General features: G+C 55.9%; 15 protein-coding genes and 4 long non-coding RNA genes across 31 annotated transcripts; 7 read left to right on the top strand and 12 right to left on the bottom strand.

The window, feature by feature from the left end:
- Nucleotides 1-4,708: 4,708 nt before the first annotated feature.
- Nucleotides 4,709-5,312, bottom strand: TRNP1 (TMF1 regulated nuclear protein 1). The gene has a single exon (XM_068172749.1). It carries the CDS (start codon nucleotides 5,198-5,200, stop codon nucleotides 4,712-4,714), a length of 489 nt encoding a protein of 162 aa, XP_068028850.1. The 5' UTR covers nucleotides 5,201-5,312; the 3' UTR covers nucleotides 4,709-4,711.
- A 4,567-nt stretch (nucleotides 5,313-9,879) lies between these two features.
- Nucleotides 9,880-15,020, top strand: KDF1 (keratinocyte differentiation factor 1). The gene is made up of 4 exons (XM_068172762.1): nucleotides 9,880-10,056; nucleotides 12,034-13,144; nucleotides 13,965-14,039; nucleotides 14,638-15,020. The coding sequence occupies exons 2-4, from the start codon at nucleotides 12,052-12,054 to the stop codon at nucleotides 14,718-14,720; spliced, it is 1,251 nt and encodes a 416-aa protein (XP_068028863.1). The 5' UTR covers nucleotides 9,880-10,056; nucleotides 12,034-12,051; the 3' UTR covers nucleotides 14,721-15,020.
- Nucleotides 15,021-20,041: 5,021 nt separating this feature from the next.
- NUDC (nuclear distribution C, dynein complex regulator) lies at nucleotides 20,042-28,181 on the bottom strand. 2 transcript variants are annotated; one of them, XM_068172763.1, is made up of 9 exons: nucleotides 28,023-28,181; nucleotides 26,922-26,999; nucleotides 24,870-25,070; nucleotides 24,491-24,587; nucleotides 24,041-24,147; nucleotides 23,446-23,640; nucleotides 22,789-22,872; nucleotides 22,580-22,698; nucleotides 20,042-20,907 (listed from the first exon to the last, which is right to left on the bottom strand). In XM_068172763.1, the coding sequence occupies exons 1-9, from the start codon at nucleotides 28,116-28,118 to the stop codon at nucleotides 20,856-20,858; spliced, it is 1,029 nt and encodes a 342-aa protein (XP_068028864.1). In that variant the 5' UTR covers nucleotides 28,119-28,181; the 3' UTR covers nucleotides 20,042-20,855. The 2 variants fall into 2 exon arrangements, with proteins under 2 accessions (XP_068028864.1, XP_068028865.1); XM_068172764.1 differs by having other exon boundaries at nucleotides 24,041-24,154; nucleotides 24,501-24,587.
- Nucleotides 28,182-28,326: 145 nt separating this feature from the next.
- NR0B2 (nuclear receptor subfamily 0 group B member 2) lies at nucleotides 28,327-31,309 on the top strand. The gene is made up of 2 exons (XM_068172766.1): nucleotides 28,327-29,831; nucleotides 30,363-31,309. Exons 1-2 carry the CDS (start codon nucleotides 29,306-29,308, stop codon nucleotides 30,632-30,634), a joined length of 798 nt encoding a protein of 265 aa, XP_068028867.1. The 5' UTR covers nucleotides 28,327-29,305; the 3' UTR covers nucleotides 30,635-31,309.
- A 1,430-nt stretch (nucleotides 31,310-32,739) lies between these two features.
- Nucleotides 32,740-38,322, top strand: GPATCH3 (G-patch domain containing 3). 2 transcript variants are annotated; one of them, XM_068172487.1, is made up of 7 exons: nucleotides 32,740-33,092; nucleotides 33,628-34,127; nucleotides 35,997-36,171; nucleotides 36,907-36,966; nucleotides 37,208-37,329; nucleotides 37,482-37,609; nucleotides 37,967-38,322. In XM_068172487.1, exons 1-7 carry the CDS (start codon nucleotides 32,747-32,749, stop codon nucleotides 38,184-38,186), a joined length of 1,551 nt encoding a protein of 516 aa, XP_068028588.1. In that variant the 5' UTR covers nucleotides 32,740-32,746; the 3' UTR covers nucleotides 38,187-38,322. The 2 variants fall into 2 exon arrangements, with proteins under 2 accessions (XP_068028588.1, XP_068028589.1); XM_068172488.1 differs by having other exon boundaries at nucleotides 32,740-33,127; nucleotides 33,738-34,127.
- A 1,907-nt stretch (nucleotides 38,323-40,229) lies between these two features.
- On the top strand, nucleotides 40,230-44,776 carry GPN2 (GPN-loop GTPase 2). The gene is made up of 5 exons (XM_068172406.1): nucleotides 40,230-40,663; nucleotides 42,468-42,624; nucleotides 42,900-43,060; nucleotides 43,633-43,763; nucleotides 44,216-44,776. Exons 1-5 carry the CDS (start codon nucleotides 40,247-40,249, stop codon nucleotides 44,286-44,288), a joined length of 939 nt encoding a protein of 312 aa, XP_068028507.1. The 5' UTR covers nucleotides 40,230-40,246; the 3' UTR covers nucleotides 44,289-44,776.
- Nucleotides 44,777-48,708: 3,932 nt separating this feature from the next.
- On the bottom strand, nucleotides 48,709-50,355 carry SFN (stratifin). The gene has a single exon (XM_068172934.1). The coding sequence runs from the start codon at nucleotides 49,928-49,930 to the stop codon at nucleotides 49,190-49,192; it is 741 nt and encodes a 246-aa protein (XP_068029035.1). The 5' UTR covers nucleotides 49,931-50,355; the 3' UTR covers nucleotides 48,709-49,189.
- A 3,848-nt stretch (nucleotides 50,356-54,203) lies between these two features.
- On the bottom strand, nucleotides 54,204-64,331 carry ZDHHC18 (zinc finger DHHC-type palmitoyltransferase 18). Of its 2 annotated transcripts, XM_068172932.1 has the most exons (9): nucleotides 64,078-64,331; nucleotides 61,929-62,089; nucleotides 60,388-60,537; nucleotides 59,517-59,654; nucleotides 59,061-59,109; nucleotides 58,635-58,737; nucleotides 57,316-57,425; nucleotides 56,091-56,190; nucleotides 54,204-54,301 (listed from the first exon to the last, which is right to left on the bottom strand). In XM_068172932.1, the coding sequence occupies exons 1-9, from the start codon at nucleotides 64,329-64,331 to the stop codon at nucleotides 54,260-54,262; spliced, it is 1,107 nt and encodes a 368-aa protein (XP_068029033.1). In that variant the 3' UTR covers nucleotides 54,204-54,259. The 2 variants fall into 2 exon arrangements, with proteins under 2 accessions (XP_068029033.1, XP_068029034.1); XM_068172933.1 differs by lacking the exon at nucleotides 54,204-54,301 and having other exon boundaries at nucleotides 54,638-56,190.
- Nucleotides 64,332-64,854: 523 nt separating this feature from the next.
- PIGV (phosphatidylinositol glycan anchor biosynthesis class V) lies at nucleotides 64,855-70,266 on the bottom strand. 4 transcript variants are annotated; one of them, XM_068172563.1, is made up of 5 exons: nucleotides 70,068-70,266; nucleotides 68,919-69,028; nucleotides 67,249-67,582; nucleotides 65,512-66,651; nucleotides 64,859-65,429 (listed from the first exon to the last, which is right to left on the bottom strand). In XM_068172563.1, the coding sequence occupies exons 3-5, from the start codon at nucleotides 67,333-67,335 to the stop codon at nucleotides 65,133-65,135; spliced, it is 1,524 nt and encodes a 507-aa protein (XP_068028664.1). In that variant the 5' UTR covers nucleotides 67,336-67,582; nucleotides 68,919-69,028; nucleotides 70,068-70,266; the 3' UTR covers nucleotides 64,859-65,132. The 4 variants fall into 4 exon arrangements, with proteins under 4 accessions (XP_068028665.1, XP_068028664.1, XP_068028661.1 ...); XM_068172560.1 differs by having other exon boundaries at nucleotides 64,870-65,429; nucleotides 67,249-67,402; nucleotides 70,068-70,265; XM_068172564.1 differs by lacking the exon at nucleotides 68,919-69,028 and having other exon boundaries at nucleotides 64,855-65,429; nucleotides 67,249-67,402.
- Nucleotides 70,267-72,156: 1,890 nt separating this feature from the next.
- Nucleotides 72,157-127,849, bottom strand: ARID1A (AT-rich interaction domain 1A). Of its 3 annotated transcripts, XM_068172801.1 has the most exons (21): nucleotides 125,997-127,848; nucleotides 105,061-105,273; nucleotides 104,073-104,426; nucleotides 103,962-104,042; nucleotides 103,060-103,173; nucleotides 89,981-90,221; nucleotides 89,566-89,655; nucleotides 88,765-88,932; nucleotides 87,737-88,052; nucleotides 85,372-85,517; nucleotides 85,182-85,291; nucleotides 84,074-84,283; nucleotides 83,391-83,598; nucleotides 79,790-79,922; nucleotides 79,309-79,481; nucleotides 79,002-79,152; nucleotides 78,750-78,881; nucleotides 78,566-78,662; nucleotides 75,973-76,837; nucleotides 75,543-75,673; nucleotides 72,157-75,113 (listed from the first exon to the last, which is right to left on the bottom strand). In XM_068172801.1, exons 1-21 carry the CDS (start codon nucleotides 127,089-127,091, stop codon nucleotides 73,389-73,391), a joined length of 6,753 nt encoding a protein of 2,250 aa, XP_068028902.1. In that variant the 5' UTR covers nucleotides 127,092-127,848; the 3' UTR covers nucleotides 72,157-73,388. The 3 variants fall into 3 exon arrangements, with proteins under 3 accessions (XP_068028902.1, XP_068028900.1, XP_068028899.1); XM_068172799.1 differs by having other exon boundaries at nucleotides 84,074-84,280; nucleotides 103,962-104,426; nucleotides 125,997-127,849; XM_068172798.1 differs by having other exon boundaries at nucleotides 103,962-104,426.
- A 4,685-nt stretch (nucleotides 127,850-132,534) lies between these two features.
- LOC137462448 (uncharacterized) lies at nucleotides 132,535-133,476 on the bottom strand. The gene is made up of 2 exons (XR_010993697.1): nucleotides 133,341-133,476; nucleotides 132,535-132,749 (listed from the first exon to the last, which is right to left on the bottom strand). It is a non-coding gene; the product is annotated as an uncharacterized lncRNA (long non-coding RNA).
- Nucleotides 133,477-153,199: 19,723 nt separating this feature from the next.
- On the top strand, nucleotides 153,200-156,538 carry LOC137462447 (uncharacterized). The gene is made up of 2 exons (XR_010993696.1): nucleotides 153,200-153,766; nucleotides 153,871-156,538. It is a non-coding gene; the product is annotated as an uncharacterized lncRNA (long non-coding RNA).
- Nucleotides 156,539-160,650: 4,112 nt separating this feature from the next.
- Nucleotides 160,651-191,506, bottom strand: RPS6KA1 (ribosomal protein S6 kinase A1). Of its 4 annotated transcripts, none has more exons than XM_068172802.1 (23): nucleotides 191,374-191,506; nucleotides 185,502-185,546; nucleotides 174,107-174,160; nucleotides 170,295-170,411; nucleotides 169,395-169,476; nucleotides 169,045-169,125; nucleotides 168,329-168,408; nucleotides 167,612-167,718; nucleotides 167,013-167,050; nucleotides 166,766-166,908; nucleotides 166,177-166,247; nucleotides 165,865-165,953; nucleotides 165,674-165,738; nucleotides 165,218-165,320; nucleotides 164,653-164,780; nucleotides 164,070-164,195; nucleotides 163,467-163,556; nucleotides 162,850-163,008; nucleotides 162,466-162,627; nucleotides 162,083-162,159; nucleotides 161,854-161,971; nucleotides 161,336-161,473; nucleotides 160,651-161,070 (listed from the first exon to the last, which is right to left on the bottom strand). In XM_068172802.1, the coding sequence occupies exons 1-23, from the start codon at nucleotides 191,434-191,436 to the stop codon at nucleotides 160,948-160,950; spliced, it is 2,259 nt and encodes a 752-aa protein (XP_068028903.1). In that variant the 5' UTR covers nucleotides 191,437-191,506; the 3' UTR covers nucleotides 160,651-160,947. The 4 variants fall into 4 exon arrangements, with proteins under 4 accessions (XP_068028903.1, XP_068028904.1, XP_068028906.1 ...); XM_068172803.1 differs by having other exon boundaries at nucleotides 164,070-164,192; XM_068172805.1 differs by lacking the exon at nucleotides 185,502-185,546 and having other exon boundaries at nucleotides 191,374-191,451.
- Nucleotides 168,033-179,631, top strand: LOC137462446 (uncharacterized). The gene is made up of 2 exons (XR_010993695.1): nucleotides 168,033-168,382; nucleotides 179,079-179,631. It is a non-coding gene; the product is annotated as an uncharacterized lncRNA (long non-coding RNA).
- On the bottom strand, nucleotides 175,098-178,631 carry LOC137462356 (uncharacterized). The gene is made up of 2 exons (XR_010993676.1): nucleotides 177,341-178,631; nucleotides 175,098-176,422 (listed from the first exon to the last, which is right to left on the bottom strand). It is a non-coding gene; the product is annotated as an uncharacterized lncRNA (long non-coding RNA).
- Nucleotides 191,507-204,134: 12,628 nt separating the features above from the next.
- HMGN2 (high mobility group nucleosomal binding domain 2) lies at nucleotides 204,135-250,820 on the bottom strand. The gene is made up of 7 exons (XM_068172504.1): nucleotides 250,817-250,820; nucleotides 207,494-207,517; nucleotides 206,839-206,883; nucleotides 206,406-206,435; nucleotides 205,785-205,835; nucleotides 205,368-205,463; nucleotides 204,135-205,020 (listed from the first exon to the last, which is right to left on the bottom strand). Exons 2-7 carry the CDS (start codon nucleotides 207,506-207,508, stop codon nucleotides 204,985-204,987), a joined length of 273 nt encoding a protein of 90 aa, XP_068028605.1. The 5' UTR covers nucleotides 207,509-207,517; nucleotides 250,817-250,820; the 3' UTR covers nucleotides 204,135-204,984.
- Nucleotides 208,824-219,588, bottom strand: DHDDS (dehydrodolichyl diphosphate synthase subunit). Of its 2 annotated transcripts, XM_068172502.1 has the most exons (10): nucleotides 219,514-219,588; nucleotides 218,443-218,526; nucleotides 217,506-217,622; nucleotides 216,848-216,990; nucleotides 216,106-216,222; nucleotides 215,830-215,931; nucleotides 215,067-215,181; nucleotides 213,861-213,968; nucleotides 210,698-210,939; nucleotides 208,824-209,277 (listed from the first exon to the last, which is right to left on the bottom strand). In XM_068172502.1, exons 2-9 carry the CDS (start codon nucleotides 218,503-218,505, stop codon nucleotides 210,703-210,705), a joined length of 1,002 nt encoding a protein of 333 aa, XP_068028603.1. In that variant the 5' UTR covers nucleotides 218,506-218,526; nucleotides 219,514-219,588; the 3' UTR covers nucleotides 208,824-209,277; nucleotides 210,698-210,702. The 2 variants fall into 2 exon arrangements, with proteins under 2 accessions (XP_068028603.1, XP_068028602.1); XM_068172501.1 differs by lacking the exon at nucleotides 208,824-209,277 and having other exon boundaries at nucleotides 209,338-210,939.
- Nucleotides 224,823-236,261, bottom strand: LIN28A (lin-28 homolog A). The gene is made up of 4 exons (XM_068172385.1): nucleotides 236,225-236,261; nucleotides 234,866-235,176; nucleotides 226,130-226,314; nucleotides 224,823-225,083 (listed from the first exon to the last, which is right to left on the bottom strand). Exons 1-4 carry the CDS (start codon nucleotides 236,259-236,261, stop codon nucleotides 224,870-224,872), a joined length of 747 nt encoding a protein of 248 aa, XP_068028486.1. The 3' UTR covers nucleotides 224,823-224,869.
- CRYBG2 (crystallin beta-gamma domain containing 2) lies at nucleotides 244,827-252,333 on the top strand. Its single transcript, XM_068172505.1, has 19 exons — nucleotides 244,827-246,858; nucleotides 247,287-247,379; nucleotides 247,470-247,588; nucleotides 247,816-247,978; nucleotides 248,056-248,195; nucleotides 248,280-248,406; nucleotides 248,694-248,729; nucleotides 248,839-248,966; nucleotides 249,145-249,271; nucleotides 249,556-249,698; nucleotides 249,768-249,894; nucleotides 249,983-250,015; nucleotides 250,110-250,222; nucleotides 250,304-250,433; nucleotides 250,584-250,723; nucleotides 250,809-250,932; nucleotides 251,403-251,561; nucleotides 251,881-252,040; nucleotides 252,150-252,333. The coding sequence occupies exons 1-19, from the start codon at nucleotides 244,891-244,893 to the stop codon at nucleotides 252,236-252,238; spliced, it is 4,119 nt and encodes a 1,372-aa protein (XP_068028606.1). The 5' UTR covers nucleotides 244,827-244,890; the 3' UTR covers nucleotides 252,239-252,333.
- Nucleotides 252,334-252,773: the final 440 nt, after the last annotated feature.

Below are 252,773 nucleotides of genomic sequence, written 5' to 3'. Positions count from 1 at the left end.
CGTGTCCCGTGTCCCCTGTCCGTGTCCCCTGTCCACTCTCCATGTCCCTTGTCCCCATCCCCTGTCCCATGTCCCTTTGTCCCCTGTCTGCTGTCCCGTGTCCCCTGTGCCCTGTCCCGTGTCCCCTGTCTCCTTTCCCTTGTCCCTGTCCCGTGTTCCCTGTGCCCTGTCCCCTGTGCCCTGGCCCCGTCCCTGTCCGACCCTCTCCATCACCCTCGCCCTGTCCCTTTACCGCCCTTCCTCACTTTTGCACCACCCCTGTCCCCTCTGCATCACCCTCCCGCTGTCCCTGTCCCCTCTGCATCTCTCTTGTACCATCTCTATCCCTCTTCTGTCACCCCCCCACTGTCCCTGTTCCACTCCATCACTCTCACGTGGTCTCTGTCCCTTCTGATCACCCTCCCGCTGTCCCTGTCCCCTCTCCACCACCCTCCCACATTCCCTGCCTTCCCCCTCTGTCACACCAAGCTCCCGGAGTCATTTCAGCCCTGGGCACGTTCTGTCCCTGCCCGTTCCCCTGTGCCCCTGTGTCCCCCTCACACCAACTCACTCCATCAGGCCCAGCCCGGAGGAATTATCAGCGGAATGGGGAGAAGCCAGGCTTAGGTATTAACACATTAATTTTATTTTTCCCAGAAAGTCTGTAACAGAATAATCCCATAAACCCAACAAGTGTGGGTGCTTTTATGTAACGGTGCTGGCAGGAGGGCAGGGAGGCTCGGGGTTATGTAAATCCCTCTGCTCCCCAGCCTGGGGCAGTCCCGGAGCCACCGAGGGATGTGGCTCCTGTCCTTGCGCTGGAGCTGCTCTGTGTTTGCTGTGCCCTGGTGGGTGCCCCAGACGGGCCCAGGACCCCCGGCAGTGATGGTGTCAGCTGGAGATTCCCTGCAGGGTGCGCTGGCTGCGAGGAATGCAGCCCCGGGCCAGCTTCTATTTCCTTTCAGTTCCCGTTCCTGAGACTTCTCACTCCAGCATCAGCCAGGGGAGCTGCTCCAGTCCAAAACCCGTGGCCACGGCTGCCCTGCCCTTCCCTGGTGCAACTCAGCTGTCCTTTCTGCCCCTCCTGCCGGGCACAGGGACACCCCAGTCCCCGGGAGATGGAGATGCATGTGACCCTGCCTTTCCCATCCTTTGAACGCCTGGGGGTGGCATTCCCTGGGCACCCGGGGCAGACAGGTATCCTCATTTCAGCCCTTTGCAGGGTGGTGAGGAGCCTTGGGCTCTCCTTGCCTGTCCACCAACCCTCCTGTGCTCACAGACTGCATCAGCCTCCCCCGTCCTGGAGGAAAATGGGAATAAGTGTGAGAATTGTAATGGATGTCATGTTCCAGCTGAAGATACTCAAGGAATACAAAGTGGGATGAGACTCTATCCTTACTGAAGGGTGGGGAGCAACCATCACACAGAGGGATTTTTAATGATTTTGGCCTTTCTGGTTTAATGGAGTTGATTTATTATACACTTAAGGTCTTTCCCTGCATTTCCTCTAAGTCGGTTCCACTCTAATCAGGTCAAAAGCTGATTTGCAAATAATCACCAGAGAAAGGGAAAAAAATCAAGGGATTTAAGGCCAAGCTGTGCATTCCATGCTATTAATTGAAAGCCAGGAGAGATAATGTGTCTCTTCTCCTGGCTGAGACCCCTAAGCTGCTCTTAGCAGCAAACTCCGCTCTCGGCTCTGGGAATCACCTTCCGGCTGGGATTACACACGGGAAAATCTCCTCTGGCACTGGGGAGGGAAAGAGCAGGAGCTGGGGAGCACCGAGAGGTGTCAGAGCACTCACAGCTCTGCACCAGGCAGCACAAATCCAAGAGCTGTTTGAAAGCTGGGATTAATGGGGAAAAGGCAGAGCTCTTGAGTGTGGGGCTGCCAAGGCAGGATGGGATCTTAAATATTTCTCTGCCACCTATTTTCTGCAGATATTTGTGTGCAAGCTGTGCCTTGTTTGTCACCCAAGTTTGCCTTGTTTGTCACCTTATGTGAGTTTTTCAGGACAGACCGTATCTGTAGATATATATATATATATATATATATATATATATATATAGTAACATCCTGCTGCAGGAATTCTGAACGTAGTCTTCCACATCTCTTCCACATCACCCCACACACTCAGAGGAGGGAAGAGGCTGATAATCAGAGAAATCCACTCTGGTATTAATTACATGCCATTACCAGGGCTTATTTGCTAATCCCCATTCTAATCACCCTCCCGGTTATATTTCAACCAGCACTTCAGGACACTGCATGTCATGAATAAAATATATATCAAAGTTTATTCCAGAGCACGGGCAGCACGGTGCGGGCAGCGCAGCCAGGGTTACACAACAGACCTGCTGTCACACCAGCGGAGGCGCGGCACATTCGGACGTCAGTGAAATTCCCCCCCAGCCCAGCCCAAAGCCCGGGACTTTGGTTTTTTAAAATTTTAAATAAATAAATAAATAGCGGGGGCTCAGAGAAATCCCCCCCACCCCAAACCCCGGAGTTTGGTTTTTTAATTTAAATAAATAAATAGCAGGGGGGTCAGTGAAATCCCACCCACCCCAGCCCAAACCAGGTGTTTCGGGTTTTTAAATTTAAATAAATAAATAAATAAATAGCAGGGGGTCAGTGAAATCCCCGCCCCCACCCCACCCCACGCCCGTTTTTTTTTTGTTTTTGAAATTTAAATAAATAAATAGCAGAGGGACTTAGGTTTTCCGGGGGATTCATGCAGCTTCTGGGGAGCGCCACTGCGGAAGCTTGGCACGGCGGAGCGGGAGCTGCTGGCTCGGGTGAGGGACGGTCACCCTGGGGGTGGCGGCAGGGGACGGAGGAGAAGCAGGAGCAGGATCGCGGGCCTTGCCAGCTGAACCTCTGCAATTCCCGGCGGGGACGGGCCGATTCCATCCGGAGCGAGCGTCCGTCCTGAGGCCGGCTCAGGGCTGTGGGACAGCGATGGGGCCAGCGACGGGGCCAGCGGCACCAGGGCCCCGCACAGGCTTTCAGTCCGGAGGGGGATCCTTCATCCCGGAGGGGGATCCTTCATCCCGGAGGGGGATCCTTCATCCCGAGCCCATCTCCGCCTCCTCGTGCCTTCCTGCCAGCCCGCAGCGACCGGCTCTGCCACCAGTGACATTGGGTGTCCCCAAGGACGCTTGCTGGAAGCACCGGGAGCCTTCAATGTCCCTGCTTGCTTTGGTCAGTCGCGGAGCAGTCCCAGACTGCGCTCGCTGGGAGTGAACGGTGCCAGCGGACCCCGAGCCCCGGTCCCTTCCCGCTGTGTCCCCGCGCGGCCGGAGCCCGGACCGCTGCCCAGGGGAGCTGCAGGCGCGGTGGCCCCGAGCCCGCTCGACTCTCCGCCGAGGCTTGCAGGGGGCACGTCAGGGCTGCCCCGTGTGAGTCGCAGTCCCAGCAGTGTCCCAAAGGCTGGGGTCCCCTCCTGGGGCCGTGCTGCTCAGGCGGGGAAGGGGCCCTGCCCCGGAACCTGCTGCCTTCAGGGAGGAGGCGACCCCAGACCGGGCTGGGGGTGCTGGCAGCAGATTCCTCTATAAACACCCCCAAACCTGGCAAGATCCTCCAGGGATCCCAGACTCTGAAGGGTCTCCCAACCCCAGGGAGGTTCCCAGAACCTGCTGGGTCCCCCAGCCTCATTGTGTCCCCCCAGTCTGGCAGTTCACTGCACACCCGGACCCTGACCCTGCAGGGTCCTTCGAGCACCACAACCCTCAGGGATGCTCTCCCCACCAAATCCCTCAGGGCACCCCAAGGTCCCCAGATCCTGCTGGGTTCCCATGAATGCCCTAATACCACAAGGTCCCCTATGGAACCCCAAATACTCCAAAGTCTCCCCCCATCAGACCCCTTGGGCCACTGCCGGGGTCCCCAGACCCTGCTGGGTACCCCCGCCCCATAGAGTCCCCAGGACCCTGCAGGATCTCCCTGGCACCCTAAAGGATGCTTAAGCCCTTCCAGCCCAAAGGGATCCCAGTGGAACCCTCAGACCAACTCCAAGACATGTCCCCAGATCTCCCCCACCCCGCAGGATCCCTCTGGGACCCCCAAATACATTGGGTTCCAGCCCATTGGATTCCCCAGACCCTGCTGGGTCTCCCCACCCCATAGGGTCCCGTGGACCCTTCACACTCTGCAGAATTCAACTGTAACCCTCAAACCCACCAGTTCCAAACCCACCAGACTCCTCTAAAGGACCCCAGACCCCATTGGGTTACCCCACACCAGGTGGTCCCCCAGATCCTGCAGGGTCCCCGAGGCCCCTCACGCTCACCAAGGTGCCCCCGACCCAGGACTCCCAAACCCACCAGGCCCCATCCCATCAGACTCCCCAGGACTCCCTGAACAACCCCGGGCCTTACTGGACCCCCCTCCACAGCACTGGGTCCCACAGTTCCCTCAGTGAGCCCAACAAGGTGTCCCTCCACTTTCAGAGCCCCCAAACCCCCTGGGTCCCCACGGATCAAACCCCCTCAAGCGCCCCAGACCCCTCCAGCTCCCAGAACCTCCCGCGTCCCCACCGTTTACACTTCCCAAAGCCCTCTGAAGGACCGGATCCCCCCCACCATGGGGTCCCCCAGATCCTGCAGGGTCCCCCGGACCCACCAAGGTGTCCCCCACTTTCAGAACCCCCTGGGTCCCCACCCATCAAACCCCCTCGGGTACCCCAGACCCCCGCAGCCCCCCGGCAGCCCCGCAGCCCCGCCGCCGTCCCTAGGCGGAGCCGCGGGCGGCGGCGGGCAGGCGGCGCACGGGGGTGCCCGCGGCGGCCCCGCGGCTCCGCGCGGGGGCCCAGGGCACGCAGCTGCGGAGGGCGCGGGCGGCCGCGAGGAGCGCGCCGGGCCGGGGCCGCGGGCGGCGGCGCAGCCCCTTCTGCAGCCGCTGGCTCTGGGCCGCCAGGGCGAGCTGCGCCTGGGCCACGCCGGCCCCGAGGCGGCCCAGGGTCTCGGCGCGGGCGGCCAGGCGCAGCTCGGCGTGCAGCAGCGCGCAGTGCACCTGCCGCACCCGCCCCTCCAGCTCGGCCGCCGCCCGCCGCCGCCCCTCCGCCGCCACCAGCCTCCGCCGCGCCGCCGCCAGCTCCACCGCGCCCGGGCCGCCGCTCTTGCTGTCGCCGGCGCTGCCGCCGGGGCCGCCGCTGGACGGGCGCGGCGCGTCGCCGCCGGTGGGGCTCGGAGGTGCCGGTGCCGCCGCTGCTGCAGCCATGGGAGCGGGAGCGGCGGCGGAGGGATGCGGCGGGGATATATAGCCCGGGGGCGGTGCTGGCGGCGGCGGCTCGGCCCCGACGGGGGCGGCTCCGGCACGGGCTCCGCACCGGCACGGGCTCCGCACCGGCACGGGGGAAGGGGGCGGGGGACACGCGAGCCCGGCCCGGGACGGCACAGCCCGGGGCTCGGTACTGCACCGGCACTGCACCGGCCCCGGGAGCGGCAGCGGGGCGGGGCACGGCGCGGTACCGGACCGCTATAGGCTCGATCCTACACCGGGCTCGGTACGGCACCGGTGCCGGCATTGATGGGACCCCGGGCTCGGTACGGTACAGCCCTGGCTCGGTACGGCACCGTTAGGGGCCTGGGCTCGGTATCAGTCCCGGACACCGGGCTCGGTACAGCTCGGTACGGCACCGGCCCGGTGGCGTTAGTGGTGCCGGAAAACTGCCCTCCTTGGAGGGGTCGGTGGGAAATGCGGAGCTGGGGACGGCTGGGATCACTGGGAAACGCTGAGGAGGTCACAGAGGAGTCACTGGGGAAGGCTGGACTGGGAGGGGCTGCGGTCCCGGGCACAGGGCCGGCCCTGCGTGTGCGGCTGTCACAGCAGCCTCGCTGCTTTGTCCTTTACACGGTACTGGTAAGGCTGGGAGTGGGCTGGCGGGGCAGGGGCCTGCAGCGGGAGGTGCCGCCGCCACCCTGCTCCCCCCAGAGCCTGGTTTTTGGGGTTCCTCCTGTTGGAATGTCATCCTCAGCGGCTGCATCTTCGTGTAGCTGCGTGGGTCTCACATCGGAGCAGTGGAGATGACAGAAACCAGGTGTCAAGGTTTCATCCCACCCCCAGACTGGAATAAAAGCCTAAGCCAAAAACAAAACCCAGCCTAAATCTGTTTCAGGCGGAGCCACATCCAGGCCTTCAGTGGATGTCGCCCACGGGGCTGGTGACATTTTTGCTTCCCTTACCTTAGGAGGAAAAAATACCCCATCTCTTGTGCTTTGCATCACATTCCTGCTCCTGCCAGGCTGCCACACGTCTGCCAGGCACCGGAGCAGCGTCAGCGGCTGCTGCGTCACCGCTCCGGCCCCCGCTGCCGGCTCGAACCATCCCCCGGCTGCCAGCGCCTCCCCCCGCCCGGGGCCGGAACGCGGCTCCGACCTTCCCCGGAGCTCCCCGGGCTCTCTCCAGGCTCCGGGGAAGGTGGAGGCCCGGCTGAGCGATCTTCGTCGATCTGACACAAATGCTGCTCGAAATGGGGTGTGGAAGTTGAGGGGTGCTGCTCCACCGTGGGGTTAAAGCTCTTTTTGCGCTTCCTCTGCCCCCAGACCAAGAAAACTGTCGGGACAGGCAGGACTTAGAGCTTCCTCCTCCCTCATGGAACCCGGACTCTCAAGGATACCCCCAAAAGGGGAAAGGGCCGGGGTGTGTGCTGCTCTGAGCTTCCCCCGTTCCCCCAAAATGAAACCCCGGAATTGCAGAGGTTGGAGGGAGCTCAGGAGGCGCCTGCTCCGTCATTGCCCGCTCAGAAAATAATCGCTTTTTTGGGTCACCCCCGTGTCTGCGCTGCCTTCCCTGCTCCAGGGTGAGAAAAGGACATGGAAAGGGGAAGCAGCTGTGCCTGGACATGAGTTTAAGAAATAAGAGGGTGAGCTGGGGACACTGGGCAATGAGGCTGAGGGTGAGCCCCCCAGAGCAGCCGTGTCTCCAGGCTGCCCCAGCACATCCCAGTAGCAAACAGACAGCGGCTGGTAAATGCAAATCGTAGAAAAAGACAAGAAATACCCCTGCCCTGAGGTCAGGCACAGCCTGAGTCCCCAGAACCCTCCGGCACTGCAGGATTTCTGCTCGGGCTGTCGAGCTATTAATGGTTTAGCAGAGGAGGCTGCAATTAGCAGCGCTCAGAATAAAGCTCGGTGATACAAAAGCCCGGTGAGAGCTTTGTTCTCCCTTTGTTCTCCCTGCCGTGGCAGTGCCCCTCTGCCGAGGCACCAGGCACCGGGACGGGCCACCGGGACGCGACCCTGCCCTGCGTCCTGCGGCCAGCGCAGCCCCCGGCATTCCCCCGGGACACGGGGCTTAGGGATGCAGGAGGACAGAGGCCAGGGATGTGCAGTGGCCTCATCTCCAGCCTCCGCGCTGGGATGTGCTCCAGAAAAGCGAAGCCTTGTTACAGGCAGCAATAATTGATGTCGGTGCCCTCCCTCCCAGCCTCTCCCCAGGTTTTCTCCCGGGTGTCGCAGTTACCAGGGCAGGAGGGACTCAGGCGCTGCTCTTTCATCCTGGCAGTTTTAGGGAAGGAATCGTGCATCAGGATCTCAGGGTTAAGCCCCAGGGCTGACCCAGCTCCCCGTCCCACCACGCTCTTGGAAACCGGCAGCAGACTCGGTGCACCGCTGCCGTTCCACCAGGCTCCCTCCCTGCTGCCGCCTTCCCCGTGGGTTTCTGTCCTTTCCTCCGAAGCTCCGGGGCAGGATCCGACCCCCCAGGAGTGAACCACCAGCTCTTTGGGATAGGGACACTTCGGGACAGGGATCCTCGGGGAGCGAGACCCTCGGGATGGGAACACTCGGGGTGGGCCCAGGGATCCTCGGGGCGGCGATCGGCCCCGGCAGGGCTCCGGGGAACCCGGCCCTGGGAACGGGGGCTGCTTTGGGGCACGCACCCGCGGGGCGAACGCTCGGGGGTCCGGGGTTCGTACCCGGGTTTGTGGCGGGTTTGTACCCGGGTTTGTACCCGGGTTTGTACCCGGGTCTGTGCCCAGTTTGCACCCGGGTTTGTACCCGGGTCTGTGCCGGGGTCTGTGCCCGGGGCTTGTTTGTGCCCGGTTTGTACCCGGGTCTGTGCCCGGTTTGTACCCGGGTTTGTACCCGGGTCTGTGCCCGGTTTGTACCCGGGTTTGTGCCGGGATTGTTCCGGGTTTGTACCCGGGTCTGTGCCCGATTTGTACTCGGGTCTGTGCCGGGCTCGTGCCCGGTTTGTACCCGGTTCGTGCCCGGTTTGTACCCGGGTTTGTGCCGGGATTGTTCCGGGTTTGTGCCCGGGTCTGTACCCGGTTTGTACCCGGGTTTGTACCCGGGTCTGTGCCGGGCTCGTGCCCGGTTTGTACCCGGTTCGTGCCCGGTTTGTACCCGGGTCTGTGCCGGGCTCGTGCCCGGTTTGTACCCGGTTCGTGCCCGGTTTGTACCCGGGTCTGTGCCGGGCTCGTGCCCGGTTTGTACCCGGTTCGTGCCCGGTTTGTACCCGGGTCTGTACCCGGTTCGTGCCCGGTTTGTACCCGGTTCGTGCCCGGTTTGTACCCGGGTCTGTGCCGGGCTCGTGCCCGGTTTGTACCCGGTTCGTGCCCGGTTTGTACCCGGTTCGTGCCCGGTTTGTACCCGGGTCTGTACCCGGTTCGTGCCCGGTTTGTACCCGGTTCGTGCCCGGTTTGTACCCGGTTCGTGCCCGGCCCCGCGCCCGGAGCAGCTTCGCCCGCCGCGCTCTGCTGTCCCTCGGCGCGGCCCGTCCGGGTCACGTGGCGCACCTGGCCCAGGTGAGGCGGGGCCGGACGCGCTCCCGGCTCGCAGGTAACGAGAGCCCGGCCCGGCCCGACCGACCGACCGACCCCGGCCCCGGCCCCGGCCCCGGCCCCGGCATCAGCCCCGGGCCCGGTCCCACCCCGCCACCGCCGCCCAGCGCTCCGCGGCCCGGCTCAGCCCGGCTCGGCCCGGCCCGGCCCGGCCCGGGGGCAGCGGCAGGCCGCGACCGGCAGGGAGAGAGGGAGGCAGGGCGGGAGGACACGTCCGTCACCCCCACACCGGGATCCCCCCGGCCCCAGGGCTGCCCTCGCCGTCCCCGTGCGCCCCGGGCCCCCCGGCACAGGGACCCCCGTGTGGGGACAGCCCCGGCCGTGGCCCGTGTCCCTTCCCGCTGCTCCGGGACCTCCCCCGCCCCGGCCCTGGGCAAGGCTGGCGGCGGTCGGAGCTCTGCCGGGGTTTTGGGTCTCCCTGGTCCCTGCTGGGGTCGGCTCCGGTTCCCGGGGGCGCGGGGGGGGGCTGTGCACAGCAGGACAGGCGGGGATGGGTCTGTTCCTGCTGCTCCTGCTGCCGGCTTCGCCTCTCCCCAAAAATCCCCCGCCTGGGGGGTGGTGGGGGCCCGAGGTAGGCAGAGGGAGCTCCCTTTGGGGCCCAGGTGGGTCTCCCCTTTTCCTTCCCTTTCGTTTGGGAGGGAAAAGCGTCAAACTTTGTTTGCCTGCCCCGTGGTGGAGCCCTGGTTGTCAGCTGGAGCGGGGTGGGTGTTTTGGGCCAGGGGCACAGGGGAGGGTTTGGCGAGAGGCAGTTCTTGGGAACGTTGTTCATATCCCAGAGAGCTGGGAGAGGGATGCTGGGTCCCCAGGCATGCACAGGGACGATGCTGGATCCACATTTACCCTGGGCAGGGATCTCCGTCCCTCCTGCTGCCAGCAGAGCAGTGGGGAGCAGGAGCCTAGCAGGTGACTTCCAGCTTCTGGCAAGGCAGTTAGGACACTTCCCAGCCGTGGATGCTTCCACAGAGTTCAGAGAAGCTGCATCAGTGTGTGAATCCTGTCTGCTGAATTTAGGAGGCTTTCCCCAGCTGCCAGCAACACTGGCAGCGTGGTTATTGTCAGATGGATGTGATGTTGTTCAGGAGATTCACAACTTAACTGAGCTTCTTTAAAACTTTCCAAGGAAATCCCGCCCTCTGAACAATGAAGATCTTGGACCCTGGCTAACTCTGAGTCCTGCAAAGCCTTTGTGGATCCTTCCTGGCTCCTCTGGAGCAGATGCTGAGGCTCTCTAGAGGGATCTGCAGTCACTCACGGTGCCTGTGTGGGAGCAGAGGAAGCTGCCAGCCATCGTGTGAGTAACACTTGCCTGTGGATTTTGGTCTGAGCATTTATTTATGGCTGGGGGTTTTGGTCCAGCCCGTTCCTGTGCTGGGGAAGCTGCTGGATCGAGGAGCTGTGTCCTGTCTGTGCTCCTGAGGAACTTTTCCGTGTGGTCCAGAGGTCCCAGAAGCGTGAGCTGTGATGGGAACGGGCCAGCCCAGAGGTGTCTCTGGCACCTGTGCCTGCAGGCCTTTTCCTTAGAGCTGAGATAATGCTCCTCTCTCTGTCCCAGGTGCTCTGAAATGTCAGAGTATTGTCTGTTGTTATGTAAAGGAGTGTTGCTGTGCAGTGCAGATGTTGGGTCTCGCAGCGAGGCCTTGGAATGAAAAGAAACATCCCAGTAAGCAGTTCCCAGTTCAGCTCAAATGTTTTCATTTCACTTCATGGCGTTTTTCAGTCTGTTTTTAAATTTTGAACTGCATTGCAGAAATGAGGAAGATGGGGGGGAAACCCCCTGACTTGTTCTGCAGTGAAAGCAATCAAAACTCTGCAGTGATGCTGAGCTGAGGGAGCTCTGCCTGCTCTGCACTGAAATTGGAGCATCTGGGGCTTTTTATTTTGCATATTGCCCAGGAATGTGCAAAGGGAGCTCCCGGGATGAATTTTCAGAAGGTAACAGAGCGAAAATATTCCTGGAAAGCAGCGGTGTGCTGTAACTGCCTGGCTTTCAGTCTGGGCCTGTTTCTTTGTGGGGAAAATGTAACTATTGGTTTAAAAACCAGGGAAAAAGAGGCAATGCTCTAACAAGGCCTGACAGATTTATTTATTCATGCTTGAAGTGCCCTATAGAAAGTCCATAGTAAAACAACAAGGGCAGCCCTACAACGCTGACACTATGGCTGGGCTCTCACTGCTTATTAATTACCCTAATTAGTATTTAAAAGGATCTCTTGGAGGTGCAAGCAGCGTTAGCCAAGGCGCCTGGAAACCATGGAGAATTCTGGGACCCACCACAGCCTGGGATAAAGGCAGAGCAGTAGAAGTGGAGACTGACAGCCCTGACCTGACTTTGCTCACATCACCCCGTGCTGAGCTTTAATTACAAAAAGATTAAAACCAGGGAAAATGAACGTGCCAAAGCGTGAAGGTTGGCTCTGTGCAGAGAGAGCGTGACAGTGCTCACTGTAAAACAGTTCCCTCCTGCCTGCAGACCTGGAGGGGCTGTGCTGGCACAGCTGAGCACGGTCTGCTGTGGGACTTCTGCTTCTGTAGGGTTTCTAAAGGGTTTCTTCCCGTGAGGGGTGATTTGAGACCGACTTGTTGACAAGGTCTTTTCCTTAATCCAGATGAAGACATCAGGGTTTTGTAGGGAAGTCTTTGACATCACCTGACCTTAGCATGACTAGCAGAAATCATTAGTGTTGGTAATGCTGTCATTGCTAAATCCTCTAAATTGAAATAGCAGCAAATAACGTGGAGTTGGAATTGGCAGCTTGCATAATGATGGATTGCTTGTCATCTCCTCCTGGGCACGATGTGTTTTGAAATGGATAAGTGCTGTCAGGGCCCAGCCTAATCCTGAGGAATGCAAGACAAAGGGAAGTTGTTTAAAAAAAGATACTTTCCCTTTGGAGCCTGTCAGTGGCTCCACCTCCAGCTGTGCTGCTCCTACATTGCTCTGGAGCTGACTCCTCTTCCAGCTGCGTGGAGGAAACTCTTCTGAAGGTTACAGGGATTTTGATGTCTGAAAATAGCCCTTTTAAAGCATGTCTCTTCTGATGAGAGCATCTACCCAAAGGAAGCAGCAAGGCTTGGGTGGTGGGAGAGCCCCGGAACGCGGGCCCTGAGTGAGAGCAGCGTGAGTCCTGACGCGAAATGTTCCCGAAAACCATTGCAGTGTTGGCTTGGGAATCTCTGGCTGTCAGATCCCTCTGTGCTGACGGACAGCTCGCTGAGGTGGGACTGGTGGTGGCTGGATTGCTCTGGTTTGACCCCCTGTGTCCTGCAGGTGCCCGAGTGCCGAGCCATGCTGGGCCGGAGGAGCCGCCTGCCCCCCGAGCTGAGCGGCGCCCGGCAGCGGGAGCAGCCCTGCCAGGAGGCCGTGCCCCTGCGGGCACGGGCAGCCAGGGACACGGATGTCAGCCTGGAGGTGTTCAGTGGCTCCACGCCCGAGATCAAAGCCAGCCGCAGCCGAGCCCAGCAGATGCGGGACAGGAAAGGGCGCAAGGCCGAGCTCAAGGACCCCAACGGCCGGGAGGCAGAGACCATCACCTTCATCTCTGGGACAGCAGAGGCTCCCCCAAACCAGAGCTTCTGCTGCTCCTCCCTGTCTCAGGCCTGGAACACGTACAAGGCGGTTTTCTGTTGCATAGTGACGTGTGGGGGCTGCTTCCAGGACTGCAGTGTCTGCATTCCCTATCCGGGGCCTGCTGAGACCTCCACAGATGATGGGAAGAACGGAGACTACAATGGGCGGCTGCCAAACAGCCCCACCAACACCTCTCCTGCTGAGAAGAACGGGAACCAGATCAAAAAGTCCAGCATGGGCAGCAGTTTCAGTTACCCAGACGTGAAGCTGAAGGGCATCCCCGTCTATCCAAACAGGAACACCAACCACCACCTGGAATCTGATTCCTGCTGCAAGGAGCTGCTGGAGAAGCCCTTGAGGAACAGCATAGAAAAGCCACCGCTGCCCAGCAGCCACCGGAGCTCGGAGGAGTACTATTCCTTCCACGAGTCCGACGTGGACATCAGCGAGCTGAACGGCTCCATGTCCAGCAGGCAGATCGACGTCCTGATCTTCAAGAAGCTCACGGAGCTGTTCAGCGTCCACCAGATCGACGAGCTGGCCAAGTGCACCTCGGACACCGTCTTCCTGGAGAAGACCAACAAGATCTCGGACCTCATCAACAGCATAACTCAGGACTACAACCTGGACGAGCAGGATGCCGAGTGCCGGCTGGTCCGAGGCATCATCCGCATCAGCACCCGCAAAAGCCGGGTCCGGCCCCACATCTCCATCCCGGCCAGCCAGAGCCACGAGGAGAAGTCCGGCCGGGGCAACGCGCCGGACAGCGGGAACGAGACGATGCTGGAGTCCATGGTCATCAGCCAGGACGGTACGGGGGGTCCCTGGGGGTCTCTGGGTGCTGCAGGTTGTGTCATCAAAGCCACAGAGATGTGGCACTGCAGCGGGGCTGGAAGCTGGTCTGTCCCCAGTGGGCTTGTTCTGCTGGGGTGTGTGAGTGGAGAGCTCTGCTTCTCACCCTCCTCCCTGTGCTGTGGCTTCCTTGAGCCTGTCTTTCCTTGCCCATGAGGTTTGTGCTGAGCAATAGATGGGTTTGTGCTGCTGCTGCTGCTTCTGCCTGTGCTCATCCAAGGGAGGCAGAAAAACGGTGAGTCAAACTGAACTGGTAGGACCAGACGAGCTGCTCGTGCCCGAGGATGTCCAGTTACTCAGCTGGCTCTCTCCCATGTGCTGCCTGGCTAATGCCACCCTTAGACTCCAGTGACAGTGTGTCCTCAGAGCCCAGACCTCCTCCACACAGTGAACATCCCTGCAAAGAGGAGGGAAGGGCTGTTCCACAGCACCAGTGCTGCTGCTTCTTCCTCCTTGTGGGAGCAGCCTCAAGTGTCTGAGCTCCAGAGCAGGTTATAACAGAGTTTGTTGTAGAAAAGCCTTGAAAAGCTGAGTGTGGGAGCAAGGAGATATCCAGAAGTAGCAGAGGAAACCGTGTGGGTGTTGTGCTTCCCAGATTAGCAGAGAGGCTGCTGCTGGCATTTAAGGACACGCAGCTCAGACTGTCCGGACAATGGCAGAAGCAGTGGGAAGAATCAGACTCTGCCTGTCCTGTTCCCTGAGGGTGCTCCCTGACAGGGATCCTTAGTGCTGAGTCACCCTGTACCTCATCCTCTGCTGACTCCTGCTTTCCATTGCAGAGCTGGCCGTGCAGATATCGGAGGAGACCCCGGCGGATGTGATGGCCAGGAACATGAGGCGGCACAGCAGCGCAGGTAACGCGCCTGGCTGGGCGTGGCTGCAGAGCAGAGCCCTGAACCTCCCCTCTTTCATGTCCTCACCCTCCACAGAGGCTGAGCTGACCCTGCTCCTCAGGTTCCCCTCCTGGGCTTTGGGAGTGATGGAGCTCAGACACTCCCCGGGTTGGTGGATCTTTCTGAAAAGGGGAGAAATCCAAGAGTGGCACGTTCCCGGTCCTTGGACGGGACCTGACCTGAGAGCTTTCGGTCTCTCTGTACCTTGACAAAGTTTGGGGCTGAATTTGGGGTGTGACTGCCAGAGGTCACAGCTGGGTGAGACGGGGAACAAAAGGAACTGTGCAAAAGGGAAGCAGGCAAGAGTGACGGGCTGCCCCGAGCTCTGTCCTCCCAAAGAGCAGCCCAGGGCTACAAGACAAGTTTCCTCCTGCACAGCAGCTCTGTCCTGGGAGATGGCTGCAATGCAGGCAGGGCTGTTCCCTGCCATGGCTTTGTGTGGCTTTCTCCTCCCTCATGGTACACAAAGCCTTTTGTGGCAGCTGCTTCCCCACTGCCAGGCTGCTGTGCTTCCCCTGGGCTAATGGCACCATCTCTTCTCTTCTCTTTCCTCCCCAAGGCTCTCCAGCCAGCAGAGATTCCTCTTTCCAGGACACAGAGACTGACTCGTCCGGGGCGCCTCTGCTCCAGGTGTACTGTTAAAGGACCCGAGCAGCAGGGAGGCATTCCAGGCCTTTGCTGCAGCCACAATCCTCCTCCTGCCATGTGGAGTGTGCTGTGCCATGTTTGATTTTTTTTTTCCCAGTCTACCCTGATCCTTATTGAAGCCAGATTCGTCCTGCTGTCTGAATTTCACTGGATATTTTGGGTTTTTTGGACAATCAAGGAAGCAAACTGCGGAGCTAATGAACTTGGGAGGTGGAATGTGTGCCCAGGGAGGAGAAGATGGACAAGGAAGTAGCAGAGAACTTGTGCCTCTGTGATTTCTGTAAATCACATTTAGCTCCAGCAGCCTCAGTGGCTCAGCCCTTTCCCTGCTATGAGGACCTGTTGTACAGTTCTGCTTCCTGCCATTGCCTGAGTGAACTTGGATGGGGAATAACTGTGTGGTGTCTCTGTGCTCGTGCTGATGTTGAGGTGCAGGCTGAGATCCTGCTCTCTAGGGACCCAAATCTCTATTTAAAGTGCCTGTGTTGGTCCCACAAGCCCAAAGTCTTCTACCCATGGTGTTTTCAGTAGGCAGATCTGCCTTTCCCTGCTGAGCCTTGGTGTCACCTCCTGCTGCCTCGTGAGGAGAAGGTTCAGGTTTATGGGGTTCATTTAATTTGTGGCCTCTTGGCTCGTGTCCTGAGACAGGGCCAGTGCTGGGGGCTGCGGTGGCTGCTGGGCTGGCCCTGCATGAGCAGACTGTGGGGATCAGCTCTGAGCTCTGCCAGCCTGGTGGCACCCAGGAGCACACACTGACCTGCCAGCAGCTCTCCTCACCCCTCTGCCCAGCCCTCCGTGTTTCCCCTGGGAGAGCCTGGAGCAGGTGAGGGGGACACTTGATCCACTCCTAACTTTCTGTGGTTCAGAACTGGGCTGTTGACTGTTCTGCTAAAAAACCCCTTCCAATCCCTTGGTTTGCTTCAAAAGGAAAGGCTCCTGAGAGTGGCAGCAGAGGCACTGCTGGTCCCTGCCTTTCCCTGTGGGCACTCAGCACCTTGTCCTTCCCTTTGCTGCTCTCTGGCAGGCAGTGGGAGCCAGGAGATGGGCACTGCTGTCCCGAGGGCTCAGTGCCAGCTGACCTGGAGGGCTGCAGCAGGAGGAAGCTGCATCTGTGGCCACGTGGTTGTTTATCACAAAGCAAACGCGTCAAGCCATGGGACTTGTTTGGAGTTTTGGGTGCCCTCGGACATGAGCAGAAAACACTTCAATGAATTTACCAGCCATAGGATAAACACACCCACTGGATTTTGGGGAGAGGGAAGCCCAACTAGGCCCTGGGCTTTGGTGTGGACCATGGTTTTGTGCCTCAGTTGGACTGAAATGTGCCTTAGTGGAACTGAAATGTGCCTTAATTGAACTGAAATGTGCCTTTTTTTAATAGCTTGTGATTGCTCTTCAGAGATTTGGGCAGAGAGGAAGGATTTAATTCCTCTCACGAGCTCTCAGGCTTCTTTAAAAGGCCAAAACCCTTTGAAATGGACAGTTCCAGTCCCTGTTAGAGCCTGTTTCTGTAAACCACTGTCTGTTTTCAGAGTGTGCTTCCAGAAATCAGGGGCATTACTGAGACCACACCTGGAGACACTGACAGAGATATTTCAAAGATAAAGGGAAGAGACTGAGCCTCGGATTTGGCTTCCTCTCCCTGTTTTGTGTTTAAAGCTGTTGGTTTATAAGAAATCAAGTTTATACAAAGAAAAGACAAGAAGCAAGGCCAGGCTGGGACTCTCAGGGGAGCTGTGTGAGGTCACCTCCTTCCGAATGCTGCCCATCCTGAGGGACCTGCTTGGCTTCTGCTTCTCATGGGTTTGTACGTCGTTATTTGGACAGGTTTCCTCAGAGCTGCATGCTGAGGTGTCACACAGGTCACACTGACACGGCTCCGTGGGCTGTGCTTTGGAGACGAGGGGTGAGCTGGGCTTGCAACGAGCTGCAGTCACTGGTACAGAGCAAATACACATTTTTAGTGGCTAGTCTGGGTATGAAGAGTGAGCATGTGGGGATTAAACTAGCCAAAAAAAAACCCAAGCCCCCCAGAAACTCACTAAGAGGAAGACTGTCAACTCGATGGTCCCTGAAGCTGGTTCACCTGTGGTGTCTTACGGGATTCTTTTGCACTCATTGGCCTTAAATGTTCTGGTTTGGTCTTTTTTATAAAGTAAAAGTTGTGCTCCCTACTGTGCTATGACTTTTACATTCCTGTTTTCATCAGCCTGGGGATCCTGGGGTGGGGTTGCACAGAGGGTGGCTGATTCCTGCAGCCCCAGATGGACAAAGACATTTCCCTTTGGTAGCTCCAGGGGGATCCTGAATGCCAGGTTGGTGTCTGGATGCAAATGAAGAAGCCTCTGGGGAAGTGTTTGTTGTCATGCAGGGAAACCTGGACCTTCCCTGGGCACTGAGCTCTGGAAAAGCTGAGCCTGGGGGGAGAATTCCCAGGTTGTCCCTGTGATGTCACCAGCCCGTGGCAGCAGATGTGGGGTTTGCTCTGCAGGATCAGCTCAGGGATGGAGGGTGGCCCAGCCTCTGACCCTGTGACTTGAAGGACCAGTTCTGCACTTCCCAATTTCAGAACAAACCCCAGGATAACCTGCAGGGCTCCATTCCTGGCTGCTGACCTTCCCTCACCCTCCTGGGGCAGGGGTTGGGCAGGTACCCTGGGGGGTTTCCCACAGGTGCACAGGACCAGGATGTGTTTCCTGGGAGGATTTCAGAGCCATGAACAGGTAAATGCTGCCTTCTCTCGGCTGGGAAGGGTCTCTGGGGATGTTTTTGTGTCTGGAGCCCTCAGACCAGCTGGGTGGGGACTGTCAGCCCAGTTGTGTTCAGCAGCTTCCCAGTTTGCTCCATGGGCCTGGGTTTCCTTGCTCACATCCGCACATGGGATGAGTCCATGGGTTTTTGTCTGCAGGAAGTTGTTTGCTGTGGATGGAGCTGTCTTGGCTCTTGCTGGAGTGGTTTTTGCTCTGGGCATTAGTGTTGAGTGTTCTGCTGAGTGAGCTGACAGGGTTGCCCAAGTGGAGACCTCACAAAACAAGAGCCTTTACCTGGCCACACACCTGTGGAGGTGTTCTCTCACACAGGTACTTCCTTCTGGGAGCCTGACTCAGCACCTGGCTTTTCCTGAAGACATTGTTTGGTTTTATTGAGCTTTGTTTTGCCAGAAGAGTCTCCAGACACTCCCACTTTGTGGGTCCTTGCTGTGCTGTGCCCTCGGAGGGATCCCTGTCCTGCCCAGCCCGAGCTCTCCCCCTGCCCAGGGATCGAGTGAGGGCAGCCCGGGGGCTCTGCACAGAATGGCTGTAGGAGTGTTAAAGAAATCCCTCTCCATATCCACACCCTGAGCTGCTGAATTATTTATTTCAGTGTGGCTTAGACATTAGGAAGCAGATGGATGGACCCTAATTCCTCACAGCCTGGCCCTTGCAATAACAGAGCAGCTGAGGCTCCTCCTAAAACGACACGGTAACATCCAATACTCGCTGTTCCTGTTCCCTTCCTTGGGGTTTTGCTGTTCCATTGCTCTTCAGGATTGCTCAAAGCAGTCCTGGAGTCTGGGATATTTCCCAAATGCTGCAATATTCATTAATAAAAGCTAAGGAGCTGCTGTTAAAGGAGAAACCCAAATGACTGGGGCAAACTGTACCCTGTAGAAAGCTCTCTGCAGAGCCTGTTGTGCCTGCAAAGGCCTTGCTTTTACAGGAGATGGGGAGGGGCCCTGGGCTGGTGAGGAGCTCCGGGCTCTGCCCTCCGGCTGGTGGCAGCACCGAAACGGCTTCTCCAGGTGACCCGGCACCCCCAGGTGACCCGGTACCTCCAGGTGACCCGGCACCCCCAGGTGACCTGGCACCTCCAGGTGACCCGGCACCCCCAGGTGACCTGGCACCTCCAGGTGACCCGGCACAGGTATGGAGCGCCAGGGGGACCTCGGTGACCTGTCCCCGTCCAGCAGCGCCCTTCCTGCTCTGCTGGGGCTCGGCACCACACAGGGGCGTGTGTGCACCTTTGGATCCCGGCGCTCCTGGTGCTGCCCAGCACTTCCCTGCCGTGGGCACAGGGACAAGGCCACACTCGGTGGTCTCCAGGCACTCGGACTGAGGCTTTGCATTCCTTAAGCCTTAAGCAGCTGCTTGGACCCAGCAGGGTTTATCCCAGGGGAAGCTGCCTCAGGAAGCAAAAGGGTGCTCCCAACTCACTTTGGCCTGTGGACAGCGGTGGCCGGGGTGTTTGCAGAGGACAAGGCCGGCAGTGAAACACCTTCTGTTCCGCTGGCCGAGGGGCCGAAGTCCAGGGGCAGCTCTGGGATCAGCCACGTTCACAAACACGGCCCGGGCGTTCACCTCCTGCACGGGTCAGGGCACTGGGCATGGCCCCGTCCTCCACTGACTCGCCTTCCTCCCAGAACCTCTCCCCCAGCTTCCCTGCGGTTCCCTGACAGAGCTGAGAACAGGGTGAAGCTCGTCACACCCCAGAGCAGCCCAGCCCTCCCAGCTCACCTGTCCCACAAACCAGGGCTCAGTGCAGACAGGCAGCTAGCTCATTCTGGGGCTAAAACCTTCGAATCCAGCATAGTTCAACTTTTTTTACAAAAACAGGAGATGCTGCTCTTTTATCAGGGCCAAAGCACAGGCAGGCAGGTGGGTGTAGGGGATCTGTAAGACAAACAAGCAGGAAGATCTGGCCCAGAGCAGTCCAGAGACAGCTGCCCCGATCTGGGTCCTTGCTCACCCTCAAGGTCACTGCTCTGCTGGGTGAGGGCTGCTTTTTAACCCCAAGAGTCTGTAAAACTGAGAGACTTCATGCAAGCAGTGCTCTGCTGCTCAGAACACAACCCCACCACGCCAGGTGCTGCGCCAGGCCGGACTTTGCCCAAACAGGATTTTCAGCCGTTTGTGCCCATCCCTTGAGGAGGAGGTGGAAATGTTTGGGGGAGGCAGAGGGAAGAGCCACAGCAGCAGGGATCTTGGATAGAGCCCAGGCTCTCCGACACTCTCCTTGCTAGCTCGGCATAAAGGAGACCTGGGGCAAGGGTGGCTTCCTGGTGTGCTCACGTGCTGCTCTGGAGAGCAGAGCCTGGAGCAGCCACCCTGGGGTTTGAGCTGGCAATGGGGCTCAGCAGCACTCCTGAGCAAGACACAGCTCCCACTGCCACTTCCTGAGGGAGGGAGAGACCATCGGTCCAGAGCTGGGAGCATGAGAGGTATTCACAGGCAGCTGCAGAGAGCACAGGCACAGCACCCCCTGGCACCCCTTCCTTCTCCCTCCCAGCCTGGATCCCAGATCCCTTCTGCCACAGAAACCACACGCTCTGCCGCAGATATTCCACTTGTTTTCCTTTATGTTGCGCTGCAGTTTTAACAGAGACAGGAACATGCAGAGTGATGCCACTCGTCAGCAGGAGCTCGCACAGAGTGCGGCGGGGAGAGAGGCTCTTGGGAAAGAGGCAGGAGACACTCCCAGCAACAACAGCATCCCCAAAGCCCCCCACATCCTCTCCCACCCACAGCCACAGACTCTCCAGCCTCTCCTTGCTCCAGGACAGCAGGCTGACCTCTCCATCTGTGCTGGGAGCCCCGGAGTGCTCCAGCTGTCCCACTGCTGGCACAAACAGCAGCAGCAGCAAGGAGAAGCAGGGTCTGTCTCCACTGCAATAGCTGTGCTTTTCAACTGCTGTCTTCCCTTCCCAAGAAGGCAGAAACAGATTTATTTCACGAAATAAACTGACCCTTGTTTTCAAAGGAGAGCAGGAGGGAGTAGAACTTGGGAGTACCTGTGCCAGTGGCAAAGAGCAGATGAGCAGCTCGGAGCAGCCCAGGGAAGTGAGGCAATACCTTAAGGATTTATCCCAAAACCTCCCAGGTCTGGCTCTCTCAGCCCTAACACCCTTTTGGCTCTAACCCCTCCTTCTCTCCTCACTGCCCTTTGGGAATTGTGGCAGATGGCTCTGTCTGGAGCTGCTCTGGGGCCCTGCCTGCTGCTCCCAGGACACTGAGGGTGACTGAGCAGGTGCCTCCACAGCAAGCTCGGGTGGGGGATGCTGAAGTTTTACTTGCCCAAGGTGAGGAATATCCAACCAAACATATCCTGCCCTATTCAACGGGCTGACTGAAAGAGGGTGGGAAGGGGGAGAGCTCAGTTGAATTTAGCCTTTGAAAAGTCCATTTCTGGATGCTGTTCCATGAACCTGCAAGGAAAACAAAGGCAAGAGTTAGGGTGAGTCAGCAGGAGCCAAACAGCTCTGTTTGGGGAGGGAAGGGTTTCTGCTTCCTGCACTGTGGAGTTTTGCTGCAACTCCACGCCCTCCACAGCAGGGAGGGTTCTGCTGAGCTCCTTGGGACACATTCCCTGGACTTTCCCTACAAACACCTTTTCCTCGGGTCAGTGGGAGCAGCATTCCTGCCAGCCTAGCAGGTCAGCAAGCCCAGACACACGGGAGTTGTTCATTCTCAAACACACACCCTTCACTGCTGCCTCTGGGCTGGACACGTAGCAGCCACCCCACTGACTGTGGGGCAGAGGGGAGATGGTGAAAGCAGATTAGGGCTGAAGCTCCAGCCTGACAGCTTTACTGGGAATATGGGGAATAGCCCCAGTGCTCTGACAGTAAAAACTCAGGGAGGACATGACCAGAGGTATCTGCTTTCACTCCAGGTGCAACCTGATTTCAAATGTACTGCAGTCCCAGCAGAGGGAATCACAGAATGGTGTGGGTTGGAAGAGACTTTAAATATCCTCTTATTCCAACCCCCTGCCGTGGACAGGGACACCTTCCAGGGACTATTTGGACTCAGGTTGCCACATCAGGGAGTTCTGAGGGCAGTGCTCTGTGCCCAGGAGTGCCCAGTGCACACAGAGGCTGCTCTGCTCTGCTCCCCAAGGGACACAACACATCACAGCCCTGTGGAGGACTCACACACACCGTGCAATTACTTGGTCTCCTTTGTGTTCCCATCTCAGGGTTTCCCCTGGAATACCCCCACAGCATTTCCACTTTCCACTTCCAGGGCCATCTGTGCTGTGAGGATCATGTCCTTGTCTGGCAGCCAGGACAGCTCCACTGGCAGACATCAGCACCCACATGGGTGTCACTGAGGCGCCTTTGCCCTGGACAAAGTCTAAACTTCCTCTCCATCCTTTGCCAGCCAAACTTCCAGAGCACCAAACAAGTGGCCCTGCCAGCGAGGTGTCCTGCATGTGGCTTCCTGGGAGCAGAGGGTGCTTCCCATCCCACTGACCACCTGCCTGGGCTCTGCTCTGGGCAAACCCCCCTCAGCTTCACAGAGAAGCTTCTGGCACTACAGGTAAAGCCAAGGGAAGCAAGAAGTCAGGTCAGCCACAGGAATCCTTCACCCAGAGATAAGGTGTGGGGCTGCACTTGCTGAAGAAGCTGTGTGACCCAGAATTGCCTCCACACCTTCCCAAATGGCCTTGGGAGCTGCAGGAATCATTTCTCTGCCACAGTGCATTTATGCCAAACAGGGCAGTAAAGCCATAAAAGTGGCTTGGTGACACCTGTCTGGAGGCAAGTGCAGGGAGGGAGGGGTGATTAGCTGGCTACCGAGGGAGATTAGACACCAATCAAGACCATGTTAAAGTTCAGCAGAGATGGCACCTCCAGTTCTAAACGTGCCTTCTGGACTTGAAATCAGCAGATGAAGACAATTCCAGAGCTGGGCTATTCCCGGATTTTCCCACTAGGCTTTCTACCCCCACAGGCTTTTACAGACACTGGTGGTTGGCCAACGATACAGAGATGTGCAGACGTGAGCATGGCTAGGACTCAAGGCCAAGCTGCTGTTCCCTTATTTGTGCCAGAGAGGAAGGCAAAGCCACGCAAGGGCACGAGCTGCACCCACTTTTTCAAAATATCCTGCTTCTTCTGCTCATCAGAGGTGGGCAGGCCCATGGACTTCTGTCGTTGGTCATACATCATCTTCTCCACCATGCTGCGAGTTTCGCTGTCCAGGTCTGACAACTGAAAGCAAGATGCAAATTGGAACAACTCTGGGCTCACCTGAGGTAATTCCCGAGCAGGCTCTGTCCCATAAAACAGAGGAATTCTTACCTTTGAATTCTCTGGATTAATTTTCTTGGTGTTGATTTCTGGGTCTGTGGAGACCAGTTTGTTCCACCATTCCATTTTGTTGATCTAGAGGACAAAGAAGCAAAACCAGTTTATCATTCTTGGATTTGTTCTAGGGTTTTTAAGTCTCAGTCACAGGGAAAAAAATTATGGAATCAAACTTTATTTGACAGTTTTCTAAATATCAGTAAAATCTGAACATAGATAAAGGGCATTTTTTGTTTCAAATTACTTTAGGCAGCCTAAATTTTCACAGCTGGGAGATCTGAGAGAATGTCAGATGTCCCATTTGGCGTGACATAAATGGGATTAAACAAACCACCTGGAGAGGCCCAGAGGGGACACAGGAAGGGACACAAGGAGGTCTGTCCCTGGATTTTCATGTCACTAACAGATGTCAAAACACACTAAAGGACAACATTAAAATGACTGATTTCCTTCCAGCTTTTCCTGAACTGCTGAGAAATACACTGGGTATCCTGGAATAGCATAAAATTAGGCTGAAGATGGGGGAACTTAAATACCCCACTACCAGTGGCACCAGACACTGTGCCCAGGACAACCACCGTGGCCCTGTTTCAGCTGAGAGCCCAGAAGAGGCAGCCACGCCTGACTCCTGCCCAGCCCGTCCCGCTTTACCTTCTCCAGGTGCACGGTGACTGTTTTGCCATCCTCAATGAGCCAGGAGCTCTCCTCCACCTTGACCTCGTTGAAGAGCTCCCCGTCAATGACAGGAGGGTGGCCCTTGAGGCTGACCTTGAGGCGGCGTCTCTGGATATCGACCACCACGTCCTTGCCCTTCAGCCTGAAGCTCACCTTGAAGGGGACAGCCAGCTGCAGCAAAAAGGAGCAGATCTGAGCAGCTGGGCAGGGAAATTCCTCCTTACCCTCCCCTGCTGCTGGTCCAAGCCTTTCTGCCTTGGTTTCACCAGAGCCAGACAGAGCAGGGACTCTTTTCCTTGAGGTCCTGAGCGAGCAGGAGGTGAAAGGAAGGGACCATAAAAAGGGAAGCAGATTTCAATGCCCAGTTAAAACAAGACCAAAACTTGGCAACGTACAGCTCCTGGGAATTTTACTGAGTTACCAAGCTCTCTGCCAGCTATTGAAACAGTGCTGTTTGCAACAAACTTCCAGAGGCAACTGAGACACAGGGAATTGGCTTCACCTCTTACCAGCACCTGCTCTTAGCCCCTGTCTCAGGTTCCTCAGATCCTGGTCAAAAAGCACTACTTACGTCCAATTCTGAAAGAGTCTGTGTCCATCTATAATTTGGAAGGTCAGCTCCATTGCCAGAGTTGGGCTTAAGTTTTCCTTTATCCTTCTCATCTTCCTCTTCATCATCTGATCCCTAAGCAATCCAAGGCAAGGAAAAAAGCTTTTCCAGTTTCCACTGTAACAAGTTGTTAGCATTTTATATCCACTTAAATTTAGCTCCATAATTAATAGCTGCTTCTGGTAAAACATGACTACACGACTAAAACCCATAAGCCCTCTGTACTGACACATTTAGGAATTATGTACTTCTAAAGCCAAATTTTCTAATTTGTATTTTCAAAGTGTGTGTTTTGGACAGGGCTTGGAGTAAGCTGGTGCAGTGGAAGGTGTCATGGCAAAGGGTGAAGAGGATGAGTTTTAAGGTCCCTTCCAACCCAAACCATTTTATGGCTCTAAAGTATCTCCAGACAGAATTTTACCTGTTTGTTGGAATCTGAAGATTCACCTTCCTCCTCCTCCGAGGGTTTCACTGGGACACTGTTAGCCTGCCCTTGTGCCTCTTTCTTCTGTTTGGAAAGAGAAGAGCAGGAACGGTCAGCCAAGACCTGGCACTCTGTGTCACCTCCTGAGCTGGCACTAGATGGCCTCAGCCTTTCAGCTCCAGCTGAAGAGCACCACTCACTGCATCCCACTTTGAAAACAGGGAATTTTCAGCCCTCAGAAAAGTCACGGGAAAGAGGTACTGCCGAGGGGAACACCTTGCACAAAGAGCAAGCCTGAGCCGCTCCAACCCCTCAGAGCCCCGGGGAGGACAAAGCTGCACGTGCAGGTAGCTGACAGGCTCTCACCTGGCTGATTTCGAGCTGCAGCCTCTCTGCCTCCTCGTCTGTGAGCTCCTTGATGCGCGGCTCGCTGTCGGGCTGGCGCTGGCTGGCCAGGCGCGCGGCGCGCTCGGCCTTCTCGCGCCGCTCGGCCTCCTGCCGCGCCTTCTTCTCCCTGCGCTCCTTCTGCGCCAGCTTGTTGTGGTGGCTGAAGGCCTCTGTGATCAGCTGAGGGACAGGGCACACGGGGTTAAACAGCACCACCCACTGCACACCTTAACCCAGCCAGCTCGCTCTCCTCAGGAGCACAAGAACATCTGCTGAGTCACACAGAGGCTGGGAACCTTCCCTTCATCTTCGCCCAATTTTTCTGACTGGAAATTGAGAGATTTTGCAATTCAGAAAACAGAGGAGGAAGTGAAAAGGGAGGAAAAAGATAAAATTCGAAATATTTAAATGTAGTCCTTCCTAGTTACACAGGGAGTATGTTTCCAGGAGACTGCAGTGAAATAAAATCCTCCAGTTATTTTGTCCTTCGTGCAATTCCAGCAGGACGAGCTGATGCCCAACCCAGCCACCTGAAGCTACTCCATACCTCCAGAACAGCTGGACACACCAGATCCAACTTTTTTACCTACTTCTGACCTTTCCCAAACCCAGCCTTTTCTCCAGATGGAGCCTCAGTGCCACAATTTAGAGGAGAAACGCTTGAAGCCCTTGTTTTTACACTGAGGGGTGAGCTCCTCCATAAATCTTTTGTTTCAGCCTCACTCCCAGTTCTCCGAAGGTTGTTGTGACTCTGGGAGGCAAAATCCCAAGGTCTCTGATGCCAAGGGCCGCGTGCTCAGCGGGAAAGCTGAGTACACAGGCAGGGAGCCAGAGAATTGCCCCAGGGTCGATAAGGCCAGGGGTGCTGTGCACAGCAGCACGTAGGTGAGCTGAGGTCTGCCCCAGAAAATAACACAGACAGATCCTCAGAAAGGAATCAGAGGGATCATTTATTTATATATATAGCCCAGGAGCTTCGGGGTGGGGGGGAAATCCAGAACCTTTTCCAAGCGAACTGTAGATTGTAAGCAAGCACTGAGTATTTCTGCTTTGCTTTACAAGCAAGGATTGTTTACACAGCTCGGCTCCAGCGTCTCCTGGAGTACAGAAGGCAAGGTGTGCATCCCCCGGGATGTCCCAGCCTGTTCCCAACACCATGACCCAGGGTGAGGAAACCACCTTCAGTGCCTGACCTTGTCCATGTCACTGCCCACACCACGAGCCTGCTGAAATGGCCCCCAAAACATGCAGTGACTTTCCCACCCTCTCCTTTCCCTTTCCTGCCAAGGGCTCAGCAGGGCTGGGGAAGCAGCTTCTTCCCCATTTGTTGTGGTTCCCGTGGTGTCAGAGCACTTTTCCAGGAGGCCATGAAGCACTCTGACAGGTGCCACCCCCCAAGGCACGAACGCTTTTCTTTCACAGGCATAGACTTGCCAAGGACAGTAGCCAGGCACCGCTGAGTTGCCACTCAGGTGGGACCACAGAGCCCCCGGGAACGGGGGAGATCTGCTCTCCATTCCAAGAAAAACGACAGCAGGGTTCACCTTTCTTTCTTTCAGAGAATCACAGGATGTTTTGGGTTGAAAGGACCTTAAACCCCTCCAGTTCCAGCAAGGGCTCCCTGCAGGAGAGGGGACGCTCCCTCCGGCTCCCCAGCCCAGCCAAGGGGCAGCTGCATGTGCAGAGCCGTGGACTTTGTGTTTTTCCTGGCCTGAACAAACAAGGCGACCATCACCTGCTGGGGTCATCACCTGCTGTGTCACCGTTAAGTCAGTGTGTCTGGCAGGTTTGCTTTCCAAACTAGCCTTTGGCCAGAGCCTGGCAGCAGACCTGCACTGAGGTACCATCCCAGCAGGGAACTGTGTGCTCCTCACCTCTGACAGGGGCAGCTCTGGGTTTCCTTCCCTCGGGAGCTGCTGGTGCCCACGTGCACCCACATGCTGGGAGCTGCTCAAGCAGGGGACCCCTGGCATGGCAGACACGGGTGGGATGGAAGGGAGAAGAGTTAAAGACCTGGAGGTTACTTTTTACCTTCTCTGCTACTCCGTCCTCTCCCCCGGTGAAGAAATCCGTCTTCCTCCTCAGGAAGCTGAAGAAGGTGTTCACGAGCTGGGGAACAGGGAGAGGGAAAAGGACCAGTGAGCCCAGGTCACTGAAAGCCACCTGGTGTCCCTGGAGCAGCCTTTCTCCTTTGTCCTCCCTATCTGTGGCTGTGCCAGCACTGCCCTGGCATCAGCCCCGTGAGCGCTGCCTAAAGAACAGCCTCAGCTGTGCAGAGCCTGCACGGAGGGGCTTCTGTGGCCTGCCTGAAGAAAGGCAGCAGTTTATTCCCAGCTCCTGCTCCCACAGCCCAAGCTGTTATCCCAGGCAGGAATGGATTTATGCAGGCATACACACCTACGTCCCATACATATATATATTTATATATACACATAGCATGTTTTGCCTCTTTGCACACCTAAAAGCATGCAAACTCCTTATTTTTACAGCTGCCAGGGACCACCGATGCATGAACCAGCACCTCCAAACCGCCTCTGGAAACCCATGTTCTCCTTGAACTTGGCTGACCTTTATTTCCCAGGAATCCTGTCCCGTGGGGGCTTCACTCCGAGGTTTTGCCACAACACGAGGGGCTGTTACAGGACCACTTTTTATTGAAAATTAATTCTGAGTGGGATGTTCCCACAGCCCCCAGCCCTGCTGCCGGTCATGCCCTGGATCCCGGAGGCCCCAGCCAGAGGAACCGGGCTGGGACCGGGCTGGGTGAGCAGATCCCGAGCACGAGGGGATCCCACGATCACGGCCAGGCCTCACGGGGTTGTGCTGGAGGGTGAACGGGGGAGCTCGATCCTGCCCTGTGGCGCTTTGCACCGCTGTGACCCATCGCAGGCACTACCGGGGCACCGGGGCCGGGGTGCGAGGCCTCGGTGAGGGCGCCGCGGCGCCTCGTTAACACCGCGCTAATTAACGAGCGGGGCTGGCGCTGCCGGGGGCCGTTATCGCCGCTCCAGGAGCGGCGCACGTGTGTCCCCTGCTCCACGTGCCGGGGCGGGGCCCGAGGAGGCCGGGCCGCTCCCCGCTCGCTCCTCCGGTCCTGCCCCGCCCTCCCCGCTCCCGTGCCTGCGGCGCTACCTCGCGCACGCCGCCCTGGTGCTGCTGGGCCATGGCGAGCAGCATCCCGTCGAAGCGGTCCTCCTGCTCCGCCGCCTCCTCCGCGCTCAGCCCCATCGCGCCGCCGCTCCCGCACCGGGCCGCCACCGGAACCGGAACCGGAACCGGAACCGGCGGCCGCGGAAGCGCGAGACCCTCCCCGCCCGCCAATCCCAGCGCGCCTTTGCACCGCCCTCTCCGCTGATTGGTCGCGAGGGCTGTCACTCTCCCAGGAAAGGGCGGGGCGCGAGGCGCGGCGGGGTTGTCATGGCGACGGGCCGGGCGGGCCGCGGTGCCCGGGGCGCGGAGCGGGCCCGGGCCTGGCCCCTCCTGCCCGGGAGCCGAGCGCGAGAAGGGCCCCTGGGCCTCCTTGTCTCCAGGCCGAGCCCCCCCCCGCTCCCTCAGCCGCTCCTGGGGCTCCAGCCCTTCCCCGGACAGCTCAATGTCTGTCTTGCAGTGAGGGGCCCAAAACCGGGCCCAGGGCTTGAGTGCGGTGCCACCTGAACAGTCGCTGCCCACCTCGGCTCGTGTTCAGCTGCTGCCGACCAGCACCTCTGGGTCCCTTTCCACTGGGAAAATGTGACCATTTTGGCTTTTTTTCTGTACTTTTCTCTCATTCTGCAAATGGGAGCATTTTCCCTTTCCCAGCCCCGTGTTTCCTCTGAGAGACGCGACCCCTGGGCCCGTCACAGCCTGCCGGTTCACCGGGTTCCTCTTCCTCCACCACAACAAGAGGCTCCCGGGCAAGGCCAGGCAAACAGCTGCTGATAACACAACTTCCAGGTTGCTCTTCCCAAGGCCGGGCGCCGGGGCCGTTGAACGCCGGGCCCAGACGAGCGCCCCGTGTTTGTCTGTGAACCCTGGCAGCGACACCTGCTCGATGGGGCCTTGGTGCCATGGTACAGCCTGGGGTAATGACTCTGTTTATCCTGTTTGGGTAATCCCGATAAGGCCACACAACCCCTCCCCGCCGATTCATTGAGAAAAACGGCCGTTGACCGCGCCGGGAACTCGGCTGGCCCGGCCAATCGGCCCGGCAGCAACGGGGTTGGTCGGGTGGTTTAATGAGGGCTGCTTAATCAGGGCGGTCAAGGCTGCGGAGGGGTGTTCACTGTGACCCAGCCTTATAAGAGCTGGCTGGAGCAGCCACGGGCTGGCAGAGCTGGCAGGACGGGGACAATCCGGCCTGTGGCAGATTTCGGAAGGGGTTTTGTGTCTCTCTCTCTCTCCCACCGGCTGAGTTTCCACGAGGACCTGGCTCAGCCATGAGCGCCGGCGTGGATGCGGGCTGCGAGGGGTGCCGGTGCCACGGCAAGGACAGGCACCCCGCCATCCTGTACACCCTCCTGAGCCAGAACCTGCGGCCCGGCGCGGCCCGGCAGCGCTGCCTGTGCCCCCAGCGCCGCACCGTGTGCCTGCGCACGCCGCACCTCACCTGCCGGGCCGCCTCCCACGTGCTGGTCAAAACCATCAACTTCATGAAAAACGTCGCTGCCTTCCACCTGCTGCCGCGGGAGGATCAGCTGCTGCTGCTGGACAGCTGCTGGGTGCCCCTGTTCCTGCTGGGGCTGGTGCAGGAGATGGTGACCTTCGAGGTGACGGAGGCCCCGGCCCCCAGCATGCTCAAGAAGATCCTCCTCAGCGGCCAGAGCAAAGGGCAGGAGCCCGAGGGGACACAGCCCACGCTGGCGGCCGTGCAGCGGCTGCAGTGGTGCCTCAACAGCTTCTGGAGGCTGGACCTGAGCCCCAGCGAATTCACCTACCTGAGGGGAGCCATTCTCTTCAATCCAGGTGAGTGCCAGGCCCTCGTGGCTGTGCCGGCCAGCACTGGCAGCTGGACACAGAATCACGGCGTCCCAGAGCCACTGAGGCTGGGAAAGATCTCCAAGACCTTGGAGTCCCCCCTGTGCCACTCCCCACCTTGTCACCAGCCCAGAGCCCAGGGATGGGGGTCCCTCCACCTTCCCAGGTGAACGCAGACCTCGTGGCTTGGAGATGCTCAGAGATGGGCAGGTGTGAGAGCAGACAGGGCTGGTCACCTTTTCCCTAACTGTGGTCATTCCCAAATGCACTGGGAGGCAGGAAGGAAGGATGTCAAAACTTCTGCCCTCCCTGCAGACAATAAATCCTGCATTCCTTTACTTTTAAAGCCTGACTTTCCCAGTTACGTGCTTTCCCTCCTGGAACAGCTGTGCCTCAGCAGTGCTGTGTGCTCTCCTTAGTGTGACCTCAGAGATCCCTTGTGAGAAACGGGGAAGGGTGGGAATGGGAGAATCCTGGAGCTGTTTCCCATCCTTCCTCTGCCTCTGCTGTCCCTCGCAGACATCCCTGGGCTGAGGGCTGCCCTCTACATCGAGAGCCTGCAGTGGGAGGCGCAGCGGGCGCTCCGGGAGCTGCTGCACCCCGAGGACCAGGCGCGCTTCTCCCACATCCTGCGGGTCACCTCCTCGCTGAGGTCCATCCCCGCGGCCCTGGTCACGGCTCTGTTCTTCCGGCCGGTCATCGGGGGCGCGGCCATGGGGGAGCTGCTGGCCGAGATGCTGTTTGAGGCGCCGGGCTGGCCGCAGGCCCCGTGGCTGCCCCTGCCCTGCTGAGCCCGGGCGCGGAGCGCTCCGGACCCCGCGGGATCTCCGTGTGCCGCTGGCCTGCCTGGAGGAGCCCTGGGCAAGCAGCTGTGGCTCAGCAGGATCACAGCGGCTCCTGCTCCGCCTGGGCCGCTCTCCAGCCCAGGGAGTGTGAGTGGGCAAAGGGTTTCCTGCCCTGGTCCCAGTTTTTACTGGTTTTGCTGTGAGCTCCAAGCAGTGAGGGCTGTCCTCAGCTTGATCCAGTGGTGTCTGACAGCCTCAGTGGGATCACTGACCGATGGAATTAGCTCTGGGTCTGGCTTCTGTGCTTGGAATCTTAGAAACACTCAGGACATTTCTTCAGGGAAAAAGCGGGAGTGTTCAATACTACAGGGTGTACAGACTCACCCCTCTTTTCCTTAGATTCTCTCTTTCCTCCATAATTCCATGAAATACAACATGATTAAGAGCACTCAGCAGCACCTAAACCTACTGCACCTCATTTGGGGCTCTGGGCTTTCCTGTCTGTGTGAAAAGTTAAACCCAAGCAGAGCTGGTTTAGTGGGAGAGCCAAACCTCCCTGGAGTTAGAGCCAGGTGCACACCTGGAAAACTCGCTCCTCCTGCCTCCAACAGGTGAGGTGTCAGTATTTTATAAGTGTACATTCGTGTGGTTTGTATATAAGATGCAATAAATTATTTTTTTTAATAAAATGTTTGGTGTTTTGGAACATGGTGGTGCCTTTTAGCGACGGTGTTGAATTTGGGGTGTGCAGAAGAAACTGCAGGCATGGAAAAGACGGAATGGAATAAAAAGGGGTTTTCCATAAAGATCCATCTGGCACTGCAGACAGGCTGGTTGCTGTCAGTGGGAGTGCTGGACGAGCAGCCCCTGCGTGCTCCCAGCACACAGAAATCCCAGGGGCAAATCCCCACGTGCACCTTTCTCCAGGTGCCGAGCCTCTCCCGCGGGCGCTGTCGGAGGCTCAGCCAGCAGGCACAAACCCCATGTCCGTGGCTGGCACAGCCGAGGTGCCAGCTCAAGCCGCACCCGGCCTGCCCGTGCCACGGAAACACCCAGAATCTCGGCGGGCAGAGCTGCTGTGTCAGCCTGGGCCTGCCCTCCAGCTGGCCGCAGCGCCTGACGGCCCATCCCAGCCAGGGAGCCCTGGCTCAGGGCCGGGGCCAGCCCACGGGCAGCCACGGGGATCCCGGGGACAGGGGACGGCCGTGGAACCCGCCCGCGAGGGGGCCGGCAGCAGAGCCGGGGGCACTGAACGGGGACAGGGCCAGAGCCCTCGCGCGGGGCGAGTGCGGCTGCCCCGACACCCCAGAGCCCTGAGAGCCCGGGGCCTGCGACCCTCGGTCTGTGACCCCCGGGGCTTGTGACCCCCGGTCTGTGACCCCCGGTCTGTGACCCCCGGGGCCTGCGACCCCCGGTCTGTGACCCCCGGGGCCTGCGACCCTCGGTCTGTGACCCCTGGGGCTTGTGACCCCCGGGGCCTGCGACCCTCGGTCTGTGACCCCCGGGGCTTGTGACCCTCGGTCTGTGACCCCCGGGGCCTGCGACCCTCGGTCTGTGACCCCCGGGGCTTGTGACCCCCGGTCTGTGACCCCCGGGGCCTGCGACCCTTGGTCTGCGACCCTCGGGGCTTGTGACCCTCGGTCTGTGACCCCCGGGGCTTGTGACCCTCGGTCTGTGACCCCCGGGGCTTGTGACCCTCGGTCTGTGACCCCCGGTCTGTGACCCCCGGGGCTTGTGACCCTCGCTCTGTGACCCCCGGGGCCTGCGACCCTCGCTCTGTGACCCCCGGGGCCTGCGACCCCCGGTCTGTGACCCCCGGTCTGCGACCCTCGCTCTGTGACCCCCGGGGATCTGGCCCAGCCCTGCTGCCCCGGGGCCTGTTAAACGCCCCGCAATGGCGGATCTTGGTCCCCAACCCCTGTGACCTGCCGGGGTCCCTGTCCGCAGCCCCTGTTTCCCCCCGGGTCTCTGTCCCCTGTCACCCCCAGGCCCGGGGACCCCCAGGACGCCCCGTTGGCCGCGCGCTCCTCCGCCACCAGGCGGCGCCCTCCACCGGCCGTGCGTGACGTCATCGCGGAGCGTTACGTCATCGCCGCGCGCCAGCACCGGCGGGCCAAGATGGCGGCGCCCAGCGATACCGGCGATGGCGGCGCGGCCCGGTACTGCCTGGTGAGCGGCATCCCGGCCGCGCTCCGCTCCGCGCACCTCCGCGCCTACTTCAGCCAGTTCCTGGAGGCCGGCGGCTTCCTCTGCTTCCACTACCGGCACCGCCCCGAGCGCCCGCCCGCGGGCGACGGCGGCGGGGCCTCGGCGCCGCGCACCTGCTCCTGCCTGGTGTCCGTGCGGCCCGGCCGTGCCCGCCGCTTCGTCCGCATGTACTCGGGCAAGCGCTGGGTCGGGCCCGGCGGCGCCGCGCTGCCCGGCCGCTGCCTCATCCGCAGGGTCCGCCTGAGCCCCGGGACAGGTACGGGCGGGCGGGTCCCGGAACGGCACCGGCCGGTTAAAACTCCTCGTAGGGCTTCCTGAGCGCTTTAAAGCTGCTCCGAGGCAGCAAGAGCCCGCGTGGGCTCTGCTTATCCCCCTCCTGTTGGTGGGCGCCTGGATTTACCCGCTCCCGGTGGGGTGTGGGACCCCCCCAGAACCATCCCTGGTCTTTTGGGAGCCCCCCAGAACCATCCCTGGTCTTTTGGGAGCCCCCCAGAACCATCCCTGGTCTTTTGGGAGCCCCCAAAACCATCCCTGGTCTTTTGGGAGCCCCCCAAAACCATCCCTGGTCTTTTGGGAGCCCCCCAAAACCATCCCTGGTCTTTTGGGAGCCCCCAGAACCATCCCTGGTCTTTTGGGAGCCCCCCAAAACCATCCCTGGTCTTTTGGGAGCCCCCCAGAACCATCCCTGGTCTTTTGGGAGCCCCCCAAACCCATCCCTGGTCTTTTGGGAGCCCCCAGAACCATCCCTTGTGTCCTCTGGGACCCCAAAACCGTCCCTGCTCTCCTGCGAGCCCCCAGAACCACCCCTGCCTGCAGGCCCCCCAACGCTGCCCTCTGCCCCGCAGGCTCCCCAGACCCTCCCTGCTCCCCTGCGGGCCCCGGGGCTCCCCCCGGCCGGCAGGAGCAGGCCGGGGCGGCTGCCGGCGCGCCGGTCACCGAGGCGGAGCTGAAGCGGCTGCCCGAGTTCAACCCCCCGTCCTTCATGCCCTCTGGGAACGTGGGCACCCCGCTGCGCGTGTTCCTGGAGCTGATCCGGGCCTGCAGGCTGCCCCCCCGCCTCATCACCAAGCTGCAGCTGGATTTCCCCAGGACTGGCTCGTGCCGCAGGTATGGGAACGTGCCCTTCCAGTACCAGGACACCGAGACGGTTGCTGAGGAGGAGAGAGTTTACACGGCTGCAGGGGATGAGATCACGGAGGGAGAGGAGCCCGCGGGGGTGACTCAGCCGGCCCAGCCCCAGGAGGATGAGGAGGGGCAGGAGCAGGAGGAAGAGGAGTCAAACTCAGATGATGTAAGTGGAACATTCCAGCACCAGCCGGGCTCGGCTGTTGGAGCTGCGAGGGCAGATCCCGCTCTCAGAGCTCGTTTTTCATCTCTGACTTGGACACGTGCCTTGTTAAAACCAGGTTTAAAATAGGATTGCTCACCCCTTGGTGCACTGAGCCCCTCGGGGCGGGGACAGGGGTCCTGAGCCCCCCAGAACTGCTCAGCGTGCTCGTAGGGGCTGATCCCCAAGGGTCGGAGCAGAGGGGAGGCTGGCGCTGCCCAGCAGGTCCTGCCCTGCTGCCCGGCAGACGGGCCCAGCTCTGCTCTGCTGGGAGACGAGGTGGCAGAGCTCGGGACCACGTCTGTGCGCTGGCAGCGACGTGCAGAGCTGCACAGAGGGCTGGCCTCGGGTGCTCCTGCGCTGGGAGATGAGTCACTGAGGAAAGCGGCTGCAGTGACAAAGGCTCCCGCAGAACTGGGCAGGGCGGGAGCCATCCCACCCCTGTCCCTGGCAGACGCCAGTCTGGCCTGTTCTCCCAATCCTCTGTCACTACAGATCCCCAGGCAAGCCATTCCCGCTCTCTGCTCCACCACAGTTAACTCAGGTGCCAAATCTCTGCTGCAGTTGCACCCCGTTCGTTTCTCCTGGCAACGTGGGGCACAGAGAGCGCTTTGTTCCCTCCTTTATCCAGCTTTTTATTCAGTCTTTCCTCCTCCAGACTAAACAGGCTCCTCCAGCTGTTTCTCCCAGGCAGTTTCCTGGCTCTGCAGCCGTTCCTTGGGCTGTTCTTGGCTGGGTGATGGCTGTGCCCAGGACTGGGCAGGCAGCTCTGTGTCTGTGCCAGAGAGCTGCTTCCTGGGAGCCCACGCAATCTCCTGGGGGATCAGCTGCAGTGGAATTAATTCCTTGCCAGTGCTGACTCCAGGTCCAACACACCTGCTCCTTAAATGGGCATCAGCGGGGGCAGGTGGGGCCCCTGCGGTGGGGGTGCTGTGGGATTTCTCCTGCTGACTCTGGCACTGGTGTTAGTCAGGGATGAGCTCATCCCTCGTGTCGGGGCCTGAGCCCGCGAGCCCGGCTCTGCCAGCAGAGCTGCTCCAGGGGAGGGCGTTGGGAAGGGTCGGGGAGCAGCAGGGGGCTGAACTGCTGTCCCCAGCTCCATCCTGGGCTGAGCTGTGTCCACGTGTGAGGAGTGGCAGGGGGCTGTGCTGACCCCAGCTCCATCCCGGGCTGAGCTGTGTCCCCTGCAGGACGATGACACGTGTGAGGAGTGGCAGGGGGCTGTGCTGACCCCAGCTCCGTGCCAGGTTGTGCTGTGTCCACGTGTGAGGAGTGGCAGGGGGCTGTGGTGATGTCCCCAGCTCCATCCCGGGCTAAGCTGTGTCCCCTGCAGGACAGCGACACCTGTGAGGAGTGGCAGGGGGCTGTGCTGTCCCCAGCTCCGTGCCAGCCCCGCTGTGTCCCCTGCAGGGCAGCGACACATGTGAGGAGTGGCAGGGAGCTGTGCTGTCCCCAGCTCCGTGCCAGGTTGTGCTGTGTCCACATGTGAGGAGTGGCAGGGAGCTGTGCTGTCCCCAGCTCCGTGCCAGGTTGTGCTGTGTCCACGTGTGAGGAGTGGCAGGGGGCTGTGCTGTGTCCCCAGCTCTGTGCCAGCCCCGCTGTGTCCCCTGCAGGACGATGACACGTGTGAGGAGTGGCAGGGGGCTGTGCTGTGTCCCCAGCTCCGTGCCAGCCCCGCTGTGTCCCCTGCAGGACGATGACACGTGTGAGGAGTGGCAGGGGGCTGTGCTGTCCCCATCTCCGTGCCAGGTTGTGCTGTGTCCACATGTGAGGAGTGGCAGGGGGCTGTGCTGTGTCCCCAGCTCTGTGCCAGCCCCACTGTGTCCCCTGCAGGACGATGACACGTGTGAGGAGTGGCAGCGGCACGTGGCGCTGCACGAGGACGTGACGCAGCAGGAGCGGGCGCGGGAGCGGCTCTTCGAGGAGGAGATCGAGCTCAAGTGGGAGAAGGGCGGCTCTGGCCTCGTGTTCTACACAGATGCCCAGTTCTGGCAGGAGCAGGATGGAGGTGACCTTGGTGTTTGTGTCACTGAGCCCACGGGCTTAAACAAACTGTCCTGGCCAGCTGGAGCCACCAGCCCCTTGCCATGCTGGCCACCCTTGGGCACAAAGCTGGTCACCAGAGACCCTGTGGTGCTGCTGGCAGCCTCTTGGGTGGGCAGTGGGATTTAGGGGTCTCTTATGCCTTTTCCTGTGTGCTGGCACTGCTGAGGCACCACCCCAGGTGCAGAGCTGCGTCTGGTTCTGCAGCAGAGACGTGGAGCGGCTGGGGAGTGCCCAGGGCAGGGGCTGAAGCGGCTGGGAAGGGGCTCAGCCTGGAGAAAAGGGGGTTCAGGGGGGCCCTTGTGGCTCTGCACAGCTCCTGCCAGGAGGGGACAGCCGGGGGGTCGGGCTCTGCTCCAGGGAACAGGGACAGGAGGAGAGGGAACGGCCCCAGGCTGGGCCAGGGGAGCTCAGGGTGGACAGCAGCAGGAATTTCCCCATGGAAATGGGGGTCAGGCACAGGGAGGTGGTGGAGTCCCCATCCCTGGAGGTGTCCAGGGAAGGACTGGACATGGCACTCAGTGGTCTGGGCTGGTGACAAGGTGGGAGCTGGTCACAGCTGGGCTGAATGGTCTTGGAGATCTCCAATGATTCTGTGACTCCTTCCCATTTTGTTGGAGAAAACAGGGAGCTGGGCCACCAGCAAAGAGCTCCCCTGTGCCAGAGCTCACCAAAAGTGCTGCTTCCCTTCTCTTGGCAGACTTTGACGAGCAGACAGCCGACGACTGGGACGTGGACATGAGCGTCTACTATGACAAAGGTATCAGAGCTGAGCCACTCACCCCAGGGAAACCAGGGAAATTCTGACCATGCAGAATTTGGGAGCTCTTTGTCATTCTTTGAAAGCATCCAGGCTGCCAGTGAACCTGAAACAGTGTTTTTCTGGTCTGGCAGCACGGCTTGCCAAAAAGAACAGGTTCTGCCTCCTCTGCTGGTGCTCTGGGCAACATGATGGTGGTGCCCGGCCTCCCTGAGCTGTGCTGACTGTGCTTTGTCCCCAGATGGAGGGGATAAGGATGCCCGGGACTCGGTGCAGATGTGGCTGGAGCAGCGGCTCCGGGACGGGCTGGAGGACGGCTCTGTGTCAGGGCAGCACATTGGCACCTTCGAGAGGTACACCAAGGTGAGCTCTGCCTGCCCGGGCCAGGGCAGGGCCACGGTGGTGCCCACAGGACGTGGGGCAGGTCTCGGCCGTGGGAAGAGGGCAGAAGGCTCTGGGAGGATGAGGGTGGGATTTGTCCAGCGAGTCTGTGACGGTTTTTTCCCCTGTCCCAGGGCTTTGGCAGGAAGGTCCTGGAGCAGCAGGGCTGGACAGAGGGGCTGGGCCTGGGGAGCAGCAACTCTGGGATGGCCGAAGCTCTGGACAACGAGGGTCAGAACCCCCGGTGCAAGAGGGGGCTGGGGTAAGTTCCCTGGTGCCCTCCCAGCCGCTGTTCCCACCTCTGCCCAGGCTCACAGCAGCTGAGAGGCTGCGAAGGGAGCTGTGGGGACAGGGCTGTCGCAGGATCTGCCTCTCCCTGCACAGCTGGGGAGCTCCACAGCACTCCACAGCCAAACGGGCTGCTCCTGACAGCCAGGGTGCAGCAGGGCTGGGGCCACGTGCAGCTCTGTGGGAGCTGTCCCTGCCCGTGGCAGGGGGTGGAACTGGGTGGGTTTAAGGTCCCTTCCAACACAAACCATTCCAGGAAACCAGCTGGGAAGCACAGGGGTCCCTGATGGCCTCTGCAACCTCCAGCCAAACCTTTCCTGCTTCCCTCCAGGTACCACGGGGAGAAGCTGCCAACTTTTGTCAAGAGGAAGAAGCCCCGTGGTGACACTTCTGTTGTCATCTCCACCATCTACGATGACCCTGAGCCCCAGGACATGGGTGACCAGCTGCTCAGGCGCCAGCCCCCCACGGCCATGAAGTACAGGCAGGACATGGCCTTTGTCCGAGCGTCCCAGCCCGCCCTGGGCAGCCTCAGGGCCCAGCCACGCTGAGCAGGGACTGTCACAGCCTTTGTCCTGCTCCCCAGTCCAGGCTGGCTCCTGGTCTGAGTGTGGAGCAGGGTGTTTTTATATTTATTTTTTAGGAAAAATACAGATTTGTAATAAAAATCGCCACGGTGGGGGATTTCCCCCCACTGATTAAACCCTTCAGATGAAAGGAAATGTTCTCTGCGAATGGGGAAGGACTTGGGAGGGCTAACACTTCTATTCGTGCTGGGATCAACCAGATGTGTGTCTGAAGAAGCAGAACTCGGGGCTGAGGGCGGCCTGGGAGGCAGGGAAGGACAAGTACGGGCAGGGCACAGCCGCTGTCCTGCTGCTGCCAGCGTTCCTCGGGCCTGGCCGCCCCACAGCCCGGCAGAAGCTGCTGGGGACCAAAGGCTTGTCCCGGGGGAGCTCCCCGCGGCGTTCCCTGTGGCTGTGGGGAGCGGGCACTTCCCAGGGTGCTCTGCCCCGTTCTCCTGGCCCGGGCAGCGGCAGAGGGGACAGCTCCGTCCCCTTGCCCAGTGCTGACAGGCCGGGCCCTGTGTGACCGCCCTAAGGGGGGCAAGGGGGAAAATGCAGGAATTCCTCCTTCTACCTGCCGAGAGGGTGTAGCCAGGTGGGAGTCGGGCTCTTCTCATCAATGAGGGGCAAGACATTGTCTTAAACTGCGCCAGGAAGGTTGAGGGTGGACATTAGGAAGAATTTCAGAAAGGCAGATCGGTCTTTGGGAACCGGCTGCCCAGGGCGGCGGTGGAGTCACTGTCCCCGGAGGTGTTTAAGGAGAACCTGGGCGCGGCACTCAGTGCCATGGTGGTGTTTGGTCAGCGCTGGGGCTCGATGGTCTCAGAGGCCTTTTCCAACCCGACTGATTCTGAGATTTGGAAAAGAGCGGGGCTGGGGCTGTGCTGGACGGACAAAGCCGGCGCCGGGACTCGAACCCGCGACCTTTGCCCCGGCCGCGCGTCCCCCCGGCCGCCAGGGGGCGCTGTGGCAGCGGCGGCCGCTCCGCGCCCGGAACGCGGCGCTCGGGGCCCGCGGCCACCCGGACCCACAGCGGGGGCACCGGCGGCGGTGAGCGGCCTGCGGGGCCGGGGGCAGAACGGGGACCGGGGGGAGAACGGGGACCGGGGGGGATAACCGGGACAGGGAAGGTAACCGGGACAGGGGAGGGATAACGGAGACAGGGGAGGGATAACGGAGACAGGGGAGATAACCGGGACAGGGGAGATAACCGGGACAGGGGAGATAACCGGGACAGGGGAGGGAGAACGGAGACCGGGGGGGAGAACGGGGACCGGGGGGATAACCGGGACAGGGAAGGTAACCGGGACAGGGGAGGGATAACGGAGACAGGGGAGATAACCGAGACAGGGGAGGGAGAACGGAGACCGGGGGGGAGAACGGGGACCGGGGGGATAACGGGGACAGGGAAGGTAACCGGGACAGGGGAGGGATAACGAGGACCGGGGAGATAACCCTGACCGGGGAGGGAGAACGGGGACCGAGGGGACAATGGGGGTAGGGGAGGGATAACGGGGACCAGGGAGGGATAACGAGGACCGGGGGTGATAACCGGGATAGGGGAGGGATAACGGGGACGGGGAGGGATAACGAGGACCGGGGGGATAACGGGGACAGGGGAGGGATAACTGGGACCGGGGGGATAACGGGGACAGGGGAGGGATAACGAGGACCGGGGGGGATAACGGGGACAGGGGAGGGATAACGAGGACCGGGGGGGATAACGGGGACAGGGGAGGGATAACGAGGACCGGGGGGATAACGGGGCCCGGGGGGATAACGGGGACCGGGGGGATAAGGGGAACCGGGGGGATAACCGGGAGCGGGGGGATAACGGGGACCAGGGGGATAACGGGAACCGGGGGGATAACCGGGAGCAGTGGTGGTAACAGCGGATGAGGGGCTCGGGAAGAAGAGGGACGCGAGGGAAGCTCGGGGCCAGGTGGGGAGAAGGGGACGTGGGGGTTCACGGGGCCGGCGGCTGCAGCCCAGCCCTCGGCTGTCCCTGCTGCCCCCTCAGCCCCGCAGGAGGACGATGAGCCGGCATGGCTGAGGGCAGCAGGGCCGGCCCGCTGGCCTTTGGCCAGGTGGTCATCGGGCCACCGGGCTCCGGGAAGACGACCTACTGCCGGGCCATGCGGGAGTTCCTGGCGCGGCTGGGCCGCAGCGCGGCCGTGGTGAACCTGGACCCTGCCAACGAGGCGCTGCCCGGCCCCTGCGCCCTGGACATCGGCGAGCTCGTCACCCTGCCCGACGTGATGGCCGGCCTGGGGCTGGGCCCCAACGGGGGCCTGCTCTACTGCATGGAGTACCTGCAGGCCAACGCCGACTGGCTGCGGGAGCGGCTGCAGGCCCTGCGGGGACACTACCTGCTCTTCGACTGCCCCGGGCAGGTGGAGCTCTACACCCACCACGAGGCCCTGAAGAACGTCTTCGCCCAGCTGGCCAAGTGGGATTTCAGGGTAGGGACGGGCTGGGCACCCCACGAGCTCCACACCCCGTGGGCAGAGTGGGGTGGGGGGTTCTCATGGCTGCTGTCTTCAGGAAGATTGTGGCCTTTCGTGTGAAGTGGCTTTATCAGGGAAAGAGGGGAATTTTTTCCCTATTTTTTGCTGGGAGAGGTTGGCAAAAGAATGGCCTGTCAGGGCTTTCAGTGGGATTGGGAGCAGGAACACAGAGTCCTTCCTCACACTTCACACAAAATCCCAAAATGGTTTGGGTTGGAGGGCACCTCAAAGCCTGCCCCATCCCCTTCCATGGGCAGGGACGCCTTCCACGAGACCAGGGAACTCCAGCCTGTCCCTGAGCACTTCCAGGGATGGGGCAGGAGCGCATCCATCCTGCTGTGCTGCAGGATCCTCCCCACAGCCCGGCTGTGTCTCACCACGGTGGGGTTCTGTGCGTGCTGGCAGCCCTGGCACTGCCCTGAGGAATGCAGGGGCCGTGCCAGGCCCCTCCTGCAGCCCGGGCAGGGCCCCTGCAGCCCGTGGGACGTGCTCTGGGCTCTTGCACAACGGGAGCTGCAGGTGAGAGCGGCCCCGGAGCTGCTGACGCTGCGCTTGCTCTGCGGCGGGGCCGCACCACGAATGTGCAAACCCTGGGTGCTCTGAGCAAGAAGGGCAGCTTCATTTGCTTGGGAATGTCACCGGGAATCTGCACATTAGAGCTTATTTTCATTGGAGTAAATGGACACGGGATTGGAGCTGCTAAAATCAGACATTTACAGGGCTGGTGCTGCTCTCCCTCTCTGCCCGGGAGCCCCAGACTGGCTGGGTTCTGCTGCTGTGACTCAGCCTCAGAGCCCTGACTTGGAGTGACTTCCCCAGCTCTGGGACCACATTGTTACAGCCCCACAAAACCCGGGGAATCAAAGTGCTCGTTAGGGTGATTATTAATTATTAGTGCGAACCACTGGGACTCTCCCAGCAGAAGGTGGTGTGCTGCAGGGGCTGCTCCCAAGGGGCCTGGGCATCTGGAGACAGCTGTGCTGTTCAGGAGGGGAACTGCCCCAGCTCCCACCCCAAAATCCCTGCAGAGCTCACACAAGTGTGGAAACTTCAGCTGCAGGGAGAGAAAGCCTGAGAAAGGGGGGAGCAGCTGCAGGTTGACGTTTCTTGCGGTGCTGTTGGTGGAGCACTAAAAGCCTCCCCAGAGCCCTTCCCTGGGGCTGAATCCATGCTGGTCCATGGCTGGGGATGGGGCATTGACACTTTACATACCTGGATATGTGTTCAGCATGGAGCAGAGAAGGCTCCAGGGAGAGCCTGGAGCCTAAAGGGGCTCAGGAGAGCTGGAGAGGGACTGGGGACAAGGGGTGGAGGGACAGGACACAGGGAATGGCTCCCACTGCCAGAGGGCAGGCATGGATGGGATCTTGGGCAGGGATTGTTCCCTGGCAGGGTGGGCAGGCCCTGGCACAGGGTGCCCAGAGCAGCTGGGGCTGCCCCTGGATCCCTGGCAGTGCCCAAGGCCACAAGGCCAGGCTGGACACTGGGGCTTGGAGCAATGTGGGACAGTGGGAGGTGTCCCTGCCGTGGCAGCGCTGGGGCCAGGGGAGCTTTAAGGTCACCTCTGACCCAGAGCAGTCCAAGATTCTCTGGTGCTGTGTCTTGTGTGCAGGAGGTGAGGGTGGGAGGCCATTTCCCCAGGTGGTGCAGTCAGGCCTGGACAGATTCTCCTGTGGCCACTTCCACACTGTCCCTCGAGCAGGGCGTGGGCTTGTCACAGGTCTGACCTGGTGTGTCCCTTTGTGCCTTCGCTGCCCAGCTGGCTGCCGTGCACCTGGTGGATTCCCACTACTGCACAGATCCTGGGAAGTTCATCTCCGTGCTCTGCACCTCGCTGTCCACCATGCTGCACGTGGAGCTGCCCCACGTCAACGTCCTCTCCAAGATGGACCTGATCGAGCACTACGGGAAGCTGGGTAAGGGAACTCCTGGAGCCACAGCGTGCTCTGGGGGGAAGGCACCTCGAACCACGGCTCTTCTGCCTCCCTGCCGTGGGCAGGGACACCTTCCACCAGCCAGGGTGGCTCAGAGCGCTCTTCTGGCCTCGGACACTGGGAGGAATTTGAGGGGGAGGGCTGTGGAACTGGGCCGTGCCAGGTGCAGATCAGCCGTGGGAGAATGGGGCTGGCTGGGGAGCTGCTGCAGGTCTTCAGCTTCCAGCTTGCCTTCAGAGCTCCCTGCTGCCCTGCAGCTTTCAACCTGGATTATTACACCGAGGTCCTGGACCTCTCTTACCTCGTGGACCATTTGGCCTCCGATCCCTTCTTCAGGAATTTCCGCCGCCTCAACGAGAAGCTGGTGGAGGTGATCGAGGACTACAGCCTGGTGTCCTTCGTGCCACTCAACGTCCAGGTGACCCAGCAGGAGGGAACAGGGAGCCCTGCATGTGCAGCAGCTGCTTTTTATCTGCTCAGAGCCACAGGGCTGGAAACCTCAGCTGTGAGGAGACTCAGGGCTGGGAAACAGGGAAGCACACCCAGACTTGTAAATGATCTGTGGCAGCCAAAGGAAAGAAAAAGGCTGATGAGCTTGGGGCTACCTGGGCCTTGTGTCCTGGGGTGGGGAATCCAGGCTCCCCCTTCCTTCAGCTCTTCTGGCCTGCATTTCAAATCTGGGCTGAGGATCACCTAAAACCTTGTTAAATTAGGGAGCAGCAAATAACGAGAGGGGGGAGGGAGGGCTGGAAATGTCCTTCATCAGGCAGCTGGCAGAAGTGTCAACAGGCAAATGGGCTGGGAGAAAGTGATGAAAGGGAATGAGAGGGTGGAGGGCCAGTCCCAGTTTGTCCCAGTTTGTCCCTCTTGGTGTCCCCGGGGCCTCGGGCGCTGTCAGGGTGGCCCCGAGCCCCGGAGAAAACGGCACAGGGCAGTGTGAGCTCCTGGCTGTGGGGAAGGAGCAGGTGCCAGTGAGCTCCCTCCTCCCAGGACAAGCAGAGCATGAGGCAGGTGATGCAGGCCGTGGACAAGGCCAATGGATATTCCTTCGGGGACCGGGAGCACCGGAGCCTGGAGGCGCTGATGTCAGCAGCTGTGGGGGCCGACTTCCACTTCTCTTCGTATCCTCTCTGGTGTTGAGTTTAATTTCTCTCTCCCTGGGGGACAAAGGCTGGAATTTGCAGGCCCAGGTTCATCATCTGGTGGGTGACACACACGTGGGGAGTGGGGTGTGCTCAGCCCAGCCCAGGGCAGACACTTGTCCTCACCAAACCCACCAAAGGTTGGGAATTGATACCGTGAACGTGTCAGGAACCTTTTGACAACTTTCCTCTCTCTCACCCTCCCTTGGGTGGGTTCTTTCCTTCTCCTTCAAACCATGCAATCGATTCTCCTGGACTTGTCAGGCCTGGGATCAGGCAGAGCCACAAGTAACTCAGGTGATGCTGCCTCTTCCCGATGGCCTTCGGGCTATTGTGAGGCTGGGCTGGTTCCTCGATGGGAACTTGAGAGCTCCTGCAGAAGGGAGTGTTTGAGCCCAGCCCCTCGTTTTCCTTAATTACTGCGTTATCAGCACCCTGGCAGTGCAGGAGAAGTATGTGCAATCTCAGGAGAAAGCTGTGGAAGAGGAGGTGATGGATCTGTGACACGCCCTTCCCTGGCTTCTCTGTTTTGACACCTCTCCTTTTCCTACCCGGAGCTTCAGCTGTGACTCAGAGCAACTGAAAGCCTTTCCAGGCAGAGTCTGGGTGGGTTTGACCTCCCGAGCTTCAGGCCTGCTGCCCAGAGCAGGGCTTTGGCAGAAGGGAGGTGGCTGAGGGTCTTCCCCTAGGAACAGAGAGATTGAACCAGAGAAGGCAGGGAGAGCAAGGAAGAGAGATAAAGTCTCCTCCGTCATGACCAAGACAGATCCAGAGAAAGAAAAATCAGCTGGAGCTGCCTCAGGTGCAGTGAGAGTCGAGGCACCAGTCCTGGGAGTGCTGCAGGAGGAGCGTGCACGGGCCCCGTGCTCCGAGCACAATCCAGGCCAGGGCGCCTCCACGCCGTCTCAAGGACAGAAGGATGTTTGTTTTTCTTTTTCTTAGAAATAATGATGGACTCTTTCTTAATAAAACACTCCTGGGTCTCACTTTCATCTTCGGAGTTTGCTGAACCTGAACAAATAAACCCAGGAGTGCTCCGGAGCCCGAGGCCAAGGCGCCTGCGCTGGGAGCGGCGCTGGCCGGGACCTGTCCCTGTCCCTGTCCCTGTCCCTGTCCCTGTCCCTGTCCCTCTGCCCTGCCTGGAGGGCCAGGGACAGCAGGCAGGGCCCTGCTGCTTCTCCTGCAGGGATGGGGGGCTGGAGCAGCACAACGCCAGCTCGGCTCTTGGAGGCTTTGGTGAGAAAGCCCCTGTGTGACTCAGCTCGTGGTTTGCATCTCGGGCCTTTCCCGGGAGCAGCCTTGGGTGTCCTCATCCACCTTCCTTCTCCTGGCCTTGCTTTCTCCACGTCCCAGATCCTGGGGCTTCCCCTCCTGCCCGTGTCACTCCCGCTGGCTGTGCTGCTGCAGCTGCCGGTGCTGGCAGCAGCTCTGAGCCTCCTGTGCTGCTCTGATCCCTGCTCCAGGCAGCAGCCGGGGCACACACCGGGAGGGCTGGGGGTGACAAGTGGGCTGTCCACATCAGGGAGCCTCGGTGCCTCCCGGCAGCTCCACACGGGATGGGAGCGGGTGCGACTCCCAATCCCAGATCTCTGCAGACTCAGCATCGCCTCTTGCCCAAGAATCTTGCATAAAATACAACAGGATTTTCTCACAGGACGGTTTGGCCCTTGGCAGAGGGATTGGAGACTGGATCCTTGATGGATCTGAATGTGAACGGGGTCTTGGGTAGCTGGGCATGGAATTAAAATGAATTTTTCCCACATCTCCCACCTCTGTGGTCAGGATTTGGAGACGAGGAGGAGCTCGGGGAGAGGAGGGTGCAGACACACAATGCTTGTGCTTCTCCCAGACCCCTTCCCAATGAAACTGAGATTTCAGATATCAAAGTCAAATCCCAGTGTGCTGCCAGTGCCTCAGCTCTTCCCGGAGCCCAGGAACTTCCCTGGGTGTTCCTGGCTGGATTTCAGTGCTGAAGTTCTGGGAGCCAATCTGACCATAACTGAGCTGAAATCCCATCCTCACCCGTGGCTTGTGGCCTTGTCCTGGTTGTTTTGGAGCTCTGTAGTTGCTGTGAAGGGGTGGGAGCCGGGATCATAAAAATATTAATTTTATAGTGGCTTCTTCATGGCTTTGAGAGATTTCGTGGCTTAAAAGGGTATGGTCAGGTCAGGCTGAGTTACGCAAGAGCCATCAAAGCTTTTGTGGTTTTTTGGCTTTTTTATTGGAATGCCCTGGATATCTGCAGCCTCAGCCTTGGGCTGGAAACCGCTCAGCTCAGGCCATGGATCCTCTGCTGTGTTCCAGCCAGGAAATGCTCAGGTCTCAGAGAGCTTCAGCCCCAAACCTGCAGCGGTTTTGCACCAGGGAGCTTCTCACCGATGAATCCGGGGCTGATCCGGGACGCACAGCCCGGAGGGGACAGTTCTGTGACCTGGGGAAGGGCAGGGAAGGCTGGAGCCCCTGGTGTGAAACGCAGGGTGAAAGGCAGCCCCTGCACCCCACACCCCCGGGGAGGGGACACGGCGAACCTCCCGGGCCCGGGGAGGTGACACTTTGGCTGCCGTGGCTGCCTTGAGCAATCGGCGGGGCCAAGGGCCAGGGTGAGTCACCCCAAGCGAGGCACATCCCTGGGAGGGGGCCCGGCTTTCTGCCGAGCTGGTCCTACCTGCTGAGCCCACCCCGACCGTGGGACTGAACCTGAGGGTGGCGTTTTGGGGATGGAGGGATTTGAGCACCAGTCACAGCCACGGGACTGAGCTTTCCTGGGTCCCCTCCCGGGTTCCAGCCCTCATTTCCAGCTCCATCACGGAGCTCCTGCTCAAAAGCTGAGTTTCCCCATCAAGTGGTGCTTTCTAATGGGGATAAAAAACCTCTCCAAAACCAGAGCAGGCACTGGTGCCAGCCTGGCAGGAGGCTGCCCCGGGCCAGGGGCGATGGACACCCCTTGTCTGGGTGCCCAGACTGGTGGTGCCTCAGCCAGGAGCCGGCCAGCCCCAGCCCTGGGCACAAAGCCCTGGGGGCCGGCTGGGAGAGCCGGTGACAAGGGCAGGCAGGGCTGTGGGTCCTGCAGCTCCCACTCAGGATGGGCAGAGCCTTTTGCAGGCAGCAGAACATCCCTGCTCGCGCTCACAGACCTGTTTTGGTGGCCTTTTCCCCATGGCTACCAGCCCCTGTGTAGGGGCTGTGCCAGGGCCCTGCTGGGGGAGTGGGGGACACTCCTTGGCCCTGGGCACGCAGTCCCTCTGCTCTAAAGGTGTTTAAGACACTAAAACTGATCTATTTGAGAGCTCTTCTGGACGCCCCTTCAGGGATGCAGAGAGCATTCCACAGCCACCGGACAAGGACCAGGATGGGGATCGAGGTCCCGATGCCTCCTTGGTCTTTACCTGGGTCCCACCCACCCTGTGTGAAGCAGGGGGACAGAAGCACCCCAGAGAACGCCCCAGCAGCACAACCCTCTCACAGGAGTGTCCTGGGGATCCAGGGCCTCCTCCTTCCCAGCCTGGAAAAGCTGCCGGACCGGCTGGGAGCGGGGAGCACCATCCTCCCACACGGCCCAGCCACGCTGCAATTTCGGGAGCTGTTGAAATCAGTTAACTCCTGGGAAGCCAGGGGGAACCCACAGCCCCAGGGATGGACAGACACCCCCAGTTATCCCTTCCTGGGCACCAGCACTGTCAGCTCCAGCCCCGCCACTCTCCAGTTTAACCAGTCCGGGTGTCCCCAGGCCGTGGGGTCGGGGCCAGCGCGAGCCCTCAGCTCGTTTTTCCCGTCGGCCGCCCCGCTCTGGGTAATTACAGGTCTGGGGCTGTTCCCAGGCTGGGAGTGCTTGGGGCCAGGTGGGGGCCAAGCTTTGGGGCCCCTCAGTGGGCTCCCCCCAGGACCAGCCCTGACGCCTCTGGGGACCCCATGGAGCTGCTGGGGGGCCAGGGCAGCACCGGGGGTGTTGTGATGGGGCTGGGGAGGCCCAGGGGGCTCACGGGGGTTCATCCCCTCTGCTGGGATCTGCTCCAGGTGTCCCATCCAGGGGGAGCAGGTGCTGCTTTGTGCAGCCCAGCCTCCCACAGCAGAGCCCTCGCTACATCCCAGGCCAGCCCCTCGCTCCCGGGCACCCCACGATTCCCGCATGCACCAAGGGGGTCACGTCCCTGCTTGTGCCTCGTTCCCCCAATTTCCCGGCTCTCCATGGGCTGGGATTTGGCCACGCCAGGGCTCAGGACTGGCGTGTCCCCCCTGTCCCCTGAGTCACGGCGCGTTTCCTCCCGGCATCCCAGGGCTTCCCATCAAAGGGCTCCTGCCCGGCCCTGCTGGCTCTGCTGAGCTCATAGCCCAGGGTGCCGTGACTGTATTTTATTGTAATTATTTTTCATGTTGAAACGCGCTGGTGGGGGGAAGGGGGAGGGAGCTGCACCCTTCCCGTGGCCCCGTGCCAGGGCCAGAAGTGCTGAGCTTTCACCTGTCCCAGCGCGTCGGGACCTTGAGAGGGATGTCCCCACCCCGCTGACAGCCCAGGGCTGCCCCTGTGTCGCTGCCGATGCAGCTTTTGTGGATTTTCCTCCTTGGAACGAGAGGCGCCATGGGGGAGGACCTGGGGACCCACACAGGGGTGTCAGCGGCAGCTTTCGGGGAGCTCTGGGTTTGTATTAACGGGGCTGGGTCAGAGACTCGGGGACCCTTGAGCACCTCGTGGAGCAGCCAGCCCTGCGTGGGGCTGCCAAAACCCCCGTCCCATGGATGCACAGACCCCCGAGCCCTTCCACGGGCCGCAGCTCACCCCAAGAGCCTGCTGTGGGGCTGGGGACCCCGAGAGCAGCCAGTGCTGGGGGCCCGGCTGCCCCCACCCCTGGGACGGGAGGGAGGCGAGGCGGGCGCCCGGAGCTGCCCGGACATGTGCGCAGGGAGAGACGAGGCAGACGAGAGCAGAGGTGCAGGAGAAGGTTTATTGGAGCACAGAGGCTTTGGCAACACGCGACCCCTTCCCGGAATGGGGGGGCTGCCCGGACCCCCCCTCGCCCCGGCCCAGCCCCTCACCTCCTCCTGTCGCTGCTCCAGCCCTCTGGGACAGGGGCTTTGGAGCTGGCACACGCCAGACTGGACGCCCCCCACAAAAAAATGTTAAATAGTTGGGGGCTGGCAGCTCTCCGGGACAGAGGCACCCCCTCTCCCTCTTTTCCCCCTCCCCAGAGCAGAGGATGGGGGAGAGGGAGGGAGGGGCCCTGCCAAAACCACCCCCACTCCCGGTATCCAGGCTGGAGAGAGCTGAGACTCCTCCCCACCAAAACCAACCAAAAAAAAAAAAAATCAAAAAAATGACAACCAAAAAAAAAAAAAAAAAAACCACGAAGAGATGCCGAAGGGTCTGGAGCGGGGCAGGTGGGGCCGGTCCCTGGCTCGGCAGGGGACGCTCAGTTCTTGGGCTCTTCGCCAGCCTCGCCGCCGTCTTCGCCGGCGCACTCGGCTGTCCATAGCGTGAGGTTGTCCCTGAGCAGCTGCATGATGAGGGTGCTGTCCTTGTAGGAGTCTTCGCTGAGCGTGTGCAGGTCGCCCATGGCCTCGTCGAAGGTGGTCTTGGCCAGGGAGATGGCCTGCTCCGGGGCGTTGGCGATCTCGTAGTGGAACACGGAGAAGTTGAGGGCCAGCCCCAGGCGGATGGGGTTCGTGGGCTGCATCTCCTTTTTGCTGATGTCCATGGCCTCTTGGTAGGCCTCCTGGGCCTTCTCTATCGTCGACAGGCGGTCGTCCCCGCTGGCCACCTCGGCCAGGTATCGGAAGTAGTCACCCTTCATCTTCAGGTAGAAGACCTTGCTCTCGGTATCGCTGTCCTTCTTGATGAGATACTTGTCCAGCAAGCCCAGGACGTTGTTGCAGACGGCGTTCAGCTCCTGCTCCACCTTCTCCCGGTACTCGTTCACCACCTGCGCTTTGTCGTCGCCCTCCTCGGTTTTGTGCTCGATGCTGGAGATGACCCTCCAGGCCGAGCGCTGGCAGCCCACCACGTTCTTGTAGGCGACCGAGAGGAGGTTGCGCTCCTCGTTGGACAGCTCGTCCCCGTGCTCCACCACGGCCTTCATGAAGTCTGCCATGTCCTCGTAGCGCTCAGCCTGCTCGGCCAGCTTGGCCTTCTGCACTTGGTGGTTTCTTGCCATGGCTGGGACGCGGGCGCGGGGCGGACGCTTGGGCGAGCAGCGGGGCCGGGAGCCGTCGGAGCCTCTGCCGAGCGCTGCCGCCGGGATTCGCTTTTGGCTGCGCGTCGGAGCCTCGAGCGAGAGCAGGAGGAGCCAGCCAGGTCCAAGGAGTGTCCTCCTCCTCCTCCTCCTCCTCTGCTTCCTCCCCGCCGAGCGCGGCCTTAAAAGGAAAATCGCGGTGAATCATCGCCCGCGGGCGGCGGGCGCTGGGGAGGGGGCGAAGGGGGCGGCCAACGCCCTGCCCTCCCCGTGGGTGCGGCACCCGTGGATGCCCCGGGGCTCTCCCCAGAGCCAACGCCCGCCCCGGCACCGGGGAAACGCCCATCGCGCTGCTGAGAGCGCTGCGGAGGGCGACGGGCGCTGCGCTGGCCTCTGGGGGGGACGGGGACACACGGCAGCGCTCGGCTCTTCCCCCCCCCGGAGAAATGGGCCACGGGGTGTGGCCGCTCGTAAAAACGGGTTCCTCCCCCCGAAAAAGTCATATCACTGTCGTTTTTAATATGGTGATTGCCTCGGCAGTAATTGCGAGGGCTTGACGGGCAGGTATTTATTCCCACAGGTGGGGAAACCGAGGCAGAGGCTCCGCACCTCTCCCCGGCGCCGCGGGAGGGGCCGTCCCAAAAAGCGGGGCACAGTCAGCCCTCGCCTTTGAGCCGCCGCACGGTGGGATCCCCCCAAACTGCCCGTGGTGGGAGGAGGAGGGGAGACCCCATCCCCACCAGCCGCGTCCCGGGGCTGCCTTTCCCCGTCCCACCGGGCGCGCCTCGCATCTCTCAAGCTGTAAAGAGGAGTTCTAGCGTTCGCTTTTTGTCGGTTTTCGGTTGTTCCGGGCTGGCCGTGGGCCGCGGCGGCAGCGCAGTGCCCGATAGGGATCTGAGCTGCGCCTTGCGCTGAGTTTCACTCGGAGCTTGTTGCCACACGCCGGGCGCTGGCGCAGCCCCGGCCCCGCTCCCGGCCCAGTCCCGGCCTTATCTCCGTGCGGGAGCGTGCGGGAAGGGCAGGGCGGGGCGGGCGGCTCCGGGCCAAGGCGAAAAGGGGCGTTGTGATTCTTTCCGTGAGCCTGACTCGCCGCTTTGTTCCTGCCTGCCAACACCCGGCCGGGAGCGCCCCGGGATCCCCCCGCGCCTGGCTCAGCTCCCGCACCGCCCCAGCGGACCCTGCTGGGATGGAGGACGCAGGAAAGCCGTGAGGATGCTTTTCCCAACCACTTCCAGCCCGGGAAAACACCTCCAGCCTTCACATCACCCCCTCTGCACACTGGAATTCAGGAAAAAGGCAGTCAGGGCCGTTCACCCCTTCCCGGCCGAGCCCCTGACACGCGCTGGGGTTTGAGGTGCCCGGGGTGCCATCGAGGGGCTCCCGTGGCAGCAGCGTGAGGGTGTCCAGCCCCACCGAGGTCCCCGCAGCCCCTCACGGCCCCCCGAGGGCCACGTGCAGCAATCGGAGCTCCTTCCCCAGGTGAGCTGATCCCGAGGGAGCAGGTTCCACCCCCGGGGTCGGGAAAAGGTGCTTCCCACAGGAACGGGTGAGCAGGAGACCACGGCCTGTCTTCCACCCTCTGCCCAGCACACAAAGCAGACCCATCGAGACCCTCCAAGAACTTCCATCGGGCACAAAACCCGCTCCCCACAGCGGGACTGGGGCCAAAGGGCCACCCCAATGTACCCAGCCTGCCAAAATCCACCTCGTTGCCTGGGAAAACCACAGGCAGGAATCCCTGGGTGGGTTAGTCTGAGCTCACATTCCTTCGGGCAGCAAAACCATAATTTGGGTTTGGGGTCTGCAGTCCCCAGCCCTGGTGAAGGATTCCCAGCCTGGCCAGGACGATTCTGCCCCACCCTGCATTTGGGCTCTCTAACTGTGGGGAGACCCCGGTGGGATCCCCCTTGCCCAGCAAGGACACGAGAGGGGCAGTGATAGGTCAGCCTCGGGTCTGGCGTCTGAGGCAGCCTCTGCCAAAGGGGCTGAGCCGCTGCCAAATTTTGGCAGAGAGGAGGCTCAGGGACGCTCTGCTCTGCCGGTCCCGTGGCCAGCAGCGGTGGGCGAAGGGCAGAGCCCAGATCCCAGGGCAGGGGCTGAGCTCAGCTGCACCATCACCCCAGAGAGCACCCGTGGGTGCCCCAGAGGCCAGAGGGCAGTGCCTGAAGGGGCGCCCCAAACCATTCTGTGGTTCTGTGTTCACCCCGGCGAGAGGGGCACCCAGTTCACCCCAGCCCCGGGGACGCTGCCCGGGCCGGGCCACGTCTCCAGCCCCGTGAGCCGAGGGCAGGCGTGGGCTGGGCGCTGGCAGCAGGCAGAGGATGCCCGTGGCTATTCCCAGCGGCACTGGAACGATGCTCAGAGCCCGTCTAGCCACCCTGCCCAGCCCTGCTGCTCCCCCTGGCTGTGGGGACGCTGCCAGCTCCCAAAACATCACTGGACAACGCGTTTTCCCAAGGAGTGCTCACGGTGCCCCGGGTCCTGCGGGCACTGCCCACTGCTCCTTCCCAGCCTGGCTTGGCGCTTCCCGCTGCACAGGAGGGTGCAAAGCCGCGGATGGCTGAGACCGGCCCCAAACTGTGCCACAGCCCAGTTTGGGAAGCTCCTGGCTCCCATCCCCACGGCTGATGGCACAGCGGTGCCAGCCCTCCGTGGCTTCCCTCGGCTCTGCTCGGGCCTGCCCAGGCAGGAGCCGTTCCCCTCCACCCGCGGAGCAAAGCCAGACACCAGAGTACAGCAAATAGGAGAAACTTTCATTTTGTTACAAAAGTAAAAGGCATAAACGGACGGTGACTCCTACAGGGCTGGGGCAGGCCCGGCTGCTCCTCTCAGCTCTCAGCCCAGGGGAGGCTGCCCAAGGTGCTGCGGGGCTGGAGCCCCTTCCCCTAAAACCAGAGCCGTGCTGGGATGAGGCTGGCAGGGGGAGCTGGCCCGGGGGCTGCAGGGATGAACTGACCAGGTACGAATTCCCATCGGGAAAGTCCTCTGGCACACGGACACGGCTTGGAAGGGCTGGCAGGGTTTGGCGCTGGTGCCCCCGGCTTGGCTGTAAATGCTCTGGAGAGATCCTGCTCCTTCCTAAATCCCGTCGGGACGCCAACCACGACATTCCAGCACGGACGGCGGGGAGACACCGTCACCGAGCGTCCAGCCGGTGGCCCCGGGGAGCCCCCAGCGGCCCCGGGGAGCCCCCAGCGGCCCCGGGGTCCGTCCGGGCAGGACACAGCAGGGACTGCGGGTATTACTCTGGTTGTTGCGGTGGCTGTATGGCTTTGAGCTCCGAGCCGCGGGACGCCCGGCCCGGCCCCCGGAGCGGGGCTGGAAAAGCTTTTCCGAGCCGCGGCCGCTGCCCCCGCTCCGGGGGAGGGAGGGAGGAGCAGCCCTGGCGAGCGGAGGCACTCGAGGTGGTCATGGCTGTGGGCTCGGCTCCCGTGGATGCTCCACGAGAGACTCAGGCTGCTGCGGCTCGTGGCGCTGGATCCGCCCGGAGCGAGGGAGAGGAGAGGGGAGGAAGATAAAAGGAGAGCGTTAGTGCCAGAAACAGAGGAGCTGAGGAGCAGCGGGAGCAGGGCGAGCATCCAGGCTCGCTGGCAGAGTGGGACCAGGCTGGGCCGGAGGGAGGAGGGGGCTCCGTCCCTGCCCCGAGGCTCAGGGGCTCATGGGGGGCTGCAGGGAGGGGGCAGAGGGGCGGCTCGCGGCCCACAGGTGACACATCCCATCCCAACGTGCCCTGAAGGAACTTACCTTGGTCACAGGAGGAGGAACCGGGTGTTGCAGAGAGGAAAACGGGCAGAGGGGCCAGAGGGATCACCTAAGCCACAGAACGGGTGAGGGATGGGGGTCCAGACCTGCCCCAGGGGCCACAGCTCCCTCCAAACACCGGAGCTCTCCTTGGCTGGGGTCTCCTCACGCCAGCACGGCAGGCTGGGCTCCAGCCAGCCCCAGGCTGCAGAGCCTCTGCCACCCCCGGCCACACATGTGTCCCACCATGTCCCCATGCAGACAGGGTGGCTCCAGCCCAGCACAAAGCCAGGGAAACCAAAGCCCTCCTCTTCTGGCAGAGCCTTCAGGTGCCACTCACCCCCACAGGCCCGGCCCCATGCCCCCGTGCCGGTGGGATTTGGTGGGATTTGGTGGGATGGATGGGGCACGTGGGTGTCAGCAGAGCTGGAGGTGATGGGCTCCGAGGCCAGAGCTGTCATGCAGTGGAGAGAGATGGGTGGCTGGAGTGGGTGAGAGGGAGAAGGAAGCACTTTCTTACCAGCCAACCCTCAGAAATCAGGGCAAACGTCCGAGGAGGGGCAAATCCCGTCAGGCTGTGCAGGAAATGGCAAAGTCCTGGCAGGCATCCTCCTGGGGAAGACACCAGAGGTTATGCACCTCACACCTGCCACGGGGCCAGAGGGGCTGGCACAGATGGGGGCACCAGCTGGGGACAGGACACTGAGGTGACAACAGCGGGGAGGGGGTGAGCCCCTGCCCAGCCTGGGAATGTGGCACAGCAAATTCCCTTCACTCCAGCAAGTCTCAGCAGCGTCAGCTGCTGCTCATCCCTCCCAGCAGGAGCTTCCAGGAGTTTCCAGGTGAGGCCTGAGCCTAACAGAGTCCAGCTGGCACCTGAGGGATGCCAAACACCGGGACACACCTGCCCTCTTCTGTCTCCAAGGAGGAAAATAATCATCCAAGCAGTTAACTCTTTCAAAATAGAATTTTATTGAGTAACAAAGGAAACTGGTTTAAATAAAAACAGGAAGGAGTCTGGCCCCTGGTAACCCCCTCCTCACTGCTCCTCTGCCATCCCCCTGGCACAGGCACTTGCAGAGTACAAAGCAGGACGCTGGTGAACTCAGGGGGGCTGGGCTGCCCCCCCAAAATGTGCTGCCCCTGCCCAAGGTTGAAACTGGTTTGTCTGATCCAAGGAAACCTGACAGGCAGCTCGGCACTGTGAGCCTCTGCCCTGGTGCCAGCGTGCACAGCGTTCCCTGCACAGGACAGAAAATGTTCTGCGTAGAAAAAAGTCCTACAAATTGTGCAAAAATATCCAGCAGCTTTTAATAACACGATTCAAGTATTGCTACAAGGTTTGTGACTCTGCCTTCACCCCAGGGACACAGAGCTGGCTGCCTGGGTGCAGAGTGGTGCTCAAGGATGAGCAGCTGGAAGGGCTCCCGGGGCACTGGGGACAGCCCTGGGGACACTCTGCTGTTCAGAACCCAAACCAAGAGCACACCACGAGCTTATCACCCCCTCACTGCTTCCTTGTGAAACCCTGCCTGGGAAGGGTGTGACCCTCAGGAATTCACACACTTCTCTGCTGCCTTCTGGTCTCCCACAGCCAGGACACAATCCTGGGAAGCTCCAGCTCCCAAACCTGACCCCTGCAGCCTTGTGACCTGCATCTCCCGAGAGTCACAGAGCACAGAGTGTTTCTTCTTCCCCGTTAGAGGAGGGTCCCCTGACTCGTGTCCTTGCTGCAAAACATGTCTGACCAAATGGCAGGGCCAAAGCACAGCCCCAGCCAGAAGACAGACCAGCAGGGATCACCCAGGACATCCTCAATTGCCTCCAGGTCTGCTGGGAGCCAGAGTCCTCCCAGCTGAACAGCCCAACTTAGCAAGGCATGGCAGCTCCTGGAGAGGGGAAGCTGCTCCAGCCTGAGAGCCAGAACAGCCCTTCCAGGTGGGCCCAGGGGAGCAGGGGGCGTTGATGGAGCTGACAGGGACAGCAGGGAGGTGACACCTCCTCCAGCCCAGCCCCGAGTGGGAATCATCCGTCAGTGCCCACCTGCCAGCCTTGGCCCATCCCATTCCCAGCAGGAATCACAGCAATGCCCTGGAGCTCAGGGGTCTGGGCACTCCTGGGGACCCCCTGTTTCCAGCACGAGTCCAAGGGTCCCACAAGCTGTTGGGCTCTGTCAGGCAAAACCCCTGACAGGCCACATCACAGTGAAACAAATGAACAAAAAGTAATAAATAAATGTAAAAAAATAAGGCAACGCATGGCTCGAGTCTTTGGCAGCTCTGGGTCCCAGGGCTGTCCCTCCTGAGGCCAGGGATGTGACAGGGGAAGGTTCTGGCTGGAGCAAGGTGCAGGCACAGCAGGCACTGGGAACATCACAGCACTGCTAGGGAATGCCTCCTACCATGCTGGTGTCAGTTTTGGCTCCAAGGGAAGGGATTTCACTCTTGGGACTGGACGGGGTCCCGATATCTGGCTGGATAAATCCTCTTCTGTCTATCAAACTGGAAAACAGGAAAAGGAAGAGCAGTTCAGGGAACAAAGACTGAAGCTGGGAGCTCACAGGCCACAGGGAAGGCTCCTCTCCCAGGAGCTGCTGAGCACAGCACAGGCAGGAAGCTGGAGCACAGGGTTCCTGCCCATCCCATGAGCCACAGGGAGCTCTGGGCCACCACAAACCAAAAGGGGAACTGGCCAAAGGACTTCACAACATGAAACCACCAGGAAAAGGAAGAAACTGGAGTAGAACACCGTTCTCCTCCCCACAGCCTCCCAGCCTGGCTCCCTGAATGCACAGATTGACCAGCTCCGAATGGCAGCACTGCATTTCGGCACCTCTGAAGCCACCACAAAGCCTGGGGACACTTCAGAGAGCAGGGCCTGATACAAAATATAAACCACACTTTGCTGCTGTTACTGGGAGCTTAGCAACTTTGCTGCTGGTGCTGGGAGCTAGCACCACCGAGCTGCTTCAGGACTCCAGCCTGGATCCTCCAGGGATCCCCACATCCCCAGGACAGGCTGGGGATGTGCCCAGCTGCCCCATCCTGTGAGGAAGCTGCAGCTGTCCTGTGCTCAGGGACACCCCCAGCCAGGGAGGAGCCTTTGCGGGGGGACACTGAGCACCCCTGGTGAGCTCAGTGCTGCTGAAGCCCGGGGTCTCTGCACTGGTGGGGACCTCCCTTGGCTGTTTGCCAGGGGCTCAGGCCTCAGAGAACAGGAGCAAAAATGTGCCGAGAATCACAGAATCATGGAATGGTGTGGAGCAAAAGGGACCTTAAAGATCATCTCGTTGCAACCCTTGCCATGGGGACAAGAAGTGTCTGTACTGGACTGACCATCTGCTGCCAAGTCCTTGGGTGCTGTTCTTCCCCTTACCCAACTGCAGGATTTGTCTTATCTTCAAGTTCCACAAAACAACTACAACTGACCCAAATTTACCCAGTTCCAACACAGTTCATGTCCTACTCATCCACCTCCAGCCTTTCTCTGCAGAGCGGGAAGCTTTCCTCTCCCCATCAGAGCAGATGTGTTTGTGCTGCCGTGGCCCATGACAGATCTGTCCTTCCCAAGGCTCCTCTCCCACAGCAGGATGCAACTCCCAGTGCCTGGAGGCCAGGGGCTCTTACCTGGGATGGAATGGTCCACACAGCACTGCACAGCAGTTTGTGAGGATGCTTTTATGGCTGTAGGGATTGGCAAACTCCGAGCCCCTCTTGTTTGACCAGGACCCTTTGATCTGAAAGGGATGGACAGAGATTAGGAGGGGAAGGATGGGAGAGCAGACAGTGACACGACAGTGGATCCTTGCAGGGCTGGAAGGTTTGCCCCAGAGCAGATGGAGGACACCTGCAGGCACAAGCAGCCACGTGCTGCCTCTGCTGAAGTGCAGCCCCGCAGCTGCAGAGCTCCCAAGCTGTGCCCTTGCCGTGCTGCACAGCAATGTCACTGCCACCACCGCCACCACTGTCACACCACCCCGTCCCCCTGCTCCCCTGGTGGTCTCCAAGGCTGGCACGCATCAGAGCAGGGCTCCTGGTCCCTCAGGCTGCACAAACAGCGAGGGGATTCCCAGCTCCTCTGTCCCCACCCCAGCAGCTGCCCCAGCTCTGCTCCGAAACTGGCTGTGGCACAGGGGGTGGGCAGCTGCCACAGCTGCCTCAGGCTGCACTCAACCAGCACCAGCACCTTCACCAGCACATTTCCTCCTCTTCTTTAACTTCCTCTCCCCAGCTGCAGCATAAGGCTGGAGCCACGGGCCACTGGTGCTCCCAGTGCTGGGGTACACACTGTGAGCTTCACTCACACAGCCCTGAGCAGTTCTGCCACGCCTCTGAATGTAAGGTGGAGGGGAAAAGGGAAAAAGCAAAACCAAAAGGGATGCAAACACAGCTTCTGCAGTGCTGGAAGCTCCCAGCGAGGATTACAGGTACTTCTGGCCAGAAGGGCAAATTTTGATTCTGAGGATCAGACAGATCCTGCTTTTCCATACAATCTGCCCCACTCAGGGCACTCATTTGGTCCTTGGAGCCTGTGCACACCCCAGATTTGAAGGTAAATCTCATCAGATGTCTGTACATTGCTAATTAGAGATGAGGAACTGCCAGACACAAAGGGACTGGCCCAGGGTCTCAGAGGAAACCCGTGGTTACACGGGATGCTGAATTCAGATCACCAAGTTCACACCCAAATACTCCCCTGGGCCAGCCTTCCTTTTTTAATCTCAGAACTCCTAATTTTAAGAGAGGCCACAAACAGACTGGAAAAAACAAACACGTGATGGTTCTAACTCAGCCACCTGAAAGTGCAGCCGTGGGCACAGGCTGTGTGCTCTGCACTGGGTTATCACAGGCAGTGAAACTGCACTGAGGCAGCCAAGAATGCCCTGGAAACTGCTCAGGATGGGTCATGGGCAGCCTGGCAGCAGGACAAGCATCCAGGTACTTACATCTTCGTTCGTCGTCAGGTTGGAGGCGACTAAGTAAGTGTGAAAACCTGAGAGGCCCAAAATGGACCAGACTGAGAAAAAACAAATCACCAGCTCCAGCACAGTGAAACAGAAGTCAAGGAAGTCTCAAGGAACAAAATCAGCCCACAAGAAGAGGCAGAGGATTGTCTGGGGAGGTTTGGGCAAGCTTCCCATTCCCCGAGCTGGTTTGCTGGGGTCCACCAAGGCACAGCCTGCTCCAGCTCTTCCCTTTCCACCTAAATCTAAAAAATGGGAAACACCCCACCCTTAGTCCCAGGTAGCCAGGGGACTAAATTAATTTGGGGAAAGGACACCAGGGTGACCTGCAAAGAGCTGGCTGGCCCCTCTCTGTCAGTGATTAGTGGTGCTGGGCACCCCAAGCAGCTGCTGCCAGCAGAAGGATATCTCGCAGGGGTTGTCTTCAGAGTGGCCAGGAACCCATCCCTCTGAGAGCCTGCAAAGCAAAACAGAACGAGGAATGGCATCCCAGCAGGCAGCCCTGCCCCTCCAGCCAGAACTCCAGCCCCGTGGGCTGCGTGGATCTGTCTGCCTGAGGAACATCCGCAGTCTGGAACGCTGCAGGAATGTCAGTGCACAGACACGGCTCCAGGAGATTTGGGGCTGATGGGAAAGTCACCTTCCCTGCCAGGGTAAGGGTGGATGCACCAGCAGCTCATCTGCTCTGGGGAAGCAAATCCCATCCCCAGCTCCCACAGCCCCTCTGCAGCGAGGTGAAGGCCTCGTGGGACCCTTAAACCCCTCACCTGGTGTAAGCCCTGCAGACCCTTCCCGTGCTGCGTCCCACGGGAGCAGGGACCCCGAGCTGTGCTGGAAGCACAGCCCCTCCCAGCCGGGACTTACGCAGGGTGAGGTGGGTGACGACGCAGGCGAAGATGAAGGCGGTGAGGAAGGACAGGGACAGGATGAAGGCGTAGAAGTAGCGGTAGTTGCGCTTGCCCACGCAGTTGCCCACCCAGGGGCAGTGGTGATCGAATCTCTCTGGAACAAAGGCTCGAGGTGAGGAGGGCTCCTGCCACCTCACGCCCAGCATGGAGCAGACTCTGCTCAGCCCCCCAAAATGAGGAGCTACAAACCCATCTTCCCCCTGCGCCCCGAGGGCAGAACCTCTCTGCAGCAGTGCAGAGGCACGAAGTTTCCATGGTGTCTGTACCAGCCTGGGGACAGCCTGGCCACACACAGTGAGGAGCCTGCAGCAAACCTTGTGTTTGTGGAGGCCTGCACTGCATTTTACAGAACCCTCCTCCCAAAACCAAGGAAAACAGAGCCATGGAGTCTTGGATGTGCTGCCCCTTGCCCTGAGCCACTGCACTAGTGCTGCTTTCAATTTAAATGCAAAGGAGACAGACCATGCAGTATCTTGTTTTATAATCCTTCAGGAGAAGCAAAAATCAATCTGTCCAGGAACACAAGTGACAGGATCAGTGACGGGACCAGAGGGAATGGCTGGAGCTGTGTCAGGGGAGGGGTAGGCTGGATACTGAGACAAGGTTCTCCCCCAGAGGGTGCTGGCACTGCCCAGGCTCCCCAGGGAATGGTCCCGGCCCCGAGGCTGCCAAAGCTCCAGGAGCTCTTGGACAGTGCTGCCAGGGGTGCCCAGGGTGGGACTGTTGGGGTGTCTGGGCAGGGCCAGGAGCTGGATCAGGGATGCCTGTGGGTCCCTTCCAGCTCAGGATATCCTGTTTGCTGCCCAGCTCCCCCCAGCCCCGCTCACCCACGCAGTTGTCGCAGACGCTGCAGTGGGAGGTGCGCGGTGGCCGGAACATCTTGCAGGTGTAGCAGTACTTGAGCTTCACCACGTACTTGTTGATCACCACCTCCATGGTGCGGGCCGGGGGACGGTACGTGGAGCTGCCCATGCTGTCTGCAGGGACAAGGAGGGACACTCACACCCCTGTGCCACCCCCAGCTGGGGCAGGGGTTGGCACAAGCTCTCCTGGCTTTAACAGAACACAAGACAGGATTTGTTGCAGGGTGGGCAGCCAAGAGCTCCAGTCAGCTCCAGCATTATTTATGGCCTGTCTTTGTTCAGTGGCGATGCAGCTGGGATGCCAAGAGGAAGCAGTAAGTGCCCAGCGCTGTGGAACGTCAAGGAATTTACAAATAGTGAGTGTAAAGCAGCAGCCCAGGAACACCAGCTCGTCTCTGTGTGTCCAGCAGGTCACAACAGGCAGCCTGGCTGTGAAGGCACGTGTGGCTCTGCCACAGGAGCATCCCTGCCACTGCCAGCACACAGCCTGTCACCCACAGCCTGCAGGGACTCGCCTCCATCACTGTGGGGAAGGACAGCAGCAGGCCTCAAGTGCTCCAGTAGATTCCCTGGAATTTGACACGTTTGTGTTCGTAGCCCAAGAGGACTCCTCCTCCTCCTCCTCCAGGTTTGAACTGAGGATTTTTAGGGGCACTGCAAGTTACATCTCTGTTGTGCTGGCACTCCATTATTCCCTGGGGGCTGTTCCTGTACACAGCAATAGCTGGAAACCCCCAGTATCATGTCTGCAGTTTCAGGGGTTATTCATTTTAGTCACTCCTAAAAAAGTACTTTTCCAACTGTGAAGAATTCTTTGAAAATACTGATGCAACAGTGAGCATGTTAAGAGGATGATAAGTGGATTATATTAGCAGTAACAGCTGGCACATCAGGCAGCATCTGCAGCCAGATTACTGCTTTAGGCCCTTATAAATAGAAACATGGATCACCACTCTGGGGATATTTAAAAACCATTTTTAAAGTCAGATGTGGAATTACTGCCTTGCATCTGTCTTCAGCGGGACAGATTCAAGCTGTGTCACATCAGCTTTGCTAAAGCATTTGCTCCAGCCTGTCATATCAACGAGGTCCTCAGCTCCTGGATGCAAACACCTCCTTGGCTGTCCCCAAACCAGCGTGACAGAGCAGTTTTTAGAAGAGGACAAACATCAGCCTACTCTAAGGAACACCTTGCAGCACAGCAGGCTCTATGGCAATATCAAAAAGCATTAATTATCCTTCAGCTCTGCTGCCTGGGAAAGTGCTGGGACTGAACAGGAGCAAAAAGCACCTGAGCTGCTCTGCAGATCCTCTCTGAGGCACTGCCTGCTGTGCCAGAGGAGCTTGTTGCACCTCTCATCACAACTGTAAGCACTGTCAAGCCTCAAAATCTGATACTCTAGATTTTTCTCCCCCTGTGGACAAAGCTTAAGGAGCCTCACTGAGCCTGGAAGGTGCACAGACACACACAGCGCCAAACACAGGAGAGGGATCAGAGCTCTCACCAATTCGCTTCTCCAGGTCTGCAGCCTCGCTGGGGGTGGCTCTGGGCAGGATTCCTGGGTCTCTGAAACTTGTCTGGAGCAGGCAGCTGATGACAAAGAAGAAGAGGACGGCGGCAATGATGGGGATGGCCAGGGTCAGGTGACTGGCAAGGAAGGGGCAGCTGTGAAAAGATAAATAAAATGGAATTGTTATCAGTCATTGCACAGGCCCGCTGTCAGCTGGGACATCACACCATGACCTGTCACGGGGTAGAGGGCTCAGCAGCCGACCTGGGGCTGTTTTTGCAGAGATGGAGACTGGTGTGATCACACCCCACACCAGGGCAGCTCCGTTACCCGCAGGCAGCACCTGAGGACAGCAGAGGACACAGCCCTGCACACACGGAGCCACTGTCCCCTCCTGCAGAGGACTGATCAGCACCCAGAGCCAGCACAGGATGGGCTGCCCCACTCCTGAGGGCTGCAGGCAGTGCTCAGGCTCTGCAGCACTCTGAGAGGATTAAGCAACTTTTGTTTCACCTCCCCAGCTCAGCTGTCCTGAACAAAGCACCCTCCAAGCAACAAAACCCCTTCAGTCCAAGCCTGAGCCCCTCAGTCAGCGACAGAAAGGTCTGTGAAAGGAGAGACGTGAGCTTGTTGTCAGCCCTTTCCTGAGAGGACCTCCAGAGCCCACTCTGCCCCACTAGGGAACAAGAAATCACAGAAATCATAGAATCCCCAAATGGTTTGGTTTGGTCCCATCCACGGCAGGGACACCTTCCACTGTCCCAGGCTGCTCCAAGCCCCAGTGTCCGGCCTGGCCTTGGACATTTCCAGGGATGGGGCAGAGACAGCTGCTCTGGACACCCTGTGCCAGGCTTTCCCACAGACACCATGAAATACAGACACAGACAAGATGTATTTGCTGTACACCCAGCAAACTGGAGGCCGTGTAACAGAAGCATCCTGCTAAAATAACAACTTGGGAGAGCCCCAGGGCATCTTCAAGCTCGAGAGAGTGACTCGGCAAGAAGGGAGGCAGAGCAGATGTCCTGTGTGCTCTGCCTGGCCACACAAAGCCCTTACTGTGCTGAGCTGCCCGTCAGCCCCCGACCTGGCAGAGAGCTGTCAGGGCACGGCTGATGCTGAGAAAAGGCTTTTTCCATCGGGATGCTGTGCCTGCTTCCCGCAGCTGCCTGTCCCTTTCAGCTCATCTGACTTCTCAGAACCCCTAATCCGATCAAGTACTTTCATCTCCCCACCAGCAGGCTCGGGCAGCTTTACTCGGAGACTTGCACGGATAACGCCGTGATCCAAAGGCAGGCGTGGCCCCCCCGCTCCAGGGAAAAGCGGCTCCCATCCCTCCCGGGACAGAGACGGAGGCAGGGCACCAGCACCCTCCAAGGCGTCAGGAACCCAAGTGCTCCTTCCCCAGCTCCCCAGGGCAGCACAGGACACACCGGGATGCTCCCGGCTCTCCCCTCCCTCAGGCTGCAGGAGCCGGGAGCTTCCCTGGACCGGCTTTCCAAGGAAAGGACACTGGGGAGATGGAGCTCCCTCTTCCCCAGACTCTGCTGCACAACGGGGGCCGAGCTCCAGTGCAGACCCTCGAGGGGGGACCCCGAATGGTTTCAACATTTAGAAGAAACACTGTTCCAAGATCCCGGCGGTGGACAAAGCCCACGAGCCTTGGAGGTTTCCCGGGTGCAATTCTGGGCCAATTCTCTTCTTGGGAGCAAAAGGGGAGACTTGGGGGCTGTATTTAGAGGCCAGGGGGGCATCCTAGGGGGACGTTAAAACCCCATCCTGGGGCCAGACCGAGCAAACAAGGCGCAGAACGACCCCTGCGCCCCACAAACACACCTGGGCACAGGTGATGGGGCAGTGACTGCCTGCAAAGGGGGTCGGGGGCTGCACCGTGGGAAAGGGCTCGGCGGGCAGCGGGGAGGACGGACAGCGGGGATGCCGCGGGGAAGGTGACCCCCAGCCCACCTCCCTCCCAGCACGGGCCAGCGAGGGATGCCAGCTAACCCTGGCTGCCCCGAAGGCAGGCCTTAAGGGAGGGGGCACCAGCAGCCCCAAGGGGAGGCCCCGAGGCACGGAGCCCGCACGGCTCCGGGGTCCCGGTGCCGCGGCGGAGGGGCCCCGAGCCCGCCGGGCCCAGACTCACTCGAAGGCGAAGAAGAGGCCGCTGGTGGCCAGGATGAGGCCGAGCGTGAGGGCGAAGACGCCGCTGTGCCGCGCCAGCATGAGGCGGCCGCCGCAGTAGAAGCGGTTGCGGCCCGGGAACACCTCCCACTTCCTGCGGGGCCGCCGCGCCGCTCCGGCCCGCGGGGCCGCGCCGCCCGCCGGGGCCGCCGACCCGCCCGGGCCCGGCGTCGCCGCCGCCCCGGGCGGGATCTGCCGGTACTCGCAGTCCTTCATGGCCCCGCCGCGGCGCCCGGAGCCCCGGCCCGGCCCCGCCGGTCCCGCCCCGATCCCGGCCCGGCCCCGATCGCGGCCCGGTCCCGCCCCGAGCCCGGCCCGGCCCCGATCGCGGCCCGGTCCCGCCCCGAGCCCGGCCCGGCCCCGATCGCGGCCCGCCCCGCCGCACAGCGCCCCCTGCCGGCCCCGCCGCCACACCGGGAGCGGAGCGGGCCCGGCCCGGGACCGAGCCCGGCCCCGGCCCCCGAACCCGTTTGCCCCACTCCGACCTCGGCCCCGATCCCCACCCCAGCCGTGACCCCGACCTCTGCCCCGAGCCCGGCCCGGCGGAGCGGGCTGAGCCGCCTCTCCGGTAACTTTCACGTGTTTATTGGGGTCGTGCATGTGCCCACGCAGCGCCCGCCACCCCCGCCGTGCCCCTGCCCAGCCTGGCTCCGTGGAAAAGGAACCGAACAGTCTGAGCAGCACAGGGCAGCTGGACCCTCCCTGCCCTCCTGCCGTGCCCACAACACATCCCAGGGAATGCCCAGATCCGTCCTGCCACAAATCCGTGCCCGCCGGAACCTCCCCCACGAGAGGCAGGAACCGAGGGGCACCGAGGAATTTTGCCTGTCAGCAAAGCCGGCGGAGCGGGGCAGGATGCTGCAGCATCACGCCACAGAGAACATCCCGCCTGGGACACGGTAACGGAGGAGTAACACCTTTGTAACTGCAACGACAGCGTCACCACAGCCACCTCGGGCTTTCAGAGCAGCTGAGTTTCAGTTCTGAGCAGAGCTGCTGTCCCGCCAGCACAGCCTGCTACGTCCACGGGAGGAAGTTGCAGTGCAGGATCAGCCCCAGCAGCCAGTAGCCCAGGAAGAACCCCAGGATGCTCTTGCTGAGGGGGGTAATCGATCGCCAGTTCAGCAGCAGCCTCACAACGGGGTTGTCCGAGGTCCCTTTCCCACAGGAACTGGGAGATTTACCCAGAAGAGGCTTCCCAGAGGCTGGCTTATCAGTCCCTGTGCTCCAGAGTAAGGGTTCGTGTTCCTGAAGCAGGTGAGCTGGGAACCAGTACAGGATGGGAGAGGAGGAGCCAAGGAACCGGGTCAGCACCTGGAGACAAGAGGCAGAGGAGAAATCACCCAAGCTGCTGTGCTGTCACTGCCCGAGCCCCACAAGGAATCCCCCGTCCTACCTGCACGTGCATGCAGCAGAACCCGAAAGCCAGCAGGGCCGTGCTGTGGACCACGTACACGAAGGCAGCAGGGCCACAGAATCCATCTCTTGCCTTTCCCCTCTCTTCACTCTTACTCCTCTCTAGGCCAAGAGTCAGGCAGTGCCGGGGGTTTGTGCTGATGTAGGTCCAGGCAGCCCACGAGCCCAGAAAGGTGACAGGCAGAGCAAGCAAGAAATTTGGGATCTGTCTGAGCTCAAAGTACCTTAGAAAGCCCACGTTCCAGTAAGCGTCTTGGATATAGGAATAGACCAGAGGGAAGCGCTGGGAGCACCAAGGGGGTTTAGCCCCAGCCACGCCTGCCACACGATAGCCCTTGTCCCGTGCCAGCTGCAGCAGCGGCTCGGGAACGGTCTGGCCCAGCCCCGTGCCAGGCTCGCAGAACCTCACGTAGGCATAGTACTGAAACAGCGCAAAAGGCAGGAAAATCGCGGCGCACAGCAGGGCTGCCGAGGACGCCAGGCTAAGGGCCCGCTTCCACAACACGGGGAAGGCCGATCCCCCCTGCAGCTGCAGCGCAAAGCGCCTGCCGCGCGAGTAGAGCATGAAGCCCGCGTTGATCAGCCCGTTGGCCCGGGCCCCGGAAGCCAGGGCGAAGAGCAGCCCACTGAGCCAGCTGTGCCCCTTCTCCAGCTGCCACATGGCGCTGAAGGCCAGCAAGGCGAAGGCGCTCTCCGAGTAGGCAGCGGCCAGGAACACGCCGGCCGGGCTGACGGAGAAGAGCAGCGCGGCCACGAAGGCCTGGCGCGGCCGCCGCAGCACGGCCCGGCCTAGCGCCAGCAGGGCCGCGGCCGCCAGCGCCGACAGCAGCGCGTTCAGCAGCGCGGCCGCCAGCAGCAGCCGGCTGCGGGGCTGCAGCTGCACCGGCCACGGCAGCAGCCCGGCCAGGAGCCGCAGCCCCAGCGGGAAGAGCGGCAGGAAGGCGCAGTTGTGCTCCAGCAGGTAGCCGCGCTCGGCAATGAACAGGAAATGCTCGGCGTCCCAGCGGCCCAGCCCGCCCAGCAGCCGCTCCACCAGCGCGTCCCACGGGCCCCGCGGGCCCAGCCGCGGCGGAGAGAAGGCGTCGGCAGCGTGGTCCGGGATCAGCAGGTTAAACACGGCCTGCAAAACAAGAGAGGGCTGCAGGCTGGCAGAGGTGCTCCGGTTCCGAGAGCTCCTGGGGCTCAAACAAGGTGTGAGGGTGCTACCGAGGCCGGACCCCAGGATGCCCACGAGGCTGTGAAAAGGTGCAGATGCAACCCTTTGGGGTATTTACATCTGACCAGAATAATGCTCTGGGATCCAGCCTGAATCCCTGCAGAAGGCAGGGAAAGCTGTTCATGGCTATGACTGGGCTCTGTGCTGGCTGGCACAGCCAAGCTCTCCCATGCTCAGAGCAGGATCTCTCTGGACACAAGACTTGGGAGGAACGTACAGGAGGAGATTATTGTTCCTTTTCTGTGGATAAACACAATTTGAGCCAAACCAGCCTCTTGCAGCAGCAGCATGAAAACACAGCGAGTCGCAAGGAAATGAATGCGATTTTACTTAGCAGCAACCTGTAAGTAAAACCCCTGGCTGCAGACGGTCTGTTGGCTCTCCAGAGAAGCTGATTTCCCCATTGTGCAGAACCAGCTCGTGGACCTCAGGGGTGCTGAAGGGAGGAGCCTGGGAGCAGCAAACCCCAGCAGAGCCTCCCTGGCTGGGGGACAGACTTGCCTGCAGCAGCAGCGCCAGGGCCCGGCAGCGCAGGGCGAACCACACGACCTCTCGGAGCTGGGGGTCTGCCCTGCTCCACCGCTCCATCCCACACCCAGGAACTGCCTCAGGAGGTCACCGGTGCCAGGGGAATTCTCCTTCCAGCTTGGGAAACCTGGGTTGGTAAACACAGAGGACAAAGAAAGGGATTTCTGGCTTCAGCCTCATTTGTGAATTTTGCACCTTTATTTACTGTCAGGCACTTGAAAGGTGCAAGTCTCTGTGAACAAAAAAGTCACTTATGGAAGAGATCGCGGATCTGGGAAATGACACAGAGACCTCTTTGATATTGTTCCTAAAAAAAAAAAAAATCCCTGACTTGTTAACCCTGCCAAGACGCTGAGGGAGAGAGGCTACGGCGTGTTCTCTGAGCCCGCTCCTGCCCGGGAGCAGACAGGCTGCTCGGCTGCCTCAGCAGGAACTCCAGCAGCTGGAGCCAAGCATCCTCACACACATCCAGTGCCAATGCCGTGAATGGGATTTAAGCCTCTTTTTCTTGGAATGGAGACAGAATTCCTGTGGACTCCGAGCGTAACCCCGTGTAAGCAGTTGCTGAGCGGGGCTGCCAGGAGCTCCCTCCTCTCTCCTGCTCTGGGTTTGCCCCTGGGAAGCCAGGAATGGATTTACTCAGCTGGTTCCATGGTGCCAGCTCTGCCAGAGCAGGGTGGAACTCAGGCACACAGCTTCCCCCAGCACAGGCAGCACGGGCAGGACACAAACTCTGTGCCACTCCACCCTCACCACCTGCAATTTTCCAGTGTTTTGGCAAAGCTCCTGGCACCTGCCTGCCGGGCACGCTGCACGTTCTGAACCCAGCCGTCCACCTCCTCCCTGCAAACCTCGCCTGAGGGATTTCAGCCTCTTTGTGGAGCCTCCCCAGTTCAGTGTCTACGTGTCCTGGGTGCCGTGGTGGCCCAGCTCTGATCCCCTGGCCCTGAGCCACGGGAGGCGGGCAGGATCTGCTGTGCAGCTCTTTAAGATAAAATATTTCTTCCGTTGGTTCCCCGGCCACCAACTGCTTTTCAGTTTGAGAAACACAAAGCCCGCAGCCCTGTCTGGGTCCCAGTGACACCACATCCTGCCCTCCTGTCTGCTCCAGCACTCTGTAACACACAGAGATCCCCAAATCGATCGCTCCACAACCTGAAATCACTGGCATTTCCCTAGTGCCATTGTGGAGAAAAAACCCTGCCAGGCTGAAACTGCACGAGAGGGCAGAGAGCAGATCATCAGCAAGGCAAAAACCAAGATCCAGACTGGCTCACTGACAGCTCCAATCCCCAACCACAGGGTTATTATGATTCCTATTTAACCACAAATAAAAGTTTTGGGGTTGCTCCTATTCCCCTTGTGCTCCCCAGCACTCACAAAGCCACTGGTGGGAGGCACGTTCTCCTCCACCACGAAGCTGTGACGTTATTTTAAGCGAGGGGACACTTCAACCCAGCTGTAAACTCTTTTAAAGCACATTCACAGCTGCAAATCCTATTAAAGCACAGTGACAAAAATTGTCCCGGCACTTTAAATATAGTTTTTTTTCAAAAAGCAGAGAAAAAGCCTCGCCTGAATGTGCCAAGAGAGCTCAAAGCAAACAGCTTTAAAAAGCCTGTTCCTGTCACGATGCAGCACACCTTGTGACAGAGCAAAGCCTTCAAAAGAGCTGCAGCCCACGAGCCCCGTTTGGATCCAGAACGCAGCGCCGGGAATGGCTCTGCCCCAAAAATCCTGTGGGAAAGGGCACCTGCACAAACACAAAAAGGAGAGGCAGAAGGGCGTTAAAAATATTCCAGCAGAAAAAGATGCAAAGTCTGAATTAAAGATGTTTTTCTCTCTGGGTTCTGCGCCTCCCTTGGCTCTCAGCTGTGAACCACAGCTGTGAAGCGGCGCTGAGAGAGGGATGCGGACAGGGACGGAGGTGAACGAGGACGGGACGGGAGCGGCGGGTCCGTGCAGCCGCAGTGCGGGGCGGGGGCCAGCCGGTGGCAGCAGCCGCTCGCCACAACGGCAGCTCCGGCTCCGCGCGGCTACGGGCTGCTGCTCCAGCCCGCATCCCAGCTCGGTCCGGGCACCCGGCCCCTCTCCAGCCTGCCGTGAGGCTCAAGAGACACGCTTTAAAAGCCCAGCTAACCAGGACGCGGCAGGGTCTGGGGAATGCTGTGTGCCTGCTGCTGTTCCTGCGGGCCTGGGCGCTGCCCGGCCAGCTGCTGCTCCAGAGGCTCCCGCAGTGCTTCCCTTGGCTCTGGATGCCTCGGGAGTGGTTTTGTCTCTGGCAACGGCGCACGGGGGTGAACTAAGGCTGCTCTGGATCGGAACCCAGCCGTGCGCGGCCCGCTTGGGGCTCGGCGGCTCCAGCACGGCACGGGGACGGGACAAGTCCTGCGGTGCCCAGCCCATCCCCGGGGCGCGGTCCTGCCGCCCCGGCACCGCCCGGGGCCGGTTCCGCGGCTGTTCTCCGCTAGCCGGACCCGCTGCGGCCGCTCGTGGTGCCCTCACGGGCAGGAAGGGCCGCAGAGCTCCGCTGCCCGCTCGCAGGCAGGACCAGCCGGTGCGGGGCACGGCTGCTCCGGGATCCGGGACAGCTCCGGTGCTGAGGAGCGGCCGGACACGGCAGGCTGCGCGGACCGGCCGGCCCTGGGCACACGGGGCTGGCCCGGGCTGCTCCAGCCGCTCCGGTACCGCTCCTGCCGCCAGCGAGGCCGCACGGCGCTGCCTGGGGACGCGAACCGCGCCCGACCCCGCGCCTGGCCCGGGCCCTCCGGCTGGGCCCCTCCAGGCCTCACCGTGCGGCTCCTGCCGGTCCCGGGGCCGGGCCGAGGGCGGCGGGGACACCCCGGCTACGGTCCCGGCTGAGATTCCGGTGCCGATCCCGGTCCCGGTGCCGGTCCCGGTTCAGATCCCGGCTCAGATCCCGGTCCCAGTGCCGGTCCCGGTCAGATCCCGGTCCGGTGCCGGTGCCGGTGCCGATCCCGTTCCCGGTGCCGGTGCCGCAGCGCCCCCTTGCGGCGGGACGGAGGGAGGCGCGCCCGCCCCTCCCCGCCGCGGCGCGCGCGCGGCTCCCCGGCACCGCCCACTGCCCCCGCGCGCGCGCAGCTTCCGGCCGCGCCCCTTCCGGCGTCACGCGGCGGCGGCGCGCGCGGGTGGGGAAGGCGCGGGCGGCGCCATCTTTGTTGAGGGCGGGCGGGGAAACCAAGCCAGGACCGGGAACCGGGACCGGGACCGGCCCGGGGCTGTGCCCCGCCAGCAGCAGCAGCAGCAGCACAAGGACCTGAGGCGGCGGGGCGGGCCCGCGGGAGCTGCGCCCGGCGGGGGTGTCGGGAGGGCGCGGGGGGACGTCCCTCGTGCCCAGCCGCCGGCGGGCGGGGCGGCCGGAATGCCGGTCCCTCACGCCTTGCACTCGGTCCTTCCATTCCTGGAGGAGTTCCCTAAACGCCGCTCTCTGACCGGACCGCTCTGCCGTTTCTGCCGGCACAGGGGAAACCTCGAGCTCTGCCCAGGCCGAGCCCTCAGGAAGGCTCCCGGGATGAGGCAGGAACCATCGCGGGCTGAGCCCGTGAGGAGACTCCGTGAGCGCTCTCATCAGCCTTGGGAGAACTCACGTCTTCTCTGCTGGCAACAACATGGGGCACAGCAGAGTGACTGGGGTCCAGAAGGCGTTAGGAGGAGCTCCTGGGGCGGAAGGATTTGGGTACAGATCCGGCCCCAGGCATCGAGGCTTTGGGCAGCCACGGTCGGGTCAGGGGTGGCTCCCCCGTGCCGCGCTGGGAACGCTGCTGTGCTTTCACTCGTTTCTCACCTCTGCCCTCGGTTTTCTCTGTTTGAGCAGCGCCGGGGCTGTGTGTGCACACACAGGTGATGGGGGAGCAGAACTGGGATCAGCTGGGTGTGTAGTTCTGGTTAAGTGGGTCTCCTCCCTCCCCGCCGCGGCACTCGGCCCCGATTAAACCCGCGCACACGGAGCTGCTGCCGTCACCTGCTTGCACCATGGCTCCTCTGCCCGGGAAAAGCAGCAGAACTTCCACATTGTGGAATTCCGTCGGGTTAAACGCGACTCCTGGAGCACGGCACGGAGCTGCCAGGGAAGCTGGGTGTGCACTGGCACTGTGGAGAACGGCGGAGTCCAGCAGAATCCTAAAGCCAAGGGAGCCCAGCACCATTCCTGCCTTGCGAGCAATCCGTCTGAAGCACTCTCCTGCCAGCGAGGGCTCCTGCAATTCCTGCTGGCAGACAAGACTTTCCAGGAAAAAGACTTTGATTTTGGCACAATCACTCCCAGGAATCTGGAGGAATGAAGGCTCTGGGAACTGAGAGCTCCCGAGGACAGGACTGGGAGGATAAGACAAAGGGAATTTTTGAACAAAAATGACGTTTGCCTTTAAAAAGAGCTGTTTTTTCTTTAATGAGCTCGGAGCAGTTCTAGCTACCCTACTTGCAGTATCGGCTGAGGACAAAGCCTCGGGCTAAATGAAATACCTGCTTCCAAAGCCCTGAAACTGCAGATCCTCATCCAGAGCGCCTGAGCTTGGCCTGTTTGCTGCAGGGCCTCTGCTGGAAAGCCCCGGCTCGGGAGGAAGTCAAGAGTCCGTGCCACGCTCCCAAGAAAATGTGAAAAATGCGAGGGGAAGGAAAATTTTCCATTTTACAGAGCTGGGAGGGAGCTGCCTCCCTTCCCCAGCAGGGCCCTTCCCTCCCTGGCAGCCACGGCTTCACCTCACGCTGCAAATCCCGAGCCTGGGCAGCTCCTCAGGAAAAATTCCGGCAGGGAAAGCAAAGTCAGAGCAAGCAGCATCAGAGCTCCTGAGCAGGGCAGGCCTTGGGCAGCGCCGGGCTGCCCTCCCCGTCCTGCCAACAAAAAAAACCCTTACAAACATCTTACCAAGATTTAATGTACATTTATTCTTAACACGTGGAACATATAGTATAAAGATTTCATACTGAATAAATGATATTCATTAAGCCAAAAAAGGAAAAAAGGGAGGAATTTACATCAAGTTTTTAGCTACATCGTCTGAAATACAAATATGCAGAATTCATCACTGAAAAATCTCAATTGTGTTTCTTCATCAGGAACTTCAACTGAACCTAGAACTTTTTCACACCTCGATTAGAAAGAAAACAAAAACAGGAAAAAAATAAACTATAAGTTGATTGGCTGCTGAGACAGCAATGACTTTATACACAGAGACCTGTACAGCATCCTCCAGGGAGGGATGTCTGGCAAGAGATTAAATAATTGTGTCTCGCTTTTGCAGGTCATCAACTCGTTAACTCGTCATACTATAAAGGGGTGGGAGGGGACCAAACTGCAGGAGTCTCAGGGTATGTGCAATGTACAACGTCATATATATATACACACGTGGCAGCGCTGGGCTGCAGCTAAAGGTTAAAACCAGTTCTAAGAGGTGATCTCGGGGTTATTCATACAATCAAGGAGGAAGAGAGAAAGAGGTCAGGGTGTTGTAGGTTCACACATTATACTTTGGGGGAAAAGCCTTTTTTTCTCCTCAACATTAACTAAAAACATTTTTAAAAACTACAGCTTGCTGCTGATCCAGCGTTTTTTTCTTTTTTTTTTTATCCATGTGAGACATTATTACAGTATGTTTACAGTTTAAGGTGTACAGTACATGGAGTTCTACACGCTACTGCACAGGCCTCCCTTGGACAAGGTCTGTTCACAACTGGTAACTTCTTGGTTCCTGCAAGATTGTGAATGTACAACGATAAACCACACAGAGTTCAGCAGTCACTTTTTGTCCTTCAGAGTTTACCATTAAAAACAGTTATGAAAGTGGTGCCTGTCAATGGGATAACACGGCAAGTCGTCTTTCCCCAAACTCACTGTAAACGACAGTAACTTTGGTTAAAATAAAAAAAGTCTTCTATGTAGACAGAACTTTGTCTCCTTTAATAAGGGATTCGGGACAAATCTGAGGGGCAGGGAAGGGGGAGAGGGGCCGGGGAGATCTTTCCCCGAGGGAGAAGCAGGACAGCGCAGGGCAGACAGTGGATTCTGAGGTGGTTTTGCATAAATAAAGGGCAACAGTCAGTTTCTAAGTTCTCCACTCACGCACACGCACACGGGGGCTCGGATCCCACAGCTGTCATGACTGGCCAATTAAAAACAGTACATCACAAATAACTTGTGAAACCAAAGAGTTCATCAAAGGCGACACGGAGATGTCCAAGAGCCGCGACTCGTACAAGGTGAACTCCGAGTGGTTCTCGTCCACCTTGGCCAGGGCCAGCAGCGCGCGGGCGGCGCGGCGCATCATGTCCACGCTGGTGGCCTCGAAGGGCGGGCTCTGCATGTGCATCAGCCCCGCCTGGCTCTGCTGGAACTGCGTGGCGGCCAGGCTGTCCTCCAGGAAGCCCAGCAGGTTGCCAATGCTGCCCTTCTGCACAGCAATGGCTCTGGCGGCCAGGCTGTCCCCCTGGGCCAGGTTGGCCAGCAGCACCACGGCCATCTCCCGGCACACCGGGTTCTTTCTGTCACTGAGGAACCGCACCATGGTGCTGTACAGCTTCTCCAAGCGGCTGAACGGGGGCGTGGCGAGGATCAAATCCACGTTGTTGTCCTGGATGCTGAGTTTGCTGAGTGTTTCCAAAACCAGTCTCTGAGGGGAGAGGACAGCGCTGGGTCCCAATGTCGGAAAGGGATCCTGGGCCTCTGCTGAGGGACACACTGCCCAGTGGAGGAGTCCATCCAGGATAGGCAAACAGATGCTTTCCGGGTAAGGGGAGAGGTCCAGCTGCCCAGAAATGTTGGCCAACGTGACCAGTGTGTTTTCACGCAGCATCTCCAAACAGTCCCACCACCACTCCACCTTGTTGCAGCTCACCCCTTGGTCCTGCTCCTCCTCTTTCTCGTAGGTCAGGGGGGCCTGTTTGCGTTCTGGATGCTTGTGGTGTAGGAGGATCAGTTTCCCTAGAATCAGCAGCAGCCCAGGGTGTTTGGACATTTCAAAGTCATTGCCTGGCACAAACGATAAACTCCTGATGATGTTAGAGACGCAGATGCAGCGCTTGGCCAGAGAGTCCTGCCAGTCCAGGAGGGTGCAGAGCGGCGTCTCGTCCTTACTGTGGGGTTCATCCTCCAGAATTTTTATATTTCTGTGGCTCTGAGCTGGACTGATGACAAAGGGAAACTTGCTGCTCTCCTTCGCCGTTTCCGAAGCTTTGACCTCTTCCTCCTCCCCTGCCAGGGAGCCCGGGCGTGCCGAGAGCATGTCGTCCATGGTGGCAGTTATCCTCTTCTCCGAGGAGCCGTCGGGCGCAGGAGCCTCCCCTTCCCTGGGGCTCGGGTTGCTCTCGGCTGCTGAACGTTTCCTCAAGGCAGAGGAGCAGGAAGCTCGTTTGTGAGGCAAGGGCAGCTCGGTCTTGCTCTCGAAGTGTGTCTGGATGTGCTCGGTGGTGTCCCCGCCGCCGATGCGCCAGTGCAGGAGCCCGCTGTCGAACTCCTGCACCCGGCCCAGCTTGTCCGAGTAATCCACCACGAAGGGGTCGTTCTTCTGCACCACCTTCACTGGAAGCTTGTCAAATTTACTCACTAGCTTCTCCTCGCTGCTCTCTAGAGGTACTTTGTCCTTGCTCGAAAATGCAGCCTCCTCCTCTTCCTCATCCTCCTCTTCCTCCTCACAGTTCAGGCTCCGTGGCTCATCGTCCTCCTCCCCTTCTTCAGGGGAGGAAGCTGAAGATTTGCAGAACCTTTCGGGATCTAATAGTGTTCTTTGCCCTGGGTCTCCTACCTCGTATTCCTTCAGGATTCCAAAGATCTCGATCAGGCAGCGCCGGAAATATTCCACCAAGAGTTCCAGCAAGCCTGGCAGCTACAGTGGGGGAGAAAAAGGAGGGGAGGAAGTAACAGCGATCAGAAAACAACTCAGGCCAACGCAGTCAGGGCAGAGTTTAAGCAGTGCTAGCAATTAATGGTGCTTTTCATTCTGGCAATAAATGGTGCAGAAGAGAGGTTTTGTCCTCTGAGAAAAGGGACAAAAGCAGGCGCTGGCTGTCAGTATCCAAACTGGCCCCCCTGCACACCCCCTGTGCTCTCAGCTCTATCTCCCCCCTGGATAACTCCCAGGGAAGGCCTTTGCACACACACAGACCACTCAGGCCAGGGAGTGACCACTCGCAGCTGCCCACACCCCACGCTCCAGGTACAGAGGCTGCAGGAGCTGCTCATTGCCACCTGGCTGACAGAAACCCCTGCAGCATCAGCACTTCAAAGACCTGCCCCAGAGAGCATCTGCACCCACCTGGCTGAGGTTGAAGGTCATTATGCTGTTGTCATCATAGAGCAGGATGTTTATGGTATCTAAGGCCCACGTACTTTCAGCCAGCAGCCCCGACTTCAGAGACATCATCACTCTCCAGGCTTCAGGAGTTCCTGTAACATAAACACATGATGCTTCCAGCTCCTGGAGTTTCAAAACAAAAAGGAGACATTTGATACTGATTTGGACCTGTGAAGAGCAGAGCCTGGTTAAGATGAGGCACAGGCTGTGTCTCCCACCAACCTGCCCGCAGGCAAAGCCAGAATAAGGGCTCAGAACACAATTAACCTGCGACAAAGCCTTTTTTCTTCAAACCCAGCAGAGCCCCTGTGCTTGGCAGGACCGTACCGAAGGCCAAGGCAGCACCAGTCCCTCCGAAGGCTCCAGCAGAAAGGCAGGAGTTTCATCTTACCGATATCTTTTGCCGTCAGCCGCCTCCTCTGCTTCAGCACAGGTTGCGTGGCCTCCACGGAGCCCGGCGGGAAGGTGATGTCCCGTCGGATCATGGGAGGCTGGACAGCTGCTGGTGTGATGTGCGAGGCAGGCACGGGCGGCCCTGCCTTCTGCATCTTCATCCCCGAGTGCAGGAACGGGGACTTACTGGGAGAAGTGCGGTTCTCCAGAGGTCTGGGCAGAGGTGCTGGGCTGGATACCTGAGGAATGTGATTCTGCATGCTGGGGGGGGTCTGGTAGTTGGACTGGGGGGGCCTGGTCATGGGGGGCACGGGGGCGGAGGGGCCGTAGGGAGGTTGCCGGTTCCCGTGGGAAGGCCATGGTCCCTCGTGGTTGACCCTCTGGTCTGAATGCAGGATTTCATCTGTTCGAGTGACCCCGTGGTAGGCGGGGCCCTGGGGCGCCGCGCCCGAGCTCTGCCGGTTGGGGTAACTGCCGTAGCCCAGCTCGTTCCTGCCCTGCCACAGGGCCCCTTGCTGGGGACCCTCCGGGGCCGGCTGGATGGGGCCCCCCATCATCTGCGGGGGGATGTTCTGCTGGGCGCCGGAGCCGGGGGCGGCCGAGACCCTGTCCCTGCCGAACTGGAAGGGGAACTGGCTCTGGCCGGCGCGGCGCTCGGCCGGGTAGGTGCTGCCGTACTGGTTGTACAGGTCCTGCTGCGGCGAGGGCTGCGCCGGCGGCTGCTGGCTGGGCTGCTGCGGCTGCGCCGGGGGCAGCTGCTGCTGGGGCTGGCCCTGCCCCGAGCTGTAGGGAACGTTGTAGAGCTCGCCCTCGTGCCGCTTGGCGGGGAGGCCGTAGCTGCCGTCCATCGGCCGCTTGTAGTTCTGTGGGGAGAGAAAGGCACAGACGAGGCCGGGTGAGTGGGAATTGGGGATTGTTCCTCTGGAAGGGTTTTAAGCATTGGAAGGGGCTGCCCAGGGGGGTGGTGGAATCACCACCCCTGGAGTTCTCCAAGAAACGCCTGAACGTGGCTCTCAGGGCTCTACCCTGGGTGACGAGGTGGTGATCGGTCACACGCTGGACTCACTGAGCCCAGAGGTCTTTTCCAACCTCACTGACTCCATGAAACAAAAAGCCAAACCTCTGGGCAGAGTCCCCAGAGCCAGAGGATCTGCCCCACAGCATGGCCTGGGAGAGGCTCTGTCTCCTTGCCGGCCGTACCCGATGTGGAAGTTGGATCAGTTGTTCCATTTCACAAGCCACGGCCAATTCCTTGTGGCTGCCTGGGGAGGTTCCCTGTGGATTCCACAAGGATGCTTTGGGGGCAGGAGTCTGCCCACAGAAAGGACTTTTCCTGCAGAAAAGGCTCAACTCTACTCTGCATTCACCACAAACCAAACCAGACACTGGCACTTGCTTCCTTCCACATCCAGGAATTTTATCAGACCCTATTTCTCCCACTTCCCAGGTTTCTGCTCAAGTATCAGACAAAATGCATTAAAAACTGTTGTACTTCCTGCTCCTTCCTTTCCTGTGGATTTCAAAACTGAAAGGAGCAAGAAGGCTTCTCACCCCTAATTCTTTTAAGTGCAAAGGGAGAAAACAGCCAACTGCTGCCCAAATTAAAATCCAGGATCTCTCTTGCCTCCAAGGTCTGAGCTGTAGCTGCTGTGGAGGCTATTCAGACACTCCATGGTCATAACTGGCTTCAGATGGAGCTCTAGGGCTTCAAAGATGACAAGTTCCAGAGTAACTCGAACTCTTGGCTCCGAGCCCCGTGGCTCTGGTTGCAGAGCCAAACTGCACAGCAGTTGGAATTATTCTTAGCACAGCTCAGTGAGTGCCCTCTCTATACTCTCCTAAACCATAGGACTTAAAATTATCAGGAAAACATTATGGGCCCTGGCATGGATACAAAGGGCAAGTCATATGTGAGGATTATGGAAAGGGATACACCTTCATTCAAACTGTCCTTAAACAAACCTGATGGGTTTGGGAACAGCGAGGAGGAGGAGGCAGTAGGGCTGTGGAGTCTGAAGCCTCTGGCTGCAGGATGGGAAAGGGAAAGGCCAAAAAAATGCCCTGGGCTGTGCAGAACAATCCACCTGAAACAGCTCTCCTGAATGATCCAGGACTTACTCCAAAGAAAGTCATCACTTGGACCAAAAGTGTTACAGAAAGAAGGATGGGATTCACAAAGTTCCACAGGGACAGAAGCCCAATAAAGGTCCCCGATCTTCTGCTACCTGACCACAGCATGCAAACCACACAACCTCCATTCTCAGAATACTGTTTTGTTAACACAGCACTGGGAATGCTAATTAAAACTTTTTAGAATTGTTTTCAAATGAGAAAAAAGTCTCCTGTATAGAATCAGGTTGGACAGGGCTTGGAGCACCCTGGGAAGTTGTCCCTGCCCATGGCAGGGGGTGGCATTGGATGGGCTTTAAGGTCCCTTCACCCAAGGCACTGTGTGATTCTGTGATGAGGTACTTGATCCTTCACATTCATAAAGCAAATGCACAGCCCAGAGAGTTTTCATCTTCCCCTCTTCACTAACAGCACAGGGAAAACCCTCAGTGGAGCTGACTGGGATCTCTGGGATCACCCACCTGCTGCTGCTGCTGATACAGGGTGGTTTGCTGGCTGGGGAAGGGGCTGCCCGAGGATGTGCCTTGAGTGGAGAATTGATTGCCATAGGAATCATGTCTGGAGAAGAGAGAGAGGTGTCAGTGTCACTGGGGACAGCACAGTGTCGCCGGGGACTGGCTGGGCACAGCAGCCCCAGGCACACACCTTTGCTGCTGCTGCTGCTGCTGGGGGTAGCGGCTGGGCGAGTACATGCCCGCGTCGGGCGCGGCGGGCAGGATGCTGGGCTGCGGGGTGCCGCTCCCCAGGCCGCCCTCGGCTCCCAGCCCGGGCTCCGTCCTGCGCGCAAACAGAGAAAACCCCGCGGGCACTCAGCACCCCTGCGTGGCACGGGGGGCTCAGCACAGCCACGGCAGCGGTGCCCGAGGGTGCCCCGGCGCGGGGCAGGGCAGCACCCACCTGACTCTGTCGTAGGGGGCTCCGTAGGAGTAGTGCTGCCGCTGGCCCATGGCCATGTTGCCCATGCCGGGGCCGGCGGCGCGGTTGTAAGGGTCACCCATGCCACTGTTGGGGCCCTGCCCTGAGGACATGAAGGGGTCGCTTCCTGGAGCTGGAAGAGAAAAAGAACCACTGAACACACCCGCCTCTGCCCTCAGGAACAGGCAGCTGAGGATCTGGGCGGGAAGGGCGAGCAGGGGGTGTCCTGCAGCATTTCCAGCACGCAGCCAGACAGGGATGAGGGCTCCAGGAGAAGATGATCCCTCACCTTTCCTCATACTGCTGTAGGGATCTTTATTTGGCTCGTAAGACATGCGACCCATCATGTCAGAGGTATTCATGCTGGGCTGGTACCCTGGATTTGGAGTCATGGAGTTCCGTTTCTGGAACGTAGGATCACTGCCATCTGCAAAGGCATCCTGAAGGCCCACGGAGTTACTCCTGTTCCAAAAAAGCCCCACAAAGACCACATTACAGAGGTCCACCATGGCCCTCAGGATACTCTTCCTCACATGCTCCCTCTCAGGTGCTGCCATCCCCTCCAAGGGCCACAGAATCAAGAGGAACTGCCCTTCCACAACGCTGTCCTCAGACCCAACCCCAAAACCGAAGAACATTCACACATGACGTTGCTGCCAGCCATGAAGGAAGGAGCCAAGCCGTGGAGTCCCACCAAAACAGGTACCCAAGGCCCCAACATCTGCAGCAATGACCCAGAGGTGACCCCAGCCCCAGCAGTGGTGCCATACCTGATGCCTGGCAAAGGAGGCATCTGACTGTGAGGCGTCGACGCTGGAGTTGGTGGCTTCAAGTCTCCTCCTTCTGCCATGGAGCTGCTGGTGGACTGAGGTGTCTGAGGGCCCTGCATGGAGCCTGAACCCGCTGCAAGGGGAGGAACCTGGGGTGAGCAGCTTTGCACCCTGTGGATGCAACCCTGAACCTCCCAGAACATCAGCCTTGAGAACAGAGAGTCCTTTGAGGAAGAGACAGATGAAATGTGGCCAAGAAAGCACGAGGAGCTCAACAGTTCAATGACAGGCTGGGCCAGGCTCCCCAGAAGAGCCTAAAGCTGAGAGGTTGTGTCTCTGCTCATCTTACCCCCGTTCCCTTTTCCACACCACGGCCCTGTGTGGTGTTTCCCAAGCTATCCTGTCAGAGCTGATGCTCTGGAGGGCACCACGTGGCAGGAATGTGGGGCTTCCTGCCAAGTGACAACCACTGATGTGGCCTATCACCTTCACATCCCCCCCAGCCAGGAGGGTGGGGGCTGGAACCCTCTCCTGGGAGTCTCAGGATCTCCCCAGTGACGGAAACCTCAGCTGAAGCCACCGAGTAACTCTGATCGAGGCTCCTCTGTCTGCTCTGCCCTTCCAGAGCAGTGAATTCAGCAGTGGAGCACCACTCCCAAGGATTCCTGGAACAGGGAATGCCGGAGTGCCGGATCTTTCACTGGAGGACAAAACCCGTCCAGCAGGTTCCCTGCAAGTCCCAGCTTTCTGCTCCACTGAGCCTTGACCAAACCCCCGTGTGCAATCCAGTAATCCAGCTGTGCTGGAGCTCCAGCAGCTCTCCCCTGGCCCGGGATCGCTGTGACAGCATCAGCTCAGGTTCAGCCGCTCCTCGCAGCTGGCAAGAGCTGAACTCTTAATTAATGTTTCCATTAGTTCCGTCCCCAGCACCCGATATCCCTCAGCTTCAGCCCTGCTGGCTGATGAGTCATTTCAGCTATTCATTAAAATCCTCCGAGGTCACGTCCAGGCCATGTTTGTTTACACCCCACCTTCCTGGCACCCTGTCCTCTGCTCCGCGACTCCCTCCGGCCCAGGGAGGGCTGGAGGAGGAAGGGCAGCGGGAGCTCCTGGGGAGTTTCATTCACAGCCCCTCCCTGGCAGCCCAGCCCCGCTGCTTTCCCCAGGAATTGGCTCTGGAAGAGGTCCCGAGACATTCCCCGAGACATTCCCTGCCTCGCTGCCATTTGGTGTTTGTCCCCAGCTCCCGCTGTCCCTCCCACTCACAAACTCACACGGAGCTGGAGCGGGGCCAGCTCCACGCTCTGGGAATTCCAGCCCAAGGTGCCTCCCTGGGGACTCTGCCAGAGAGAACCTTCGGGGCTTCCAGGAAACTCCCAGTGCCCATGAGGGATTCCCAGTCCCCTCCGGCCACCATCTCTGGGAACACTTCTGGGTGCTGAGGGTGTGATGTGTTGTAGATGGACACTGCATGAAGGGCTCTGCAGCAGGAGTTCCACCTCTGCAGCCTCAGGAAGTGGTGCATGGAGAACAGCACCGTGCAATCCTCACCATCCCCAAAGTTCTGCAGGACTTAATTTGGCAGAACAGGCTGAAATGAAGAGCAAGCCAATGCCAGCAGGTTGTGAGGTCTGCAAGGAGAGCAAACCACGTGTGTGGGACAGCAGAGCCCTTCAGCCAAATGATGAAATGGCTTCAAAACATCCCCCTGTTGTCCACAGGTTCCCAAACAGGGAATTTATTCTCATCCAGGTGATTCCCTGGGGGACAGGACTGTGTGGGGCCCTGGAAGAGCCGCATCCACCAGGACTCCACACTCCCCTGGGGCTCTTCAGCCTGGAGCTGGGCTGCCAGAGCAATTTCTGTCCTGCCTTACAGCCCCAGGCCCTGAAAGGAAGAAAAGGAAAGTGAAAGAGGAGCAGGGACACGCTGAGTGATTCAGCATAAAGGATCAGAGCCACCAGCCAGGCTTCAGTGCTGCCTCTGCACGTTCCCAGCTGTGGGACTCTGCAGCAAGGTGACTTGAGAGAAGGGTTTGAATAGGAAATGCAGCAGAGTCCTCTCAGAGCAGGACCCAAACGTGCAGAGTTTGGGGTAAGAGCCCTGCAATTTCCTTCTGCTGATGTGCTGAAGCAGGAGCTCAGCCCAGAAGGCAGAGCCAGCCCCTTCACAAACACCACGTGAGCTGAAACAAAATCTGGTGCAGCACCTAATCCACTCTGACACACACCTAGAGCTACAACAAGTCTAAAGTGGCTTCCCAAAAGTCTCAGCTCTCTCCAAACAAACGCCAAATGCTCACAACATTGTTCCACTGCCGCTGGGGGCAAGAAAGAGGTTTTGGAAATAAAGTGGGATTGGATTTGTGGTCTAGTTCGAGCAGAACTCAGACCCAGTCTGGACAGAGGTTTAGTCTAATGGCACAGAAGTTACTTTATCTTGCAGAACACACCAAGGCTGAAGCTCCACTAGGGCAGGTTTCCTGACCAGTGACAAGACATTATTTAGTTCTTAACAATCTCCCCCCCCCGTAGCTGAAAGGAGAAATGTGGTGCCCAGCAGAGCACTGGGACAAGCCCACTGTCCCTGAAGGGTTCAGCAGGGCTGGACTCAGCTGCTCTGCAGTCAAAAGAGGTTCATTATTCTGCTCCTCGTGAGCCAGACGAAGATGGTGCCAGGTCTCAGAACCAAAAAAGCCTTTTTTTTGCAAACATTATAGGAACTTCAAAGCAGACCAAGTTTTTATTTCACCTGCATGAGCAGGCTTCTGACCAGAAAAAGCATCTGAAGTTTTTTTGTTACAAGACAAACTGGAAAACTCAAGCTTAAAGAAGAGTTGGCAAATTCAGCAGCAATTCAAGCAATGAACTCGATGCAAATGAGACAGAAAGGATCAGACTTTCCAAAGACTAAAGAGTACAACGTGCATGGCTGGCCCGCATGTCTTTTCTTTTTTTGTTTAACAAATCTGAATTGAGCATTATGCTTAAATATTCAGAAAAAGGAGCACCCCATCAAATCTGAAACAACAGCAAAGGTTCATTTTAAAGATTCCTAAAGCACCCAGCCTGTCGTAGGCCTCCAGTGCTCTGAGCACGGAGGCTCAGAATGTCCTCCCTGGCTCCTGCTGAGGGCTGAGAGCAGGAATTCCTGAGGAGGGTGAGTGCACACCCACATGCAGCCTTTCCTCCCAGAAGGTAGCTCAGCTTTTGCAGTGGGTTCCCAAACACGAGCAGTAACAAGGGCTGCTGTTGGAATCACCTTGCAGGGAAACTCCAGAGCCCTCTCTCCACCAGATTCTCACCAGGCAGAGATGCAGCAGCAAGCAGAGAGGTGTGTGTGTGTGTGTGTGTGTATTTTTAGGTTTTCCTTTTTCTCAAGCTTGATCCAGAGCTTGGACACACAAAACTGAACTATCCCAAGAGGCTCAACTCCCTCCCAGTCTCGTCCACTCCCACATTACCACAGCATTTTTATCCTGCACAGCCAGAGAACAGGAGGGGCTTTTTGGCAGTTTGGACCAGCCTGGCCCACAGCACAGTGCCAGAGACCCTCCTGCTCACACACCCCCTGCACACCTCAAACCAGGGCCTGGCCTCACCTGGAGATGGAGGCTGGATCTTGGTCTGGGACTTCTTTGAGTCAGCAGCTGCAAAGATGTCTGGAGGGGGGTCCTCGCCCCTCTCGATCTTGCACTCGAAGGCGTACAGACACTGGATGTACTGCTTCTTCAGAGAGCTGGCTGCACTGCTCGACGTGCCCACGTTCAGGTTGGTGGCCAGCTCACGCCACTTCTTGTTTTTGTTGACCTGCACAACCAAACAGGAGGCCCTAAACTCCAAATCCCAGCTGTACCTCCTCCAAGAGGAGAAATCAACCTTCCCAGCTCACACAAAGGATGCAATGCGGGCTAGGCAGAGCAACCGCAAAACTACTGAACTCCCTTCTTCACCTACAGAAAACTTTTCAGATTTACAGGGACAGATTGCAAATCAAATTAGTCACAAGGTCAGCTGACAGCCAGATGCAAAGACAAAGGCAGTGTCACCAATCTTTGCACTGGGCAAAGCAGGGGAAAAGGGCTTGGATTGGATCTGGCCACAGACTGTTCTCACCCAGACAAAGGGAGAGCAGACATCTGGCTCACTTAAAGGGCACTGGTTTTTATTTACAGAAATAAAACAGAGATAAAACGTGGCTAAGTGGGAAGTCATGGCTCACATCTGGCCACAGAGCTGATCTTTGTGCTGTGGGCAGCTCTGTCCCCTGGCTGGGGTCACTGACCTGAGTCAATCCCCCGATCTCCTTGACGGAGATGTAGAGCCTGTACAGGTCCAGGGGCTTCCTGCCCACGGCTGGCAGGTTGGTCATGCCCATGGCCTTCTCCTCGGTGAAGGCCAGGTAACGATCCACCCACAGCTTCCTCTCGGGCTCCCCTCCCAGCTCGTACAGCTTGGTGATCTTCTCGTTGGTCGTAGTAGAAGAACTGGACTTCTAGGAGAAGGAGAGAGAGATCAGGACTGAGCAGCACAACAGCAGCTCCTCCATGTCCCAGGTGGCACCCTGGCCCTGCTCCCCACCGGTCTCCTCGTGCTGTCCCTGTCTCCTGTGTCTTTCACCACCTGGAGCAGAGGCAGACACAGTTTTGGCATTCCAAATCCTTACTTAAAAATGAGCTCCCCACCTAGAGGTGTTCCTCAAACCTGATGATGTTCCAGGTGAACCCCAGACCCAAAACTGAGCGTGTTCGTGGCACATGAGATTCCTTCCACAGCACAGAGCAGGACAGAGCAGCCCTGACTCGTGGCCAAGAGCATTCAAGTTCTCTTTTGCCATAAATAAGAGAGGCAGGTGCCAGAACACAGGAGCAGAAGTGAGAGATCTCCTGGATCTTCTTGCTGCTGGCACAGGGATCAAACATGCTGAGCATTTGTTTTCCTTCAGGTAGCAAAGGAGGAGACCAGGGGCTCAGAAACTGCTTTTTTGGTGGTTCTTTTGAAAGTGGTAGCAGCAATGCAAAGAAAAACACTCCCTGGAGAACTTGTTTGCCTCCCTCTTCTGGCTTTGATACAGGATTAGTGAGAGGTGTGTTTGTGAAACAACTGCAACACTTTAGTTACCACGTCCCAGCTGAGAGCTGACTGCTCCAGGCCCACTCCACCAACAAACTCAGGTTTGTTTACGCTGCTTTTGGCAGTTTCACTGTGGCAGGTAATAATTCCTAATACTGAATTTGTTTTCCAGGTGAAATCCATGCCTCCCATAGGACTGGGAAATGCCCCCCTCCATTTCTCACACTGTTCAATCCAAGCGAACATACAACACACGGCTTTATTTCCCTGGACGCTGACGAGGATGGGAGTCAATAAAAACAAAACCCAGAACACTTTACCTTTGACTTGGATTCTGCTTTGGGCGTCCCATCTGCCTTGTTGTTCATTTTAGTTGCAGGTGTTAATTTGACATCCCCGAGTCCCATCATTTCAGGGCTTGCTGCCATCCCTGGGAAGTTAAAGGGATCTTTAACACTGATTTTCCTTCCAGTGCAATGAAATCAGTGAAATCCTAAAGCTCTGGCTTACCTGCAGAGTTGTTGGCCATGTTCCCCCCCATGGGGTAGGGTGGGCCCTGGGGGTTTATCATGCCAGCCATGCTGTTAATTCCCTGCCCATAAGGAGGCCCAGTGCCCATCATTCCCCCCTGATTCATGTTGGGATAACCAGGAGGCCTAGAGGAGGAAGGAGGAAGCACACAATTACTCCACATATTAGACACTTAGGATATTGCCTTCTGAGGAAGCAGCTTTGTTAAAAGAAACCTAAAAAGGACATGGAGAAGTGACTTGCCCCAAACCATTTTTCCAAGAGAAGAGCAAAGATCAGGTGCCCTTGTAAAGCTTAGTACCCAGAGCCCAAGTTACATTCTCAAGAGAAAAGGGGATGCAAACCCTTTGGAAAGTGGGACTTTTGCTCTGAACATTTTCACCCTTCATCTTGTTCTCCTGCATCCACAAACTGAGCCTCATTTCAGTCGTTAAACTGCCTTTAACCTGCACACTCTGCAGCCCTGGGCAGTGAAGTGAGAATACAGGATTTAGAATCGTGGAATGTCCTGGGCTGGAAGCGTTGTTTTCCATGTATCACAAACCTCCCACACAACTGTGGCTCAAACTTCTTCCTCAAAGGGACAGGCTTGGGTGCCTTTACTGGGGATTGGGAACTTGAGCCTTGGCAGCCACAGGTAAAAGCAGGAGGTTGCAGGAGCAGCCCCCAGGTGAGGATAAAGAGCAGTGTCCACTCAGACAAGAATACATCCACCAGTTCTGGGGGAACCCAATTTAAGGGCATGATCATGGCTCCCATGGTATTCTGGTAGGCCACACACACCTACTCTGAAATGGGCAATAAAGGAGGAAAAAAAACACAGAAAACAGTGCAAAGTTCAGAGCTGAATTCCAGCTCCTTTCCCACAGCTGCTCATCAAGGCCCTAAAAGGAAGAAGTTCCTCACACTGGACAAGCAATGCCTTGGATCACACACACAGCTGGGTGGCTGCTGGATTTAGGGGCTGCAGCACAGGGGCAGCGTCCCCAAGTCACCCAGGGAACAGAGAAGACCAGAAAGCAAAACTCAAGAACTGAAGGGATCTCAGAGTTAAATAATTTCACCTGTGAACATAAAAATTCCCTAAGTATGGCATAAATGATGTACAGAGTGCTGCAATGGTTTGAGTTGGACAGACCCGAAAGATCATCCCGTTTAACCCCTGCCATGGGCAGGGACACCTTCCACTGTCCCAGGCTGCTCCAAGCCGTGTCCAACCTGGCCTCGGGCACTGCCAGGGATGGGGGAACCACATCAGCTCCTCCAGGCTTTACTCTCTTCCTTTTTAACAGTTCAGTTGAGAACCAAACCTCCATGAAGGACAGACCTCCACCAGGGACAGACCTCCATGAAGGACACACCTCCACGAAGGACAGACTTCCACCAAGGACACACCTCCACCAAGGACAGACCTCCATGAAGGACAGACCTCCACCAAGGACACACCTCCATGAAGGACAGACCTCCACCAAGGACAGACCTCCATGAAGGACAGACCTCCACCAAGGACAGACCTCCACCAAGGACAGACCTCCATGAAGGACAGACCTCCACCAAGGACACACCTCCACCAAGGACAGACCTCCACCAAGGACAGACCTCCATGAAGGACAGACCTCCATGAAGGACAGACCTCCACCAAGGACAGACCTCCATGAAGGACAGACCTCCACCAAGGACACACCTCCACCAAGGACAGACCTCCACCAAGGACAGACCTCCATGAAGGACAGACCTCCATGAAGGACAGACCTCCACCAAGGACAGACCTCCATGAAGGACAGACCTCCACCAAGGACACACCTCCACCAAGGACAGACCTCCACCAAGGACAGACCTCCATGAAGGACAGACCTCCACCAAGGACAGACCTCCATGAAGGACAGACCTCCATGAAGGACAGACCTCCACCAAGGACAGACCTCCATGAAGGACAGACCTCCACCAAGGACACACCTCCACCAAGGACAGACCTCCACCAAGGACAGACCTCCATGAAGGACAGACCTCCATGAAGGACAGACCTCCACGAAGGACAGACCTCCACCAAGGACAGACCTCCACCAAGGACACACCTCCACCAAGGACAGACCTCCATGAAGGACAGACCTCCATGAAGGACAGACCTCCACGAAGGACAGACTTCCACCAAGGACAGACCTCCACCAGGGACACACCTCCACCAAGGACAGACCTCCACCAAGGACACACCTCCATGAAGGACAGACCTCCACCAAGGACAGACCTCCCCAGAAGCCTCTCTGAGCGCTCCCCCAGAGTGGGTTACCCCCAGCCCCCTGCAGTGAGGCGTGCCAGGCTCTCTGCCAGCCCGGCGCCTCCCTACCTGTTCTGGATGGAGTTGGCAGCGGCGTGCATGGCGGCGGCCGCGGCCTCCTGCGCCTTGCGGTTCATGCCGGCGGGCGGGGGGCACATGCCGCTGCCCACCTGGGGGGGCATGTTGGCCATGTTGGGGCCGTAGGGCCGGCTGCCCATGGCGGCGTGGCCCATCCTGCCCGGGGGCAGCCCGCTGTACGGGGGCACCCCGCTCTGCCCGTGCATCTGGCTGCCCGCCCCCATGGGGTTCATGCTGCCCGCCATGCCCGGGCTGGGGTAGTTGGCGTTGGACATGGCGTTGTAGTTTGGCTGCCTGGGGTAACCTCCTGGGGAGAGGAACACAGGGGAACACAGCATCATTCAACCCGTTCGGTTTATGAATCACCGTAAAAATCTTCTATCGGCAAATATTTAAAGATCACTAACAGAGATGAGGGGGAGTGTTCACACCTCAACACAAAGTCAAAGTACTTGGATATATGCCACGTAAAATGTGTTTTGACACAGCCAAGTAACAACATCGATTCAGAAGCTGCTTGAAACTCTCCCAAACCTCAACCCAGCACAGAGAGCTAAATGGTCCAGGACAGGATGGAAAATCCCACATTAACCCATCCCAAAATAGCACCATTTCATCATCTTCCTCTCCAAAGAGAGCCATCCCTTTGTCACAGTTACGTGGGAATAAGCAGTTACAACCTGTTTATTCCTAAAAAAAGAGGAAGAATCCTCCTTTTAGAAGTACAGCTACCCCTGAAAGCAACATATTCCATCAATCTCAATAGGAGCAAGGCTCTGGTTGGTATCACCCACAGATTAAGAGGGGACAAATCAAAACATTTATCATGGAATCACGGAGTGGTTTGGAAGGGACCTTACAGATCATCCCATGGGCAGGGACACCTTCCACTACCCCAGCTTGCTCCAAAACCTGGCCTTGAACACTTCCAGGGATGGGGCAGCCGCAGCTGCTCTGGAAACCCGGGGCCCCAGGAAGACACGAGGACAGAGAGAGGCCTTTGCTGGCTCAGTTCCCACCTTGAGGTCCGTACTGCCCGCCCTGGGGTCCGTAGCTCCCCATGGAGTTCTGCTGGTAGGGCCCCATGCCGGCGTGCATCTGTGCTCCCGAGGACTGCCGGGGGGATAAGGCTGAGCCGGGCTGGGGGGAGCTGTACTGGGGCATCTGGGGGTTCCTCTGCATGTACCCTGCACACCAGGAGGGAGCAAATCGTTAGTGCAAAGCATCCCGAGCCGCCACTGCACACACGTGTTCCAGGCAACAGCCCCCAGCGCCGACAAAATCCTTCCAGCAGCAGCCTGGACACATTTTAGTGGTTGCATTAAGGAGCCAGTGTTATCTGAGCAGATAACAGATCCAATTTCCTGTTTTAGTCAGAAGAAAAAACCCCTTAGTGTCACAGCAGAAGCCAGTACAGCTCTGCAAATCCTTGGGGCTTCTTGTTCTTGGCTTTTGTTCACTTGTTTGCTTTCTCAGGGTGACAGGTCTATACCTTCAGCCAGGAGAGCTGAAATTTTACATGCATTTTCCCCCAAAAATCTTACTCTCTCAAAAGGGAAAGGCACACAATATTGCTGTGAGCACCCCTTGTTTTGAAGCTTAAAGCATGTTAAGAAGCCAGAGAAAACATCTTCGAAGCCAAAGCACCGGTTTGGATGGAACATTTAGAGGCCAAACAGCCACCAACAGCTGAATTTACTGCAAGGTGCCTCAAACACTTCAGCCTGTAATCCTGGGGCAGCTTTTCAGTGCTCTGTCCCACAGAACCCATGTCCCCGGGCCAGGTAATTGAACAAACACGTGCAGCGGGCGTGACCCACCTCGGTCCGGCGCGATGCTCGACTGGTTCATGGAGGGGTGCAGGATTGTGTCCGACTGGCCACTGGGCGGGCGGGGAGGCATCTGATTGCCTGGGCCACAAAAAGGACACACACCATCAGCAGCTGCTCTCCACAGACCCAGCAGGCAGCAGAGCCACATCCCAGAAGCCCAGACAAGCCCAGGACAAGGGGATGTTGGCCACGGCGAGGAAGAACAGCAGCAAGTGGTCACATCAGGCCAGCGCAGTGGCACTGCTGGCTCACCAGCACCCCACCCAGCCCCAAAGCTGCAGACCTCTCACACACACAGACGCGCTCAGAGCGCCTCAGTGACCACACAGTGCTGCCTCTGGGCAGCTCCTCCCCACTGGGCAGCACGGCCCAGCCCCAGCAGAGCCCGGGGGTGAGAGGTTACCTGGGACTGCAGCGGGGGACAGGGGACCGGAGCGGGACTGAGCAACGCTGGCTGGAGATCCAACTGGGGAGGGGGAGGGTCCTCTGATGCCTGGCAGGTGAGGAGAGGTATGTGGCGAGAAAGGAGACTGAGCTGGGTTACTCTGCTCTCCTTGGCTGCTGGAAATCCCTGATGTGCTTACTCCAGGGCTCAGGGCTCCTTCGGTCCCCATGGGCAGGTCATCTATGGAACCAGACAGGTCCTGCAGGGCACAGAAACACATCAGAAACCACAGAGCCAGGGGGCTGCTCTCTCACACACCACTCAGGAGGAGCAACGTCCCTGGACATTGCACACAGGAGCCAGTGAACTCTGCTTGCTGTTGGTACCAAAGGCTGCTGCAGACCGAGGCAGCTGCCAGACGTGTCTTATCCTGCTGCCAGTCTGAACCCAGGAGCCCCTGAGTTGGTTTGCTGCTGGCTGGCCCAAACAACTGGCTAATTCTCCTTTTAATTCAGTTTAGAGGTGGGAAGTTAAAGAATGCATCAACAGCACACATAAAACTGCAAACACAGAAGACAGTCCATGTGATCATGGCTTGGAAGGGAAACGTGGCTCAGTCTCTGAAAGACAGAAAACTCCTGCCTCACCATAATTAATTCATAAACCTCCTATGAGCTGGGAAACTACTCACTTGAGATGGATAAAAACAAACTAAACAGAGATTTAAAAGAAAACCATAAAATACTCTTCAGGGTTCCCACTTCCCTTTCTTCAAAGACAGCAAAAATTAGCAGTTACTGTATCAACCTGTAAAGTTTAGCTTTTCTGGAAGGCAAGGCTAGAAAACACCCTTCCTCCTGCATGTATTCACCTTGGAGAAGAAAAGCACAAAAAGCCTAAGAGAGCTGAAACCTCCAATTGCCACAGCAGCAAAGCGACAGCATCAAAAACCAGCTGGCAAGTGTGAAAATGGGGCTAATTCCAAGGAGCTGATGATGTGCAGATCCAAGATGCCCGGTTGGTAACAAGGTGCATCAGCTGCTCAGGCTTGGCCTGCACTGAATGAGTCAGGAGCAGCCCCAGCCAGAGGAAGCGGCAGTGTATTTGAACAGAAAGCTGGGAAGTTGTAACTATTCCAGGGATTAGATAAAATCTCTGCCAGAGGTTCAAAGGATCAGGGCAGGTGAAGAAGTGGAGGCCAAAGCTTACCAGGACTTCACTTACCCTTCCTAAGTCTTCCAGAGCAATCAGCTCTGGATCAGAAGGGTTCTGGGTGAGCCCTGAGGGAATCCCAGGTCATTTTCCCTGCACAGAATTCAGCTGAACAGCACAAGCAGAGCCAACCTCATTTAAACCCCACAGAGAAAGGCCGAGCCAGCTGATAAATCACCTGGACACGCTGGTTTCATTTCCACCGACAGCACACCTCCTGGTCCAGCAGCAGCGCAGGGAATGTTTTCCCAGCCCTGGCAGTGCACATGGACCCGGAGCACCAGACACTGCAACTCATCAGCCTTGGGGAGCAGGAGCCCCCACACCCAAGCCCAGCCTGCCAGGGGACGTGGAAAAGCTCTGACAGCACATCCAGGACATGGGAGTCAGGGAGAAGTGGAATTATGGAGGAATAAAAGCCAACAACGGAGACACCCAAGCAGCTCATCACCCCCGTGGGACGGGGACATTGAGAGGGCAGAGCTGGGCCTCAGCACCACGTTCAGCTGCTCCAGCACAGCAATTTCCTCTGTTTTAATGGAATTTGAACAAAATGCTTCTAACAAATGCTGGCAAGTGTTACTTTGGAGCTGCAGAGCCCAGACACTTGGTGGGATGATTTAGTGCAGAGCGTGTCCTCCCTCCCCTTCCATTACTGCTCCTGTTGGAGAGCTCATTTCCTGCACCACAGTCTCTGAGGTGTATTTGCTTACTGCTCAAGTATTATCTTCCTGAGGGGGGAAAAAAAAAAAAAGCTTTGTTTTATTTCAATGAAAGCTAAAAAACTGCAGAAAAAGCCTAAAAATAGTGTCTGAGATCTCTTGCAATTTTCACTACTTTCCCATTGTAACATCAAAAGCATTGCTCCTTTATGCAGCTATTTGGGTGTTTTTCCCTGGACAACTTTGACAAATCCCACATTCCCACTGCAGAAACCATCTGAAGTGGGAGTAAAGAGACATTATTTCCAACATCTTGCATTAAAAAGCATCAACCAACACAAACAATCAAGAGCAAAACACTCCTCTCGCTGAGATTTACTGCACCCAACTGCAGCCACTGATACAAGACACACAAAGAGATTCCCCCCAGAGCCCATGAAGGGATCAGAATGTCCAGAAACCAGTTCAGTCCAGCCTACAACTGGATGGAAATACTGGCATGTCCCCTCAAAACATGAAGGTAGTTTTAGTTTGAAGCACCAAATATCTGCAAGACATAAAATGAAGGAACGTTAAAAACGGTTTGAAAATTAACTCCTCAGCAGTAGATAACAATCTCCAGAGCTCATGTCTTCGACCTTGCCTGTGCATCAGTGCTTTAGTACTCAAGCCATTTAAAACCATCCCATTTTAATGAAGCAGGTGGATCCTGGGTGGCTGTGCCCCTGTGAGCAGGGCCCCTCTGCACTGCTGACACACCAGGAGGGACCCCCAGAGGAACAGCAGAGCTTTAGCTGGGCACCAGGCTCCCAGGTTATCAGTTTAAATGAGTTTGAAGTGAGTTACACATCCCCCTCTCCCAGCTGTTGGGACATGAGTTGAAACAGGACCGTGAAAAACAAGTAACTGCTGAAGTGACTTTCACCTTCAAAGATATGTAAGTTTTATGAATGCCAACAATAAAGTCATTTCCCAGCAAATAAGGGTTCTGCCAGCACAGCAGCATTTTCTGAGTGTGTTATTCAGCAGGACTGAGCTGCTCAGAAGGGAAACTCCTGCAAGGGGAAGGAGAAAACACGGACTGGAATGTCTGAGCCCCAGCAGCTCATCAGTGGGGAGCTGTTTTCCTCCCATCAAATTCTCTCTCAGGATGTCAAGCACCAGGGCACCATGGGTTAATTAAACCTAAAAGACACCCCCAGCTCTGCCACCCCCAAAGCAGGGGAAAAGGAAATCCCTGCATCTCCCTCCAGCCCATTTTCAGGGCAGCCGTAGCAGAGAAGCCTTTAAAAACAACAAAACCTGATGGAAATAATGGAGACCTGCTGCCGTCAGGGGGTTCTGGACGAAGCCCAGGAGCAGAGGGCCTGGGAGGTTTCGTTTGCCTCCCACGGAGCACCAGGAGGAGAGCTGGAAAGGCACGGCAGCAGCAGGAGAAGGGCTCTCCCCTTCCCTCTCCCGCCAGCACAGCCAGGGAGCCGAGACAGGAGGTGAGGCTCGGCAGCAGCAGCTCTGCCAACTCAAGGAAACGTCAGGGTCTGGAGAATTTCCTCACGTGTTTCCAATGTGTTTTTTATGCATTTTATTGCTCATCTGCCATGCAGATCAAAAACGCTGGAGGGATTCCAACTATTTCACACAGAATCTCACACTCCAGGCTGGCTGCAGCCCCAAAGCCTGAGTTTCTTCACTTGAAATACTGCCCAGTGTTATTTTGGGATGTGACCTGATAGCGGAAGCCCACGGGGACCCTGGAACGGAGCGCTTCCAGCTGCGAGAGGATGCCCGAGCCGGGCCGGTGCCAGCGCGGGGCTGTCAGTGCTGCTGACAAACAGGACTGGGCACAACACCTCCTCCTCACCCACAGCAAAACCCTGCCTGGAATCACACCGCCTGCTACCCACAGGAGGGGGCAGGGGACTTCATCCCTGCACGGAAAGGGCTGCAAGTCCTGGCATGACCAGCACAAGGAGCCGATGGCTTCTGCTGGAAACAGCCGGGATTCTTTTATCTGGGGCAGGAACCACCACCCCTCTATCTGATACAGCTCGTTTGTTAAACAAACAGAGAGATGAAACGGAGAGAAATGCTGGAGATCAAGGTAGCAAACTCCCAGAGGAGCAGAGAGGCTCGGGCCCATCCCACTGATCTGGCAGAGCAGGAAGACTGACCAGAAAGCAAATGGAATTCCTGAGCAGGGACTGCAGCCCCCCCTGCCCAGCCCCAGCCTCGGCCCTTCCACGTGGGAAGTGTGGGGGAACAGGGAAAGATCTCGGCAGGATCAGATCACCAGACAGCACTCGAGGAAATGATGGTCGGAGACGAGCATGTGCTGGAGTTTATGAATTCTGTAAGGCCAGTTGTTTCCATAAGATGCTCACAAGCAAGACCAGAGAACAATGGCTAAATTTATTCCCCAGTTCTTTCTGAAAGGGAAAAAGCCTCTTCCTTCCTTCTGATTGAAATATTCACTTTCTATTACAAGCTCTTTTTCTGTGCAGTTGCTTTTCCACTTAAGAACTACCAACATTTAAAAATCACAAGCTTGTCCTTTCCTTCCCCTTTACTTCCACACCCAAAATACCTCAATCCTCTCTATCACAACAATCACACAGCTGACTGGCAGGATCTCCCTGCTATTTTGGGGACATGGATAGACTTGTTCCTCCTTTGGCAGCACAGACAAATCCTGCCTCTCATGCTCCACAGAACACTCTCTCCTGGAGACTTCCCTGTGCTCCACTCACAGCACGCCCACAAAGGCACCTGAGGTTTTCACAGATGTGACAGAAGGGTCGGGAGAGGCCCTGCAGCCCCAGTGCCTTCCTGCTGTGCCTCTTCCAGGCTGGTCCCCCAGCAGAAACCAGAGGCTGGAGCTTGGGAACAAGTTCAGCTCCAGTGGAAACCCAGCTGATGCTTTTCATCCAGAGAGATTTATCATCCAGTGTCTCCAAAGCTGACAAATCAAGAGTTAGAACAGAGATTTTCCAAGTCCTGTCCTACCCCAAAAACCCCAAGCTTGTGCCAGGGATGACCATCATTCCCCTTACTCTGCTCCTCTACCACCAGTCACTGTGGAGAGGAACTCGAGTCCATCTTTCCAGCACCAAAAGCACCTTCAGCATCGTTCCTGGTGTGGGTATGCACTGGACAAGACACAAAGGGGATGTCCTCCTTCAAAATGGGACAGGACCAGCAGTCGGAAGGAACAAAGGGATTTATTTGCAATGAAATTACTGGGATTGGCCCCTTGGATATGGCCCTGGAAGCTCAACCTCTGATCTGAGCAGGGATGACGTGAGAGCAACTAGAATCGAGTTCAGCAAGAGAAAAATCATCCAGGTCCTGGCAGCAAACTGCGTGTGCCACAAGGACCTGAGAGTCCTCACGTGCCACTCACTCATCCCTGCAGTCCTTACAGAGAGGAAGGAAGTGCTAGACTTTACTACTTCAAGGAGAAAACACCTGCCCACTAAAACAAACACCAGCAAGGTTTCAGCCTCTGCTGCAGAGTCCATATTCCCTTCCCTTCCAAGGAGTTTCAGCTCCTCTCAGGCAGCAGCGCTGGCAATTACAAACCTAAGATGGGGACTGGAACATGCCAGAGAGATTCGTGCAGTTTCCTTGCTCAAAAAAGAAGCTGAAAAGCTCATTCTTCCAGGCTGGCTTCAGACAAACTGGGAGAAGCTGCTGGCTCGAGCTGCACTGCAGGGAAGGGAGCTTCGGAGAGGAGGCTGGCAGGAGGAGGGGCTCGGTGCCACACGAGAAATTTTACTCTGATTGCAAAAATAAGCTGCTGCTCTAATCCAGCTCAGTAAATCTAGGTGAGTGTGGTGGGCTGGCAGAGAGCAGGCTCAGGATGGAGCAGGGAGGAGGACAGAGGGAAGTGCTGCTGGCTGTGCCACATTCCTGCACCGGAGCCTTGCGGAACAGCCGGCGCTGCTACCGCAGCAGCCATTGATTTTTCAGAGGTCGATACTCCACTCCCACAGATCTCCTCGGCAGGAGCTTTAATCACATCTCCTGCTCCTACCCTGTGCCGCCCCTCCTTCTCTCCCCCCTCCAAATAAAATAAAATAAAATAAAATAAATTAGAAAAAAAAAAAAAAACGGAGGGCGAGGGGGCTTCCTCCTCCTCTGAGCATGGAGCAGACGAGCAAATCTCATCTTCTCTGTCTTTGGAGAGCAGAGATTCAGAGCTGTAGTTGCAGCACAAAGTAGAGAAGGAGTAACGTGATTCATCCACAGAACAAGATGTCGCTGGAGGGAGAACCCGCCATGTGGAAGGGCAGCATTCCCACCCGGAAAGTGCTGGGCTCTTCCACAGGACCCCGGGAGATGCAACAGCAAACCCCACACAGGGGTTCCCATTTAACCCTTTGGAGGCTGCTCAGCTGATAAAGAGTACTCCCAGCTTTACACAAAGGTTGGTACAACATCAAACATCCACGGCAGCGTGAAAATGCCAAATTTTTCCAGCCAGGGTGGCATCACTTCAGCTGGCCCAGAAGCTGTCCCGTCCATCCAGCACAAAAGGGTGACACCTCCAGCTCCTACAGCAACACTGACCCCAAAACAAGCTGTGGGAAAGAGGCAGGAGGATCCTAGGCACAGGAAGCAGCAACATGGCATCAGCACCAGGGGATGCTCTCACTGATTTCTGGAAGGTGCAGGGATGCAGGGATCTCCAAGCCATCAACGGGAAAGGCTGGCCTTGGGAAGGGAGGGAAATGAGTGCAGACAGACCTGCTCATTCACAGAGCTTTTGTCTTCCTTGCACAGGATTTACGTCTCCTCATCCAAGCCTGAAGACGAGCCCCAGCTCACACAAAACACAGAACCATGGAGGAGGCAGGAAGCTCCCCTTGCACTGCCAGACACGAGGATATTCCCATTCCCCAGCTTCTCTGGAAGGCGCTTTCCAGGCTCATGTTCCACACGCTGAGACTCCAAAGCATTTAGTCATCCCAGCATGTGACTGTGCCACCACGCCAACCTCCCCAGCCAGGGTGGCCAAAGGGAAGCAGCAACGGCAAGAGGCTGAAATTATTGCAAAATTTACAAGGCCCCTGTTCAGGCAATACTTTGGATTTTAAGATAAATCAGCTTTTAGTATTCTCATCAGCCTCTGAAACAATTAACAGTGACAGGATCAATTTCTAAAAAAGCAGGAGGAGGATTTTAGGACGGAACAAGATTTCTAAGGTCTCGGGCATTTGCAAGTGTGGTGAATCCAGTGGTTCTTCCCCTGGAAGCTGTCCCTGCCCGTGGCAGGGGGTGGGAACCGGATGATCTTTAGAGTTCTTTCTAACCCAACCCAGCCTGTGATCCTGGACTGGTTCTAAGGGACAGCTGGAAGCTGGCAGCTCCTTCCCAAACTCCCTGGTACCTGTGGGAAGGCAGGAATGGCCCCTTGGCACTGGGGCATCTCCAGAGCAACCACTTCCATCCAGAGCTGTCTGCAGTGCCACCCCAGGCCCGGGGGTGCTGCTCTGGGTGGGATGGGGAGACTGGAGACACGTTTGGGGAACAATCAGGGAACTGCTCCTGGCTCCGAGCAGTGAACAGGCACAGGAGGAGGCACCATATCCATGGAAACCTGGCCCAGGCCGGGCTGACGTGGGCCTGGTGCTGCCCTCGGGGTCAGGGCGCCAGAACAGTCCATGCCTGGAGATGTCACTTCTTGTCGTTTCAGGAAATTAAACCTTTTTTTTTTTTTCCCTTTCCCTTAATAGAAGCTTCTTCTTGCCAGATTCAAAACTGTAATAAAAACCAACCATACAACTCCTCCAATCACCAGGACTGATTTGGGATCCCGGTGTGACCCATCCCAGCCCATGGGAGCATCCCAAGCCTTGGGCCCCAGCCATGCCCCACACGTGGGCACCATGTGGAAAGCGTTTTCCCCACGGTATTTATGATCCCACGTGTCTCCAAGACAAGTCAATCCAGCGTGCCAGAAGCACAGTAAGAGGGAAATTATCCCTGTGGAGCGAGAGCTCAGGTGTGGTGGTGTTTCACCAGCACAGCCCCACCCTCCCAGCACGGTGGGCTCCCCCCCTGGCAGGGCTCAACTGCATGGAGAGGGACGAGGGTGAGGATCAAAGCCCAACGCCAGACTCACAAGAGGCTTCTGCACCTTTTAAAGGGTCCGGTGACGCCGAGGCAGCAGCAGAAAGGAAGTGAAAGCCTGACGTCCCCGGCCTGCAGCCCGAGCTGCTCGGAGAGCAGGGCTCACCCACCCTCTGGGGGCTCACCCTGCCGGGGTGGATCACCCTGCCGGGGCCCCGGGGTCCGTGGCAGCGCAGGGATGTGAGCGGCAGAGCACAGGGCACATCCAGGAGCCCAGACCAGAGCTGCCCACCCTGCAGCACCCTCCTGCTCCAGCAGTGACCTCCTGGTCCCCGTGGCTGGGCCCGTCCTGGCCGGGGGGCTCCGGGCCCGGGGCGGTCCCGGCTCTGCTCCCCGCGGTCGGGCCGGAGCACGGCGAGAGCCAAGGGAAGGGCTGGGCTTTGGGGAAGGCGAGCCAGGCGCAGGCAGGAAGCTGAGCTGAGCTGCTCTCGACCAGAATAGAAACAGGAAACGAGCCCGGCAGCGAGCACAGAGCGCAGCACAGCTCCTGCAGCGCTCCCCGGGGATGCTCCGTGCAGAGGGGACGAGCTCCGGCGCGGGCACAGGGTGGGATCAGCTCCCCCCAAACCCCGAGCAAGGGCTGGCAGCAGAGGGAACCGCCACACGGACACAGCAAAGCTGCTCTGGGGCAGGGACGAGTGTGAAAGGTGTCACCGGAGCGGCTCAAGGGCGGGGTGGCTCTGGAGATGCTCTCCACACTTAACAACGTATAAAAACTTGGGAAGAAAGGCACAGCCTTCTCGAGGAACCATGCAGAAATGGTGGGCACAGTCACACAACGTGAGAACCTTGGGCAGAGGAGCACCGATCAAGGAAAAATACATTTTTACCTCTCACTATCACCACAGCCTGGGATAAAAGCCTTCAGATGGCACAAACGGGAAGGCAGGGATCTGCACTGCCAGAGCTCCAGGTGCTCCTGGGGGAAGCCTGGGGTGCTGGTGGCTTTATCTGCATATCCACTGTGCTGCCCTGCTTTGAAATGCACACACTGCTAATCCCTCTCCTAAGGCAAGCAATAAGACAAGCTCAAAAGGCCAAACACAAACCAAACAGAAGCAGGAAGTCCCATATGGAAAGAGAAAAAAGGAGAGAGGGGAAAAAAAAGGTTTGAAGTGACCAGCAGATTCAACTATAAAAGGTTCTTTCTCCCTGCCCCCTGAAAAAGTTGTCCAAATTATTCATTTTAAACTGCAATTTTAAGGAAGCAGGCTGCCTCCCTCCCTCCATGGCAGCTCTGACAGCTTTTTTCTGCATTTCAGCCTGTTGCATGGATTATTTCCAGGTCAGGGGACGCAGCTGACAGAGCTCAACTTTATTCCACTTCAAGCACTCCCAGAGCAGCTGAAATGACCAGTTGGAAAGGATGGAGAATCCAAGCGGTGCTTCCTGACAACCTCCAGTGCCCAAACTCAGCAACTGCTCAACTGAGGGAGAGATAATCAAACCAAAACCACCCCACAACTGCTGGGGATATTCACTGACAAGATTTTTCTGCCAAAGCTCTGCAGCCACATTCCTCTCCCCACCCAACAAAACCTAGTTTTCTTCAATCCACGCTGCGAAGACCCAAGGCCAGAATCCACACCCAGAAATTAACCATGGATCAGGAATATTTTCAGTTGGTTAAAATCCTTTCTGCCATGGATAGGACACTTTTCAGATCAAAATTCATAGATGAACCAGAGTGAAACATCACTAAATAAACAAAATGGTTTCCCAACAGTGCAAAATAGCAAAATACTGATGTTAAAACTATCCCCACTCTACAACAAGATGAAAATAAACTGTCCAGGACAGGGAGGGGATTTCTCCCTCAGGCTCACCACTACACTGACCAAACTAAGGACATTCTGGGGTAGGAATTCCAAAATTTTTCGCCCCAACTGCCCAGTTTGCGGCCACAAAAATTTCAAACATAACCTTGCTGTGTCAGGACCTCCAAAACCCTGCCAGAATGTGTCCTCCTGGTTTATTAATGGCTTTTGGGGCCAGCCTGGAAGCTCAAACACCAGAGATGCCAATTTCTGTGGCTGGGAAGGAACGAACAGCCTGCTGGGAACCCCTGCCTCATGCTCCACATCCATCCCAAAGACATCAGGAGCTCCTTCAAGGCAGCCCAAGAGACAGAGACTGGGGCAAGGTGAAACCTGTCCCATGCTCCATAATGAGAGAGAAAATCCCTCCCAACAAACCTAAAACTCCAAAGAACTCTGCAGCAGAGCTGATCTGCCCTCCAAACCCAAACGATGTCCCAGCACCCAACCTGCTTCCCCCAGAGCTGCTGCCAGCAGCTTCCATGGCTACACAGAAGGAAGTTTTTACCTGCAAATGTGGGACTCCTTCAGCCTCAAAATCCAAGACTCAAAAGCTGAAGTTAGCACTGAATAAACTGGATACAACTCTCCAGGAAGAATTTTTTTTGCTAAGAAGAAACTAGGGAATCTCCTGGGAGAAACAGATCTATCCCAAGGATTACTATTCCTCTATTACACCCAGACACAAAAGAGTATACTTCACTTCTCCTGTGCAATTGCAATCTAAGTTTAGTTTGGCTGCAATCCTGATGGAGACTCCCTAGGGAAGGAGTGAATTTTACAGAGAAATTCCTCAGTTTGCCTGCTACAGGAAGGGAGAGCAGCCAGGACACTCGCAGGGAGGCAGGGCTCTTTAAAAGGCACCAGGGAGCCCCAATTAGCTCAGGAGAGAGTTTAGTTAATGACACAACAGTCATGACTGGGAAGGCACCCTGAAGGCCCCACCCAGAAGGATCCACAGGACATTCCTCAGGCAGATCCCAAAACAGCCACAGGAGCTGAACAACCTGACAACGTCCCGGCCAGGAGACCAGCACCTCCTGAAAGGGTGATGCACCAGCCAAAGGAATATTCCCCTTTATTGCTTAGAATTCCAACGTGAACATCGGTGCACAAAACCCAGTGTAAAGGCCAAGGACTTGTAAAGGCACTGGGCACATAAATCCAACACTTCCCAAGAACCTAAAAAGCAGGAACCTCCTTTTCCTGCTGGGGCTGATCTGTGTTTAATTAAAGATGATGCATGGCATGATTTGCCCCAATTCCAGGATACCCAGTGAGCTTTTCCACAGCACCCACCAGGCCTGGGAAAGGGCTCAGGACTCCGTAATAAAATTAAAAGCCCACAAACAAACTCTGCTCTTCTAAGTCATCCATAATGGCAAAACAGGGATCTGGGAATCCTCCTGAGCAGGATAAAACTTTCTCAAGTAGACAGACTGAGCAATATCAGGAAGATAAAAAGAAATTGATAGTGCCCTTCCATGGAGATCTTGTGTTCCTGAGCATCCCCAGGCCAAACTCCATGCAGGAGATTGATCACTGCAAACTGAAAGAAGGATTTGGCTGCCAGCATCCCAAAGATGCCTTTCAACACCCCACAGCATCCCTGTCTGAAGCCCTTCTCAGCTGGTGCTGTTCTTAGTCCTACAGGATCCCAAAGAGACAACAAGGAATTATGAAAGATGTACAAGTGAGTCTACTTTGTTTAATTTTTTGTCTACTAAGGAAGAGAAAGGCCAAAAATACACCAGGGTTGAGTAAGCTAAAGACTGCTTGTTTTCTTAAATGCAAATTATTTGGTGGTAAAGCCAGGAAAACCAGATATTCCCTTGTTTCTAGGCTCCTCCAGTCTTGCAGCTGGGATGGATTTCTTTTCTTAAGACTACTCAGGAGAGGGGACAACTTGAAAAGGGCCAAATATATTTAACCCCAAGGTATAACACAAACTCCCACTCGGTGCTGAGAAGGAGCCACTTCTGCAAAGCCTGGCTCCTAATTCCTATAATCCGAGTCAGAGGGATCAGTAGGATTCAGGAAGGCTCCATCAGCAGTGCCTCTGAAAGGACTTCCCACCGTTCTGAGCTACAGCAATTCCTTCAATTACTTCAGTGGCTTCACTTCTCCTGTGCTCCTCACCAGAAGATGGGTCACATGGAAGAACTTGTGAAAAGGCAGAGTGGAAAGAAACATGCCATTTTAAAAGATTTTTTTCCCCCCCCAGGCCTCAAAACAAATTAAATCTTTGTAATCAGGGTCCAAAAGAAAGAAAAAAGAAAAAAAGAAAAAAAAAAGAGAGAGAGAAAAGGAAACAAAAACCAACAACCCTCAACTACTCCCATTAGGTGGTCAGAAGTAGAATCACTTTATATTTTGGGTGACAATTTGTACCCACGATCCGAAGGCATTATTTCAAGGGGCTGATAACAAAGCTGTTCTCATTGCTGGGAGCAAAAATAACTCGGTTCTACACACAGCCCATTCCTCTGGCCAATTCAGCTGCAGCTCCCAGCACTGACTTAGCCAGTGGTTAAAGAAAAAAATCAAACCTCACTCACTTCCTACTGCTTAGAACAAAAGTTACCAGCAAAACTGGAACTCAGCAGCTCCAAACTCTTCTTCCAAGCCAGAGGCACAGACCAACTTGTGCAAGCTAACCTAAACTTTCGACCCTTCTCTGTTTTCTTGATGTTTTAGCACAAAATTAAACTACTCTGGCCCAAAACCTGCTGGAACACTGGGCACTAACCTCATCCCCAACTGGTCACTGCACATTCAGATTTAGGATGCCAAAGAAAATACAGTTCTCCATCTGCCAAGGAAGGAGCTACATGGGACTGATCTTTCTCACTCCAGATAGCAATGAATTTGTCTTTTTCACCAACTGTTCAGTCAGACTGGACCAGAGAAGCTCACTGATGCTCCAGTGCCAGTCACCAGTGCCACAGTGGGCCAAGGAACAGGAAAACAAGGTAAAAATGAGGATTCTCCCTGGAGGCCAGGGCCTACTCTGACAGCAGTCAGGTACTTCACACACTGCACACAGAATTAACTGCTTTAGGCACAACCTGCAGACCAGAGCACTCAGGGTTAAACTTCCCTCTCAAATCCATTACTTTTATAAATTACATTCAACCTCCAGTGGGAAGCCAGAAGCTAATGACTTCGTAGAAAGCACAGACAGCCTCCATGGTTCCCATCTCCACGTGGAATAGGACCAGTGCTCATTTCTCCTGCTGTGCTGCTGATTGCCCCCGGCCCAGGCCCCACTCACCGGCAGGCTGGAAGGTCTGGACTGAAGATTCAAGTTCATGTCTTCTTGCCCTTTACTGGAAGCCATTGAGGGAGCAGAGGATGCCTGGGACCCAAACGAGTCTTGAGATAACTCCTGGAACATCAACCAACACACACACAAAAAAGTCACAAATGGGAATACAATAAAGCCTCTGTTGGAATCACTCTGGGATATTCTCACATTGGGGCAGGTTTATGTCCCCTTGGTGACATTTGCCCAAAAGAGGAGGTGAGAGCCGGGACTGAAAGCCAGCACACACAAACACTGCTCAGAGCTGGGAGCACAGGTCCAGGGCCATGACAGAACAGCCATTCTCCAGCTTCTCCTCATCACAGACTCTGTCACAGCCATTCTCCAGCTTCTCCTCGTCACAGACTCTGTCACAGCCATTCTCCAGCTTCTCCTCGTCACAGACTCTGTCACAGCCATTCTCCAGCTTCTCCTCGTCACAGACTCTGTCACAGCCATTCTCCAGCTTCTCCTCGTCACAGACTGTCACAGGCTGTCCTGGATCTGCCCTCCCTGCTTCCTCACCTTCACCATCTCACCCTCGCTCCAAGTGCCTCTTTACACAAACAAGGCAAGTCAATTAAACCCTTCCACTTCTCAAAGGCTGCTCTGGACGCGTTGCAGTGTTTGCTGAAAGGTCCCAAGCTTTGTTTCTCCTCCCCAAAGCCAAGTTTTGCTCTTGCTGGTTACCACCCCCGTGAGCCACGGGAGAAGCTTTGACCGTTTTGTCCCACCCCGCTCGCTGTGTGTAGATAACCAATTTCAAGGCACAGGAACAGATTTTAAAGCACAGAACCAATTTTTAAGGCACGGCACAGGAGGTTTGCCCCGATGCTGTCACAGAGTGACCGGGGGCAGCAAGCAGAGCCTACCTGAGGCGGGGGGAAGCGTTGCTGGGAGTAGGCCGAGGGCTGCTGCGGCGGCTGCGCCGGCGGGTACGACGAGGAGGGCTGGGCCAGCCCCGCGGGGGCCGCGGGCTGCTGCGCCTGCTGCTGCTGGTACGGCGACTGGGACTGCTGCTGGGAGTAGGGGGGCTGGCCCTGGGGGTGCTGCGGGGCCGGCGGCGGCTGCTGCGGGTACGGGCTGGGGGGCTGCTGATGGGGCGGCTGCGCCGGCTGCTGCGAGTACGCCGGCTGCGCCGGGGCCGCGGGCTGAGCCTGCTGCTGCTGCTGCTGCTGGTACGAGGGCTGCGGGTGAGCGGGCTGCGACGGAGGCTGCTGCGAGTAGGGAGGCTGCTGCTGCTGCTGCTGCTGCGGGTGAGGGCTCTGCTGGTTGTAGTAGGGGCTCTGGCTCTGCTGCCCGTACGCGCTGGGGCCCTGCTGCCCGTACGGAGGCATCTGCACAGGGAGAGATGGAGGTGCACCAGTCACAAAGGTATTTCTCACACACACACACAGATTCTGCTCGAGAAGCAGAAATTCAGAAACCTGTGCAGAGCAGTAAAGGCACTGGAATTGCCACTGCCTAGATACTTCCCAGGAAACAGCAGAAGTCACTCGTGTGTGTGACATTATTCTTGGCAGTAACCAAGTTCTAACAGACATCACAGCTAAGTTTTTAGGAATCCCTATCTGAGCACCCTTCAACAAAAGTAACATTTGAAAGGAAAGGCTGCTTGCTCCAAAGGAAAAAAAAAAAAAATGCCTTTTGAATCCTGCAAACAGTCCAGCAGGCGCCACTTGGATCATGTAATGAGCCAAAACTGACCTGGAGTCATTTCTTGTGCAAAGAACAGCTGTGTCTCTAACACAGCACAGCAGAAAGAGGATCTCCCTCCCCTGCTATTTATTCTTTCCCTTGCTGGATTCACTGCTCTGCCACCGCCTCTCTTGGAGACAAGGATTCCCCAGGCCATGGATCCCACCTGGATGCAGGTGTGGCACAAAACACAGCCTGGAGAAATGCCACTCTACCTAAACAACCCAGCCTGGCCAGCTCTGTGACAGGCTGCGGAAGCTCCGGGAGCTGTACCTGTTGCGCATACGAGATGCTGCCCATGGTACTCTGCGTCCTGCTCTGCATTCCCATGGGGTATCTCTGGGGGCCCTGTGGCCCGTAGGGCTGCCCGGGGTAGCCGTGGCCCTGCTGCGGCCCCGCCTGCGGCCCCTGCTGCTGCGTGTAGGGGTTGTTCCCTCCGTAGGGCTGAGGCCTCATCTTCCCCATCTGATCCATCGGGCTCGCCGGCTGCAAGGCAACGCGGGACACGTCAGGCACGTCCAGACACACAGGAGCTGTTCATTTAAACACCGCGACTTCCCAAAAACCCCAGGAGAAATTCGGCGCCAAGGAGAAGCTCGTCTGCCTCTCCCCAGGTGCTAAACCCCAAAGTTACATTTGGAATTACAGCAGGATTCCTGCTGCCCTTCCAAACCCACCACTCCACCAAGAACAAGCCCAGTGAGAAGTCAGTTAATGCTGACATCTCTCCCGTGGCAAGACAGGGAAGAAGGGGGGAAGGATCATCAAGAAAAGTCAATTATCAGTGTAAGTGGCTTTTCCCCACTGTAGGTACTAGTTTAATGTCCAGATATTCCACAACAAGTTAAATTTAGGCTGAAAATTTAAATATTCACAAGAAACACTGCTTCTTTCACGTATAACAAGGTCTCCCAAAACACTACAGGCTGTTAATTTACACTTATGCATTTCAATTAATGCACACTGATGTAGTAACACTGGGCAGTGCAGCTGACATCCACAGTCCCCAAGACTGCAGTTTCATTTTTTATTTTTTTTTACATGTGCTTTGAGTCTGCTGCCTTTTGGAGAATAAAGAGTTTCTAAATCAAATTTATACAGATGCATTAAAAAACTTTGTCGGCCTTGAAAGTCGGGTCCCTGAGCTTTAGAGCAGAGACAATGACTGAAGAAATGCAACTTTCCTTGGATTTCATCTGTGCTACCCCTGCCTGGAGCCAATATTAGGAACAGTCAATCGAATTTCCTGAAAACACTATAAACCTCAACACTACAGACCTCAAAACAAGGCTTTTTCACCTTGGCAAGGGCTGTTCTGGTATGGTGACCTCTAAATGAATCCCAGCACAGTCCTTAACCTCCATTCCTTGGACTGAATGGGAATCCTTCCCTGAGCTCCTGGTGACCTAACTAATCCCAATTAGATGTTTTCCACAGATCACCATGACAATGGACTCTCTGTTACACCATCCCTTCCTGCCACCAGCCCTGGGGTGGTGTTTGTACAGATCCACCCTCTCTTGCTGAGCTCAGGTGCTTGAGGAGTGGCCCTGCAGGTCTGCACAAGCAAACATCGCGCAGAGTTCAGCCTGGAAACCCCACATAATCCCGGAGACCAGAGCAGGATTTCACTGGGGTGTGCAGAATCCACCCTCTTAGGGGAAGAAAAGTCCTTGCAGTATGCTGCACTGGAGAAAAGCCTTCCCCAGCAGCCAGCACAGCTTGGAGCCCCCAGCACACATTTGTGTGCCCAGCTGTCGGTGCAGTGTGGCTGCCAGGGAGGCTCAGCCCCGAGCCAGCAGCGAGCACAGGGACAGCACGGGCAGCTCGTGGGGCTCTGCTGGGGCACCAGGGCTGGCACTGAGTGGGGATGGCAGGAAAAGCCCCATTGCTGGGAAAGGGAAAGGCTGCTGGCTCAGCTGGGAACTGGGAACCGGGCTCTTTGTGTCAATATGGCACAAAAGGGTGGAGATCGAAGTCCAGGTGCTCTGGTCTGCCCCAGCTCAGGGCACCCGTGGACTCTGCCAAGCCGCAAGGGACCCACCAGGACCCAACCCAGCCCTGCACGGGACGCCCCCAGAGTCACAGCCTGCGCTGAGAGCGTTTCCCAGCTGCTCCTGGAGCTCCGGCAGGCTCGGGAAAGCCAAGCCCTCTGTGAGCACAGCCTCTGCCATCCTGTGGAAGCTGTCCCCAGCCAGTGCACGGCCCTGGAGTGGCTCTCCCTGCAGAGGCAGATTTTGGATGCCCTCCCACACTCAGCTGTGCTGGATGTTCCCATTCTCGCCCATACTGACACCAAACCAACCCTGAACAAGTCTTATTCCTTGTCTTATGTCCAAGCTCTCAGAGATGCTGCTGCTGGGGAGTAACACGGGCAGAGGCTGCAGACCCCAAGGCAGCCCCAGGTCCCTGCCCTGGGAATACCATGCCCGGAGCCCACACCAGGCACCCACACGGGGTCTGTGCCAGCTGGGAAGAGAGCTTCCATTCACGGGGGCAGAAAAAAGAGACCTTTGAAGGCTCTGGTGGAGCCCTCAGAGCTGCAGGGCCTCAGCCCTGAATGGAGCACCCATGTGGAGCTCCCATACACCTTAAAAGATGCAAATTGTGTTTACCTCTTCTCAGCAATTGTCCCTGGTGCTTCCCAAGTCTTGCCTTGTGGGTATCCCCTTGCATTACTGACATCTTCTCCCTGCCCACATTATCTCCTTTGGTATGTAAAAAACGAGGCCACCAGGAGCTTTCCTAGCCCCTGGCTTTTGACTTCAGCCTGCTCTCACCACCCCCAAGCACTCACATCCTTCCTTCCACCTGACAAAGTGCAACTTTGGGGTTACTGACTAAGTATTTCAACATCTTTTCCATTTGCTACTTGCTTCCTCCTGGTTATAACTCACCTTTGCAACCCTCTACAAAGGGCAGCTTCTCAAATACATTCTTTTTCGGGTTTTTTTTAACTTTTTTTTTTTAATTCTAAATACACTCACACCACATGCTGCCACCCCTGCACTGATTTTCTTGTCTCTGGTCACTCACAAGACCAACAATCTCTAAAGGGAGGAGAAAACAAGGGGGAAGATTCACTTTTCCATGACTCCTACAGGAAGCATGACAACTACTAAAAAACTTCCCAGAAACGTTGGGCAACTGCTTATGCAGCCATTAAAAAAAAAATAAATAAAGGAGAGAGAGAGAAAAGAAAAAACCCTAAACACAAACCCCAAACATCTTTCCAGGATGTGACCAAGTTGTCACCTTGACTGCTCAGCGTAGGAGGACACGACGTGCCTCAAGCTGCCACCCTTCCACCAGGCCCCAGCACAGAGAGGGTGCTAAAAACAAACATGAGGAGCATCTAGATTGCAGCCTTATGGATAAAATTCTATCACCAGGAGGAATGTAAATGCCAATTAATCCCTAATGAAGGAACTATTTCATACACACACTCCTGACTCATAGCAAGGCTAATTCATGCTCCCCGGGGTTGCCCTGTACATCTCAGATGTTGCCATGTGTTGCTTCTTCCTTCAAAACATCCCATTAATTCAGAATATCCCACACATCTCAGTTGCTGATGGGGCTTCAACCGCTCTGGACCTGGTATTGCTGCTCTGGCTCAAAGAGTCAGCCATCAGGAAGCTTCCTTGAACCTGCTGCCCCAGGTTTTTTTAGGGAGTTTAACTCAATGTGCCTCAAGGAAAGAACCAAGGTGAAGTGCAGGGATCAGTCCAAGGGCTGTGTGGGGTGCTGGGAGGAGCAGAGGCTGCACAGCCCCTCTGCACACCCGGGTCACAGAGATGGGCACGCTGGGAGGAAGCAAGAACACGTCAGGGTAAACAGGGAAATACCAAACCCTGACTGCAAAAGGCTGGAAATTCTTCTCTGGGCTGATACATGGGAAATCCTTTCAATAGGAAACCACAGGAGTAGATTACTGTGATTACACTTCAAAAGCAAAGGCCCTGCCACAGAGAGACATAATTGAGAGAAAGTGTTGCTCCTTGATCACTGAAGTCCAGACCCCCTGCTTACACCTCCCTGCATTCATAGAAATTGCTTCTATTCTCCCTCAATCCCACTATCTCTGCTGTTGTGTAACAGCAGTAAGTGCCAAAAGTCCACAAAACATCGTCCTGCCACCAGTCAAACTTCCAAAAACAAAGCTGTGTGGTTTGGTGAGTAGGGAGAGTGACCATAAGCCCGTGCTCCAGAGAAACTGCAGAGCTTCTTTGGGGTATTTTAAGATATTTCCAGACTAAGAGTTTGTAACAGCAAGCCCAGAGTGAGCTTAAAATTGCCGAGCTCAAAAGCTCTTCAAATCACTCTGTGTGATGTGAAGGGTGTCAGGCCCTGCAATGAGGCAGTGCAGTGAAACCAGCTCTTCTTCCAAACAACACCGGGGTTTTCTGCAAGAAACAAAAAAAGCTTGAAGCAGATAAGAGGATTCCATGAACAATTCTTTTCAGATTTTGTCCGGAGGAAGAGAAATTTGGCCTCCTGAATGAATAGCTTGGTTAAATTGGAGATGACATGCTATTGGTCCTGTCAGGAAAATGAGTAAAGGGAAGAGGCAAATCCCACTTCGGAAGCAAGAGCCAAGCTCTCCACAGCTGTACAGAAAAATGGAATTCTGACCTTCCCCATTACCTTATTACATATTTGTATTTTATTGGGCCAGAGGAAGAAATAGAAGGAGAGTCATTTACTGAACTCTCCGGTTTCAAATCAGCGTCATTCAATTCTTGGCAGTCACGGGTGTTGGCCACAACTGGCTTCTTCAGCTGCCCCCCCGACCCCCCCATAAAAATAAGAAAGCTGAAACAAATAAGAAAAAAGCCCTCAGCTCCCACCTTGGCTTTGAAATCTTTTCCTGACCAGCTTTGTTGTCCGTTATTTGCGATAAAAAAAATAATAAAAAGCATTCCTGGCTGTTTAACCGAGAGAAGCCCTAATTGATTCCCACAGTCATTAACCTGCATTTTACCTCGGAGAGTGGTAGTTAAGGAAGTCGGCACTGCTATTTATAACTCATCTCAAATTGAGGGCAGACTGCCTAAAATCTAACACATCCCAGCTGTACTCCTGTTTGAACTGGGGCCAAGGGAATTTTTTAAAGCAATCTTGGCACTGAATGAATGACACCAACAGTACGAGCGCGTGTGGTTGTGTTGTGGTGACGTAGCGCTGGAGGTGGAAGGGGACGGGGGGGCCGCTCTCCCTAATCCCTCTCCCAAGCCCGGCTCAGCCCCGAGCCGGAGCCGCCCACCCAGAACCAAACACAGGAAACGTCTTTTCCTGTGGAACGCCTTCAAGTGAGAAGCACATGGCTAATCTGCATGAAAGCAAAGCCACGCCACTGCTGCCAGGAAGGTTGCGCCCGGAATCCCCGGCCACCGAGCGCTGCCTGCGAGGCTGGACCCGCGCCGGGAATCCCAGAAAGGGCCGGGAACAGATGGGGAGCACCCCGGCGGCAGCAGCCATTGTCTGCCTGCTGAGCCCGGCTACAAAGAGGAGCCCGCAGCACCCAGAGGGAGGTGCCAGCTGCTCCCCGGCCACCCCGGCTTGGCCGGAGAACGGGGGCCACCGGAGCGAGGTGCAAGTGGCCCGGCTGAGACGATGCCGAGCAGCGCCAGTGATGGGTAACACATCCCACAGGCTCAGGGCCAAACTGCATCCCCAGGGCATCTCGCTGGAGTGCAGCAAGTGGGTCTTGTAGGAGAGGAACGGGGATCTGACCTCCCATCTTTAAAGCCTCGTCCTAAACCCTCCAAGCCCTGTCCCTTTTCCACGTCCCAAGGGCGCTGTGAGAGTGACGCTGCTGCAGCACCAAGGCCTGAGCAAGACAAACTCCATTTCCCGTGTGAAGGTACGAGCTCACAAAGCACAGGGCTCATGAACAACGAGAAACACGGGGAGGCATTGCCCAGAGCTGGCACCAAGCCCTGGGCACCCACCACAACCAGCCAGGCTGTGGTGATTCCACAGCTGAGAGCAGCAGCTCCTCTCCTGCGACAACACGACCATGGCTAATCCACAACAGCCCCAGAGCAGAACTAATGGGGACGGGGACACAACAGCACCCAAGGGGCAACAAGGAGGCTCCAGCAAACCCCAGTTCGAGCTGGTCACTCGTGTTTGCACATCAGACAGTCTCACACCCATCTGTGCCTTCCAAAATCCCCCCCAAAGGTGGCTCCAACTCATCCACAACCGGAGGAAATGATCACAAACCAACAACCGTCCTCATTTGGGAGCAAACACAGCTCACCTTCCAGTGGGCAACTCTTTCATCTGCTCTATTTAAGGTGCAACTGGCTGTGCTGAGGTCAACACCCCGGCCTGAACTCGCTGCCTTTTATAGCCCGGGTCACGCTCCGATGCCTCTCTTCCCATGGATGTCTGCTTTTAAAGGGGGACAGAAGAGGCTCAGGGGAAGCCGAAGTTAAAATAAAGATCCTCCAGCAGGGCGTGAAGATGCCCCCAAAAGAAAACATCTAGAAAACCCATGGTAATAAATACTCCACAAGGTGTACCCACCACCTCGCTGGGACAGTTTAAACAACGAGCCTGTTCTCTGAGAATATCACAGAATGCACAGTTCCTTTTTTGCTTTTCTCCTCCCTTTTTAAACTTGAGAAATCCACCAGTTTCCTTCAGTCCCTCAGCACACACAGGGCAGACACCAAGCCCGTGCTGGCCCTGCTCAGCTCCCATCAGGGACTCTCCTTGCCTTCCCCCAAGGCAGCCCCATCCCTTTGGGAACCCCACTCCATTCAGGAAGCAGGCAGGATGCTCTGACTCACACCCATAAGCCTGGAGTGCCAAATTTTGACTTCTGGAATACAGTACAGGGTTACAAATGCTCATCCCTTGGAAACGTGCAGGACAAATCCATTTTTACATAAGCTACAGAAAAATAAAACTCCTCCCTTGCCCCCACAGATCCCAGAATCTAACTTGGATTTGGACACACAACCAGGAGATGATGTATCATCATCTCATTATCAATGGCCAATGCAGATGAAAGTTTGGCTGTCAAAACAAATGACCTCTGCTCCACAGTTTCAGTTCTGCAACCAGAAAGAGCCTGGTTTTTCTTCTGACTTTTCCCAGTAGGTCAGAGTTTGACCCCAGACACTTTCTATTCCTCTAAACCTCTGCTAACACCCCGACTCAGAACAAGCTCACGACACCAACACAGAACAACAGGACTCTTGCTGCATTACTTCAGCCACCTGCTTCTGTCTGGAGCTCCTGCAAACCTAAAATCTGCTCCGCCCAATGTTTAACCCCTCCTTGATCACTTATTACACCGCTTTCTTTGGGGAGATCTGCTGTAAACCCAGATCCTGAGTTGTACCAGAGGAAGGAAGATGAGTGAGTTTCTCCCAGCAGCCATCCTGTGACCTGTATCTCCCTGCTAAACACAATCCAGTAATTACCCATTAACGTTTCTCAGCAAGAGCCCAGTCCACACATCTCAGAGGACTTTCCAAAGCACAGCTCTTACTAAGATTCTTCTAATTGATTAAAACTGACCAGAGTTTTGATTACAGGATGTATCATTATGGAACATCTCATTCCTGAGAGAAGTCAATCAGCAGAAGGTGATGTGGTGGGGAAGTGAGATGAGAGTCACCCCTCAAAGCCTCACTAAACAACCCGACAGCAGCACAATGTTCATGCCCAAGTACCAGCAGAGTTGTGTTATTTTTTTATTTTATTAAAAACTGGAGGGGGGGAAGGTGCCAAGTCTGCAACAAGCACCACGATGGTTCCTCATGGACACCTCTCCTGTCTGCAGGCTCAGAGCACATCCCCTTGGGAACAGCACAAGGGATCCCCCATCACCTGAACATTAACAACCAGAGGACTCATTCCCTGTCCCTCCACCTCAGCTACTTACACCGTGGCAGGTCATTCTGACAAACACCATTTACTGACTTAAATGCAGTCAAAATTAACAAAGGATTATGATGATTACTGTGCAATAGCTGATGACCAGTGAAACTTTCAGGCATTTCCCAGGCAGTCGGGGTCAGATGATGCAGCTTGTTATTCAGAATGTGTGATCCCCGTACAATTTATAATTTCTCCAATAATTTCAACTTACATTTAAAATACAATTTCCTTCTATCCAAAGAACTAAGTAACAAGCTCTCTATCCCTCACTGTCAGGCTTCAATTCACTTTACAAGCACATTACTCAACCAACTCACCCCAGGATTCCCCAAGTGCCACTGCTGACTCCACCCAAAAATCCAAGCAACACCAAGATGTAAAGAAAACTGCGCCTGAGCTCCACGGGAGATGATCCCAGGGAACACGTGATCCTTGTAATGAGGTGCTGTTCCTTTTAAGATGGAAAGAAACTTCCTTCCTGAATATTAAATCAGGCTTTAAGTTTAGCCAACCTCCTACTTCTGCTCTAATGAACTGGAGGCAAGTCAACAAAAAGACGCTCGGATGTCTCATTACAGCGCTCCCGCTCCAGCCCGGCTGGAAGGAGCTCGTGTTGTACCACAGCAATGGGACCCGGCCAAGAGCAAGCCGTAAAAAAAGCAGGAGGAGGAAGGGCTAGGGTGGAAGAGCAGAATTACACTCAGTGTCACCCTCCAAGGAGCACGAGAGCAGCTGCTCCCCATCACCAGCGAGGGAGTCCCAAAATATTCGCTCCAAACAGCGCTGAAAACCTGAAAGGGCTCCAGATGCCCCGTAAATACATTCAGACACTGCAACCTGTGGCAGACTTCAGTCATCCAGCTAATTCCCTGTAACCCCTGCTTCCTTTAAAACAAGCCCTGCTGATCTCATGGACAGAAGTCTTTTGCTACTGAACACGAGGGATGTTTTCCAAAACTGGAGGTCTGAAGGAAGAGCCAATGCGAGGGCTCACTGGCGTTTACTTCCTAGAATAAAGGTAGTTTTATCAATCCATTAAAAGGCTTTTCTGCCCAGAAATCTGAGGGTGCTGGTGCACGCTCTGGAGTTGATAAGACACCTCCAGCACAGCCTCCTGGGTCCCTTCCTAAGAACACTTCCCTGATAAATCTTCATCTGTAAAATGCAGTAGCACAGGTTTCTACCCACTTGTGTGTCTGAAAGCTCCATCTGTATTTGAATATCTCATCACTTTGCAAATTCATCTCATTTTACACCAGAATAAACAGTGGCTGAACAGACTGAACTGGACAGGCAGACTCCCATGACCCCTTCCCACGCCGGGATGGGCATTCCCGGGGAGCCTCTGGGATCAGCTCAGGGCTCTGAACAACCCCAGGCCTCCACAGCCCCACCTCTCCTACCACACACGGTACCTCGAGGGACGAGGACACAGCCACCCTGATCCTTGGAGAGCTGCAGCTCCTGGAGGTGCCTCATCCCAGAGCTCCATCTTATCCACAGCTTCCACAGGAGCTGCGTGTCGGAGCCTGCAGCTGCTCCAAGCCACGGCTCAGCCTCTCCCCTGCTCCTGCAGAATGGCTGAACTCATTCAAAAGTGCATAACAGAAGATCAAAATCATCCATGAAGTCTGAGGCTGGGGATCAGTCTGTGGAAGACAGGCAATCCCAGTCTGGACCAACACAAGCCCCTGTGCTCCATCACACTCACCTCCCAGACCTCGGATGGACGCTCACAGCTCCACAGGGGACATCACCCCGGCCCTGGGATGGGGCAACATGGGCCAGGCTGCTCTCACAGCCCTGTCCCAGCCAGGAGGTCGGGATAAGCATCCCTGCTTACCCCAAGAGTCCCTCAAACACCCCTGGGGTACAGGAGCTGTCACCACACACTGTGCCACCAGCCCCGCTGTCACCTCATTAGGAAGCAACTCAGTAAATCCCAAACCCCCTCCCATCACTCCTGACCCCGCTGTGTTTTGTATCCAACACGAAACAAGGTAGTAAAGCTTTGTTTTGCTAATAGGAAACAGAAAAGTTACATTATTTCCTTCATCATTACAGCAGCTGACAAATTCGGGTGCTATTTTTGTGGATTTTATTGAGCCTTCTCTTATTTTAGCCTTAAAATTCAACCTTCAAGCCTCCACTTCAGTTCCACGGAACCAAAAATATTTAAAATTGCAGTAATGACAAGTTACCATCTGCATTTACTGCGGATGGGCTCTGTAACTTTACAGCAAAGCCACAACCAATCTCCAGTATTTACACCCAAACGAGCTATTTGCATCCAGCAAAGCAGGGCTGCTGGGGAAGAGGAGGCTGGGGGAGATGGAAAGTCTACGTGGGCAAGAAACTCGGAGCTGCAGCCAAGGCAGCTCCAGACAGCAGGGAAGACACTCCTGGAGCCTTCACCAAGCCAAGGCTGCTGTGATCCAGGTTCACTACAGACATCCTGAGTGACACAAGGTCCTTGTTACTTAAAAATACTATTTTTTTTTTTTAACAAGCCCACCAGGCCTTCTTTACAATAATTTTTGAAGCCTGGTTCTGTTGCCCCACACTCGCTTCTATCCTTGGGCTTTTATTTCAACTCCATCCAGAAAAATCCAGGTTTCTTTCCAGGCAGAATGAACAACGTGGGGAGTTGCTTAGCGAGTTAAGAGGAGCGTGTGCTGGCAGCTGGGGAGAGGATGCAAGAATTCCCAACTGTGCCAATGCCATGGGGGCAGGAGGAACAGCCAACGCTGCAAAGTCTCCACTGGTTCCAGGAACAGGTATAACAAGAAACTGTAAGGCAACTCATCTGAGGAAAGGAAGATGAGCCATGACTGTACCTTGACAGCAGTGACACCTCTGAACAGTTTATTGCCATTTACAGAGTGATCAGACACAAAGCTCTCCCCAGTTCCTGCCCCTCACTCCGTGGGAGCAGCGGCACAGTGCACCCCCAGCACGCTCACAGTCCTCACTACAGCCTGAGATCCCTGCTCTGGGGCTCAGCAGCACACTGCACCTGCCTCTGCAGGCTCCCCAAAACTACTCCTGGCTCCCCAACGCCCCGGCTCAGTTATTCACCCGAGCAGGGGCAGCAGATTCAGCACCTCGCTCCAAGGAGAGGGCAGGGAAGGGTTAAGGGCCAGAGCACAGCTGAAAACCAAGGAGCACTCGATTGCTCTGGGATGTTTCATACAACACTAATCACTTCATCTGATTTTAATTCCTGACACCAAATCAGCATATAGCTTTTCAAAGGAAATCTTGTCCCAGATTGCAGGGTAATCAATCACAATTAACGTGGAAAGCAGCTTTTGCAACGCCACCATGGCCTGTGAACTGAGCAGGAAGGACAGGGAAGGGGCTCAGAAATATCTTTCAATAGAGGCAGACAGGATAATTTGGGGTAGGATTGGTCTGTCAGTGTCTCCTGCACAGCAGCCAGTCAGGCTTTTGCTTCCCCTCCAGTGCATGACCTGAGTCAGGGTGGGTTTTATGCCAGCATTCTCACTCCCCCCTGGAAGTCCCTTCCCCACCAGTGTGCCCTGTTCCAGGGAGGCACATTCTCCCCACAGGCTGCTGGAAACCGCATTTCCATCAAGATGATTCTTCCTGAAACCAGAGAAAATTCTCAAGAGGATGGTGCCAGGCTCTGTTCAGTAACAGGACAAAGAGCCATCGCCAGAAAATACAACACAAGTTCCACCTCAACCCGAGGAAGAACTTCTTTCCCTGAGGGGGCAGAGCCCTGGAACAGCTGCCCGGGGACACCTGGAGTCTCCCTCTGGGGACATCCCAAACCCACCTGGACGTGTCCCTGTGCCACCTGCTCCAGGTGACCCTGCCCGCGCAGGGCTTGGGCTGGCACATCTCCAGAGGTCCCTCCCAAGCTGTGATCCTGTGAAAACTGTTCTAGGTGTAACTCCATGCCCAGAGAGAAATTCTGATCCAGAATTGCATTGGCCTGGATTCTGAGCTATGGTTTAGAGCACCTCTCTGCCACCTGCAGGGTGCAGAGCCAGGGAAAGGCTTCCAAAACACCGAAAACTCCTCCTTCAAGCCTCGCTGGTCTGCTACAATAGCCTGAAAGACCCTGAGATACTTTGATACTTAAATGTCTCCTCTCAAAACACTGTCCAATTATCCACATACAATTTAAAAAAAATTAATGCTCAACTTGGCTGTATGCAGCAGCTGCCCCAGGACCTTACCTGGGGATCCAAAGCACTGGGATCACCACAAGTGCCCCACAGAACAGAAAATAAATGAGTTTGGGGTTCTGTATAATAAAAAACACCTCCCCACCCACGCAGTCCGAGGGGCAGGGCTGCAGGAGTCCTCAGAGCAGAGAGAACACGTGCAGCCACAGCACATCAAGGCAGTTTCTGGAACACGTGATCACACTCAGTAAACTGGTCTTGAATGGGAAGTCTTTTCCTTGATTAGCCATGCAAACCCCAAAGTCAAAGATAATTTAAAGAGAAAAGAAGATCAAGTTTTAACTAATTCCAGCACTTCCACCGTTTCATTGGATCTCCTGCACAGAGGTAAGGTCTCTTGTTGAAAGCCTTTCACACGGAGCAGGGCTGAGGGGAGAGCACCTCTAGCCTGGCACTGGTTTAATTATTTACACAGAGTTAATGAATACCAGACTCTCCTCCTAAACTCGCACAGGGTGCATAGTCCTACAGTCATTTGGACTTTAAATCCAGCCTCGGTTATGAAGTACAAAACTCCAAACAAGCCTCCAGGAAGGATCCCACAGCGAGCAGAGCGAGCCCAGGACCCTGGCAGAGTTCAGGTGGCAAAGCAGGACAGTCCAACCCCTCCGAGAGCATTCCCACAGTAACCTGGAAGCAATGGGAGACATTCTGCAACAGAACTGGAGAGTTTTTCTCAAGGAAACAGGCACAAAGCCACAGGTTTAAGAGCAGGTTTCTGTGTGTGCACTTTTGCCTCTGCTCTCCACACCTGGAGAGACCAGGACAAGAGACGCTCCATTAATGTGATTTGAGCTGGAGTATTTTCCCTAACGTCCAGCAAAGCACTGAGACACGGGGGCAGCTCCACTGTCTGCGCTCAGGTGTGGCTGGTCCTGCTCTGGAGGAGGACAGGGGGGCCTGGTGACCTCCCCAGCTCACCTCCAGACCTCTGCTCAGCAAGGAAAACATCACCACCAAACAGACAACGCAGGCAAGGAAGCCACAGCGAGATCAGCAGGGAGCACAGCCCACACTGCGTGTTCTCCTCACCAAAATGATCCAATGCAGCCCAAACCAGAATGGGCATTTCCAGAGCAGCTCCCTCCCTCCCTGTGCCTCGTGCCCATGCTGCTGGAGCCCCTGTCCTGGGCAGGGTGAGCGGTGCAAGGTGAGGTCCTGCCCCAGCAGAGCCATTCCCAGAGCCCGGAGGTGCAGCTAGGGCTGGGGCTGGGCCCAGGTTTTCAAACATTCCTGCTCACAGGCAGGGTGCCAGGACCTGCTGACATCAGAAGGGAAATGGTAATTTTCAGGGTTTCTCTTAGTCAAACCTGAATGAAATTTCACAAGTGAGTGGAGGGGAGGAAAGTACTTCTTTAACCCATTCATCCTCCCCGGGTGGGAAACTCCAGAGCCCTCCCAGCTTCAAGAATTTCTCTTTGAGAAAAGAGCCACAGAATCTCTAAGGGTGGAAAGTCGTAAGTGGCAGAAAGTTAGGACCACCTTTGGCCTCAGCTTCCTCCCAGCCACGTCCAAGATGTCCCCATCACATCCCACCAAAACAAAGTCACCTCTGGTCCCCTTTGGCTCCCCACATGGCCAAGCACCCACAAAACCAGGACAAGGAGCAGGCTCTGCTCCACCAGCTGCACCAGGGATCCCAAAAACCACTGCCCTCCTCTAACCCACAGCTTCTTGGACCAATTTAGGCTTAATGTTAATTATCCAGGAGAGAAAGTTACTCAAGTTTAAAAAAAAAAAAGAAAAAGAAAAAGAAAGAAAGTTAATAGCAATTGAATTTGTCCTTGAAAGAGTTTCAATTACCAGAGCTGGCTTAAGGAAATAATGACATGCTGGTTATCACACAAAATGCCAATAACTGTAATGGAGCAGCAGTTTTTTTGGAGTTATTTACACAAACTGATTTTTCACGGGAATTTCATAGGAATTAAGACATAAACACTCTATCTCTGCTCTCTCATAAAGATATTTCTTTACCCTATTAACAGAATTAACCAATAACCCCTATTTGATCCTATACACTTTTGTCCTTTTTTTCTCTCAGAAAAAAAATAAAAAGAACATGATTAGAAATTAGACTGCAGCTACATTTTACTCTTAACACCTAAATCAAAAAGAAATATTTGCTGAGGAATTCCGAGGCAGCTTTTATTAAGTTTACCTGTCATTATGCAGCATCCTTTATGTTTCACTACAGAGAACTCATGCCCACGTTGTGTAAATACTCACTGAGCTGTCACTTTATAACTCAGAAACACTCCAGAAAGACACTGTGGCAAACCTGGAAACGCTCTCCTTGATGTGGCGCAAGAACCCTCAGAAATGCTCCAGCTGCAGGACTGAACTGCTGGCTTACAACACTGGGAGCTCGGGTGCAGGGAAGGGCCAGGAGTGAGAACCCCTCCCTCACCCATGTGCTAATACATGATTAATCCACGTCTGATTAGGACATGGAACGGTAAAACAGGTACAGGAGCAGCTCCTCCTGCTGCAGCCAGCACAGAGCTCCACCAGAAGGGTCTCAGTGTGTTCAGCTAACACCAGGGAGGGAGGCTGGGGTCACACACAGCACAGGATGAGACCCAGAGGATTCATATTCCCCTCCCCACCCTTCCCAGCCCTGGAGCCTCAGCCCTTCCAAAGCTCCCCCAGCAGCAGCTCAGCAGCTGAGGAACAGTCACCGAGGGAATTCAGACCCCACCTTCCAGCCCTGCTCAACAGGGAGAAACAAAAGGCTGCCTGAAACCCAGCTCCTGCAGGACTTCAGACCCAAAGAACCCTAAAGAAACCCAGCTCCTGCAGGATTCAGACCCAAAGAACCCTAAAGAAACCCAGCTCCTGCAGGATTCAGGACCAAAGAACCCTAAAGAAACCCAGCTCCTGGAGGACTTCAGACCCAAAGAACCCTAAAGAAACCCAGCTCCTGCAGGACTTCAGGACCAAAGAACCCTAAAGAAACCCAGCTCCTGCAGGATTCAGACCCAAAGAACCCTAAAGAAACCCAGCTCCTGCAGGATTCAGGACCAAAGAACCCTAAAGAAACCCAGCTCCTGGAGGACTTCAGACCCAAAGAACCCTAAAGAAACCCAGCTCCTGCAGGACTTCAGGACCAAAGAACCCTAAAGAAACCCAGCTCCTGCAGGATTCAGACCCAAAGAACCCTAAAGAAACCCAGTTCCTGCAGGATTCAGGACCAAAGAACCCTAAAGAAACCCAGCTCCTGGAGGACTTCAGACCCAAAGAACCCTAAAGAAACCCAGCTCCTGCAGGATTCAGACCCAAAGAACCCTAAAGAAACCCAGCTCCTGCAGGATTCAGACCCAAAGAACCCTAAAGAAACCCAGCTCCTGCAGGATTCAGACCCAAAGAACCCTAAAGAAACCCAGCCCCTGCAGGACTTCAGGACCAAAGAACCAAAAGCAGCAGCTCCAGAGAGCAGAGAGCATGTTACATTTGGGATTGGATTTTTCCTGGATGCAACAGATGGGCACAGCGTGGTCCTCCTGAGCCCCCCAAAAGGACAGGTTTATCTCCAGGTGAGGAACTGCCCTGCTTGCCCAGGGAAGCCAAAAAGGCAGCAGAGCTCCGCCGGTGCCACCCGGGAGCTGGCGGGCAGGAGGGACCGGACGCAGCCCAAGCAGCTCCGTTCCAATGTGCCAAAAACCAGCTTTTTTCTTCCCATCCCACTTGTCATTCACTTCCAGCTGGAGATTTATGGCTCTGGCTAACAGACATCCAGTCCAGTTTTCCCACTGCCCTTGCATAAATTAAAGACTGAACTTTTTGCAGTCAGCACACAACAGAAAAAACTTTTGTAGGACTTCTTAAAAACATTTTTTTCCCAGCAGGAAGGTATCCTTCCTTTCTCTCCCACCAGAACAAAAGGGGAAATGTTGTTTTCCACCCTTGCTGATGGTTTAAGGACCATTCAAGAGGGAAAAAGCAAGTGGCTAAATATTGACAAGTTTATTTTTTCTATCCCCCCAACCACGTTTGCTGCCTTCAAGTTTCTGTTTTGCTGCTGCTCCTCCTTGAGAGTTTCCAGCATTCCTATCAGGAACTGGGCAATGGCATTGCTGATGAGCTTCTCCCCAGAGCAATCCATCACACAGGAGCTGCAATTCAAAGAAGAAATCACACTCACTAGCCAGAGAATTTTAAATACGCAGAGTAAGAACTGGAAAGGGCATTTTCTCCTCTCATATTTTAATTACCCAGAGCACAGATGCAGAGGGTAAAAGATGGATTTCCAATTGGTGGCATTCCCTTGAAAAGAGTAAGGGAGAAAAGTGGTGGAAAAGTTGTGTATGAGGTAACAGATAAAACCAACAGCTGCACTATTAAGCCTAATTTTAGACATTATTTTCTCTCTGAAGGAAAGCTGCTGGGATTTTTAGCACAGCCCTCACGGAACGTGTGATACATCTGTAACACAGGAACCACTGACCAGAGTTCTCAAATGAGACAACAGAAAAAACCCAAAGCATTATGAATACACCAAGCTCATGAGAACAGTCAGGCACAGCTTTGTAACAGAACATTTGACTGTCCTGCCTCTCCCCAGCCCAGTTTCTAATATTATTTAAGACCAGGGAAGACATTCTGCCTGCTTGTTGAGGGAAAACAGGAAGTTTTCCTGATTCCAGAAACAGGAAATCGAAGTTGTAGCAAGTAAAAGGAATAAAACAGGGCAGTTCCAGGAAACTACTATTCTAGCCCCCAAAAAAAGACATGAAAGTCAAACATAAAATCTTTCAGAAACCAAATTTCTGTCTTGCAACCAACAACATCCTTACAAGAGAGACACCATAGAGAGAAACCCTCCCCTAGCCCAGATAATAAATAAGCATTCACAGGGCAAGTCAATTAAACTTCATAAAAAGCAGTAGGCAAGCCTTGCTAACCCCATTTCACCACAACACTCAAGTGGTTTGTCCTGGGTTTCCCAGTAAACTGGTGGTGATAAGGGCAGGGAAAAAGAAAAGCTCCAGCTGAGAGTGAGGATTGAGTTTTACTGTCCTGTATCCCACACACATCCTGCCTGGAAACACTGGACACCTCCAAGCTGGGCATCAGGGAGATGGTACTAGAGAAAATGAGAGCTTTTAAGAAAATCAGACAACTCCTGGTTAACTTCAGGCTGTTTAAAAAAGATAAAGCAGCAAAACCTCCAGTGTCCACCCCAGGATTAACAAGATTTTATCAAAAAAAAAAAAAAAAAAAATCAAAGCAGCACAATATTCCTGCTTTTTCTTAAACAGCCAAGCCCTAAAATCACTCATTCAGAGAAAAGGAGATGCACCACTCTGCTTTTTGTTGGAAAGCTCCACTGCACAACACACAACTCGAGGGCTCCTGACATTACAATGCAAAGCAAGGAAAAACCACGAGCCAAGAGGAGCCAGGTCCCAATTTCCCATTCCAAGACATCGCAGCTCACTGGCAGCACAGTGCCTTTTGGTGCCAATTTAGTTTAAAAACCATATTTCCAACAACGTTTTTCATGCCTCACTCGCTACTAAAGTCAGAATCAAAGTCAACAAAAAATAGCTTTTGTATGGCAACAGGCCCAAAAGCTTTTTTTTTTAAATTAACATAAAATTTTTAAGCTGCTTTCACCGAACTTATAACAGAGGCCTTGAGATGCTGGGGCACCTAAGGGGAGGTTATCCAAGATGTCAATGTTTAATGTGATCCAAAGAGTTCTCCCATTACAGGAGACACTTCATTGTAGCCAAAGCCTGAGAAATCCCATCTATTAAAGGCAGGGAAGTCCTTTCTCTCAAGCAGTTTCCTCTAAATACCAAGACCCTGGGAAAACTGGTGTATTACTAAGAGCTGCTGCATGCTCTGAGGAGAAGCAGGTGGGAAAAAAAAATCCATGGGAGAGCTGGAAAAATTGAAAGCCAGGACCCACGGCCTGGCTCCTTACAAGTCACTGCCACAGCAAAGCCCGGATTTCTCATCCCACACACCGCAGATCAGCCATCCTGATCTGATCCTGCTCTGTGCTCCCCAGCTAGAAAGATCATCTGGAAAAAACACCAAGTCCCCAGAAACACGGAGCATCCTTGTGTTCCCTGGCTGTGGGTGAAGTGTCCCTCAAGGTTACACACAGGAGCCACCCCTGTGTAACCCTGGTGTGGCCACACACTCCTCTCACTGCAGGCAACATTCCACCCAAACAACTTTCACAGAAAATTACTGGGCCTCTGCTGATGAGCAAAGTGACAAAATCCTCCTGATGTCATCACCCAGAATTCCTGAAGAGTACCTAAAGAGGGATTACAGGCACCACCCTGCTTCTCACCCCAAACTGGTCTGTGCCCCCAGCATTCCCAGGTGTGCTCTTCCCACATCCTCTTCCCCAGCCTGCCCTGGAGATGTTCCCTGCGAGGTTCCTGGCAGGTGAGCTGCCCTCTGCTCTGCTCTGCTCTCCCAGGGGTTCTCAGGAACTGGCTGGGAGGTACTCGCTCTGCTCACTGCCGTGCAAGACAAAGACGGACACAAAGCTTTAAGTTCTCCTAATCCAGGGAATTTAGGAGTACACAGCACAGGAGGCTGTAATTCAGGGCTGGAGCATTATTATTATTAATCAACCTTTTGTGGGCAGCACAGGTGACACGTGGAAGCTTTTTCCTTTAGATACCTCTGCTCTTTTCTTTTACCGTCAGAAAAAGAGGAATTGTCAGTTTAACAATCCTGGGCACAAAAAGGACTGGTTGGGGGAAAAGTCATTTGGTTTTTGAGGTGACGGAGTTGCTGGTTTACCTTCTACATCTACTATTTGTCCTTCCTCAAGCCCAACTAATTCTAAGAAAAACCATTAATAATTCCAGTTTATGGGACTACTTACTCAGGTATTCCTAATTCACTGTGTCAGCAGCTCGTGGAATTAGGTGAAATTCATTTGCCAAGACAAAAAAAAAAAAAAAAAAAGCTTATTTTACAAATTTGTACCAGAACTCTGACAGAAGCAAACTGCAGGGAAACACCTGAGAAGTTCAACCTGGCTCCATATTTTAGTACACATTTTATCTAAGTTGAGATTTTTCAGGATTTACAAAGTAAGCACTTTGTACTTGCATCCACGGAACACATGACTGCATTCTCGAGTAGCTGAAACCTTCCCTGAGGATGCCCCAACACTCACTGCCAGCCACCACTGGACGTTTGATAGCCCCAGCAGAGCAGATCTGCCCTCTGGGAGAGCACAACTCCAACCCGAGAGAAAAGCCAATGCAATCACTCAAGGTGCTGCAGCAGAGGGTGCCTTTGGCAATCAAGGGACACACAGCTGAGCAGTTTTCAGATCAGTGCAGGAGAAGTCCTCAGCAAGAAGGGAAGCTCTGGAGGCTGCAGGTCACCCTACGCGGTACCAAAAGCAAAGCACACAGAATGAAAAGGCAAGTTTAGTCCTGCACGAGGCCACCACAGGCCTTGGGGATGCGAGTCTGAGCACAGAAAGGAACCTGCTTTTAATCGAGCCTTTCAGATAAAGATACCAGCACCTCTTCTCCCCGTATCTAAAATGTCTGATGCTGTACTGCCTTCTCCTCTGCACGTTTCCTGGCCATTCCTATTCCAGCAAAGAGGGAATTTTACACATACAACAATAAAGATAATCCTCAGGCTTGCTTTTCCTAGATCCACTCCTCAGAAGAGTTGTGACACTGCTGAGCCTGACCACAACCAGCACCTGAAGTCTCTAGGAAGTGCCTGTATTTATGGGGGGGAAGGAGACATATCAGTTCTCATTCAAAATAAGTCAAAATATGCCCTAAGACACAGAGCTAGAGACTCCTCTCCTGTATCACACTTCTGTTGAATGTAAATTGATAATTCTTGGTAACCGACCAATTTCAGCATTTTGGCCACAAGTTTGGTTCTGATTGTTTGGTTGTTTGGGGATTTTTTTTTTTCCTTCTTTAGGCTGTAACACACCCCAGAACCCCCCACATGCTCCCATCTAATAAAGAACCCAAACAGCCCCAGTTCTGAAAAGGGCCAAAACCAGGCAGGAACAAACGCATCCTCAGATCCATCAAAGAAATCATTTATACCAAGGGGAAAGTCACATAACCAAAATAAACAGCAAGCCCATTGTGCGGAGCAGCCCTGCCACCGTTCCGACAACACAGACTCTATTGCAGGCTGAATCCAACATCACAAGGAAAATAAACCCAAGGTACAAACAACGTGCCCTCGCCTCTCGTTCAGGCCGGGGCACGGGGCAGAGGGATGCGGGGCTCAAGGTCACGCCGGGGGATGCGGAGAGGGGCGCGGGGCTGCCCCGTCCCGGGGCTGGCGAGGAGGCGAGTGTGGAAGTTTATGAGCTCATCAGGATGGTTGTACCATTACATCAGAGGCAATTATAAATGGCCAAGAGCAGGGGATGGGGAGCCAATCAGATCACAGATGGGATGTCAACCTAAGACCAACTGTCTCCTGGCTTTGACAGAAGGATTTTACCTCCATAATTCAAATCCCAAACCCAAGCGATCCGCACTCGCTGCTCCCATCGCCCAGCTCCCCGCCGGCGCTCCCGCCCCGGCCCGCGGCCCCTCCGCCCTTCCCGCGGGCCCCGCGGCCCCGCCGGCCCCTCGCGGCCCTGCCCGCCCCGCCGGACCCCGCCGCGGGCCGCGGGACCCCCCCGGGGCGGCGCCGGGGGTCGCGGGGCCGCGGGAAGGCGGCGGCGCTGCCGGGGCCGCGCGTTGTCCCGGGCGCGCCCTTCGCCGCCCCGGCCCCCCGCGCCCGGGCCCCGCCGGGCCCTCGCCGCCCGCCCCGACCCGCGGCCCCCCGGCAGAGCCCCCCCGGGGCGGCGGGGAGCCCGGCGGCGGCGGCCCGGGAGCCCCGCACAAAGGCCGGGGAGGAGGAGGAAGGGAAGGCGGCGAGGCAGCCATTTTAGAGCGAGCGAGCAGCACAGACAATGGCAGCGCCCGGCAGCGCCGGCCCGGCGGGGGGAACCCGCGGGAGAGCCGCCGCCGCCACCCCGAGCCCCCCGAGCCCCGCGCCCCCCGCCCGGCCCCGAGCCCGGCCACCCCCCCCCCCCGGCCCGGCCCGTCCCGTCCCGCGCGGCCCGGCCGGTACCTGCTGGCTCCTGCCGAGGCTCTGTCCCCCGCCGCCGCTGCTCCCGGGGCTCATGGGCGCGTGGTGGCTCCTCGGCGGGGCCCCGCCGGCCGCTGCCCAGCCCTGGCCGCTGCCCCCGCCGTACTGCGAGACCATGTCGGCGGCGCCCTTGGCGGCGGCGGCCGCCCCGTCCTGCGGCCCGGCGCTATAGTCGCCCCCGGGGTACCCCTGGTAGGCGCGGGCGGAGCTGGGGGAGGTGAGGAGCTGGTTCAGGGTGGGGGTGGCCGTGGGCTGCGGGGTGGTGCCCCCTCCTCCCGCGCCGCCGGCGGCCGAGGGACCCATGACCCCGAAGCGCTGCTGCTGCTGCTGCTGGAAGGCGGCGGCGGCGGCCGCGGGGGACTTGGCGGCCGGCGGCGCGGAGCCCCGGGGGGAGCCCAGGGCGTAGGCCTGGGGGGGAGGCGGGTAGGAGCCGGCGCTGCGCCCGGCCGCGTAGTAGGAGTTGTACTGGTGGTTGGGGAAGCCGTGCTCGGCCCCGGCGCCGTGCGAGTTCTGCGGAGGGGGCGGCCCCGCGGGGGCTCCCGCCGGCCCCGGGTAGTTCTGCTCCAGGCCCCCGCTCTGCAGCGCTGCCATGCCAGGGCTTTGTTGTCCGCCATGTTGGTGGAAGGCAGCGGCGGCGCCCCGGCCGTAGGGCTGCCCGAAGCCGTAGGCTGGCGGGGGCAAGGCGGCCGGGTGGGAAGGGGGCGGCTGCTGCTGCGGCGGCGGCTGCGGCGCCCCCACCCCGTCGCTGCCGCCGCCGCCGCCGCCGCCACCGGGCGGCTCCGGGAGGTTATTGTTCAGGGTGGCGGCGGCGGCGGGCCTGGGGCCCGGGTTCCCGTTCGAGCTCTTCAGGTCGGACTCGGCCCCTGCGCCCCCTCCGTTGCTCTCGGCCCCGTCCTGCAGCTCCTTCCCCGACGGGCCTTCGCTCTCCGCCTGCTTCTCGCCGCGCTCCGCCGCCGCCGCCTCACCCCCCGCCTCCTCCGGGGGACAATCCCGCTGCTGCGCCTCCGCTTTCTTCAGCTCGGATGGAGCCGGGGCGCCCAGGCTGCTGGCGGCGGCGGGGGCGACCTGAGCGGCCATGATCCCCCCCCTCCCCGCCCGGCCACCCCCCCGGACCGGTCCCCCCGAGCTGCTCCCTGCCTGGCCGGCCGGCGTGAGGCCTCGCTGCTCTGCTCTCCCCGCTCAGGCGGCGGCGGGCGGCTCTTCAGGGCAGCGGGGGCTCATTCCCCCCCGGCCTGCTCGGCGAGGCGGGGAGGGCTCCGCTGGGCTGGGCTTCCCGGGGCCTGGCCCCGCTGTACCTCCTCGGTTGCAGCCGGCGGAGAAAGGGGAGGAGGAGGGAGTGGGGGGGAAGGAGGAGGAAAGGGGGGGTGGGGGGGGACCCGGGACGGGGCTCCCGGTGCGGGAGAGGCGGGAGGGAGGGAGGGGGGACACGGCGGGCGGGCGGGCGCCGTCCCCGGAGCGGGGCCGAGCGGCGGCGGGGCCGGGCTGGGCGAGCTCCGACTCTGCTCGGCCGAGCGGGCTCAGTCCGACACGAGGCTCAGCGCTGCCATTTTACCCAGCGCCGCGGCCGCCTGCCAAACCCGGAGCGGAGCGCAGCCCGGCCCGGAGCGGAGCCTCCCCCCCGTCACAAAGGAGGAGCGGGCCGGCCCCGGCCGCCGCCGGCGCGGAGCTGCCGCCCGCAAAACCCGCGGCGGATCGGCGGAGCCGGGGGCCGGGGGGCAGCGCTCCCCCGCCGCGGCCGGAGCCGCCCGGGGCGATCCCCGGGGGCAGCGGGCGATGTCCCGCGGCCGGAGCCCTCCGGGGGCGTGCTGGCCGCTCGGCGGCCGCCGGCCCCGGGGTTTCTGCCCGTGGGTTACCGAAGCGCCTCTTCTTTGTCCCTAGAAATTCCATTTAGAATTAAGCCCTCTGCGAACTGTTAGCGGTTGTCATTTCCTCTCCGCTTGGCCGTGTCCCTCTGGAAAAGGCGTTGGCGGCGCGCCAGGGCTGTGACTGCACGCGCGGACAATCCAAGAAAGTCCGGCTCCCCGCTCCTGCCAAGGCGAGGGCGGTGGGCACGGAACCAGGAATTCCCAGATCCAAAACCACCTGAGCGCATCTAGACACAACGCGTTGGGCAGCGGGACAGGATGCGCTGGCAGTCAGAGCCCAGCGCCGTGCTGGAGCTCCCCGGCTGTCAAGAGGTGAACTGGGAATTGGGCCATGCTCTTCTGCAACCCTTTCAGACCCAGATTCCCGCCTCCTCCTCCATCCCGGGGCCTTGGCAGAGCGGGAGGAGGGAGAAGAGCAATGCACCTGGACATAGCCTGGCCTGTGCCAGCGGGGTCTGAACCTGCCTGTTTAACTTCAGAGGGTGCAGGGCTGCAGCAGGGCACGGGAGGGACAAGAAGATGAGTTATTTGGGTTGTGAACACCACAGATGGACACGGATGTCTGGTAAAAATGGCAGGCATGGTGTGGGTTAGGCCTGGGTCCCACATTCTGGTGCTCCTCTGGAATATGGAAATACTTAGAAAAGTGAAGTTGAAGTAAATACAACTTTCAGATGAGAGAAAACATCAGAAAACAGTAGGTGGGGAGCCAAAAGATACTCTGAGGTCTGAGGCTGCCATTTTAGTACATCACCACAGAACAGATAATGTGGCAGAAGTGACCTCTGTGCAGTGACAACAAACAGGGCTTGGCCCCAGCCCAGCACCCAGCGGGACACACCGCAAGGAATCCCACGGGGAGCGAGCAAACGCGAGTCCAGCGCAGGAGGAGAAACCTTGGGCAGCAGGACTGGGTCCCTGCCAGCACCGTGTGCCTGCTGGGGATCAGGTGAAGGTGTCAGTGTCTACTGACAGCAGCTCAGCCCTCACACCCATTATAAAACTTATAATATGAAATACTTATCATCTAGAGTGCAGGTGGCAGAACAAAGGGGTTGTTCCAAAGATGGAAAGTGGGAGGGGAGGTGGGATATGGTGATAAACAGCAAAATTCTAAGTGTTTTCTAGAGCAACAAACTGCCCCTCAGGCTCCAAACAAAGCACCTTTGCCATTTCTCAGCCTGCACAGTTGACTGTGCAACATGGAGCAGATTCCATCCAGCAAATTGGCAGGTCAGCCTTTCTCCTCCGCTATAAAAAAACTATTAGGAAAAAATGGGTAATAAATGATGATACTGGTATTATGATAGTACTCAAGGCCTTCTCAAGGGTTGGAGCCCCAGTACAATGCTGAAATCTCACACAGGAGGCCCTGTGGCTTTAGTGAGATGTGTGTGGATCCCAGAGAAGGAAAAACACCAACATATTCTTCTTCAGAAGAGTTTGGAAACTGTGGAATGTACTAGAACAAAAATTTATATACATCCTCTTAACAAAGGAGTTATTTGATGAATTCCTGGGTTCTGGAAAGACAAAGGAGAAGAGGGGGAAAACTCCTCCAGTGTCAGGCTGGACTCTCAGAAGTGAAGCCCGGCGTTCTATTAATGTCCATGGTGCCCCACAGCACCAAAACACCCTTCCTTGGGTGTTCATTGGCACTAAACTTTAAAAAGCACAAACTGGAGAGAATTCTGCCATTTTATCCCAGAACCATCTCAAGCACCCACCTGTCCAGCCCCAAAGATAGGTCTGCTTCAGGGAGCAAAGCCCCACCATCTCACTGAGCATCACCAGAAGTTTAACCACTTCGCTCCAGCAGCCTGGGAAGCAGCTCGGGTGCATCCAGGCAAAGATCCCGAGCTCACACCTCTCTACCTGTGTCCGTCTTCTGGAACCTCCTCCAAGGAGCACTATGTCAGACTATGAAACCCGGTGTTGATAGTAATGTGAAAAGCAGCCTGGATTCCCCAGCCACCCACACAATGAGGAGACACTCACTTTACCAAATGTTTGTGAAAGCTGCAGCAGATTTTGGAATACGCCTCATCAATGAGGCCCTGGCACTTTACTCAGTACTGAGGCACTCAGTGAATTCCCAGCCATGAGGACTGGGAAGCAGATGACAGCACAGTTCTTAACAACATTGCCACCTAAGAGCTGAAAATCCTCCCGCCGTCCCGGGATGTCGCGGCCATCCACGGGACCGGCAGCGACTTTTCCCTGCGGCACATCCTCACTTTTCCCAGGCGGAGCCATCCCTGCTCGGCAGCGGCGGCCGTGCTCCCTTCCCGGTGTCCCCAGGAGCCGAGCACGCCTCGCTCAGCCCGGCCCGGCTCCTGGCTCTCAGATAGGCTGGGAACCAGCGCTCACATGGCACTGCAGGCCACCGCCACCGCGCTGGCTCCTCCTGACTGGAAGTCTCCTTCATGAAGGTGGCCGTGCCATTTAACCCAGCACTAAGGCAGTTTAGGAAACCTGGTCTAGATTAGAGTACTAGAAACAGGAGTAGTCTCCCCCCTCCACGAAAAAAAAAAAAAATCGGGCTCTGCCAACTGTGTGATGGCAAATATGGACTGAATCGTTGACATGGAAACCGGACTAAAGTCAGCGCTGCCTCGGCTCAGCTCGCACACACAAGTTATCATTATCCAGCCTTTCCCTGGCTACAAACACGGACTGGATCCGGCTGCCGGAGCCGGCTGCAGCTCCCGAGATAAAGTCTGACGGAGCGCAAGCAGGGCAGAGCGAGGGGAGCAATGGACGGAGCTGTGTGGGGAAGGATGCTCTTCCCCCGCACCGAGAGGCACGGCGTGCGGGATGTGCCCGCTGGACCCGAGAACAAGAGACCCATCTATTATGATCCATGGGGCGCCCTGCAAAAGATGGAACGGAGCCGGGAGGGTTGTTGGCTGTGCCTCAGCTTCTCTTACAGGCTTTTTGCTAAAGAAAATCACATTTCCTTTCAATGTGTTTATATTTGCCCAGCCTATTCCTTGCAGTGCTTTAGCTGCTGCTGCATCTGGGTTAAGCACTCTCCTTGTGGCTCCATCACCACTAAGATTGATGATATTTGAATTATTTGTTTGCTGGGCATCATGCGAGACAACACTCAACTCCTCCACTTCAACATAATGCTAAAATATTGTATAATCTCGCTTTCTGGGGAGACACAATGGCTCTGCGCTGTGAGTGCCAGGCGAAGGTAACTCTGTCCCTTTGCTGAATGCAGCAGCTCAAAGGCAGGCGTGGATTTTCCAGGGGTTTTGCTGCTTCCCACGCCAGGTTCCCCCGGGCAGGGAGCGAGTCCCGGCTCGGCCGCCCCGCGAGAGCCCGCTGGTGACATCTGACAGCGATCTGCGAAACTTTGGATGCATTTTAAGGCAGGAAAGTGGACTCGGCCTGACTCGAGGAAATGCATTATTTTAGCAGCACTGGCGAGGAGGAGGAAAAAGCGAAGCGGAGTTTGCGGAGGGGAAGGGACGCGGGAGCGCAGCCCCCGCGCATCCTGCGCGACCCCCGCGGGCCGGGGGCAGCCGGGGCTGGTGCCACGCGTGTCCCAAGCCCCGCGCCCCCGGCCCGCACCGAGCCACCCCAGCGGGGAGGAAAGTGGGACAGCGCAAGTTTTGGGGGCACATGTGTGCGGACTGGGGGGCTGAGCGAGGAGAGCAGCGCTCACCCCAGCGCAGCGAAAGTAAGGGTGGGGGTGGAATTTAGTAATTCCAGGGGAAATTGGGGGATATCGGGAAGGGGAAGAAAACAATAGTGAAGCGCGGGGGAAGACGAACCCCGTTTATTCGGTATACGCGGGGGTGCACCCCGGCTGCCCTCGGACAGCAGCGCTCCGGTGCGCTCGGGGAAGGAAGAGTAAATCTACTAAAAAAAAAAAAAAAAAAAGGGCAAAAAAGAAAATCAAAACGCGGACCGGAGTTTGCTAAAACCCCTGCACTGGATCCGGAGCCAACCGTCTGTTTTCCCTGAATCCCACCAGATTTGGGAGCTCTCGGGTGGGTTGGCAGAGCGACCGTGTTCTGCTGCGAACCCCACTGTGAAGAGTTAAAAAAAAGGGGGAAAAAAAGGCTTTAAAATCTGCAAAAAGAGAAAGATCTGAACTCTGGGCCTGGATTTTCCCACTGAAGGAAAACTTATTGTGTTCCAAATCCTTGGGACCCGGCGATGCCGTGCGGGAGGGGTCAGCAGCAGGTTCTCCTGTCTGGAAAAAGCTGTCCCTCGGCCTTTCCCCCACCCCGGCACCTCTTTTCAGTGGGGTGTAAAAAACACATCCCCTCCCGTGAAAATCTACCCTCCTAAAGTGTATTTTTAGAGAAGTTTGAGTTCAGGCGTCACGACTGGGGAGGGGGGGTGCTGCGGGAGAGGCAGGCGCGGAGAAAGAAGGGTTTTTTTCCCCCTTTTCATCAAGCTCTCGCACTGCCATTTTCCCGAGGCAGGGAGGGAGCGAGGGAGGGAGAGCGGAGCGACAGACAGCGCTGGCGAGGAAGTTTCTCACGGCAACTGCGGGCTGGATCGGGAACGGAGCCTTTTGTTCCCGGCAAGTTCAGCAGGAGAGAGAGTTGGAGCGTGCTGGAGAGAAAAAACAGCGGAGAAATAAAATGGAGGGAAGTAGGAAGAGAGGAGAGAGAGCTGGTGCTGGGCTGAGATTAACTGCAGAGCACCGCGCTCGGGTGTGCGCGGCATTTATTTAGAAACTTGGTGTGGTAGCCTGAGGCACAAATCCCTCGTTAAGTGCATGGGAATGAGTGAGAGACCCAAGGACACGCAGTGCTGGGCAGGAAGTGGAATTTTCCAAGGGGTTCACATCCTTCGGTGCTCTTTTTGCCAAGATTCGCTCTCCTCGCTCGATGAAGGCTGCCTCCTAGAGACACCAGGGAAAAGGCCTTAAAAATGTGGCGTGCTCTAGGCCTGTTTGAACTGAATCATTGAAGGTTGGGCATACCCTCCCTTAGAGATTGCAGCGCAGTCTGAAGCCCAGATACAATTTGGGGTACTGCCCTGCCTCCCCTCTGCGTCCCTTTCTGCCCAGTGACTGTTGAAACGCTGCATTGTGACCATGATCTCGGAATGGGGTGAAAAGTCACCTAAAACCCAGCCCCCCTCGATTTAATGCTTATCCAGTACATCCCATATTCACATCCACAATTGGTTTTGTCCCCCTGCACGCACTGCTAAGCCTTCGCCCCAAACCACTCGTGCTCTTTGCGTGTATGCAGACCCAGAACGTGAATTAAACTTGTTTGAATTAACCCCCAAATCGCTGACAAACATCCATCTCTTTAGCAGGCACCCAGGAAGGGGGAGCAGAACTAATCCCCTCATTATTTGTACACTCGGTCCAGGTGGAATTAAAAAGCAGGAGCCTGATCACGAGGCGAGCAGATTTTTCAGCGCAAGTCTGGGGTTTAGTTAGGTGTCCTGAAAATACGGTTTGATTTAAAATGTTCATCACCTTGTGCCTTCCCGGCAGGGCAGGGGAGAAGCTCCGGTGCCCTGTGAGAGCGCGGCGTGGCTGTGACAGCAGCTCAGCGAGACACCACGTGGGAAAGCCGAGTTCGGGATTTAAACGTGCTTTTCCACTCCGGCCATGAGGGAGGGAGAGCCTGAGTTGGGGGAAAATAAATAATTAATGAAAAAAAGGCTTCGCGTGGAGCTCAGAAGCGACCTCTGTGGCTGCTGGGGACTGAAGTTCAAGAGCCCCGGGCTGGGAGCGCGGAGCAGATGCGGCTCGGGAAAAATCCAACAGCAGCAGGAATGGAAAAGGGGGCTCGGGGGTCGGGGCTGGCCCCCCCGGGAAGAGCAGCGGGGCCGGGAAGTGCCGTCCTGGCCGGGTGGGAGCGGTCCCACCACCGCATCGGAGCTGGCTCCGTGTGGGAGCACCCTGAGCTCCGCGGGGGCCGCGGTGCCCGAGCCGTGCCCGGTCCCGGTGCCCCCCGGCCCCGCCGCAGTCCGCGGCCACCGCTGCCCGAGCCCCGGGGCCGGCCCCGAGCAGCCACCGGCGCGGCCCCGGCCCCACCGAGCTGCCGGGCGGTCCGGTCCGGCCCTGCCCGGGCGGGGGGCACCGCGGGGCATCGGCTGGCCCCGTCCTGCCCGGTCCCCGTCCTGCCCGGTCCCCGTCCTGCCCGGTTCCCGTCCTGCCCGGTCCCCGTCCTGCCCGGTTCCCGTCCTGCCCGGTTCCCGTCCTGCCCGGTGCCCGTCCTGCCCGGTTCCCGTCCTGCCCGGTTCCCGTCCTGCCCGGTGCCCGTCCTGCCCGGTGCCCGTCCTGCCCGGTTCCCGTCCTGCCCGGTGCCCGTCCTGCCCGGTGCCCGTCCTGCCCGGTTCCCGTCCTGCCCGGTGCCCGTCCTGCCCGGTGCCCGTCCTGCCCGGTTCCCATCCTGCCCGGTTCCCATCCTGCCCGGTCCCCGTCCTGCCCGGTTCCCGTCCTGCCCGGTTCCCATCCTGCCCGGTTCCCATCCTGCCCGGTCCCCGTCCTGCCCGGTTCCCATCCTGCCCGGCCCCGGCGTGTCCCACGGAGCCGCCCCGCACCGGGACTTCTGCGGGCCTGGGAAAGTTTAACAGGGAAACGTCAGGAAGCATCAGGCAGGAATTTCAGTGCATCCCGTGTTTTATGGCGGCGTTAACTTTTACGTATTGGGAGTAATTAGCAGCGAAGCTGTTAAAAGCAGATTTAAATAACCACCCCCTCCCCCCTTTCTCTTCTTTCCCAAAATGGTCCAAATCCGGTTTACCTTTGACTCGACCCCCACCCGGACAGAGGTGAGAGCACAAACCCCAGGGTTTGTCCATGTAGGCACGAAAACACATTAAAACCCGCATATTAATTAACAAGTCAATTAAAATAAATATAATTTTGGAATTGTTATTTTGGGTTCTGCCCCTCCCCGCCCCCCAACTTTGTTTTAGTAAAGTGGGGAACATATACAGAAACCTTCCCTGCAGTAGATGCTTTTTTTTTTTTTTCAAACGGAGCCCAGATGCTGGTCAGGATTAAGGTTACACCAAACACATTCTACATTGCCATTTTCCAAACAGAATAAAGCAGATGGAAAAGATGGAAGAGGATAAAGCAGGAACGGAGCAGCAGTGAAAACTGCAAGCCCTGCACTAACGCTGAGAGGAGTGAGCTGGGATGCCAGGAGAGGCAGAAAGAAAGAAAGCAGGCGTAGCGCCGCTGCATATCACATTCCTCACAGTTAAAATGAGTATCTTTAATTAAACAGCTGTCAGAATTTGGGCTTTAAACCTTATATTTAAAGGGGGAGAAGGAAATTGAGCTGCAGCTGATCACTGCGTCTCCTCAGGGCTCAGTCCTAGGAGATGTGAAAGCCACTGGCCTGGGGCCATCAGAGTACTTAAGTCTCTGCGTAATTTTAAACATCAGCAGCCCCGGTGATTTTAAGGATCTACTCCCTTAAAGTTAGCCATGCACTCAGCACTTTGCAGGATCCGCCCAGCACACTCAGAGCAGCTCTGAGCTCCAGGACATGAGTATCTGCACATCTGAGAAACAAAGAAAATCCTCTTTTCAATAGGCTAAACATTTCTCCTTTATTTCTAAGAGACACCAGTTCGTCCATACTGGGAAATTGGATCAGACTGGAATAAAATCTCAAGGGGAAGTTAGCAGAATCTGTGCTTATTTGCAAAACATCACCATTTGGCAAATTCAGATCTTAGGTGAAATTCTACAATAGTGGTTTACTCAGCACCGTGACTCAGTTACATGGTGTGCTTTGAAAATCTCTTGCAAAAACTGACTTTAAGGGATTTTGTTGGTATTATATAGGCACACAGACGACACAGAGAAGGAACATACAAACTATTAAATATTCATGCTATGGGGAGAACACTTAGTAACGTCCCTTCATTCCAGCTGTACAAAGGCAGGCACAAATAACTGCTGGAAAAATGAATAACCCAAAACAATCGCAGCATTCCACATAAACAGGGTGTTGAGCAGCTTGCAAACATTGGTCGAGAAAGGGTCAAGCAGTAATTGTCCTTATCTACCTTTCAGCAGCCTCACATAAACCCGTAATTCCAATCTGAATTCTGTAATCAGCCCCCCCGGGAGTGTCGGGACTTCCCACACACTCAGGTCCCTGTGTGGGGATGGATTTTCTGCTCCAGGCCTCCACCCCTCGAGCTCAAACAGCCTAAAAGTCACCTTCTGAACGTCACAAGTAGGGACCTTGGTGACATTTACTCACAAACAAAATCCAAACAAAATTTGTTTGTTCACAAACAAAATTTACTGACAAACAAAATTCAAACACATTCTGACCAGCTTTGCTGGAACTTTCAGACTTCAGCTCTGGGACTGTGAAATGAGGTCATTTTAATCTATCAGTTATCTCTGCCTTGAGAGAGGCCCGTGATCACACCTCAGCAACAGCACTGCTGGTAGAGGCTGGGATATCACACACATTTTTCACTAAAACAAAGGCATCGGCCAGAGCTTCCTCTGTAAAACTGAGCTCCAGGCATACTGAAGAACAGTAAAAAAAGACATCATTTTCAAATATTTATGAAAGTATTGAGTCTATCTGGCAAAAACAAACAAACAAAAAAACCCCACTCCAAATCCAAACATGTAATGGTTGTTGCTTGCATCCCAATCTTTAGAATTAGATCCTGAGTGAAACGTGATCAGATAGAGTCAGAGTCATTACAGCTGTCAGAAAACGGTGCAATTAACGGTATTATGAAACAAAGTATTTAAAAATATTACTTTTCCCAGCTTCAGGAAACATAGTTACTGACCTCGGCCTTTCCTGTGCCCGGGTTCCCGCAGTCACTGCGGGCACTGCAGCCCTCCCTGTGCCACCCCGACCCTCTGGAATCACTGCCTTCCTATTGTTGCACCTACCTTGTCTATTTTTAGAGAGCATTTTGTGCAGGGCTGCCTCATACATGTGTGCAGAGTGCCCAGCACGCTTCATGTTCTGTTTAAACACAGGGCTGAGAGCAGTAAATAATGCTGAGGCAGCACCAGGAGCAGAACTTCTGCAGGGCAGTGATGAGCCACGGGCTGCAAGGAGCCCCTGGCACTTATCAGCATCCCACAGGATAACGGAGCCCTGGATTCAGCTATCACTGCTCAAGAAACTGCTCATCACCGTTATCTTTAAAGAACTTTGCAAATACTCCAAAATTATTTTCTTAACCTGTTTAATAGCTACAGCACAGCAATTTCCTTTAAAAATAATAATAAAAAAAACCAAACCAAAACACCCACCAATAAACAAAACCCAAGCCAAACATGAAGCACTACAGCTGAGTTGTGATGCAAATGGGTGAATTTATTTCCACCACTTCTAGAGGTACAAAAATAATCTAAATTTGATATCCTATTTGAGAAAGGAAAAAACTCATCCTAAAATCAAGCCAAAGACGGTGCAAGTAATGTCCAGACAACGAGAGGCTAATTAACCTGACCTCAGTGAGATGCAAAACTTAAATTATTCTTCCTCAGGAGAGGGGAAAGATGTAGAGGAAAGTAAAGAGATAAAATACAAGAAAGGTTGCAATAATGCCAATGCTGATGTCTTTCTTTGATTGGGCAGCAAATTTTTCTGGGTAAAGGAAGACAGAGCAGATCTCACCCATCCCCAAATCAATAAAGTGTTTGGTCTGGTGCATCATGTAAAAACACTAGTTAAATTGGAAAATATGAAGGTCAGGGCAAGAGAAGTTTTGTGGGTAAAAAATGACTAAAAACCAGTGCTGGATTGTGCTGAAATGGGAAGTTTTGGGTTAGAGAGCGAGTGCTTTGAAAGCTCCTGCAGCTTTGGTTTCAGAACTGGTATTGTTGATAGGCTTTAAGTGACACTAGCACAAGGATCTGAAAAAGAGCGTTAATGCAGGTGGGGACTGACAACATCCAAAGGCACCAGTGCAGGGACGGGAATATCCTAAATGAAGAGTTGGATGAGGTTCTGGAGCAGCACAGGAATCCTGAGGAATGGGCTGGTGGAATGCAGTAATAAGATTAATGCAAATCACAAGGCTGTTCACAGGGGGACTGACAGCCAAAACTCTTGTAACCTGGGAATTCACCACAGCTAGGGAAGGATGGAGACTCAGGAGCGTTGTTTAGTCACAGAAACAAAGATGACAAACGGCATCTAAAAACCAGGTAAGGCACATCCAGATGTTATGGCAACAGCTCTCTTACAGAATTTTGGGTACAGTTTCTATTCAAGAATGACACATGAAAACTGGAATAATCACAGAAAAAGCTCCCTGAGCAGGTTACAAGAGCAAGGAATCTGTCAGGAGAGAAGAGTGAAGCTTCCTTTCAGCAAACTCCAACAAAGACAGGGGCGATAGGGTGAGTTTGTATACACAGACTATGGCTTGAAGACAGTATTTGAACTCGAGGGTTATGTTGGCAACAAATACATATCTAAAGGCCTGAGTACAATTAAATTGATTGCTAGAATAGGATGTCTTATTATTAGAAAAACTAGATTTTAAAGAATCCTTCTTTTCTCTGGGGAACATAGACCCAGTGGAGAACTCTGACAGTTCTGTCATTATTTTCCCCACTTTTAATCAGTGAAATGGGAAGAAAATCTCTGCAATATTGTGAAGATTCATTAATGGTGGTTAAAAAGTATTCAGACACTGTAGTGATAAGTGTAACAAAAACCCATTACAATTAGTAATTCTGTATTTACTGCAGCACTTGAATTATATGCAATAAATAAAATATGGAAGCAAACATCAAATAACAAGGATAAAAGAAAACTCTGAATGAGACAAGAGTTTGAGAAGGCAAGTTGTATGATTTGAGTTATAATTAGAGTTTGCATCATGGCGCAAAGAACTGGATTAGGGTGGGCAAAAGTCTAAGAACCACAGAGAGGAAAACTGAACACCCCGCTCAGCTCCCTGGTAAATTCATCCGGGTCACAGGAGCGTGAAGGACCACGGAACAGAGGGGGAATTAATGTGGGCCTGGAGCACACACCAGCTCAGCACATTCCCTGTGTCAGACCGTGCTTGGAGGACTCAGCACTGATCCTTGTGTGGCCGGGCCTGCACACACTGTCACTGTCACCTCGGCAGGGAGGGCTCCTCTGCTCTGCAGAAAACTCTGATTCAAAGAGGAAGATTTCCAAGGGAACAGCTTCCAAAACCCCAGAGGACTGCACCTCCCAGAAGACCAGAAAGGCTCACACCACAGGCCTGGTTTTCCCAAAGTCTTTCTGTTTCCATCATAAGGAACCACCAGGAGCATGCAGCACCCATTTCTTTCCTCTCACATCTCTTCCCTTCTCCACATAAAATGTACCTGCTTTAGCAAAGTAGCAACAAACCAGAGCTGCCCTTCTGGGATCTTCTGTCCTAGGTGCCTGCCCACTGGAGATGCTTTCCATCCCACTCTTCCGAGCTTCCTTGGATCTGCCACCTCTTCCCCTTCCCATAAACAATAACACACTCAAGCAAGGAGCCAAAAAGCATCTTCAGTTGGGGTGGTTTCCTCCTTTTTTTCTTTAGCTTTTTGTTTTCCTCGGTGTTCTCACCAAAGGATACCTCACAAGCACAAAAGATCATACATATTAAAAGAAGACCCCATGACAATATTCTTGACATAAACCACAGAGACTTCAGTTAGAAATAATCAGAAATCTGCTCTTCCACAGGTGGCAATGGGCTTCTGCACGTTAAGGGATGTTTTAATGGATTTACCACTTTCTTTTTCATGAACCTTGCAGGCTTTCAGAAAAGAAGTTGCACAGGGAAAAAAAAAAAAAACAATGGATGTCAGGAGAAAAGAGCAGTCATTTGTCAGGTTGACCCACAGAATCCCCAAATTCCTGAGAATTCCCTGTCAACACATTGTGAAAAATAACATACAGCTGAGTAGCAGAACACATCTCTGTGGGATAACTGCCCAGAATATCTTGAGAGGTAAATTAATACAAGAAAGAACCAAGCACTGTGCACCCGATTAACAGTGAAAATACCTGAAATCAGCATAACAAAGTGGGGTGAGTGCACTTGTGCTCAGGATGGTTAAACAGCTGTAATTAGATCAAACAAACCAGATTGATGTATCATCCCTTTGTAGCTGTGGCCTCAGAAGGCAGGTCAGGAGCTAAGTTCAGTAAAACAGTTTTAGTGCTGCAGCTTTTATCTAACAAGGCACAGCCACACACTCACTCCAAAGTAAATACTGCTCAGGAGAACTGCTGAATTCCAAGGAAAGAAAGTTTCTAGAGAAGGTGCTGTTCTTCAACAACAACCTTAACTTTTGTCAGTAATGAAACTCTCCTCATGAATTCAATAGTAGACTCTTGGATAAACACTGCACAGAATTTTGGTTACAAATTCATTCAAGGCATTTGAAGGTCTTTATTGAGTTGCTTCCCATTCCCTCAGAGTGTCTGCACAAAATAGGTGAATTCTAATTTGCTTTGTTCTTTCAGAACCTTTTAATTAAATTTTAAGAAAATAATGTAGAACAACATTGAATGAAATATGGTCAGTACATTTCAGAGATGAGCAAAACATAAGGTAGCAGATGGTATGAAGAGGATATATGTGAAGAAATGTAAATAGCAGGGAACCTCACCAAATCAGAGATGTGAGGCAGAACTGAAAGCGCCTGCAAGACCCCTGGGAGAGCTGAGGAGATGAAGCAACCGCTGAGCTCAGAGGTATCAGCCTTTCTTTGCTCAGAAATGACACAACACCAACAGGAAGCTCCAATCTGGTAGAGGGACCCCTCGTAACTGAGGTGAGATTGTTGTGAAGGGTCCTTAGAGCAAGTATGGGAGGAAGAGAGGAAACAAGGACAGGTGCCAACAAACGTATGCCAACAAAAACACTCTTGGAATAGGAAAGATACCAGCTCTTCAGAACTGTAAGCAATTAAACCATTACAAAGGAGCTAATAGTAGAAAATAACCTTATGTTGAAGACAAATGAGATGAATTGTTTAAGTTAGGCAGGAGATGAAGCAAAGAGAAGCTTGGTGTCATCAGAAGAGTTGTGAGCAGCAGAAACGGGCCGACTCTGGGCCTGGGAGGGGAGGTAACCTGTGTGTTATCATTGTTTGGTGCAGGAGCACCAGCACTCCAGGTCTCTGAGCTGCTGTGGCTGCACTGATTGCTGGCTGGGAGCCACCTCTGCCACGACAGAGCCAAAGAAATTAGTGAGTGGACTGTGCCATATCTGTGGATCAGAGCAGAGCCTGGGTGAAGACCAAGCAGCTCTTTCTAACCTTCTGATTAAAAAAAAATTATTAATACCAGGCCTGTACTGTTAAAGAGAAGCCACCAAATGCTAGAGGACGTTTAAGGGTTGAGGGAAGCAACCTTGAGGAGCAGGGCCCAGCTGACAACTGCAAATTCAGCTGAAGGAATAGCTGGAAAACGGTGACCATTCTAAACATTCGTATTTCAAATAGTTGGTAAGCACATTCCCACAGCAGAACTCCACAAACCTCATGGAGCCTAAATCACAACTATTCCCATTTTGTATCTTCTTCTGCCCCAAGCTCCATTTGTCTGGGTGATTTATGAGGTGAGCTCTGCCTGCGCAAGGCTTCTCTCCTTCTGAATGGAGGAACAATTCAGATAAGGAACAAATCTCTTCTGAGTGAATAGAGGAAACTGGACTTAGCTGCATTGACTAAGGTAGTTATTGTACATCTAGGCCAGAGGAAGCTTAGCACTTTCAATACATATAAAACTGCAGAGAGCTGCTAGAAAGAGCAGGAACCAAACAAAACAGATTCACAAGTTCCTTAATTATTTAAATTAAGCCACTAAAGTAACAGGAAAGAAAGAGCAACAGATATCTATCAATTCCAGTGGCTGATTCCAGCCACCCACAGGAACTGAGGAGCAGTTGGCTCCGTGTCCCCTCAGGCACCCTCAGGCTGAGGAACAGCTAAATTGTAATCACATAACCTCCAAAGGGCAGTGCTTTCGTGGCTGTTGATTTCATACATTGTCTTGAGGTCCCTTGTCATGGAAGACATTGGATATAATTACAGACAAAAAAAATAACTCGCAGGCCTCGTCCTGGGCAAGGGGCTTTGGCAACTCAGCAGCTCAGGGGATCATCAGCTCTTTGTAGACAGGAGCCCAATGCTAAGAGACAAACTGCAAGAAATAAATATCTGTGGTACAACTCCAACTTACCAGTTCAGAAAAGACCACGTGCAGAATTCCTGAGAGGCAATGAAACCACAGAATTAAAAATTTTAAGTGCAAACCCCAACATTAAGTCATCCATTTGCAATTGTTGGTGGTGAATCCATCTACTCCAGATGGGAAGAGGTCACTCTCTTCTTTTTCCAGGGCAAATCTATGAATAATTTGAATGATTAAAGCTAAAATCAGGTGTGAAAATGAAAGACCAGGAATGCACATGGAAAAGAAACCACACTCACAAAGAGAGACTCACTCAGCTTTCATTCTGGAATCAGGAAAGGCCCCTTCCATTTCTGTCCTGCCACAAAATACAGGTGAGCTCCTACGTTTTTTTCCCGAAGAGTTGTCACTTTTAAAGACACATTGAAATCTTATTTTTACTTTTTAGGTCTCCCTTCCTCTATTGGAGATGACCTAAATTTTGAGCTGAAGCACTCACAGCATCCTCGCTTGGAATAGAAAACAACAGCAAAAAAACATCAGGCTGTGAAAAGAGGCGAAATAATAGGAGGGAAAATTACAGTGAAGTCCTCCCTGAATAAGAGGAGGTCACAAAGGCTGCAGAAATAGAGGCTGAAGTGGTGCTATCCTGAGCCAGGGGACACAAAGTGGTTGCATTTAGAGCCCAGGCAGAGGACAGGTGGGCAGGATGTGAATCGAAGCAAACGGCTGCAGTTCTGGGAATACCCAACAGCTCTCAGCATCCCCCTTCACACACAGCGCCGTGCTCCCGGTGAAGGAATGTCACAGACACCAAACTCCAAGAGCCTCCTGTCACAAAAAAATCCCCACAAAAACCTGAGTGCTTTCTAGGAGTGCTCAAATGGAATTAGGCAGCTACAGAAAGGCGTAGAGGCAATATTTTATATGTTAAATAGAAAAATGTATGGGAACACATATAGAGCCCAATAATCAGCAGTAGAGACTGCTGAACATTCATGCAGCTCATCATTAACAAAACAGACCCCAAAATGTACTTGCAGATACATTGACTTTGCTTTATTTTACCATCTTAAACTAAGAAACTAAGATTATAATCTGTGCCTTTTTAAAATTCCATTCAACAGATGTTCATAAACAGACTTGAGCCAAATTTCAGGTCCCCAAAAGGATATTCAGCCCGAGAACTTTTACAAATGGATGATAAAGTCCCGCTTTTCCCCTTGTAATCATTGCTTTTCTGAGACACTAAATCCTCTCTTAGCCTCATTACAAGTTCCCACCAGCATAAAATGTATTTTTCATTTCCATTTCCTATAGTATTGTTTTCCAAAAATGGCATTTCCCAGCACAAGACAACTCTCCTTCACTCCTTATTTATGTCACCTCCTCAATACCAAAGGATTGTCTCAGTGACAAGGCTCTGTTCTTCTAAAAAGATGAAAAAAATCTAAGTGGTACTAATAAATATTTACTTAATGTAAAGAAAAGGGAATTTAACAGTTAAGGATGAAAATTACAGGGAAAAAAAAAGGTGTTTGGAAAGGCAAGGCTGTAAGAAGTTCAGTTGCTGTTTATGAGAACGACTGCTCAATGGCTCCTTCTGGGACACAACGAGATGACTTCTTTAAAAGTATGGTCTAGAAATACCCCCAAATCACTGAAGTTATAAGTCACCCGAGTATTTCAGCTGCAATACAAAATTAAGAAATATCAGGACACATAATGAAAATGGTGGAATGAAACCAGCATTGCACTGACTTGTCTATGTTAAAAGGGGAAGGGGGGGCTGAAGTGAAAGGTTTTATTTTTACTTAATTACTCTCCGTGCTCCCTGGGGACTCCTTCCAAAGCGTATTTTGTATTTGGACCTAAACGCAAGCAGGATTCAGCCTTGATCTTATTCCTTATGACAATAAGTTTCTTAAATTAGAAGTCCCACAACTGGAGTGTTGACACCACTGCTGGATCCTCCAGCACCTCAGAGTCCCTCCTGTGTTATCAATCCATTAACCCGGGAAGCAGTGAGAACAGGGGACCACAGACTGTTCCAAATTAAAAAACCCATCCACAAAACAATACTTTGTGAGCTTATAGCATCTTTCATCCATTTCTATTTATGTGGAAATGGGAAGTCTCAAAATACTTAAAAAAAAAAATCAACAAACCCACCTAACTTCAAGGTATTCTGAAATGATAACATATTAATTGAGTGCGCATCCACCTGTGATGCAATTTAAGAGTCTCCTACTGCAGCATTTCACACATATTCAATCCACCTTCTGGTTACAGCGTGCAAGTTTATGGTATGTAGAAGGAAAAGCAGAGCTGGTTAAAGATTTTCTCTTGCTTCACATACTCTGCAAGCTTCTCATTAACTCATACATGACTTTAATCAGTGCTGAAGCACACACTTCCTTCAGCATGCAGCAGGACTGAGCTGGGGGAAAAAATCCTCCATAAAATATTATTGTAACCATGAATTATTAAAGAGAAGGGCAACGTTTTCCTAAAGTGGCTGCCGATTCTCATCTCTAAAGGGTTAAACCGACCTTCGCTGATCCAGAAGAGGTAATAAAATTGAACTTTAAGGACAAAAATGGAACACTTCAAGAGATTATTATGAAGAGCCACATTCAAGAAGACAAAACCTTATTCTTAAAGCACAGATGCTTCTGAAACAAGAGATCGCACGTTTTTAACAGCACACTGCCAACCGCTCATAATGAATAAGCAAAACGAGGGGAATCAGGGTGTTTTTTTTCCTTTTTCCTTGGAGCTCAGAGGGAAGGGGCATTCACGGATGTGGTAGCAGAGCCAGCTCTGCACTTCTGCAGGGCTGTGGAGCTGGTGCTGGTCGGTGTGGGGGGGGAGAAAACAGAGTAAAACCTGAGAAAAACCCATCAGAGCTCCTGTCCTCCCCTTCCAGCGTTAATGGGAGGGATACGAGTCCATGGGAGCTGCAGTGGGGGATGGTGCTGGCGGAGGGGGTGGGGAGAACCGAGCGAGGCCTTACAACCATCAGCAGCTCTTGTTCTTGTTCCTTTCAGCCTTAGCAGGAGGATGTGAAGCTCATGGAGCCGGCAGCGGGATGGGAAGGGGCGGGAAGCAGCGCAGGATCATAGTTTAGCTTTTGTCCTCTCTCCGCAGGGTTAATAGGAGGACACGAGTGTCACCGGGATAAGGGCAGGGCCGGGGGGGCACGGCGGGGATCGCAGCTGCCCGCAGGGCTACCGGCAGCGTGCGCTGGGCTCTGTGGGCTCCTGCGCGAACTCACGACACCCGCGGGCGAGGTGTCGTGGGGCAACACGGGGCAAACTTCCCCTCAACGCGGCGGCTCCGCTTATCCAGCGCGGCGAGCCCGGGGTGCCCCGCGGGGTGGGGCGAGCCCCGGCCTTATCTGTGGGGCGCAGGGAGCGCGGCTCCGCGGCCGCGGGCAGGGAGGCAGCCGGGGAGGGAGAGCCCAGGTGCGCTGACACAGGGAAGGGGGGCGCGGGCGGCCCCGCGGCCGCTCTGAGGGCGCTCCCCGCCCGCAGCGGTGGCGCAGGGCTGAGGCGAGACCCCGGCCCCAAACCAGGGGAAAGTTTCCCCAAACTTTGGCGCGGGGGTCCCGTCCCCCCTCAGCGAGCCCCTCACGGCGCCCCCCCCCCCCCCGCCGCGGCTGTTCCCGCCCCCGCCGCAGGGGGAGGGGGGCGCTGTTCCCGGCTCCGCGCCGCGTTTTCCCCGCTCACCCCCCGCTCCCCGCGCCTCCTCACTCCTCCGCGCCTCCGGATCCCTCCGCCGCAGCCGGAGCTGGGGCTTTTTCACCTCCCCCACCCCCACCCCGCTTCATCCCGATTGTCCCGCCCGAAGCTGCGGGGAGGATGCGGGAAGGGAAACGCTTCTCCCAGCCTGTTCCTGTAACGGGGTCCCGGCTACAGGGACCGCGGGACGGAGCCTTTTGCCGAGTGAGGGAGAAGAGGCGGTTGGGACTACTTGGCGCTCCTACCACGGCCTCGGCGGAAGGAGCGCGCTTGAGCTGAGCGGCTGTGCGGTGCTGCGGCTCTCCTCAGCGCTTCCTGGAAACTCCCGCTTAGGAGCGAGGGGGGGCGGGAGCGAAAGAGTCCCAGGCCGGGAATGGCAGGGGGGGCAGGGCACAGCCCCCTCCCCGTGCCCGGACGCCCTCCAAGCCCGCTGACACCCCTCAGGCCGACCCTCGCCCCGTCTTCCTGTGCAGATGGAACAGGGAGAAGTAAGGGGTAAACTCCCTCGTAACCGCCGTGCGGCATGGTGGTGGCTGAGCCCCTTTTCCCCTCACAACCTGGGGTCTGGAAGAGCAGACTCCCTTCTTTCCCCTCATAACCTGGGGTCTGGAAGAGCAGACTCCCCTTTTCCCCTCAAAACCTGGGGTCTGGAAGAGCAGACTCCCCCTTTCCCCTCACAGCTTGGGGTCTGGAAGAGCAGACTCCCCTTTTCCCCTCACAACCTGGGGTCTGGAAGAGCAGACTCCCCTTTTCCCCTCACAACCTGGGGTCTGGAAGAGCAGACTCCCCCTTTCCCCTCACAACCTGGGGTCTGGAAGAGCAGACTCCCTTCTTTCCCCTCATAACCTGGGGTCTGGAAGAGCAGACTCCCCTTTTCCCCTCACAACCTGGGGTCTGGAAGAGCAGACTCCCCTTTTCCCCTCACAACCTGGGGTCTGGAAGAGCAGACTCCCTTCTTTCCCCTCATAACCTGGGGTCTGGAAGAGCAGACTCCCCTTTTCCCCTCACAACCTGTGGTCTGGAAGAACATGTTCCCCTTTACCCCTCACAACCTGGGGTCTGGAAGAACAGACTCCCCCTTTCCCCTCACAACCTGGGGTCTGGAAGAGCAGACTCCCCTTTTCCCCTCACAACCTGGGGTCTGGAAGAGCAGACTCCCCTTTTTTCCCTCACAACCTGGGGTCTGGAAGAGCAGACTCCCCCTTTCCCCTCACAACCTGGGGTCTGGAAGAGCAGACTCCCCTTTTCCCCTCACAACCTGGGGTCTGGAAGAGCAGACTCCCCCTTTCCCCTCACAACCTGGGGTCTGGAAGAGCAGACTCCCCCTTTCCCCTCACAACCTGTGGTCTGGAATAGCAGACTCCCCCTTTTCCCCTCACATCCTGGGGTCTGGAAGAGCAGACTCCCCCTTTCCCCTCACAGCCCGGGGTGTGGAAGGGAAGACCCTCATTTTTTTCCTCACAAGCTGGGAGCGCCCCTCTACCCCCAAAACTGAGGGTTGGGGAGCGGGGGAACGCAACGAGGTGGGGTGGGGGAAAAGAGCCCGGCTTGGCCGGGGGACAGGGGGAAGAGAAGCCCCAGAAAGAGCCCCTTTTCCCCCGAGTTCCTTGGGATGGGGGCGATCCCTGGATCCGGGGGCCTGGGAGCGGGCTGAGGCGGCGCGGGGGAGGGGAGGCCGGGCTGGTAAATGCAAAACGCTGGTACAGAAGCGTTTTAGCACAATCGGGCTGGAAAGCTCCGACTGCAACGGGCTGAGAACAAAAAAAAAAAAAAAAAAAAAAAAAAGAAAAAAAAAAAAGAAAAAAAAAAAAAGAAAAAAAAAGATAAACGTGAAAAGGCTCCTCTGCTGCCCTCTGCCTGCCGAGGCTGCGGGGGAGCCCAGCCGCCTCCGAGGCTGGCGAAGGGCTGACATTGCCTGAATGAAAAAACGGAGGAATTCGGGCCAATTCGCACACCTGTGGTGCTTCCACAGAATCAGGTTGGAAAAGACCTCTGACATCATCGAGTCCAACGTTTCCTGGCTCTGGATGCACTGAGTTATTCTTTTTCCCACGTGTGGATGTGCTCCTGTTTACCTCACTTCCAAACAACTTCAGTAGAAGGTAAGACTCCTTCCCTTTAGACTAGGCTGAAGGATGTCTTCAAGCTGAGAGAGTTTTGGGGTCTGCACTTTAATACTTGAATTATTTAACGACACAACAGTACAAATGCCTAACAAATGCAAGCCACAGGAAAAAAAAAAAAAAAGAAAAAAGTGGAAAAAACAGGAGGGTAGAGCGAGTGTGCTGATAAATGCCTGTGATACACAAACACGGGCGGTAAATGCCGTGTGGTTCGTTAGATACTGGCTGGGGCGATCCTGCCCTGCAGTTAAAGGCCTCTCACTTCCTTTGTCTTCTCCAGATTGGTGCCTTGTACCAGCTCCTCTCTCCAGCTCTGCTGGTTCCCAGTTTGCCACCCTTTAAATATGGAGCTGTTGATCCTCTCTGGTGTTACAATGCAGCTCTTTGATGCCCAAAGCCCCTTCCTCCACTGAATCCACAAGTTTCAGGGATGCTGGGACTACACAGGAAAGGCAGGCAACATGTAATGAAATTATGTGGAAGAGAAAGATCCATTAGAGCAAGGAGATACTAGTAAATCCTGTTAGCAGCCAAGTATTTCCATAGAAATTTCCTGATTCTAGATGCCCAGCACCTGTCCTATCCATTTCCTTAACACCATTCCTAAATCCCTACGTGGCTTCATTTACAAACCTAAACCCCAAATGTAAATTGATGGGGGAGAATCTCTTTGAAGTCCTGTCTCCTTGGGTTTTAGCTCTAAATTCTGTAGTTCAGGGTCTACTGGAAAGGGCAGCCTCCAGCTCTTGGACCAGGAATCATCTCTTGCCTTTAGACTCCTCCAGCGCCGCTCAGTTAAAGATGAGCTCTGTTAATATCTTTTAGTTATGTGCTGTTTGCAGAACTTTTATTCCTTTGCTCTTTATACCCCAGTCAGTGCAGAGCAGCTTGTAAATACATGGATTTATTCTGTCAGCCTCACACTGCTTCCCTTAAACATCAAAATATTAAAACACAAAAGCTCCCCGATTACTCACCAGCAGATCAGTGACTTTACACACAGGCAGCTTTCTCTGGAGTAAATTAGAACAACTCCTTCAAAAAATTTGAGCTGAGGTAGATTGTTTCCAGATTCCCAAGAACTATGAAGGACAATGTGCAACACCAGGATCCTCAGAGTGGCTGCAAAAAGGTAAAGATACACCTTGAGAAGTCTTGGGTGCTGCAGTTAAGTCCAAATTAATTATTCTGGATTAATTTTGTTCAGTTAATGATAATTGCCTGCCTGGCAGACAGTTTAGAATTTGGAGGCATTTAATGACTGCTACATTAAGATTTTGCAGTTGGGAGTGATTTTTTGATAACAGATCCAATACCAATCCCTGTCCAGCCTCCCAGTTGTGTTGGCTCCCCAATGCCAGGTGGAAGGGCAGTCCTGCTTGGTGTGCAATTATGCTTCAAGTGATTACTAGATCCAGTATTTACACCTGCATTTTTAATATTCTGGCTGACAACATCTCGTATTTCCGAAGTTACGCAAGTTATTCAATCCTAAGCAGACATTCTGCTGAATCCAGAATAGCAGGATCCGCTAAAAAAGGTGTTAGTTTTATAAAGCTGAGCACATTTTAACCTGGGAAAACTGGGTTTATGGGCCCGGAGTACTTGAGACTCACTGCATTTGAAGTGATATCACTGAAAGGCACTGCAGGAGACCCTGCTTTTCTGCTTCCCAGCCTTCTGCCAGGCCTCTGGCAGAGGATGAGGGAAGTTTACAGGAGTTTCCTAAATGGGAAAGGAAAGAAAAGTAATTTAAACAGTATAGTTGTGAATCAGAGGCTGAGGAAACGTCATGTGAAGGGAATCCCAGTGTTAAGGACAGAAACGCTCCTGTGCTCAAGTGGAAGCCCCAGCAACGCTGCTGCCCAGTCACAGCTCCCACGTAGTGAGGTGGAGATTATCCAGCCAAAGCAAACACGCTGGAGGAGTTGGGCAGGTGCTTTTGGAGGAGGAGGGTGTTTCAAACACACTCCTCAGCCCTCCACATGACCTGTCTGGCATCCAGCAAGGCTGAGTTAGTCCTAAAGCCAAAGGAATAAAATGCAGGTAAAAGATAGAGGTGTCTCCTCTCCATGGAGGAGAGGACAGAGAGAGCACAAGGCAGCAATGAAATTTCCAAGGCATTATGCTCATTTTTCATCATTCACCCATTAGTAAAATTGTTTTCTTTGCTTTTGACAAATCGGTTAAAGCCCACACACATCCTGCAGGATACATTACACTGGGGGCTTGAGCCTCTTTAATTTCCCAAACAACTCTGTCACCCTGTTAGTGATCATCTACCAAAGCACTCCATTGCACATCCCTCATGACACATTAATTCCTAATATTTATACCCTTTGTAATGAATGGAAGATGCTTTGATGGATAAGCCAGATACAGCATAAACATCAACAGAAGTGGCTGAACTTGATTCACATTTTCTGGTGCTGTTGAGTTGCCCTCTTACAAATTTTTTTGCTCTTCTCCTGGCCTCAACAGATTTAGAATGGGATTTCAAAGACCGCTGATGACACCATTCAGTAGCTGGCAAGACAAAGAATTCATGGATGGAGTTAATAAGGGAGATAAAAGCAGTCTGTGCCCCAAACCCAACATTTTCACAGTGCACGTGGGCTGGTTGTGTGAGCCAGATGCAGAGAGCTCCAGGGATGCTACGCCGCAATCCTACAACCCTAATTCTTGTGCATTTAAGGCTGTATCTGATTAGGCATTTCTGTATTTTCCGAGTATGTAATTATCTAGCACAGTACGTGCGAGTCATGGAGTAAACCCAGTTGGGAGTGGAGCAATGGGAAGAGGAGAAAAGGTCTGTATGTGGGTGGGTGGGTTTGTCCGTGTCGGTGATTGCAGCAGCCTGGGAATACAGTGTGGAAAAAAGCCTTTCCTGGAAAGAAACTGAGATGAAATCCGGGCACTGTGCTGCGAGCACTTATCACCTCCCTGTAGACCACGAATGAAGTGATAACTAGATCCCAGATCCTTGTAGGATCCTCATTAGGAAGAAAATCTTTACTCAGAAGGTGGGGAGGCCCTGGCACAGGGTGCCCAGAGCAGCTGTGGCTGCCCCTGGATCCCTGGGAGTGCCCAAGGCCAGGTTGGATGGGGCTTGGAGCAATGTGGGACAGTGGGACGTGTCCCTGCCCGTGGCAGGGGGTGGGATGGGATGGACTTTAAGGTCCCTTCCCACCCAAAGCACTCTGTGGTTCTGGTGGTCTGTGATCCAGAGCAATCCCTTGGGTACAGTCCCAAGCAGGTGACAGCTGAAGAAAGAGAAGTTTCAGGCTTCTCAGAGTTGAAGAATTAAGGAAATCCAAGTGTCCTTGCTGTGAATGCAAGGTAAATTATTCATTCTCTCTCTCCCCCCCCACTTTCCTCCCTCTAGTTCAGTTTTTCTTTTCATGCTTTAATCGTTTTGACACCAAGCTGTACAAAAGTAATTTAAAATTAACATGACTGACACTTGGTAGATAGCAGGACCCAGTGCAGGGCTCCACCTTCTACTGGGAACTGCGGAGAAGGGCTCTGGATTGGCTGCAGGACCTGAGGCAGCTGATGGGGACTAAGGAAAAACACGGCAAACAATTAATTTGCTAATTTAGTTTTCTGTTTAATTTGAGACCAGAAAATTGTCAGGCACTCATCAGCCCACGAGCAAGGCTGAGTGGACTCAGGGCAGTGCTGCTCTATTGGCAGCAAGGAGGGGATGTGTTTGATTAGCCAGCAAAGCAATTTCTCCTGTGGTACCGGTGGCATTTCACAGCGTGTTTGAGCTGTGAGGTTCTGTGGTGCGGCTTTTGTGTCACTTCTCCCCAGTTGGGTGCATTTTGCACATCTGACAATGGTCTTTTTCACTGGGAAGGAGGTGACGTGGTCGTGTGTGCTGCAGAACAGCTGGGAAAAGTTGTCACCTCAAACAGAGAACGTGTCATGGACTGCCACTAACCTGGTACTGCCACACGATGCCTTGGTCAGCCAGGATGCTGACAGGGATAGCTGCACACCGTGAGCGTAATGGACCTGGATCGGGACTAATGTCTCCTTTGATGAGGAAAGAAATGCTCTAATTTGATTTCCTCCCTTCAGCTGCCGAGTGTGTAATTTCAGATCTGTGCAGAGCGGGCCCTTTACGCTTGGGTTTGGGCCTATTTTTGATTGATTAAATTGAATTGTATCTATTTATTTCACGCATCCAATTCAGGATTTCACTAGTGGCTCATCAGAGTGAGAACGTGCACATTTATCGGGAGTGAGAACTCACCACAGCCCTCAATTTCCTCTGATGCCTTTGCCGGGATTTGGTGCTGTGCGGGCGAGTGGGTGTGCGAGGAGCTGGGAACGTGTGAAATCGAGGAGCTGGTTGCCAGCAGAGGGAGCGTGGGGCAGGGCTGGGTTCAGCGGGGAGTCAGGAGGCTGGAAACGGGACCGGCTCCCGAGGAAACATCACACAGCTCTCTGATAAAATATCCCGAGTCTGTTGGAAGATCAGCACGATTTGTTTCCTTAATCCAAATTAACCGAGAGATGGGATCTCGTTTGCAAATCTGGGGCCTTCTTGGCCTCCCTAATTCACAGATTCCCTCTTCCCGGCTAAGTGATGCTCCCGGGAAGCCCAAGTCACTAGATGGTACTGTTGCTGTTCAATATTGACGCCTCCGCGGGCCAGCTCCTTGGGAAACTCGCATTTCTGCCGGGAGGGAAGGACAGCTGTGTAATTTGTGAGGGAGACGTGAGCGAGAAGCCAAGAAGTAGGTCAGAACTGCTTCCTGGGATTGGGCTGTGGGAGGTGGAGCAGAGGGGTGGCAAAGATTTTGTTAGGGCTGGTTTCCTTCGAGGTTTGCTGCCCAGAAGGGCACAGGGTCAGGCCCTCACGTAAACTCTGTAAAAGCTGGGTTTTGGTCAGCCTCACTCGTGGTTAGAGCCCAAGCAGAAGGATGAGCCTTCCGTGGCCACAGCCTGGGGAAGTTTTGTCACTCTCTGACCTCAGGGCACACCGAGTCACCTCCTGGCAGGAGGCAACACAGCAAATCACATAATCATAGAGAGGCTGATTTTGTTTGGAAGGAACTAAAGCTCATCTCATTCCACCCCTGCCATGGGCAGAGACACCTTCCACTGTCCCAGGTTGCTCCAAGCCCCATCCAGCCTGGCCTTGGACAATTCCACGGATCTCCAGCTCTCCCCTAAAAGCCAACCAGCAGTGAGGGACTGGTCACACAAATTCCTGGAGCGCTGTGAAATCCCCCCAAGCTTTCCAATGACATCATTGCCTGGGTCCCATCCCCGTTAGGAGGTCACCAAGCTCTTCCTGGCCAGGGTAACAAACAGGTTATTGTGCTCTGTGCTGCAAACAAGCCCCGGCCCTCCCGGCTCCAGCCCCAGCGGAGAGCGGGGGAGCTGCTGCCTGCCCGGCCTGCGCTCGGGTTTCTATTAGAGGAGAAAGTCAGGCCAATTAAATCAGGCAGCATTGAATCTCTAATTGACATAAATGAGACAGACAGACAGCTGGGAAGACTGGGAGGAGGGGAGGGGAAGGGGAGCAGGTGCCCTGGATGAGAAAGAGATGGAAATACACCCTAATAGTACCACAGCTTTCCTTATTCTGTGTGTTTACATTACCAGCAACATCATGGAAAGTGTCTGAGCTCCTGCTGGAGAGAAATTAGTGAAATAAATACAAGTTGCACCCAATGTGGAGTTGATTAGAATGTTCCTAAAAATCTCCAAACAAACCCAAAGAAAAAAAATCACCCTCTAAAAGATGTTTGAATTTGTGTAGTTAAATTAAGAAATCCGGTTTTTCCCATGCAGTTTGAACATGAGGCCTTGCAGCTGAACAATTACAAAATCATTTAAAATCATATTTGTTTAATTTTCCACATCTGAGCACTGCTTGCCCAGGTATTTCCCCCTCTCCTTTTACCAGGGAGTGCTCTTTTGTCTTTGACAGACCTTTCAAACACTAATTTATACAGAAATAAGTTATTTAAATTCATACATTTCAGGAGGATGAGGCATAAAGAGGAGGAACTCACCCAGGTCCCACCCGGCAGTGCAGAAGGAACCAGAATTACCAGCCCTCGCTCTGCCTCGCCCAGGGTGTGCCTTGATGGAGACGAACTGCCGGACATTTTCTCCAAGCACACCTCTGCTGCTGCACAGGTGAGAAGTGAAGGTGGGAAAGCAGTCCTGAGTGGATGCAGGTAACGAGGAGGGGGGAAATACAGTTTTGTGGTGCTGGTGAATCCTCCAGTAGCATGACAGAACAGCAATTTGGGATAATCTCTTACAAACCAACCCATATCTTGGTTTTAAAATAATCAAGATTTGCACATTGTGGTGTAAGAACCAGAAATGTTTTTCATTTACATTTCCAGGAACTTTTGAGATCTCTTCCCGAATATTTCAACACATTCTCCTTCCGCATTTTCCCAGCTGGGATAATTTTTTGCCAGCACAGGCAATTCTTCTCTGTATCCATGGGAATTGCCTCCATAATTAGACGTGCACCCAGTGCACAGATCAGAGCGCTCCAACCCAGCAGCTGGAACTAGGAGGCAGGTCTGATTAAATCTGCTCTGCCACGAGGAGAAAAGCCAGCTTTAATGAAACATCACAGGACTCCCTACCCTGTCTTTAAACAGGGCAGGAAAAGGGACTCCGGGATTACTTTGAGAGTGGCTGCTTGTGGTGTGCTCACAATTCACAGAGCAGAAAGCAAGCACTGAGTGATCCAGGGCCTTGAAACTGGGGATCTGCCTCATTAAAAAGGGGCTGATTGCCAGCAGCTTATTAAAGGGGCTCACAGTCTGCCTTCAGAACGGCAGTGAAGGTTGGAGGGGTCAGCAGGTGCAGATGGAGGTTTTCTCCTTGATAGTTTCTCCTCAAGCCAGTGAGCTGAGGGTCAGCTTGTAGAGGAACAGTTTCTCTGGGTTTCCTGCCCTGCCCATCAGTGATTGTTTGTGTGGATGCACCAAAAGACACAGAGCCAGCCAACAGCTCTTTTTTTTTTTATTGAATCCCACAAGGGTTTGGGTTGAAAGGACCGTAAAGCCCACTCAGACCCACGCCCTGCTATGGGCAGGGACACCTGCCATCATCCCAGGCTGCTCCAAACCCTGTCCAGCCTGGCCTTGGACACCTCCAGGGGTGGAGCAGCCACATCTGCTCTGGACAATTTTCATGGAAAGTAAATGATTTCTATTCCTGCACACCCAGTTCTGCAGGTAGCAATGTGCTCTTCAGGACAGGGAGGTGGTGAAAGAAGCAGATGGTCAGATGGAAATTATTAATCCCATACAAGTTCTTTATCTTTAGTTGCTGCCTGCACTTGGTGTCACAAACCCCACGACTCCTGGGGGCTTCCCCTTTTAAGAAACAGAGCTGGGAGTTTAGGTGGAACAGACATTAAAATTCCAAGTGGTTTGGTGGGTGGGAAAAAAGCGACTTTTAACAAATATGCTGGGGCTGGGGGATCAAACAGGGCTCTGGTCTAGACAGAACCGCACTCCCCGCCTGCCTCAGAAGTTCATAGCACACCAGCTGACAGAATTTAGCATCTCGTTTCCCTAACATGATTAAAATGCAGCTCCGTGTCCTGGGGTACTGACAGCCCCTCAGATCTCTGCATTCCAAGCCACGTTTCCATTCCCACTGCTGGAGTCGCTCCCTTTGGAAACGTGGCCCTGCGGACGAGCGGCGCTCGCGGATCCCAGCAATGCAGGTTGCTTTAGCTGGGGTTTGAACTCAGCCCTTCCTGTAATTCTGTGATTTGAATATCATTTTCACAACCCTCACAAGCAGCAGATGAATGAGAGATTCCTGGCTTTGAGTCAAAAGCTGTGGTAATTAAATGTTTATAAAACACTTTAAGCATGCGAAGTGCTGTTGTAGACAAGGAACCAACAGATCTGGCAGATTGGATCCGGATTTTAAGGCACACCAGGAAACAGAGCCCATTTCTCCCACTACATCTCTCTTTTAGAGCTGCTAGCAGAGGGTTATGGAGGCCATCACCAGGTTCCTTTTATTATAACCAGAATAAGTGAAATCAGAATCACTTCCTTTCATATGAATATGTGTAATTCAGAAGCTTTCCCCTCTGTAAGAACTCACCAAGCAAAGGGTCAGCTTGCTGTTCAGCTCGGTAAGGAACTACCCCGTGGGAAACAGAAATTGCTGCTACTTCTGATCTCTCACATAAAGCTGGAGAGCTTCCACCTGTTACAGGTTTCTAACACCATCTGCTGTTTAAAAGGAAGATGGCATTGGAGCTCAGCAGCACTGAGAGCTTGTTTGATAAACGAGGCACAACACCAGCGAATCTGGAACGTTTCTGTAATTGCCACAATTCCTTTTTTTCCTTATTTCAAGCCCTGAACATATTTTGATTTGATCTTCATTATGAAGTGACTTATTTCTTTGCTAGAGGAAGCAGAATCCCTGTGAGCAGCAGTCAAATGTCAGGTCCACAACACTTCAGTTTTCATTCCCAGCCATACAGCTGTGTCATTTCAGCACCAAGACAAATTTCAAGCAGTGTCACTCTCTCCAAAGCTTTACCCAAAGAACCAACTTAAAAATGTTTTCATAGGAGAGAACCATGGTTGCCATGGGGTATGAGGAGCTCAAAGCAAATAATTCTTTCCATTAAAAATAAAAATATTGACCTTTTGCTGGCCCACACTGCTGCCTGTAGGACAGAATAAACTCTCTAACCAAGGATTCTTCTGCTGCTTCCTAATTGAAAGAGATACAAACTTTTGTCCCAGGAAAAACAACAGAACCCAGGAGATCATTACACATTTAAATTGAAGGGCTCACAACTACTGCTCTTAGTTTTGGTTGCAGATATTTGTAATAACAATTTTTTCTAAAACAAAAAGACTTTTCTCCACAGGGGTCCTTGGCCACTCACCCTGAGACAAGCAGGGATTTAGACAAAAACCACCCAAAACCTCAAAATTTAACACCAAACAGAGGTCGAAGCTCTTCTCCAGTCTGATTCCATCAGCCCAGTTACAGCATCACCCCCACCTCTCACATTTCTCACCCCTCCATACATCATTTAAAGTCAGTGGCTCCTTTTGAGAGCAGTCAGCTCCTCACCCCGGCACTTTCCCTGCACTTCGACAAAAGAGACCTTTTACATGTCAATTTATTTTCAGACAAGCATATCTGAAAGGGAGTTTCCCTCCGGAGTTGAATTACTATTAATGGCAGGTGTTCAGTGGCACACAAAGGGAGGGAGGCAGCGCCTCGGCTCAGCCGAGGCACTAAGACAGCTTGATGTTTTAATAACCAGAGGCAAGGAATGGAGTGGCAGCGGACCTGCGGCTTCCCCGGCGTGAGTGAAGGTTTTATTCAGAGCCCCCATGTACTGCCGAAAGAAGACCTTGAAATATTTTAAATGTTTTCTTTGCCTTGAAAGAGGGATTAAATTGTTGAAAATTCCATGAAAGCGCAGCATCCACCCCACATCCCGTGGAACTCACTTGCAGTCACCGAGTACTTCCGAAGCCTCCCGCAGCCTTGGGAAGCAGCTGTGGCCACCACGAAGAGGTGGTGGCACCCAGGAGGCCTCCAGCTGTACAGTTCACCATCCACCAGTGCCTAGAAATGCTAAAAAAAGAATTACATGGACTAACTCAAAGGTGGGAACTCGGAGAGGGATTTGCATTAAAGTTTAAAAAGTTAAAACCACAGATCAGTTGCTCAGTGCAGTTTCACTATGAAAGAGAATATGATTGCTGGGAAAGCTACAAAGCTACTGGCCTTCACTTTTAAACTGAATCTTGATGGGAACATTTCCCAGGCCAAAAGATATTTATTGATGACCTGGTGAATTTGACAGAGGTCAGCAAGGGAAAGGCACAGCTACACAGCGGGAAAGAGGGGAAACATCCTCTCAGCTGGGTCAGCCCCTACAACAGAAAAATGGCTTGTTTATGCCCCCAAATAGGAAAATTTAACCTGTATTATACAGAAACAGTATTATATAGAGCTGTTCAATATTATTTTCGGGCTCAGTGACTTTGGATCAATATGCTTTTTCTGCAGAGGTTATTTCCAGGTAGACTCAGCAGTTTGAGGCTGGATTCCGGGATTTCTGCTCCCTTGAGCTTTCATTCAGACCTACAGGACAAAAGCTTAAAGATCAAATCCACTATTAAATACCTGAACTAACAGAAATAACTTTCCTTGTAAAGATGTCATTATGTATGGAAGTTAAATCAATTTTTGCCCCTTTTGAAACCAAGACAATTTGTGATATCCTCTGTATCCTCTGTGTCCAAAGTTACGGCTCAATGACCCTAAACTCCTGTAAGAGCAAATCACTTGGTCTCTCACCCCCCACAGTAGGCATTAGATACCCAACTTTCACCTCAAATAATGCAATTTCAGTTAATATGACAACAGTATTTTGGCAAAGGTCAGGACAAAACCGGAAAAGGAAGGAGAAACCCAACCTGTCACAAACACCTACACCTCTCATATACAGAAAATTCACAAGTCCAATTTTATTGAGCACTGGAATGAAAAAAGTAACAGCACTTGGTTGATCTGGAACTAAAAATCAAGACTTATTTTTAGTTATGGATAATTCAGAACAACGTGGTTAAAAACCCCCTGGAGACAAAGGTGTAGCCCTTCTTGTTCTCTCTGTTGTCCAAGGGGATGGGGTTTGCAGAAGCTCCAGCTGCACCAAGCACAAAGTTCTTCTGCCTGGAGCCCCCAGGGTGGCAGAGGGGTTTGAGGCTCCCAGTTTTGGGGTCTGACACCCCAGGTATCATCTCATGGCCAGGCAGAACGTGCAGCAGCTGAGGGCTGCTCTCCCCTGCCCACACTGATCTGCACCTGGTTGTCCCCCACACCCCTGAGTTGTCCCCAGCTGGCCTCACACCAGCACAACACAGGGAGGATTTAGCAAGGGCTGCAATGTTTTTCCTGACTGATATTTGAAAACATTTGCAATTTTATACAAATAACCAGGACAAGTATTTGGTTTAAGACCCCCTAAACACCAGGGTTTAAGAGCACTGATCCCCACCCACACATGGTTGGTTGGCATCCAACCCATCTGCCACTCCAGGCCTTCCCTTGAAATACAATGTAGAAAATATTCTGAAAATCTGTGAAGGTTCCTGCAACACCCAAAAGCACCCTAAGGGACTGAGCCCAGCTCCAGAAAAATGTTTGCGATTATTGTATGGTTGCAGGTACCTACCATTTGCACAGCACTGGCACAAGAGTCACTGTGGATTTGTAGGGAACATCATGCCACAAGTATTTTTCAGGAAGGCATTTTGGATGGTGGAGTGTCCCCCTCCCCAAATCTCAGCAAAACATGAAATCCCTCTCTGCTGGGGTTGGTGGCAATAGCAGTAAGAAGATCCACTGTGGACTGGAGCTGGCCTCCTCCTCTCAGAAGCGCTGGACAGTCAGGCTGCACTTGGAGTACAGGGAGAAAGAAATTGTGACTATTTCAGCTTCTCACTGGCTGCTCACAGGACCTGCTCGGATGAGGGTAGAGGAGAAGAGCACTGTGCATGTCACATAATTATTTTTATGGAATTCTCCATTTTAGAGCCAGCTGGGACTGAACAAAAAACCAAGTTTCCTCTCTTGTGACATGATCAGCTAAAAGTAGTAGAAATTCACATGAGAACCTTTGCTGGCTCCAGTCACATCCTTGAGCTCTGTTTGCAGCCCTTGTAGCAATCCTGCTGCTCCCAGAAACTGCCACCATGGAACCATGGAGTTCTGGCTGTTCCTTGCAGGTCAGAATGGGGTCAGTATTTATTTTTATTTCTAGCACAGTTTGTCTCCAGGTATTGGTTTCTATAAGCACAGAAGTGTCCTGAGAGTAAGAAATTCCCCATTCCTGTTGGTTCTTGCCTCATTCCAGGACTGGTTCTGGTCACCTCCCACTGAGGGAAGGTAGCATGAGAGGCTGCCCTAAGCAGCACTGCTGGTTTTCAGGGCCTGATCAAAAGCTTTGCAGCTTTTCCAGAAGGCAGACAGGAGCACTGTCCCTGCATAGCACGGAGGAACAACCTGGGAACGGCGGGAAATGCCCGGGAAACGCCGGGGGTCGCTGGTTCTGCAGCTCACAGTCAGTCAGTAACAGGACGGCCCCTAATGACATGTTTATTGTACGAGTCAGAAAGAAACCCTGAGTTACCGGCTGGAGAACAAAGTTAAATTAAAAAATAAAGGGTGGTTTGGTTCAGAGGGTCCTACTGAGGGGAAGAAAAACCCCAAATGGTAAAAGCAGCAGCCAGAGCCAGCCCAAAGCCTCCGCTTTGCCAGGGAAGAGGTTCTGTTGTCATCCCCCACTGCACAGGTGACAAACTCTGCAGTGATGGGAGAACACGGAGATGGGAGAGCAGAGGGAAGGAATGAGCCAAACCTAGGAGGTTTCCTGGCCTGCTGAGCATCTGCGGGAGGGCTTGGAAAAAACGTGGTGTGCTTTGTTCAGAGATCTGAGCTGCTGGCTGGGCTGGGGGAGCACGGGAGAGAGGGAGAAACAGAGGCTGCAAAATCCACCTTATGTGGAACAAACACACAGGACTTGGAGGGGAGGGAGGTCCTTCGTGGACACGAGTGCTGCTGACTGGGAGGCTGCAGGGCTGGCTTTGGGAAATGCATCCAAAGGTTTGAGGGAGGAAAAGCCCCAAAGCCTAAACCCCAAGTGTGACACAGTCTTCCAGCTGCTGTGGAGCTGGAGAGGATCAGTTCCAAGAAATGCTGTAGCAACAACAAATACCTGGTCCTACACAGGGAAGGGTGAATCAGAGCTGCTTTTTAGTGCCACTTGACATCAGTTATACATTCTAGTTCTCATATACACAGATGGATTTCTTTATAAATCAACAATTTACACGTCAAAAAAGTTTTACACTGAAGTTTTCTCAGCAAAGATCAGTCCACATGAGGAGGAGCCAGTCTTTTAGGAGCAGGAAGGCACTTGGCCTCTTGGGAGCAAGTCCCCAGGGGAGGCCCTGTGCAGACCCTGCCCGTCCCCTGTCCCCCTCTTCTGTAGGTGTGCAAAATCCGGGCTGTTCCTGCACTGTGGGGCCTCACAGGGTGGTGGAGGGGAGCTTCTTCACCCGCCTCTGTGCCAGGATGGAGGATTCGATGGGCTTCAGCTGAGGGCTTGGCTTGGAGCTGTTCAGTGCCGAGTATGTGGCAGCCATGGCGCCCTGGAGAGGGGCACAGAGGAGTCACTCAGGTGCAGGAGAGCTACTTCAGACTCATGGCTTTACAAGACAGGGGAGCAGAGCAGCCACATCCACAAACAAAGCCAGAAGCATCTTTCTTGTTTCTTTAAGTCTCCCACCTGCACTGACATGCTGTTAAAGAATCTCCCCCTTCTTTCCTCCCAAAAACCCTTGCTTGTCTGTACTGCCTGCCCTGGCTCACACCTCTCTAAACTTCCCTCCTGCTTTCCCACTCCAGATTTTGTACCTTTACAAGCTGAATGTCCTGGTGATTGAGCTGACTCTGGGGTAAACTGTCCTTCTGTGTTATCCAAGGATGCTGCAGGACCTGCTTGGCTGTCAGACGCTGGTGAGGATCTACATGGAGCATCTTTGATACCAGATCCTACAGGCATTGTTTGGAAAGTCAGACTTCAGAAGATTTCATAATTTAAATGCAAAAAACCCCACCCGTGTATGCCCCCAGATTAGGATTTAAATGCAGAGGCCAAATTTAAAGTTCCCAAACATCAATGTCTTTTTGTATGAAGTATGTTTTTGGCAGGCCTGGGGGGTAGAACACAGAGCAAACCCCACATGGGTCAAGCACGAGGTTGGTTTTCCATGCAAATATCACAGCCAGAGCTAAAACAAAACTGCTCTGAGGGATTTGTGTAGGGTAGAAGCTGCAGTGCTGGTTTTCTTCTCTCTTTTGTGTGCTCCCTCCCCAGCCTGCTCTATATTTGCCTCACAGCAACCCCAACCCCAACAAATATCAAACCCTACCTTGGCCATGTCAGAAATAGTGTCCCAATTGCCCCCACTGATGGAGAACTTCCCCCCTCCTATCCGTGTCAGGATCTCTTCTGGAGTGTCACTGGGACCATTTGCAAAGGGAGTGCAGCTGGGGAGAGAGGAGAGAGCCCTGGATTTACTGAGCCAGGCAGGAGGAGAGGCACAGCTGTCCCCACAGAGCACAAGAGGACAGGGGTCACAGCCCCAGCCACTGCCTTACCCTGCCAGCATCGTGTACAGCAGGACCCCCAGGCTCCAGATGTCACAGCCCTCGTCGTAGCCTTGGCGTTTCAGGACCTGAACACAACAAGCAAAGGGAAAAAAGTGTGTTTGGTTCCTGTTGTTGAGCTCATTTCAGAAGAGAGGCTTGACCTGGGTGCAGTCCATATGAAAAGCTTCCAGAGCTGGACAGAACAGCAAAGTCTGGGACTAAAATATCAGGATTCAAAATAGATTCATTACTACAAGTGGTATTTCTGTAACTGCCTCTTCCAGGGCAGGATGGAGCTGGGAACAGGGCAGACCCACTGTGCCAAGTGGCAGCACAGGTTAGGGGAGGGACAAGGGGACTGCTGGAGGGTCTCAGGTCAGTAAGGTGCTCACCTCGGGTGCCACGAAGTTTGCTGTGTAACAGGGGGTCATGAGGAGCCCGTTCTCAGCCCTGAGCTGCTTGGCAAAGCCAAAGTCACAAATTCGGATGCTCTCTGGGTTCCCTGATTTATCCACGTAGAGGATATTGCTGGGCTTCAGGTCCCTGTGAACCACCTGTGGAGCCAAGAAAGGGCTGTGCTTGTACCCCAAGTAGATAAAGGTCTGGAAGCTGCCTGAGGTCACTCATCCCCTGCTCTGGCCTCACATCAGCTTTGCCCAGAGGGCAACACCAGCAAGAAAAAATTGTCATGATGGGCAGAGTTACTCCCTGGAGGAGAAGGGAGCACAGTGTAATGCCAGGGAGCTTCTCAGGAAAACAGCCATGATCACACTCACCCCTTGGGAATGCAGATACTCCACTGTTTTACAGATCATGTGCAGGACTGAACTGGCTTCTCTCTCCGAGAAAAATTTCTGTCTGAGGATTTTATCCAGCAGCTCCCCTCCCCTCATGAGCTCGGTCACCAGGTACACATACTTCCCATCATCGTACACCTGCCAAAGAAAACATGGGTGGGGTAACCAAAATGTGCTTCCACAGCTTCCCTTTTGTACTCCCATCACCAAGGAGCAGACAGGGACCAGCAGAGGTGGCTCTGGGGATGCATCCCCACCCCAGAATCATGGAATATCCCAACCTGGAAGGGACCCACAGGGATCCCTGATCCAGCTCCTGGCCCTGCCCAGACAGCCCAACGGTCCCACCCTGGGCACCCCTGGCAGTGCTGTCCAAGAGCTCCTGGAGCTCTGTCAGCTTCGGGGCTTGAGCCTGGTGCCCATTCCCTGGGGAGTCTGGGCAGTGCCCAGCACCCTCTGGGGAAGAACCTTCTCCTGACAGAGAAACAGCAACACATGGAGCTGAGTCGCTGGGCTGTCCCTGCTGGGGCTGAACTCTGCTCAGCCAGTCTGCACTTCCTAAACCAAAGCACGGGGAAGTCTCAAGCCACACTCACATCTTTCAGAGTGATGATGTTTGGGTGCTGCCCGTACCGCAGCAGGATCTCAATCTCCTCAGAAGGGTCTCGTTTGCTCTTATCAATCACCTGCAAGAGTAAGGACACACTGCAGCCACCACGGATGGGGAAGGGGCCAGGACAATGCACACGAGCTGAGTTTGGAGTCCTGCAGACCTTCTGTGCCGCATCCACTCCATCCCCTCATCTCTTTAGCTCTAGAAATACTTAAGTTGCTTCATCACTTCTGTGTCCCCAGCCCACAAAATTTTATGTCTTTTGTTAAGACCTGATGTAGCCACAGCTTTGCAAAGAAGATGAGATGCTCTCCCCCCTCTGAAGGAAGAGGACACTGCTTCCCTGCTATTCCTAGGGAAGTGCAGGTACCTGCAGAGCAGCACAGAAATTGTCCTTTTATGTCCTAGATGAGCCTAAAACTCATCCTGATCCACTCCCTGCCAGCGGCAGGGACACCTTCCACTATCCCAGGCTGCTCCAAGCCCCATCCAACCTGGCCTTGGACACTTCCAGGGATGGGGTAGCCACAGGTGCTCTGGGCAAAGATGTAACAGGGGAACTCAGTTGTGAGGGAAGATCCCAGACCTTGACTGCGTACTCCATGTTGGTGGCCTTGTGGATGCAGCGTTTGCAGACGGAGTAGGAGCCGACGCCGATGGCCTCCTTCACCACGTAGCCATCGCTGAACTGGACGTTCTTGCCATGCAGCTGCTGCCAGGGCACAAAGGACAGCTCAGCTGGGAGGGTTCAGGGAAGGGTTTGTGCAACATGATGAGTTAACTGCAGCACAGAGAGAGCTGTCAGACTGTCTGCTACATCCCACAGCTTCTCCTCCTGGCGGGGAGCGGGAGGAGAGGAGAACAAGGCAGATATAGGTCAGTGGGCCAACGCTGCCTGCACCGAGCACGGTGCCTTTGCCTTTGGTTGCCCAACCCACGGGCATTACAGACCCCCTGCCAGCACAGATCCACCTGGGGACAGGAAAGCCACAGCCCTGACAGCCACAGCCCTGACAGCCTGTGCACAATGTGACAGTTAGTGGTGATGGAAGAACAGGAGGCAAGAATTCCAAAGAGAACTGCCTCAGGCTCCAGGTGGTGCAGAGGTCCTGCAGACCTGGAGCATCCCTGCACCTCCAAAGAGCTGTTCCTCTGTCCCCTTTCCTTACCTGCACAACTGAATGCAGGGGTGGCTGGGCAGGTTTCACTTTGCCATCCTCCATTAACCCGGTTGCCACGAAACTGAAGCCTCGGAAGAGCTGGTGGGCCCCCGCGCTTGGGGGCACACCTGGGGAATCTGCAGCAGGAGTTGAGAGACAGCTCAAGAAGGGCCTGAGCAGCAGAAGCCTCCCCCTTGCTCCCAGGATCTACTGTAATTTATTTGAGACAGGAGCCACACCAGCGGCACTGAGTTTACCCCTAACATCCCACAGAGAATCATGGAATTGTCCAGCTTGGAAAAGCCCTCTAAGATCAGCGAGTCCAACAGTTCCCCCAGCACCGCCAATGTCCCCAAGTGCCACATTCACATGACTTTTAAATCCCTGCAGGGATGGTGACTCCACCACTGCCCTGGGCAGCCTGACAACCCTTTTGGGAGAAGAAATCTCTGATATCCAACCTAAACCGTCCCTGTGCAGAAACCTTATCCTGCTGGTGCTGGATACTCCCTGGTGTGAAGTCACAGAGTGACATCTCAGAGGAAAGTTGGGCTTTGCCTCAAGTCATACAAACCTTTTGGTGTCCGTGACGTGAACTCTGTGTCAAAATAAAAGGTGTCATCTGGCTGGCCCACTGCAGGCTTGAAAGGGGGTTTGATTTCCCTGCGGTACAGCTTCTGCAAAACACACAAAACCCAAAAAACAGCTGCAAAAACTTCTGCTTGGAAGTGCTCCCACAGCCACCTTCTCCCAAAAGGTGCAAAGGCTGGTGAGGAATGAGGGCCAGGAAGAGGTTTTGTGAAACTCTGTGTCTTAGCACTTTGCTACAGCTCAGTGAGGTGACAGGCCCAGGTATGAGACAGTTACATGACAGAGAATTTTTGTTTTGGAAAGGGTTATTGGAGTGGATGGGGACAGGGGCTGGTGGCTCTCCCATAGCTGGCCAAGCGTCAGGACTGTGCTATTCCTGCTGCCAGAACTGTGTTACTGGTGCTGAGTGGTGCAGAAATTTGCTCTTTCTGATACTCACGTTCCAGTCGATGGTGGAGTAGAAAGGGTGGCGCTTGATCTCCTCTGCCCCATCTGGCCCAGACCCTGCAAGAGACACCACGGGTCATGTGGTACTGAACCCCCAACAAAGCCAAGGGGACAGCCAGGGAGGCAGCACAGCCAGGTGTCACAGAGAACCTCAGAAACAAAAAAAAAACCCTAAGGTCTTACCTAATCTGTTGGCTGGATTCCTTTTGAAAAGGGCTCGTAGGAGACTCTGAGCCTCAGTGCTCAGGAACTGTGGCATGCCCAGTTTCGCTCTGGGGAGGAAGTTATGCAATCAGCTGCAGGTTTGAAGAAGTCAACCCACAAGGCAACTGCAGCACCTCCACCCCCAAAATGCACAATCATCTCTCTGGCATTTACACTGCACCCTTTAAACGGGTGGCTGATATGGCACCACTTGCCAAATAACGCCACAGAATTGCAAGAGACCCCAGTTGCAACACCCCTCCTGTGCAGACACGAGAGAGAGACTCTTACTTGAGGATGAGGGTCATCGTCTCCTTACGGTCCTTCCCCTGGAAGGGCAGTGCCCCCGTGAGCATTTCAAACTGTGAGGGAAAGAGAAGAAGGGGGCCATATCTGAGCAAGGCTCGGTTGCACAGATCCCACTGCCCCTTCCTGCTTGTGAGGGGTCCCAAGCCTGGCTCTGACAGAGCTCACAGGCACAGCGAGTTCCCAGCAGCAGTTTGGCTCTCGGGCTTTGCCTGGGAACGCGTCCAGGCCAGCGCCTGCTCCTGCCGGAGCCCTGGGATCCAGCAGCTGCCAGACGGTGGCACCAGATCTGCACTGACAGCGAGGGCCCGGCGCTGGGGTGGACATGGACACCCCCACGCACCCCACAGAGACCCCTCATGCATCCCACGCACTCCATGGACACCCCCACACACCCCACAGCCCCCTCACACCCCAGCACCGCTGGCACAGCAGCCTCGAGGGACCAGCGCTCCTGGCTGGAGGCCTGGACAGCCCCCTTAGGGCTCTTTGGGGTCAGCAGGACACACAGAGCTGTGTCTGGTGTTCCGGAGCGGAGGAAGCTGGCATTCCCAGTCCTGGGCAGGGTACCCACCATGAGGACCCCGTAGGACCACCAGTCAGCACTGTGCGAGTGGCCCTGGCGATTGACCACCTCCGGAGCCATGTACTCCACAGTCCCACAGAAGGAGTAGGCTTTCTTCTCGTGGTCTATGGCCTCCTTACTCAAACCAAAATCTGCACAAGAGAAAGCTGTCAGCACACTGCTCCAAACATTTCAAGCAGCTCTGTATTTCAGGGGCCAACCTTGCTGGAGCCCAAGGCTTGGTGAAGCCCCTTACCTGTGAGTTTGATGTGCCCCTCTTCATCCAAGAGGATGCTACAGCGGGAACGGAAAAACAAGTTGTTACTGTCTGTGGTAAGGGCTGGTGAGAGAACAAGCACAGCAAGGGATGGTCTGAGATCATCCTTTGGCTCCCGGAATCCAGAGTTACCTGTCCCTTCTCCCAGTGCTTTAAGCTGCACCATCAAGACAGGAGTGGGACCAGGAGCAGCTCCCTCCTCTCCACACCCTCAGCTTCAGAGCAAACCAAAGGCCCCAGAGGTTACACCCCTCTGACCCCCACATACCCCAGGCAAGGATAACCAAGCTGGAGTGGGCTCTGCAGAGCACAGCCTGGTCCCTTCTCCCTCTGAAGGCTCCCAGCTGCCTAAAGCTGGAGCCTGGAGGCTGCCACGGATCTCTGCTCAGCCTGAGGCACGCACAGCTCCTGGCTGGAACCACTGGTCTGAGGAGCAGCAGCCTTGGATTGGCACCACCACCTCCCATGCGTCCAGCCCTGGGGCACCCTCCAGCCCCTCTGGAAAGTGGGAGCTGCTCCCTGACTCCAGGCTGGGCTGGATGCAGGGCTGGGATGCTGCCTCAGCTGGCCACACGTACTTCTCTGGCTTGAGGTCCCTGTAGATGATCCCCAGGCTGTGCAAGTGGTCGAGTCCCAGTGCCAGCTCTGCCAGGTAGAACTTCACATCCTCCTCGGTGAACATGACCTGCAGGCAGGGGGAGAAAGCAGAGAGGTGCTGGGTTACAATGCCAGCAGCTGTCCTGCACCCAGGCAAGGCCTCCCACATCCATGTTGCTCCCTCCTGCCCTTTCTAAGTTTTCCAGACTTCACCCTCCGTTCATGGTTTGGATCAGAATGGACCTTAATGGATCCAGTCCGTCCCCCCCCCGCCATGGCAGGGACACGTCCCACTGTCCCACATTGCTCCAAGCCCCATCCAACCTGGGCTTGGGCACTCCCTGGGATCCAGGGGCAGCCACAGCTGCTCTGGGCACTCTGTGCCAGGGCCTGCCCACCCTCACAGGGAACAATTTCTTCGTTAATTCTAATCCAAAATGACCTTATTTTTATTCTTGTTCTTCAGGAGATGCTCATCTGAAGCTGTTGCAGGGGTGCCACCTGCCACCTGTGCTGCTGCTTTTCTGCTGGAGCACAGGACTACCACAACACCCTCTCCTGGTGCCAGCTCTGGACTAGCAGCAGGCTGGAGGCTGTTTTCACCCTCTCAAGGACTGCAAGGTTCAGTTACTTCTCCAGGCCATAAGCAGAGATGAGCTGAGCCTCAGCAGCCCACTGAGATGCCAGAGCATACCCACCTCTTTGGAAAGCCGAGTGAAAAGGTCACCTCCTCTGAGGAAATCCAAGATGAGGTACAGCTTCCCCTCCGTCTGGAATGCTGAAACACAAGCCAGAGCAGGAATCAGAGCCCTGCACTGAGGGAAGGCTCCGTGGTGTTACATTAATCACTTAAATCCCAGTGGCTCCAGCTGGGCACATGCCCTGCATGGTTCCTGGGTCAAATGCAGGTAGGGCTGATGGGGTAAAGGAGATGGCTTGCCCCTGCTGCTGAAATGGGAGCTCCCCACAGCACTCTGCCACTGCAGAAAATCCTCATTTTATGGGGGGTCTGGTTCCCTTTCCGGCAGTGATACCCTCCTGAAAGGGCTGTTTTCCCGGGAGAGGTGCTGGTCACCTTACAGGAACAAAGCTGTCCTTGCCTTCCCCAGAGTCAGAGCATTAACCCTGCCAAACTCCAGCTCAGCTAGTTAGCTCTGCTTTCTCAGTTTCTCATGGTTTAATGTTTTAATCCCAGGGATTTGATGCTTAAACCTCCTCTTCCAGTCCATGCTCAGTTCCCCATTCCTTAGCTGGAGCAGGCAGTGGGACCACAGATCCTTGCAGGAAAGGATCTGTGTTCAGGGGATTGTGTTTAAAGGCAGCCAGAATCTGCTGGAGCTGCAGCCCCTCTCCTGTAGTATCCCATGAACCCATGTTTTTACACTCTCCCAGCACCCCAATGAGCTCCACTCACCGTAGTGGAGTTTCACCACAAAGGGATGGTTGACATCAGCCAGGATGTCCCTTTCTATCTTTGTCCTCAGTCGGTCCCGCACTGTGGGAAGAGAGGAGCAGCTCAGACACAGAAAAAGGCCCTGGCCAGTGTCCAGCCCCATCCCAGCCTTAAGCACCAAGCTGCCTGAGCCAGGTGTTTTCCCACCTCCATCATGATGCTCTTAAACAGATGGAAGAAAAGGAGGATGTTTTACTGGGATAAAGATGCTTCTCTTTCACCCAGCCCACCCCAGGGCCAGCAGTGACATTTCCCCAGTGCTCTTTAAGTCACAGAGGATCAGAGCACTGCAGGAGGAGTCTCCTTCCTACCTTTCAGCGTTGCTTTCTTGAGCACTTTCATGGCATAGAGGTGGTTGCTGTCTGGGGGGGTTATTTTTCTCACCAAGAAAACCTGAGGCAGAAGAACACCACATTCACCAAATACTAAACACTGGCAGTAGAAGCTGGATGCTTCCCAAAGTGGCAAACCCCAGAATGTCCCTAAGAAACTCAAGCTTTCCCATGGGGTTTCCAGGGAAGTGCTGTGTGTGGACTCCTCTCACCCCCCAGTTTCATGCTGCACTTTCTCCTTTCCAGCCTTCCACACCTCCTGACTCCTGCAGCTCCTGTGGGGCTGGGGCTGATGCCTGGGAGCTGTGACTGGAGGCACTGATGCTTCACTGTACCACTAAAGCCTCCTGGTTTGTCAGTCGCATCAACTCTGGATTTTTATCTCCTACCCTTCCCTGATGTCTCATTCTACCTGGTTTTAGGCAGCATCAAAAGGACACCACCTGCAAGTGGTGGGCTTGGCAGTGCTACTGGTTGGACTGGATGATCCCAGAAGTCATTTCCAAATTTTCTCTGATTCTACAAAGCCTCTGCTGCATTTTCCCAGGCAGCAGCACACAGTCCTGTCCAAGCCCCCACTGCCAGCTGGTAGCTGACTGACATAAAGCTGATTTAATGTGTCAGCAGATGGTCTGTAAGAGACCTGGATTATTGAAATAGATAAGAGCTACAGGCTACTTCCTTCCTCCTTCACAGAAGAGAAACTGGACCATAAAAGAGGGCACAAACCTAGCCTGGGGCACACAGCAGCAGTTCTGAGAAGGGAGGAACATGCCCAGGAACATTCCTGGGAGTCAGGAAAGTGGTTTTGTTGGGGATTGTTCCTTTCGTCACCAGAATAATTTCCCTGGCATGGCACATAGGAATAAGTGATCTCACCTTGCCAAAAGAGCCCTGTCCCAGCACCTTCAGGAGCTCAAACTGTGAGGGATCAGCCTTCTCAGAGCCCTCCTTCACATGGTGTGTGATGTTGATTTCCTGCACGACACCTTCCCCCTGAAACAGAGGGCACATGGTTGGCAGGGACTCCTGAGCAAGGGAAAGCAGCCTTCTGGGATTGTGGAACAAGGACTGCAGCTCCAGACTCACAGGAGCCACACGTGAGAGAACCATAAAGGTTGGTGCTTGTCACAGGTATCAGCATCTGCAATCAATAAGTCAGGGTAGGGAGGACCAGGTAAATACAGAGCCCTCCCTCCCAACCACAGGAGCTGCTTTGAACTGCATTTCAGAAAAGTGCTTGAGAAGCACCTTCCTTTTTGAGGCACTGGTAGCAAAAACAGGAGTGTTTATGCCACTAAAAATCCCACAACACAAAAAATACGGCACTGTTGTCAAAACAGGGCCAGGGCTGGCAAAAATCAGACATGTTGGAGCCCATCTGCTCAGCAATCTGAGCAACTCTGCAACATAAGTCTTAGTGCATCTTCAGCACATACAGATGATGCTTTAACAGACTCCAGCCTTCAAGAAGATTGAGGGGAAGCCAAGGTCTCTGGCACATGTTTTGTTTAAAACACATTATTTTACTTAAAAAAAAAAAAAGAAAAAAATAGATTTAATCAGTATAAATAGAACAAACCCACCAAGGGATCTGGGCCAGCACAGCCACAGACCCTAAGGTGATGCTGAAATGCCTCCTATTCCCAGCAAAACTTTTGGACCCAAAGGACAGCAATTATGTTCAAAAATGTATTAAACTCTGCTGTTCCCAGCCCTTGCGAATCTATGGCCAGCAGAGGCTGCAGAAAGCTGGAACTACAATTTATTTTTTTTTCCCTTGCAGAGTTGGGGGAAAAAAACTTACACTTTGTTTTCTAGACCTATTCAGACACTTAGTCTGGAACCACCTCATCAAAGCAGCTTTTAAAGCCAGCCAGAGGCAGGTGCCAGCCCTGCCTGTCTTCCTGCCCAGCCCACTCCCACCCTCCAGTGCCTGTGGATGCGGTTGCCCACCTGCATCGCGATCCCTCCCCTCCCCACTCTCAGGCTGGGCTTTTCCCAGTTCAGGAAGTGGCTTTGTTTCCATGGTGGGAGCTCTGCTCTCTCCTGTGCTACTCAGGCACTCAGGGCAGGGGCACAGGAGCTCCCTGGCGTTATCCTGCCTTTCCCTGGGCTCAGTGGTCACAGGCAAGAAAGATGCCATAACGCCTTAAACAACACATTTTCATGTTTCCAATGATCTCCCAGCTTAAACCAGCCACTTTGCACTTCTGGGTCCATTTGGAGCCTTAGTCCCTGCAGACAGCTGCTATGAAGAACAACTTCCCACCTCCAGAGCTGGAGCAGGAGCCAGCCAAGTTCAGCTCCTCCTGCCAGCTCAGCTCTCCAGGGAGAGAGCCCACAGCAGGGAGAGACCCATCAGGAAGAAATTCTTCCCTGTGAGGGTGAGGAGGCCCTGGCACAGAGAAGCTATGGCTGCCCCTGGATCTCTGGGAGTGTCCAAGGCCAGGTTGGACAGGACTTGGAACAACCTGGGATAGTGGAAGGTGTCCCTGCTGTGGCAGGGGTGGCACTGGATGGGCTTTAAGGTCCCCTCCAGCCCAAACCATCCTGTGATCCTCCTACCACAGAAACACTTTGAGAAACCATTTGGTATCTTGCTGACACAAGGGAGGATTTTCCCTGATGGACTCATCCACCAACTTGGAATTCAACACTCAGGACTCTAGTGACGAGCTCTTACAGCCTCACTGGCAGCACACACATCTCCAGCACAAAACCACCTGGGTGCCACCGAGGTCAGCTTCTTCCAGAGTCACCACAGCAAACTATCCCAGAAGGCAGAGAAAGAAAAGCAAACCAGAGGGCCCTGAACATCCATGGGAAGCATCAGCCAGCAGCAGGAAGGGAAGCAGAGTGAGGTGGCAGCGGGAGGTGGCAGCAGTACTGACCGGGCTGGTGAGCTGGCTGGGGGCTGGCAGCTGCAGGCTGCAGGGCTTGGCTCGCTGCTTCCTCTGCAGCCAGATCGTCAGGAACGCCCACACACGGGGAAGTTTAGGGTCCCTCTCCATTGTCCCATCCCGATCAACATCGTCCGGCCCCAGGAACTGCAGCCCCGGTGCAGGGCTCGGGGCTCTGCTGGAGCAGGAGCTGCAGGTGGCTGCACAGGCGGATGCGCAGTGGGGACGACGCTTGGTCGCACGGAGGGAGGTTCACGCTCCCCCTGCCTGGCAACAACACTTGTGGTTGGGGCTTTTTTTTTTTTTTTCAGGTTTGCTTTTAAGAAAATAATACTCTCACAGCTCCTCGCTGGCATTTGGGTTCCTCGGCTCAGATAAGACACTGATAGAAAACACACACAGACCCTTAAAGTGATTTCCAGCTAATGCTGCCTGAAGTTCATGTCAGGCTGGGAGCTTTGGGTATTTCCTCAACAGGGGAAATTGTGAGAAATCCCTTTCCTCTCTAAAACAGAAGAGACAAATTCACAAGAACCCACCCAGAAGTGTGACGACACCTTGGAGAGCTGCACATCTCTGCTCTCCACTGGCACAGGGATGAAGGGGCACCCACGATGGGATTCCTTCAGGAATGTTTGGATTGGCATTCAGCCCTTTGCTTGCCTTATGCTGCACAAGAGTCCTTGCTGTGGAGTCTGGAGTTATTATCTGAGAGCCACCCTGAAGGTCCATGAGGTGTTTTTAAGGGCATTTCTTGTTTCTGAACCCACCATGGCTCAGATTATGGTCAGGACAGAGCAGAGGTATTTAGAGGGCTTGTTTTGCCTCCTTCCCCCTCCAAACCTGTTCACCTTTGACCTTTCCATCAGGACAGACAGATGTTTCCTGCAGCAAGACCCCAGAGGGTGCTGGTAAGAAAGAAGCCCCTTGAAATGAGTCAAAAGACACCCACACAAAAGGAAATAGCCCCGTGTCAGCACTGATTTCTGAATTCCTCCTGAGAGTGCAGAGGATGGAACCAGAGTGACAAATTATGACTGTCTTACCCACTCTGCCCCCACCACGTGCTCTTGGAGAACTGATAACGAAAGAAACAAATGACTGAACAGCAGTGAGGCAGCTGGGCCCAGCCCCACCACGATGCCCACTGAGCTCCAAGGGCTGGGGCAGGTGCCAGAGCATGGAAAAGCACCTGCAGCTGCTGAGCACAGCAGGAGCCTGGTTCACACCGACACCTCCTGCGTTCTGACGCAGCCCAGGGGGGAGAAACCCCGTCCACCCTGTGCTGCCCAAGAGAAGCACACATTCCACAGCAGCTCCAGGTTCTCAGTGTGCGGGAGCAGCAAACTCCCTGTGCCTGGGCCTGGCAGGAGCTGATAAATCTCGTTATGACCCAGACAATTTTTCATGCTGTGTTGCCAGCGTGGGAGACGAGCCTCAGAAAGGCAAGAAAATCTCCCCTGTACATCCACGCAACCAAAACTGCCCGTCCTGTCTCACTGACAAGATCAGAAAGCCACAGGAGCCACAAATGGCAGCACGGAAAGGAGGCTGGTTTGGGGAGGAAGGAGGAGGAGGAGGATGAAATCAAGGCCAGGATGTCATGTGAGCAAGTGAGCAATAGCTGCTCTCTGCAGCAGCAGTCCCACAGAGCTGAGAGGGGCTGGCAGGGGCAGCAGGCAGGAAAGGGTTTGGTTTTCAGAGAGCTCTGCTCACACCCTCGCGTGTGGGACAGACTGCAAATGAAACGGATGAGTCTCCGTGAGGTGCCCACCGCAGCTCTCCTACCTTGTCTGCCGTGTCCACGAGGTCTTTCTCTATCCAAGTGATGTCAGACTTTGCCTGTGGGACAATAAACAAACGTCAGCACAGAGGGGCTGTGATTCTTTCCTAAAGTTTTCTCAAATAACTTGTTCAGCAAGACCAGGTGAGCTGTTCACAGCCACTGGGGGTGTCTCACCAGCCATCAGTCCTCAGGATGTGATTCTGAGCTGTGTGGTGGCTCCAGAAGAGCAGTTGGTCCCAGTAAATAAATTTAAATTGATTTGATTTGATAGGGTGACCTGGAGGTGGGACAGGAGCTACTGAGAGGGAGAAGAGAAGGAAAAGCAAGCCCTGAGGAAGGGAGGAGCTGCGTGACAACAGTGAGATTAGAGCTAAGAATTAACTGATTTTCAGCTCCAAATCAGATCGGAGAGGCCCCCGCAGTCACCTCTTCCCCTTCCTCCTCTGCGCTGCTGTGCCCTTGTGGGGGGAGCAGCTGGAGAGGGTGACTGTCCCACTGCTCCAGGAGCAGCAGGGTGACAAATCTGCCAAAGCCACAGCTGAACCGCTTCCTGAGCAAAAAGTGATCACAAGACCCTCAGCAGATCCCATCCCAGGGACCCCTCCCACCCACCAGGAAAGCAGCTCCATCCTGGCTCCTTCAGACCAGACCCCAGCCCCTGCCTGGGATGGGGTGGGAGGTTTGGATTCCCACAAGCACGGATCTCTGCTCCTGGGGGCTCCCAGCACCTGCTGCCACCCACAGCCTCCAGAGGCATTTTCCACAGATTTCTGCACTGCTGGGAAATGAAACTGGCTTCTCCTGGAAAATAAAAGCCTAGGAGGTCGCTCCAGTCAGAGGAGGAGACAAATTCTGAACCTCCCTGTGCCGCCTTCGCAGGGCACAGACGGCTGAGTCACCCCAGAGCAGGGGCTGGGCACAGACGAACAGGGGGTTTTCCCAAGTTCCAAATGCAAGTCCTGTTTTCTACTTTCCCCCGTTTTTTTGAGGGAGGATTTTACAAGCCAGAAGCCAAGAGACAGGTTTGTTTTTGCTCGCGTTTTGTCACTTTGCCGGTTGAGACCGTCACATCTAAATGCAAGGAAAAAAAACCACCCTGCAAAAGCTCGAAACAGATTCTGCTCTTGGCATTTCGCTTCCTATTCATCAACAACTAACCAGAAGCTGTTTTAATTTCTGTTGCTTCAACACATGCTCTGGTCCCAAAACACTCCCAAAATCTGGCAGCACCTAGGAAAGACACTTCTTAGAAAGCAGTCATACCCTCCAAAATGCCTTTTCCAAAAGAGTGCTTGATTAAACCTGGACAAGGTCTGGCTCTGTAGGATCAGGAATTCCCTGATTCCTTGTGTCCTGCAGAAGAGACAGAGCTCAGCACAGCAGGCAGAGCAGGTATTTTATCAGACACTTGCCTCCTGGATCCTTGGCTTGCTGCGGAAGAGGAGCCTCAGCATCTCCAAAGCTTTGGGCTGTTATCCTCCCATCCTTGCCCAGCTGGATCCTGAGCTCACAGCCCGAGCGGCACCCGGAGCGGCGCAAGAGCCCCGGTGCCGCGGTTGTGTCACTGGGATGTATTTTGGGAGCTCCACTGAAAGGAAGCGGCGGTTTCGTATGGGGAAATGGCTTTGTGTGGCCATGGCTGCACAATGCAGCAGCCAAACGAGAACACTGGGTGGCTTTACGGGTGCTTAGGCATGGAAAGAGCCATCAGCAAATCTCAGCGGGCTTTTCAGGAGGATCAGTTCAGTCCCCCCGTCACCCACACGAAAACAGGCACGGAAAGAGCAATTCAGGCACTGCACAAGGCAGCAACGAGCAACTGAGAGTCTCAGTAGTTTTCTTGCTCAAAATTTCCCTGCCCCTGCTCTCAGCAGCACAAATGCTGATCCAGCAGGGATGCTCTCCCTGTAGGATCAGTGGAATTGCAGCTCTCCAGGGAAAGAGCCAGGAGGCAGCAGCAGCTTCTGGATCAGCACAGGAGCAATGTGGACCTGCTGGAGAAGGCCATGAAGACATTCCAGGGACTGGAGCCCCTCTGCTCTGCAGCTATGCTGGGAGAACTGGGGGTGCTCACCTGGAGAAGAGAAGGCTCCAGAGAGAGCTCACAGCCCCTTCCAGGGCCTAAAGGAGAGCTGAGGACAAAGTTTTTAGCAGGGCCTGTTGTGACAGGACAAAGAGTGATGGTTTTATGCTAAAAGAGGGGAGATGTAGATCAGATATAGGGAAGAAGTCTTTTACATTGAGGCTGGTAAAACCTGTGGGTGAAAGCAGCTGGTCTCCTGAGGGAACTGGGAGGGCACATGTGGCTCCCCATTTTCCTTGCACATAGAAGCAGGGAGAGAACTGGTCCAGAATGATCTGGCTGAAAACTTCCCTCTCACTCCCTGTGCCTGCACTGCCTGACTTGGCCATTCCCATCTCTGTCCCTGTTGGGAGGGATCTTAAAGCCCATCTCATTCCACCCAGCCATGGGCAGGGACACCTCCCCCTATCCCAGGCTGCTCCAAGCCCTGTCCAGCCTGGCCTTGGACACTTCCAATGATCCAGAGGCAGCCACAGCAGCTCTGGGCACCCTGTGCCAGGGCCTCCTCACCCTTACAGGGAGGAATTCCTTCTTACGTCTGATCTAATTCTCTCCTCTTTTAGCTTAAAAACATTCCCCCTAACCTGTCACTGTGTGAAAGAGTTGACACTGCGGGTTGGTGGCTCAGATGCTGGCACTGAAGTGTGAACTCTCTGGCTGGAAACTCTGCGTGACCCTGCTGCCAGTGGCACCTCAGCCCCAGGAAAATCCAGCACTGCCAGACACAAATGGCTCCCAGTGCACAGATTAAAGGTCCTGTAATCCAATTCTGTGGAGGACCAACCTCCAGCCATTCCCAGCATCAGCTCCATAAAACAGGACACTGGCTGGCCCCACAGATTTCAATCAGAATGTCCAGGGACTGCCTTTGTCTCCTGCCAGGATCCAGTTACACCCCCTGAGCTCTGGGAGGGAAGGATCAGGCTTTCACAAACAGGAAGGTGATGGTGTGAGGAACTGCTGCTGGAGGAGGGACAGCTGCTGGCACAGCCACAGGCTTCCCAAGGGGATATCTGGGCAGAGGTTTCAGCTGCTGCCCAGGAAGGACTGGATGAAGACAACGTCAGACCCCTCCTTCCCTAAGTGTCGGTCTCGGGAAGGAATGTGGCAGCTTCATGCTCCTGAAATTTTGCATGAAGTTATTTTACGTGACCTACTCCAGAGCAACAACTTCCCCGTGGAGCAGCAGCTCCTGCTCGGGAGGGAGCCTGGGATCAGTGGGAAGCACGAGGGAGTGCAGCTCTGCAGAGGAAGCGAGGCTGAAGTCTGTGGAGAGCAAAGGCTGCTCTCTCTGGAACTTTTTTTACAAGTGGTGGTTCTCAAAAAGGGGAACAAACAACACAAAGAAACCTCCCCACTCACTGCCTCCCCTTCTGCAAAGGCCTTTTTTGGGCAGAGCTGGCCCTCGGCCTCATTTGTAGCAAAAGAATTGGCCAGAACCTGGTACTTTTGACTGTACTTCTGTGGTGGATCCTCTTCAGTGCTCCTGGGAGCCCCCAGCCTGAGAAATCCTGCAGGACACTGAGCAGAGACATGGCCCAGGCTGGGAAGGGAAGGGTTCAGCTGGGGGTACCTGTGCCTTGGGGCCACGGATTCTCTATTCTCTTAAAAGAAGAGGGAGATTCTTGGAGCAGTCCAAGAGGATCTGCAGGCAGAGAGAGGCTTCTTAGCCCTTTAACTCACACTGAACAAGGGCATTTGCTGACAGACAAACACTGGGGCCCGAGGAGGAAGGGACACCACGGGGTGGCTTTGAAGGTGGAAGTCCTGCACAAGGTCACTGCTACAAACAGAGCCCGGGAGCACCGGGGACCTCCTTGGAACTTGCCAAGGAGGGGATAAGGACAAGGGCGGATTCCTGGCAGCAGGTTTGCAGGAGGGGATTACTGAGAGGGAGCAGGGCTGCACGTTTCACCCCACACCATCCCCAAGGACTGTTATTGGTCTCCTGTAAAACAAAACCAACCAAAAATGGGAGAGGGAGGAGAAACCCAGAGGACACAGTCAGGCCTCTGCCCAGTGGGGGTAAGGTGGTGTCCAGAAATCCTCAAATTCTCAAATCATCAAAGCCCTCGTGCCCAAACCCTTACACAGCCAAGGCAGCTGAAGAAGGGAATGACCAGCTCCATCCTGGCGTGGAAAACATCAGGAGCCTCCCCACACAAGGCTTAAACAGAAGTCTGACTCCTGGAAACGCTCTGCCATCCTCTTGGGGGCAATTCCTCCCCACTCACAGAGGCAACCAAACTGTGTAAAATTAACCTGGTGACTCCTGGGAAGGACTCTGCTGCTCCTCCAGTGATCCTGGCTCCCCACAACAGGGGTACAGGCAAATCCCTAAAACGGGAACACTGCCACGGAACAGGCAGTGTCACACCGGCACCCCTTGAGCACATTCCAGCAGGTGGCACTCGGAGCATCTTCAGGGTCCAAAATGTGTTTCTCATTTGAAACAGGATGGGGTGAGCCCAAAGCCCATTTCATAAGCACCCACGTCATAAACACCCCTCTGGGAAGATTTAGCACCCCTGAAACAGAGGGATCTTGGAAATTATGAAGGGTTTTCTCAAGCAAAGCCTGAGGCGGAGGAAGGGAGGAGGCAGATGGTGGCTCACACAGCTGAGCCCCTGTCCTTGTGCTTCACAACATCCTTTTTGATCTGCTCAGTTTTTAACCAACTCGTTTCACAGGGAAACCAAAATATCTCCTTTAAGTCAGAGGGCTCAGGTCGGTTTTGGGATGGAGAGAGCAGAGAGGCTCCAGCACAGGCACTCCCTCGCACTCCCTGGGCTCTTCCTGCTCCTGGCTCTATCCAGGGCTATGTTGGCAGCAGATCCTGAAAGTTTCTTCAAAAAATAAATTAATTAATACCATTTCTCCACCCTTTCCAGGCACTACAAGCTGCAACTGGCCAGGATCAGCTGATGATGAGCTGTTTGGGCTAAAGATACAAGCTCAGGCAAAAGATGTTCCCAAACTCCACGGAGACTCCCTGATGGCTCTGGTGCTGTTGCAGTTCCAGAGCTGTGAGAGGAGCATGGGGAGCCAGCAGGACTTTGCACCCAGTGGAACGTGACACTGGAGAGGAGAACACCTTCAACAGCCAGGAGATAAGGAATTACTCAGTTCTGCAGCTTCTACAGAGCAAATCAGCCTCTGGTGCAAAAGAGCCAAGGATGCAGCCTCCCCTTCCTGCAGCCCTACACTCGCCTCCCAGCAGGGAGGAAAGCTCTGCTCTCAGCAAATTCCAACCAGCTCGGGCTTTGATGGTGGTAAAACCAGGAGACCCTGTCCCAGGCTGTTCCAAACACCAGGACTCTGAGGAGCCAGCAGTAAAGCACCACCTTCCATCAGGACACGTGGCACTTCTGCTACTTTCAGTAGAAAAGCTGAAAACTCTTCCTAGCTGAATGGTAAAATACAACACTGGTTTCACAACAAGAACCAAGACTTGTTTGCTGTCCTTGGAGTACTCGTGGGATGTGGAAAGTATTCTGTATCGCTGGAATTCCACACTCCTCCCACAGCACACAGGCTGCCCTCCCCTTGCAAGTCCCACAAGAAGTGTCTCAGGGCCTGGAAAAGCCTTTGCCTGGTACCTGCCGGGGTTGTTCTGTGCAGGCAGGGAGAACCCGGCTCTCTCCCACCCTCTGGGAAGGTCACACGTGTGGGACACGCTGAGAGAAAGGGATTGTCGTGTTTTGGGGGTGGCTGTGAACTGCAGCAGGGTTAAAAGCAAAACAAACCCTGTCCAAAACACACCCCGAGCTGTGCGTTACCCACACCCTGGTGAGAGCGCACAGGATGAGTGCCTGCTGGAGCAAAGCTCTAGTTTATCATTTAATGTCTATAAAACCATGGCTGCAGCCAGCAGCCACCCCCTCCATGGCTCAGCTGCTCTGTGTGCCAGGGACAGGACCATAACATGGAGACTACATCCATCCCCTTCCCAAACATGGACATCACATCCATCCCCTTCCCAAACATCACACCACAGGGATTGCAGCCACGCCCCACACTGGGAATACCATGTTTTGTCCTGTTCCCCTCAGATGCTATCTTAATGAGCTTTTTTTTTTCATCACTCTGTCCCTGTGGAGAACCCAGGGGTCCCCTCCTGGACCCCAAAGACAACCACTGACCTCAGTGCTGGTGCAGAGCCATCAGCTCCCCCTCTGACAGCAGTCCTGGCACATTCCCAATCCATATCCAGGCCAGCCAGGGCTGTCCAGTGAAATCCACCTCTCCGACAGCGAGGGGATCAGTTCAGCCACATCTCAGGAGCGCAGAGTGTCCTCAGCCTGCTCGGCATTCCCAGAGCAGCTCTGCCCACCCCGAGCCTTCAAGCACAAAGAGGGATAAACCCCCTCCTTTTCTCCTTTTCCATATCCAAAGGGGTGACATTTCCCAGCTGTGCTCCCCAGGACTGGCAAGGGAAGCACCTGGATTTCCCGCTGCAGTTGGGAAACCCTTCCTGCCTCAGAGCTGCAATGAGATCAGCAGGAACTGCTGTAATGCCTCTGCTCCTGCTGGGAGGCTGCCCCAGGCACACACAGAGGGAATTTCCTAAGGGATAAGGAAAAGGGCTCCAGGCAAGGCAGGAGTTCTTAGATAGCAGAGACTCCCCTCCCTGGATGGTCCCCACCCCTGGCAGCCCTGGCAGGCAGCACAGTGCAACCAGAGGGAAAACAGCTTTTGCAGCTTCACCTGGAGCTAGGGAAGGAATTTACTGCTCATGTCCAAGCCAGGCTTCACTTCCAAATAAAGCTGAGACTAGTGAAGCTGCAGGAGCTTCAGGCAGATTTGCCTGTGTGTGCAGGGAGAATCCCAGGCAGCATCTTGGCCAGCCAGGGGGCCCAGCAAACCCAGCCAAGGGCACTCCAAGCTCCCAGTTGCTGGGGTGGATGACCCAGTGACCAAACTCAAACTCTGGCCTCTTCAAAAATCAAATGAGAATGAGCTCTTCGGGGTCCTCTCCAGTGCCAGCCCTCACCACTGTCCCCTCCAAGTACAACACACAATAACAGATTTTCAGGGTTTTTTTTTCCTACAATACAAGAGGCTTTCTGGAGACAGAACATGATGCAGCTTCCACGAACTCACCGGGGGATGGCAATGGCAGAGAAGAAACTGAAGTGGTTTGGATGGGTCCGGGACCATGTGGGAGGGCTGCTGGAGCAGACTGCTACATTCCTCGTGTGCAAGTGCTGTAAACTGACCCCTCTTCAATTATTCGTTAGAGTCTGCAGCTCATCAGAGACTCTGCTCCTCAAACAGGCATTTATTTGTGTTTTTTAAGAGCTCAGAAGCTGCTGTTCACCATAGCCCAGCCCTGCCAAGGACACAGAGCAAAGGCTCTGCCAGGAACACACCAGGCAGCTGTCAGGCACTGCTGCAGCAACAAACCCCCTCAATTCCTTCAGCTGACAAGGCAGAGCAGCCAGTTTGAACTCAGAGCTTTACCACTGACAGGCTGAAAAAGCCAAATGTTAAGAGTGGCCACAGCTGCTGCCCAGTCCCTGCGGCATCAGGGAAATTTCCAGGCAGCACCACAGCACACTGGAGATGTTCTGCTCACACGTCCTGCCCAGCCACGGGGCCAGTCCGGCCAGAACACCACTGGCTGGGAGCCCCAGGAGAGGGGCAGTGGGCTGAGAAGGGATTTGCTGAGGTACCTATCTCTTCCCACAGCTCCATGGCTTTCCAGGCCCTGGAGGAACCAGCAGCAGCTGTGCAAACACGCACAGAGCAGAGCACTCACTTGTTTGTTTTGAAGCCCTTCACGTTAAGAGGCTGTGATTAGTGGTGTCCAGCACTGGATCACACCACTGGATGTGGGTCCTGTCCTGCTCTCAGCCTGGAGCTCGAGGGCAGGGCTGGCCCGAGAGCCCTCCCTCACCTGGACCCTCACTGGACACACAGGCCAGGTTGGATGGGGCTTGGAGCAACCTGGGATAGTGGAAGGTGTCCCTGCCCAGGACTCCTTCATGCAGGGAAGGACCTGTCTGCAAGCTTCATCTGGTCAGGATAAACCAACAGGAGCTACACAGATCTGGGGAAAAGCCTCATTTCTCCCTGTGCTGCACTGCCCCAGCCAGGCTCAGCCGGGAGCACCTCCTGCCTGGTGCCTGTGGCTCTCGCTCCAGTCTCAAAGGTCCCTTCTGTGGTGCAGAGCTCAGTTCTTCCCTTCCCCAGCTCTCCCTGTGCTCTGTGATTATCACCCCAGAACAAGCTGATCAGCACCCTCAGCCCGTTTCCCAGAGAGAGTGTGGGCACACTCAGCACTGCAATTCCACTCCTCTGCTTTTCATGATGAAGTGATTTCACTAATTGGGTATTGTACTTCCATGTACAATTCCTCATGCTCGGCACCTTCAGGGAGCACAGGCTCACCCCTCAGCCAAGCTGGCTGCAGAGCAGGCTGAAAAACCCCAGTCATGAGAAGGTTCCATTTTCCCACTGAATTCAGTTGCTGTTCTCCTGAACAAGGACCAATTTCACCCAACCTGGCAATTAAAATTTGGAGAACGCAGGAGAGAATGAGGTTCTGTACCCAGAGAGGCTTTTAATCACCACCACCAAAGAGGATGAGAAAAAAAATTCATCCTTGTACCCATCCTGCATTGGATCAGCAGCCTGGTGTTAGGGATGTGGCCATGATTAGCCCTGTTTTCAGTGAAAATTCAAAGCACAGCCTCATCCCATCCACTGTGAGTGCTGACTCTTCCCCAGCCCTAACCAGCACAAGGATCTTGCAGACATTCCCCAGGTAAACACACTGAGGAATGGGGCCTGCAGGGACTTGTGTACCACAACTGTTCTTGAAAGGTGGAAAACACAAGAGCTTGTGAAGTGCACCAGCTGTCCTAGGTAGGAAGCTGAGCAGGAGCTACAAAAGCAGCAAGAAAGTACCAGAACAGGGCCAGCCTGGCCCAAACCATGCCCTTGCTACCTCTGCAGTGACCACGTCCTCGAGTTTCAGGGGAGATGGCGACGGAGGCGTCACTCCAGCAATCTCACAGCACCAACTGTGAGCTTCCCGACTCTTTTGAGGAACTCTTGGATTTCCTCCTTTTCAGAGAGTCTTTGGTTATGGCCCAGGCACATGAGGACTGTACTTTGGCAGCATCCTGCTGGCAGGGCCGGGGAGGGACAGGGCTGCCGCGTGGGCGTTGAGTAATCGCCGCTGTCGCGGCTTCAGGTTATTTTTAGCAGAGATCACAGAATGAGCTGCAAAAGGATATCACAAACCTGGAAAAAAGGTGCCTCTTCCCCTTGCAGCTCTCCACACTCAGCACAGAAGGGTGTGGGAGGGAGCCTGAGCAACCTTCAATGTGAGAATAGTCACCTCGGATGGTGACGGCCACTTGCTTCTCCTGCTGGGGTAGAGCCAGAGCCTGGAGCTGCTGCTGATGTCTACCCACAGAAAGAGCTGAAACACACAGATATTCTGGGTGCTGCCTGTTCCCCCATCTGCAGCATCTCAGGGCAGAGCTTGCCCTCAAGCTGAAGGTATGTGTTTACAGGAGGGATTTCATTTGTGCTGGTAGCAAACATACCTTGTACAAACTTGGAAAACGCCACCGAGGTTATTTCAGGAGCACGCAGTAGAGCTTTGGGTGCTCAAAAGTTACCCAAAATGGGATTGTCAGACATTGCTCACAGGCATTTTAGCCACTGGGCCTCAGGAAAGTGGAAAGCAAGACACCTACAGCAGCACAGGGCTCTTGAGGCTTCCCTGCTCTGGAATGTTGGAGAACTTGCCCCCCGCTCCGCTCCAGCTTGGACTGTACATCCATGTCCCACAGAGCAGCAAAGGGAACCTCAAGTGCTTTTTGGCTTCTATCTCATGATCTTTCTGTGGAATGCCACCTACAGATGGAATCAGCCAGGGTTTGTCTCAGTGATGTCCTTCAAAGAGAAAAAAATCCTAAACGATTTTTAAAGCAACATCCATCAGCAGCATTTAGGGAAGGGCAGTTTAGCCAAGTGTTTGAAGATGAAAGAGGCAAAGTCTCAAACCTCAGAAACCCAGCTGGAATCCAACCAGAAGACACAAGATTCCTTTTTTCCCCATGCCAGCGATGCAGGCACAGTGAAGAGTCATAAACCCACTGTTCTCAGGGGAGGGAAGTGCAAATTCCATTGACCTGAATTCATCTGACCCAAAGATTTCTTTGCAAGCCACTGAAGAAGTGCCAGGCCAGCTCCAGAGTGGGACAGAGAGGCAGAACAGGTAGGGGAGATGCACTGGCAATGCTAGAAATCCACAAACATCCCAGGGAACAAAACTGGCTGAAATGTAGACAACTGGGGTTTAGGTTTAAATGTCTTTCACTAAAAATACAACATAACCAGCTGGAAAAACAACCCAGCAAGCCCCCAGAGCCTTCGGCAGGGCCGATGATTCAGAGAGAGAAGCTGCCACAGGGCCCTCGCTGAGGGTACAGGACTCCTGACAACCTGCTCGGGAAGGTTGCCCAGGGCAAGTCCAAACTGTTGTGTCATTCTCCACGGTCAGAGCATGGCTGGATCAGAAAAGGAAATCCTGAAGGGATTATGATTTCATGGTACTGACATGGCTCTCCTGCTCTGCAGTGAGGGCAGGGTAGAGGAATGGGCGCAGTCAGGAGACGCCCATGGGGACAGCATCCCCTGGGGAGGGCTCACAGTACACAAATCAAGTCCTTCCACACCATGCTGCTCATGTGTGGAGCAGGGTGAGCTTTAGGGGTCTCAAGGAGTAGCAGGTTCAGATCCCTGCCCAAAACACAGGAGACAGCCGCTCAGGTCTTTCTGTCATTCCCAGCTGATGCTAACGGGCATGCAGAGGGCAACTTGGCAGAAGTGGAACTTCTCCCAGCCCCACCAAGGCAAGAGAATAAACAGATACCAGACGCTCAGCAAGGGCAGCTGTGCCAAAACCACCAAATACTCTTGTACTTCTCATCTCAGCTGGCAAGATCAAACCACAGAGAGAGGCATAAACACAGCACCGAAACACCCCAGGGGTTCTCACTTCTCACCCTCAGCTACAGCCCCACTCCAGCTCCTGAGTGCTGGACCGAGGAGGCCCTCTGGAAAACCTTCCAGGCACGTTTGGATGACCAAAGAGACAGGAAGACAGGGGTCCTGTCTCTTTATCTGTCCTCTTCCCCGTCTCCAGTCCCTTGCACTCCCACGTGCACTCCTGCAAATTTACAGAGCAGCAGCTTTACAGGGTATTAAAATAACCATCCCCATCCTGCTCCCGAGTGAGCTCACACCCCCCACGCTCACAGGGACCTGCAGAGGTAACCTGGGGCATTTTTTACCTTGGATGGAGGATTCCCACCTTCTTCTGGAGCTGGCTGCCCGTTCTGCAAAGCAAGAGAACCCGCTGTTAGCACGTGCTAGGCATGGGATTGTTCCTCATGTCGCTCACAAAAGCTGGGAGGTGGCTTTGGGAGCCCCTCACGTGGGACAAACAGGGCACGGTGGCACTTTGGATAAGGTGCAAGGTGGTTGAACATTTCCCCATACACCAGACTCTTGTCTTTTAACTTGCTTAAAAGAAAGTCTCTTGCCCAGGGAGTCTCTCCAGACTTCCCCCAAATGAAATTGAGGCTCCTTATCCACTCAGTATTGCTCGTGGGGCAGACAGCATCAGCGAGGATCCCTGGGGTGGTCGGTGCAGATTCCCACCACGTGCTGCAGACGCTGCTGCATCCCAGCCCTCCTGCACTGCTGCTCCGGGACTGCTGGCAGCAGCAGGCAGGAGCCGCAGCCGAAGAGTTAACAACCATTGTGCCGTGACATCAGCTTTAACCGGAGCGTTTATCAGTTATTTATCACCCTATCGCAGCTGATAGCTGCAGGAAATCGGCCCCACCCGCCTGGCTCCAGGTCCAGCCCCGCACAAAGTCACTGCAGGTGACCTGAGCCACCCGGAGTGGCACCAGCCGGTCACCCCGGGCTGAACCGAGCAGGGATCAGGTTCAGACGGCACCGGCACCGCCTGGGGAAGCCGGGCGAGCAAAAGTGGGTGGGATTTCATTGAGACACAGATACCCAGAGCAGGATAAGCACGTACAGGAGGTTTTCTGCAGACTGTGGAGAAAAACAAGGGCAAGAAGACTTTGCTTTGACATCTGTTTGCACTGCAGTCTCAGGCTCCAAAAATCATGGCATTCCTCTCCTCCTCTGAAAGAGCAAGGGCAGTTTATTCCTTTTCAGAAGTTATGAGCCAAGTGAAGAGTTGTAGTGCCAGTGAGTTTGAGCCTCAGATCCTCAGTGGAATGACTGGGTTCTAGAGCCTTTCAGGAACTGACAGAAACGAAGCCAACTCCTTCCCTGGAGCAGCAAGGATCCATTGAGATGATCAACCTGACTTCTTCCTCAGGTCTCCACTGCACTGCAGTATTTACATCTGTATGGATCCGATCCGAGCTCCACAACTCACCTTAGTCCTAACTTAAGTTCCAAAGTAGTTTCAGCCAACGACTGAAAGCAGGCCCCAGCAGCCCCACACACGAGTTCTCCCAGAGGAATGCTGCCCTGGTGTTTACACGGAGCCCTCGGTGCCATTAGCACGGAGAATAGCTGAGCAGTGAAGTAAGAATTTGTGTTTATGAACAGCCCCCACAATGCAGGGGGAGCCACAGCACTGAGATAACCAGACTTGGAAACAGGCTGATGTTTACTGGCTCAGCTGTCACCCATCCACAGCTCATAACTGACTGCTAATCCAAACCACAGCTCAGGGAGGGCTGGTTTTCTCTCAGAAAGCTTAAGAAGCAGAATTTCTGTGTTGGACAGAAGGGAAACAGTGCCTGACTCTTGGTCTGGAGAGCAGATCCACAAGGCACGTGTCAGGAGAGGGGTGAGTGGATGCAGGAGTGTCCAACCCCTCAGCTTCAAGGGTGAGCTGGGAGACAGCAGGTGATACCTCCAGAGCCATCAGAATTTCGAGGGCTGAATTTTATCAGCTCCCTGAAAAGGAAAACTTGTCCTTCTGCTGCTGACAGAAACCCATCCCACCTGGGATGGAAGGCATGGGGAAAGAAAGAGAGCAGTGTCCATGCCAGGGAGGTTGCCTGGGCATGCAGCTCCCTGGTCTTAGGGTGATGAAGCTCCTGATGAAACGGTCGCTTTCTCAGGCTGACAGAAGTCAGATGTGTGAGCAGAGAATTGCAGTGTTTAGAGCCAAGTGCTCTCCTTCCACCCCAGAGCAAAACCAGTCCTTATTCCCTCATATGGAATTGGAGGGCCATTTGTATATATTCCAGATGGAAACAGCTCCAGACTCATCACCTCCCGAGATAAAATATGGCCACTCAGCACGTCATGAGCAGGGCTGAAATAGTTTGTGGGTTTCTTGGGCTGACATTTGCCTCTTTAAAATGCTTTATTTCTGCCCTGCCCCTGCACACCACACACAGGGGGGAGCAGGTGCAGCTGCCCTCCCACAGCACTCTGGGGCTGCAAAGGAGCCTCCCAAATGTCCCAACTCCCAAGATCTCCCTCCTGCAGCAACCAGGAAACGTCTGCTGCAGGAGGGAGGCACAGCTCCTCCCTGGGGTGCCCAGGGCAGTGAGGAGCTCACCCAGGCTGTGTCAGAGCAGGGCTTGGGCTACTGATGAGGCAGGCACTCGAGGCTCACCGGGAACCCACAGCCTGTCCTTGCAGCTGCCCTGCTCGGGGGTGAGCGGAAACGGGGATTAGAGCTCTAATCTGATGGGCACGTGGAGCACCAGCCCGGCAGCCAGGGCACCTCTGGGCGACTGACCACCCCAGCTGCCCCAGAGCTGACACCACAAACCCCTCCCGAGCACACGAGTTTCCTTAATAGCACACAGAAAAGTATCCTGGAAAACAAGTGTGCTCAGTTACGCAACTGCCAGCCTGGCTGAACTTGGGAGATATTTATCTTAGGACATCTTGCACTTTAAATCCTTTTAATTCCACATAATCTGCAGCACAGCGAGCAATTTCCAGAGCAGGCCAGTGTGCTCTAATGTGAAACCAGGACGAGGTGCATCCTGGCAGGACCATGAGGACGGGACCCTGTCCTGCTCTGTGGTTGCACCACCAGCTCAAGGCATCCCGGGTTATGGACAGCTCTGCCTGCCAAAGCAGCCTGCTGCTGTTCCTGCCTCCTTACGCTTTGAACAGCCACTTTTGAGGTGCCCCAAAACACCTCACAAGGACCAGGTACCCAGAGATGCTCTTTCACCCAACTCTGATGAGCCATGAAACACTCAAGGAAGGAGCAGAGGAAGAAACCCTTCACCCCAGAGCTCCTGCTAGTTTGACACAAGAACAAGGCATGCTTAAATTATTACCATTAAGTGGAATTTATGGATCTTGCCTATTGCAGTTCAGAGAAAGGAAATAATTCTACAAGAATAGAGATCTCCAAAGGAACTCTGGTAGCCCAAACAGGAGTCTCTGCACAAGGCACATCGGAGATGACAGCCACTCAGCTGTCTCCCTTGTCTCTTGATCGTAGTTTGCACAGCTCAAGCTACCATGCTTGAGAAAAGAGTTATTCATGAGTAGCTCCTGCTCAGTAAAGGGTGATACATATATACGGGCAAAAATAATTAGCTTGAAGTGGTGGAATTTGGTGTAATCCCACGTCAGTTGCATTGTTGTAGGTTTGTGTAATGAAAGAAGAATTTGAAGCAAAGCGGAGCCCTGATGACAGATCCGCTGCTATGGGATGAAGTCATGGAATCAAAAAAACACAGGATGGTTTGGGATGGAAAGGACCTTTAAGCCCACCTCATTCCCCCTGCCATGGCAGGGACACCTTCCGCTGTCCCAGGCTGCTCCAAGCCCTGTCCAGCCTGGCCTTGGGCACTGCCAGGGATCCAGGGGCAGCCTCAGCTGCTCTGGGCACCCTGTGCCAGGGCCTCACCACTCACACAGGGAAGCATTTCTGTGTCACTCAACTCCATTCTCCAGCATTTGTACTCTGCCCCAGCCACGTTTTTCTACTACAATATTTGGAATAATATAAGCAGAAGAGAGAATGGCAAAGGTAAAAAAAGCAGGAGCAATGATTATAAAGCTCAGACTCCAGGACAGAGGGACTTGGCTCCTGCCAGGGAGCAGTTCAAGCTCCCATTGCCACCCACTCCCACGCCTTTCCCTGGCATGGCTGAGCTCTGGTGGGCCGGGACAAGGGGCACCACACGGCCAATTCTCCTGGAGCACAGTGGAAAAACCCCAAATCCCTCAACAATAGGACTGATGCCTCCACCAGCACGGTGACAGCACCTCTGCTCCATGACTCAGAAAGCAAAGGTCGGAGGAAGCCGGTTTCTAACCTGGATGGCAGTGATCCCAGGGCAATTTACGTAACCGGTGTTCCAGAAACGTCTCCTTGCATTCTCAGTGGTGCCACCTCTCCCAGGAGGGGTGAAAACTTCCCCCTTGGGCCCCTGCCCTTGGCGATTTTAGCCTCAAAGTGCAAAACTCCTCCCAAGCCCCATTCTCGCTCTGCTGCTGGACCTCAGGGAGCTCTGTAACGTCTGACCCAGGTGTGAAGATGAAGAACACCTGTATTATTTTCCTCGCTGTAATTAAGAGTGCGAACCTATCATTTTAAACCAAAGGGAGGCAAATTGCTAAGTCCCACTTGAGATCCTGAGACGCAAAAAAAACCTGATCTGCTGAAATCCCACCTGCACGTGGTGCCTGGCCCTGACCCCGAGCTGCGGCCAAGGTGAGACGGGGGAAGGGAGAGCCAGAGGCTCCCTCCAGTCTCAGTTTACGAGTAACGCAGCCGCTCCTCCCGCGATGAGGAAATCAGTGCCTGCCGCTGCCCGGAGCCCGCAGCTGAGCCGGTGACAGCAGCCCGGACCCCCCGGCCATTTCCGCTCGGGAGCGATCCCGTGGCGCTGCCACAGCGCCCGGCGGCACCGGGACACCGGGATTAGGCACGGAATGGAGCCTCGCCCGCGGCTTCCCCTGCCCTGGGCACCGGCATTCGTTTCCTCCCATTATGAGTCGAGTGGCGTTTCCTGGCTTTTCAGGCATCTCCCTTCTTAGGAAGGGAGAAACCACAAATAAAAAGCCCAGTCTCCCAGCAATAACCTACGGCCCGGCTCTGGGCACATGACGTGATCTGGGAATCGCCGCAGGACTTCCCTCCTCTCCCAGCCTGGAGCACAAACTCCTCCTCATTGCTCCGGCGATGTTTCAGAGCAGAGGCTCTTCACCCACCGCACCTTCGTGCCAGGTGTTCGGCCCAGGCAGAGCCTCCCCACCTCACGGGGTCTCCAGGAGAAGCTGTGCCATACCTGGCTGATGAAAATTAGGAAACCTCACCCCGAATGGCCAGTGCCTCCCTGCAGCAGGGGGAGGGAACGCTGCCTCTGCTCAAAGCACAGACCTCTGAAGAGGCAATTTTAAACAGGAATGAGCAAATCTGACCAATTAACCACGGAGACATCCCCAGGTATGATAATGGAGTATGACAGCATGGAATCCAGGAAAGCACCTGGGTCTGTGAAACACCTGGGACAAAATCCCCACCTTCCCTCCGGTTTCTCCAGGAAAGCTGCTGGTTCCAGTTTGAGTGAGATGTTTAACTGAAGAGTGCCAGAGCACAGTGCCTCAGCCGGCTGCTCTGCCGTGGGTGACAACTGCTGCAAGCTGTCCCTTCCTTCGGCAATGGCTGTGCCAGCCTGCAGATGTGGACAGGGGATGGCTCCATCCTGCACATCTGGCTTGGGGGTCTCAATAAGGAGGAAAAGAGCCAAGAGGGACGGAAGAGCAGAGTCCAGCAAAGTGACACCGGAGCGTGGTCGGAGTTGGCGGCGCAGGCCTTTGAGAGAAGACGGCGCTGGGAGGGTGAGGGAGAAAACCCCCAAAACTGAGATTTTTATTCCCTGGGCCTTCAGCCGGGTCCGCTTTCCTCTGTGCCCGGGAGATTTGGGAGCGCTGCCTGCACTCCCCGAACGATCACAGCCCGCACGGGCAGCAGCGAGCCCGGCGGCCCCCGGTGCCCCGAGCACAGCCCCGGAGCGGCCCCGGAGCGGCCCCGGCAGCGCCGGGCTCCGGCGGCCGCGCTCCCCCGCCGCGGGGCGCGGCTCGGCCCGGGCGGCACGGCGGCCGCCGCTCCGCGGGGTCCCGCCGGGCGCTCCTTTGTTCGGCGGAGCCCCCCGCCCCGGAGCCCCCCCGGCCGTGCCCGCTCACCTCCGTGTCCAGATGCACCAGCTCCATGTCGGGCCAGGGCTCGGCCAGCTGGGCGAGCGGCATCGCTGCCGGCGGGTGCCCGCGCCGGGCTGGCTCCGAGCGCCGCCGGGCTGGGCACCCACCGGCTCCGGGCCGGGCCGGGGCGGGGCGGGGGGCGGGCGGGAGGCGCCGGGGAGGGGCTGCGGGGATCCTCCGCCCGGAGCATCCGGCAAACCCAGCCCGGCGTGCGGCGGGAGCGGATCCGAGCGTGGAATCGCCGAGTCGTTCGGGTTGGGAAAGCTCCCCGCGACAGCATCGAGTCCCGCCGTTCCCTCAGCACCGGCCCGAGGCCACCACTAACCCGGGCTGCCGAGTGCCACATCCGCACGGCTTTTAAATCCCTCGAGGGATGGTGACTCAACCCGGGCAGCGTGTTTCAATGCCTGACCACCCTTTTGGTGAAGAAATATTTCCCAATATCCAACCTAAACCTCCCCCGAGGCAGATTGAGGCCGTTCCCTCCCCTCCTGTCCCTGTTCTCTGGGAGCAGAGCCTGACCCCCCAGCTGTCCCCTCCTGTCCAACCATTTTTTTTTTTTTTTAAGTTACAAATAAATAACTTTTGAAGTGTTGAAAAGTTACAGTAGAAAATCAAGTCTTCTTCTTGAAGGACGCAGTGAAAGGTTCATGGGCAATGTCCAGATCAAGGCCTACGGAGAGCATGGGGACAGAAGTGCTGCTGCTTCCACCACTGCCAGGTCTGTTGGATGCAGGAAATCCATCATATTTCATAACACAGAGACAGACAGGCTGCCTCAGGACTTGACAAAGACAGAAATCATGAAGCTTCACCTAAATAAAACTGCCAGATTACCCCGTCCACTCCTTTTAGCAAAACAGCAAATTAAAGACTCTGGGGAGACCACAAATGACTTGTGTGTGATTATTCTCTGCATCTCTGCAGCTACTTTTGTTAAAGGAAAGGATTTTGCTGAGGTAGCTCTACAGTATCTCAAAATTATAATAACACCCCAAAAAAGGTTGTGGTGACACCACAGTGATGCTGGGGGAAACGCTCCGGCCTCTCCACCGCCAGCTCCAGGAGTCCAAGAGAAGCCAGAAGTTCTCAGACTGACCTGCCCTCCATTCCTGCTCCAGGTAATGCTGAATCCTAGCTGGATTAACAGAAGGTGAAATGTGCCACAGGAGATTGCTGCTAAGTTCAGGGCAGGATGTCAGGATAAGAGAAATGAGGTAGTGGTGTCCCCCAGGATTTATTTCCAGTCAAAGAACAGCTATAAAAAGCAACCTTGATCCTGGAAGCAGGGTGCAAAAAGCAAAATCTGCTGTTTGGGTGACTGTCATGGCTAAATACAGTGATTAAAACATACAGCCTGGCATTTTTCTGAGACAGTTGCAGGCTGGGAAGAGCTGCTGCTGTGGTAAACAGAGACTTGGGATCAGCTGGATGCTTTGTCAGTGCTGCATTCGCTGGAAGTTCAAAATGCTGCGGGTTTAGTTTGGTTTTAAAACCATCAAATCCTCCTCAAATACAGTTGTAGATATTTTTGCCTCTGCAGCTGGCTGGCTGTGTAACATTTTTCCTTTGCAGGGAGGCTGACAACATTCGTTAAGCCAGTTAAGAAGAATATTAACTCTATCCCAGCCGAAACCAGGACACCCCCAGAGCAGATGGAGACTGATCTGTATCAGCACTACCAGATCCAATTTTGACTGGCTGCTCCAAAAGCTGGCCAAGTGATTCTCCCCATGACCACAGTAACCCAGTGCTGCATCTTTTCTTTTTTTCTGAATGCATGGACATCTCATCCCCTGCCTGCTTTGTGGGATGCTGCTTTTACACATACAAGGAAATGCAAAAAAGATCACAGGCACAAGACCTTCCTTGCAAGGCTGAATCCCAAATATCTGCTACAATTTACAGACTCTTCTAATTTGCTAAGACGGTCAATTAATTAGAGCTTGCAGCAACCCTCTTTGAACTTTTAATATTGACCAATCAGATCCAGAGCTCGTTGTTGTCCTCACGGGGAAACTGAGTCAGGTTTTCAGTGTCAGGGCAGAACCTGAACTCCACATCCTGTCTTCTAATCCCCGGCTCTCCATTCACCTTCTCATTTCTTTGCCTCTTCTGCTTTGTTTTGCCACTATGGAGGAAGAGATGATGGATCACTTTGTTTTGATCCCTGGAACATTTTTCCTTAGCGTGGTAAAAACCACGTTGAAGATACAAAGCAGGGCCCTGGAAATGAGGAAAACTGGCTGCCTCTAAGAGCTTTTTGCTTTTCTGACACATTTCTTTCTGTTCCTCCACACTGGGTGCGATTGCAGCTGCCTCAAATGCCAGCGTTTTCCAAGGCAGGTCCAGGCAGTGGTCGGAATGCAGGAATTGCACCACAGCAGGCAGTGGGATTCAGAGCTCTCGGGGAAGCACAGCCCAGGCAGCTCCTGCTCCCTGGACAGGGATTGTGCAGACTGAGGCTCATCCACGGAGCAAACACCTCCAACCTCCGCCGGCATTCCTGCACAGGTGAGCACCACTTTCCCTTGCTCAGCTCAGATGCATTCTGAAGGCGTCCAGCACATCTAAACCCTTTATTTTTTTGGCAGAATAAACTGCATTTTGCCTGCCGACTCCACAGACTCTCAGTCTGCCAAGCCCACCCTGCTCCTGCGGGGTATTTCTGTGAAACCACGCCGTCCCCGATCCGCATCTCCCGGAGCCCCTCGGTGAAGCACACGCAGCTCGGGCCAGGGATTTCTGCTGCAGAACCGACCGAGCTGCTGGCTCCAGGGAATGTGCCTGATTTGTGGATCTTGCACCTTCCTCTCAGGAATGCTGAACTGCAGCCGAGGGACGCGCCTGAGCCGGGATGTGCCCGGGGAAGGCGCTGGGGAAGGAAGGAGATGCGAGGCCGTGTCTGCCGGTTGTCATGGATACACTCGCTGCCCGTCTCCTGTATCAGTTACCTTCCCCTTCCTGCACGCGAACCAACGAGTGCCGGCCTGGCTCCTGCGCAGGACGCGGCCCTTGACACCCGAAGAGAAGGAGGAAAACATCTGTTTCAAACCCACACATCTCCCCACAGCAGCTGAGGGACAGTGGGAGGTGACTCGGGTTTTCGGCATTCAAACTATGCGCGGCCGATAATGCTTTGCCCAGTTCCATGTGGTTCTGTCCTAAGCTTTGGCTGTTTCCTGGGACTCAGAGGAGCTGTTTCACCGCCGTCCATCCTTTTGGGCTCCCGAGGAACTGCTGAGGACCTGGGATCTGCACGTGCTCCCCGTGCTCAGCCCACGCACCCCAGCAGAGCTCTGCAGGCTGCACGGACCAGCTCTGCCTCCAAACATCGAGAGGCCCAAACTGCACCCGGAATCATGGAATTTTTGGGGTTGGAATGGACAATAAAGTTCATCCAATTCCAGGGGCAGGGACACCTTCCACTGTCCCAGGCTGCTCCCAGCCCCAGTGTCCAGCCCGGCCTTGGGCACTTCCAGGGATCCAGGGGCAGCCTCAGCTGCTCTGGGCACCCTGTGCCAGGGCCTGCCCACCCTCACACAGAATTTTTTTTGTAAAAGATTCCCTTTCCTCCCTGAAAAAGGCTTTTTCAAAACCCCATGTAAAATACAAGCATTTCCTCACCTTTTCTTTTTTAATGTGATTTTTAGAACAGGTCTGCAGCCCAGGTGGGAAGGTATTAAGAGCAAGTTATCCATCAAATTTAGTTTTTAATGAGCACACAGCTATGTTTGTAGCTTATTTCAGTGTAGGGCTTTGTGAGGGAGTGAAAACATGAAAGAGAAAACTATCAGACACTGTAAACAGAAGTGAAGCTGCCAGGGCTGTTTGCACTGTCCCCCAGGAGGGAGAAACCTGAGTAAACACAGCACTAAGTACAGTCAGGGTTTATGGTTCTTTTAGGTTTAAGAACTTGTAAACAAATGATGGGGCTTTTAAGTGGATACAAAAAGATACCCTGGGTTTTGTGCTGCTTCCAGAGCACACAGGTCCCACTTTCTCCAGAGAGGGGAGGAGAAAACAAAAGCACATTTCAACAGAATTCCAGCTCCAGGGAGAGGAAAATGTCATTCCAGGGTTTGCGGTCTCAAGCTGACATCCTGCAGCTGAACAAGTCTGGTCTTGCTACACAGGAGGCACTCACAGATACCTGCTCCTAATTACCCCATCCTGGAGTTTGGGATGCCATCAGTCCACAGCAAAAAAAAAAAAAAACAAAACAAAAAAAAAAAAAACAAAAAAAAAAAAAAACCAAAACAACCAAAAAAACCCAAAACATTAAAACATTTTAGACTTGGAAGCAAATTTCAGAAATCCTGATGAGAAGCCCAAACGCCACAGAAACCGATTTTCCCTGAGGGGACCCCAGACTTTATTTCTGATTACAGATCAATATATGACTGACAGCATTTCACTTCTAAATCCCCTTACTAAACAGAGACCACTGCACACACCCAGCCTTGAAAAGCCACATCCCAGAATAACCATAAAAATATACTTCAAAAATAACAGAAATTATCCTGGCCAGGAATATTTTGGCCTAATGACTGATTGGATCAGGTAGGAAGGCATAACACAAGCACGAGTTTTTGGAGAGGTGGGGAAAGAGGTGCCTTTATCATTTAGGGAGAGAGAAACAGGTCTCTCCTAACAACAGTTGTTTCTGTATTTTGTATGTGCTTCAGGCAGTGCAGAGCACAGGTATGACTCAGCTGGCTGCAGGGCCAGGTAGGAGATACATCCAAAGAGTGCTCAATGGGTTCCTTGTTGGGAGCTGAACAAAAGGCACAACAGGTTCAGTGATGGCAGAAACTTGATTCCCTGGAAAAAGAAAATCTATCTGTCCCTCATCAGCATCCCAAAAAACCCCAAACAAACAGACTCTGGACTTAGGGAGGCTCTAGGATTCTTGCAGCACTGCGCATCTCGTAGCACACACAAAATGGGTCAGAAATGCAAGGCTGGTACTTTGCTGCTTGATTATTAAATTGCTGTTTGCCTCATGAGTAAGTGTCAGGACTGTCCAGCTGGGCCTTTTCTGACTCTCTAAGGAGAGGCTTGGTGCATTTCTGGGAGCTTTACCAGGAGTCCTCACACCTCTGCTGATGAGGGAGGACACACTTGATCCTCCATTAGAAAAATCCTCTTACAGAACCATTTTTCAGTGCCCCTCCAGGCACTCCAAGCTCAGCCCAAAGGGTTTTCCATTAGCAGGCTACAAATCCACCTGCCTGATTCTTGTGTGCTGCTCTTGTTTCACTGTCATACAGCAGAACTGCTCAGAAAAGATAATTTCTAGCAACAAAAGCAAGAAAATATTTTCATGTCTCTTCCTCTAAACTTTGTGGGCACCCTTGTGATGGAAGCCACCTCTTTGCTATGCTGTGGCTGTACCTTTCCTCTGTCACAGTGCAGAGGGGAGGGTGGTGTTGCTCAGATGGTGACATTTTACCACTGAGGATTGAAGATCTTTTATAAAGAAATGTGTCCCCAGGTTCAATTCCCAGAATTCAAGAATGTCCCCTCTCGCTTGCCTCTGCTTTGCTGTCCTGTGCATCCCCAGCCACTGAGGAATTTACAAAGTAAAAACTTGATTAATCAGGTATTTTGTCACCCAAAGGGGAGATAAGAGCTTCAGAGGGTGTTATTTTATGCCAAGAAAGATTTGGCCAGAGGCAGTGGGCAGTTTAAACAGCTCCAGCCCTGGAAGGTGGTTTGGATTTGCTGCTGACTGCAGTGACAGCAAAACTGAGGCTTGCATGGCAGGCAACAGCTCCTTTCACCCTTCCTTCCAACCCGGTGTCAGAAATTGCTGGCCAGGCCTGCCATCTCATTTTTCTATTAACAGTCTGCACAGAATCATTTTCCCCCTCAACCTAAGCAGCCACTGACATCATGTCAGAGACAAATGTCCTGTGGCAGCGGCCCAGCACAAGATAGGATGAAGAAAGGGTCAGTGTGTCGGAAATAGATAATAAATAACATCAGATGTAACGTTATTGAACTCAAAACTCTTCTATTAGATATTAGGATGCTGAGATATGCTACAGCCCTTAAAATAGGATAAGAATCATAGTGCTATTAGCTGTTAACACTCTGCAGCACCAGATACTTGTTGAAAAGTACTATTGATCAACAGAGATGGAAAACAGGTTTTTGGCAGCTGCTTGCCAGTTGGAAGTTAATATGGGAGTCAATTACCACCAGATAAATGTCCCTTCTACAAGATCACCACAGAAGCTTTTGGAAGAAGAAGATACAGGCACGGCTTTAAATATCATTGCTATTCAGACAAAACCAGATGGGTTTAAATGTCAGTACTATGGTCCTAGAAATTAATTTTTCAGTGAAGTGAAAGGGTTAGGGTGGAAAGCAAAGCAACTCAAGAACAAGGCAAACCAGCCCACACACACGGAGTGTGTGTTACCCCTCATGGTCCTGCACCAGCCAGGGGGAAAATGAAGTGATTTTTCCTCCCAGTGTAAGATGGGGGGGACTGTGACTAAATGCCAAAAACCTGCAGAACCCGCGAGTGGGAGAGGTGGTGCTGCGGAGCGATTCCCTCTGGTGAGGAGAGCCGGCACTGCACAGGGAATTGCACAAGGCAGCGGAGCCTGGGAACCGCTGGAGAGCTGCTCAGCAGCACGAGGAAACCGCAGCTCTGTCCTCACCTCTGTCTGCTTGTGCAACACCACCTGCTCAGAAACTGTTTCCTCACGCCGGCAGGAACCCAACGAACCTGCGTTTAAAACCAAAACCAGTTTCAGTTCCCAGCGCTCCAGTGCACAGGGGCTGGGAATGCTCAGACCCAGTTCCGGGCACGCAGCATGTGCCAAGGACCTTGGGCTGACATTGGGGAGGTTTATCTTGAACAATCTGTTTGCTCCCGTGTGCAGGGCAGGCTCACAGGATGGCATACACACGTCAGTGGGGCCAGCACACGTCAGTCCCAGCAGTGGGGGCTGCCAGCCCGACCTGCTCTGGGGCGGGGGGGAAGGGTTTATCAGCATTCCCAGTTTGGGCTAAACCAGCCTATTCTTCTCGTAGAACCCCAGAATTTCATAGAATCCCAGGTTTGGGTCGGGAGGGACCTCAGAGCTCATCTCATTCCACCCCCTGCCACGGGCAGAGACACCTTCCACTGTCCCCGTCCAGCCTGGCCTTTCCTCCCCAGACATAACCCCTAAGGTGAGGGCTGCTTCATCCCTGCTTTGTTGATGGAAGTTGTTCCCTCACCAAGTTAATCACTAAACCAAATTCCCAACAATTCACTGCAGATGGGTGGAACCCTGGCCTGTTTCCCTGATCACAGAACAATCACTCCAGGTTTGTTATCTACAGCTACCAGGGCATGGTGACAGGGCGTGCTCGATGGAGACATGAATAAAATGTGGTTTTCAGTAATCAGATGTCCCTGAAACACTTGGCTTCAACGTTTGCTACATCTTCCTGCCACAGCAATTACATTTGTGACGGGAAATCTCTGCTTTCTGCTTTTTCCCTATAATTTCGGGGGGAGTTTTGCCCACTTTATCCAATAAATCCCCACCCCAATAAATGCACAAATCCCTGTCCCAAGCAGGCACTGAGAACTGAATAAGAGGAATGAGTTTATCTTACCAGGAGCTCATCTTTCTATTTTGTATCCATTTCAAGGAAGTGTCATAAGGGTGTCAAGTGCTTCCCCGGCAATCTCGCCAGCTCTGGGAAGCAGCCACTTCCTTCCCAGCTTTCAACACCGTCCTTGGAACAGATAAACATGGAAAGCATGTGCTAGAAGGAGATAACCCAACGACTAAGGCTTTTGGGAGTGGGAAAGGTGAAGGAAAACCAGCAACTGGTGGCATTGCTTAAGCACAATACAGGTCACAGGATATCATTCTGGGAGTCTTTAATAAAGTGCAGGTAAAAGTTGCTGGCTGGCAGAGTGAGCCCAGAGCTTTACAGCATCAGAAGAATCACTCTGCTTAGACTTTTAAGGAGATTAGCACAGATGTTACAACTCAATTTCCTAGATTTGGCTTGCAGAGCAAAAGCACACACTCAAATACTGGAATACAAAAGCAAAATGAAGTAACACAAAAAGCATAGGAGACTTTTCAAGAACTAAAGTATTACTTCTTTGAACATCACCACTTACTCTGTGATCTCAGGCTGAAGATTCAGCAAGTCTGATATAAGTAGTTTGTGCCAGCAAGCCTAAAAGAGACCAGGCTTATAGGCTACCTATTTAAATCTGGGTTTAGGATAAAGTATCCCTTCCCAAGCCGAGGACAGATGAGATGGCAGCTCTAGTTTTAGGCTCAAACTTTCAGGACATGTGCCACAGCAGCTGCAATAATGGCCTGAGGAGGAAAAGGAATGGTCCAGTGATTCTTAAAATAGAATATGGGAAGCCTAAGTTCAAAGGCTTGGTATAACACGGATAAATTCCTTTGCAATGCCAGCTATGCCTGTAAACCGATGAGGAACTGAGCACTCAGTCTGGATTTTGAGTAAAATCGTAACAAAAGCTGGAAAGAGAGGCTCAGAGGGGGCTCACAGTGCTCGGGTGAGTGGAGTTTGTCCAGCACTGATCTCTGAAGGTGGCAGAGGATGGAGGCTGCTGGGGCAGCGCTGCTTCTGTTTCTACAAGCACGTAACTCTCATTAGACCGCGACAACCCGGGCTCCAGCCCTCCCAGGGCTGCTGAGCTGCTTTTGGACGCTACCTGCCACTTGCTGGCCTGCCAGCCCCATTCCGTGTTTCCTGGTACCACCGTGTGGCCAAGGGAAGGAACAGGCTGTTAATCACCGCGTGTTAATGAGCTAACAGCCCCGCGCGGATCCCTGCGTCCACCGGGCTGTGGCAAGGAGCACCGGGACGAGGCCAAATCCAGCCTGCCCCTGCCAACGTGCCTCAGATCCAGCTTGCCTCTGAGATCATGGATATTTTTTGCAAGAGCAATTAATTCAGTATCAAGGGAATTTTCCTCTGTGGGGCTTGGCAGCACGGAAGTTAATTGGATCATGGTATGGCAGGGAAAGCTGGGCACCTCCAACCAGGCTGCAGGCCAACAAAACCCATCCACCACACACCCCCAACACAGGAACAACCTCTGCTATTATCTCCAGTAAGAAGGAGATGATGAGAAAAGCTAATTTAATTGCCCAAGTTTACAATCAGTCCTCAGGCTAAACTCAGAACCCCTAATACAGGAATGTTCTGCTCCTGTGCTGAGGCAAGACTGAATTCCATCAAGAAGCACCAAGACACCACTTCAATAGAATAAAAGCAAACAAAATCTGTCTGGGCAATGCTAAAATAGTAATCCAGATTAATAGTAAACTAATAGTAACTCCTCTCCAGGAGGAGACTGCCACATTCACCCACCTCTGCACAGCAACCAACAAACTTGAGAGCAGGGGAGAGCTGCTGCCTGCAGGGAAATTTGTTCAAAATCCAAAAGTAACATCAGTGGGATTAAGTGAGTGAGAAAAAATTAAATCTACGATCAAATCTCTTTAGAAGGAGAAAAGGAGAAATTTCATTTGGGGTTTATTTGTCCAGCAAAATGCAGAGAATTGTGGTAGCTATTCCACACCTCGGCCACCTGCTGCCACCCTAGACTGCTCCTTCTATGTTCTCCAAGTACTTTCTCCAGGCTGGTTTGCTGTACCCAAGGCAATGAAGTGTTTTTGTTTGGAGGCTTTAATGCATTTTAAAAAGCCTCAACTTTACAGTTTTCCCTGAAATTTTCTACTCCTGTTTCTTCTGCCACATCATAGATTTTCTGGGTCCCTTCATAAGGAGACTGTTAAAACACTAAAAAGAAATTACAAACCAGTTTTTAATAAAGGCTCTCTAAAAAGCCCAGTCTCTCACATCAGAAATCTTCTAAAGCCAACTTATTAAAGATCTTTATTAGCCTCGATCAACTTTTCCACAGCTCCCCCTGTGCCATCTTCTTCCCATCCCTTACAAGTGATGGGCTCACTCTGTAAATTGTGAGTTTAACTCAAGCTCCATTTCATCTCCACCAACTGCAGGAGAAGGTGCCATTTCTCAGGAATTATAGTCAGCAATATTAGTCCCTGGGTATGGTGTTACCATATCTGGGATGATTTAGGGACACTGAAATCCCTGTGCCATCAAGCTGTGTGATTCTTCTGACAAAAATGATCCTGCAACTCAATATCCTCTGGGTGCACTCACTGAATTCAGTCCATTTTCCTTCCTTGTTCCCTTTCAGCCCACCCGTGGCAGGGGATGGCAGGCGGATACCGTCACTTCTTCCAAACAGAATTGATCTCTGTGAAGGCAAAAGGAAAACGGCTGCAGGGGGAAATCATCCTGAAACTCAAAACTGTTAATCCTAGGGCACTGTACTGGGAGGAGCAGGGACCCGGGGAGTCCTGCTGGCACGGTCCAGTTCACCTGTTCTCATGGTTTTTAGCCCAGTCCACTTTCAGTTTAACGTAAACCCATGGCTGGGGGAAAGGTGGCCCTGTAGGACATCTGGAAGTGACCACTGGCTGGCAACGTGCTCACATTAACTTCTGCTCAGTTTGTCACTGCCTTGGGGGGAGTCCAGAGACTTTGCTCTATAATTTATCAGTAATTTCACTGTTCTTAAAACCCCAGAAAAATCCTGAAGTATTGGGAAAAAAGGAATCATCCCCAGTATCCACTTCCAGCATCCCAAAGGCTTCAGCCCCATGCAGAACATGGCCATTCTTTGCAACTTCACCTGTTAAGAGGGAAATAAATGACAACAGCAGTTTGGCCCTATTTCCCAGGTGACTTGTACTGAAATCAATAAATGGAGAAACAAATTAGTGGCAGAGCCCTAATATTGCATGGATTTAACCCATACTGGTGCCCAGCTTCAAGGCCTGCTGTGGAGCACAGAACTCATTTGCCTTTCTGGACCCTGGACGTGATGTTTCCCAAAGCTCCAGCAGGACAAAGTCCCTGCTGCTGCAGAGCCCACCCAACAGACCAGCCTGTTAACTGCACCTGGCAGCACCAATCCCATTCCCAAGAGATACACAAGGGACAATTTTCCATGTAAAATGATTACAATTTCACAGAAGAACGTCAGTTCAGCTTCAGGCGTTCTGGCAGGCGGCGATGCAGATTTGTGGTGCCTCTAACCACGAACCAGGCACGGGCTGCAGCTCAGCGCCTGCTCCCCAGCTTTAATTTACACAGCTAATTAGTTGGATTTACTGGCTTCAGCATCCCTCAGTCTCTATTTGCTTAAGGAGAAATAGATGAGCCCTGCCTGTCGAGTCAAGCCCAACAGGCCACTAAATCCAGCAGTGCAGGGCTCATCCAGTGGGAAGCACCTCAGATGGAGCAAGCCCTGGAACCTCAGCACCCAAAATATCCAGTGCTTCCAGAGGAATTTAGGTGGCAGACACTGCTTAAAATCAGTTCTCCGGCTTGGCTGCAGAAAATATCCTGCAAGGAACCACACAGGTCAGCACAGGCTGCTGGGGGTGGGAAGATGGAGAAGTTAAGGAGTAACTCCTTCAACAAAGAGCAGCCCTGGGATCCCCCTTCATTAGCAGCACTTTGTTTAATGACCAGGGGTGAAGAGGTCACCCAGCCGGTGATGGACGCAGGAACACCAGAACATTCCAGTGGCAACTTGGCCACTGGCAGCCCCCTCAAACCCAGCTCCTTTGGAAGTAGTTGATCATTTGTAGATGCCCAGCAAGGTAAGACTCTAAAAAAGCAAGGTAAGCTATTTCTAACTTTCTCATTTTAAGAATTAGTTTATTTAATTTAAGGTTTAAGTAATTTTCCTTTCTGCAGTGACACCCCACTGCCTGGCTGCTCCAGCGACTGCTCAGGAGGTTTGGTGGCTGTTTCTGGGTGGGGTTTAATGAAGGTTATTAACAGGATTATTCACCATTATTTCTTTTCTGTTAGACATACCAGCTATGGGAACACAGGATGGAGCAGCTCCTAGGGGTACGTCCCAAACTGCCTTTTGTGCGTGCAGCCGCTCCAGGACACTTCCAGCACTCCCGACAGCGGAAATTTCTGCATGTGAAACTCTGCCCTGCTCGTTTTCACTGGATTCCCTCTGAAATCAGCACAGGTTGAAACAGGTCACTGAACTTAATCACAAACAGACACTGAAATCCCAGGGAAAGCCAAGCAGAGATGGAAAAAATATTCCATCTGACAGTCAACTGAAGGAGACATTTACACAGGGGGGTTTGGGTTTGGCTCTGCTCTGGAGTCTAAGTAGCAATTATAAAAATGGTGCATTTTTACTCAAAAAAAATCTCGTCTCCTGCTTAGTCACTACCCCAGCCAGGTCTGGATTCGATTAGCAGGAGCAACAATATTCAAGTTTAAGTGCAGAAATGTAACACATCATCAGTTTTATGGAGCCAGTTCTGGTTTCACTCCCAAGAAAAGCTCACCAGAATTTCACTTTTGTCTGCAGCAAGATCACTGTATTGCTCCCAGTTTTGTACAGTGCTACGTTTTAGAAAATAAATTGTCTCAGTAGATTCACTTACATGTTCCATTTTCAGCCTCCAAGTAAGCCAAGGCTCTAAAAACATCCTGCAGTGATCTAGCTTTTAGGCAAGGAAACCTCGCTTTTAGGTAAGGAAATCTCGCTTTTCAGGTGTGAATTACAACAATTAATAATCTGAATGAAAACACAAACACAGACATGCACAAAGCAAATGTTTTCAAACCACATGAAGCGAAGGTAGGAGAAATTAGAGAGCATTAAGAACAGTCCAAGCCAAACCGTATCCAGCTTTATTAAAGGTACTTTTCATGAACAATCATGGTAATTTAGGCAGGACATGGGCTACAATCTGCAACATTTTACAACAACTGTCAAACTCCCCTCCCGTTGTGGACTACTGCAATGGAGAAGCAGCTAAAAACCGTAAGAATCTTCAGCCTGCACTTGTAAGAGGGCAAAGTTTAGAGTGAGGGTGGACAGGTTCACATCCGCGCGTTGTCTGACAACTCTGCACAAAGCCACCCTGACTTTGAGAGGAAAGCAAACTTGAGAGGCAGATTTCTGAATCTGAGGGTCCACAATAGAAAAGAGGAAGGGCAGCTCCTTTCTGAGCCCGTACATCCCAGACTGGACACCAGAAATCCGGACCACGCGACAGCAGAACGTCCCAGAACGCCAGTTCTGCTGCGGTTTGGGGTGACGGGCTCCGGGTGAACAGGGGGGCACCAGAGGAGAACTGGTGGCATTGGGATTTGGAGTAGGCAACAGCACCTTGGGGGCTCTGATGTTCACTTGGACGTTAACTGACACGCAGCACGGGGGAATCCCTTCTTCCTCCCTGCAGGAAGGGCCCTTCTTCCAAAAACTGGGGGACTGGCAAAAGCTTTTCTTATTAAAACGTAGGTTTTGAGAAATAGACTAAATGACATTTGTCCCCAGTGCCCCCCACCCTCCCCTCCCCCCAGAACACAACAATGAAGCGGTCTGTGTGCTAACAACATAGCTTAAAAAAAAGTAAACCAAAATTCTGCATTGTTATAAAACTTGATAAAAAATAGTATTTCAAACTGTACAGTCACCAGAAGTACACAGTTATCAAAAATTCACACGTTTTACTTGGCTTCACCAGCACCTTCGGCTTTCTGTGCCTGAAAAGGAAAAGGGGAACAAGTCAACACATTAAAAATATGGACACCCATTTTTCTATATAGCAAAACCCTGAGCAGAAGAAATCCTCTCTGGGCTGCACAGCTCTGATTTTTAAGAAATTTAACATCTGTTGCACCGTAAAACACAACTTAGAAGTTGCTTATTGAACTCTGCAGAAGAACAGCAACTTCCATGTGGCAACATCCCCTGGCAAACAGACAACTTTAACTCTTCACCAACACCCCCCTGTGTGCTAAGCAACACTCCTCGCTGCCACAAGCCAAGACCTGTCCCGGTCCCAGAGGGACAGGAATCAATGCTGGTGCACAACAGGCTGCTGGGATACCTGGTCTGTTTTGGCATCTCCATTTTCTGCAGGGTTGTTTCCCTCCTTGCCAGCATCAGCTTTTCCTTTCTTCCCCTTGGGCACCTTCTCGCTCTTCTGTGAATGCAAGACAACATCTGCTGTCAGCCCCCAGCAGCCAGACAGAGCCACAGCCCCTGCGGGAGGGGTGTTGGCCCCAAAACAACACAGACACCGATGTTTGCTTGTTAAGGGATTGACAGCAAGTGTGAAGCCTTCACTTTGGTGTTTTTTATGCAAATTCTGTAAAATCGGCAAGTTTTAGTTCAGCTTTATGCAGCTCCATTTCCTCGCTACACAGCTGTTCATCAAAGGTTTGTCAGCTGTTATTATCGCCAGGCAATGCCAAAACTCATCACCCATTTATTTACCTCTCCAAACAGCCCTGACCCAACTCACCTTTGGAGCTGCTTTTTTAGGTTTGGGCTCTGGCTTGGGAGGAGCGGGCTTCTGCAAGGGAGAGAAAACCTGTGTTAGAGACTGGTGGAATGGTTTGGCTTGGGAGGACCTCACAACCCCCCCAGTGCCACCCTGCCATGGCAGGGACACGTCCCACTGTCCCAGGCTGCCCCAAGCCCCGTTCATCCTGGCCCTGGGCACTGCCAGGGATCCAGGGGCAGCCCCAGCTGCTCTGGGCACCCTGTGCCAGGGCCTGCCCACCCTCACAGCCAGGAATTCCTTCCCAATATCCCAGTCCTCTGGCAGTGGGAAGCCATTCCTCCTTGTCCTGGCACTCCAGGCCATTGTTCAAATCCTGCTCCAAAGAAACAAACGATTTTTTTTTTAAACATTCAGGCCAAATAGCTTAGCAATAGGAAAGCAAATAAAAACATTTGAAACTGCAGCAGCTATTTGGTTTGTCCATTATTTTACCACTCCCATAGCAGCACACAATGGGGCAGGTCCTTAAGGCCGGGACTTAATTTCCACCTCCAGCGCGGGCACACATTTACACACCCAGAGGTCATGTGTAAAACCACCAAGTGCTGTGACAGCTCTGCCCAGCAAGGGGATACTCACAGCAGATAACCTCGCTGATCTCCGCTGTGGCTGTTGGAAAAGGAGAACGGTTCTATTGAAATGCCATGGAACATGAACTCTCAAAGTCTCACAAACTTGTTCTCTCCCCAAAGTAGTAAAACCACAGAAATTATGTTTATAGTTCTTTAGTTTAAAGAAATTAATGTGGTAGTTTCCCAGTTTCCCTTTTTCTGTGTTCTCAAGAAACATGATGTTAGGCCATTGAAATTAGTAACAGCTAATGATAGTTGGGTAGATTATTCATGGTTAAAGTAGACTTCTCATGGTTAAAAAACAGTTAAGACTTTGAAAAGTCAGAATCAATTGAGACCAACCCTCCCCCCTACTCCTCAGTTATTCTGATGACGTTAAACCTCATCTTCCAACTGAAACACTTGATGATCCAACTTTCTCAAAACACTGAACTTCTTACCTCATCCTTAACTTTGGCCTTATCGCCCTTGGTCTCTCCTTCAGCCTGGGGACACGGACACAGGTTGCAGGGACAAGCGACGGACAGCATTCCCAGCGCCCAGCCGCGGTTTTCACCCCCCCGTCTCAAGGGGAACATCCCCATCCCACCCGCGGCGGGCACCGGCCCCTCCCCGCGGGGCCGGGGCGGGGGATGCCGGGGCACAACCCCGCACCGACGCAGCCCAGGCGGGGCGGGAGCCGCCGCCGCCGCCTCCCCGGGCCGTGTGCGGGGCCCGTGCGGGGCCCCCTCAGGGCGGGCTCCCCCTGCCGCCCCCGCCGTTTTGGCGGCAAAGCTCCGCCGCCGCTTCCCGCCCTTTCCCGCCCCACACCGGCGCTCCCCTCCCCCCCCTCCTCCCGCACCGACCTCCCGCCAAAACCAACCGGTTCGGACCGGCGGGGACCGCCCGCCCCCGCGGCCCTGGCCGGTGACGGGCCCCGCGCCGCCCCCAGCCCCGGTGAGGCCTCGCTCCTCCGTTACCGCCCCGAACGCGGGAGGAGGGGGGGGGGGGAGCGCGTAGTCCCGCCCCCCCTCCCACAGGCGGCTCCGTGAGGGGGGAACGGACACCGTGAGGGGGGAGAGCACGGCGGGGGTGGGGGGCGGCAGCTGCACGTACCTTTCTCTTCGGCATGGCTCCGCGCGTGTGACCGCGAGTGTGGCTGCGAGTGTGAGTGCGTGAGGGAGAGCGGAGCGCGCTGGGCGGCGTGAGGGGGCGGAGGGAGCGGCGCAGGGAGGCGGGGGTGGGGGAGCCGGGCGCGCTGGGCGGCGGGGGGCTGCGGGCGCGGAGCGGGGGAGCGGTGCGCGGGGCTGCACCCGGCGGGCTGCGCTGGTCCCGACCCCACTAATTGGAATCGGGTGTTTATAAAGTTTTATATAGAGCCGGACGCGGCCCAACCGGTTCCAGCCGGATCCCCGCCGCCCCGCGCGCCCATTGGCCCGCGGGGGTCACGTGGGGTGGGGCCAAGGCGGGGAGCGAAGGCGGGGATGGGGGGGGGGGGGTGAATGGCGCGCGCGCCCCCCCCCGCCCCGTGCGCGCGCGCGGGAAACCCGCGGGGGGGATGGGATGGGATGGGATGGGATGGGAAAAACGGGGAGGAAAAGGTGAAAATTCGGGATGTGCGCAGCGGCTCGGGGCGGGGGGGGGGAGGGAAAGAAGGTGTGCGGAGGGAGGACACCCCCCCCCATCCCGCGCGCAGGTGAGCGGAGCTGTTCGTTCAGCACCTCCGGCCCCGCGGGGCCCCCCGCGCCCCGAGGGGCTCCCGGGGGAGCCGCCGGGAGCCGCTTTTCCCGCAAAAACGCGGGAGATGCGGAGCGCTGCATCCCAGCGAGGAGGCGGCAGTGCTGGAAGGAGAGAGAAAAATGTTAAAAAGCAATACAATGACGTTAAATCAATTCACACAGGTGCCTGCTGCTGGTGCCAAGGGACTCGGGAAGTTGGGCTCCTTCCAAGAGAGGACATTCCTCACACCTGGCACAGCCACAGCCCGTGTGCTACAAATCTAGCTAGAGATCTTCATCACCGCTTCACTGTGCCCTAAACTTTTCACTTTTCAGTTCAACCTCGTTCAGAAAAACACCCCAAGGAACAGCCTTTCCCCCCCTTCCCTGCCCAGGTAAATTCAGGCTTCTTCAGACCTCAGCTGCACATCTTTCCAGCCTTGCTGATCTTCCCCATCCTCAAGCCATATAAATTGATGATGGAGGGTCTGTTCTCACTGACAGAAGCCTGTGGCTCTATTCCCACAGATTCTCTGGATAGATGCACTCCTGAAACTCTGGAGTTTGCCTGGGCAACTCATCTCCACCCTCTGACAAAGGAAAGCCCACAGGGAAAAGAACTGCAATTGCATTTTCTGGAATATCTGATGCAGGTGGAATGTACAAGGTCAGGTAACAGGAACCTTTTGCCACTGCTTGAAGGACTCTTCCTCCTCCCCTACTCCAGTGATGCCTTTTATAAAATGGATTAAAACTTTCCATACAAGTATTTTATAAACCAGATCCTTCACTTACCTCACCTGCAACAGGACCAGCACTTTGTGGGAAGCCACCACTGTGGCTGTTGTCACCTGTAGAGTCATAACACAACGGAAAACTTTTTTTTTTTTTTTTTCCAAAGGCAAAAATGCATTTTTTTGGGTAGAAGAGTCTCCCCATCAGCCTGGCAAAGCAGACTGGAGAGTTTCCATCTCATGGAGAGTACTCTGTTTCCACAGTTTCCTGAAACATGGAGAAAATAAAGTACAGCAAAACAAGTTTTAAATCAAAACAGCTCTCATCATCTCAGCACATTTTTATCCAAATTCTCTTTGCTACTTACTGTTATGGTTTGAGGTGGTGAAGCCGCACACAGCTTCACTCGGACAGGCTTTGGGGTATCAGCAAACTGCTCACACCACACTGTAAAAATAACCTTCAAATCATTCCCAGGCTAACAGGAGTCACATGAGGAGTCTGTCACAGGTTAAATATTATTATATTCAACCTGGGTTCCAGCTTTATCACACCTTAAAAGAAGCAGCTCTACATACTTTTAAACATTCAGGTTATTTTTAAATAACTTTGGTATTAATATACTTTATTCCCAGTTTGACTACACAGCTCTTCACAATCACAGGCCAAGTGCTCAGTGTGCAGCACTTACAAGGCTGTTAAATCTGCATTTTTTTGTGGTTTTCACCTGGAGGTAAGAAGAAACACTTCAAACCCAGCAACAGCTGGTACTGCCACACATGTGTGTGCATCAGGAGCAAAAATAAAGACATTTTCAGTTATTTTGATCGTGGGGACGGAAACCAGGAGGAATGAGAGATGGAAACAACCTTGGAAATCAGCTTGTCCATCTCCCTGCCAATGGAAAACTGAGAAGAAGTAATACTCCACAGCTGCTCTGGCCACTCCCATTAGTATCAGCCAAACTGCCCTTCTGAACCATTTTGGCTGGGGTCAGAGGTTGGTTTTGGCTACTGAATTCCTGAATTAAGCCCACCCTCATTCCCTGCAACTCCCTCAGAGGGTTTGGCATATGGTAGCCATCACCTGTGTTTAGCCAATTTCCTTTCCTTCCTGAGAAGGTTCATTCCCAACCAATCCTTTTTTCCTGCCTGCCCAGAGCCTTTCCCAAGGTCAGTGTGGTCCAACACCAGCACCTTCTGCACCTGGCTTTTCTCCACACACACTGCTCAGGAGAGATCTCAGAACCTGCTGAAGCTTTGGAGCAGCTTTTTGTCTTTACAGCAAGGCTGGGAACCCTTCCTTTAGCTCTCCGGAAACCAGGAGTGGATACAGCCCACCCAGCAGTCAGGTGGGGAAAAGACAAGATGCTCTCAGTGAGCAGGCAGCGGGGAATGTCCCTGACACCAGGAATAATCCTCTCCCTGCAGAAAGCAGGGCTCTCTTGATGGGACAGCAGAGGACATCTCAACAGAAGATTCCCTACTGCAAAGCCATGGAAAGAACCTGAGCCCAGACTGATTTAACAGGACTGAACTGGTCAGGCTGGGCCAGTTCAGGAGGAATCAGAGAACTGGAGGAGGCTCATTGCAGTTAACTTCTTGTCACCGGAACACCTGGCCTGTCGAGGACCCAGCAGGCTGCAGGTATCTGTCACCAGGGCAGGGAGGCGACACAGGACGGCTCCACCTTCCTCAGCAGCATCACAGAGCAGGAGAGTTCACAGTAGCCATCCCTGCTCCGGGCAGGGCCAGCGGGACGGGAGCTCCTGGAGCAGCCCTGGCTGCCCACGGCAGGACCGCGCCGAGCCAGTCCCTCCGGGCAGCAGCTGCTCGCTGCGAACACCGTGTTCCCCAGAGCCCAGCACCTGTGTCATGCAGACACCGGACACAGTCTCTCGAAGAAGTCTGCTCTCTTGTGCTCCAGGGCCTGCAGGAAGCCCTGGATCCTCTCCTCCCGCAGGGCCGTGCATTTCTGCAGCAGCGTCCGCCGGCGCCGCGAGTCTCCGTGGGGCACGCGCCCTTCCTGCTGCAGCTTCTTGGTCACGTAAGCCTGGTCCCTCTCCATCTGCTGTCGCCTCCTCTCCTCCAGGTAGGAGTCTCTGGCCTTCTGGAGTGAAAAGCAGCGGGTGTTAGCACCTTAGCTGGCCTCTCAGCTCACCTGTGGTACGGGGGGCACAGACAGCCTCCACCTGGCCATGGGTCTGCAGGTTCACTCAAGGCTGGCTCTGGGTCTGCCTCCTCCACCTTGAGGCAGCCTGCTTGACTGGTTACAAAAAATACAGGGATATCCTTCTGGGCCTTGCCTCCAAGACACAGCTCTGCTCAGAGCATTAACTCCTAGTGAGAACAGATAAAAGTCAGGACAGATTGTGGGAAAACGCTCAGATAGTGGAATCAGAGAGGAATAGCTACAGGAGAGCTCTTGAACCCCAGACTTGCACACTTTTATCCTCACCAGTGTTATCACAGCATTTTTGATCCTATTTCCCTGGCTGCTGAAAGGTTTTAGGGGATTCCAAACCATGACTTACAGGGCGATTCTTCGAGATGATCCAGTATTGAGCTTTAGAACAAAAGCAGGAATAAGCTCAGCATTCCCAGATTTCTGTGATCTAAGGGTGTACTGGCTTGAGACACAGCAGGAGAAAGGCAAAGGCAGAAGCCATCCTTGTCTACCCTTCAAGTATTTGAAATATTTTGTTGTAGAACATCACTTTCAGATTTCTCCTTATAGCACACATCCTAGCCTGCAGCTTCCAACAGCAAAAACACATCAGCAGGCAGGAATATTGAGGTTCTATTTTTAAGAACTGTAAAACTGGTCACTGTGACATAAACTGATGCACACACACACTTGGGAAGTGCTGGTCTTTCAAACAAGCAAGAAGAATAATTACTCTAATGAGAGCCTGACTCACTCATCCCCACACTTTTCCTGAGCCCAAGGCAGCTATAGCTCTGGAAATTAGCTTTTGTTGTGCTGGCAGTGTGAGCAAACTCACTGAATGGATGCACTCCAGGGCTGACTTGAACTGCAAGGATCATCATCAGCCTGCTGAGCAGAAGACTTCAATCCCTCAAAGTGCAATTCTGTTTATTGCCCAGAAAAGACTCAGCTCGCCACTGCAGGGGCACGCTGGCCAGCCAAACCCTGCATTCCTTCCCAAGATCTACCAGGTACCAAAAGCAGGGTGCAGCTGATCCTGGGGCTCCATGGAGAGCAACAACCAGCTGGGAAATGAAATGACAGCCATGAAAATGGCTCCATGAATGGGGCTCCATGGAGAGCCATGGAGAACCAGCTGGGAAATGAAATGGCAGCCATGAAAAGTGATGCTGTTTGAGCTGATGGAAGGAGGAGATTTTTTGTCCAGTACCTCCAAATCAAGGGGGGTTTCTGTACCTTGTCACCCCTTTCATCCTGCTGCCCATCCACATCCCAAAAGCAGCAGCACATTCCCAAAACACACACAGCTGCTGTAAAACATCCTGGCTTCTCAGCAAGTCCCCCCCAGCCCCACCATCCTCACTGACAGCAACCCTTCCACCACGAGAATTTGCTTTGTGACCTCTTTTGGATTTCAAGATCTCCTATTTTAAATTAAAAAGACCCAGCACTTAAATCTCAGTTCCTCTGAGGGAGAAGCCCTCCCTTTGCACAGTTGTGAGGGTTCCCTGGAAAAAAAGGCCAGCCTCAGACACTGCAAAGTGGCTCTTACAGGGAGAAAACTGACCAGAGAACAAATGTGGACAATGAGAAACCTTGATAATAGCATGGCATGAACACATCCAGCCACCAACCAGAACTAAGAAAAGATGAGAATAGCTGGGAACAGAAGCTGCATTTGTTGCCTGTCAGAAACCAGCACCAGGAGCAAAGTCAGAACAGTGACCTTACTGTTCCAGACAGAGGCCAAGCTCATGGCAATGACAAACACTACTGCCTTTTTTGCTTCCCTCTTCATGCAGAAGGTGAACTGACATTAGTTGTACTAATACAATGAATTGCTGGTAGGAAAAGGGCAGACTTGGGCCAGAAATAGGAACAAAAGAAGTTAAGGACATGGAGAGTTTGGATGCTGCCAGACTGGCTGCACTTGATTGAATTCAGCCATAACCACAACTGGCTTTAATCTCTTTGACAACTTTCAGGGGTGAGCAAGGTCCCTGAAGGTAGAAAAGGGCAATGTAATGCCTGTTTCTAAAAGGAGGACCCAAATAATTAAGGAACAGACACATTCAGCAGTGAGATATGGTGGGGATGAAGAGCTGCCACACCGAGGTCCTTCTGCCAGTCACTACTGCCCCCCACATTTCTCCATCAAGAGGTCCAGCTCCCACACTTGTTTTGCTTAAAAATAGCCAAACTACTATCTCACTACTGAATTGGCCACCTGTATCAGAACCAGGCCAGGGAGAGCTCAGGGCAACAGATCTAAAAGGAGAGGAACAATGTCAGTGAGCAATAGGAACAATCCCTTCAGCAGGTACATCTGGACCCACCAGAAAGAGGACACTTGTCCACAGACTCACAGCTCAGGCTGCCTCATTTCAGCTCCCAGAAAGGAAACACTACACCCACTAGTTACAACCCTAAAAACAACAGTGGAGTTAGAGGAAGAGCATGGGAGCACTCCCTGCTTGTTCCAGTGCGAGCAGAGCACGTGCTTACAGCACTGATGAAGTGCCTGGGTTGAACTGGCAGATTTCACCCTGTGGCAGAGCAGGAGTGTTCACTGGGTCTGTGAGGTCTGGGACAGATGCTCCAGCTGGTGGAATGAGCAATGAGTAACAGAGACAGTGCTGACTTTGGATATTTTGGGTCTTGCTGAAAGTAGAGGAGTCTGGCCACACACCAAGGTGTTGTAACAAGCCACAAGGATACAGGAGAAGCCACACATGAGCTGCTACTGAAACAAGATCTTAACTAACAACCACTGCTCCCACTTTGCAGCCTCTCACCTGATCTCCAGCTGCTGTGCAGGTAACACAGGGGTTGGGCTTTCCACTTCCCCAAGGCTCCCTTACCTGTAAAGCACTGTAGTTCATCTGGAACTGAAGGATAGCTTCACACAAGTTCCAAAAGGAATATTCTGGCCACAAGACTGATTGAAACACCAGGCATGAATGGGATGTCTGCAGAAAGGAAGATCGCCAACAATTTAATCATTGAGCAAGAGAAAAAGTCATTAAATGCAACTCTGTTGGGCAAACTATGCCACTTTCCCCACAAAGGTTTTACCTAGGCTGTGTTATCAGATTCTACTTAAAGTGAGGTAAAAACCACCTAGGAGAGTCTGAAATTGCACAATGTAGAGTCCTTCTAATTAGTTTTCAATGCTGGGACACCAGTCATCCACTCCTGCAAAGGCATCAGCAGAATTCTTTCTATTGCTGTGCTGGTCTTCAGAGAGGTATTTTTAATAGCTTAAGCATCACAGACTTATAAAAAACCTAAAATAGCAACACTGGAGTACCAAAGGCTAAGGGAATAACAGTTGAACTGAGGATCAGGACATGACATTTAAGCCATTCTTCCAATGACATCTCATGATATTCCTTACTGCCCACTCATGGCATTCAAACTGCTTAATGAAGCCAAGAGCTGTGGTGCACTGAAGATATCCTTGAGCTGGATGATGAAAGATTTCAAGTCAAAACCTATTTTTGCCACCAAGATCCTCACAGTCTGAGGTAAATATTTTCCTATGATGACTGCTGAAACAGTCCAAGACTTAACAGGACTCCTCTACCACCGAGAGGAGCAAGCAAAGTGTTATTTTATAGCATCAACACCACCCAGGGTATAGGTGCGCCCAAAAATAGGGGAGGAGAGGGGATGCCTTGGTAGGTAACCACAGCTCAGGCCAGACAACTTCTGAGAACTTGCCAATTAAATAATTTGGAATGGGAATAATTTGATGTGGTTGCCTAAAGGCAATTGGGTTTTGGCTCCAAATTGTACGTATAAAATAACACGTGAGCTTCAGCTGAAGCAACTCCACTCAAATGTTCTCTACAAACAAGTAATTATCCAAAGGTGAGGAGAGGAGCTAAGGGATGGGAATTCATGATTTTAGGCAAACACAGATCTGCCAGAAACAGATTTCTCAGAGGTGCCCCAGCATGCAGTCCATCCTGGAAGCTACCTAACGCCAGCAGAAGGAGTCAGTGGAACACCAGCACCCTCTGGGGCAAAGATGGAATACCCCAAGGAGAGAACAGAGACTTTACCTGCCAGAGCAAGAAATCGCTGAGGCGAACCTCTCCAGAGGTTCTTATCAGCAGGTCTGGGTCAGGGGAGTTGTTGGTGTACAGACACTTATCCAGCAGCGATTCAGACACGTCACTAAAAGAGACACAGTTTATTAGACACCCTTCCTGACCTGATGGATGTGGCACAAACCAGAATTAAGGGTTTTACGTAAACTCAGGGCTGCAAAAACTGGGTGGTGGAGCCGAACCACAGACAGTCATCAACTTGCTTCTTTTAGACACTGCTGTCTGCTCCACAGGCTATTCCAAATGCTATTTCAGCCCCCAGAGCATCCCACTCCATGCTCTTTGAAACATAACACAGTGGTGGAAGCAGACTGTGAGGGCTTCCATCTAGAGCAGGGAGCAGAGCGTAACTATTCCTTCTCCTTCAGGGTGGAAGAACAGTGCAGCATTCATGATTCATCTGTTGTTTGACCTCATAGCTAAGACTGTCAGCCAAGCAGCCAATTGTTGTGGCATAAAATCTGCCTTCACATTTAAACTAACTTAAGACACAGACCTAATTTCTCTTCTGTCTTGCTTGTGTATCTATCACCATGGTAACTGAAATAATAAAAGCCAAACATTGCATAGTAACTTTAAGTCATTTGTTCCAGTCACACTGGTTTAATGAGATCTATTTAAAAGCCACTTGGCTTCTGAGAGGTTTCTCATGCAGTGTGAGTGGTAAGACAGGCAGGATTCATCCAAAAGCCTCACAGAGAAAGCCAAGAGTTACCTGGGTTCCAGCAGTCCTTGTTCCACCCCCCAGGCCATCTCCCTGACAGCATTGCTGATCTCATGCCTCGATGTGTAAGCAAAGCAGACATTCAGAAAGCACCTGCACAGAGGAAAAGATGTGAAAGGCTCATCCTGGGAAGGCCCAGCAGATGACAGTGATGTGTGCTTGAAGGACCAAGAAGAAAAAAGAGGTGTAGCATGTCTGACAAGTCCCAGCCCTCAGGAAGAGGAGGAAGACGTGAGGTATCAGCTCTTTAAACTGGGTGTCACTTACTTGTTGTAGTTCCTGGTTGCCAGCACAGCTTGGGCAATCAGCTCCTGGATATCCACAGGCAGGAGGGGCAGATCCCCGAGGACACGGATGCACACCCCGTGCTTCTTCAGGTTCTCCCTGCACCCAACCACAGTGGGGACCACAGAAAACACATCAGTCTCTAGTGCACAAGTGCCAACATCCACCCACAGCTTCAGCAAAACTGGGAACTGGAGAAAGGCAAAACCACCAAATGGTTTTCAGGTGTGCAAAACTGGCTGAGATTTGATCATCCCAAACCATCCCATAAAGGCACAGTGATCATTCCCCACACCAGTTTCTGAGGTACAGACATGACCAAAGGACCAGGACACGATCCCAGATCAGGCATCCCTACCTGCGGAGGCTTAGAATACAACCATAGGCTCTGGGCACCCCCAACTAACCAAAAATTAGGACAAAGCTTTGATATTTCATGAAAACAACATCTGGCGCTCCGTGTTTCTGATTGTGCTGTGTTTATCTGAAAGCGGTCCTCGTCCCCATGGTTTGGATGGCACAGTTGTCCCAAATCTGAGGCGCAGGGGGAGCGTGCATGCAAAGAGCTCTACACCCCACCCAGGCAGGCACAGCCCCTCCAGTCTCTGACTGCAGATGGGGAAGGCTCTCCTCATTAATCCATTCTCCCAGCTCGGAACATCCCTGCAATTCATCATGGCCTGCCCCAGTTCCACCCTGTGGGACACACGTGGGGGACTCTTACTGCTCCTCCAGGAGGCGGCTGAACTTCTGTCTGGCCAGGTCCATGAGCCCATCCACCTCCTCCTTGGAGCGTTTGAAGTTCTCAATGCTGAAGGCATAAACTGTCACCTCCCGAATGCCCAGGTTCAAGCACCACCGCAGTGTCTGCAAGAAGACAAAATGTAACAATCAGGCCGTGTAAAACCTTCCTGTGGTTTCCCACCAGGCCAGGACTGCATCAAAAGGAAGGACTATCAGAAATATGTAGCCCCTAGATGTGAACTTCAGATTCATTTTAAAGAACAGGAGGAAAATATCACTATCTGAAGATGAGAATCCATCACAGGGAACTCATCCAGCCAGGAAAAGCACCACTGGTTTATAAATTAAATAATACTGTACCTTTCAAAACCTTTTCAAAGAAAGTCAACCTGTTTCACAGAAACAAAATCCTTGAGATCTGTAAGGTAGATACTTTAATTAAGTGCAAAACCGAAGAAAAAACCAGCTGAATAGAATGACTCTGCAAGATAACACAGAGAGGGAGGAGCTGGAGTTGTGAATCCTGATGATGAACAGCAGCTCCAAGGAAGAGTGGAGAGAAGGAACACAGGACACCAGTCCAGCAGCAAACCCAGCTCAAACTCCCACCACACAAAGGCAGAAAACATCCTCCTCACCTGTGCCAGCTTATCAAAGCCTTGGGAATGTCCCTGCTGCCTCTCCACGTGACACTTCTGGGCGTAGCGGCGATTGCCATCCATGATGAAGGCAACGTGCTTGGGCATTGGACCTGCCTGGAAAACAGGGAGAAGCACAGGAGACCAGCAGGTGAGCAGGGCTGTCCCCACAGCCAGCTCAGCCCCTGTCCCCAGCAGCCCTGCGTGCCCCCAGGGGTGCAGGGCTGTCTCCCTGCAGCTGGAATGAGCAGGGTGCTCGTTTCCTCTTTGCCAACCCGGTTTAGGGTCTCCAAAGAAACAGCTCAGTGCTGACAGCTGCCTGAACTAAAAAGCAGCTCTGCCCGCCCCACTCCTCTCAGGACAGAGCTGCAGTGCTCAGGAGCTCAGTGCTGCGGCAGCTGCAGCCACAGAGCAGGAGGAGGGCACACAGGGGGTTATGCTGCATTTTTTATTTCAGACCCCTTTTCACAGACACAGTTACCTTCAGAGAACACAAGAAAAGGCCATAAGACTTCCCCCCACAGAGAGGAGTGCTCCTTTCCACTGACCTCACAAGGGCAGCACCGTCAGTCTCAAGCCTGAGCAAGGAGAGAATTTTCCTGGAACCGGTGAGTTTTTGTTCCAATACTCAGTTTCATTCCTTCAAGTCCCAGCGTGAGGATGTCTCTTCTCTCCCTCCTTCCCATGCCCTGCCTCCCTGAGCAAGGGCACAGATCCTCATTGGCAAGCACTGCCTGCAGCCTTGCTCATTTGCAAGGCTAAGCCTAAGTAATCTCCCGCCCTGGGATGGAGTTTAGGGATGCACATCCAGTGCCAGCACTAAATGCAGCCTTGCCAACAATGCTCCCTTTCCAGAGCACTGCAGCCACTGAGACAGTTCCAGCCTGGAGAACCTGCCAGCTCTTCACCACAAAATCCACCCAAATCCATCCCTTACCTTAATGATGTTGGCACAGAACCTCTCTATGATGGTCAGCTCGCCCTCTCGGATCCACGACATTTTTTATTGAGAGCTCCTTTCCTTTTTCAAAGGGAAGATGAAAATGAAGGGGTTAAAGGTGATTGTTTGAGCCCAAAGCAAACAAAGCACCTGGGAAAAATCAGCTATGACTTGCTGCTCTGGAGCCCTTTACATTGTCTGTGCGAGTCCTTTGATAGGCAGGCCGTGGGGAAGCTCAAAAACAGGCGCTGGAATTTTCCAGCTGTGTCATCAGAGTGGATTCTGCACCAGCTGGTGCAAGGAAAACCATCCCCGAGTCCTGCAGCCTACAGGACCGGTTCGTACAGACCCACCCCAGCACGAGCAGCCCAGACCCGACCGCCTGGACTCCACGCCAGCATCCAGGGGCGGCAGCAGATCCAGTGACACGCAGGAGTTCATTCTCCGTGGAGGCTTTCTCGACCTCCTGCCCCGGGAAGGGATCCCCACCCACAGCCGCAAACATCAGAGCGAGGACCTGCCGCGCCTCGGGCTGCTGCTGGCCCTCCGACCGCTCGCCCTGCCCGCCTCGGGCTGAGCACACCCAGCGCCACCGCCGCCTGCTGACGGGCAGCTAACGGCGGGCAGCCCTTCGGGCGCGGTTTGACCCCGTGCTCCCAAAGAACGCCCTTCCGAGAGGGCTGCACGCCCGGGGCAGCGCCGGGAGGGCCGTGCCTCGCTGCCCGGCCCGGGCGGGCGCAGCCGGGAGCCGCAGCCCCCGGGAGCCCGTCCTGCCGCCGGCAGCGAGCGGAGCCGGCCGAGAGCGGGACGCGCACCCGGACGCTGCGGGTGCCTCCGGTCCCGGCAGCCCCCCGGGCCCTCCCGGGCGGGAAGCGCACGGTGGGGACGGGGCGTCCCTTAGGCCTCCGCCGGCTCCGTGAGGGGAGGGACGCGGCCGCCGGCGGGAGAGACACGGCGGAAGGAGACACAGCCCGCCCGCAACGCCCCCGCCGTGCCCGGGAAGCCCGGCTCGCCCCCGGTCCCTCCCGGTCCCTCCCGGTCCCTCCCGGTCCCTCCCGGTCCCCGTACCTGCCCCGGCGGCGCCGCCTCAGCCTCCGCCGGAGGGTGACGTGCCCTTCCGCTTACGTCACGCGGCGGCGGGGGCGGGGCCGCGCCTGCGCGGGGAGGGGGCGCTCTGAGGGGAGGGGAAGATGGCGGGGGGAGCTGTGAGGGGAGCGGGAGCTGCTGAGGGACAGGGCACGGGAATGGCGCCAGAGGGACAGAGGGCACGGGGAGGTTGGCAGGAAATTCCGCCTTTGGGAGGGTGGGGAGGCACAGGGTGCCCAGAGCAGCTGTGGCTGCCCCTGGATCCCTGGAAGTGGCCCAGGCCTGCTTGGACATGGGGGCTTGGAGCAGCCTGGGAAGGAAGATGGCCCTGCCGTGTCAGGGGTGGGATGGGATGGGATGGGATGAGCTTTAGTATCCCTTCCACCCAAAGCGGTCTGTGTTTCCGTGACAGGCTGGGGCACTTGTGGGGGCTGCAGGGGAGGTGGCCCTGCTGCCCCCGTTTGGGGTCTGGGCTCCTCGACCCCGGGGGAGAAAAACACAAGTAACCACACACAGAACGTCACCAGCAGCCATTGCCCATGGTCTTTATTAATTTTTTTTTTCCAGAAAAGAAAAAAAAAACCCCGCATTTTACATAGTTGGTACAAAAACAAAAATAAAATGAGCAGAAGGGGGGAAACCTGCAGCAGCAGGAACGGAGGACGGCGCTGCAGGGACTCCGGCAGGAATTGTCTTTGGGAAGTGTGAGTAGCCACTCAGGGGCCACCCTGAGCCCCACGCACACACAGCCACCCCACATCCCCTCCCTCCCGCCCCGTAAAACTTCACGCCTTTGACACGAACGCTTTGGTTGCTAGCAGTAAACATGGATTACATTCTTCCGTCTCCTCGTGGACATTTCTGGGACTCGAGGCTTTCGCCCCAGGGCAGACACCCCCTTGTGAGGGACATCTTTGTTTCGTTTCTCATACATTCAAACACTCCCGTGTCACAGCAGCACCCTGAGCGTGCCCGTCCTCCCCGACTGTCCCCTCATGCATAGTGCCCGTGGGCAGGGTGGGCCATGATGCAGCAATTCAGTTAATTATTGTCAGCAGAAGGGAAGAACCACAACGGCCAACAGGAGGAGATGCGAATCAATCCCATCTCGTCCAGTGTGGCTTCCCAGCACAGAGTCAAATCCCTGTTTTCTTAGATCCCAGCAGCCCGGGGGAAACCTGAGTGATTCCCTGTTTGCTTCAGCCCAGGGCAGGGATGGTTACAGAGCTCCCGCCTGGCAGCTCTGTGTGGGAGAGCCAGATCCATCTCCCTGCTCCATAGCATATTAGATGATTTGGATATTTTATTTGTTTTTTTCCCATTTTTTCTTTTATTTTTTTTTTACCTCTTATTTTTGTAAACAATAATCAAGGAGAATACTGAGAGAAAGTGGAAAGGTTTACAGAGGTATTTACACACACTAGACATCTGACAGAGAAATCACCAAACCATTAAAGTGGGAGCAGGGGGGGAAGGTCCTACATGATTCTTGAGGATAGACAGGGATGAGGGGGGACAGGTACAGGGATTGGGGGGCAGACACAGGGATTGAGGGGGCAGACACAGGGACTGGGGGGCAGACACAGGGATTGGGGGGCAGACACAGGGACTGGGGGGCAGACACAGGGATTGGGGGGGCAGACACAGGGACTGGGGGGCAGACACAGGGACTGGGGGGCAGAGACGGGGACTGGGGGGCAGAAACAGGGATTGAGGGGGCAGACACAGGGATTGAGGGGCAGACACAGGGACTGGGGGGCAGACACAGGGATTGAGGGGGCAGACACAGGGACTGGGGGGGCAGACACAGGGACTGGGGGGCAGAGACGGGGACTGGGGGGGCAGACACGGGGATTGAGGGAGCAGACACAGGGATTGGGGGGACAGACACAGGGATTGGGGGGCAGACACAGGGACTGGGGGGCAGACACAGGGATTGGGGGGCAGACACAGGGATTGAGGGGCAGACACAGGGACTGGGGGGCAGACACAGGGATTGAGGGGGCAGACACAGGGACTGGGGGGGCAGACACAGGGACTGGGGGGCAGACACAGGGACTGGGGGGCAGACACAGGGACTGGGGGGCAGAGACGGGGACTGGGGGGGCAGACACGGGGATTGAGGGAGCAGACACAGGGATTGGGGGGCAGACACAGGGATTGGGGGGGCAGAGACGGGGACTGGGGGGCAGACACAGGGATTGGGGGGGCAGACACAGGGACTGGGGGGCAGACACAGGGATTGGGGGGCAGACACAGGGACTGGGGGGCAGACACAGGGACTGGGGGGCAGACACAGGGATTGAGGGGGCAGACACAGGGATTGGGGGACAGATACAGGGATTGGGGGGGCAGACACAGGGACTGGGGGGCAGACACAGGGATTGGGGGGCAGACACAGGGATTGGGGGGCAGACACAGGGATTGGGGGGCAGACACAGGGACTGGGGGGCAGACACAGGGATTGGGGGGCAGACACAGGGATTGGGGGGCAGACACAGGGACTGGGGGGCAGACACAGGGATTGGGGGGGCAGACACAGGGACTGGGGGGCAGACACAGGGATTGAGGGAGCAGACACAGGGATTGAGGGAGCAGACACAGGGACTGGGGGGCAGACACAGGGATTGGGGGGCAGACACAGGGACTGGGGGGCAGACACAGGGATTGAGGGGGCAGACACAGGGACTGGGGGGGCAGCAGTTTCCCTGGCACAGCCGAGGTGCCGGGGGGAGGCCAAGAGCCACCCCCCAAGGCTCTATTGCATTTACCCCGTCAGACTAAAGCTGTTTTCCTGAAGCAGTTTTGTACAGATCCCGTTGCTAGTCAAAAAATCAAAGTCCTTCCCCCGTCTCCCAAGAAGAGACCACCACCTCACCCTACACTGCTGGAGCAGGGCAGGGAGCAGCTGGGGCCGCTCTCCATCCCCCTCAATGCCCATGTGCTGGGGGGGTCACCGGGCTCCAGCGGCCTCAGTGAGTGCCCCCAGAGTCCCCCATCCCTGGGGATGGAGTGGGTGCCCCCGTCTGATCCAGCCCTGCCCCACAGCTAGACCCATTGCTACTAAAACCCAGCAGGAAACATGCCCACAGCCGGCCAGACGCCCTCCCTGGGAAGGCTCCAGCCACCCCCTGGGCTGCAACAGGAGTGTTCATACCCCAGAACCTGGGATCCAGAGTTTCTCCGAGCCATGGTGAGTCAGCATTTGAAGGACGCCAGGAAGGAGAAGAGGATGGAGCAGTTGCACCTCCCTCGGACTTGGAACCGGGTCCCCTGTCCTGGGAGGCCGTGGACAGCCAGCCCTGAGCTCGAGGGTGAGGAAGGGCAGGGACTGAGGGTAACCCTGTCTCCCAGCACTCCCTGGTCACCGTCTGCTCCTCCTCAGTCCCCCTGCATGGGGCTGGGACCCCCATCCTGACCCCCAGCCACACGGCGCCAGCCTGCTGGGAGCCTGTGTGACAGCTCAGCTCACGGGCAGCAGGAGGACTCGGGCACAGGGTGCACTGGAGTGTTCCCAACAGCCGGAGAGCAAACAGGAGAGAGAAACTGAGGACAGGCCTCAAAAGCCACCAGGCTGGGAGAAATTCAGGAGTTGGGAGCTGACACGGGCTCTAGCACCTGTTCCCTGCCCATGGCACTGCCCGGCTTCTCCATCCCCACACACGGATCCACAGACCCAAATGCCTCCATCAGTGCACGGGGAAGGGAAAGAGACCATTACAATACAGTTAAAAAGAAAACAAATCCCAAACATACCAAAAAACACATGTGAAAACTCGACAACACATCAGCCCACCTAGCAAACATCCAGTGAGGTAGATCTACACTTACAACAGAAACTTCATCATTTCTTTGTGCTGTTAGAAAAACCCTCCTCTCTGTCCAGCACTGGGCTACAGAGGCATTTTATCCCTGAGATTGCTCGAATACCTGAGAATAAGTTGCAGGAATTATGTCCTTTCTCTCCATTTTTTTTCCTTTTCTTTTCTTAAAGATTAAAATATACAAAAATACAAAACCAGAATATTTATATTAAAAAAAAAAAAAAAAAAAAAGAACAACAAACCCAAAACAAAGACGACAAACAAACCCAAAGATACGTCATTCACGCACGTCCTAGTGCAGCTTTCACTTGGCCTTGGCTTCGGCACGGCCGGGGGGCTCCCCGGGAGAAGGGGGGGGTCCACCGGGGCCAATAAATAAAGGCAAGACTTGGGAAGGGCCGTGGGGAGGGGGGACAGCAGCCACTAACGCGGGACAGCCCTGTCCCCTGTCCCCTGTCCCGGGGGAGGCTCAGCCCCGGCGGCAGCGGGCTCTGCAGCGTGGGGTGGGCAGGAGGAGCAGAGGAGTGTCCCAGCGCAGGAGTGTCCCAGCGCAGGAGTGTCCCAGCGCAGGAGTGTCCCAGCGCAGGAGTGTCCCAGCGCAGGAGTGTCCCCAGCGCAGGAGTGTCCCAGCGCAGGAGTGTCCCAGCGCAGGAGTGTCCCCAGCGCAGGAGTGTCCCAGCGCAGGAGTGTCCCCAGCGCAGGAGTGTCCCAGCGCAGGAGTGTCCCCAGCGCAGGAGTGTCCCCAGCTCCGCCTTCAGGAGGCTGGGAGAAGCCTGAGAGGGGAGGAGCTGGCTGCATAAAACACCTCGTGCTCTCTGGGCTGGCACCTGGGGATTAGGGGGGAAAAAGTGGTTTTCCTTTGAATTGCTCTCCCCCAGGCTGCAGCTCGCAGCCCACAAATGGTGTTACTCCAGCCCTGAGAGAGGATCCATTTCCTCCCAGACTGAGCCCAAATCCAGGCTCTGCTGCTGTCAGCAATGGCGCAACTGTGGAGAAACCATAAATCCTCACACCTCCCTGCAAGCGAGAGGCCACGAGGAGCAGAGGGAGCCGCGGGACCGGCCCACGGGCGCCTCCCTGGCGCTGCACAGGCAGCCTTTCCCTCAGCCTCCCTCCCGGGCAGGCAGGAGCGAGTCCCCCCAGCTCCTCCAGGCTGTGCCGGGCCTGTTTGAAGCTCGGGAGAGTAAGGAGCCATCAGCTCCTCCCTGGGATGATGCCCCTCTGCTCCTCCTCCCCAAGACACGACTGCCTGGCTTAATTTAGGAAAAGATTAAAGATTAATCATGTTTGGGGTTTTTAGCGGGAAGAAGTGTGTTGGGTGCTGCCTTCCCCTGTTTTGGAACAAGCCATCCTGATGTTAACAGGGCTTTTCCCAGCCTGGGTGTGGGGGAAAGGTCTGTGCAGGGACACCAGGTCCCCGCTGCCAGCACTGCCACCGGCCCTCCCCAGGCTGCCCCTTGCCTTGCCGAAGCCTTCTCATCCCGGTGGAAGCCCCCTCTCCCTGCCACCCACCATCATTCCCGGGTCTCGGGGAGGAGGGCCGAGCTGTGCATGTCCTCCTCCTCTCGGAAGTAGGCGGGCTTTCCCTGCGAGCTGGGGGACTGCTGTGCTTTCGCGGGGCAGTTGGCGACCATGTGGCTGATGCTCTGGCAGAAGTGGCACTTCTTGGGCTGCGGCGGCAGCTTGCACTCCTTGGCGTGGTGGTCCAGCCCGCCGCAGTTGTAGCACCTGTGTGAGGGGAGGAGAAATAAAATGAGGCAGGAGGATGCTGTGACTATGCCTGGGACCCATCTGGCTTCTTAGCCAGAGCTGGGCTTGGCTCTTGGGATGGGTGGTGGCCCCAGGGTTGGTCCCTGCAGAGCCCAGCTCCAGCATGGCCAGCTGGGGCTCAGTGGTGCTGCTGGTACCCAGGAGATGGCAGCAAACCACTGCACTGAAGCCACACACCGCGGGGACAAATTCGGGATGTGGGGGGTTCCACCCGTCTGGCTCCATCAGTGTCCCGGCTCCTGTGTCTCCAGACCCCACTGCCGGGGTTACACTGCCCCAGGAACAGGCAAAGGAACAGCTGACATCCCCAGCTGTCATCGTGTGGGGACAGCGCCAAGGGTGGCTTCTCACGGGGCTGTGCCTCCCAGCACTTGTCCCATGGGTGCCACCCTCACACCGGAGCCTGGTGTCCATTTTAAATCCTGCATCCATATAGGACGGCCACGACCCTTTTCTCTTCCCTTTTTCTTCACAATTCCTTTCTGATTAATATAAAAACCTGTTTGTGAGAACAGCTGAGTGGGGTGGACAGCATCCACTGGGAAAACTGGGATGAGGCATCCCCAGGCAGCCGGGATGGAGAGGATGGGAGAGCGGGGATTAAATTTGCCCCAGGGCTCCCATCCCGCTGTGGGAGACACTGTCGGGACGTGGGGGACACTGTCGGGACGTGGGGGACACTGTCGGGATGTCCGGCTGTTTCCTTCCCACAAGGAAGGGCTTCTCTTGGAGCAAACTGCCCCAGCCCAGCAGGGCTCCCCGGGCGAGGGGGGCACTGCCCGGGGTGTCCCTGACCTCTGCCCCTCCCTGCTGCTCCCCTGCCCCTTCCCCACCGAGCTGCATCTGCCGCTCATTAGGCACTGCAGGACGGTGCTTTCCCAGAACAAGGGTCACTGCCCATCCCACCGGCCCCGTGCCCATCCCCGGGGTGCCCGGGCAGCTCCCGGTGCCCGCAGGGCTCAGCCCCAGCCTGGGCTCAGCCCCAGCCCCAGCTCGGCCCTCACCGGTCTCCTTTTGACCTGCGCTTCTGGAGGCTCTTCCCTTTGGGCCTCCTCTCGCTGCCGATGCAGAAGACGCCCCCGGGGCCGGTCACCCGGATGGACTCCAGACCTTTGGATGATTTCTTGAAGGTGAACTCAACAGCTTCGCCCTCCTTCAGGCTGCGGAAACCCTCCATGTGGAGCTTGCTCTGGGGGGGCACAGGGAGAGGATGGGGGTCAGCACAGAGCTGGGGTGTTCTCCAGGCACAGCACAAAGCCCTCCTGTGGCACAAGAGCTGCAAATGTCCCCCTCTGCCTGTCCCTTGGTTCTGCTTTTTTTTAAATACAAAAGGATCTCGAGGCTTTGCACAAAGACACAAACCCAGCTCGTGGCAGGCCCTGTAGCAAGGCCAGGAGGCTGGAGGCTGGCACTGCCGGCCCCCTCAGGCCAGCTCAAGCCCTTTAACTGCCTGCAATAATTAATTAAGCAGCCATTTGGCACAGGATTATCACTGCTGGGAGCTTCTCCCATTCCTTCCAGGAATACCACATCGGGTATCACCACACGATCAAACCAGGGGAGCCAAGAAAAACCCAGGCTGGGGAGGGGGGGGTTGTGAGGTGACAGGAAAACCCCACTCCACTTTGAGGGGCTCTGTCCATTTTAGCAGAACAAATCCCTAAGGAGCAGAGCTGGCTGAGGCAGGCGGCAATTCTCAGCCCGCTGCACCGCGAGCCTCCCTGCCTGCTCTGCCCCCGGGCAGCAATTCCAGCTCGGCATCCCCGCAGCTCTGCGAGCGGAGCCTCGCACGAAGGGGACTTGGCTGGCAGAGGGAGGAGCAGCTCCTGCCGGTGGGGATTCCCAACGCCTGCGCGGCTGCAGCGCGCCCCCGCATTTGTGAATGGAGCATCTCCCCATTCATGGCCCGAGAGCTCCCGTCGCGTGGGCCGCGCTGTCCCGCTCTCCGCGCCTCCCGTGAGCGCTGCCCGGGACACGCGGGCACGCTCTGCTCCCATCCCCGCTCCACATCTCACCAGGAGACGCGAGCAAACACCCCACGCAAAAGCAGAGAGGGAGGAAACGGAGTTGCTGGGTTATAGGAGTGATTTTTTTCTTGGCAGGGTCTTGTGGGATGTCCACGTGTCCGTGGGCACGAAAGAAGTGGGAACACAGCAGAGCTCGAGGAACAACCCTTGAGACCCCTTTTTCTGCTGCTTTTCCCCTCCCTTTCTGTGCCTGGGGCTCCAGCTCAGGGTGGGACAGACCCCATGTGCTGGGCCACATCACGCCCAGGCCCCGGATCCCCTTGGCTGTTGGGATGGGATCCAGAGTGGCCACAGGGACCCTCCTTTGCTCTCTGACCTGCTCCTGCTGCCTAAAGGAAGAGCCAAACCCCGAGCTCTTGAGCTCCCAAATGACAACAAGAACGTGACAGAGTGTCACGGCCACCTGTGCCCACCCAGAGCAGTTCCAGCACCACCTGCCCCTGGCAAACCCCCACGGTGACCCAACACTGCTCCGCACCACCAACCCAGCTGCCCCGTGCTGGGCATCCCCCGTGCAGGAGCTCTGTGCCCAAGGCACCAGCACATCCCAGAGGTGCCTCAGCACCTCGGCTCAGCCACCCACCCCAGCCCGTCCCCAGCCTGAGGTGATTTGGGCAATGGGAGCTACCCCGGATTTACCCCATTCCCACAGCAGCCCAGGGTTTTGGGGGTCAGGAGGGGCTGAGCATCACTCCCTGGCACGGGACGAGGCCAACCACCTCCCGTGGGCTCTCTCAGGGCGTTTACAGCCCCAGCTGGCCCAGCTGTGTTTACACTGCGGGGATGAAAACTCCCAGGCGCTCAGCCCTGATCTTCGGGATAAAGCTGAGCCGTGCCGGGGGGGACCCCAGCGCACGGGCTGGGCCCCCCAGCTCCGCCACACCGCGGGCACCGCCGGCCCACGGCCAGAGTCCAGCCCCGTGCAGCCGGCACCCCCACTTGGAGGAAGAGGAGGGATGGGGCAGAAGCTGCCACAACACGACGGGGAAGCGATTTATTTTCCAGGAGCGGGTGAGGATGACAAGCACCCCCAGCCCCCTCCGCCAAAAGGCCAAAGGAAACGCCCTCTCCCCAGGGAAGGGGGGGGGACAGAGGCTGGGGCGTCCCAGCTCTCCCCCCCCTCCCCCCCCGCCGCAGCCTTTTGATGTGCGCTGCAGAGTGGCTGGTGGTCCCTGCGCATCCCCCTGCCCCCTTCCCAAAACACACACATTGCTGGCATTCCTCTGTTATCAGATAGGTAATCAAACTGCAGCCCATTGAATTAGCTGCATACCTCCTGCATCTGAAAGGAAGGGGCCCAGAGCCCCTGTCCCACACCACACACAAAGCCGGAGCCTTCCCAGGCCTCCACACACCCACACCCCCCCCCAAAAAATAAAGAGAGGAAGGGGGGGGGATTGGAGCGAGCCGGGGATGCTGGGGATGGGGGGAGCGCAGGGGAGGGCCAGGGCCGGGAGCCACCGGCCAGCGAGAACAAAGGGCCGGCGGCGGCCGCGCTCCCGCTGCCCAAATTCCAGGAGTTCCAGGCCCCGGCGGGGGGAGGAAGGGTGGCCGGCATGGCCGCGGGCCCTCTGACCCCCTCCAGCCCCGGCACACATCGGCGCTGGGCCCGGCCGGCCCGCTGGGCGCTGCGGTTTGGGCTCTGGGTCCCGTGGGCGAGCTGCGGGCTCAGTCCCGGGGCGATGGCTTTGCTATTGGGGCGTGCGGTGGCCCCGGGCTCGGGGTCACAAAGCGTTGCCATCCCAAAAGAAGCGCAGCCCAGCGCCAGGATCTCCTTGTGGTCATCGGGCCCAGAGTTAACCGGGGGGACAGGGGACAGGGGCAGAGCTGGCGCAGCTTCACCCCTGGGCGCCGCAGCGGGCGCCTCTCCGCTGCTCCCCTCCCTTTCCCTCCCTCCCTCCCCGCATCCCCGGTTATTTACGGCGGACAAAGCCGCAGCACGTGAGCGGCCGAGCGCTGCCCACCCCCCGGGCTGGCTGTCCGCCCGCCCCGCACATGGGTGCCTTCATCCCTCCTCTTCCTCCCACCCAGCAAATCCCTCATCGCAGGTCCCACATTTAGACGCGTTTCCCGTCCTGAAGGGATGACACCGTGGGGCGCCCCAAACCCCACCGCTGCCCCCCGAGCTGCCGGGCTGCGGCTCTCCCCCACCCCACCCCGCCGGGCTCCGGAGGGGCTCGGCCGGCCCCGGGGTCACCATTGTCCCCGCGGCCTCCCCAGCGCGACACAAGGGGACGTTTATTCCCAGCCAGCCCCGGCCACTCAATCAAACCATCTTTGTGTCCAGCGGGGCCTGGGGCAGAGCAGCCGCCGCACCTCGGCTCTCCAGAGCCCTTTAAGCTGAGATCGCTCGGAAAACGAGCCGGGCTGGGATGCTGGGGAAAGGCAGGCTGCAGGAACACTGCCGGCAGTGCCAGGCTGTGCCAGGGCTACATCTGAGCCCTGCCCAGAGCATTTCGGGCAGCCCAGCCCCACTGCAGGCAGTGCCTGTGCCTCAGTTTCCCCCACTCTGCACAGGAGGGTCAGGAAAAGCAGCCCAGGGACTGCTGAGCCCCCGGGGGGGGCCATGCCCCCATCACTGGGGTACCCTGTCCGCGGTGACCGCTGGCTCAGCCGGCACCCACGGCAGTGCCCGTGCAGCCCCACCCTCCTCTGCAGCCCCCTGTCCCCTGAGCCACAGTGTCCCTGTCCCTCTGATCCTTCGTTGTGCCGGTTCCAAGGCACCGGCCACCCTGGCAGCCCCCAGGGCCCCGCGTGTCCCTGTCCCCCACCCCACCGCGACCCCCGAGGGCCATTCCGGGGAAGCAGCCCCAGCCCCGCGGGCTCGGGATTGGCACAGCCAGGGAGAGCAGCTGTGGGGGCTGACACTTGCCCAGGTCTCCAGCCACGGGTCCTCCTGTCGCCACGGGATGTTGCCACCACAATCCCGCGGGTGCAGCGGCCTCAGCCAGCCCTGGCAGAGCAGTTCTCCCCTCAGCTGGGCACTGCCCGATGGCAATCTCCCCAGAGGAGATTCCGGCAGGGCTGGGCTCTGCCGGCACCCAAATGCCCAGTCCCAGCAGGGAAATGTCCCTTTGCCTTCACAGCCTGTGCCTGGAGCCGTCCCTGTCCCCAAAGGCAAAGCCCTTCCCTGTCCCCAAATCGCACAGCAAATCTTCTCCCGATGCCAGAAGCCCCAGGGAAGGTGCGGGTCCTGGGTTTTGGCTCGGAAGGGAAGGACTTGGAATCCCCCCGGTCCCCTCCTGCACCCCGCACAAACTGGGGATGTGCTTGGCAAAGGGGGTCCTGCCTCAGCCCCGGGCGATGCTGCGGAGATAAGGAGGGCGATGCCTTTGGAGCCCTCGGGGAGAGCACAGAGGATTTAACAAAACAGCACCAAGGCTTTCCACTGGCTCCCGCACCGTCATCTGGTGCAATGTCCCTAAGGACCCCTAACGATTTCGACTAAAATCAAAATAAAGACATTCCCCTGCCAAAGTAACGATGTTTGCTCCTAATTTTCCACCACAAGTCAGTAAAATTAAACTCTAGATACCAACTCCGAGGGGGAAAAAAAAAAGGCATCTACCACAGAGTTTAATCCATCAGTTTCCTGTCCTAAATCCTTTTAGCTCCTTTGGTTGTATTTTTTTTTTTCCCACCAAAACCCTCCTGCACTTCCCAGGGGCAGCTAATTGGGATCAGTGGCTGCGTATTAATTTTGTGCTCCCTTCTTAAAGCAGGAACACGGCCCGGAGCAGCCGCGCGTCTCCCGACGATGATTTCAGCTCCATCCCGCTTATTCTTAGGAGTAAGGGAACAGGGAAAAGGAAACGCCGGGGCTGGAGGTGGGGGCGGCAGGGACAGGGCTCCATCCCGGGAGCAATCCCATTCATTTGGGCCATATTATCTAGGAGACCATTCCAGGGTGTTTTCTCTCCCTGGGGCAGGGAGGGGGAGCTGGGGGAAGGGATGTGCCTGCGGCCATCAGTTAATCTTTAGACAGAGACAGGAGGCTTTTTTTTTGTGTGTGTGAGCGTCTTGAGGGAGTTTCAGGGGTGGAATAAAGCCACTCTCTTTCAGTATTTCCCATCGGGACGCGGCGCACAAGCGGCCCAATACAATTTCATTCCAGCGGTTATTTAAAAAAAAAAAACCCTACTGAATAAACAAAACCAAAGAAATTGCTACTACTCCTCTCTTCCCACAAAAAAAAGCAGAGATTCCAACGAGCATTTCTACCCCAGGGCATCTCTGCGGGAGTTCCCTGCTCCTTGCAGGGGGGTTGGACTAAATGACCTTTAAAGGTCCCTTCCATCCCAAACTAATCCGTGCTTCCACGATCTCTTCCCCAGGGATGTGCACCTCTGGTGCTCCCGGTCCCGGGCCGGGGGTGACCCTGGTCCTGCGGAGCGAACACGGGAAGCAGGAAAAGCCAGATATGACACGTGTCCCTCGAGGATGGAGCATCACGGATCCCCCCTCCCCCGCTGCCCCCCAGCTCTGCACAGCCCAAAGCCCCGCTCGGATCCTGCCCCGCAGCCCGGCCCAGGGGAAGGCAGCAGGGAAAGGCCGGGTCCTGCTCCCTGACAGAGAAACTCTCCCTTGTGCCTTTCCCGCACACTCGGCGTTGGAGCTGCCTCCAAACACGATTATTATTTTTTTTTAACACCTCACATGGATGATTATTTGTATTATCCTGGCCGCATGCACGGGGTGGCAGAGGCACAGGTGGGTGACAGCCCGGGTGGGCTCAGCCGAACCCGTGTCCAAACGGCCACTTCCATCCCCTGCCCGGGATCACCGGGGACAGAAGCCCCTCCTGTGCTGGGATGTGCCCAGCGAGCCCCGCACTGCCCAGGGAGTGCCACATCCCAGCCCCAGCAGTCTAACCACGGGCACAGCTTTATGTCCCCGCCAGGACACGCAGGACCGAGTCACCAGAGATCAAACACAGCAGCCACGGGTACCCACCGTGCCCGGCAGAATTTCTTGCTCAAATCATGAGAAGGAACAAAAACACCCAGCTAACTGCACTTATCAAGGATTTAGACCTGCTGGCTTGGAGAAACTCTCGGAAATGCAGAGCCAAGCTGTGGAGAGCAACGATTTCCAGGCACCGGACATCCTCTTCCCCTCTGCCCCCAGCCAGACCCCAACCCAAATCCCAGCCCAGCTGGCCAGCACTGCTCCTCCAGCTCCAAAGAGTGGCACCGAGCCTTGATTTTCTCCTTTCCCTCTTTCCATGTTGCCTTCCCAGGCAGCTCCACACTCCTGTGAGTGATGCTCAGAGCCCGGGAGCCGCATCCCGAGGGGACCACTACTGCACCTTTGGGGTCTTCACCATCACCACCAGCCCAATCTCTGCCACCTCAAGATCCCCAGTTCCTCAGGGGTGCTGCTCAGCCCTTCACCTCCCCGGGACGATCTGCTCTGCTCCCCTCTGCTTCATCCCTCCTGTCTCCTCACAGCCCCCAAATGAATCCATCTCCAGTGTCCAGGGGAGGCATTTGAACCCAAATGCCTCATTTTTAGCTCACAATGCGAGGGAAAGGCAGCCCCAAGGAGCCCTGTTAGTCTCCTGTCCTGCCGAGATTTTAATCTCTTTGTGATCAGATAAAGGCAGAGGGAGATGGAGACGCGCTCCCCGCAGAGAGGGGCCATTCAGACCTGGTTCCTGTAATAAAGTGATTTAATAGATCTAAAGAGGCCAATTCCCTTCTTTCTCCTACAATTACTTCCTGTGGGTCATCATTCACATATGTAAATGAAGAGGGGAAGGAGCGGGTTTTGAGGGGCTCTGGAGTGTTAAGCCCCAAAGCTGGTTTGGGGCGCTGGGTGCTGGGCAGGGCGCACGGAGCCCTGAGCCCTGTCCCCCCTGGATTTTGGTGGCTTTTGCCCTCGCAGCCCTGCATCCCTCCCCGGGAGCGGAGCCGACACGGGCTCTCGGGAAGCGCCCTGGTGCTCGGGGTGGGGACAGCATCGGGACAAGGACCCGATTCCCTGCAAACCACCCAAAAGCAGCGAGGCCGCGGTGGGAGCCTGAGTTGCTCCCTCTGCAAGGAGATGCTCTGCAGTGGGAGAGACACCGGGAACAGCTGTTTCTGAACTGTTTCTGCAGGAGAGCAGAGACTTTGTGCCACCAGTGAGAGGAGCAGGAGGCGAAACCCGACCCGGAGGAGAAGAATTTTCCATCAGCCCAAAGCTTCTGGTGGGGCAAAGCCCTTTGCTGCAGCAGGGGAACCCCCCAGGCCCCGGGCCCCTCTGCTACCCAGAATAAGCCACTTTTCCCCAGACATCCCCGCGTTTCCCAAACGCTGCAATCTCTGGCATCCCACGGCTCCCCCGACCTTAGAAACCGGGGGGCACCGAGAGGCTGCAGGGCAGTGGGATGCTCCCGACAGAGACACCCCAGCTAATTCCCTTCCCCTGCAGGAATGCGAGCAGAAGCAATCAGGAAACCAGACTGTCTGGGGGCAATAAACCCCCGGGAGCAGGGCGGGAGGCTCTCCCCAGGAGCGCTGGGTCCCGCTGTGCTGCATTGAGATGCAAAGGCCCATTTGCTCTCTGGAGAACGCCAGGATCTGTTTTCCCCTGGCTGATTTGGAGCCCTTGACTCCAAAACCAGCTGTGCCTGGGATAGCAGCTCCTACCAAGGCGCTTTGCCCATGCCACAGCCAAGGAAGAAGGGATTGGCATCTCCCCTGGCCATCATTTCCTTGCCAGTCCTGCCTGGAGGCCTCGCTCGAGGGCGGGGAGTGAGCGACCCCCGGGAGCTCCAGGAGCTCCTCACAGCCCAGGGGCTCAGTCCTGCACCCCCAGCCCACAGGATGGATCCACTTTGGGGGGTTTTGGGCAGCGGCCACTCCAGGCAGCTGGTCCAGGGACTCCCCAGAGAGAGCAGCACGGTGCCGCTCCCGATCATGCGCACAAACCCCCCGTGTTTGCTCCAAAACCCCCGTGCCCCCTTCGTTCGTGCTCGCTCTGCCCCCCAGCCCCACGGCAGTCCCGAGGTGAGGGGCAGCACACAGGCCCCGTGCACACGAGCCGGCTCTGAGCCCCACATCCCCTCCCAGCGCCGGCCCCGTTGTGGGCACCATCTCCAAACCCTTCCCCCAGCCCCCGGCGGATCTCCCGGCAGATCCTCCCCCGAGCTCCGGGGCGTTCAAGGAACTTCAGCCCCTAATCCACGACTTCCCTGGGTGCGGGGTCCCCGACACGCGTGGGGCTTCCCCGCTCGGCAAGGTCAGATCCGGACACGGGACTGTCACGGTCACACAGATCCGCAGGGACACAAACCCGACGCCTTTGTGCCACCCGCGACTGGGACAAAGGGCGCGGGCAGAGATGCCCGGTCCCGGGATGAGCTCCAGCGGGGGAACTCCCCGTGCCGCATCCCGGCCAGGCTGGGGGCTCCCGGCAGCGGGTACCGGGGTAACGCCGCCCGTTCCCCGCGTCCCTCCGCGGGCTCAGCGGCGTCCCCGCTCCGGCGCCGCGGGCACCTGCTCCCCCGGCCCCGAGGGGCTCCTCAGCCAACAACGAGGGCAACATGAAATCGCTCGGGACCGCCTTACAGGGCCGGTCCCCGCACAGGAGCCCCAGCTGCGGCGGTGCCTGCCCTTCCACCCGCGCGGGGAGCCCGGGCAGGGGCGGCAGGGGGGTCCCCATCCCACCTCCATGCTCCGGAGGGTGCACCCCTGCCCTCCCCAGGACCCCGCGCGGCTCGGGCCGTACCTGGTGCACGAAGACATCGACGGGGGAGTCCAGGGTCGCGCCGCCCTTGGCGGTCATGGAGAGGAAGCCGAAGCCCATGCGGACGTTGAACCACTTACAGATGCCGGAGCCGTGCAGGGGCTGGGACTCGTTCTCGGCCTTGGGCGAGTCTCCGGCCGGCTCCTCGCCCGGCTTCGCACCTGGCGAGAGACCCACGGAGCCGCTGAGCCGCGGGCTGGGGGAGCCGCGGGTGCCCCCGGCCCAGCCGCCCCGCACCCAGCCGGGCGGCCCGCACAGGAACCTCCAATCCTGCTCGGGGTGCCCCGTGCGGGCTGGAAAATGCAAAAAAAAAAAAAAATCCCCAACCGCCCAAAAAAAAAACCAAAAAAAAAAACCCAAAAAAAAAAAAAACAAACCAAAACATCAGAGAGGTGAGCTCTGCCTCTACGTGTGCACGGGGATCACCCCAGGAAAGGAAGGCAGCTCCTGCCAGCACGACCCAGGCAGTGCGTGCAGTGGGAGCTCTAAATCCGTTTCTCCCTCAAAAACGTTAAAAACGAAAAAAAAATTGAAATCCCAGACACACACAAAAAGACAAATCGAGCAACGGAAAAATAGCCAAAATATTTTTCTAAAATCAAAATATTATAACTTTAAAAAAAAGGAGAAAACCACCCAAAATACCAACCCAAAATACCAACCCGAAACCCCCCTGCCCCCAGCAAGCCATGCTGGAAAAACTCCCGTGCCGTCAGCATCCCCCCCTTGCACCGTCCCACCCCCGCTCCCAAACACCCCCAGCAGCCGCCACCGGCCCCAAACTTCTGGGGTCATCCTGGGGCTGGAGGGGGGATAAAAAAAACCCCAATAAATCCCCCCTGCGACCCCCAGCGCTGCGCGGGGCAGAGGGGCCCGCCGGGCCCGGCCGCGCTGCCGGGGCTCAGCGGGACTGGGTGGGCCGGGGTCGGGGGGGTCCCTGCGCCCCCCAGCCGGGCTCTGCCCTCGTTATTAATAATCGCGGAGCCGAGGCGGGCTGCGACAATAATATAACTTAACCTGCAAACTGCTGGTTGGAAACAGACCCCATCCCGACACTCGCTTGCAAATTCCGAGTTGTGGCTGTTACCGCCTCCTCCCTCCTCCTCCTCGGCCAGCTTTGAGGGTATCAGGCCAGCCAAAAAAAAAAAAAAAAAAAAAAAAAAGGAGGAAAAAAAAAAAACCAACAAAAAACCCAGCTTAGACCCCGCCGGGAGGGAGCCGGGAGAGGTTTGACTCCATCTTCACTCCAACAATAGGGGTGGGAGGGAGCGGGAGGGTTTTTTCAAAGGCTCCCAAATTCTCGCAGACAATAGCAGCCCCCGCCCCCCCCCCAGGACCCACCCGCGGGGCCGGGGGGCGCCGGGCCCTGCTCCGCCATCCCGTCCCCACGTGATCCTAATTAACCCCCCCGGTAATAGCCACACATTCCGGGAGGGATTTGCAGCGGGGGGGTGTGTGCGTTGACCCCCCCACACTTAGGGCACTTAGGGGCGAGGCCACCTGTCAAGGCAAGAGGTGACACTCGGGGAGGGGGGGGCTGGAGGTGGGACCCCCGGACATCGGCGGGAGCTTCCACGTCGTTTCTCCGCGCCCCTTCCCCACGAGTGGAGCCACCTGCGAGCCGCGACCCGGTGGGACGGGGAACCGGCCCCGCCCGGGCTGCAGCACGGAGGAGGGGGCGGCTTTCCGGGACCCCGGGGTCTTCGTGCGCCCCCGGCCCCATCCCGTGTCCCGCGAGCGGGGCGCGCAGCCCGGCACCGTGCGACCCCCGGGATGCGCTGCGCTTCCCCCGGTCCCGGCGGCACCGGCGCGGGCAGCGGGGCCGGGGCGGTGTCGGGGGCCCGGCGCCCCCCGGGCCGGGCGGGGACAAAGGGCGAGTGACCAGCGGCTCCATTTCCGGCGGCGGACAATGCCCCGGCCGTGGGGGCACAGCGCCGCCCGCCGCCCCGCCCGGGCTGTGCCCGGGGGTCCCCCCGCGCCGCCCCCAGACCGGGCCGGGCCGGCGGCGCCCCCAGGGGCAGCTGGGCTGGGGGTGGCGTCTGCGCCCACCGCGGCCGCCCCACGCGGGGCCAGTCCCCCGTGGTGTCACCGAGCGGAGCATCGAGGGGCACCGCGCGGCCACGGGGCGCGGCGGGGACCGCGCTGTCGCCCGCGGGGGTTCCCCGGGGCCGGGCCGGTGCTGCCGGTGCAGTCCCGCGTGGGGAATCCCCGCGCGAGGGCTCCGCCGCCCGCGGGGCCGCTGCCGCTGGCCGTGGTGCTGAACCGGCGGGCCTGTCCAGGGTCCTGGCGGTGCCCTTCCTCCTCCTGCTCTTCCTCTCCCTCCTCCTGCTCCTGCCCCGCACACCGGGGACTCCTCGTTGCCCTTTCCCCACAGAGCCGAGCAGCCCCGCTGGACCCCACTGGCGGACGGCAAAGCAGGGGGAAGAGGGGGACGAGGGGAACGAGGGGGACGAGGGGGGTTTTTCTCTGTGAAGGCACCCAAGGGAGCTGCTGGGAGCGCCCCAGCCCGCCAGGACTCGCGGTGCAGGTGGATCCGTGTCCCACGGGCACAGACAGAGTGGGAGGTGCCACGACTCGCCCCCACCGGTGTCACAGCGTGTCCCCTCACCTTCACACCGCCCTTAACGGGCACGAGCCGGGCTGGGAGGAAACTCCACTGGTCTCTCATCGTCAGTGCTGAGCCGATTCCCCAAAGCCGAGGAGCAGCACCTCACCTGCAGCAGAAGGAGGGACGGGTCTGGCCAGTGTTTCCTATGGGAACCCCACTCCCATCCCTGACCGGGCTCTGGAAGCTGCAGAACTCCCAGTCCCGGACGGGGCTGGTGGAGGGAACGGGGCTGGTGGCAGTCCTGGCAAGAAGGAAACCGCGGTGCCTGTCCGTGTCCCTGTCCCCCTTCTCTGCTGGCACTCACAGCCAGCTCGGGTGGCGCCCCGGGACCATCCCGGGAGCATCCCGGGAGCAGGAGTGCGCCTGGCCCCCTCTCCTGGCTGCAGGGGTTGCACATTCATCCTCGTTTTCCTCTCGGCTGTGGGATAACTGGGGCAGGAGTGGAGAAAATAACACACCCTCCAAACGCCTCCAGCCCCCTCCTCTCATCCCTGCTCCCATCCCGTCTCCTGCGCAGTTCTCCCTGTTTCACTCGGGATTTGGGGAGGGCGCAGCCTGCACGGTGTGAGGGCACGGGGGACGGATGTGGTGAGGAATGAGTTCTTTCTGGCTTTCTCCACAACGAATCCTTCAGAAAATAATCCACACCCTGCACCAGCCTCCCCCTGCAGCCCCTTCCCGATGGACAGGAGCGACCAGCAGCTCCAGAGGCATTTTCCTGTCACTGTTTGCAGGCAGCAGCAACAACTTCCTCAGCATGCCCCGATTTCTGCCCATCCTCAGTGACTTTCCAGCCCGGCGATGCAGCCACATCCCCGATCAGGGCACTTCCATCCCTTTCCATCCCACCCTTCCCCGGTGCCGCTGTCCCAGCCCACAGCAGCGCCGGCCCCGTGTCATATTTCTGTGCGTGGTGTATTTGTTTTCGGGGCCTGTTGAATGGCAAACGCGGAAGGGAAGGGGACTCCTTCCTGTTCTTTCAGAGCCGGTCGCTGTGCCCTGCTCGGCTTCAAGGGAATAGCCGGCAAAGCGGCCGCTTTCACAAATAATGGCTTCATTAGATTGAAAGAAGTGGACAGTGACCTCACTGAAATGGACTTTCTGACCCCTGCTGACCTCTGGCCCCGGCTCTGACAGCCTGTAAATCTTCCCCCTCGGCACGGCCGGGGCGAGGGCAGCAGCTCTGTGAGCCCAGTGCCGGCGCTGCTGTCCCTGGGCCGGACCCACGGAGCTGCCCCGGGGCTCCACCCGGTCCCTGACCCGGCAGGATGAGCCCTGGGGATGAGCAGCACCCGGGCACGTGGGTCACAGCGCTGGCAGAGATGGGGACCGGCGTCCCCAGGGGGCTGCAGGCCACTCCAGGGTCCTGAAGGGCCGTGGAAAATGATCTTATCTGGGCTGAGGCTCCAGCGCCATCTCCCAGCGCTGTCACTGCCATCGCTGGCCAGCTCAAAAGCAGCCTCCGAGCTCCTGCCGAGGAAAACTGATCCCTCTCTCGCTGCCCACCCCACAGGCACAGCCCTTCTGGCTGCACACAGATGCACAAACCTCCTCCAACCCTGGCCAGGCCCACCTCCACCCTCTCCTGTGGGCACAGACCCTTCCCTCAGCCCCCACCACCTCCTTCCCCACCCACCCAGCCCAGGACCCTGGTGGCCACTGCCCAGTCCTGCCAGCCCATCTGCTGGTGGGGAAACCGAGGCACGAGGGGGAGCGGTGGGTGCCCATGCTGGGCACTCCACCCTGCTCTGCCTAAGGCTGGCACTCGCTCCCTGTGGCCCAGCCCCAGGGCTGGCAGCGAGCCCCTCACACTCCACCTCCCTCCTCCCCACCCTTCCACGCTCGCTGCTGACCTTTGGCTACGAAGCAATCAATAAAGGAGGCCACGGAGCTGCTCCTCCCCCTCACTGGCCCCCCACACCCCCTGCTCGCCCCGTGCCGGGGCTGAGGGATGCTCCCAGTGCTGGGAACACGGGGCGGGGGGACACTGACACAAGCGTGCTCCCCGAGGGTGCCCTCACCAGGCAGCACCTTCCCAGCCCTTCAAAAATACTCCCCCGGGGCTTCTTCCCGGCCGTGGGTGCCCCACAGCTCTGGGGATGGAGCGTGGCCATCCTGCTCCATCCCAACTGGGGCTGCCCGGGGCATTGGCACCTGGCAGGGGGAGGGTGAGGAGTGCTGCCCAGGGTGCCCTGTAGGGTGCTGCCGGCAGCCAGGCTTCCCCCGCAGGCCAGGGGGGCAGAGGAGGATAGAGACACTCCTGCCCCTGGCCTGGAGTGGTGGCTTGTGCCCAAATTCGGCAGCTCCCTTTGATAAGAGCCCTGGGGCAGCAGCTGATTGATCGGCTGCAGAGCGGGGATTGATCAGGATTTCAGCCCATGCATATTCCTGCTCCCTGATAAAGGGGAATCGATAGCTGAAGGATATTCCTCAGAGGCTGCAGACCCCCAGACCAGAGCTCACACGTCTGCCCTTGCCCCTTAAATCCCCCCAGCCCCGTTCAAACCTCGCTCTCCCAAGGGCAAACCCAGGCAGTGGGGGAGAAAACTGGTTTGGGGGAGCCAGGAGGGCGCAGCAGGTTATTGAGGAAAGGCAGAGCCTCTCCCCCAGCAGCTGAATCTCACCTCCCAAAGCATCGGCCTCTCCTGCATCTTCCTCCTCTCACTGGTGGCCTGGCAAACAGGGGTTTCATCTTTCCTGGGGTGCTGGAGAACCTCCTTCAAAAGTCCTGGTCAGGGTGATCCCAAGGAAGCTGAGCTGGCTGATGCCTCCAGAGCCCCTCGCCCTCATTGCCTCCAAACACCAGAACGGCTGCCCCGCCCCAGCGCTGAGCGCTGCAGCTGTGGCCGGAGCAGAGCCCTCCCGATGCCACTGGGAACGGGGACGGACACCCAGTGATCACCCGGGGAGGGGACACGGCTCATGGGGGGTCCTTTTCCTTTTTCACTCTTATCTTCCCATTTCCCCCCGCCTGGAGGGACGATGACTGCGGGACGCCCCTGCAGCCCGGGGAGGGCTCGGGGCGCTGCGGGGCTCCCTCCGGCCCCGTCCCCCTCCCGGGAGCCGCGGCTGAGCCCGACCCCGCCCGTCCCCAGCCTGCCCCGTTCCGTGTCCCTCCCTTCGCACACAGTGACTCAAAGCCCAGGCTCGCCCCGGTGTCCCTCCAGTTTCTCCAGTGCCCGGGGAACTGGTTTGCTGCGGGGGGACCCTCCCCAGCGCTGACTAAACGCTGCCCGGCCGGCGCGGGGTTTGGGAAGGGAGCTCCCGCTGGAGCCGCGGCCGAGCTCGGCTGGCTCGGCACGGACACCCACGCTGGCACAGCCTGGCACAGCCTGGCACAGCCTGGCAGACACCAAACACACGCGTGCACACGCACTGACACCGCCCCAACGCCCAGCCGGCCCGGGGCTGCCGGGCCCCCATCGCTGCCCCTCCTGCGAGCACCGGAGGGATGCAGGGGGCAAATCCTGCTCCCGTGCCCGAGCCACAAGGACCGGCAGTCGGTCCCCGCGTGGGTGCTCAGCCACCCTTGGGGTCCTGGCAAAGGGCACGGGAGGGGACCGGGGACCTGCCAGAACCCGGCAGAGGGAGCTCGGCTCTGCCTCAGTTTCCCCAGCACGTGAGCGGTGTTACCCAGAGCTGGGTGGCCCCGGGCGCCCCAGCCGGAGATGAACTATGGCCACCTGCGCCGGGCTGGCGGTGGCCGGGGAGGCTCCTGGGCTGGGCCAGCAGCCGGGAGTGGTGGCCCCGGGCTGAGGCTGGCACCGCAGAGGGCTCCCGCGGGCTGGGGCGGAGCGGGAGGGCAGGGCGAGGATACGGGGCGGGTGCTGGCCCCGCTGCGCTCCCAGCCCTGCCGGGACGGGGCCCTGCGCCCCGGGGTCAGGTCTCCTGCGCTGGCCCGGGGCTACCGTGATGTCCACTCCCTCCCCAAGCCCGTGTGAAGCCCCTCGAGAGCCCCAGCCCTCTGAGACCTGGGAGATGTCCCCGCATTCGGAGCCTCTCGGGAACGTGCTGCAGTGCTGGGGCTCCGCGTGGGGCCCCCGGGAAGCGGATTGACCCGGGGCAAGCCCAGCCTTGCGGACCCCCAGCCCCTCAGCACCCTGCGCTGGGGCCCTGCCAGCCCCACGGCCCGGGCCGTGGTGGCAGCGCCGTGCTGGCCGGAGGCGCGGGGACAAAGCGGTCCCTGGTGTCCCACCCGAGGTTCCCATCGCCCTTCACTCGGTGGGTGGTGGGATAGAGGTCCGGGGGGCCCAGAGCCACCCAGGCCGGCTGGGCTCCCTCCCGGCACTGCTGAGTCGGAGGAAACGGGGGAGCCGGGTCTGGAACCAGCCTGACCGGCTCCCCGGCTGTCAGCACCTGAGGAATGCCAAACCTCCGCTGCGCCAGGGCTGGGTGCTCAGGGCTGGGTGCTCAGGGCTGGGTGCTCAGGGTGACTCTGCCGGTCCGCCCAGCTGTGCGGTGTGCAGAGAGCAGCCCCGCGAGCCCGCTCGGCGCGGCACGGCACGGCACGGCACGGCTCAGACCCCGGCCGGCACGGCGGGACCCTCGGCCGGCAGGTACGGGGGGTGCGGTGCGGGGCCCCGGGCACAGGGCGCTGCCCGGGCCGGCCCGGCTGGCGGGGTGCTGCCGGGGAAGGCGGGCACCGGGGCTCCCGTCCCGCTGCCACCCACGGGGACTGCCCGGTGCTTGGACCCGAGCCCCGGCTGGGCAGGAGCTGGGATGGGTCCCGGCTTCCCCAGGATCGGCACAGGCCGGGGAGGGGGGATGGGGCCGGGAGGTGGGGGCTGAGCCCAGCTCTGACCCTCTCACCTTCAGTCCCTGGATTTGGGGGGGGCTGCTGGGGTTGTAATCCAGCTCCTGCCACCACAGTGCATCCCAAGAGATGCCAGAGTGAGCTGGGGCTCCGCCACATCTGCTGGCCTCACGACCCGGGCCGAGGGGACAGCAGGGCTCCCCTGTCAGCCCTGTCCCCCTCCGTGCCAGGCACACGGCTGCCCATGACCCGGCTCAGCGCGGGAGGGCAGGGGCAGCGAGGGGGGCCGGGGGCTCCCCTGCCCTCCCCGTGCACCTCAGCCCGTGCAGCAGCCACCCAACCCAGCCACCCAACCCAGCCACCCAACAGCCACCCAACCCAGATCCCTGATTTTCCTGAAGGCGGCAGGTCTGCTCTCACCCCGCGGTGACAGAGCTCAGCCCAGCGTGGCCGGAGGCTCAGCTTAACCCGTGGTCAGCGGCTCAAAGGCAGCCGCAGCTGCTGCCCTCGGCCCCTCCGTCTCTCCTGAATATTAAACAGCACCTCGTGCCTTTGACTTGGGTGCTGGGGGTCCCTTTGGGGCGACAGGAGGCAGCAAACGGGGTCAGCGGGTTGGCTTGGCCGAAGGGGATTAATTAGAGCCGTGCTGGGTGCCCTGGTGTGGCAACAGCACTGGATCCAGCTTGGCACGTCCAGGCAGGCGGGGATGGCCAGCAGCGGCAACCAGGGAGCTGCAGGGTCTTGCCCTCTTGTCCTTGCATCCTCATGTCCTCGTGTCCTTGACCCGTTGCTGCAGTGGGAATTATTCTAGAAAATGTGGTGCTGGGGCAGAGCAGGGCTCTGGGTGAGCTCCTTTCCCAGGACCTGGGGGGCCCAGGGTGGCACCAGGTGCTGGATCCAGCTGCAGGGATGGAGTGGGATGGGAGAGACAGACCTGGAGATCTTTGGAAATGGCGCTCCAGGTGAGAGGCAGGATGCTGAGTCAGCAGGTCCTCCCTCCCCCCAGCACCCCGCTGCTGCACGGAGCCAGTGTCCCAGTCCCCGTGTCCCTGTGCTGTCCTGCAGCCATGGGCACGGCCAGTGCATCCATCCCTCTTCCACTGGTGGATGCCATGGCCCTGGGGATCCAGCTGTGGCCCTGGGGATCCAGCTGTGCCCATGTGGCTGTGCAGCCCCACCCGGGCTGGTCCCAGCCTCCAGCGGTGCTGCCTGTCCCAGACAAGGTCTCATCGCCTTCCGGAAAAATGACACAAACTCTTCCTATCTGTTCTGGAAAGACCTGCTGGGCCGGGGAGAGCAGGATCTGGAGGGCGCATGGCGGGCTGGCAGAAGGGGCAGGCAGCTGCCTGTACCCGGCACTTCCCCGCCTGCCCCCGGCCCCCTGATCCCCTTGGGGGCTGGGAAAACCCAACCTGCCGATGCTGGATTCATCCCACCTGGCTGCTGCAGGATGAGGTCCTCTCCAAAGTGTCCCCCAGGGAAAGCAGCCCTGGGACTTGTGCAGGGAGGTGTTCCCATTCCCGGACGGGGACCTTGATCTCAGCCTGTCCTCGGCTGACCCCAAATCCCCATCCCTGCCAATGTCCCCAGCCGGGCGGTGACACCGAACACCTCCTGACTGAGAGATCCTGGGACGTGGGTGCACTTCCAGCTCCTTCCCCAGCACCTGCTGTGTCAGCTGCTTCCCAGTCCCAAACCCAGCAATAAAACCCTTCCAGGGCAGGCATGTGGCCGCAGCACAGGGACTGTGCTGGCATCACCCCCAGGCTGAGGTGGCACATGTGTCCCTGCCCCCTGCCCTGAGCCCCGGGGACCAGAGCGATGCCCACCCTGCAGCAGCCAACGCCAGGAGGTGGAGCTGCGTGCTGGGGACAATCTCAGATCGGGGGCTGAGCTCTGGACGATTATTCCAGTTCGTTTCCTCGTGCCCGTGGAGCTGCAGAGGTTCACGCAGCAATCCCACCTTCGCCTCACAGCCACAGGGAAGGGTCAGGGGGTGAGGCTGCTCAGGTCTCCACCTCCTCCTGCGCACCCCGCGGCTGCCCCAGCCCCGCTCCCGATCCCAGCCAGGCCCTTTCCCGCACGGAGCAGCTTCCCTGTTGTTTTCTGGGCTTGTTTGTTTGCTGCATTTGCTGACTCGGCGCAGCCCTGCTGCCCGCCTGACTCATCCCACAGCTCGGGGCACGGCGCGGCCCGGCCGCATCCTGCACGCTCACCTGTGCCCCGCCAGGCTCACCTGTGCCCCGCCAGGCTCTGCCACAGCCCACAGCCCACCACGGTGTGTGGCAGAGCTCCCACCAGCCCTGCCGGACACAGCAGCGCTGGCACGGCCAGGCAGAGGGAGCCACGGTGCCCCCCACACCCCGCATGTGCCAGGATGGATGGCATGAGCACCACAAAGAGCCCCAAAACCACCTCCTGTGCTCACGGCACCCTCCCAAAATGTCCCGCAGGATCAGAGGGACGTCTGTGGGGTTTAAGGGCCTGCTTTGGGGGCCAGCGGGGGTTGTTCTCAGCTCTCCCAGAGACTCCTTCTCTCCCTGCAGCTCTGCCAGACCCAGCGTGGCAGCCGCGGGGGCTGAGCCCGGCAGCGCGGGGAGTTCCGGGACCACGGAACTGGAACCATTCCCTGCCCGGCCCCCCGGCATGGATCCGCCGTTCCGGCACACCAAGAGCGGGGCCTTCATCTCCAGCGCGGAGCTCAGCATGAAGCAGGGAGCCGCGGCTGCTCCCGAGGGCAGGTCCCGCTTCCAGAAGGTCTCGCTGGTGTCGCGGCGCCTGGAGAGCACCGGGAGCGCGCGGGGCCGGGACGGGAGCCCCTCCCGCGTGTCCCTCCTGCTGCAGGCCTGGGAGAGGGAGATCGTGGAGAAGACGGGCTCCAGCCCCGCCGCCCCGACCCACCGGGAGCACTCGTCCTCCGCCAGCCTCCTCAAGGACTTCACGGCGCACGGGCCCATCTTCTCGCAGGTCTATGCCCCGGCGCAGAGGCCCCGGCGCCAGGACGAGCGGGGGAAGGGGGGGCCCGGCGGGGACGGCTCCCCCTCCCCGGCGGGTGCCCCCCGCGAGGTGCCCGTGCACAGGGAGAGCTACGTGCACGGCACCCTCCTGCCCACCCGCCCCGCCGAGCGTCCCGCCGGGGCTCCCGGGGACGGTCCCGGTGCCCCGTGCGCCACCAAGCCCGGGCGCGCCCCTGCCTTGCCCAGGGCCAGGCAGGTCACCGTGCTGCGGACGGGCAGGGACGCGGCCGGGCCCGAGCCACGGCCGGCGGAGGGACGGGGGGCTCCAAATGGGACACACGACATTGCCGGGGCCACCACGGCCTCGCCACAGCGGGACAGCCCCAGGCAGGACGGCAGCGGCTCTGCTGTGGCCGCAGTGGGCAGGGAGAGCTCGCCGGGCACCACAGAGGCCGCTGGGCTCCTGGCCGAGGGATCCCCCGAGGAGAAGGACTCAGCACAAACCGAGCCCATGCCGGTGGAGGCAGCCCCAGGGGCCGGCGACGGGCCCGGGGACCCGCAAACCAGCCTGAGCAGCTCCCCGCAGTGTCCCTCGGCAGGCGACGGTGGCCAGGCTGCTCCGGCTGGCACAGGTGAGGGAAGCGTGGCAGACGTGGATGGCACCATTCCAGCCACGCCACCGAGGACAGAGAGCCCCCCGGCAGCTGGCAGCATCCCTGAGAACCACCCCCCAGAGGTGAGCGATGGTCCAGAGCCTTCACCCGGAACAGCAGCATCAGCAAAGGCTGAGATTGAGCCGGAGGGAGATGAGACGATGGGAGACCCCCAGGGCACAGCCCAAGAGCCCAAGAGCAGCCCAGAGCCCCCCACCGAACCCCCAGCCCCTGAGCCCCCAGCTGAGAGCCCCCCGGACACGAGCGAGGAGGACCCCGAGCTGCTGGTGGACATGGAGATCTTCGTGGACACGCTGCGCAACATGGAACCCTCGGAGATGCGGAAGGCGCCCAAGGCCCCGCGGCAGCCCCGGCCGTCGGCGCTGGGCCGCTGCGCAGCTCTGCCCCCCATCCACGAGGACCGCGTAGCCCCCCGCGCCCCCCTGTCCCTGCCCCAGGCCCTGCGGGAGCTGCTGGCGCGGGGCCCGGCGGGGCGGCCCGAGGGGGCCCCCGAGGAAGAGGAGGAGATCGAGAACCCCTACCTGAGCCCTGAGGAGCGGGCGGCCGCGAGGACCCTCCGTGGGGTGCCCAGGGATGGCGTGGCGGGCGAAGGGTGGGTGGAGGGGGGCTCGCTCCTGGGGACACTGGGAGCCGATGAAAATGCCAAACTGGTGGCCGGGGGCCCGGCCGAGCGGAGCGTGCTCTTCCGAGGGAACGTCCTCAAGGGCATGGCACTGCTCTCCCACTTCTTGGAGCAGCGGGCAGCTGGAGCTGATGAGGGCAAGCCCTACTCCCGCCTGGACAACAGTGTGCTCTACAGCCGCTTCGTGTCCCCCGGCGCCGCCCTGCTCGAGCTGCCCGACGGCGACGGGGGCTCAGACTTACCCTGCCTCAGGGACCACAATGGGCTGGGCCCTGGTGGCCATTCTGGCCCCGAGATGGCCATGCTGGAAGCCCTGAGCTCTGGCTCTGTCCCTCCTGTCACCGAGGAGCCAGAGAACACCGTGACCCTGAGCCTTGACCATGTGCTGGTGAGTGAATCCAGCACTGGGGAATGCTCTCCTTCCCCGGGGGTGTGGGGAGGGGGTGGGGGCTGAACCCTGGAGCGAGCATCCTTCCCTGTTCCCGACATACGCCTGGTGCTTCCCGTCAGAGAGGCCATGGGTGGAAGGGCAGGCACTGGGATGAGCGATGGGAGGGCACTGGGATGGGTGGATACGAGGTCAAGGGATGGGAGGGTGCCACCACAGCTGCTGGGAGGGTCCCGGGCAGGTGACAGGAGGGTCGGGGGCAGACGGGACGCTGATCCCCAGCAGTGCAGGAGCGCTCGAGGTGTGGCTGCTCGGGGCGGTGGGAGGGCCTGGCAGACGCCAGACGCGAGGCTGCGGCGGCGGCTCCCTTGGGCTGCGGGGAGATGGCTGCTGCAGCCGAGGTGCCCCCGTGCTCCTCACCCGCCCGTCCCCTCGACTCTTCACTGCAGGAGGATAAGGAGGGCTTGGAGAAGATCAACACAAGACCTGGCAAGGTACAGGGAGGGCGGTGGGGCCGGGCTGGGCTGGCTGGCCGGGGCGCGGGGCGGTGTGGCAGCACTTCCCCGCCGTGTCACCCTTCCCAGATCATCCTCTACTCCGATGCCGGCTTCGCGGGGCACAAACGGGAGATCTGGGACGACGTCCCCGACGCCACGTCCTGGGAGCTCTCACACACCATCTCCATCCGAGTCATCCGAGGCGGGTAGGGACAGCGGCGGGGCGAGGACACGCCGAGAGGACACCGAGGGAGGGCTTGGCTGCGACTCGTGCCGGGGATGTCGCAGCCCGGGGTTCGGGAGCGCCGGTCCTGCCAGTGCTAATTACCGCGGCGGTGGCAGCCCGTCCCCACCCACGCTCTGCCCCGGGGGCACCCGCGGGGCTGCGGGTAACGCTGGCTCTCCCCCCGTTTTGCCCCCACCCCGCTCGCAGGTGGGTGATGTACGAGAAGCCGCGGTTCCGCGGGCGCAAGTGCGTCCTGGCCGAGGGGGACGTGGAGATCGACAACCCCTGGACGGCGTACGGGGACAGCGGGGACCGCGGGGACCGCGGGAGCCGCCCCTTCCGCATCGGCTCCTTCAAGAGGGTGGTGCGGGTGAGTGCAGGGACCCCCGGAGCCCCCAGCGCCCTCCGAGCTGAGGTGCCGGAGCCGGAACGCCGCTGTTCCCGCAGGATTACCGCACCCCCGAGATCAGCCTCTTCGCGGAGGAGAACGGCGAGGGCGCCCGGCTCAGGTTCAGCGGCTCGGCCGAGGACACCCGCGAGCGGGGACAGGCGCTGGCTGCCGCCTCCATCATCGTCCACTCGGGCCTGTGAGGGGACCCTGGGGCTGGGGGCTGCCGGGTGGGCTTCGGCGCAGATGGGAGCAGGGTGTGACGCCCTTCCCCGTTCCACAGGTGGCTGCTTTACTCCAAGCCTTTCTTCGACGACGATCCCTACGTTCTGGAGCCGGGCGGGTACCCCAATTTGAAGGCTTGGGGAGCAAAGGATCCATCCATCTGCTCCATGCATCCCATCAGGCTGGTGCGTGCTGGTTCCTGGGGTGTGCTTCCAGGGGTGCCGGGGCTCTATCCAGGTGTGAGTGAGTTCTGGCAGCTCCTGGTTGCCATCAGTGAGATCACGGTGTGGAAACAGGCCGAGCGTGGCTTTGGAAAGTGCTCCTGTGGGTTAGGGGTGAGAGAAAGCTTCAAAAGAGCTTCTTGAATGAAAATAACCCAAAACCCAGCTCAGGCTCTAAAAGGTGACAGCAGATGTCCCTGCAATGCCCCCTCCTGCCACCACAGCCTCACTGGGGCTCCTTCTCCTTCCAGGGCTGCCCCGTCGTGGAGAGACCTGGTGAGCCACAGGTGAGCTCTGGGGCAGCTCCCAGGAACCACGGGCTGGGATGGCCCTGGGACTATCCTCACCCCACCTTGTCCCTTCCTCACCTTTCTCCCCTTTCTCACCTGTCCCCAGGTGCTGATCTATGAAGCTGCAGCTTTCCAGGGCCGCAGCTTCACCATCAGCAGAGACATCTACGACCTGAAGCGCCTGCCCGAGCCAGCACTGCCCACCGTGGGCTCCCTGCGTGTCCTGGGTGGCTGGTGAGTGGCACGGGGAGGGCAGGGCCGGCATCCCGACTGGGAAGGTGATGGTCACCCCTGGGAAGGGCTGTGGAATGGCTGTGGGTCACTTGGGAGAGAGGCTGTGGATGGTGTCCCCGTGCCCCAGCACGTGGAAATCCTCTGGAGTCCTCACTGCCCGTGTCTGCCTGTGCCACAGCTGGGTTGGCTATGAGAAGGAAGGTTTCCGTGGCCACCAGTACCTGCTGGAGGAAGGGGAGTACCAGGACTGGAGGCAGTGGGGCGGCTACAGCAAGGAGCTGGTGTCCCTGCGGCTGATCCGGACGGTGAGGGCAGGGATGGGAATGGCTTGGGAATGGACTTGGTGTGGGCAGAGAGAGCCAGGCATCCCCATCCCATCCTCACCCCCAAAGGGAGCCAACCCTGCCTGTGCCAGGCAGCTGGGCACGGCCTGAGATCCCCCAAAATCACCCAAGCAAAGGTTTGGCAGCTGCTCCCACCCTCCCCGGGGTGCCTGAGGCCAGGCGGGAGCGTGGCTGTGTGTGTGCCCAGCCCACAGCCCCCTTCCCTGACAGACCATGGGGCTTGGGGGGGCTCCTTCTCCCCACAGGACTTCTCTGACCCAGCGCTGGTCCTGTTTGAGGCCATGGACTTCGAGGAGGGCGCGAGCGTGGAGCTGAGCGAGGCGCTCCCCGACACGCGGCTGGCCGGCTACGGCAGCGTCACGCAGTCCATCCACGTGCTGAGCGGCGTGTGAGCGTGGGACGGGGCCAGGGGGGCGCCTGGGGGGGGAATGGGCCAGCACTCACCTCCTCCCCACAGGTGGGTGGCCTACGAGGGTCCCAACTACTCTGGCGAGCAGTACATCCTGGAGAAGGGCGTGTACCGCAACTGCGAGGACTGGGGGGCCACTGACTGCCACATCGCCTCGGCACAGCCCATCCTGCAGGTGAGGGACAGCCCCTCCTCACGGGACCCCCCCGGGCCGGTGGGTGTCACGGCCAGACACCCACCAGCCCCGCTCTGTTTGCTTCCAGGTCAGGGAACACAACCTCCACTTCGTGTCCAAGGTCAGGGCTGGTGGATGGGGAGGGGAACGCAGCCCCTTGTGGGGTGGTGGTGATGCTCTGCCCCCTCACCGAGCCCCTCTGCTCCCCTCCCCAGATCCTGCTTTTCTCAGAGCCCGACTTCTTGGGGGATCACGTTGCCTTTGAGGAGGACCAGGAGGCCCTGCCCGAAGCCTTCATCCCACGCTCCTGCAGAGTCCGTGGGGGCAGGTGGGGTGTTGGGGGTGCTGAGGGAGGGATGGATGCCCTCCGTGATGGCTCTGTCAGCTCGGGAATGCTCCTCCCCACCAGCTGGATCCTGTTTGACGGGCAGGACTTTGCCGGGGAGCAGCACGTGCTGTCCGAGGGCGAGTACCCCACGCTCGGTGCCATGGGCTGCCTCTGCTCCACCGCCATCCGCTCCTTGAAGAAAGTTCCACTGGCGAGTTCCCTTCCCTTCCCTTCCCTTCCCTTCCCTTCCCTTCCCTTCCCTTCCCGATCCCCCAGAACATTTTTCCCCTCTCACGGGCACCCCCAGTTCTGGCTCTGCACCCCAGGATCCCTCACTCCCCCCTTGTCCCCGATCCCACAGTTTTTCTCGGAGCCCTCCATCTTCCTGCACGGGCTGGAGTGTTTCGAGGGGAAGGAGATCGAGCTGAACTCCGAAGTGCGGAGTCTCCAGGCTGAGGGTTTCAACAACCACGTGCTGTCGGTGCGGGTCAAAGGAGGGATGTAAGTGAGCCCTGGTCCCCTGGCACCCCGTGGGTGTCCCCTGCCCGCCCGGGGTGACCTGTCCTGTGCCACCCTGTCCCCACAGCTGGGTGCTGTGCGAGCACGGCGACTTCCGAGGGCGGCAGTGGCTGCTGGACTGCACCGAGATCACCAACTGGCTGACCTACAGCGGGCTCCAGCACGTGGGGTCCCTCTACCCCATCCGCCAGGTGAGGGTCACCTTCGGGAGGGCACAGGGCTGTGTCACCTGGTGGGGTGAACCCAAAACCCCGGGGCACGAGGCTCACACGGAGACAGAGCTGCCAGCCCTGGGCTGGGGGAGCTGGAGAGCAGCAGCCGACGGCTCTGGCACGGGAAAGGTGCCAGCAGCTCGGCACTGTCACCCCAGATTCCTGTCCCCCACCCTGGGAGTGGCCACCTTTGTGGTGAAACGCTTCCCGTGGGCAACTGCTTTGTAAAATCCACGGCATCCCAGCGCGGTGAGCCGTGCCCGTGCCAGCTATGGGGGACAGGTCGCGGTCACAGCCATCGCCCTGGGGACACGTGGGGATCTCCTGGGGGAAGGACAACAGGGAGAGCCTCCCCGGGGTGCAGGATCCTTCCTTCCCAGAGCCCCAGCCAGGTGGGGAGCTGCAGGCAGCCGGGCTTTTGGGTGCAAACACAGGTTCCTCTCTTGCAGAGACGGATCTATTTCCGCATCAGGAGCAGGACGCTGGAGCTCTTCCTCTCGGTCCCCGACGACGTGGAGGACATGAAGGCGGGGCGGGTGGTGGTCTCCAGCCTGAGTGAGCAGAGCAGCTCCGTCTGGTACTACGAGGACGGGCTGATCAAAAACCAGGTCAGGGCTCAGCTGTGACAGCCAGCGCCACCGAGGGGACCAGGGCAGGACTCCTGCTGGGCACTCCCCACCCCACAGCCATCTTCAGGGGTTTATAAGCTTCTCCCAGCCTCTGATCCCAGCCTTGTCCCCAGAGATCTGGTGATTCTCCTCCCTAAGTCTCCCCCGGAGATGTGAAGCCATCCCTGCCTTCCCTGAGGAGTTTTTGTCACCCTCATCACCCCCACCTCTCGCTGAGAGGGGTCTTCCTGCTCATCCCACATTCCACCACAGAGCCAGCTGCACTACAGGGAAATCCCTCCCTCCGTGTCCCTTGCAGGTGGCCCCCAACATGAGCCTGCAGGTCATCGGGCCGGCCGGGAAGGGCGCCAAGGCCGTGCTGTGGTCCGAGACGCGGGCGCCACGTCAGACCTGGAGCGTCGATTCCCAGGGACGGATCCACAGCCAGATGTTCGAGGACATGATCCTTGACGTCAAGGGTGAGGCCTCAGCCCTGGACAGAGGCTGCTTTCCCAGGGATGCCCAGAAATGGGGTGTTTCCATCAGGAGTGGGGTTTGCCCTGCCCAAACCTCCCCCTCGCTCTGCAGGCGGCCGAAGCTACGACCGGGACCACGCCATTGTTTGGGACATGGCTGATGAACGACCCACGCAGATCTGGGACATCCAGGTGCTGTGAGGGGCAGAGGTGCCATGGGGACACTCTGCCAGCATCCCCACACTGGGGCAGGAGGCCTCAGACGCCACCCACGCTGCATCCCAAGCACCTCTCTGCCCCAGCTGCTGGTGTGAAGGATGACCATCAGCCTCCCCACCACGGGGGGACCACCCCACCTCCCTCTCGAGGAGACCTGAACATGGTCCGTGAAGGAGCCCACGGACACGGCCAGCGTGGGACCCTCTGGAGAGCAGCAGGGCCCCTCCCCACAGGTGTTTCTTCCCCCTGACCTGTATTTATGTACGTGTGTAAGATACAGCCCTGCTTGTCTGGGCCAGCTCTGCCCGCGTGGTTGGTGTCCTTGTCCCTGTCCTGCCCACAGCCTGGCAGTACCCCCGCCCCAGCCCTGATCCTGGTGCCAGGATGGGATCCCAGTGCCCTCTAGTGCCCATGGGCACAGGCAGCTCCGTGGCCGTGGACTTGGAGGAGGGAGGCACTGGCCAAGCCGTGCCCTGGGAGCACCGGGGGCTGCGGGGCCCCTCCAGCCCCAGCTCAG

Source organism: Anomalospiza imberbis, chromosome 25, assembly GCF_031753505.1.
Source record: "Anomalospiza imberbis isolate Cuckoo-Finch-1a 21T00152 chromosome 25, ASM3175350v1, whole genome shotgun sequence".
Taxonomy (NCBI): Eukaryota; Metazoa; Chordata; class Aves; order Passeriformes; family Viduidae; genus Anomalospiza; species Anomalospiza imberbis.
The sequence above is the reverse complement of the archived record's forward strand: the minus strand, read 5'-3'. Positions and strand labels throughout refer to the sequence as shown.

Bases quoted from the DNA above. Each gene is read 5' to 3' on its own strand.
- TRNP1 (XM_068172749.1), bottom strand. From the start codon at position 5,200: ATGGCTGCAGCAGCGGCGGCACCGGCACCTCCGAGCCCCACCGGCGGC.
- KDF1 (XM_068172762.1), top strand. From the start codon at position 12,052: ATGCTGGGCCGGAGGAGCCGCCTGCCCCCCGAGCTGAGCGGCGCCCGG. The intron at 13,145-13,964 runs GTACGGGGGGTC...TTTCCATTGCAG, and splicing joins CATGGTCATCAGCCAGGACG to AGCTGGCCGTGCAGATATCG. The intron at 14,040-14,637 runs GTAACGCGCCTG...TTCCTCCCCAAG, and splicing joins GAGGCGGCACAGCAGCGCAG to GCTCTCCAGCCAGCAGAGAT.
- NUDC (XM_068172763.1), bottom strand. From the start codon at position 28,118: ATGGGGCTGAGCGCGGAGGAGGCGGCGGAGCAGGAGGACCGCTTCGAC. The intron at 27,000-28,022 runs GTAGCGCCGCAG...CCTGTTCCCCAG, and splicing joins ACCAGGGCGGCGTGCGCGAG to CTCGTGAACACCTTCTTCAG. The intron at 23,641-24,040 runs GTAAGTAGTGCT...TTTTTGCTGCAG, and splicing joins AGACTCTTTCAGAATTGGAC to CTGGCTGTCCCCTTCAAGGT.
- NR0B2 (XM_068172766.1), top strand. From the start codon at position 29,306: ATGAGCGCCGGCGTGGATGCGGGCTGCGAGGGGTGCCGGTGCCACGGC. The intron at 29,832-30,362 runs GTGAGTGCCAGG...TGTCCCTCGCAG, and splicing joins AGCCATTCTCTTCAATCCAG to ACATCCCTGGGCTGAGGGCT.
- GPATCH3 (XM_068172487.1), top strand. From the start codon at position 32,747: ATGGCGGCGCCCAGCGATACCGGCGATGGCGGCGCGGCCCGGTACTGC. The intron at 34,128-35,996 runs GTAAGTGGAACA...TGTCCCCTGCAG, and splicing joins AGGAGTCAAACTCAGATGAT to GACGATGACACGTGTGAGGA. The intron at 36,172-36,906 runs GTGACCTTGGTG...TTCTCTTGGCAG, and splicing joins CTGGCAGGAGCAGGATGGAG to ACTTTGACGAGCAGACAGCC.
- GPN2 (XM_068172406.1), top strand. From the start codon at position 40,247: ATGGCTGAGGGCAGCAGGGCCGGCCCGCTGGCCTTTGGCCAGGTGGTC. The intron at 43,061-43,632 runs GTGACCCAGCAG...CCCTCCTCCCAG, and splicing joins TCGTGCCACTCAACGTCCAG to GACAAGCAGAGCATGAGGCA. The intron at 43,764-44,215 runs GTATCCTCTCTG...CTGCGTTATCAG, and splicing joins GCCGACTTCCACTTCTCTTC to CACCCTGGCAGTGCAGGAGA.
- SFN (XM_068172934.1), bottom strand. From the start codon at position 49,930: ATGGCAAGAAACCACCAAGTGCAGAAGGCCAAGCTGGCCGAGCAGGCT.
- ZDHHC18 (XM_068172932.1), bottom strand. From the start codon at position 64,331: ATGAAGGACTGCGAGTACCGGCAGATCCCGCCCGGGGCGGCGGCGACG. The intron at 60,538-61,928 runs GTGAGAGCTCTG...TTGTCCCTGCAG, and splicing joins AGACCTGGAGAAGCGAATTG to ACAGCATGGGCAGCTCCACG. The intron at 59,110-59,516 runs GTAAGTCCCGGC...TTTGCTTTGCAG, and splicing joins CGTCACCCACCTCACCCTGC to GCTCTCAGAGGGATGGGTTC.
- PIGV (XM_068172564.1), bottom strand. From the start codon at position 67,335: ATGGAGCGGTGGAGCAGGGCAGACCCCCAGCTCCGAGAGGTCGTGTGG. The intron at 66,652-67,248 runs GCAAGTCTGTCC...CTTGTTTTGCAG, and splicing joins CCCTGGCGCTGCTGCTGCAG to GCCGTGTTTAACCTGCTGAT. The intron at 65,430-65,511 runs GTAGGACGGGGG...TCTTGTCTCCAG, and splicing joins TCTGCTGCATGCACGTGCAG to GTGCTGACCCGGTTCCTTGG.
- ARID1A (XM_068172798.1), bottom strand. From the start codon at position 127,091: ATGGCCGCTCAGGTCGCCCCCGCCGCCGCCAGCAGCCTGGGCGCCCCG. The intron at 84,284-85,181 runs GTAAAGTGTTCT...TCCTTCTCCTAG, and splicing joins AAGCAGAATCCAAGTCAAAG to AAGTCCAGTTCTTCTACTAC. The intron at 83,599-84,073 runs GTCAGTGACCCC...TTGGTTGTGCAG, and splicing joins AGATCGGGGGATTGACTCAG to GTCAACAAAAACAAGAAGTG.
- RPS6KA1 (XM_068172802.1), bottom strand. From the start codon at position 191,436: ATGCCGCTCGCCCAGCTGGCCGAGCCCTGGCCCGACATGGAGCTGGTG. The intron at 164,196-164,652 runs GTAAGGAAAGGG...GTGCCCTGGCAG, and splicing joins CCCTGCATTCAGTTGTGCAG to CAGCTGCATGGCAAGAACGT. The intron at 161,972-162,082 runs GTAAGGCAGTGG...CTCTCTCCCCAG, and splicing joins CTGTACACGATGCTGGCAGG to CTGCACTCCCTTTGCAAATG.
- HMGN2 (XM_068172504.1), bottom strand. The intron at 205,836-206,405 runs GTGAGTATCCCC...TCTCCCTTGCAG, and splicing joins GATCAGCGAGGTTATCTGCT to AAGCCCGCTCCTCCCAAGCC. The intron at 205,021-205,367 runs GTATCCCAGCAG...TTTCCTTTTCAG, and splicing joins GAGATGCCAAAACAGACCAG to GCACAGAAAGCCGAAGGTGC.
- DHDDS (XM_068172502.1), bottom strand. From the start codon at position 218,505: ATGTCGTGGATCCGAGAGGGCGAGCTGACCATCATAGAGAGGTTCTGT. The intron at 216,223-216,847 runs GTAAGAGTCCCC...GGTTGGGTGCAG, and splicing joins AGCCGCCTCCTGGAGGAGCA to GGAGAACCTGAAGAAGCACG. The intron at 213,969-215,066 runs GTAAAGTCTCTG...TCCTTTCTGCAG, and splicing joins GCGATTTCTTGCTCTGGCAG to ACATCCCATTCATGCCTGGT.
- LIN28A (XM_068172385.1), bottom strand. From the start codon at position 236,261: ATGGCGGAGCAGGGCCCGGCGCCCCCCGGCCCCGCGG. The intron at 226,315-234,865 runs GTACGGCCCGAG...GTGCCCCCCCAG, and splicing joins TCGATGTCTTCGTGCACCAG to AGCAAGCTCCACATGGAGGG. The intron at 225,084-226,129 runs GTGAGGGCCGAG...CCCCTCACACAG, and splicing joins CGCAGGTCAAAAGGAGACCG to GTGCTACAACTGCGGCGGGC.
- CRYBG2 (XM_068172505.1), top strand. From the start codon at position 244,891: ATGGATCCGCCGTTCCGGCACACCAAGAGCGGGGCCTTCATCTCCAGC. The intron at 247,589-247,815 runs GTAGGGACAGCG...CCCCGCTCGCAG, and splicing joins ATCCGAGTCATCCGAGGCGG to GTGGGTGATGTACGAGAAGC. The intron at 250,223-250,303 runs GTGGGGTGTTGG...CCTCCCCACCAG, and splicing joins TGCAGAGTCCGTGGGGGCAG to CTGGATCCTGTTTGACGGGC.